This window comes from Miniopterus schreibersii, assembly GCF_964146895.1.
Source record: "Miniopterus schreibersii genome assembly, chromosome: 8".
Taxonomy (NCBI): domain Eukaryota; kingdom Metazoa; phylum Chordata; class Mammalia; order Chiroptera; family Miniopteridae; genus Miniopterus; species Miniopterus schreibersii.
Window position 1 is genome coordinate 54,320,878 of NC_138109.1, and position 288,358 is coordinate 54,609,235.

The following is a 288,358-nucleotide window of genomic DNA, read 5'->3' on the forward strand; positions in this document are numbered from 1 at the left end:
GAGTATCCAGTTTCCTCAACATATTAACCATGTGTAATGTATGGACTTTGCTTAAAGCCTAACTTAAGTAAACATCTGTTTAAAAAATATTATGACCCAATCAGGAAGGTTTGAACACTGACTAGGTATTTGATGATACTGAGAAATTGTAATTTTAGTTGTAACTTTTAAAAAATAGTTCTTTACCCTTTAGAGGTAAATACTGAAATACTGATAAAATGATATGCAATCAGAGATTTGTTTTAAAACAATTCAGGAAGGAGACGGGACGTAGAAAAATGAAGATGAGCTTTGAGTTGGTAATTGTTGAAACTAGGTGAGGAGTACATGGGAGTTTGTTTTACTAGTGTATCTACTTCTGTACATGTTTGAAATTTTCCATAATATGTATTTTTATTTTAACAGGAATCAAACTATTAAAATAGACCCTGGCAGCTGTTTAAAGCAACATAACTTTGAGGGCAGCCAAATCGTTTGCACTGCAGGGATGGCAAGAGAACATTGGAATCTAGGTCCAAGAATTATAATTTCGATCCATCTGAGGTGGTAAAATGAGGATGATTTGAAATCAGATAGAACTAGTTCATATCCTACCTCGATCAGTCACATACACAAAGACTACGTATCATGGAGAGCGCTTGTTCACCTTTTGCCAATTCCAAATCATTATTCCTTCCTCCTAAAAACCCACAGCTGTTTTGAAATACATGGCATCAAACTGTGCTTTTTGTAGCCATTTACCAACTTCCCCTTCATTCATTCTAGCGCCTGCCTCACTGTCTCTTTCTCTGCCTTTTTCCTTGCCATCGCTCTAGGTGATTTCATTATTCACAAAAAGGATCCGTCCAATGCCCTGGCCTGTTGTTTCCTTGAACTTCTCTTTCCCTCCACCCACCCCTGCCACCCAAACCCAGAGTCATACATTAGAGTTTGTCATAACCAATAACTGCAAACTCTCCACACACCAGTTCTTATTTTCTAGCTCATTCCCTCTGGCACCCAGATCCTAACAATACTTCAATCCCACAATCCCTCCAAGCCTCTCACTGCCCTTGGGTCCTTTCGTCCACGCTTTCCCAGTTTAGGCTGCATGGTCCTTGTATAATCACTCCCTTGCATACAGTCTCGACTCTCTTGCCCCTCTTTCCCATGGTCCTCCTCACCTGGCAAAACCTCAACTCTGGTTAGAACTAACTTTCTGATATACTTTGCATTGACACTTGGACAGCTTAATGTGGGTGGAGAAAGACATCACAGGCTTCAAGTGGGCCCTCAGTGACACTCAACACCTCCATAAATCTCATTAGTCCACTCATCCCCTTCTCTTTCTCAATTTTTTGACACCGCCATCCCCTCCTCCTCCCTCTCAACCATGACCTTTCTAGGAGAGAACTTCTTCATCCTTCCACCACGAAATCTATCAGCTGGCGTTATTTGTTCTCTGATGCTCCACCTCCCTCTGCACCCCCCTCATCACAGATGAGCTGCCCCTGCGCCTACCTGGGGCCGACTCTCTGACTCTCTCTCCTCTCCTCTCCGCCTACCTGGGGCCGACTCTCTGACTCTCCTCCCCTCCCCTCCCCTCCCCTCCCCTCCCCTCCCCTCCCCGCCCCGCCCCGCCCCGCTCTCCTTACTCTTTAGCCACACTGGCTTCCTTGTTCCTCCAGGACCCCAAGCACGCTCCTGCCTCACAGCCTTTGCCTTGGCCTTGGCTGTTCCCTCTGCCCGCAATGGTTTCTGCAGGACTCCCTTCATCAGGCCTCACTTCACATGGTACCTCCCCAGAGAGCCCTTCCCTGACCACTCTGTCTAAAATAACACCCCTGACACTTCCACTTGTTTTGATTTATGTTTCGTCATTGTAACTATTACTATTTAATATTATATTGGATTTCTATTTATGTGTTTATAGAACACCAACACCGCCCTTAAATGCCATAACCTCACCTTGTAAAATACTTCTGGCATGTGTAGGGGATCCACACATACTTGTTGAATGAATGTGTGATTTTCATGCCCAAGAGCAAGTTAATATATGTTTGTTTCCTCCATGGTAAAATCAGTTTGCTATTGTCTCATGGGATATTGACAAGAAGGAACAGACAACTTAGATGAACGGTGAGAGCTATGCTAAGTGAAAGAAACAAGACTCAAAAGCCAGATATTGTATGATTCCATTCATCTGAATTATCCAGAAGGAGCAAATCTGTAGAGACAGAGAGGAGGTCAGTAGTTACCAGCAGCTGGGTTAGGGCGAGAATGAGGGAGTGGTTGCTAAAGGGTATTTTATATTTAGGGTGATGGGAATGCTCTAAAATTAGATTATGGTGATGATTGTACAACCTTGTAGATATAATAGAAACCACTGAATTGTACACTTTAAAAAATGGTGAATTTTATGGTAAGCAAATTATATCTTGATGTTTTTTAAAAATGGAGCACCATTTTCCTTACCTTTTATCCTTAGCTATATTCCAAGCTAATATTCATCAAAAAGAAAAACTTTTAAGGGAACTTTTAAGAGAGGGCTGGAGATGCAAATAAAAACAGCTTGAAAATTGTTTCACTGGGCAATCGCTGTCAGAAATGTTTTCACAGACCACATCCTAGTTTTTCAATAGAGCTTTCGATTTGAACTCTACATACGTTAACAGATAAATACCAGTGGCTTCTTACTTAAAGATGGCTTTTCTCTATTAATAACCAAAGGAGTTTAAACCTAGGCTTACAAAATTAAATAAACAAAAAGACTTTTCTGATCCCCCTCAACGTCTCACTATCAAGAAAACAGAGCCCTGCCCGGCCGGGTGTGGCTCAGCGATTGAGCGTCGACCTAGGATCCAGGCGATCAGGGTTTGATTCCTGGTCAGGGCACATGCCCGGGTTGCGGGCTCGACCAATGACTCTCTCATCATTGATGCTTCTATCTCTCTCTCTCCCTCTCCTGTCCTCTCTCTGAAATCAATAAAGATATATTTAAAAAAAAAGAAGAAGAAGAAGAAGAAGAAGAAAACAGAGCCCTGGCCCATGTGGCTCTGTCGGTGAGAGCTTCATCCCCTTACACCAAAAGGTGGCGGGTCGGATTCCTGGTCAGGGCACATACCCAGGTTTTGGGTTCAATTCCCGGCAGGAGGCAACCAATTGATGTTTCTCTCTCTTTGTCTGACTGCCTCCCTTCCTCTCTAAGATTTTTTTTTTTTTTTTTTTTTTTAAAGAAAGACAAGCATTTTTAGCTTTTAGAAATAACTGCCTTTCATTTCCTAAGGGAAACTTGCGGTTCTTTTATGTAAACAAAACCAAATACCATTGCTTACACTTATAAGCAAGAAACTACTGGGGAAAGCCATAATTACACTGAGAAAGATAAGTAAACACACCGTTAGCCTCTTGTATTCTTTGACTGGAGGATTTTCTCTAAGGCACAGGGTAAGGAGCTACATATTACCTGACATTTTGGAATAGCAGGGGAACCACCTCAGGGGAAAACAACCCAAAAACTTCCTGATTACGTCTTTCTTGGCTATTAAATCACCTTCTGATTATATAATTATATGTAAGGAGGGAACTTCAGATAAGTGCTTATTTATTAACTATTTCAGCTAATCCAGAAAAGAATACTAGACTCTTTTTACTATATGCAACCAGTTATTTTGCTCCCAACTTCACTTTTGCTAGAGCACATATAACCAGTAATACCTCCCTGGTTTTGCTTTAGAAAAACAACTCTCAATTTTATTTCAGTTGCTGTTTTAAATTTTGGTTCATTTGTCAATTATGACACGTACAAGAAAGAAAGTGGGACATGGTATATGCAAGGCTAGAAATGTCCATTCAATGTAGAAATGGTAGATTTCAAGAAACACATTCAAATGGTGTTAGAGACTGAATATTTGTGTCTCCCCCAATTTCATATGTTAAAGCCCCAATAAGCAGGAATCTGGAGATGGGGCCTTTGGGAGGAAATTAAGTTATGAAGGTGGGGCCGTGGTCTGATGGGATTAGTGTCCTTATAAGAAGAGAGACTGGACAGCTTGATCCCTTAATTAAGAGAAGAGCTTACAAAGTCATTATCAACACTGTGATGGTCTACATAAAGGTCAATACCCTATGAAAACTCAGTAATTGCTCTGAAACAAACAAACAAACAAACAAACAAACAAACAAACATTAATGACCTTAGTGCAAAGACAGCTTGATCTTACACATCTACAATAGTGTCCAAACTCAATGTCCATCGGAGTCAGGCAGGTCCTGCCAGTGAGTGTACTAGTCCAGGGATAGCAACCAGATAAAAAGGAAGCCATTTAATCATGGTTATTCAGGCCTGAGGAAGATCCTAGCCCAGTTTTTCAAGCTTCTAATACAAATCCCTTCATTTTTAAAAGCATTTTTTTTATCTGATGAAAGTGGTTCTTTAAAATTATACATAACTTGGAAAACATAGAAAAACAAAGTGAAAAAAAATCTTATATAACCCATCCTACACACACACACACACACACACACACACACACACACACACACACACACACAGAGCTATTACAGTAGAATTCAACTTCATATGAAGGATAGTTGCTGCTGGGAAGCCATGATTTTTCAATGTTTCAACAATATCATTAGCAGTATTAAAATGATATTCTGGTAATCCAGAACAATTATCTTAGAGTGTGATGTTTTATTATAAATGTCCACATGGTATTTGCTAGTGTATCTGATCTAACATGTCTGAGGAAAGAAAAAGTAAAAACTTATAACAAGAATTTCAAATGACTCAATAGGGAATGTCATTTCTACCAGAATCTCTGAAATTACATTGAAAAAACAAACAGTTTTTCTTTACATGTACGAAAAGGTCATGAATCTGAAAACTTTTCTCTTTTTCTTTTTTTTGCTGTGCATACCAGTCAGCAATGCCATAATTACATACCCAAAGATTGTCCAAATAAAAAGGGAATAAAGCTCCTAAACAAAGTTCAGTGTATAAGTCAAGACTGCCTGGAGGTATGAGAAGTTTTATGTCTCTGTTTACCGTAGGAGTAATTAAATAAATGATTATTCAACATAGGAATCACAGTTATATTTGGTTCACATACTACAGGCAGGGAGAAACAAGAGAATTCTTGCTCAGATAAAAATTATTCATGAAAGCTGAACATACACAGGTTCAGATAGTTTCTTCTAGAATGCAGTCATGACAAGTACAACAAAGTGTCTGCAAAGCACAAAGGCCAACTAGTGTTTTGGGTAAAATGCACACTCTATTTCTTAATTATCAAACATGGTCAGAATGCATGTATCACCTATTTGAGGAATCTGAAAAGTATATAGTAGCAGGTAGATTGGGGAAGACCAACGTTCAAAGGACCACCCACCCACCAACCGGTGGTGAGTTTACCCTTTTTTTTTTCTAGTATCCCTTTACCTGAATGCAATGCAGCCTTGTATCTGGAAGTGGGCAGTGGGAACCCCAAAAGGGTGAGCTCTAGGAGAAGCCCTCCAGTCTCTCTCATGAAAATGGAAGGGAACTACCAAGCTCAGAGAACGTGCAGAACTCCCTGCAGTTTTCTTTTCTCTCTGTGCTGTGTACTCCAGCTCCTACCTGGCCCCTGGTGGCGATGGTGGACACAGTGGAAGCCAACGGCAGACAGCACTCTAAGGGAGGGAAATCTTTCTCTGAATGATGGAGCTGTGGCCCAAAGATTGTAGGACAAATCCCTATTGCCTTTTTCTCTTTTTCCATCCTTCTGCTTCTTGGGTGCAAGAACAGTCATAGAAGCATACAGCAGAGGGAGGTAACTGATGCCTTGGCTTGGTGGCCCAAGGACCAAAAGAGGAAACACCAGGGAACTGAAAAGAACCTGAGAGACTGTGCCTTGGACTGGATGCTTACATCTCCCCAAAATTCATATGTTGAAATATAACCCCAGTGTGATAGTATTAGGAGGTGGACCCTTTGGGAGGTGGTTAGATCGTGAGGGTGGATCCCTCATGAATGGGATTAGTGACTCTATAAAAGTGTCCCTAGAAAGCTCCCTCACCCTTTCCCTTCCACCATGTGAGGATGCACAGAAGGAAGACAGCCCTTTATGAACCAGGAAGTGGGCCCCCAAATCTGCCGCCAGTGCCTTGATCTTGGACTTCTCAGCCTCCAGAACTTTGATAAAATAAACTGTTGTTTAAACCACCCAGCTTTGGTATTCTTGTTATAGAGGCTGGAACAGACTAAGACAGATTGTATATTAACTCCTGGGATTACCGCTGAGTTATATATATGTGCATCTGATCCTGATGAGTATACCAATGACTTTGAAAACTGAGCAAACAGATACAACACTACCCATCCCACTGACCATCAGATGACCCATACGTGGAACAAACCTGAAAAGTGCTACAAAGGTTTGAGGAGCTGAGCTGACACTGGAACCACAGCCCACAGAAGGTAGGGTGAAATTAGCAGTCTTAATCTAGTCAGATCGATTGTTTAAAAAATAAAATCACCATTCTCTATAGGGTTTAAACAAGACACAGAGTTTTGAAATGTAATATTCAATATGTCCAGGATACAATCTAAAATTACTCAGGGTACAAAGAACTAGGAAAATCTTAACTTGCATGGGAAAGAAAATCAATAGACACCAATACTGTGATGACCCAGGTGTTGGAATTATCTGACAAAGACTTTAAAACGGCTATTATATAAATGCTTAAACAGTTACAAACATCTTAAATAGAAAAATAGAAAGATTTAGCAAAAATATAGAACCAAATGGAAATTTTAGAAATGAAAAATACAATCACCAAAATTTTAAAAAAATAAGTAACTTCACTAGATAGGCTCCAAAGAGTGGAGATGACAGAGAAAGAATCAGTGTACTTGAAGATATATCAATAGGAATTTTCCAATCTGAACAACAGAGAAGAAAGATTTTTAGAAAAATGAATAGAGCCTCAGGGGCCAGCGGGTTAATAACTAAAGGCTTAACATTTGCGTCACCAGTGTCCCAGGGGGAGAGCAGAGTGTGGTACTGAAAAAATATTTGCAGATGCAATGACTGAAAACTTCTCAAGTATGACAAAAGACATAAATATAAAATTTAAGAAATTCAGCTAACTCCAAACAAGATAAAGCCAAAGAAATCTATGTTCAGATATTATAAACAACCTATTGAAAACTACAAAAAAAAAATCTTAAAAGCCGCCAGAGAAAAATTATGCATTACCTATTGCCAGACAATGAGTCAAGTGATGGCAGAGTTTTTGTCAGAGCCATGATCTAGAGGAAAGTGGCACATTTTCAAATGTTGAAAGAACTGTTAACTCAGAATCATATACCTACCTACATAGGCATAAAGGTGAAATCAAAACATTCTTAGATGAAGGAAAACTAAGATAATTCATTGCCAGTGAACCTGCTCTAAAAATTTTTTTAAAGAAAATTCTTTAAACAGAAAAGATACCAGAAATAAGACTTGAGTGTTTCTTTAGAAAGAAAGATTATTCATTCCATTTACATTTAATTCAATTATTTATATATTTGAATTTAGGTTTACCATTTTATTACCTGTTTTCTGTGTGCCACTTGTTTTCCTTTTTCTCCCCTTTTTTTAGGTTTTTGAACCCTCTTTAGTATTCCATTTTAACTTACCTATGGTGATTTTGACTCTGTATAGTGTTGTGTTTTTTTAAGTTGGTTTCTCTAGGAGTATAATATACATAACTTTCCATAGTCTACTAAGAATCAGTATTTTACTATTTTAAGTGGAATGTAGAAATATACCAACATATGGGTCCTTTTAGTCTCCTTTTATATTATAATTGTCCTATCTCTTATATCTACATACATTGAAACCTCGTGAGTTGATGTTATAATTTTTGCTTTCTACCATCAAATATATTTTGAAGAATTTCAGAGGGAAAAATAGTTTTATTATATTTTTCTAGATATATACCATTTCTGTTGCTCCTTCATTCCTTCAATGAAACTATCTGGTAGAATAAAGTGGATGTTTCCCCCTCCTGAGGGCTGCCTTGATTGCCAACTGCTGAGAGTCTAATCTGCCATCCTGCTGGCGGAACAGCACGAGCAAAGGCAAAGAGGTGGGAAAGTACAGAATGTGCTTGGCAATAGCAAAGGGTCTGCTTTGAATTAAAAAAGTGGGGTTGGCTGCTACCTAAGAGGAAGAGAGGTTTAACATGCTATCTGGAGGCGTCTGAGGGAAGGCTGTTACGAAAGGAGAAGTGAGGGCTTTTCCCCCAAATGGAAATTGCAACGAAGTAGCAGTTAATGCCAAGACCTGTTAAGGTTGAAGGGAAGCAAAGATTTCATTCCCTAGCATTATGTTAACAAAAGAATCAGCCAAACCATAAACTAGTTCTCCGTGTAAACATTCCAGACTGCTCTTGGAGAAACACCAGGAGCTTGGTACACTAAAGAAGGCAAGAAAATGTGTGAATGAGGTCAGTGCCCAGTCCAGGCAGAAAGGCGGAGGGGAATTAGGCCGAGTTATAACTAAAGTGGCGATCAGGGAGGAGCCCACCAGAAATCTCCCTTTGGGGAGATGCGGAGCAGGTCTTTGTCAACACCAGTAAGAAGATTCACAGCAAGTGCAAAGCCTGAAATTGAACTCATAATTTAATGAAAGGTTTTTAGAAAAACAGTGTATTTCTCTCTGGATACATAAACATCCTAGAAATGTAAAGTTTTGTCCTTTCAATACAATTTTGACACGTAGAAATTGATGCTTTCACCATAAACTATCTCAGCACCCTTTAGAGAGGCAGACGGTTCTGAACCAATAAAAATAAGAAAGATTACTAATGATTCCTGATGATCTGTGGCCAGAGAAAAGGAAGGGAATGATACTACTGCTCTGGCCGGCTCGGCTCAGTGGTTAGAGCGAAGGGTCTCTCGGGTTCAATTCCAGGTCAAGGGCATGTACCTCAGTTGCAGGTTCGATCCCCAGCCCCTGTTGGGGTGCTTGTGGGAAGCAACCAATTGGTGTGTCTCTCTCACAGCGAAGTTTCTCTCCCTCTCTCTTTCTCTCTCTCTCTCCCCCCCTTCTTCCCTCCCTTTCACTCTCTCTAAAATCAAAGGAAAAAATATCCTCAGGTGAGGATTTAAAAAAAAAAATTAAAAAAAGAAAAGAATGATACTGTTCTGTGTCCTTTAAAAGACAAGCAATGGATCAAAGAAGCTCACTTGGTTCATTTAATATGTCATCTGAGCAAGATAAATTGATTTAAAAAATATGGGTTCGTTCTCGGTGATGCATAGCGTTTGTATAGCATATGGCAGCAATTTTCAACCTTTTTCATCTCATGGCACACACAAACTAATTACTAAAATTCTGCAGCACACCAAAAGATATACTTTTTGCCAATCTGACAAAAAAAATAGGCATAATTTTGATTCATTCACACTGGACGGCTATTGTTGTGTTGGCTGTTGTCATTTTTTAATTTGACAATCTAAGGGGAAAAGAGGTCAGTGCCCCTGACCAAATAGTCAGATATTGCATGTTTAAAAATCCTTGGTATAGGGAATATAGTTAATAATAGTATAATAACTATGTATGGGGCCAAGTGGGTACTACACTTATCAAGGGGATCACTTCGTAAGTTATATGCATGTATAACTACCGTGCTATAAACCTGAAACTAATATATAAGGAATATCAACTGTAATTGAACATTTAAAAAAAATTTTTTTAAATATGTGGATTTGGTTCCATTGGCATAGTGCAATGTCCCAAAGACTTAAGGGGCTGTCATTTAATTTTTGACTAGTGACAGAATTTTGGTGTAGAAAGCTGTTTGATTTAATCATCATTTTCACTTCTACACAAGATTTTAAATGTGGGCTCTTTCCTGAATTTTAATAACATTAGCACACTTTTTCATATCTTCCCATCTTCGCATGTGACCCTGGGCCCTGAGAGTCTGCTCCTACGCATTCACCTGACCCTCCCTGCTTAAGCCCTCAGGGCTTGTTGCTCATAGAGCACATTCCTAACTTCCTTCCTCAGACTAAGAGGGCCTGCTTGACATGGCTCTGGCAGCCTTTCCATCCTCACCTCACACCGCACTCCCCTCCCCTTCCAGCATGCCGGCCACTTTGCTGTTTCTCAGATCCGCAAACCATCTCCTGCTCAGGGACTCGGAGCAGGAATTCCTCTGTGCAGAGAACGCATGGCTGGCTCCTGCTCACCCTTTAGGTCTCAGTTCAAATGTCACTGGCAACAAAGAGTCTCTGGTCGTAACAGATGTCACAAACTGTAATTATCTTTCTAACTGATATATTTTACTTGTTTACTGTCTATCTCCCCAACGAGGATGTAAGCTCCACGGGGTCAGGGACCAAGAACAGATCGAACCAAAATTATTTTCCAAGTTTCAGCACAAATATTATTCTTTCTATCCTCAGAGCACACATGGCATGTGGTCAATGAATGAATGAATGAAAGGAAAGGAAAAATGTTGGTGAATGAATGAATGAAAGGAAAAATGGAATAGTAGTGAGGCAAAAGGCAGTGGCCTTAACATAGAAACGTAAATCAGACTGAGACTGTGAGAAAAAAAGGATTTCTGAAATTATGGCAATGCTGCAAGAAATCCATGGTGTCAATAATATGGTATCATTTGTAAGTAGGATAAATAAACAGGGCACCTATTGGTTCAAGTAGTTACACAATAAATTATTTCAAAAGTTGTTCACCTAATATTAAAATTGTAGCAACTTTTTAAATCTGGAAACCTGACAATACTTGCCACCTGCTGCTATTACAGAGCTAATGATGGGAGCAAATAATTGTAAAGTTCTTCCAACTTGAATCAAAGCCTTTAAATAATAATATCTTCAAAAAGACTGTCTTTTTAAAAAAAGAAGGGGTTAAATAAATCATTGTTTAACATTGAATAATTAACTATTTCTAGCACAAATGAGTCAGTTCTATTAAAATATATCTTTTAAGAAGAGGGTACCTTGCTCTTGCTATACATATTAAATGTTAAATATTTTAAAAATAGTTTGCAAATGTAACTTCTGTTTTCTTTTTATAGAATATTAACATTAATAAATAATCAATGAAATGCACATTAAAAAAGATAATGTTTTAATATCATTCACGATAATGCACTGAGCCCTCAGAACAGAATAACCTAGTTGTTAGTTTAACCACTTCAAAAGAAAAAAGCTGTTCTGATAAGGGCTTTTGTTCACAGAAAGTGCTAACTGCTGGAGATATTAAAAACATTTATATTATCTGATGAATGGAAGTCCTAACCTCTCTTCTAATTACCTTTCTCCCCAAACAACCTGCCAATGGCCTTCATAATAATATCTTACATTTTCATAACACTTTCACTTTGTCATTTAATCTGTCTCCATTTTAGAGCAAATTTTAGGTAGGAATTTACTCTCCAACCCTGCATATCAAAGATCACTCCACTTAAGAGAGATTTTTTCCCCCCAAATTGAAAACAGTTCTCTGAACTATCAAGAAAACACTAAAAATTGAAATTTCTTTTAATGGAAGCATTAAGACCATAAATTAAGTCATCTAAAAGTCACCTCAGATGAGTAAAACTCAGTTCTGAAGAACAGAACACATGAGCTCAGCCTGAAGGGCATCCATCAAGAGCACGTGCTGGTGTGTTGGTGTGTTGTTTTAGGGCTGCTCTTGTGAGCTGGGGCTTAGGAAGGGACTTGTTCCCATTGGCTGCTATAAATAAAATTTGAATTATTGTATCATCTCTTAAGGGGAGTTTAGAGAAATACCAGGCATAGTTTCAAGTATAGCAATTTATACAAGTACCTCTCTAAATATATGTCTTGGGATTGTTGCTAAGCTAGGTAATAAGGGGCATTCCCACTTTTACTAAGGCATATTTGTGTGACATATTAGACCTTGTTTAGGCACCTATTTACAGGTCAAAGCCTGCAGGCCTTGAAAGGAGAAAGCAGGGAGCTCACCCAGCCTGGCCTCCAGCTCCCAGGCAGCTGTGTAATCCCACTGAACCTGTTTGGCAGCTCACTCAGTCACTGCTGCAGCTTGCAGATAAGACCCTCTTGGAAAGCCTGATAGTCCTGTCAATAAGGAAACTGCAGAGAGCAACTGGAATTTTCCAAAGTATCAAAACAGATTCTCTGATTTGAAAAAGTGTTGATACCCAGTCATTACAGAGAGCCCTTTGAATAAGATTTTTGTTAAAGATAGATTGACAATTATTTGCTTCTTTAAGTCTTGTGCTGATCTCAAACTTATCTTGATCATAAACAACCATTGTTTGTTTACCTGTTGCATCACTGAATCAAAATGAGTCACGATAGCTGTAGCAACAAGACTAACATTGTATTTCCGTTGCTCTTTCAGCAATGGGTTGGAAGATGTTAAACAAACATAGCTTAAGTTTCACAACTCCCCTCTTGGATAGGTATTGCAGATCCCATTTTTGACATTAGCATGAGTTTTCTTGCTTCTGGAAAGGCCGAATGGGCCTAGGCCAGGGAGCAAAGGAGGGCCCTACTCACAATCCATAATAAAGCGAGGCTTCCAGCCAGAGGAGGAATGGAGCTGTCTAGCACTGAACCAATCCACAGCTCCCTACTAACATGTCCCTCTCAGGGACCAGAGAATGTTCCAGAAATTCTACAGAGTCTATACTTCTTGCTTTTCAAAACCCTGGTCACTAAAAAGGGACTACATTTATTAAAACTAGATACCAATCACCCTGTCATTGTGAAAGAAAAAAGTTACTGGAACATAATACTCAAGAAAACCATGAAGATGTTTCAGCCAAAGAAAAAAGAAAAAGACTGAGTGGGTAGACAATGGTTAGGAGGGCTGGAATGTAGAAGCCCAAGGGAGCCAGAAAAAGGGAAAGCGTGGTGCCTGTGTCCAGTGAAGCTGTTTGAAGCAGTGCCCGATCCCGCCGTGTCTGATCACTCACGGCTTTACTCCTATAGTGCTTTCAGTACTAACTGTCCTTTCCCTATAATGCCACTTTTTAGTGTAATGGGTTGAGTTCCTTTCAGGATTACGATTTAGCTTTTCTTTTCTAAACAGCTTTTCACCTGTTTAAAAGAAGTTGCATATACATATGAATGGACTCACAAGATAATAACTGAAAACACTACAAATTCTTTGTGTTGAGGCCAGGGTGAGACAAAGTACTCTAAATTTGTTACAGTAATTTGATTACCACAAAGTACAATCAAATTTAAGGAAGCAGGGTGGAGACATAAAACCATTAAACAGCAGGTCCTGGAGGAATACACCAGAAATTAAGGATGTGGGCCACTGAAGATAGACAACTAAAGGATTTCATTGAAAATATGAAAAGAAAATAAATCCTTTAATAAATATTGCTCTTTTGAATCACTGTGAAAAAGTTCTCTCTGAATAAGAAAAACTCAGGTCAAATGAAAGTAAACGTTCTTGCCACATTTTATTATCTATGGGGGAAAAAACTGGAAAAAGAATCTTTAAAAGTTTCTTAAAATCTTTGTTTCAAGTCAGATTTAAAGAAATTAGATTATTCAATATTACGTAAGTATTTCCATGACATTTCAAATTTTCCTCTAAATTTATATCTAATTTAACTAGAAGTTTGTTGAGAAATTTTATTCATTAATTTATTTTCCCCATAATGAAAATAGTTTTATGTTTTTCTGTTTAAGTAACAGTTTTAAGAATCTAAAAACAATATACATAAACATATAAGGAAAACATTAATAATGACCTGAAATTTCATTGTCCTGCCTGAGATAACCACTGGCAACATTTTAGTGCCCATTCTTTCATTCATCTCATATATCTATAAGCATATTTATGTAAATGGAATACATACGTGCTATTTTTAGTGTGGCACAATTTTTAAAAACTATTGCTTGGAGTTGGCTGTTTTAATCAGATACATTTATGCTCTGTGGTGTGTGTGTGTGTGTGTGTGTGTGTGTGTAGCAGACACTTCTCTGGATTTCATCTGTCTTATATAAACTACATCATGAAGATCCCTCCATGAAAATTGGCACAGTTCTAAACTCATTCTTTTTAATGACTGCACAGTTTTTTTGTTATATGGATGAACCATAATTTAATCATGTTTCTACCTAAAGCCTAATTTTTAAGTTTTTTTTCCACTGGCAAACAAGGATGCAATAAACATCCTAATCATATATTCTTTCATACTGGTGCATTTATTTAAATGGAAACTTTTTTCTATGAGTGGATTGCTAGAAAGAGAGTGTATATATTTTTAATTTTAATTTTGATTTCCAGAAGTGTAACAAATCACATTTCTGCTAGCACTGTATGAGAGTGTCCTTTCTGGGTATTCCTAAAAGCGGTAGCTGTTTTCTCTTTTTTTAATTTTTGCCAATCTGATGTCTATAAAAGGATATCAAATTGTTGTTACTTTAATTTGCAATTCCCTGACTCCACATGAAGCTGGCACCAGGGCATCTTTTTCTGCATTTAGTGGCCATCTTGGATTTGCTCTTACATAAATTGCCTTTTTATATTCTTACCCATTTTTATTAGGTTACTTTTTAAAAAAGTCTTCTTAAGTAAAGAATTTAAAACTGTAGCGTAAAAAACCTTACCCTTCATTTCTTAAATGCATTGAAAATATTTTTCCTACTTTATCATTTGTCTATTGAATTTGTGGTATTTTTCCACTATATATACACACTTTGAATAATTATTAATTCCAATGGGTTAAATCTGAAAAGAAACAAACATCAGTTGAGCTATCAGCTGTAAAGTGTGTATACATTTTATACACACTTTATATATATATATTTGAGTAGTTATCTATTTTTAATTTACAACTTCTGGGTTTCCTGCTAAAAGACCCTCCAATGTTTAGGGCTAAGCTTCCATGGTTACATTTTTCACATTTAAATCTCAAATCCATCTGACATTATGTGTATATAGTATGAGGTAATGGCCTCACTTTTATTCTATCACGTGTATAGCAGGGAGTTTGTGAGCAGTATATGTGAAATGAATCACCCTTAGCCATTGAATTAAAGCACCACATTTTGCATGTACTATATTTCCATGTGCCCTGGGACAAGGAGTGTGTGTAAAATATAAACAATCAAAACAGTGTGGGCACAGACCAGCAGAACAGATGCTGGGGGTACGTCGGTGCTACAGGGACACCGTGCACACCAAGGACTGGACAGCAATCCCACCTTGGATCTAGTCCCAGGTTATCTATTGTGCTTCAGTGACTTATTGGTCTATTCCTACACCAGGAGCATATTACATAATTTCTAATTTCAAAAATCATTAGAATTATTAGAAATAATAATCGAATAATAGCTAACTCTGTGTCATGAATGTTCTAAGTACTTTATATACATAAACCCATTTAATCCTTATAACAATCCTATAAGTGAAGTGTACAAAACTATTTTATAAATGAGGAAACTGAGGGCCACAGAAATTAAGGACCTTGCCCAAAATAAGAAATGAAGTCAGTATTCAAACCTTGGTAGTCTGACTTTAGAGTCAGTTAGAATATTCTTAACCACTATGTAATAAGTATGCACTTTAAAAAATCATCTCAATAAATACACCCAGTAAAAAGCTATAATAGCTTTTCTTTTTTTAAAAAAAGCAAAAAACATATCATGAGATTTTTAAAAATTGATTTTAGAGACAGAAAGGGAGAAAGAGAGATAAAGAGACATCAATTTGTTGCTCCACCCACCTACGCATTCATTGGCTGATTCTTGTATGTGCCCTGACCCAGGGTGGAGGCCCCAACCTTGGTGTATGTGACACTATAGTCAACTGAGCTACCCCCAGGGCTATAATAACTTTTCTTTAAATTACTAGGGGCTCTAATCATAGAACCTTTATACTAATCACTCCTGGAACATTTCTAACTGTATACTTTTGTTAATAAAATAATAAAACTTTCTATATTTTAAATCACCTTTAGGGATTTTAGTCCTGGAAATTTCCAGCAAGAGTCTATCACAGTCAATAGGTGGTGGGCACTTGGACCTTTCAATTCAATTCAAAGGCTTAAGTATTGTGGATATTAATGGCACCTTGGCCATTACCCATTATAGTAGAAAAGGACAGGGAATGTGATCATATATTTAATGTCAGTACAGCAAGGTTTATTTCTCATTCCACATATCCAGTGTGAGCTGGTGGGAGGTTGAGGTGGAAAGTGGCCTTACTCCACATAGTCACTCAAGGCCCCAAGTCAATGGGCTCCATCATTTTATGATGCTACCGCTCAGACAGTGGCTTTAAAAGGAAGAAAGGCCAGAGAGAATTTACATTCACTGTGAAATATCTTGCACCAGATGCCATGTGCATTACTTTGACTCACTGGCCTTTGATGAGGTCTCGCCTAGTTGCAAGGAGGCGGGGAAGTGTAGTCCTCCCGTATTCCCAGGAAGAAGAGACTCACACAGAGGCAAACAGTAATGTCTCTCTCCCATCTATTCATCGCACCCTTTGCAGTGATTTCAATCTGTTGCGATGCTTTTTGTCCATTAATTCTTTCAAATGATGATAAAAAGAAGATAATTAGAATTTGGATAAAATTTGTGTATACAAAAAGTAGTATAGTTGTGGTTTATATTCTTGATAAAGTCATGCTCACAATAACATTAATAACAATGATAAAAAAGAGCTACAATTTATTGAGCATTTATTATTAGTGAAGAATTTCTCTTTGAATTACCTCAGGTTGTAAAATAGTTTCTCATATTATTTGAATTTTATAAGATAAGAAAGTGAGGCTCAGACAGTTTAAGCAATTTGTCCAAGGTCACAGGTGGTAAGGAGCAGGGCCAGGAATTGAATTTATGAGGGCTGAACCCAAAGTCCAGGTCTTATCCATGAGGCCACAGAGCAGCAAGTGCATTGCAGCTGGGAGCAGTGATACGCTGTATAAACACAGCTATGCTTCAAAGCCTCTATAACATTTTAAAGTGGCAGAGTTGGTCTTTGATTCACGTAAGTTGGCACTGGGAAGCTCCTTGGGGATTATCTAGTACAACCCTTCCGATTTTCTTGAGAAGAAACTGTGGATAAAATTAAACCGTGCAGTGGCTCAGAAAAGGAGTTTTTTCCCCTCCCGTGTAATAGTCTCGGTGCAGATGGTCCAGGTATTCAGGATTGCCTTGCTCCTGCTGGTCACTCAGAGATCCAGGTTCCTTCAGGGAATTGCTGTGCCCTTTCCTAGGGCTTGTCATCAAAGCGAGGCCACCGTGTCCAAGTTCAGGCCAGCAATTAGGGGAAAGGGAACATGCATGAGGTGCGTGTAAGCTCAGCCTCCAAAACAGGAATGAAAACTGGAGGAGGAAGACCCAGGTGGGAATGTGTGGAGGAAAACAGAGAGAAAATGGCAATCTTTTGTTTTTGCAGTAGGAGGAGAGATTATGTGCTCAAAATAAAGAATCCTATCAGCCGCAGGCTAAACAAAACGTACCTGGAGGAGAGACTGCGTCCTGCTTTCTCCCCTTTTCCTTTCTCTCTACTTTCTCTCATTACATGGGTACATATGAGGAAGGAAAAGCATGGAAAGTGTAGGTGAGCAAGCACCTCACTAATCAGTAGAAAAAAGACCGAAGTATAGGACGTACTTCTATCCTGAAACAGTTAACTGGGATGCTGGCACCGAGATATTCTGGTTAATGGAACTTTCCATTTAGCCGGCAGTTAATCAGAAATATCTTTTGCTTGTTTTGTGTTTTAAATTCAATTAAAAAGTTTAAACTAGACAATGCAGTCACACATGGTTCAAAACTCAAAATGACATATTAAGAGGTTTACTCGGAGAAATTTCCCACACCATCCCCGTAACTGCTGTGAAAATGCAACGGAAAATTAAAGAGATGATTTTGTTCTGGCTCTTACAGTAGGGGGAATACTGACTAATGAGGGATGTCTCCAAGAAAAGGAAGGGGGCAGGTAAACAAGGGAGCCATCCAGCCCAGTCTCACGGGAGTCTGGGGGAAGAATGAAGATGGGTCTCCGTTCAGACAGCAGGGGGGCCCTTTGTTATTCCCTGGGACACAGGGTTGGGGGATTTCTTAACCTTCACTGTTTTCCTGGAGCCCAGGGCTCAGGTAAAGTTCAACATTGTCTCTATTTACCCCAAACTCCCCCACCCTCTATAGGTGACTACTTTTATTGGTCTTGGGTATTGTAACAGTCTTTCCTTAACACAAGCAAATATGACTATATATATATTTTAAAGACTTTATATTTTTAGGACAGTTTTAGGTCTACAGGGAAATTGAAAGTACAGAGATTTCCCACATAACTCCCGCCCGCACACACCCACACCCACATCCCCCACAAGAGGGGCATAGCTAATGAACCGACACCGACACAAAATAGCCACCCAGAGTCCACACTGTACATTGCAGTTCACTCTTGGGGTTTTTACCTACTATGCGTTTGAACACGTGTATCCACCATTGTAGTATCATACAGAGTATTTTGACTGCCTTAAAAATCCTCTGTGTTCTACCTACTCATCCTTCCCACTCACCCCAACTCCTGGCAACCACTGACCTTTTTATTGCCTCCATAGTTTTGCCTTTTCCAGAATGTCGTAGTTGGAACCATACAGCATGTAGCCTTTTCAGATTGGCCTCTTCCGTTTAGTAATGTGCACTTGTTTTCATGCCTTTTCATGCCTTGGTAGCTCGTTTCTTTTTAGTGCAGAATAATATTCCATTGTCCGGTGAATATATATTCTTGTTCTCCCCTTTCTTACACAAAAAGTAAAACACAGCATAGCATATATACTGTCTGCATCTTGCTTTTTTTCATTTTATAATACTACATCCTGGATATCTTTCCATATCCATAGAGAGCTGCTTTATTTTCCTCACTCTTCCCCACTACATACTATTCTAGTGTGTGGATAAACCAGTTATTTAACCAGTCCCCCACGACACTTGAATTACTTCCAATATTCTGCTATTATAAACAATGTTTCAACAAATGACCTTGCACATATATAATATTTTACAGGTACCAGCCTATCTTCAGGATAAATTCGCAAAGGTGGGATTGCTAGGGCAACAGGTAAATATTTTGGGGATGTCTGTACATTTTGCCTAATTGCTCCACAGGGCTTGGGTTTGCCCTCCTACCTGCGCTTTATGAGCATTCTGTGTTCCCGTCACCTCACCGGGCTGTGTCCTCAAGTGGAATTATTCTAATGCAGCTGGTGAGAAACAGTATCTCATAATAGTATTCATTTGCATTTCTCTTAAAATTATCCATTTGATTCAACACCTATTTTGAAAAATCCTTTAGAAAATACTTTACTGAAGATACTGGCCCCTTGAATAATCAATGATCCATCACCCCCGCCCACCTCCTCATTTGTGTGAACCCAAAAGTCTTCCACATGGCAGAGAGCAGCATGTCTCCAAGTTCATTCACGAGTGTTACCAGATGTTCCTCAGGATCCTGTGCTCAAATAAATTAGACGCCGGCAAAGAGGGTAAAGAGGCTTGTTTATTGAATGACTGCTCAGATCCCTCTCGTGTTCATTGTGAATTTCTAGCAGGGTGGAATCCTAGACCGGGTTAATGAAGCCCCTTTCTTGGAGTATCTGTAGTAGTTTAAAGCTTTAGGAGGTTGGATTGGATTTATACCTAGTCAAGGGCCAACCCTGAGAAGTGATCTTAGTTTTATTTTATTATATTTTAAAAAATAAAAATCCTTGTTTTAATACTTTTTTCTAAATATGGAGGGGAGTGGAGGGTAAGGGTCTCAGTTAATCGAAGGTTATTGATAGTTGGATTAACTGAGGTACAGGATCAGAATTAGACTTGGTTAGCTGCCTTCAGGGCCAGTCCAGGGAAATAAGGACACTGGTAAACAGCTCTGTACTAATCCTTTCCCCCTTGGCTGCTTTGCTCAGTCCCCCATTGAAAAAAGGCTGGCAGGAGAAGACCTGAAAACTCATTTGCTCTAAGATGCTAAGGGTTGGTTCATTTGTTCAATTACTTATTGAACAATTTCTGGCTTTATTGCTCTGTGCTGGGTCCCTGAGTTTATCCCACAAGAAAAGTAAGGCCCTGCTGACCCCTTAGCAGCCCCTAATCCAGTTAGTAAAATATATGCCCACTAGGGAGACAACAATGTAAGAGATTAAGTGACAAGACGAGAGTTAGGATAATGTTACTTCTCCCAGGGAGCTCCTCTCTTAGGAATCTGCTTTTTAACCCTCTGGTAAAGCTTTGCTGCGAGCTCTTGTGGAACTTCCCCAATTCCATGAGCCCTATGAGGCATTTTCTTTCCTTCCTTTTTTGGGAGAGTGTGTTCCCAGGCACTCTCCCTGCTTAGTTGTCTATCTGCGGGTGCCTCCTGCAGTGGGGAAGCCCAGAGGCCTGGCCTGTGAATGCAGAAGGTATTCCTTTAGTAGCCTTTGGCTCCACCTAAGGTTTTTCTCTGTTAATTGCAATAATTGGTTAGTAATGTAGAAGTGAGAGGGAAAAAGCCGTCTACTTTATAATTGTCGTCCGCCCCCCCGGGTCTTCTTTGCACATCTGATTTTGTGTTTAGTTCATAGTAGCCACAAATTCCTTTTGCTGTGGGCAAAATAACAAGGCTCTCAACTTGAGCACTGGTGAGTATTTGGAAGCTGGGTAGCTTTTGGAGGTAGTCTGAAAAGAAACGTGGTTTTTCAGAACAGCTAAAAGGAGGGCTATTTTATAAATGCCAAATTGCTGTTATAAAGGGCTGGCTTCTGGCAAGAGACTTAATACTGAGGACTTTAAGGAGATATTCAAAAATTTTGGAAGTACTTGTTTAAATGTGGTTTCAAGAAGTTAAGAGCAGTAGGTCAAGCAAACTGGGTGGACTTTCCGTACGGCTCTGTCTTGAATTCTTATTCACAAAAGTGGTTCTATAGTCAAATACTACCTCCCAGTACAAAGATGTCCATCTTAGCGTTATTTACAGCAGTGAAAAATACAGAATGGATTTCAATGTCAAGTAGATAAATGAAAATAAAAATTAGTTTCTGAAGAACTCAGTGGGATTAATGTTTATTGTTCAGAATATATACATGTATGTATAGAAAAACATTTGATGAAAATACTCTATATCAAAATGTTAACAGTAGATAAAAGTGATTTCTATTGTTTCATTTTATTCTTTTTTTGGAACTTCTGCAGTGAGCATGTATCATTTTCATAATCAGAAAAAATTTTATTTTTTTAATATATCTTTATTGATTTTAGAGAGAGGAAGGCAGAGGGAGAGAGAGATAGAAACATCAATGATGAGAGAGTCATTGATCGGCTGCCTCCTGCACGCCCCCGACTGGGGATCGAGCCTGCAACCCGGGCATGTGCCCTGACGGGGAATCAAACCATGATCTCCTGTCGGTGATCAACCGCTGAGCCACACCGGACCAGGCCAGAAAAAAATTTAAATGAACATTACTATTAGAAAGAATTTCTATCTAACATTCATATGATGAGACTTAATGGAAACAATGCGACTTAAATAGAATGTATTGTTATTGTATTTTGGTGTAAACATTTTTCCTGTCCTTGAATAGGCTAAATATATTTGTAGTAGAGAGAGCACTTAAATTTTGTTTTCTGTGCTTCTGTGACATACAGCTTTTTTTTGGCACTTCTATGACACAATTGAAAACCTGTTCTCCATCACTATTTATCACATTTTCTCATACCCTTGTTGGAAAAATTAGTGGAAATTATGGTAATGCTAAGAAAATTTAATCTTCCCTTCAACTAACTCCCTGGGGCTTTAAAAAAAAAAAAATCAACACTAGGCTGTGTGATCTGAAAAAACCTCCTGGGCAAAAGATTAAATTAGGAACTCTGGTTTAGCTACCCAGCAAGACTGACATAGGATAGCCTTGATACTGTTACAGTGGAAACAAAAGTGGAAAAAGAATAGAAAAACCTAGGCAGTTTATAATTAGACAAAGTGACTGGATGAATTCAGCAACTTGTAAATAAGTTAAAAATACACAGGGCCCTGGCCAAATTATCTAGAAAATGACACTTACTGTCTAAGGTTTTAAGTCAACATCTCCAAGTTGGTGCCAGAGGCTACTTACTACCTGGCAATCCTATTCCTTAAAAAAAAAAAAAAAAAAAGGCATCCAAATCTTTTTTACAGTTCAAGCAGCAAGGCAGGGGAGCCTCTTTCATGAGTGGTAGTGAATTCCAGGGCTTCTGTTCAGAATTAAGTCACTTACCTCAAGGTTCCAGACAGTCTGGAATCCCAAAGTAAGCCCTCCTCCAGGGTGGTAGCTTGGTGTAGAGAAAAAAGCTTGAAAACTCAAAAGCACCCTACATATTGTAAGGGCTTATTATCTTTCTTCCCCAACTATGGAGCAGTCTAGAGAAATTAACCCTCTCATTTGTTAACCTCAATAACAGGCTTTAACAGATCTGTAGCCATAGATGGCTCAGGTAATTGCCCTAATTAGTTTGGTATGGAGGGAGGCAGGGGCAGCGGGCACTTGGAGCTCAAAGTCATTAAGCCTAAATTAAAAGAAAAAAAAATCAAGAGTGTATGCCTTACAGATTTGACATATGGATTCCAGATGTTATGGAAGACATTTTAAGGTTAAGGCTTTCAGGCCACTTTTTGTAGTTAAGGAGAGGATTGGAGGGGAAGGCCTGAAGGCAGAACATGGTAAGGGAAGAGAGGAAGGTTCTATTGACTGGTAAAGCCTTAGGAGCCATGTGCGTATGTGCACGAGTACACACTGAAAAACAGCAAAAACAAGCAACAGGGTCTTAAAATACCCCTGACTTGTGAGCCTCAGAGGAGTTATGTCTGAGTTGACCTGCTTATAGCTTTGCTGGCAGACAAGTCACCTTCTAAGTTGGAACTGATTGTTTTGTCATTTCCTTGCAGTTTCTCTCAAGAATTCTAAATTTAAAATGTTAATGCAAACTCACCAGTGTTTTTGGGGAGGTTGCTAGAATTTTGATCCCATTTAGAAACAAAGACAGGTCATTATACCAGGAATAGAGCTGCACTTCTACTTCAACAGTATGCACCAAATCCTGTTTCTTCTCCTTTTTAAGAAAATGGTAAACACAGGGAAAAGGAGTTCCAGACCCTGGGTACCAAATATTGCAGACATACAGGAAATGACTTTTCAAATCCAGCCTGTAAGCCTGTCATTTCATGGGCTTGTCTGTGAGCCTAGAAAAGAGAGGCAAAGATCACAGAGAAGACATTCCTACGTTATGGGAAGGCTGTACCCGGGGACCTCTGGAGGACTTCCCATGCCCCAGTGCTATGATTCTAAACTCAAGCCATAATTTGAAATGTTAGAGAAAAGCCAATGAAATTTGAGGCAAAATTTGAACCATAAAGCTGTCTCACTTTGCTTTAAAAAAGCAATTAAAAAGATAAAATATATTTTTAAAGGAACAGGAATATATTCTCAGCCCTATTGCTTTAAGGCTTTCAATTAAGAATACCCAAAATATGTGACAATTAAGCTATGAAGTCACTGAAATGTACATTAATCCTCTTAAAACATTTACACATTGGCTTTCTTTTTATATCAATCTAATCTATCCGAAAGATGTTTCTGATGTATTCAACAAATTCTGCACCTTTGGTGAACTGGTGTTGGATTCACTAATTGTCCAAATATTTGTGTTCCAAGTGCTTTCTAGTGGTAAGACATTCTTTGAATGAAACTGGCAGAATTAATAAATCTACTGGCTTATTCAGGCCCTCCTTCCTCTCCTCCAGTGTAGTGAGGAAGCCCAGTGGGCCTGGCAACAGAGTGCCTGCCCTTCCCAGTTCTAGCACCTTGAGCAAATCACTTCTCTGCACCTCAGTTTTCTCCCCTGAAAAGTAGGGCTAGTCATAGCACATACCTCATTGAATTGAATGAGTTAGTGCATGTACAGCACCAAGAACAAGCCTGGCAAGTACTCAGTAAATGTTGGCTATTATTCATTTAGTACTGAGCATGGGGGAATGCAATGTATGGGTCCAGATTCAGAGAGAAATAGAAAAAGATATGTAAGGAAGGAAATGCTTGAACTGCTTCTTGGAGGATAAGGCAGGGGGGAGGGGAGTTTCACTAAGAACGCAGATGAAGGCTAGGCTAAGCAACTTGTGCAAGAGAAGGCACAGACTGTGAAACTAAGAGCTATCTGGGGAATTATAAACGATTCATTAAAGCCAGATTAAGAGGTGTGTGAGACTGAGAACCTTCCGGGTTTACTGACCAAACCTATGTTTTGGGAAGCCAGGCAGAGGGCAAATTTCTGGGTTGACGGTGATGCCATTAACCAGAAATGAAATATGGGAGGTGATATGGGTTCTGACACAATGTGTTTGGTTTTGGACATCCGGTATGTGAGGGGCCTTTGAGACCCAAGAGGAAATGTACAGTTGGATACACCAATCTGGGGCTGACACTTGGCTGGAATCAAGAACCAGTGTGGAGAATAAGGGAACAGCGCAAGCTACGTTGGCATGCAAGGGAGGTGCACGGGAAGGAGCCGGAGAAAAGAGAGACATGAAAGGAGAGCACAGGGCCCTGGAAGAAACCAAAGGAGTACGAAGTTTCACATCAATTGGGATGTTTTTGAGGGAAAATGACAGAAAACTTAACTCAAACTGGTTTAAACTGTCAAGATTTATTGGCCCATATAACTGAAAACACAAACCTCTGCTGGATCACCCCTAAGCCTGCGGTGAGGAATTCAGCTTACCATCAACATTTAGCAGTTATATTGAGTGCCTACTATGTGCCAGGCATTGCTCTTGTCAATAAACAAAACAGGCTAAAAGCCCCACCTCTGGGGGCAGTACATACAAATGCTTCTTGGTATCTTTTTTTCCCTTCTGCATTAAAATGCAAATGCAATGCTTCAAATTGGGAAAACTATCTAAGTGGAAGGAGATCAAGAGAGAAAGCTTTAGAATTTAATGATGAAAAGTCCAAAACACTTGCTGGGAATTTCACACCTTTTTGTAAGACTGCCTGGCACTTCCGTGCTAAGTGATAATGGAATGGTAAGAAGGGGGAGGGGAGCATTCCGTATGGATAAAAAGCTCTAAAATCCAAACCACCACCATGGATACATTTTACAGTCCAGTTGTGGATTTAAATTCATCAGCTTTAACATATTGAGTTCTCATTCGGAACTTAATTCAGGTAACTGTAAAAATAATCACATTTTTCAAATATCTCTGGTAGGGCTTTGTATCTAACTTAATCATGTGGCAACACGTTTTATATGTAGGTCATGCCCAAACTTGCGTTAGTCCATTCATATTTTAATTATCCAGTCTCTCATTTGGAAATGATAAAACCTACCTCATTTGGTTTTTGAAAAATAAAATATTATGTGATTCAACTCTGTGAACTCAAAAGCACTATACAGCACTAAGAATTAAGACCAGAAAGTTGCAAGTTTGCAAATAAGTTGATATTAGTATTTTAATGGCTAAGCAGCAGTATCAGTTTTCTCAATAATGCTCTTTTATTCCAATTAGAATGTCTTAAACTAACTGGTGTAACCTGGGAGTTGAACAAAAGAGGTTAAAAGATTTTCAGACTGTGGCTTGCTGGGATTTTTTCTGCGGGGTTATGGTTTGCTTTCATGCTAATTTTTTAATCATGTAATATTTCAGTAACTTCTGAGATATCTGCTTTACCAATACATGAATCCAGACTATACATTTTGCCTCATAATTATGATTCTATTTAATTTGGTGTCACACAGGGTCATGCTTTACCAGTTGATGCTGCCCTAGTATATGATACCACAGGCCTCCAAATTATTCACACATATACTTCAACCTTAAACAGTTTCTTACTTTGTCAATTACTTCAACTTTTAGGATTCACCCATTTCTAAACCTAGAGGATAAGCAGCTGTAGAATTGGTTTTTGTAAGTTTGACATGTACTAGAAACCATCATACTGCTACGTTCCTTTCTTATTCCACAAACAGCCATGGCTGACATAGTTTTAATGACTTACAAATTTTAATCTATTTGATCATGTTCCCAACTAAACAAATTTTATAGTTTTTCAAATGTTGGCTTCCAGTATGGGGGGAACAATTGGACTGGGGGATTTTTTAAAACTCAAAAACTAATGTCTTTTCCTTATACACTAAATGCAGTGTCCTGTAATTAACACTGTCTCTTAAAGGCATTAAGATTCATGGAAAGACTGATGCAGTGTATTTCTCCTTTATATTGTTCAAAAAGTTACAAATAACAGCACTGCATTTTGGACTGTAGAAGTCAAATTCAAAGATTATCTTCCTGACTACAACCTCGTAGATTTTCTTGATTATTACTATATGCAAAGCATTAAAATAGGAGCTGGGTGAGAAAACATGTTGAAGTAGAATTAGCAGATAAATTACAAGATGCCCAGTTAAATTTGATTTTCAGATAAACAAAGGATTTTTTAGTATAAATAGGTCTTAAATATTACATATACTAAAACATTATTTGTTGTTTATCTAAAATTCAAACTTAACTGTGTGTCCTGTATTTTTATTTGCGACATCTGGCAGCTCTTTGAAGATCTTTATCTTCAGCAAACTTACTACTTAACAGGGAAATCAATGAATTGTCATAATATAAGGCATATATGATACGCAGAGTAATACAATCAGGTGAGGAGAGGATCTCCGCTAAACTACTACAGAAGAGTACCTGGAAAAGATGCCAACTGCAGTTCCTAAATTTTGATTGCTGGATAGATGGTGTAGTGTGATGATTTTAGAGTTCAAGTGTTGTGAGTAAAATCCCAAATTCACTGCTCACTAGCTGTGAAACCTTCGATAAGTTAATCACTCTTTATTATAAAACAAAGCTACTAATACCTGCTTACTAGGCTGTTTGAGGACCACAGACAATGTATGCACAAAGCACCTGGAACACAGGAGGCACTCCCTAAATGGCAATATCTACTATTAACATCACAGGCAAAGAGAGTATCTGTTGCAAACACTCAAATGTTAATGTTATGCAGTAATAGTAATATTGAGTAAGTAATTTTATTTCCATGATCTATTTACACTGTACACACACTGTTGAAAAACACCCTACAAGTTCACAGTACATTACAATATACTTACTTTAAAAATATATTCCTTTATAAAAGGTTCATAGAACAGACATGTCAACATGTGACAGAAATCTCAAAGCATGTCACCAGTTCTGTGATAGCAAGAATGCTTTCAAGTGTTGTCAACTTCAAAATCATAAGTCACCATTTGAGTTTTAAATACATACAAGTTTTAAATAAAAAGTGAATTCTACAGTGGAAAGTTCCTGCAGCAACACTTATTAGTTAATTAACATGTACTTTCATGGAGATAATATTTCATAATAATTTACAATATCAACTTATCTGCCAAAAAAACCCATTTCATCAATTAAGTTTTGCAGTCCAAAATTTGTCATTTGTTGTTTTCTACTTTTTCTTCTTTGTTGGTTCTCCTGGTTCTACTTTGCGCTTTTTAGAAGTATGCTCATCTTTTTCATCATCTTTAAACAGGAAAGGAAGAGTTCAATCAGTAATTTTTCAAAAGCATTAAAATTTCATTGACTTTATAACAGTATCATCACCCTCAACTAATGTTTCTTTCAAACTTTCCCAATAAAAACCCAAAATTAACTTTTAGAACTATGATTTTTAAAGTGCAAGTAAAAAGAGGAAAATTTTTTTCAATTGTTATACAAAATTCACCTTTTAGCACCATACTTAAGGGAGCTTAAAATAAGCAAATCAGATTTGTTCTGAAAAAGCTATTCCCATGTATTCTACAGCATACACATTGTGTATATTTAAATATATAATCTACACTTTGTACAAGTGGAACATATTGTTTATTTTTTTAAAATCAATTTAAGCGGCTATCAGTTGTTCTTTCCCTTCCAATCTTCTTTCTCTCCCCTCCAAACAAATACCCTCCTTATCTTATCCCTGGGCCCCTTATATTTTGCAGTAAAAAAATAACTCAGAGGTAGATATTTCACTGAAACTGTATTTTCAATTATGTCCTATGTAGTTAGTTCTACTCCACCTACCTTCACTCTCCCATTCCTAGGAGGATAAGATTATTACACTGGTAATAGAAAAACAGACATCTTCCCTCCTTCATATTGTGAAGAATTTTGAAGAGGGAGGATGGGGAACCTTACATTAAAACTATGTCCTTTATAACTTTTCAAAGATGTTATGTCTGTAGCCACAGAAAATTTCCAATTAATATAAATGTCAAAAATGAAAAAGTGGACCTTTTATTCAACTTAAAACATCCAAGTACGTTTCAATAAAACACAGGGTAGCACGGATGAGCTGCTAACTTCCCATATCTCTGAACAAATGTGTGGCTTTGAGAACACTATAAAGATGGAATAAATAGTATGTAGAAGATGACTTATAAAATACAAATTTATTTTAAGCACATTACTGAATTCATTGTACATTTGACTTTATTTTCTCAATCATTAGATACTCATAATTCAAGAACTATCACGTGGTGGTCTATAAACTATTTTGATGTTGAAAGGGTCTTTCATATTAAAAACTTTGGGAAGCCACTGGTATCAGATCATAAACTATAGAGGAAACATATTTAAAACCTTAAATCTTCAATTTCCTTCTGCTAATTGTACCATACTCAGAATATCTCCTTTGTTGATATGGACAATAATTAGTATCAAGAGCAGGTGATTCATTTTCATTCATATTCAAACACAGCATGGAGATGTTATTCACACATTTCATAAAGCACTATGGATTTATGTAGACAGTAAGATAAAGGACAATTCAGACCAACAAACGATCCCAGGAATTTACAAACCAAAGTTTTAATCAGTAATTTATTATGTATACACAATAATCCTTGCTCTATAAACCAACTAATATAGATACAGCTCAAATAAACCAAGCTTTTGTTTTTTAATTGGAGTTTAGAGATTATTTTCAGTACTAATATAAAAATTAATATTATTTTCTAACTCTACCAGAAAAATCTACTGTTAACATACATTAAAAAGATGATCTTAAGACACTTCTGCCTTTAATTCACTGCTTGTTACAAGTACATTTACTGAATAACAACAAAAACAGAAATTACTGAGGCTGGAAAAATAAGTTCCTATCAATGATTTGAAGAGAAGAGCAAATGCCATCTAGTGACATAACAAGGCATTGCCTTAGAAACCAGAGAAGGAAAACAACTCCAAAACCCTAAAATGTTTGTTCATCAACTTTACTACTTTGTGCCATATACTATAGATGCACTAGTAAGAAAATAATTTTTCTACTATGGAATTCATAACACCAGAGGCAAATAAGTTTAAATTCTTAATACAAACGAATTTTCTAAATTAAGAAAAGAAAGCATTAGCTAATTACTTTGAGCTAAGCTTTCATGATTAATTAATATTAAGGGCAGAAAATGGGAAGAAAAAGTAAATACAGTGACTTGGTAATCTAAAAACTTAGATAACTTAAGAGTACGGAGTTTAATACAAAGTATTTTATGAACTAAAAAAATAGAGGTAAAAAATGCTAGGAAAATCGATTTTACAGTGACTTTGTGTATATGGTATGGGAATCTGAAATGGCAAAAAAAAAAATCACTTCAAGAAAGGAAGGTTTTTATTATAAAAAGAAGATAGATTTCAGGATTATATTTTAATCTTGTGATTCAGCTTTAAACTGGTTGAGTGTTTTGGGGTCCTTTTGTTTTTTGATATTGCTAACATTCACTTGCTGATGGAGGACTGTCATACGATCAAAAGGTCAGAAATCAACTATGGCAATAGTAGTACTGTTTGCCGCATATTTGGAATTCCTTCTATCTGAACTCAATAGACAAGCTGGGAAAAAAGAATTCTTTCCACTTGTTTGTCCTGGATATATAATCCTCGCCTTTTCCATAGAGGGACAAAGGAGAGCACCTGCCTATGGCACTCTAGTTAGAATGTCAACTCTAGTGGCCTTAGTGCCATTCTTCCTATATAGTATTTCTTAAGCACTCTGGCTTGAAAAACATCAAGAAACTAACTTCCAGTTTAATAATGCATCATTTCCATGTAAAGACCTTTATTTGTGACGGTATCTATCTTAGAGCTTGCCATTTTCCAGTTTTGTGACCTTGGACAAGTCACACAAGCTCTCATTTCCACATTTCCCAGTCTGTTTTCACAAGGTGTTCTAAAGATTAGAGTATTTATGCAAAAGTGTTTTTTATTAATGACATAAAATACTATAAGATAGGAATTATTTTAAAATGTCCCCTTCACTTGGCATCTTCAAAAATATGCCATTTACTGAAAATGTGCTTTGGTGACTTCTCATACACATTGGGGAATCAGTGAAAGAAATGAAAAAGCCAAGTAGAATCAAAATTAAAGTAAGAACTACCAGTTAGTTACCCTTCCTCTTAAAACAAAAAAAAACTCTCTACAAGTTTGTAAAAGAAGCTAAGTAGATTGCCCTTGTATTATAATATGGGAAGATCAGAAATGTGTTTAACAAAAATGGTACACCCTTTCATTAAAATGACAATCCAAAATATTTAGTCCAATTCAACAACTGTCCACCGACTACTTAGAATGTACAGTACAAACTGTGATACAAACTGTAATAAATAAGGCCTGGACCCAGCCGTGTAAGGAACTTATTTTCATAAAGGAGATAGACTGTGAATAATCAATCACATAGAAGGCAGTAAGTGCAATCAACAGCATTAGAACACACAAGGTACAGAGGAGCAGGTAATTAGAGGGAGGTGTTACCTGAGATTTTTCTTCTTGGAGTTGGATTTTAAAAGATAAATGAGTTTACCAGCCAAAGAGGAAGAGAACAACATTCCAGGCTAAGGTGCAACATATATCAAAAGGCATGGAACTACAAAATAGCACGTTCTATTAAGTTTTGAATTTTAAGATCTGAAGGTGCTAGAAAGGGGGCCATGTGAAATGAGAGTGGAGGGAAAGGCAGAGCGTATCACAGAAGGCTTTGACACTATGCTGTTGGTGAAGGGTGTTAAGCTGGTGAGTTACACAGCAAGGTATAATTTTTAGAAAGTGAACATTAGCTGCAGTGTGAAGGATGAAATTGGGGGACAAAGGTGTGGCAGCAGAGATTAATGTGATTACAGTGAGGGGTGAAGTTACGATATCATGTACGAAGGCAAGACAACTAAAAGCCATCATCTTCCTGTTACCATTTTTAATTACTACATAATAATACTCAGTTAAATTCATTTTGTCACACTAACTGTGGCTCTAAAGCACAGCTGCTTTAATATAAAATAAAGCCTTCACAACTGCAATCACAAGAATCCATGAATTAACTCCTACTGTTCTAATAAGGCTTAGGGTATCAGAGATTTCACTTTAAAGCCTGAATTAATTTATGATCTTTCTCTAAAACAGAGCAACTACTACTGGTGGAGATATCAGAGCTCCAAAGCGGATTATACACTATCTTTTACAAAAACACAGTAGAAAGTATTCAAAGACCATCATCATCAACTAGCTAACTGGCCTGATGTAAATTTCATTCATTAACTATCTCGATCTTCTTAAACTCTTCACAGGGAGCGAAAGGTGTAGCCACCAGGGTCTGCCTCTCCTTACCTGATTCCACTGTCTCCTCCCCTTCTGGGAGAAGCCTAGCTTTCTTAACGTTCTGTGGGGCATCATCGCCATTGTCCTCATATATGTTAGACCATTTTATTGCCATATCCAGCTCTGGAGGGGGAGGTTTCTTCTCGGTAGTGTACGACTCCGGAGGTGGTACACAGTTTGACTTCCAGATTTTGAATTCCTTTGGAGGCTGTTAAGCAAACACATTAAGCACTGTGAGGAACCGAGGTTCCTATCATCGGTACGGGCACATGCACCTCCCTGCCGTTCGATTACTGTTCAGGCTGACTTTTTTTTTTAAGTTTAAAGATACTTTTCTTTTTTTTCCATCAAAATCACAATACCGTTAAGTGAAAAGCCAAAGGGTTCCCTATACGAATAAAGCTAATAACTTTTAATTACCAAAGAAGAATCCAGTCTCAGAGATACTACGCCAAGGCTGACCCCTTCAGGAGGCTGCAGCAGACACTGTCTTGGAGGCAGCACCGCAGGCACTTCGGCGTCAAAGGGAAGGGGTCTCGGGGAGAAGCTGCAGCGGGGGGGCGGGGGGAGTCACCACCGTTAGTCCTGGCCACGCAGGTCGGGGCCCCGAGAGCGGAGGTTTGGGTCTCCTCACAGGTGGGCGGGGGCTACGGGGCCGATCTGACACCCACCAGGCTGGGGGAGGGGGCCCGGGCTCCCCAGGGCTGGAGGTTGGGGGGGTGCGGCATCCCGCAGGGGGTGACTGCGTGTGGGGGAACAGACTTCCGGTCCCCAGGAGGCGGCTCAGGAGGGAGGGGGCGGAGGCCGGGACCAAGACCCAGAGCCGGGGTCGGGGACCTCACCTCCTCAGGCGCCTTGACGACGTGCCTCTCCCAGTCTATCTGTTTGTTGAGCGGATTGTAGAGAAAGGCCGGGCGAGTCACGCTCCGGAACAGCTCGTCGGGGCCCGGCAGCTTCTTGTTCCCGCAGCCGCCCGCCGCCTTCGCCGGATCCGGAGCCCTCCGCCTCGTCTCCTCCGGCTCGCTGCTGTCCTCCTCGTCCGAGGAGTCTGAGCTGCTGCTCCCGTAAGCTGCGAAATAGCTCAGGGGGTCCTTCTCCTCGGCTGCCATCGCGGCGACGCGCGACGACCCAGGGCTCCGCCGGAAGCCGGAAGCTGTCTCAGGCCCCGCCCCGCGGCTGGCCCCGCCCCAGGTCTCGCGGATCACCTCGGGGACTGCGTCCCCTGGCGGCTGCGCCGCGCTACTGCTCCCGGCTGAGGGACTGGGGCTGGAGAGGCGGGTCGTACTCCCAAGGAGGCGCCGCTTTAACTGAAAAGAGACAGGTCCGCGGTCAGGGGTCCCAACCAAGCTTTCAGCGTTCGATAAAAATTTATTAAAAGCACAGAAGAGCTAAGAATGTTGTCATTTCACTGCCACCTTACTAGTTCTTGCCCAGAGAAAACCAGCATTTCTTCCTGATCCTGCTGCATGTCCTCTTCAAAACAGAAAAAAAAATCACTGCGTGCTTCCCTCCGTCGTCACGGAAGTGGACTCATCGAGTCACAGAGCCCCCTCCTGGTTGACCTCATTTCAGCGCATCGGAGCACTCTGATGAAACTTCTGGATTGCATCCCACCACTCTGGGGTCGTGTAAACTCTGGTTTCTCATCGTCAGCCTCCTTCCACGCCTGCTTTGCTCTGCATGGCCCTTAAACGCTGGTGTTTCTCTTGGTAACCCTGAGCCACTAAAGAGGTCCAGCTGCCCTGCTGGGGATACCATGGAGAGAAAGAGCCCTGGCCAGCTCTCAGCTGGAACATTTATGCCAGGTAAGGTACCAGACATGCGAGTGAAGTCATCTGGAATCATCCAGCCCCAGTTGAGGTTTTAGAAGTTTCCAGAATGACCCTAGGATGGACCATTAGAAAAACTATGGAACTAAACCAGCCCAATTTGCAGAATCATGAACAAATAAATGTTATTTTAAGCCACTAAATGTTGGGGCAGGCAGCATTAGGGAACTGAAAAATACATCCAAAACAGACTCTTATTTCCTAACTTCAATACTCCACCTTTCCATCTTCCCTCTCTCTTTAAATTGCACCATTATTAATTAGGGGCTCAGTACAAAAATCAGTCATTTTAAGTTTAAAATATATTCCAAATCCAAACACTTTTAACCAGTTCTACCCCTACTAGCCTCTTCTTTTGCCTGAACAATTGCAGTAGTATTTTTTTCTTTATTGCTAACTTTTCTTAACATTTAATAATCTTTAAATTGATTCAGATTCATGCATTGCATTTAGTAGTCATGTCTCCTATTCTCCTTTAACCTAGAATGATTTCTCAGTCTCTAACTTTAATAACCTTGATATTTAGAAGATTGTAGGCCAATTATTTTGCAGAAGATTCCTCACTTTGAGTTTGTTCAATGTTTCCTACTGATTAGATTCATAGTGGTGGTGTCGTCTTTTCATTGCATTCCATTAGGAGGCATGGGATTTCAATTTGCTCTGGTACTGATAAAAATCACTAACCATAAAAGAACCAACCATTGGGCTTAAGATAGAAAACTTTATCAAAATAAACCAAAACACTCAAAAAATTTTGAAAAAAACAAACTTACATTATCCTGGCTTGCCCCTAATTTGCCAGTGTTTGTGTGGCATGCAGACAAAACGGAATTACCTTTTGAAAAAGTGAGCTTACCATGAAAAGACATGGAGGAACCTTAAATGCATGTTGTTAAGAAGCCAATCTGAAAAGACTATACACTATATGATTTCAACTATATGACATTCTGGAAACGATAAAAACCATAGAGAATAAAAAGATCAGTGGTTGCCAGGATAGGAAGGGGGAGGAAAGAAGGGCTAAGTGGAACACAGGACTTTTAGGGCAGTGAAACTACTCTGTATGGTATTTCACAACAGTACATGACATTATACATTTGTCAGAATTTACAGAACTGTACACAGAGTGAACCCTAACATACACTATTAACTTTGGTTAATAATAATGTATCAAGACTGGTTCATCACTTCTAAAAAATTATCACACTAATTAGAGATGTTAATATGGGAAACAGGAAGGGAGGGAATATATGGAAACCTGGTACTTTCTGCTCAAGTTTTCTGTAAACCTAAAACTGCCTAAAAAATAGTCTATTAAGTTTTCAAAAAAGTGAGCTCAAAGGTGTTTTGTGTTAAGTGGTAATAGGTCACCTGTAAAAAGTAACTTTTCCACTGCCACATTAATCAACCTGGTAACCAGTTGCACTGTATCATGTCAATCATTCCAAGTTAAACATTTGTTGGCAATGGCTGTTTTTCACTGTTTAAAGGGGGGGAAAATGACTTCATAGGATTCAGAAAACCCAAAAGCCTAAATTTGTTAAAACCTTAATTTTATTGTCTATATAGTTATTCAACAGTTTAAAAGAAAACTCAGTGTTATAAACTATAAATATAGGTGCTATAGCATATCTGAGTTATGGTCTTTGATTATGAGTAAAGTCTATTTAAATTTTAAAAAGTAAATGCATATCAAATTTTAATTAATAAAAAGAAGAGCCTGCTTCTGCTTTCAAAATAGATTTATTTAAATGTAATGCCACTATTTTCTTAAGTTACACTGGACATGAACCATGTTTCTCCATGATACTTAGAAAATGTTTATACTACAAAAATCACCCAGTCTTTAAAATTTTTTAAAAACCAATATGCCATTCTTCATGACAGAAAAACTCATCAGTCTACCCAGAAATGCAAATTGATCTCACAACTTGAAAGTTTTCTATAAAAATTGGTACATATAAAGTAACTGTTTTAGATATTTATTTCCTACTGAAGAGTTTGAAACTTCCAAAACACAGTACTACAATTAAAAAACTTATTGTTAATAGCACATTTCCACCTCTGCTTTTTGCAACTAACGCAAATATATTAGATGGATATCAGGAAATAAATTATAATGAGGGTATAATTTATAAATGCGTAAATTTAGTCAAACTTTATTATTTAACAAAAGGACAAATCTAACTAATGGCCTGCTTGTTCCAAATAGTATTAAAAACAGACTGTCACATAAACAAATGGAAAAAAGCCATTTTGTTCTAGTTATTTCAACTTGTACAGTGGTGCTCATTAAGAGGATAAAAAGTACAGAAAAATTATTTTTAAATCTCATCAAATTACATGTAATAACAGATTTTTGTAAAAAATTTTTCTTTAGGAATGAAAATGCTAAAGCAAAGAATGTGAAAATCTTAAGAAAGTATTAGGAATTAGTAAGGTTAATAAATGTATTTTGGCAAATTGAGATCTTAGGTGGTTCAAACTCCATCGGATGTTCCTCTGTATCAGAAGGGGACTCTGAAAGCCAAACTGAGTAGGAAAGAGATTTTTTTTGGTTCACTGGCAGTTTTCCCCAACAGTGATTCGCTTTATTACCAATTAGAAACAGCTTCATCCTGAAAATTTACAGCCAGATGGTTGGGAAGGACTATTAGACTATGAAATTTCTAGCACAAATGCACTGAGAACATCATTCTCAGCCTAAGACTCTATTACCAAACAGAGATATGTTCCCTATTAAAACTGGCCTTCAAACATAAAAAAATGTGAAAACACTATCTCAAAAATGAAAAAAATCCCCATATAAAATCCTAAAAAGTACATGATCAACATGATTTACTTTGGCTATCTAAAATAAAAGTATGCTTCTTTTATTCCAAAAACGTCTATTTACAAAGTGAGCTTACATTGCATTTAAAAAGACATGTGTCAGGTGTTAATAAGTCATTATAGCAGTTTTATAAAAAGATTCATATCCTTCCAAATATTAGTCATTATTAAAAAAAATTAAAAGGCTGTAAACTGTCATTGCCGCAAAAGAGCACGTGATCTTAGGGGAAGAAACATCTCACTAGAGTTTCCACAAGTTCCTTCTTCTAACTGCAGCTCTGGGGGCAAAGGAGGAGCCCCAGGGTCCCCGGGTCTGGGAAGTGTAGTTGAAGAGAAGGTCGGATTTTCAGTTTTGCCTACTTCTAGAACAGGCAAATTCAGAGATGAATCAGTAGAAAAAAAGGGGGCTGTGCTGGATTCTCCTTCTGGATGGTACATAGTAGATGCTCTCCGTTTTTCAGAGAAATAACTCTCATCTGAATTGGATCTAGAGAGGTTGTTTGTGGCTCCATCTGGAAAAGGTTCACAGCTGCTACATTTTAGTCCTACAATGAAATTATTCAGATATCAATAAAAAAGTAACAAAAAAAATCGAGTCCAATTTTAAAGATTACAAACCAGTCACCACACAAAACTTAAATAGCAATTTATAAATTCTGTCATAATCCATTCCACATTTCATTTGCTTTTCCCAACAATTATGAAGTGTATATAATTATTTACATTTTCTAGGTAAGGAAACAGTCTCAAGGAAGCTAAATGACATGCTATAAACTCACTTAATTTGTACACTTATATACTTAACCATTGAAGGACTGGAGAAAAACAAAGTAGCCCCTAAAATTTTTCATAAAATAAGAAATGGCTTTCACAACTATTATTCTTAGCACACTGGCACAAAAAAACATAATCCAATAAAAAAAATTTAAACATGGCATATGCTAAAATTCTATGAGTTAATTAATGCCAATTACCGAATCTTGAATCATAGAGTATTAGAAGTAGAAGGGATTTTAGAGGTCACCTGGGAGAGCCTCTCATTATTAGAGATGGGAAAACGGGCCCAGAACAGTTAAGTCATGCCCAGCATTCCAGGACTACTTCATGGGAAAGGGAGAACTAGTCCTCAGGTCTCCTCTTAACATTAAATAATGTCCTGGTTCTCAACCTAACAATTTACTTAAATAATGGTGGTTGTTCTGGATCAAAGGATTTCATCATATCAAGAGAGTATATCCAGCAAACAATTAGCTTCAGTGTAGAAAGAATAAACAAAAACATAGTTTATCTTTCTTTTAGGCTTAGCAAACATTCAACCCATAACTAACCATAGGCACAGAACCTTCTGAGTTGACATATTTTATGTAAAACCTGGAAAGTTTATAAAGCACATTTATATGTCCTTTCCCCCCCACCAGTTTTTTAATTTCACAATACATTCAGCATTTCTGTTCCATTCTATAGAAACTATTTTCCTAAATATGGCTCAAAAGGGGAAAACTTCCAGTGTGTTCCAGCATGAACTCACAGACGGTGAGCTCCTTAAGGGCAGAGCCCTTACTCATTTCTGTATCCCTAGTGCCTAGAGCAAATGGAGTACAGCTACATCACATTCACATTTAACTCAAGTGCTCTGGAGAGAGAGACAGAGAATGAGGTGGGGGTTTGGGGAGAGAGGGGGATTTAAGTTGTATAGGCAATTCTACACAACATTCCAATCAGTGAGTGTGTGTGCTCTGGGGTGAAAAAGGAGAGGTGAATCTGCTATTCCTTAATCAGTCTCAGTTCTTATGCCTCTCATTTTGCCAGACTAAGTGTGATTCTAATGTTTAAAGTTATGTATAATTTATACAACATGGTTCTTATAAACATAGCCAACTACTTCATCTTGTGTCAACTGGTAGGAGAAAAACTATGAGTTGCACTTATTAAAATACTTTGCCTATATACTATTCTTTATGTGTTATGTGCATTTTCAGGGGTTATTTTTGAAAAGATTAATCTCATATTCTGCTGACTTTAGAAACAAATCCCTGTGTAGATTGGAACTTTATTATAGCTAAATTTTCTATAAATAATATTGTTAAATGAATATAAATACAGAACACTAATTGATTTCCCACTTTTCCAATGTAAGGACATCCTACTACAAGGTTGAAAAATGCAAGTGAATGTAATTCTAGAGCTTAAACTTTTCAATTAAAGCAAAAAAATCATTTCTGGGTTTTTTGGTTTTGTCTTGCATTTTACTTTTAAAAGCATTGTTACATTTTCATGAACTCTTGGATACATAAAATATTTACCTTTCAGATGTTCTAGTTTTATATTTCGAAGTTTCAGCACTTCATCTGTAATCTTCTGTATCAGGAAGTTCTGTGTTTTTTCTCGCCGAATAGATTCAACAAGGGTATCTAGTCCTTTAGGGTTTTCTTGTAAGTAGTCTAACAATTTTCCAGCCCTTTTTCTACTTGATGTTCGGCAAGAAATTTCTTCGGTGTCTTCTCTGCTGAGTATTTTTTTTGCACGCAGATGATCAAAATGTCTCTCAGCTATGATTTTTTCACACAGGTACACACGCAAATTTTCTAAAGCCTGAAAGACATAAAATGCTATTATTTTCTTTTTAACACTTAAGGAAATCACTTAGGAATCTTAACTGGTGGGCGAAAACATCTTGAAGTCAGGAGGCTCAGGCTTACTAAAATACATGCTATTAAGATGAAGGTCAAGTAGACAAAAGTAGATCCTAGATTAGACATTCCTTACAGCTTCTGTCCTGCTCTGATCTCATTTTCACACCTATAAACCAAGACGGGAGTATTGTGAGGAGGGGCTGTTCTAATCTAGACAACCTGGGTCCATGGAAATAGAGGTCTGCTGAAGGCCACCTTAGGGGGCTAAAGATGAGAGCAGAGGCTGCCATACATTTTAGTTACTATTTATCAAGGGATCCAGGATTAGTCAGGACCAGAGAGGATAACTTAGTGAGAAGTCTCATAGCTTATAACTTTCTCATGTTTGTTAATTTTCCATCTTCGTAGAGTAAAACCATTTTAAAAAACTCCATTAAACTAAAAGGGTCCATGTGTCTGTCTTTGGAGTCAGTTTGAAAGACTATAACTCAGTGAGTCAGTTGGTAGAAGGGAGGTAGAAAGATGTGGGGGGTAAAGAAACCTAAAGGAATAGTGAATGTTGAAATTAAAGAAAGAAAAGGAAATCACAGAAAACAGGACTAGATTTGAGAAGTAGCTAAAGGGGCTTAATTATCAGAAAAATGGCATGCATTAATAAGTAGCATTAATAGTTCGAAGCCAATGACTGTATTCTAGCTCTCCCATTTACTACGTATGTGATCATGGGTAAGTAACTCCTCTGTGCCTCAGTTTCCTCATCTAAGTGTTATGAGGAATAAAGTACATGTAAAGTTCTTAGAAAAGTGCCTGGTACATAGTAAGTGATCAATAAATGTTACTGATGGTGACAATGATAACTAATGATTTACATTTGTAATGATGAGAAAAGGCAATGGAAAATTTTAGAAATACCATATACCCTTTAGTATATGGTGACAGAAAAGTAGGCTAGGTGAAGGGTTCCTACATTTCTCAGTCCACTGAACCCCCACATTCATTTACTTATTCATGCAACAAACATTTCGTATATCTAAATAGTTAATATACCAAATGCTGAGTATGCAAAGATCAATTAAGACTTGTATCCTGCATGCAAAGGGCACATGGTCTAGTTGGAGAATACATACCACATGCAAGCCAATAATTATAAGATAATGTGATATGACCCAGAAATGAAAAGACTATTGTTCAAGTACTGGGGAAGCACAGAGTAAGCAATCAATTCTACCTACAAGACTGGGGAAATTTACAGAGGCTACACTTTTGCTAGAGGGATGAAGGTGCACAGTGGGAAAATACTGAGAAGTCTGGGGAGCTGGAACATAGGCTGCATGTGACAGGGTGGTGAGGAAGGTAGTTAGGAAGGAAAACTGGGGTTGAATCATGGAAGAATTTTTATAACATGTTGAGGATCACCCATTTCCCTGTAGTCAAGAGTCATCCAGGGTGTATAAATAAGAAGCAATAAGAAAACTTTTGCAGAGAACTGGGAGGAGCAAAAACTAGGGTCAGAGGAAACCACTTAGAAGATTGCTGCAATATCTTACATAAGATATGTTGAGTGCATAAATTTAAGCTGCGAGGATAGAGACAGACTAGATTTAAAAGATGAACTCCTGCCCTGGCCAGGTAGCTCAGTTGGTTGGAATGTTGTCCTGATACCCCAAGGTTGAGGGTTCGATCCCTAGTCAGGGCACATACAAGAATCAACCAATGAATGCATAAATATGTAGAAAAACAAGAAAAATCGATGTCCCTCCCTCTCAAATCAATAAATTAAAAAAAATAAAAATGAAAGATGAACTCCTTGAAAAACCTCATCTGTTGTCATTTCTACCAACAATATGCTGATGATTCCCAAATTTGTGTATGTGATCAAGACTTTCTCCACCTAGACATCCCAAAGGTACTTCAAATTCAACATGTCCAAAAACAAATTTATCTTCCCCTATTCTTTTCCTCTGATGTTCTCAACTATTCCAGGAGTACCACCACCCATCCAATCATGCTATAAACCTACAACTGATCCTTGACTTTTTCCCCCTCTCTTTCACTCACTTGCCACATCTGATCACCCTCTTACCAACACCTGCTACTCTACCCCTTACATTTTATCTAATCTGCCCCTTTGCTTCATCTCAATTATTAGCATTACTCTAGTTCAGGTCCTTATATGTTGCATGGACTATTAACAATGGATACCTAGCCATACTTCCTACTTCTCTCCTCCCCTCAAATTTCTCCTTCACACATCAAATCTTCCAATTCTTTCAAGACAAAATGGAAATCTGGAGTGTTATATGAAGTCTAATATTGAAATGTTACCAGTTTTTCCCCCTACATTTAAAAAAATGTTTCTATTGATTTCAGAGGGAGGAGAGAAACATCAATGATGAGAGAGAATCATTGATCGGCTGCCTCCTGCTCGCCCCGTACTGGGGATTAAGCCTGCAACCCGGGCATGTGCCTTCCCTGACCAGCAATTGAACCTTGATGGCCTGGATCACAGGTTGATACTCAACCTCTGAGCCACGCTGGCTGGGTTACCAGTTAATTTTTTAAAAATTTAAAACACTGTGCTCCATTTTTGACTTAAAAGGATAAATTTCCTCAACAACAGCAGGAGAGTAGAGAAGCCAAGAGCATGGCTCTGATCTCAGACCAACCTCAGTTCAAATCTTGAGAGCTGAGGCAAGTTCCTTAACCTCACCTAAACTTCCTTATTGATAAAATAATACTAAGTTTGGAGGACTTCTGGGACTAAATGGGGCAGTGCATATAAAGGCTTGACACAGTCTGTGACACACAGTAAGTGCTCGATAAATAATAGTTACTTGATAACGGCAGACAGGATACTTCATAGTATGGATGCTACCTACCTCTACAGTTTAATCTATCACCACCTCTATCAGTCCTGGCGCTTTATGTAAAACTGGTGTTTATCGCTCCACATTTCTTTACATTGTCACCTTTGTCTTGTTTTCTCTTCTCTATACCCCAAGTTGCTATTCATCCTTTAAGATCCAGGACAGTGGTCATCTTCAGGAAGCTTTACCTAAGCTCCCCAGAATAAGTCAGGTACTCCTCTCCTCTGTCCTTGTAGTACCCTGTGTATACATTTCACTTTTCTATATATCAGGGCTCCACTTTTCATCTCCCAATTCATTCCCAGACAATTCCATTCTGCCCTATCACTCTTCTCAAAATCACCAATGACCTCCTTAATGCTAAATCTGATACTTTCCAGTCATCTTTACTTCTCAGCAGCATGCACACAGTTGACCATTACTTCCTTAAAATACCCTTTTCTTTTCTTATATGCATACCATACTCTCCTGGCTTCCTTCTCATCTCTGTGGCTCTAACTTCTCACTTTTCAAAATTTGTCCATGATCTCCCTCTTCCCTTCTAGCTCTCAACTTCCTAGATGAATGCATTCAATCTCTTACTTATATTTCCAGCTCAGATCTCTCTTCTGATCTTCAGACTTGTTGGTCAAGTTGCTGACTTGACATTTCCACTTACTAATCTGATTCCACTCTCTTCCTTAACTCAGTTCATCACGAAGGCTGCTCATTCCTATTTCATAAATGCATTTGGAATTCTCCTGCTCCATCCATTTCCACTTCCTTTAACCTGATCCAAATTGCCATCATCTCTCAACTACAATAAATTCTGAGTTTCTTCACTGGCTTTCCTCTTTTCACTTTTGCTCTCCTCAGTCCATACAATAGGCAGAGGGATCTCTTAAAAATACATTAGTTCTTCAACAGGTCCCTACAACACCTGGTAAAAAAATCCAAACACTTTACTACTATCTATAAGACCCTTCATAATATGGCTCTAGCCCACCTTCCTAACTTCACCTCAGGGCACCTTCTGCCTTTTTCCAATTTCCCCAAGTCACAAGGTCTTGCCTTTGCAAATTCTATTCTGCCTAGAATGCTCTCTCCCCACAGTTCTGTCATACCCTTCAGGGACCACTTTAAATGTAACCTTTCCTGATCATACTATCTCAAGTAGATGCCCCCTGTTATTGTCTCAACATTTGTCTGCCTCCTTAATAGTACTTAACATAATTTGTAATTATACATTTATTTGTTTTCAACCCTAATGATCTACATGTTTAAAGCAGGCAAGAACCAGGTATGTTTCGTTTGACTCTACATACCCTGAACTTAGAGTGTGCTAAGTAGCTTTTTGGATGAATGTGTTTTGCAATATAATTATCACTTTATATCTATCTTCCTCCTCCTAAGAAATCAAGCTCTTTTCAAACTAGGATTGTGTCTTAGTTTTAAATGTTTGAACTGTTAGATTCAACTACAGTATCAGTTTCACAGTGGCATGTAATCCACATTAATAAAACTGAACTAAATTCAACCAAAAAGATGACGTGAACAACTAGATGGGGCGGAGGGGAAGGAGGAGTACAGTGAAGAAGTGGGAGTTTCTGGAGGATGGGTTCCAGAGAGCACAGTAGGAACAGCAAGCAGCTTAGGGGAGGGATGATAAAAAGCTCAATTTTATACAAGGGAAGGAATCTGCAGAATATAAGTGGATTTCTAGCAGATATTTGGAAATAAGTGCCTACAGTTGAGAAAGAAGGAAGTCTAATATGTGAATGATAATTTTAAAACCTTCTAAGGTCATAAACCATTTTGAAAATATGATAAAAATTTCGAAAAAAAAAAAATATGTGCACATACATTTTTTTTCACAGACCTCTTGAAACCCGTCCATGATTCCTCAAAGTTATGAATTCCTGACATGACTGTAAAATGAAATCAAGGAGACGGATAGTATCAATAAACTCACAGAAAAAAATAAGGTCTGAAAGCCACTCTTCACATGTGTGTTTGTGCACAGGTCTCATATCCTTCTACCTGTAATGTCTCACTGCCTGTTTTATTAGCTGTAAAAATGGGAATGACAATTACCTCCCTTAGAGGTTGTTGTAAAGATTCAGTGGGAACACTGTAAATTGTGTGACATAGCACCTGGAACACAGCAAGCCCAGGTCTTGCAGTTCATGGTTTTACTGGCACACACCTTGAATAAGACAACATTCATTTATTATATGTATGTTAACTATCAATGCCCCAGTATTATCTCAACTAGAATATAAAGCAGGGGCCTGTTACTTTCTGTATCTGTCCAGGCCAAAGGACAGTACTTCCATATATTAAGTGTTTTGTAAATATCTCCTGAATGAGGAAACTAAGGCGCGCAAGTCCCAGTTATGTCCAGTTTCCTTTGTTAATGAATCCAACTCTAATCACAAGCACAATGTAGTAAGCCTTACAGGGGAGAGAAAAGGAGGGGATTTAAAGTAGATGAACATTTAAAAAGCTGTTGTCCTGTCCAGTTCACAAAGATGATTTTGTAGGTTTTGTGTTGTTAAGCCAGAGCACACTTCACGTTGAGTTTCTGTTTTTTTAAATTTGAATTGATATACACTATTTTAGTGGCAGGCACTCAGAGGTCTCAAACAGCAAAACCACCAAAGGCATAGGAAAAAGAAAAACAAGTCGTATCTTAACAAAGCCATTGTGTACCAATAAATATTAAGATTTTCTGCAGCATCCAAGCAGAACAAACTTTACTACTGAATATTTTCCACGTTTGCTCGTAAATTAATTCTAGGCTACAGGTATTCATCCCCCCTCCCCTCAATTTAAATATGTGGGCGTTTGCTTACTAGGGGAATTCCAGATTGTGCTTTCAGCTGTTGAGCTTCCCCCAACCCCCTTTGTAAAAGAGTTTAACATATTTGCTCCACTGCTTGGGATCCTTCAACGGGTCCAGCCTGTGCTCCAGGTTGAGCCAGCAGCCTGGAGTCTCTGACTCAAGGATGAACGAGAGCCGTCGATCCGCAACGACGCGGCTCCAAGGCGCAGAGGGGCTGAATCACCAGGGGATAGGCGAGGGGTGGGCAAGAAGCAGACTGAGCAGAAGCGCTCCCCTGAAGAAGGTTCCGGACACCCAAGCCCTGCTTTCAGCGATTTAAAACGTGGATTAACAGGTCGCCGGGGATCACTTCCACTAAGTCCCCCCGGACGCCCGGCTCGCGGGGCCCCGTCCGCTCCTCCCACCCGCAGGCTCCTCCTCCGACCCCCACCCGGACTCCGGGTTTCCGCTTTCCTCGCCCTCGGGGCTGCAACCCGTCCCCGTCCGCCCCCAGCCCCCGGGCGTCTGGGCAAGATGGTGCTACTCACGTCCTTCTTCACTTCAGTCAGGTCCTCCTCGGTGAGGGACGGCGCGGTGGACTCCATGGCGGCGGCGGGGCAGGGCGCTTCTTCCGGGTCCGGGAGCTCAGGCTGCGCCGCCCCACCTACACTGGGGGCTTCGGCGTCGGGAGGAGGGGCGAGAAGCGGAGGCGGAGCGGGTCGCGGGGAAGAGCGCAGCCCCTTCGAAAACAAAAGGGCTTGGGGGTCAAACCGTGGCGTTTCCCGCCCTGCCTCTGGGGCGACAGCGACAGACCTTTGTGTCCCGACGCGGTCGCAACCCCGCTCCTTCCCTCTCCTTGAGGCTCCGGCGCAGGTGCCTTCCCTCGCTGAGGCGGGGCCACAGGCGGAGCCCGCCCCTTCTCTGCGGCAGCCAATCAGGGCCAGCCCCGGGCCAATCCTGTCCCCGCCCCCCGGGCCCGGGCCTTTCAGGAGTGGCTCCGCCCACAGTCCCAGGCCCCTGGCTCCGCGGCCGCGGGCAGGCCTCCCGGAAAGGAATCGTTTCCGTGGGTGGGACCCGCGGCCGCTCCGCCGGCAGGCGCTCGCCGCCCTCGCAGGCTGCTCGCGGGTGGAGTCTGGGCCGGGCTGAGCCGTGCCTTTGCGATCCTCCACTTTTCCCAGACCCTGCCCTACAACTTCCGGTTGCTGTTTGCCCACTCAAGTTTTTCAGGTATTAGGTCACACGCAGACACGCGCGGCCTCACTACGATACTAAAGACATTTTTGAAAGACAAAGACCACCTACCGCCCCACCCCTTGAACACGTAATTGAACGTCTGCGTACTTTTGGGTTACTGTTTATTATCAACGTCGTTCCTTTTTCATCTGTGTGATAAAATTGTGGCTACCTCAGCAGGGCCGCTGTAAGAAATAGGATGTGAAGCTTAGAGGTACTGGACACACAAGGTGCACTCTATGATTTATTACCTTGGATTTCTCAAACAGCTGTTACTACTCTGTCCTGGCACCTTATCCTGTACGGGTTCCCCGGTTTCCCGGGAGAGCTGCAGCGCTTCCTGCGCGGTGTCCCAACAGGTGCACGCAAAGCGAGCGGGCCCGGGCGGGAGGCTCCGGGCAGAGCCCGGCCGGCCATCGCCTGGACCATGCGCTGCATAAACTAGAAGCTCTTGGAAGCTCCAAGGGTAGGTAAAAATGACAAGACAACGAAAGACAAACGGGGGAACCCTAATATTTAAGGGTAGGGAAAGCAAAAGAACCAGAAAAGAAAAGTGTTGCTAAAGCCACACCAATGTAGTTTTTTTTTTGTTTTTTTCCCACACCAATGTAGTTTTGATCACCACGCGGGGATTCTGCTTTTAACATTAACATTATATCCCATGTCTTTTTCCATACTGATATGCAGTGTTTTTTCTGATTGCCTAATCTTCCATCGTCGTGGTATTACCCAATTTACTTAACGATTTGTTCTTTCATTTCGCAACTATTTATTGAATGTCAGCGAAGTGCCGGATGCTGTTCTAGGTACGTGAGGAAACAGCTGCGAGCAAAATAGATTTACTTCTGTTTCCTTCTGGAGTTTAAGTTCTAGTGTATGTGTGTTTGGGGCGGGGCAGATAGACGTTTGGAAAATGTTATGTAAGTTATTTATTATGTTAGAAGATGACAGACACTAAGAAAGTATAAAACAGGGAAGCAGGACGAGGCTTCACGGAGTGGCAACATTTAAAATACAGTGGTTAATGAAGACCTTCCCGAAAAGGGGAGATTTGAGTTAGCACGTGAAAGAAGCGAAGAAGGAGCGATGTGGACATGTGGAGAAGGAACATAGGAGCAGGGAGAACAGCCAACGAAAAGGATCCAGCGGGACTGGGAAGGACATGAGGTCCGTGTGTGCCACCGTGAAGTTTGCCTGACTCTGTTCTGAGTCATGTGGATTCACTCTGAGTCAGATGGGAAGCCACTGGAGGGCTCTGAGCCCAGGAGTGACATAATCCAATTTATGATTTGAAAAGGAGCACTTTCACTGCTGCCTTGAAGGGAAGGAGGGTGGTATAGGGCAGACCAGGTAGGGAACTGTTTTCCATAATTCAGCCCCCAGGACGCCGTGGCTCAGAACAGGGTTGGTAGCAACGAGGATGGTGAGAAGTGGGGAAATGGGGAAGTGATTTCATTTCCTTTTAAGAAGATCACTGTGGCTGCTGAGTATAGAGGAGTAGACTGTAGGTGTCAGGGAGGAAATAGACCAGCTGGAGGCTACGGCTGTGAGCCAGGCAGAGGGGAGGGGGGTGTGACTGGGGTGGGAGCAGTGCTCAGCACTCCTCCGTGGCTCCCTTGTTATTCCCAATTTTTCATTGTTGTAAGACATTTGTCCCCCAATTTTTCACCTACATATCCCCATCCTTTTTTTTTTGTTTTGAATTATCATTTTCTTTGCATAAACTCCCAGGAACAGGGGTATAGACTCCCAAGGAAATGATTACTTTTTGTCCTTTCATATATATTCTCATAGGTTCCCTCCAGAGAATTGACCCATCCATGTGTGGAAATAACATTTCTGATTCCTGAGCCTTCTTTCTTGACACTTACTATACATCTGACTTTCCGGGTCGCTGACCACCATTTCATTTCTGACACCTCCAACCCTCTTCTGTCTTCGATATTCATTCCCTTATTATTTATTCAACTAAAAAGTTATGTCTGCTGTGTGTCAAAATGGGGGTCATAGAATGAGGTGCAGATGAATCCTTAGGAATTTTTAACAGCTAAAAGTTTAATAGTTTGTTTTTGAGGCCATGTCTCAATTTTCCCAAGTCAACTTGTGTCAAAGCAGCCATACCTGAATGCCATGTGCCTATCACAGAGCTAGGTCAAGGCCGGCATTGTAGTTCCTGCTTTTTTTCTAGGGTATCATACTTCCTTCACAAGCAAACTCATTTCCACTTCTCTGCTAAATCATAGGGTCAGACCATAATGAAGGTTGGGCATATTTTTCAAGAAAATAGCCCTGCCCATTCTCTACCTTATAATAATTCTACCTCCTCCCATCCCCTACACCTCCCCACCCCCACCCCCAACTTCTAGGTGCACCATCTGCCTCCTACTGTGAAATACAAGGCATCTGATTAAGATACTGTGAAGGACACAGTTTAGGCACTTCAAAATAAGGCAGCATATCCTAGTGGTTAAGAATGAGAATGTTTGGCACTTGACAGACCTAGGCTGGATTAATAGTTTCCTAGGGCTGCGTAACAAATTACCACAAACAGGGTCATCTTAAAACAACAGAAGTTTATTCTCTCACAGTTCTGGAGGCTGGAAGTCCAATATTAGCAGGGCGATGCTCCCTCTGAAGGCTCTAGGGAAGAGTCTTCTTGTTTCTTCCTAACTTCTGCTGGTTGCCAGCAACCTTTGGTGTTCTTTGGCTGTGGCAGCCTAATACATCTAATCTAGTGTCTTCCTCTTTACATGGCCTTCTTTCCTGGTTTCCTCCTATGTCTCTGCTTCCAAATTTTCTTCTTTTCATAAGGACGCTAGTCATTGGATTTAGGGCCTACTCTAATACAGTATGACTTTATCTTAACTTGATTAAAGACACTATTTTCAAATAAGGTCACGTTCCGAGGTCCAGTAGACAGACTCCTCCCCTAGGTGTCTAAGCACAGAACACAGCTTGCTGTAACTTTTAGCATGTATTTACTCCACATAAAAATAACAGAAGGAAAGTTCAAAATCGAGGATAACTAATATGAGAGGTGACTACCCTTAAGAGCTTGCAGGCTTAGACCCATCATGCCTTAGGTTGTGTTCCCCAGAAACTGACTCAGAGGCGTGGATTTGAGGAAGTAGTTCATTTGGCACATAATCCCTGGAAGCATCAGTGAAAGAGTGGAGAAGGAAGGAAGTCTAGATAGCATGCATAAATAAGGTTGCCACTATGGGCAACTGGGGCTCAATCCCATCGGGAACCTTTGAGAAACAATATGGAACTGCCCTGGCCAATACGGTAACCATTAGCTTCATGAGGCTGCTGAGCATTTGAAGTGTGGCTAATCAGAAATGAAATGTGCTCTAAATGTGAGACACACATCGGATTTCTAACATTTCATACAAAAAAATAAAATATTTCACTGATAATTTTTAACTTGATTACATATTGTCATGATAATGTTTTAGATATATGGGGTTAAACAAAATCTGTTATTAAAATTTATATCACCCGTTTTATTTTACTTTAAAAAATGTGAGTACTAGAAAATGTAAAATTAGATATATGACTCACATTATATTTCTATTGGACAGCACTGGTGTAAAACATGCCTCAGATTCATCTTACCTGAGAATTAAAGAAACTGGGTGGATTTACCCACTTGCTCCAAACCATCACTGACTGAACACTCTCCTGGGGGTGTTAACTCCCTGGTATTTCTGGCTGCCACGTGTAAAGCAGAGTGTGCTTCTGAGCTGGAGGGATCCCTTGGCAGAGAGTAAGAAGCATTTTGGGGGGGGGGGGCACAGAGAGTGCCTGGTGTACTCTCATTTCTGTCTCCTATAGCAAAGGCCATCCTAATGAACAAACCCCACATCCCCAAACAGGAGGGCTCCACTCATGTTTATCCTCAGAATCTAAGCCCGACTAGCCCCAGGGAGACTGAGGAAGTATTTGCTAATCTTCTCCCTTCCCTCAGCTCTAGGTCAGCTTACCCAAGAAGTGATTGACAGGGACATCCCTTCAAGGGAAAAACATACTTTCATTGCTCGAAGTGAGGTTTGGCGAGATGGTCTTCAAAAGACAAAAGACAAAAGACAAAAGAATGCAAGGCGTCATATCAGTACATTTCCCAAGAAATAGGTTCCTCAGTAAATGCTGCAGCAGGACATCACAGTTCAGTCCAAATTGTGCTGGACCAACCCAAGTCCAGCTACTTTTCCAGCTTTCTCCTCCTTGTCAGGTCCGCACGTCTGTCCTGCAGCCCTGCAAGAAACCATGTGAACAACAACACACAACTGCACAGTAACAAGCCTTATATTATGGACATAACGCCTGATCGATATGGAGTGGGATAATGTCTTAGAGAATTATTTCTATGTTCTTGCCCACCCCCAAACTTTCACAACTCTTCCAACTCTGTGCTTTCTGATTTTCTTCACTTGCACCCCTGGGATCTTCCTCCTAGCCCAGAAAACTAGATATGAGTCACCAACTGCTTTAGGGGAAGGATGTCACTCTTGAACCAGAGAATAAAGGAAGCAAATTTGTGTTTAAGTTCAAAGTCACTGGTGCAGGTGTAGGACAGAAAGAGCCGGATGCATAGCTGCATAATTACAAAGTGAGCTCTGCCCCCCAGGCTAAAGATTCCACAGGCTGGGGCATGGAGAGAGGAAGAACCTCACGGACAGAAAGAGAGAAAGCTATGCTCCACTGGAACAGAGCCCATTAGCTCACCATCCTGGACAGTTCACCTGTCCCAAAGACTTAGATGAGATGTTCTGTCCACCAAGGCTGAAGATTGCTGGTGGGCTGCTGTCACAGTGGTGATTAGCAAGGTCCAAAGACAACCACCTGTGGCGTAGGATTTTGTTCAGCTCTCTGCCCCACCCATACCACGTGGGAAGCCCCCTTCCAACAGCCCGGAACACTTAAAAGCCCCAAGATCAAAATGTTGGTCACCTAGAGGGTCTTCATAAAGTAGCACCTGGGCAAATAGTACCATGGGATCAAACAGGATTGACCCTAAACCTCTCAGCAAGCTGGGACAGTGGTGGACACACACCTGTGCTGCACGTCTTAGAGTAGGGATATTTCTCCAAAGGGAACGTCATCTTTGGAGATATGTCTCTGTCCACAGGACAAATCTACCATTAACGTGCAGAGCAGCTTTTCTCCTTGAAGCCACCTGTTTTAACCCTCACTCCCTGACCCACCCCAATCTATTAAATAGGCTTCCTGCAGCAGAGGAGCAGTTTGCTCAAAGGTAAATCAACCGGAAAATACCAAGTATTTAAAAAACCTAAGGTATGATCTCACCTAGTGTCATCTTGTATCACACACACACCTGGACAACACAGCCAGACAACCATTTGAATGAGTCAGAAATAGTCAGCGAGAGAGGCACAAGCCTGTGTGAACTGGCTTCATAATTACCCACAGAAAGGTGTGTTTTGGGTGGATTCAGGATACACTGTCTTGTTTTGTTGAGGGGGTTGGACTCAGTGAGTATATTCCAGGCATTGTTTTCTCACCCCCCCAAAATCGATGAAAGGAAGGTGGAAAGCTGCCCACAGGACTTCTGTAGCAGTTGACTTCCTTGGGCTAATTTGGGGCAGTGTGTACATTTATCTGTCATTGACTCATGATTCCTGCTCTACATTCACTAACACTGGAAACAAGTGTTTCATGCCCTGGTGACCCAGCAAATATTTCCCAGGGCAGCCTTTTGTATTTTCTGCTTCCAGTGCTCAGTGATTGTGGGTTAAAGACAGAGAAGACAAATGGGAAATATCTGGATATTTGAGAGGAAATGACAATGAACTGCTTCTCAGATATTTTTGCAGTTTGAAGCACACCATCTGTTGATCAAGGTAAAGATGGCAAATGTTTCTGGGGGGTGATCCCATGAGCATACCCCCTTCTCTGCACCAGTTGCCACACCCATGCAGTATGACCCCACCCCCATAGCTGATTGGAAGGGGCATGGATACTTGACCTAAGCTGGACCCTTCAGATTTTCTCCGTGGAATTGGAAAATGGGCCTCTGAGCCTCTTGAGTGACCATATTTGGCTCCTGTGCACAGAGCCAAGGATAGATGAGGGCAATGTGGCTGGATGAGCTGCGGCCTCTGGCCCCTGGCTTTCCAGGTCTGGCTCCAGACCCTCCCGAGGCTTCATTATTCCACACGTGCCATGACGTGTCTAACAGAAACCCTCCCCTCTGCTTAAATGCCTGTGAGTCTCTGCAGACCTTGTCTCCATTATTCTAACAGAAGCTCGGCCTGTTCTTACTGCTTGCAGGTGATGTGGCTGGAACCGTCGCTAGGAAGGCTCCACATCTCTGGATCGCCACGCTCCTCACAGCGTTCTTCCTTCACATCTTGAAGGGTAAGGGAGCTTGAGATATTTCTTACCTGTTCTCCCATAAAGATGCCTTCTGGACACTGCGGTGCACATAGAAGAGCCAGGGGGCAGCGAAGAGCAGAAGACAGGCTGCCCTTCCTATTGGTTCCCAGGGCTCTACATTTTAAAGTTGATTCAAGTGGGCCAAAGGAGAGGGGAGACACATCCTTCCTTCCTGCCTTTCTTTCTCCAGTTACTCATTCAATGGAAACTTGAGGCACTTACAACTTGCCAGGCACTCCTGAAGGTACTAAAGCTATAGGACCTCCTGGAGCTTATTGTGGAGGGAGACAGGCAATAAATAAACATACAGCTAAATTAATTTCAGACGGTGAAGAGCCGTGAAGTAGATGAAAGAGGGAGGGAAGATAGTGACTGTGTGTGTGTACACATGTGCCAGTGGGGCGGCTCCTTTAGGAAGGGGGTCGGAAAGGGCACTCTGAGGGGCTGATGTGGGATGGACATGGGAATAACAGAGAGAGAAGGAACTGGCCTTGGAAAATGTGGAACAGCTTTCTAGAGAGGGGTACTAGTACATTCAAAGGTGCTGGGACCCCGTCCCTCCCCTCTGACCTCCCTCACTTCTTTCCTTTTCTTATATATTCCCTGAGCTCCCACTAGGAGTCAGGAGCTAGCTGGAACAAATGGAAGGAATAGGACAGAGTTTTGCGTTGTAGGACTTCACAGAGTATATAAGGAGAAAGGGAAGCAAGTCATTAAAACACAGGGCTTGTGTCCACAACAGAAGGAAGTGTGCAGGGTTATTGGGAAGATGATGGCAGACACAGGAGCCTGACACAACATGCCAGTTTCTCTTAACTAACACCTGCCAGCAGCTGGGGCCTTGAAGAAGAAGGCTGAGTCTCTGAAGGATCAGAAAGTTCAGTTTTGTTCCAATGTAATGCTCTTTACCTTAGATGCCTTCGAAACAGGGCGGGGAGCTTATTGGAACAAGCTAACAAAGCACACACCGCTGAGCCCTAAGAGGGAAACCCAGGAGAATATTGGAATTGATTCAAGTTGCTGAGAAAACAGGAAAGGTGACACTTCTTTGCAAGACTGGGGTGCACACACACACACACATGCACACAAACACACGGCTCAGAGAAGGGCTGGGGGCACAGGGAGGAACTGGCAGTCATCCCTGACAATGCGTAATCCAAGAACGAAAGTTCTGCAGAACAAGGGAAAAACCTCAACATAACACAGGTCAGAGTGAACTCTTTGGTAGTTATGTAACTGATGAAAGGTTTAAAGGAAAGTATGTATTTACTTAATGGTATGACTCATTTAAATGGAACAGACTTAAAAAAGTACCCACAACGATTAGGTTTTCCATTTATTGCTGTGTGGGTCCATAGGATACTTACTGACATTGAAGTCCAAAAATATGGAAACCGCCAACAGAGTGTGTCTTATGTAAGGACAAAAGAGGGACAGGTTGTAACATTTAAATAGTTTAAGAGGCAATGCTAACTCAGGCCACTGTGTTCTGCTTGTCCTCAGACTACAGCTGGTGGTGAGTAGGTGTCAGCTGTTAGGTAAATGGAAGAAGTGACTGTAGTGGTGGGAGGTATGAATGCCAGAACGCAACTTGGGTTTGCGGTAAACACCAGAAAGAGCATGGAATAGAGGTGTTTTAATTACTGTGTCGAACAGAATTGATTATAGGGTAACCAGATGTCCCTCTTAAAAGCAATTGTCATTCTATAAACATCTGCCTCAAGAAAACTTTAAGGGAAAAGACTTGGCTAGGACTGATTTACAGCAGAGTTCCTTCATCTTGGTCAGTTTGGTAAGAAACACTGGGAGCTTGGCTCAGTGCCACATTTTCCCTTCTCGGGAGCAGGCTGGTCTGCTGTGAGCACATGCTCTGCTCAGCTCCTGGGGGTGGGCTCTGTCCCTGCAGGGGAAGGCTGGCTGTGGTCCAGCACTGCCTTGAAAGGATCATATCTAACGCTGAGTTTCCATTTGCCAATAGATACAACTTAGATCTTCCAACCTAACCTTTATTGGTAATCAAAGCAATATTTTGGCCTCTAAATGCTTAGTCTTTTGTCTTATTTCTCAATAGATTAAGAACTCAGTCTGGGAAGCAAAACATCATTACTGAGACCCCAACAGAGTCCTGGGGTTCCTCAAAGAGTCCTCCTGAGCTGCTGAGTTTGAGATGCAGTCAGAGGCCCATGCATCTGCCACTCTGGAGAGACAAGTTTTCTATGTTAGAACAAAGGCAACACTCCGTGGTTCCTAATACTCATCCCCAGTCACAAGGACAGACACTCTAAGTGCCAGGTGTGAATGGTAGTGGAACCACTTCTTACCTGAGCAAGTCTAGGTAGCATGCTGCAGGGTAAGAATGAGCTCTCAGGAGATTCAGCCACGCTGGGGGTCAGCTAGGTTTTTAGAATACCATGAGTTTCCTTCTGGACTGAAATGGCACAGAAATCAGAACAACAAAAAGCAGAAACAGAAACAACCTCCCCCAAACCCCAAACTCATCCCAAAACAAAACAAACAAACGAAACCCAAAATAAATAAAACCAGCACTGTAACGATGGTATGTGACACATCCAGGCTCGATCCTGTATGAAAAATAAAATAAAATGTAAGTGTGTATAGCACTTTACAGTTCACAGAGCACTTCAGACACATGCACTTTAACTACTTAACCTCCTAGCATTACTATGATCTCTGTTTATATAAAGGATGAAAAGAGGGAGCTAAATGGAAAAGAGTGGAGGGGGCCCGAGACAGGGAGGCAGGAAGTGAGTTAGACCAGATCGTGGGGGGACATGCTGGGACCACTATGTGCAGTTGTAGTTGGCCGTGTGCTACACTATCATATATGGTGGTCTTAGAGACATCGGCCACATTAGAAAGATCCTGAAATTGTGATATTATTGTCTTTTGTATCTCTAACAACATTAGATTCCAAAAATAACTTATGTTACCAAGGGAAGCAACAGTTCTGCCACTCAGCAAGTTACACTGCTCAGGTCTCACACACAGAGCCCTGAAGGTCTTGCTGTGGTAGCCCTGGGACTCCTCTCCTTATCTGGGCTTGCACACTGGAACTAGATTTTTCCCACATATGCCCACATGGAGCTTTCTTGGGCAGGTCTGATCAGGGTGGAAGGAAAGTTCCATTTATTGAGCATCTCCAGTGTGTCACAAATGCACAGAAGAGGAGCATGCACATTGCTGTCTGAAATTCTCTTAATGACATATGTGGTAGGAATATGCTATTTTATACAGGGGTGGACAAAAGCAGGTTTACAGTTGTGAGTATGTGAAACAGTTTATTCTTGTATTATTACAATCATAACCTATGTGTCTTTTCCCATACAACTGTAAGCCTACTTTTGCCCACCCTGTAAATAAAACATTTGAGACAGAGGCTACCTAACTGATTCAATTCAATTCTGGCCTCAGATGGCTTCTGAAATGTCTATGAGGAACTGGGCAAAGATTAGGATGAATGAAAGGAGTTAGCAAAAAGAGAGTACTTGCTGAAGACAGAGCTAGAATACATAGAGAGAAAAGTGCAGATATATGAAATTTGATGCTATACTTTGAAGTGCCAGGAACAAAACTATGTGAGCACTTGCCGTGACTCACTGAGTTTGCAGCAATTCAGGGAAGAGTCTGCCCGAGAAGAAAGCTGCACAGAGAAGTGTCCTTGGGAAAAAGCCCCTGAGAGCTGAGTCCCATACAAATTGGGAACCCAAAGGCAGCAACCACCCACCCAAATACAGAGAATGGGATGAACTGTCACTCTTGATGTCATAATACAGGAAATGACATTTTCATAGAATGCAGAATGAAATTATAGTAATATGGGAATAGGGGTATTCTGTGAGGCAGATTAACTGAGATCAGCAAGTAGTTTTAAAAAAAATAAGTTCTACTTTTTAGTTTGGGAATAAAATTTTTCAGATTTAGGGAAATAGAATGGAAACCTATGTACCACCACCTGCTTAAATATTGATCAACATTTGCCATTCCAGTGTCATCTGTTTCGCCATGCATTTTTTTTCTGGAGTATTTTTAAATGAACCCCTGTCATCATATTACTTTACCTGTAAATACTTCAGTATGTATTTCTATGAGACAAAGATATCTTAATATAATTACAATGCTTTTATCACACTTATCAAAACTAATACTAATTTCTTAATATCGTTCACTATCCAACCTACGTTAAAATTTGCGGATTGTTCCTCCAGGTTGACGTAAGTCAGTGTTTTGTTGAAACACCCCAGCCGGGTTTTGTCTTTCCTCTTTGCTGGCTCTCCCGATGTGTGGGCAGCATAGATCATGACCACTTTCTCCTGACGTCGTGTGCTGTCCCACATCCTGCTCATGGTCACCAACATCATTAGCACCTACACAGGCTCTCTGATAAAAAGCTTTCAGACCTAATTCTCTAGCAGTTTCTTATGTGTTCTGCTTCTCACTTTTACCGATCCTACCACTCCTTCCCCAGCCCCCAGGCCTGGGCGGGTAGCCTCCAGTCTTCCCCCTTTCAAGTGAACCAGGCTGCTCTCCACTTCCAATCTGGTCAAGGTCAAGGAGGCTTTGGGAGACGACGACCACCACACTTCAAATGGTAGTGGGCGGTGTGAGTGTCATGGTGAGGCTCTGACAAGAAAAGCCTGTGATCTGACTTCTCCTGAATGTGTTCCCGCTCAGCCAACAACACATGCAGGAGTTTCCAGTGGGCTGGAAGCTGAATTGTATCACCTCATAACAAGGGCAGCCCTGCCAGTCTTTCAGCAGGTGGGAGGGAGGGGAATAAAGGTCCGAAGGGCAGTTCTGGCATTTCCATCCTTCCCCTGGATGGTAGTATTACTGATTCTCTGCTTTCATCCTCAAATCTCTCCTAAGCGGGGTGCCTGTGTTCCCCACAGTCGCCTCTCTCTTTGAAGTGGGTCTGGGGTTGTAGGGGCTGTGACCATGAGAAGGGTGTGAGATACTACATAAACACATTGAGGGCAGGGAGAGTGTAGTAATCTGAAATCTCCATAAAATCGGAGCTTGGTTGAGTGCTGGCATCTAGTAGAGCCTCAATAAAATTGCATTGAGTGAAGGAAATAATGGTGAAGGAAAGCAGTTCCATTAGTGTTGTCTCCTCAGCAACTTTTTCAGTTTAGATATTCAGCAGCCCAGTGGCAACCGCCCCATATCAGTTTTCCCAAAACAAAAGTCTTTTTGAAATCCTCCAACTCCCTGTTCCCTAAAGTGTGGGAAGTGGCCCAGGGGTGCCCAAAGAAGAGCTTGTTCTCCCAAGAGCCTTTACAGTCTCTTGATTTTCAGAGTGCCATTGCATGAAGAATTGGCCAAACAGAGCCAACGGTTGCCTTTCTTGTTGGGTGCCCAACTCTTGGCATTTGCTGCCAGAACTGTTCCTATTTTGGAGAGTTCAAAATTTACAAGCTTCACTATTCATTCAATCAATATTCAAATCAATATTTATTGAGCTCCTCCAGTGTGCCAGGCCAAGCACTGGGGATGCAATGGTGGGGAAAGCCAGGTCCTGTTTTTCCCTAGGAATGAGCTATTCTACAGATCATCTCTGCTCTCTCTGACAGGAGCAGTTCACTTCCCCTTGCACCCCAGCCATTTTCACCCTGAGCCTCAGAAACCCATGTTCTTTCCTTTGAAATCCCAAAGACCAGTCCCTCAGAGAAGACCTAGAGCAGTGATCAAGATTTCTTTGGATTTGGTGATCTGCTGTCTAGGATTCTGGCTGGAGTAATCCCACTTATGGATCTGGATCTTGGGCTCATTTTGGACAATTGACAAATGGATATGAGCTATGACACTTTAACCAGAGGACCAACCAGTTAATTAGAAGTTTATGGAACCCTCAGGGAAAAATCCATAGGTAAGTGAGTGGCCCCGGGTGAGGTCATCCAGGAAGCCAGGTTGCTTCTATCTTGTTGCTTCACCAATTCCAGAGGCTTGTCTTTGTCGTCATGGCTGAAATTGCCTCCCCTGGACCAGGTCTGGGATTCAGCCCACAGGAAGTTAGCAAAGAATGAGGAAGGCATGAGACCTATAAATTGTTCACATCACTTCCATTCACCTCCCATTAGCTAGAACTTACTCCCATGGCTATAATTAGCTTCAAGGGAGGCTGGGAAATGTAGTCTTCAGCTGAATGGTCATGTGCCAGGTAAAATTTACAGGGCCTATTACTGGAAGGAAAAAGGGGAGAAAGGGTGCCGCTGACAATTACCAGTCTCCGTCCCTCACTCCTTTAGTTTCCCACTGCCTAGATTTTTCTTGAATCCTTACATTATCAACCCTCAAACCTCATGCCCATATTCTCTGACCCTGTGGCTCTCTCTGGACGCCTGGACCTGGCCTGTTCCAGACTGGTTCTTTTTGTTGTTCTTCTAAGTCTCTGGTAGGAACCTGCTTGGGGTGGGGAGCCTTCTGATGGAAGATGATATCACCAAGAGAGAAACAAGATGTTGACAGCCGAGGTTGGGCCATCCAAGGCCACATCCCCCTATTTTATAGATGTTGCAGGCCCCTTCTGCGTATCAGCTTAGAGAGCTTACAGGGATAAACCATGTATGGAGATACCGCAGAGACATTTCAGGGCTTATAGTCAGGAGAGAAAGCGGATAAGAATGAGTGCTTGAGGGAGGGTCCAAGTATAAGCTAGAGACTCTGCCAGGATGTCGTCTTCCTTTCCCCCCTCCACGTCCCCGATGTCAGCCTCTCCAGCATCATTAGAGTCATCACCGCCCCATTTACTGCGCGGCACCTGTGCCAGGCACTCTACGAGCATCGTCTCTTTTAACCTCTGCCCCAACCCCAAGAGGCAGCATTATTATCTCGATCTTACAACTTGAAAAGCTGAGGCACAGAGAGATGATAACCCACTTTATACTGTTTTCGTAAGGATTAAATGACATAATTCAGATAAGGACATCGAGCTCAGTGCCTGGAAAGCACAAAGTACTCAATAACTATATTATTAGCTTTTATTGTTTTAACAGAGGAGGAAACTGGCTTACAGAAGGCAAGTGTTCTGCCTGTGTTGGCTCCAGAATTTATGTACAGGAGGGGTGTAGGGTGGTGACGTGGCCTGGGGTGTTTGGGACAGCTAGGGGACTTGTCTTGAAGCTGTGTTTGCATGGGAAGGACACCATGTTAGCTTAACCTGTGTATAGTAGGAATATCAACATTTTCTAATATGGTTATATTCATACTTCACATAAGATCGAGACTATTTCAATTGCTCATTACACTGATGATTTCTAGCATGATTTGGAATAGCTTGAGGTCCGACGGAAATCCTGGGTGGCTAAAACCCCTCCAAGTTACCTTCTGGTGGCACCACTGCAATGGCCCAAGACAGTAAATTCAGAGCCAGGATTTGAGAGCAGCCCTGAGCTACAGCCCATGTCGTCACTACTACCCCGTGCCACCTCTGTGAGTTGGCAGAGGCATAGCTAACTGGAGGTTTGGTTTTCCCTGAGCCTGGCCTTCTGCTCGAGGAGTTAGGGGTTGATGAGCTCCCCTGCATCTGTGACTCTCTCTGGGGCCACCGTCACTGTTTCTCACCAAGCAAAATGGAGACTCAGGAACCCAAACGGTAGATTTCTCTTTGTGCATTTCCTGAAGAGCAGAGACTCCTAGAAGATAAAATGAACTTGGACTGGATCTCTTCACCATTGTCTAAATTCTTCTGGAAACCTGTTCACAGCATTAGGTCAAATCTCCTGTCAGCCCAGCAAACTTACTGGCTGCCACAGTCTCCATTTAACCAGAATTTTCATTTTCCCTGGAAAGGGGCCAAGGTATTGTCCTCGGCTCCTCTGGACAGCACTGATTGTACAGCCTTCCGGGCTTATAACTATGGTGACAACGGACAAGGCTGGGATTTTACAAAGGCTTCTCAAATCTGAAGATAATATCAAAGATGCGGATTTGTAAAAGCCCGTGTCAGATTCTGATGAGAGCGAAACACGGTTTTTGATGAGCTCTAAGTGAAAAACAAAGCCAGCCCTGCCCTTAGGGCAATAGATGGCTGGCTTCGATCTCTCACTCACTGATTGATCCATTTATTCCTAGGCCACCAATATTTATTGAGCATCTACTATGTGTCAAACAATATCTAAGCACTGGGCATGTGATGACACGCACAGCTCCTAACTCAGAACTCACTGTCTTCTTAGAGGACACAGGTGTGTAATGAGACAAGTACTGTATTTTCTTTATATGGGGCCCAAATCTGTGAGTTTGGCCATTTATCTGCTTTTGTACTTTTTGAACATCCCGAGCTCTTGCTGTGTTAGATGCTGGGGGTATGATGCCAGGAAAGGCTGTTTCTGCCCCCAGCCTCTACTGCCTAGGGTAAGAAGAACCTGGGCACAAACAACCAAAAAGCAATGTGCTGACAGGTGCTGTTGCCAAGTGCAATGGTTAATTTTATGTGTCAAGTTGAATGGGCTACAGGGTCCCCAGGTATTTGATTAAACATTTTCTGAGTGTGCCTGTTAAGAGTGCTTCTGGATGAGATTAACATTAGAATGGGAGACTGAGTTAAGCAGACTGCCCTCCCCAGTTTGGGTTGGCCTCATCCAATTCTTCGAGGGCCTGAAAAAGGGCAAAGGGAGAAGGCCTGAAGAGGATACAAAAGGCCGGGCGAGGGAGAGTTCTCTCTCTGCCTGTCTTTGAGTTGAGACATCAGTCTCCTGCCTTCAGGCTTGGACTCAGGCTGGAACTTACACTATTGGCTCTCTTAGGTCTCCAGCTTGCCAACTGCAGATCTTGGACTTCTCAGCCTCTATAATTGTGTGAGCCAATTCCTTATAGTCTCTATCTATCTATCTATCTATCTATCTATCTATCTATCTATCTATCTATCATCTATCTGTCTATCATCTATCATCTATCTATCATCTATCTATCTATCTATCTATCTATCTATCTATCTATCTATCTATCATCTATCTATCTATCATCTATCTATCATCTATCTATCTATCTATCTATCTATCTATCTATCTATCTATCTATCTATCTATCATCTATCTATCATCTATCTATCATCTATCTATCTATCTATCATCTATCTATCTATCTATCTATCTATCTATCTATCTATCTATCTAATCATCTATCTATCATCTATCTATCATCTATCTATCTATCTATCTATCTATCTATCTATCTATCTATCTATCATCTATCATCATATGTCTATCATCTATCATCTACCTATCTATCATCATCTATCTATCATCTATCATCATCATCTATCATCTATCTAATCTATTATCTTCTATCATCTATCATCTATCTATTATCTATCATCTATCATCCATATTATCTATCTATCATCTATCTACCATCTATCTGTCAGTTAATTCTGTTTCTCTGGTGAATGAAGATTATACACCCAGCAATAATGGGACCCCTTGAAATTTCTGGTGCATTGAACAAAAGTGCCCTTGCAGATGTCCATGCTTTGGAATCCTGGGACACTGAGGACTGACTCAGACTACGGGAGGGTTTGGGCTAGCCTTGTGTGCTGCCCTCCCTTCCTCTGTTCTCTCCCCTCTCCTCTCTTCTAGTCCCTTCCCCTGCCCTTCTCTCTCTCCCTCTTCTCTTCTCTCTTGGATTCCTCTCCCTTTCTCTGTTTCTTGCTTTCCCCACCTACTTCTGGCTCTCATCATTCTTAAATTCTTGTCTTTTCCTTAAAACACAGGTTACAGGTTAGGGCAAGATGGACATATTTCACATGAAGATATGAATAATTTATAAGAATTAAAGTGTTGCCACCCCTATGCCAGGGTTGGTGACTATTTTTCTCAACAAGGGGACAAATGATTAGCTAAAGAGCTGATACTCCGTGGGAGAAAATGGGGACATGGGCCAAGGGGTGGTTGGCAGGGGTGAGTTTCCTGGCCATTTATGCCCTTCAGATTGTCCAGATTCCAGTATATACAGATATTAAATACCTTTGCAGGGACTTTGATTCCATTTCTGGTTTCAGCCAAGGTCAGAGAGGCTAGGCCACAGAATCTGCCCAGTCCAGGTCCATAGCCAGGTCCTAGGAAGGCTCAGTTTATGCAGGGGTTACATGTAGCATAAAAGTCACCAGGTCAGCCACCACAGCTTTCTCATTCCAGCTTCTCCAAGCCAAAAGGCCTCATGAGAAAATGTAAGAGACCACCTGAGGGCGCTGTTACTCCACAATTTTCCTGTAAAAACTAGTTAGTTAAAATGGGTGTCTTAGATTTCCTTTGTTTTGGGGGCTCAACCATAGAATGCTTCTGGGAAAGAGGGGCAACACATATTCCCAGATCTTCATTAATACAGAAAAACAGAGGTAGGAAAACTTCATATTACAAAAATACCTTCAAGTGTAATAATTTTGAAATTTTAATAGGGCACCTGCTTCAAGGTACAGCATAGAATAATGTTGAAGAGCATGGGCCATGGTGCTAAACCAAAATCGGGGTTTGAACCCCAGCGGCACACCCACTAGCTGTGGGCTTTGTACAGTAATCGAGTTTCTCTGGGCTTCAGCTTTGTCATTTGCTTCGCAGGGCACTTGTGAGGGTTAAGTGAGGAAGCAAGGAACACTTCCTGGCACCATGCCAGGTGCATAGAGCTAAAAAAAAAAAAAAAGCTATTATCATTAAATTCTATTTACCGAATTATTAAAGAGATCAAGAAGGCATTAGCTGCCCAGCTGGTTGTGTCTCAGCAGTTGAGCATCAACCTAGGATCCAGGAGATAGAGGTTCGATTCCTGATCAGGGCTCATGCCCAAGTTGTTGTGGGTTTGATCTCCAGTGGGGGCGTGCGATAGGCAGCCAATCAATGACTCTCTCATCATTGATGTTCCTATCTTTCTCTCCCTCTCCCTTCCTCTCTCTGAAATCAATAAAGATATATTAAAAGAAAAAAAAGGCATCAGCTGCTTGCCACCCAAATGGAGAGGGTGCTGGGGTTCAAAGCTGTACAATTGGATGAAAATGGAAGGAGTATTTAGATAGAGGGATTGGCCAGGTTAGGCCAAGCAAAAAAAAAATTGCACCAGATTTCTCCCTCCTTCTCTGGGATAAAAATTCTATGTCTGTGCTGCATTCACAAGCTTGCCTGGACAAGAACCAGCTTCTTTCAGTATTACTCTCAACCTTGTCACTTTGAGCACATTTCATTCTCATATCCTTTTGCTAATTCAGACTGCTGTTCACCCAAACTAGAAGAGCAGAGTGATGGCCAAAATGTAATGCAGGATTTGGGAACTTGAGAGGAAAGGAACAATGACCAGTTAGCAAATTATTATACAGGCCGTGTGGACCCCATGGTTGACATAACGAGGAACTTGGTATGTGCGGTAATTATGCACACTTCAGTTGAGTTTTAGAAAAACATATAAAAGAAACATTATTTCCTCTTTTAAAAAGGCAAGAAGCATTCGTCAGCAATTATTATGCAGCACTATTTCAAGGGTTGGGCTCTCTCAATGAGTTTTAACCACTAAAGAAAAGGAAATCTAATTGGGCCTAAGGTAGTTGCAGGAATGGCAGCTTATGAGTTTTGTACTGACAGGTGCTGGTGAAAAGCTGATTAATCCCATTCAAGAATATAATAGGCTTCATTTGTATAGCTCTGCATAGGGTACCAAGTACTTTTACATAAACCCTCTCATTTGATGTTCCCAACCACCCTTTGAGATATGAAGAGGACAAGGAGTATTACTACTGTCATTAAGAAAAACAGCTTCGTTGAGATATAATTCATAGACCAAAACAACCCACCATTTAAAGTGTACAATTCAATAGTTTTAAGCATATGCACAGATATATGCAACCATCACAACTGATTTTAGAACATTGTCATCACATCATAAAGAAACCCCCTATCTGTTAGGTACCACCCCCTCGTCTTCTCCCTCTTCCCTTCTCCCCTTACTCCTGGCCCTAAGCAGCCATGAATCCACTTTTTGTCTCTACAGATTTGCTTATTCTGAACATTTCACATAACTAAGTTCATATAATATATGGTCTTTTGTGACTGGCTTATTTCACTTAGCATAGTGTTTTCAAGGTTGGATTATATTGTAACGTGTCAGTACTCCATCTCTTTTTATGGCTGAATAATATTCCATTGTCTGGAGATAGCACATTCATCAGTTGGCATACATTTACGTTCCTTCCACCATTTGTTTGTTTTGAATAATGCTTCTATAAACATTAATGTACAAGTTTTTTTTTAATATTGACACATGCTTTCACTTGGCTTTGTCCAGTGACTGGGTCTCTCTGGGCCTCTCTATGTACCTAGGAGTGGACTTGCTGGATCATACGGTAACTCAGTGTTTAAGTGTTTGAGGAACTCCTGGACTGTTTTCCAAAGTGGCTGCATTTTACATTTCCATCAGCAGTGTAGGACAGGTCTTGATTTCTCCACATCCTTGCCAATGCTTGTTACTCTCTTTTTCATTCTAGCCATTCTAATGGTTGTGAAATATCTCACTGTGATTTTGATTTGCACATCCTTGATGACTAATGAGGTCAAATATCTTTCATGTGTTTATCATTTGAATATCTTCTTTGGATATATGGAGAAAGATCTCTTCAGATCTTTTGCCCATTTTAAAATTGTGTTATTTGTCTTTTTTGAGTTGTAAAAGTTCTTTATACATTCAAGGTATAACACCTTATCGGATATATGATTTACTAATATTTTTCTCCTATTTGGTTGGTTGTCTATTAACTTTTTGGACAATTCCCTTTGAAGATAAAAATTTTCAATTCTGATGACCAATTTCCAGAGACTTAAAAATTTTTTTTAAAGTAATCTTCATTAGTTTTGTTGGAGAGCCAGTTCACAGATCTTCTCAAGCTGTCATGTTGGACGTGGAACACTTATTACTATTATGAGAACAATATTCATATATTTTGGAGACAGGGGATAGCATTGGAGAAAGGAAAGCCACCCAGATCAGAATAGTACAAATGCCTAGTCATAGAATTTCAGAGTGGTAAAGGACATTAGATGTTATCTATATCAGCAATCTTTCTAAGCAGTCAATTCTTAGATGTGGTCCTTCAGTCTCTACTTGAACACCCCCAGAAATGAGAAACTCACTACTATTAGTTTAGACTAAACATGATCTCCATGAGCAATGAAATTATGCAAAAACCCAAACAGCATGTGTCCAGCAAGTTCTGCTGTATGTACAAACAAAAGGGTAAACAAAGAAAATAGGTTCTTTGGAATCTTAAACCACCTTATGTCACCAGCAGGTCATGGGCATGCTGTAAAAAGTCAACTAGTTGTTTTTGGACACCAGGTGCCCAAGAGACTGCTCTAATTTTAGAATTAACATAGTGCTTACTAAAGAGGTCCAGGACTCAAGGGTCTGGAATGTGATGTTCTTTCACCCTCAGGCTCATGTCCTATTGTTGAGTCTGCTCCAATCATTTCCTGATATTGAGAGAGGGAGAACCAGACCACAGAACTGGCATGTGCCTGAGGGATTTGCCAAGAAATATAATTTAAATTCCAACCTTGAGAAACAGCGTTGGTGATGGCCACTCTCTGATGGTCTAAGAACTTGTTTTCATGGTGGCATTGTGCTGATGAGCCTCTACCCATTCCAGATCCTTTCTCTGCCAGTTCTTGGACTTAAGAGGCTAAGCGAGCAGGGGCATCACCTGGGCCCTGTCACTAGTCAGTGTGCAGGTATGGTCAGTCGGAGGGGAGCACCAGCAGATCAGAGAGGAAGAAAGGCTGGGGTACTGCTTCCTGGCTCTGGAACCTGATCGCTGGCTGGAGCTGTGGCCCCCATACCCTGCCCCAAATCTAGAAGCACAGTTTCCTGTTCTTGTCCTGGGTGTATCACCACCTCTTAGTTTGTACCCTTAACACCATACCTTTGAAATAGACCTTCACTGAAATTTCTTTATTTGATTCAAGTGGGGGTGAATTCTATTTCCTACCTGACAGATTCTTTGCCATGGTAACAATGTTCCTTCCATCTCCTCTAATGAGTATCAAGCCTAGAAAGAAAGAAAGCCCCATCATGCTGTTCTAGCACTAACTCTAGGGGACTTCGTATGCTCATCTGAGTCCCAGGTAAACAAAATAGATGACTTTGTTCATATCCCATCCTGGAGTTCAAGCCTCTGTTGGATGCATGAATCTGTTTATTCCACAAGCTTCTTCCAGAGGTGGAAGAGCTAATACTTTTACATGGCTCAGATGTTACTTGCTATCAAATCTTGTTTGGTTCCTGAACTTTCCCTGCATCAGTGTGAAATATGCAGAGCTTTTGTATCTTTACAGAATATTGGGAAATTTCAACCCATAGCACAAGGCATCCTAGTTTAATTTTGAGCAGTTTTCTTCTGAGTTCTGTCCCCAAACCTGAGCTAATCAATATGTTTCCATGTCCCTGAACAGGAACTTAAAATATTTTTTTTTTTAAATTTAAGCATAGGAGAAAGCAAACTGCCTTCTAAGGTCTGTGTTAATTCACCCAAGCTTGCTCTTTGTATTCTTAGCCAAATGACTAAACCTTCTGTTTATAAATAGAGGGGGCTTCCCAAGACCTAGGGACCCATCATGTCACAAGCCAGTCCAGGCTATATTTTTACCAAGTGGTTTGCTGGCTTACTGGCTTGAATTTTTTATTTATTTATAGTGACAACAACATATTTGGCGCTTACACGTTCTCCTAAAAGCCTGATAACCCCCATTATCTAGTGCTGTAAGTGGCCCAGCTTCCACTGAGTTAGAATGAGTGTTTGGAGGGCGGAGGGAGCTGGGGAACAGTCTCATTTGCCAACAGTTCCCTAATGGAAGTGTGTCTTCGGAGCAGCCCTGTCAGCTACCCAGGAAACCCGTGAATTCTCCGAGGAAGCTGTCAGGGGCCAGCTTAGAGGCATCAATGATGAAAATCCCGGGTTATTCTGGGGTAGGTGATTTTGATGTTTCTAACAGAAGATGATACTCTAATGGGATCCAGTCTCAATGTGATGGGAGTTAATGAGGATAATGATGATGATAATGATATTTACGTTACATCTTTCTTCCAAAGAACCTTTCAGCCCTTTTATCTCATTTGCGTTGAAAATGTCCCTCTGGAGGAGGGGAAGGTGTTATTAAACTGTTTTTCAGGAGAGAAAATATAGACAGAGTTAATTGCCCAGCTTTCAGGTTCCACTTGGTGAGGAGAAGAGATGTTTAAATAACACATTAAACTTGGAGAAATTACTTTTAAGAGAAAAGCCAGTCTCAAGTCCCATTCATCCAATACAATGCTGCCACACCAAGCTCCAAGTGATATCCCTCCCTGACCCAAAAGTCTTCAGGGGATCCTCGCAGGCTACAAATTCAGTCTCCCTCAGCAGGCACAGCCCTGGACCTTCCAGCCTACATGATCTCACTATGCTCGCATGCTTTCCCATGTTTCAGCCAAACCCATCCACTTCCTCGGCCCTACCATCTGCTCTGAGCAGCCTATTCACCTTTCATAATGCTCATCACTCTTGCAGTAACTCGTTTCATAGGTCTTCCTATTTGGATGTAAATTCCAGGACAGCAGGGATTGTCACTATTGTATCTCCTTGGCCTAGCAGACTTAACTGACACACAGTAGGTGCTTCTGAAGTGCACACCCACCTCCATGCCTTTGTTCGAGCTGTTTTCTCAACCTCCAGTGACAGACTCTCATCTGTCTGTGGAAACTGGAGCTGTCCCTCCAAGCTCAGATCAAACCTGACTCCTCCTTGGGAACCCCTACACCACAGTTCTCTTTAGTTCTGACCTTACCCTCAGCTGGGTCACAGTCACTTGTGCACACGTGTAGTCTTCCTCCCCTGCCCCTCCCAGACTGTCAGCTCTTGAAAGCCAGGAACTGTACCTGGCGCCTGGCACAGTGTGAGCATGTTAAACATGAGCTCACTTGCCTGAAAGTATTGCTGGCCAGCATTCTTCATTCAGAAGAATTCCCATTTCCAGAGTCCGCAGCTCATCACGAAAGGGAATTTTTCTCATACTTACCTTTCTCCATTCTTCTGGGGCACTGAGAGGAAAATCAGTCAGGGAAACCATGCCAACTCTTCCGGTAAAAAGTGTCTCCTATCTCTTTGAGGGGCACACGGGCACTTAGGTGGAGGTAGCATTTCCTCCTGGGGCCCAGAGTAAGTTTGTAGAGGTAGACGTTGGCATTTTTTAGCTCCATTGCCCATATCAATGGCAGCCTACATATGGGAGAACTAATCAGTGCAACCTCAACTGAGAAGGTGTGATGAAATCAATGACCCTACAAGGAATTTTAGTGCTGGTCTGTGCTTCCGGTGAGCATTTGCTTGTACCACTCAGTTATGATAAGAAGACTACAGATTGAACTAACTCTGGGCATGTGTGAAACCTGATAAGCAACACATTTTTTGGCAGCTGAAGACCCCCTAGCTACTAGCAACGTGCACATACCAAACATCTGTGATACAACACTCCATACAAATTAGAAAGAGCTACTTCAACAACCAGAACATGGAATACTCAGGGCTATTAAAATTGATGATGATGGAGATCTATATTTATTGACATGGAAAGATGCCCCACACATATTGTTAAGTGAGGGAAGGAGACCATAAAACAGCATAATTATGTAAAATTATTTCATATTTATATCTACATCTATTCATGGATGTGTGGATATGCTCCAAAACGTTTATAGTAGCTATCTCTAAGTGATGAAATTTGTTTTTATAGTTTCTTTTGTATTGTTTGAATTTTATTTTTACAGTGAGCAGTTATTTTTACAATCAGAAAGAGAATACAAAGCTACTTTCAGCTAGAAAAAAAATTGTAGAAAGTAAAAAGGCCTCATTAAAAAACCTCACATTTCCTTTTGATGTAGTCCCATCTGCTTATTTTTTCTTTTGTTTCTCTTGCCCAAGGAGCTATATTAGAAAAAATATTGCTAGGAGAAATGTCAGAGATTTTACTGCCTACGTTTTCTTCCAAGAGTTTTATGATTTTGAGTCTAACAGTTAAGTTTTTTGTTTTTTTAAAATATATCTTTATTGATTTCAGAGAGAGGAAGGGAGAGGGAGAGAGAGAGATAGAAACATCAATGATGAGAGAGTTGTCATTGATCGGCTGCCTCCTGCACACCCCCAACTGGGGATCGAGCCTGCAACCTGGGCATGTGCCCTGATCGGGAATCGAACTGCAATCTTCTGGATCCTAGGTTGATGCTCAACCGCTGAGCCACGCCCGGCTGGGCTCTAACAGTTAAGTCTTTAATCCATTTTGAGTTTATTCTTGTGTATGGTATAAGGTGGCCTAGTTTCTTTCTTTTTTTTTTTTTTTTTGCATGTATCTGTCCAATTTTCCTAAGACCATTTATTGAATAGACTGTCTTTACCCCATTGTATGTTCTTGCCTCCTTTGTCATACTATATGATTTCACTTATATGTGGAATCTAAACAACAAGATAAATGAACAAACACAATAGAAACAGACTCATAGATACAGAGAAAAGACTGATGGTTGCCAGAGGGGAGAAGGTTAGGGGGATGGAGTGAAAAAGGTAAAGGGATTAAGAAGTACAAATTGGTAGTTGCAAAATAGTTATGAGAATGTAGAGTACAGCATAGAAAATATAGTCAATAATATTGTAATAACTACGTATGGTGCCAGATAGTTACTGGCAATATCAGGGGAAACACTCTGTAAAGTATAGATTGTCTAATGATTATGCTGTACACCTGAAATGAATACAAAATAATGTTGAATGTAAACTGTAATTAAAAAATAAAATTTAAATTAAAAAATTTTTCAAATTTCCTAAAAGATGCTTCCTGTAAATCAAATAAACAAAAACAAATAAACAAACTTTGTATGAGAGAAGAAAAAAATTGTTTAACTGCCTCCATAACTGAGCCATATAATGTACTGACCACAGTCAGGAGTCAAAGGGAACAGGGGAAACCTTTAAGGAGGAGCATGTGTGAAATCAAGCTCTCCTGACCTAGCATGGAGAATATACATACTTTTTAAGTGCCTGGAATATAAAGTAGCTCTTCAAATATCATTTAAAAATTTTTTAAAAATATGTATTTATTGATTTCAGAGAGAGGGAGGGAAAGGCGGAGAGAGAGAGAAACATCAATGATGAGAGAATCAATGATCGGCTGCCTCCTACACGCCCCCCACTGGGGATCGAGCCTGCAACCCAGGCATGTGGCCTGGGAACTGAACAGCGACCTCCTGGTCCATGGGTCGACGTTCAACCACTAAGCCATGCTGGCTGGGTAAAATATCATTTTAACTCAAGCTACTTATGCCAGTTGATCTACGGTACTTCTAATTCCTTAGTTTATAAAAGAGAGAAGACTTCCTATCTCTGATAGCAAAGAAATGATGACTTAATTCACCATAGCAGTTTCTGTTAAAAATAGAGAGACATACGGTGTTGATCACGGTACAACTGACACTTTATTTCATTGTGATTGGTATACTTGTAGGATCAGGACAGCAAGAGACTAAAGTCAGTGCAGAACTTCTCTGGACTAAAGGGTCATGGAAGGCATTACTGGTTTTGGCACACAGAGTGTATAACCGTACATTGGCTGGAACAAGACAGTCAGTAAAATAAAATGCACAAACCCAATACCACGTGGAAACCATGTCTGAGTTCTGAAGAATGTTAGAGAGTAAATAATTACAACGACTAACATGCAGCTCTAGATAAGTCACAGTATTCACCTACAGACTATTTTCTCCCCTTAGGGAGGAAGAGATGGTCTCAGCAATCTATCTGTTCACAGTAGCTTGAAAGAGCAATCAATACACATTAGCAGGACCTGCCTGTTGATTTCCACAGCAATCCATCCTAGTTGAAGAAATAATGCTAAATAATGTACTTTCTCTATATTGTCCTTATTATATTAAATCTTACTGACCAAGTAACTCAACTTTTACTCAGTTAAATACAATTATTTACTAATGTCTTTATAATGTCAAGAAGCAATTTTTGTTAGTTTATTTATCCTTAACTAAAGGAGGTTATCTTTCTTCTTCAAAGATAACATTATGCTGATGAGAACATCAAAGAAGTAACACTACTATGCTGCAAATATTTTAGGTTTCACATCATCATATCACATAGGTAGCCCAAAGAAGCCAGCCTCGCCGGTGACACAGCTGTGCAGAGGAAGATTCTGGAGAAGAGGCACACAGATTCTATGTGATTTCTTGAGACAAAGTGAAGGAAAGAGGGAGAGAAGCAAAGGAAAGGAAAAGTGAAAACAGCTTCTGAAGGACAAATTGATCAAAAAGAAAATCTTTTCACTTGCAAGTGACTAAACATAATAGAGAAGAGTTCTTTAAATTGGGATGATACAAACAGACATGGAAAATTATGTGCCAGTTTGCTTTCGTATTAAGCCTACACTGGCTGATTGGGTTAGTTTCTCTGTGGTTGTTTTGCTATGTTGACCTCTCCCAAGGGGATTTCTGCTTTTGCCAGCATAAGGCTGTATTTAACCCTAAAGGACAACCATAACTGCTGAGAATAATTTTTCTTTATTAATTTGGGCATGTGGGTCACATTCATTCTCTCTCCAGTGAAAACATATTATTCACCCATGATAAGACAGTTGGGAATATGACATTGACCAAGATATGGTTTATTCATAGGATGTATATAATTAGATATTTGTGCATGAAATGAATTTTAAAGTTAAGCAACAAGGAGAAGAAGGAACTTCTTCCAGTTCTGGCAAAAAGTCATCAAATAAATAAAAAAGTCAGAGAGTGGTTAAGGATGTCTTGGTTTTCTCAGTGGTTTATCACTTCCGTTTACTAAGGGGGAGATGAGATGAATGAAGGTAACTCTTGGTCATCAAACATAAGGAATGTCTAATTACATACATGTAGGTGAGCAGAGCAAGACTCCAAGTTATATTTCTTAATCTCCCTGATTCTTACTCTTAAACAACAAGCCACAGGCAATATGAGAAAGGTGGAGTTGACTAGAAATTCAATAACATGCCTGGATCAGTCACTTTCCTTGGAAAGTACCATTTCCCTGGCCGGCTAACAGGCTGACTCTTTCAGGCTCGAGTAAACGACAATGACGTCTGCCTTCACTGTGGCATTGTTTTATGTAAGAGCTCCGTGTCAGGTCAAGGCTGTGTAATTTAAAGGCTAGAGAGGAAAAGAGTTTTAATTGAATTCCACAGTAAATATTCATGGATAGTTCAAAGAGCTGTCCATTGTCAGTGGCTGGTTTCAAGTACCCAGCCTATCACTTCCTGACCATGCTTCATCTGGCTCACACCAGACATCAAGAATCAGTTTTAGATGGGATGTCTCTTGCGAAAGGAATAACTGTGCTAGGCCAGGATAACTGCCCCGGGTGGGGGGCGGTATAGGCTGGTAATAGGGTGAGTCACAATGGGAGGAAGTGGTGGGAAGGGGGGCAGAATGAGCTGAAGAAAAAATAAGACTATTCCCCAGGGTCAGGATATGGCCAGTAATGAAGCAAAAATTCATGGAATGTGACTTAAAGACTTTCTAAGATGTTATACCCATGGGGTGTTTCCAAGCTTTTTGATCTATGATTCCCTAGCAACCATCTGGTGAATTTACCTTCCTAGGTGTGGTGCCCTACTTCTTCTGGAATTTAGATCTCCAGGGAAACCCTGTCAGGATGTGCCTCTGTGCAGTTAACTCACCTCCAAACAGCTGCTCTGATTTTGATCACAGTTCTGCTGAGAAACCCATTTTCCCTTCTGAGCAAGAGTGGGGGTGGTGGGAGATGTAGCCACGAGGCAGAGGAGCACGGAGACAGACAGGGTGAACTTGCAGGAAGGTATGCAGAAGGCAAGGCCCCTGATTTTACCCAAGGTCAAGGTGACTGTGATGGACGTGAGAAGAGCAAAGGGAAGTAACTGGAAAATAGTTTTCAGAGTTTGCAAGAAAAATAGAGGGAAAGAGGGAGAATCCATGGACCAGGGCATTTCACAGGAAGCAAAGATGATTAATGTTATAAAGAAAAAAATCCCCAGATTATCAAACTAAGAAGACATTCTTGAGAGTATGTTGGTAACTAAACGATTTTCATACTGATAATACAGACACTAACTGAGCATTTCCTTACAATCATTAATCACATTTTAACAATTTATTAGCTCTATAATTTCTAGGTTGCTTAATTCATTTAGCAAATCCACAGTTTAGGTACCACCGTGAGGGGAAGGAGGGGAAGGAGAGGAAGGAGGGGAAGGTGCAGAATGAAGCAATTAAACCTCAAATTAAACTTCTGTGAACCAGAGTTAGTAGCACAGTGGCACAATAGATTGTCAATGACAACGACAGTAGTGGGGACAGTTGTTGGCCTCGTGAGTGCAGGACTGCCGGCGGCAGGGAGGGACTGCAGCTCAGGAGTCTACCTTCTTGTTAATTAAAACCAAGCAGCAGGTGAGCAGCCCGTCCACCTTTTGCAGTTCAGATAGGCTCACGGGGATCAGCATGTAGTCCTTCAGCTTTTCATAAACCTACAGCACGAATCAAGCAAAGGGAGAGAAGAAGGATTATGTTTCTGCTTCTGTCTTGCCACCTGCTCCCCACCAGGTGCAGAGAATTAATTTGGTGGTGAACTTGGGCTTTTCACCCATTTAATCCCAAGATATGCATGCAGTCCAGACCATACACGTGCCTACAGCCATACCTATCGAGCGAGGAGTATCGGTTAACCACCAGCTCTGTGCTTTAACCTCAAAGCCAGAGATGTGTCAGAATGTGGTCGGTACTGGAAATGTTGTCATTGCTAGATTCAGTGATATAGGAAAGGCGGTGGCCATGTTTTCAGTCTGAGTATTACTCTCTCTCTACACTTTAAAACCCTCATAACTATATTTTAACGTTTCTTTCCTCACCAACACCACTGGGAAAAACTGGAGAAAATATCATTGAAGTGAAGCATTTCAGGTGAAACTGCTTTTAAATTACAGGTGTGAATTTTACAGTATCTTTTGACACTCATAGAATGAGTGTGTCAAAACTTCAAGCTAACAGTCTATACATTTTTCTCTGATGATCAAACAGAGCACATTAAAAACAACGACACAAAATCACTTGAAAACACACTGCCCAGCCATGCGTTGTTAGGAAGTAATTTGTTCTTTAAAATTCATACAGTGGTTAAGAGGGCTGGAGCTGGGTAGAGTTGGGTTCCAAACCCAGCTCTGTCAACTTACTACCTAAAGTGTGACTGCAGTCAGGTGACATCCCCTCTGAGTCTTGGATTAATTCTCTGAAATATTGGGGTAAGCACAGTGCCCGTTACAGGGCTATAAGACAATGCATGTAGCATGCTTAGCACAGTACCTGGCACAGGAAAAGCTGTCGGTACACATGGATGTTATAATTTTTGGTGATGACAAAGGCTAAATTCAGAAGCAGTTAATGATTACCTGGTTGTCAGATGATCAATGTGGCTGAAAAGGCGTAAAGGATCCCGAGCTATGAAATCCAAAGTTAATTCTGTGATGTGAGTGCATGTTGATATCCCAGATCCTAGGGTGTGGGGCTCTAGGAACCTGTATTTTTAACAACCCTGCTGCACATTAAAGTGTGAGACCCGCCATTCATCCAGAGTTGGTTAAGCCCAGTCTGGGGCCAGAAGTTCTCTCTTTTTCTCGGGTTCACACTTTCAGCCTTGGAAATAGAGAAAAATTATCTATGGATTCCCCACCTTTCTCTTTTTATCTGTTAAGAGGGATACAGATTATGAGGATAAGCCTAGAAATTACACAGTATTGCATATTTAAAAGATGGTATAAAATATTATCTAAAAATTTTGAAGCTTAAGATGTAAAAAACATAAGATCCATGGTTACTTAAAACTCTTCTGTAATGCTTGTATAAATAGCTGGGCAGAGATGAAGATGCTGGATGCCTAAGAGATAGGAACACTTGAGAGATCTGTGGATGGGCACTGCTTTATCTGCTTGGAAGGATTCACTTGAAATGACTGAAGTATACAGGTGAGACTGGCAGAGTGCCCTAAAGACAAGGGAGATTTTGTTAGACCAGGGAAGAATTCCATATCTGGGTACAATTCTCCCGCTGGAACACACATGCAGAGACTCTCAGAGGGACAGGTTGGCTGATTCCAAGTAGACACTATCTCTTCCTGCTCTGTCTTTTCGACAAAGTGTTTTAATGTATTATCCTAGGATGTGCAGCCCCTTCTTTCTGCAGCCCTGACAAGGGGCGCCCCCCTCTCTGGGTCATTCACACACCTCTGCCTTGAGAAACACATTACTCTCAGCTCAGACTTGTCAGAAAACGATGACACAGCTGACTGTCTCATTGGAGGTCTCTGTGCTTGTTGAGTATCTGAGTGTCGCTAAGGACCTTTAATCAGAGCTGGTGCACAAGTACGTGCTTGGAAGGCTCCGAATGCCAGGCACGGCCATCTCCATTACCGGGCACGCGTTAGTGACCAATAACACAAATGAGAAGAGTGAGTTAAATACACCTTCCTGTGCCCTACATTTTACTCTTTGTGCTTCCCTAATAAGTTGATATGTATAGAGGAAAAGGAAGCCCCTGTTATTTGTGCCTCTGTCATGAAAAATCCCCCAACAGGAAGATTGTCAGGGAAGCCTAGCTAGCTCCAGTGGCCAGGAAGGATGGTTTTTTACCTTTGCACTTTCTGGATACTCTTCTGGGGTTGGGTGCAGCAAGACATGGCCTTTGCTGGGGATGTTTATATATATACAGTTTGCAGCAAGGTCATCAGGCACCGTGAGTTTGTCGTAGCGGTGGTCACTCATCTGTTGCATGATCTAGAAAGAGAAACAGCAGGTTAAAGCAGAGCGTGTGCCCGCACTCTCAAGCCGAGGGGAGGCAGTGTCACGGCACACAAGCTTGTCACCGACGCCTGGGAACAGTGCTCTGTGTGGAAGCCCCGCTGCGACCTCCAGTCAGAGCCAGACGAGGGAGGCCCCACGGAGCTGTGACTCTTTGGAAGAATCACAAGGGTCCTTTCTGTGGTTATTCTTTTTAAAAAGTATGTGGTCTCCAATTTTTAAAAGGTTTCAAAACTGTCCATAATTTTTCTAGTTTTCGTTTGTGAGACCTAATAGTAAGACACAAAATAGCCACGCATATAAAAGGCCCAGCTGAGTTTCTTTTTTTAAATACTCCTCTGAGGATATGTTTTTATTGATTTTAGAGACAGAGGAAGAAAGACAGAGAGGAACAGAGAGAGAGAGAGAGAAACATCGATGTGAGGGAGAAACATCAATCAGTTGCCTCCTGTACACGCCCCGACTGGGGATTGAACCTGCAACCTAGGTATGTGCCCTGATGGGGAATCGACCCCATCACCTTTTGGTGCAAAGGATGACACTCTACCCAACCCAGCGACCCGGCCCCAGCTGGGCTTGTGATAATATCCGTGACTGAGTAAGCAGGGCTGACCTGGTCTGTAGGAAAAAAAGATTAAAACAGTAATCAGGATGGTCAATAATCTGGTTTAGCAATAACCACACACACACACACTATACTCTTTTATGAATATTTAAATTGGCTACATCCTCTGTAGCAGGTATGCCCTTAACACAATTAGCATAAAAGTCACCTGGGGAGAATGTGAAACTCCGGTTCCCAGGCTTCACCCCGCCCCCTGCCGCCTGCTTCTGGTTTGGCAGATTTGAGGTGAGGCACAGAAATTTGCATTCCGAGAGCCCTCCAGGGAATTCTGACGCAGAACCCTGGACCACACTTGGACAAAAACTGATTTAGCAGATCCATTCATCAAATAATGGGTATAAAATAACACAAAAATAAAGTCTGCACAAAATTTAAAATATTGATATCTAATCTCACCTCAACACAATCAAAATAAAAACACCCAAAACAACCCCCTCCCCAAACCACACACACGACAAAAATGTCCAAACATCTAAAACAAATCGAGTTGACCATGGGCTTAGTCGTGTAGACTCTTCCCATTTTTATCAATACCCATATATCTTAAGGAACCTGCTTAATTGTCTTGTAATGAAGATATTAACAAGATCTTTTCCACAATCTGGTTCGAACACTCCTTTCCAGACAGGTGTCCCTTTACCTTTCAATATTTGTGTGAAAACGTGTTTCATATTACCAGGCCCCAGCATTAGGCAGACTTGCCCACTCGGTCACGGCGGCACTGGGCTGTCAGACTCATGGTATGGAAGCGTGTAAGGGGCTGTGAGCTCCCCAGAGGATGTGAACAGGGCCATGAGCAAGCCCCTCCTGACTCACCAATCAGGTGAGCCGTTCACTGCTCCCAGGGGAGTATGTCAAAGGCCCAGAGAGACCAGGAGTGATCTGACCATGGGCCCCCAGTCACAGAGAAGGAAACATCAGGGCTGGGGTGAGCTGAGGCTTTACATCAAAGGCTGAGATACGCAAAGAGGAGCAGGACACGGAGCCGGTCTTTGAAAAGGCCGGAGTCTAATGGCGGAGACTGACAAATGAGAGTTTCATTACAGTAGGAACAAGCAGGGCAACATGCTAAATATTTCACATTTATGATCTAATCGCAAAATTCCTATTTCATAGGCAACGAAACTGGATTTATAAAGGTCAGATAACTTGCTCAAGGCCGTATAGGTGAATTCAAGCCCAGATCTGTGCAATTCAAACCTTCTTTATTAATTACTTTGCTCTCTTTCTTGACCTCCGGAGCCCCAGAGGATCTCTCTTTCCTACTAACTGCCATTAATATCTACTTTTTTTACATTCCTTTAGTACTTATTATTTATTCTCTTGTGGTGCCATGAATTCTTTTTTCATAGGTAATCCTATTATGACACCATACAGATTGGTGTAGTTACAAGACTTGGCCAAAATCTCTCTTGCACTTTTTAATTTAAATTATTTTCTGAAAGGACAGATCATGATATAAGTGGGACTGTTTCTTTAGAGCCATGATTGAGAAGTCTTAGATCTATTCGAATATGTGGACAATTAAGAAGTTGATAACAGCCTTAAGGATAAACTATTCTAAGCAAATTAATAGCATATTCAGTTTGCCCTCTCTATAAAATGGATAGGCTAAAAAATAATATGAGGAGGCTGATATAAGAGAAAAAAATCCAGTCCCAAATAGCTCTCTTCTATTATGAATTTGCTATTTAATGCAGACTTCCTTTTTGGCTGCTTTCAAAACACAGTAATAGTAGTTTCCATTTGTCCTTGTGTGGGAGGGGGCACATGAAGGCCATCAACTCTGGAATAAGACCCAGGCTTGAGTCTCAGCTCTAACCTTTATGAGCTATGTAAATTTAAACTTTTTTTTTTTTTGACCTCTTGGTTTCCTCACCTATATAATTGGGGATAATAATAGCCTTTTATACTTACTGTGGAAGTTAAATGGAGATAATGCACATAATAAGGCACAGTAACAAGCCTTAATAAGCCACTAGTATTTTATGACAGCATTGAGCAGACAAACAAAGTTTAAGTTTCCAGTCTGCAATCCTATCTACAGTTCTGGCAAGCTTTAACTTCACTCTTAAAATAGCTTGTTTTGGAGGTCTATCTTTATTCTTAAAACCACATAACACTATGCCCGTCATACTCCTATGGTGTTTTCTTTAGCACCCTTCTTTCTAAGGCCTGCAATATTTAACAGGTGATCCAATGGTCTTGCAGGTTTAGCATCCGTTCTGCCTGGATCCCCCAGAAAGAATTGCTAGGAAGTTCTCAGACTTTTCAAAATCAGGACATATTTTAATATGAAAGCTTTTACAAAGTTTCTCTTTCTTTCCAAATGGACTGCTAGCTCTTTGAATGCAGGTTTAGGCATATTACAGTGAGCAAAGCTTGGACTTTGAAGTTGAAAGGTCTGGGTCTAAAGCCTTGCTCTGCAACACACTAACTCTATGACCTTGAGCAAGTCACTCAACCTCTCTGAGCCTCAAGTCCTTTAGCTTTAAAATGGGATGACAATGTCATACCTATTCTCCTTACGGCAACATTGAAGGCTGTTTTTTAGAACAGAACAAAACAAAACAGATCATGTATGTGAAGTGCTTAGCGCAGTTCCTAGCACATATTAAATGTGTAATAAATGTGAGCACTCTTCCATCTTTGTTTCCTGCAGGCCACCTGGCATATAGCAGGTGATTGAAATATTTTTGTAACCAATTGATTCATTTCTTCATTCCTTTCAAAGGATACAGGGAATCTCAGGAGCACACTGGGATGGGCTATGCGATCAATCACATATGTGAACAATTGCATTCCCTCAGAAAAACAAGGTATGGCCTCTATTCAGAAATATAGATACAATTCATTACTTAAAGTAAACCAGGCTAAAATCAATGAAGCCAAGGTTTGTCTTTTTCTTTATGCTCTACAGAATGGCACTATACTCTGTGGTCCCAACCCAGATGACCTTGGATGTAAGACAATAAGGAATGGTGGACCTGGGGTGAACCAGAGAACGCACAGCACCTAAAAGCATTAAAGCAAAGAAGGAAAGAAAAAAACACCTGTGTATAGCAAACTGCACACATATGCCTCCATCAGTTTTAATCCTTGATTTAGTAAAATGGTACAGGAACCCAAAGAGCAGATTGGTCTCCTCCTGATATAAGTAGGGCTATTTCTAAAGGCCAGATAGAAGTTAGGATTTGTATGACTTTTCAGCAATTACTCTTGGTCCATCCAACCACTGTGCTTCTTTCCTGATACAGGGGGTAGCACTGCACGAGGTCTGAATCCCTGCTTATTGTGTCCTGTTGAAGGTGGGCCAATATGGTCAATCTGCTCATGTTTGCAGTCAGAACCAGACTGTCATCCTGCACAGGGATTGGACCTAATTTATCCCAGGAGTTCAGGATTTTCTTTCAGACCAACAAGGAGACAGTCTCCTGGGCCAGTGGTCTACTAAGTTGAACCCCAGTGATCCAAGGGCCTCACAGATACTGAAAACATGGTATGTATAGCCATTACCTGGTTGAGCCTAGGCACAAACCAAAACAAACCCCAGAAAAATCTCATCTTTCCACTGACTTAATTTTCTAAGCATTTGGGAGAACTGTGGGCAGCATATTTTGGTCTATCACATTGAGGCTAGTTGCTCCCACCATTCATAAGCATTAGATAAGTTCCAGTTGGCTTCCAGGTTAATTCATGGTCTGTAGATGATTCGTTGTGCTCTTTTCTCATAGATAAAGAAATCACCTTTGTACAAGGTGAGTTGAAAGAGAAAGCAGCATGTCAAGATCACATCTCACAAGCTGACTATACCTCCTATGGTCCCATAAGTAGCTCGGGCACATTTTCCACCTCTCTGTCTGACTCATGCCTGTCCGGTGGTGACTATGAAGCAGAAACATGGAATGTTGTACATTCCAGAGGAAGTGTTACCAAGGATCTTTATCGGTGCTGACTTCTTGTTTATCAGCGAGGGAACAAACTAAAATTCCAAAGTTGTGCCCACCTCAGAAAGTGCCCAGGGTTTTTTTGGACATAACGGAGACTGTGTGTTTCCTTTCCTTGTGCTTTGTTTACTTGGGCTCCAGCTGTCTCCACGCTCCCTCCCCCTCCAGCCCCCCCCTCGCCTCCTTGAATGAACAGCCCTAACCCGCCCCCACCCCAGGTCCTGTGTTTGCTCTGTTCTTCAGTTAAAGGCAGTTATTTGACATTCTAATGGCTGCTTCAGCGTTTCTCTATTTTCTGGGCCTTGCCGTTATAATTTACAGCTTCTAGTGGGAGCATTCCTAAAATTACTGACGTAAGGGCCAGTAATCATTTGAGATGTAGTGTTGAAGGAGAGCTCTGCGGATACCCTGCACCACCAGAAAGATGAACGAGGGGGCCTAGAGCAAATTAAGCCTGCAACATCGCTGGAGGCAATGGTGACAAAACTGAAACTGTCCTACTTCTGGCACATCATGAGGAAGCAGGGTTCCTTTGGAAGAGTCAGTGCTGGGAAAAGCAGAAGACATGAGGAGGAGAGAAAGTACAAATATGAGATGGGTTGACTCCATAGGTAGGATTCCGCAGGAGCTGAGCAGGGCTGTTGAGGCCAGGACCTGTGGACATCACTCACTCAAGGGGTTGCCAGGAGTCGGAACTGACTCAAAGGCGCGTAACACACATGCACTCAGCCTACCATTGTTTCAGCAGAGTTTAATTTTTTTTTCACTACTGGGAGGAATTATAATATCCTTAGTAGGGAAATAATTTAATGCTGGGAATACATAAAGTAATTCACTGATAAATTCTACCGAGAGTTACTCTTAAAATAAATGTCTTAACAAAACCACCAAAGCCACCGTAGGAGTTTTTCAATTAATTTACCAAGGCCCCAGGGTTATCATTTTAACACAGGTTAGAAAATGTGCCAAAAGAAATGACTTTTAATAATAGAACAGGCTGCATTTGGAGCAGTGAGTGGTTCTGCTTAACTGTGGAAAGAAAAAAAGTATAGCAGCTAAGTCAGGATTTAGGAAGTGGTAACTCTAGGTAATAAACAAAAAATACTTTTTTTTTCATGAAAAAGCTAAACGTGTTTATTTTTAAAATTTTTATTGGATTTATTGGGGTGATACTGGTTAACAAAATTGCATAGGTTTCAGGTGTACAATTCTTTGATACATGATCTGTATATTGTATTGTGTGTTCACCACTTCAACTCAAGTCTCCTTCCATCATCATATAAAGGTGTTTATTTTAAACACAAAGAGTTTCTGTCTTTTGGGACAAAGAACAGGTTTCTCTTTTCCTGTCAGAGTGATTATTTTCCTTTATCTTACAGGTTGCTATTGTCTGAATAGGACAGCTTGCCATTTATTTATAGCTGCGTTCAGGAGATATATGTATATGCACAACGCAGGGTGCCTGCCATTCAGAGGGGAACAAATGCACTGAAAAAGATTCAGGAGACTGTATGTCTCTCTAACACCGTTTCCCTGTTGTGTTAAAACGGGCACTGGGAGGAGGCGCTCACATGGCCTGCCTGGCAGGGCATCACCTCAAAGAGCTCAGGCTCCCAAAGAAGAGCCAGGGTGAGGTGGAGAAACAGGCTTTGTTTCCCTTTGTGGATGCACGGAAGCCTTTGTTAAAAGACAAGCATCATTTCAAATATCCCCAAAATGTGCTGGCGGGCGTTTAGTTCCATGTTCCAACATTTTCCCCTAAAAAAGCGTGAAGGAGGTGCACTGCCCCAGAGCTCTATGGAAAGTGTTCTAACCACAGGGACTGCACTTGGGGCTTCACACTGTGCCCCAAGACAGAACCGAAAGGAGAAAGCCCTGACCTCTCCACAGCACCACGACTTTGGATAATACACAGCAGTTCTATAGGGCTTTGGGGGAAGATCTGAGAAGTCAAGATGCTGCTTTAAATGCCTATTCTGACTTTTGCCATTTCCCAAGGGAATTATTCTGCATTGTGTAAAACAGAGTAATTATTATTGGGAGTGGATGTAACTGGTGTTTGGTTCAATTCCCCAGTCCTTTATGGAGGTTCCCCTTTGGAATAGGCACCATGGTGGTGGGAGGTGGGAAAGGGAAAAAGATGGGAAGGTAAGATAGTCACAGGCTCTGCCTTTAGGAGATGATCATCTATAGTTTAAGGCAGGACAAGCATGTGAAGGGTACACCAGCAGGAAAAAGAAACCCAGCCTCACTTCTATCATAGACACTTCCTAACAGAGAAGGCACGCAATGGAGAGGAAGTGGCTCTGAGTATCATCTTGGCCACGTCGTGGTCTGTTACACATCTGCTGGTTTGGAGGAACCGGCCTTGCTCCCCAGAGTGGGGCTGTCACTGAGCAGAGTGGGAAATGTCTGGCTTCCAGCCCGAGAGGATTTATATGGCTAGTTGCATTAACAGCCAAGCATTTCCGGCAGTTTCCAACATTTCTGGGAATTTTCTCATCCAAAGGACTGGAAGGCAGCTCCATTCTCCCACTTGTTTGTTACTCATGGTTTCTTTGTATTACGTCAATTATTTAAAAAATAAAATCCTCGGGCTATGTTGTTTTCAAAGAAAGCAATTTAGGACTTAATTGGTCAAATACTGAGGCAAAGTTGTACAGAAGGTATTCAGAAATATTTAGGAAATATTCAGAGCACATTTTTGGTTTATTCATGATTGATCTTTCTATGAAATATACATATGCACCCATCTCATCAAAATGGAGTCAATATTAAAAGCAACTGATTATAGATTCTATAGAGGTATACAATATATGATGTTCAAGCACACTTTTCATTGCTACTGGATATCTAAAATCATTCATTCATTTATATTCATCCATCAAGAGTTTATTGAGAACCTGACAACAGAGTAGGCATCAAGCCCAGGCAGTCCTTTTAAAGCTGAATCAATATAGCTATGGATAAAATTTTAGAATTGACAGCATGTTTCTTTTTTCCTAGTCCTTCTGCAAATCAAGAAGAGTAGAATTTGAGAGAGGTTGTCTTTTAAATATCCTGTCTGAATGGATGGGCTGTATAGATTCTAAGAATGAGGTTACTTGGTTCTTTTTGGTTAAATCTGGGCCTACTTTCAATGGCAGATATTCCTTTCAAAGCTAGCTGCCATCCCCTCCACAAATTCTCTCACATTTGGAACAGCTGCTTTTGCTCAGATATATGATCCTCTGAATATGTGGAGGAAAGATTTCTGTTATTTAAACTACAGCCAGAAATCACACGAACCATTTCCGGAAGGGGCCCTCAAAAACAATGGTTTCTGTGGAAGGCTGGGAGAATCTCTCACGCTGTTAGAGGATCACTCTGAGCTCTGGGGGCTGGGGCGCAGGGCATGGGCAGGAGGAACAGGGGAAGTTCTCTGGGTGAGTCGCAGATCTCAGTTTCTCAGTCTGGGAGGCAACCTGCAACCCCAGTATGTGCCCTTGACCGGGAATAAAAACCAAACTCTTCAGTGCTCAGGCTGATGCTCCAACCACTGAGCCACCTGGGCCAGGCATACATACAATTTATTTAACATACATATATTTTTAAAAGTGTGCATTTAAATAAATTTTAGACAGAGAAAATCTGGCGCCTGAAGCCATCTGAATTTGCTACTGGACCACGTGGGCTGGTTTCCTGAAAGCTAGCTATTGTGTTCTTTAAGTAGACAAAAGAGGAGCAAAGTCTTTGAGAATGGAAAAAGACAGTGGGTGGCAATGCATTATTGTGTCTTGAGCAGCAGAGGGGCAGGCTCCAAGGTGAGAGATGAGAAATGGCCAATGAAAGCCTCTGGAGGCTTTGCAGCTATGAAAGCAGTTACACATGGCTTTGTTACTCAATTTCTGTGATTATTTTACATTTATGAAATTTTTGCTCATGTATACTAAGTAGTTCCAATGCCTGAAAATAATGTTATACAAAAACCCAATAAATACTGGGACTGTATATAGCTATTTAATTCCCTGCTACTGAAAAACACTCTTGCTGGCATGGGCTACCTGATTTTCAAGTCACTGCTGTCCCTAAATGCATCGGGGAGAAGCACCTTACTCTGATATGCTCAGAAATGGACATTTCTGTGAAACAGGGTTGACAGATCTCCTTCATATTTTAGGATGGGGTTCCTTAACCTCAGCACTATTGACATTTCAGGTTGGATAATTCTTTGTTTTGGGGCTGTCCTGTGCATTGTAGGATATTTATCATCATCCCTGGTCTCTATCCACTACATGCCACTATCATTCCCCCACCCCCTGTGACAAAAATATTTCCAGACACTGCTGAATGCCCCTGGGGGTCAAAGTTGTCTCTGGTTGAGGACCACTGTCTTTGGGAGAAAGCCACAAAATGTATTTATATTTTAAGAGAAGAGGAGATACTTATGGGAAATAGGAAGAAAAATAGAAAGAGAAAGAAATCAGACTTCCAAGTAAATATACTATTTTCTATTCTTCCTCTGAAAAGATCCCTGAAAAGAAATGGACTAGTGTTTAAGGAAACAGCTGTTGTCCCCATATAACTTTTACAAGAAATCAAAATTGCTGTAAATGACAACTAAACAACAGCTAATGAAGAAAGCAGCCAACCCCACCTCGCCTGCTGTTGTGTGGGGAGTTACCAGGCTCTCTGCACTTCAGGTTTTACAATTCTGATGAGGGGAAGAGAAATCTTGGTTTCTGTCTGGATATGGCCTTTGTTGGTGTCCTACAGTGACTGTTGATAATATAATCTGATCACCAGGAAAGTGAGGCCATTTTATAGAAAACAAAGAATTATACATTGGAGAACCAGGCAGGAATTTGGAAATTATCAAGCCCACTTCTCTTTTACAGAAGCTCAGAGAGATAAAAAATTGATGTACTTAAAAATCATAAAAAGGTAGTGAAGCATAGTGAGGACTGTCCTAGGACTCATGACTCGTCCAGGCCTTTTATACTGGTCTTGATTTGGTGGAGAGAATTTAAGTGGGACACGGAGGAACAATACCAACTTTTCCCTAGCCCTTCCTTCAGTCCCAAGTGAAGGGGTTTTTCTTCTCCTAAAGATCGAGTAAGATAATCTTGCACCTCTATTCCTTGATTTATGAGATGTGCTAGGCCAGTGGCTGTCAGCCCTGGCTACAAATTAGAATAACCTGGGCAGCTTTAAAAAAAAATACAGATTTCTGAGCCCTAACCATAGAGATTCTTTATTTACTTGGTCCAGAGTGGGGAAAAACATTGGCATTTCTTTTTAAATGCTCCCCCAGGTGACTCTAATATGTAGACAGGATTGAGAGCCACTCTTCTGTGACCTCTCAATAATTTTCACCAACTTTGGGGGTAGAAGGTCGGAGGAGGAAAGGATGCAGATTATACTCTCATGTTATCTCTGCCCCCAGCTTCCACTGAATTAGATCTGTTTGGAGACAATTATTTTACAGGTGCTCTCTCTCTATTATATGTTAGGTCAGCATAAGCAGGGACCTCAGTAGTTCCTTGATTGCCTCAAAAAACCCCCATTCACGTAGGGTAACAGACCTTTCTCAGGTTTGGCAGGTTGGAGTATTGCAGTTATATAAACACACAGTTCTGTTACAGGAACACTAAGTGCTGGTGTGTTCAGACTTGACAACTCTGCTCTGGTCTGACCTCTCTCCATTCCCTTTCTTCTCCTCTTTCCCCATCTCTACATTCCTACTGCTTCTAACAAAGGGCATTTTTACTTTCTCTTTTGCTGTATTGTCTCCTGCTGATACCAAACCTTCAAGGGTCTCACCTTTACCCCAAAGGACTTATCTTTTCCTAAACAAAGGCAATTCTCCCCCTAAGAGGAATTGAGGGTTTAGCTCTTCCAAGGGTCTAGAGGACGTCGTGGCTGCTCCCCCATGTCAATTCCCTGCTTTCTCAGTAACTACCCCAATTTTCATTTGTATACTCACACTTCCCTGTGCAGCCCACATAATTGAGAAGCTAATTCTCACACTGACTCCAGGACTGATTCACAGTACCAGCAGTGTCTCAGTAATACAGTCATGGTGCCACTAGGCCAAAGTAAAACCCCCCAAAACAAACCAAACAAACAAAATACCCCCCAAAACAAACAAATAAACAAACAACTACTCTCAAATCTAACACTTTTGTTATTAAGCAGTAAGGTCCAAACAACTTAATAGAATTGTGTGTGATATCTAACAGGTTATTTGTTCTTTTTGAAAATTTAAAATATGCCACAGTGGCCCTGTGAGTTTGCTGCGGCGCCCAGAGAGCCTCAGTGCAGTCAGGGAACTGTAGCTCCAGTGTAATTCACCCCGGGTTAGAGTGAGTGGCTCAGGAGTGGGCAGATGACTGATTCGGACTAATAGGAATGGATAAGGTCTGAAAAAGCTTCTTTACTTTTCTGAAGGACTGATGTCCCCCTCTCTGAATGTGGGTGGGAAGCATGTAGCCAGCAGCAGCTGCTGGCGGTCACTGTGCTCCCCTGAACAGGAGCCAGCTTTATAATGAGGCTCATCTGTGAAAGGAGCAGAGAGATAAAAGGGTCTGGCCCTTTGATGACATCATTGAGCAGACAGATCAAACCTAAAGTCTGCATTACTTTGGAACTAGATGGACCAATAAATCTCCTTCATTGTTTCACTCAGCTTGAATTGGGTTTTCTGTTAATGGCTAGTGAAGACAGCCTTTAGCATAGGACTAAATTTGGCTGTAACAGAAACTACCTGCCCCCCCCCCCCCCCCCCGCCCACCCGCCCCAGCGACTTTAAAAAGTTTTTCTCTCATGTGAAAGGAGTTTTGAGGTCATGGTGTAGTGTAATGACTTGACAATAATCAGGAGTCCAGGGCCCTTCTAGCTTTTTGCTCTGCCATACCTGGGACATAGCCCTTGTCCTCATGATATAAAACAGCTGTTGGCACTCCAACCATCACATCCTCTTTTTCAAGCAGCAAGATTCAGGAGGGGAGATGGCACAACTCCCTTTCAAACCAGGCTTCCTGGATTTCATACCTAGTGCTTCTACTTTCATCTCATTTAGCAATACTCTCATTGCCATACCGAGTACAAAGGAAGCTGAGGAATGTGGACTTTAATCCAAGTGGGAATGTGCACATTGAAAACTCAAGGTTCAATTCATGAAGAAGAAAAGGTGAAATGGAAGTTTGAGAAGGTAACTAGCTGACTGTCATCAACTGATTCAGAGAGCAATATACATTTTTACATCACCACTATATATATTTTGACATTTGCCCATTTAGGTAATTATCATACTGTTTGAATTCAGTTGGGTCAAGGTATCCAAGTCATCCCAGAAGGACAGATGATTAGATGATTATTGAAAAGCTTCTAAGGAGGGACAGTCACATTGATGGCCCTTTGCAGCGGTGCCTGGCATACGTAGGTACTTAATACATTAAAAACAGATTATTTTTAAATCCTCAGCTGAGGACATGTTTTTTTATAAAATTGATTTTTTTAGAGAGAGAGAATATTGATGTGAGAAAGAAACATCTATTGGTTGCCTCCCACATGTGCCCTGACCGGGGATCGAACCCCCAGCCTAGGTATGTGTCCTGACTGGGAACTGAACCCACAGCCTTTCAGTGTACAGGATGACGCTCCAACCAACAGAGCCCACCAGCCAGGGCTGTGCTCAATACACTTTTGTTGAGTGTTAAATGAATAATCTCTTAGCAGTGCACTACAGCATTTCAATAACTCTTAAAATCCTAAAATCTGCTGCAATTTCCCCTAAGACACACTCACTCAGAGCTCAACCTTCAGTGAAGAGCAGAGAAGAGCTGTCACTGAGCACTGTGCCACATCCTCTGTGCCATGGATACTGGTCACTCAGTCTCTCACTTTAATCAGCTTCAGTTGCTCTCATGAGGCCCTTCTCAAATTCTCCCGAATAAGCTCAGGGATGGGACCAGACAAACTTCTTATCCAAAGAGAGATCTGGGTTTCTTTCCTCCTTCCACTATTCCCACTTGAAGAATTTAGCCTCATGTTTGTTTTCAAGCCACAGGACTTCAGAACTGGGGAGGAACTCAGGCTTTTCCATTCAAGTCTGAGGGCCCATGTGCCTGGTGAGAATTAGAGCAATAGCACTCACTGCAGATACGCTGCATTTTAATATACAAATTCTACCAACAGGGAGAGGCAGTAGAAGAAACACAGGATAAATAACTCTTATTCTGTAAGCATTTCCCTAACAAGACAGCGTTTCAGAGAAAAATGAGCTCTTGACAAGCATTTGTAGTTCAATAATCTAGTAGAGTCCTGCATGGTTTTCTTTCACGTGAGAGCTATTTCTCTGAAGTGCCAGTTATTTTACTCAATATAATATTATTCTGAATGTTATTAGGTGGCATTTTCTGTTCAAGGATATAACAATTTACTTTTGGAAATGAATTTTATTCCCCTGCCCTCAAATGGCACGGTAGGAACTGATGTCTGGTGAGTCGCATACAGAGCCAGTGTTCCTCGCAGTGTGGTCTACGGATCACCTGCTTCCGAGTCATGCAGTGGTTCCTGGGCTCCTTCCAGTCTTGCTGAACGAGAACTTCTCGTGGTGAACCCCAGGAATGTGATGTGCATTTCCACTGTGTGTTCTGTGTTGTTCTTGGGTACACTCAAGTTTGAAAACCACTCACTTAGGTTTTTCAAGTTAAATTAACATGATCTTTACACCTAAAAGGTATTATTACTGCTATTGATGGTATAACTACTAGTAGCTAACCTATGTCGAGCTCTTATCACTTGTCAAGGTGTGGGTGAAAAATAAATGAATGACTAGAAAATGCACAAAATGTAACAGATTCAGTGCATTTCGTCTAACTTCTAAATGGTTCTTTTAAAACTCTGCACCGTGAGTCATCTCTACATATGTGATCACAGCTTTGAACTTGGTCCCACTTCAGAAAGAGATAAAAGGGAATGGCTGCTGTAACCTATCTCCAAAGCTGACTTTTACATTAGTAGGCAGATGCTTGGCTTTCACTACAGTATTCAGTGACCACAATTAAAAAATACATTTGGAAATATTCTTAAAGGTTGCTGGACCCATCTGACATTTTGAAAGATGAAAAACAAGAAGAAATAGTAAGTGCTTATTAAGAGCATGGATACCAGTGTAATGGCTTTGCAAGACATTGGTGGCAAATTTACTTGTGTTTCTCTTGCATGCCATTGTTTCTAAGGATGGTACAACTCTTGGCATTGTATCAGGTCACGTGGATATTTCCCTAGTGGCTGGAGAACAATTCAGTTAAAATGTCACCTCTAATTTAGTGTCTCTGTGTTACCATATGCTTTATTAACCCTCAGCCAAGCAATAGGATACTCATCAAAACCTACGGCATTTAATACATGCGATGTCCACGGAGAAACAGTAACCCAAAACTCAACCATCCTCCCTCCAGCTCAACTGACACATTTCCTATCCCTTCAACATCATGGGTACTGCTGTTGGCTGGCAGAGAGGGTCACACAGGTCATCTTGCAACATACAATTTCATCCCAGGAGGCAGAAATCATCCTAGCTTTTTTTGACGGTCTTTTGCCAACTCAGTTCAGCCAAGGAACAATAGGATGCTGCTAGGGACAAAGGGCATGTGAATATAAAAGTGATTTTTTTTTGGTGTGCCCTGAGAGTGAGTAGATAAAGATAATAAAATATAAATGGAAAATGGTAAAGGACAGAGACTCCAAATTTGGATAAGCCACTGAGTGCTGCCAGTGGAAACTGAAATGGGAGCCAACCTCATTAGTGGCATAGGGGCTTAGACATCGGATGCCTACCAGAGCTGCTGTCAGTTGGATGTGTCTGAGTACAGCTCAGTTCCCAACCTGTGAATCTAGGTCAGTGAAAGCCAGCTACATACCTTTGCCTACCAATTTCCTATGGCGTGTTCCTGTGGAGATGAGGCGTAAGGGAGAGTTTGAACTCTTTTCCAAAAATTCCCCCAAAGGCACCTCATCTGGTAGTCATTTCTGGTCATTTTGTTCATCATTGTCCCTCAGGGCCTAGTACGGTGCCTGGTATACAACAAGAGCTCTATAAATATCTGTCAAAGTGCGGCTCCACTCCCTTTCCTCCCTTGTCCCGTCAGGCCATCGGTCACGATGTTCTGGTGCTTCTCTAAATGGACCTCACCTTCTGCGCAGCCCTTTCTATGCTCCTGGCTACCCTCCTGGTCCAGACCCTCCTTGCCTTTATTTACAGACTGCATGATTGTATCTGACTAGTTTTATCACTCTTAATCCTTCCCCTGTTAAATCATTACAGGCACAAGGCTACACAGATCTTCCTGAAGGATCTTCAGCTTTTACACCTCTGTTGAAAAACGGAGTGGCTCACCACAGTCTGCAGGTAAGAAAACCCTAATTCCTTGGCCTTTGGACCACTCATATCTTGGACCTTTATTCGCTTTCTTTCCCCGCCTACACCCCTTGTTCTAGCCCTTGTTTTTGATTATAGAATATTCTCCCAGTTGTCCTGTTTGTAATGAGCACTCCTCCTCCGTGCCAGCCTGTGGCTTGCTGTTCATCAGGTCCACTCAGACTTTGCCTGCTGCCTCCTGTGATCACTCTCTCCTCAGAACTTCCATCACTCTACTGGACCCTGTACTGTTTATTAGTCATTTACACTGTGACCATATTTATCTTTTAACGTCCCATCCTGTTTATCCAGTTAAAGCTGGAAGGGCACTGAGGACAGAGACTGTTTCTTACCCAACTCAGTGTCCCCTCTGCTGAGGACAGTATCTTTCACACAGCTGCTGCGCCATAAATATTGCTGTATCCTGCTGAAGAAGCCCAAGCTTCATGCTCAACTGTGATCACTTTTTAATTGCCTTTTTAAAAGTCTTTTTAAAGAGGCAATAATAAATGGTTTTGGAAATCTTACTTCTTCCTATCAGATTTTTATGTATGAATTAAAATGATGTCATCTGTTGGATGTCCAATGTAACAGTTATATATGTCACTGGAGCCTCCTCAAAGAAAAATGGAACTAGCTAGGTCAGATCCATCTGTGGTTTTCTATCTTCAAATAGGCATGAAGATGTTCAGCTAAGCACAAGTCTCCCATCACCCACAGCCACTGAAAGGCCCATATTACAGTGGTCAAGAGTCGACACTGAACCCACTTTGGAACTATCCTTATCACCGGTGCTTTATAATTAAGTGGCTGCTACTTTTTGCCAAGTGCTTGCGCACCCCCATGTCCAACACACAGTCTTTTCACCTTGACTGCATGTCATGAAATTTCCAACGGGCAAGAATGAAGCTCTCATTCCCTAGTGAGGCTGATTCAACTTTGTATTTTCACAACAAGACTGAGTACAGGAGACAGGGGTCACACAGGGAGAGCTGGAGGCAGAGCCAGAAGGACAGCCATGAATTTGGATTCTCAGTTCTCTGCTTTGCCCTCTAGACAATTGTGCTTCTTTAGTAAAATCAGCATATGATTATTTAAAAAAATAAGTTCTTCTCTAGAGTCAGGAACGGCATGCAGTTTCACCATTCTCCCCCTCCTCTGGAACACATCTTCATATGTTAAGATCAGGTCATGTTAGATTTCTGTGTGTGTGTGTGTGTGTGTGTTGGGGAGGGGATATGGAAACATGAGTAAAATACAAATTTCCTGTTCTCAGAAAATGATAACAGCGATTTTTGGTAACTCAGAATATTTTAATAAGGAATTTTACCATACCAAATTATTGAACGATGGCATCCAAGTTATCTTCCAGTTAGGTATTATATTTTAAGTTTATACAATACTGAACTCTAGGCAGCAAAAAGGTAAGGCATTTCTAGCTTTCTATGGCTTTAATTTGGATACTTTCTCTACTTTTACTGGTACTTGGAATATGTTATTTTGTACCTGTGGACAAAAAAAGGGGGCCGCATACTAAACCTGACAAGCTCAGGGGAGGCCTGCATGGCAGACCCTACAAACTCAGAGACCTAAAGTAACCACACAGGATGGTCTGAACCTACAAATCCCTAACTGAAAGCGGGTCATGGCATGTAGTCATGTCCTAGGCCTGTAGCTTCCTTGACAAAGGTCAATCTTTACCTGATGTGAGCCTGTCTGTTGTCTTTTTCAAGAGAGCATACCTTTGAAATGTAATCTTCTTTTCCAGGCCCCTCAGGGCACTCCCTCCTACACCAGAGCACCACACCATGGAACCCCTCGTTCTTATCCTGTTCCCCCACGTACCATCTCCGTGTGCTGTAAATGCTAATTATTAACTATTCTGCACCCACCGATGTAAAAGAAGTACATGTCTCTCTGTTTTACTTTTTATCCCATCCCAGAGATTTCCCTGCTTTGCTTTCTCCTGCCCCCTTAATCTACCACCAACGGATTTCGTGTAACCCTCCTTACATTTCTTACTTTAATTCTAATATATAAAATAAGCTGCAAACCCGCCATTCTCCAGAGCATTTTCTCAATCATTGAGATTTTGTTTCCCAGCAAGTGTCACTTTGGTTCAAATAAACTCATAAAAATTCTGTACAGGTTTGGATGTTTCTCGCGACATACCTATAGGACATAGCGGTTGGCTTCTTCGGGGTACACTATTCAGGATTCTGAGGCAGGTGCTTTTGGAAGTTGCAGGGATCCTTGAAGACAGTGCACCAGAATCACCTGAGGATGCTTGGGCTCAATCCCAGGGCCAGAACATACGAATTTTCTGAGCTAGGCCCAGGGTAGTGTGCTTTCAGAGGTTCCTCAGGTGATTTTAAACCACACCTCTCATTAGGAACCACTAATTTAAGGTCACTTAGAGATTTTTCCTTTTGTAAGCAAGAGTCTTGGATCAAAAGGCCCCTTAAAAGGCCATTTGTTCAACCACCCAACAGGTGCTTAAATTCCCACATAGAGTCTGTTGAATACTTTTTGATGTCCCATCACATAATGGACAAAATAAACAACACTTTAAAAATAAATAATTTCAGCCTGGCTGGGTGGCTCAGTTGGTTGAGCATCGACTTGTACACCAAAAAGGCTGCAGGTTCGATTCCCAGTCAGGGCACATAACTAGGTTGTGAGTTCGATCCCCAGTCAGGGCACAGACAGGAGGCAACCAATTGATGTTTCTCTTTCTCTCTCTCTCTTTAAAAAAAAAATTAAAAAAATATATGTACACACACACACACACACACACACACACACATACACATGTGTATATATATATATGTATATATATCTATCCTTGGTTGAAAATTAAAAATAAATAATTTCATCTTTTTTCCACCTGACATTTTTCTTGTAAGCTCAAGGGAAAAAATAACATTATTATTCCCTTTCTCCTACTTGGCCGATTTTGCCTTCTTCCTGCCTTGAGACAAGGGCTGAAATTCAGCATGGCTGTTTTGGTCCCACAGCTTCAGATTATTTATTGCCCTGTTATGTCAACGCATTTTGTTTTGCGCTCCCCCCAGTCTTGTTGGCAGCCAGCTCCGGGAATAGTGTCAGATAAGCAACTGCTGCCAGGACAAGAGGCATAAACAGTTGTTACAAAATCAAAGGCTATTTTATTTTATGTTAATTTTTAAATTCAGACATGGTAGTTTTTAAAAAAATCATTGTTTTGTGGGTCTGGCGAATACAACTGGAACAGACTACCAGGTAATAAGGCTAAATTAAACTGCAGTGGGACGGCCAGTATGCTTTCATAGCAGAGGCCCAGTGTGGGAAATCCTGCGGCTACGCGGTATGATTCCCTGTGACAACTCACAACTCAAAGTCTTTATTTTTCCATTTCATTCACCCTGTTGATACCAGTTAACTCTCATTCCATCTTTTGGTTTTTGCGATTGCTGTTACAGGCAATAGAAAAGGAAATTCCAGGCAATAAAAAAACATACAAAATCAAAACACATTGAGGGTTTTTCCACCTTCATTTTTTTATATGACCATCTATAAAATAACATGGACATTTTTGGACATAAAACCAATGCTGAAGCTGAGACAAAAGGAGAGGAAATACTGCCTGAGTGACCTCTATTATGTAGTCATTCAAAAGAAAAACATGGAGTGTGCGATGCAATTTAAATTACTGTAGTTGCAAAGCAGCCCAAGTCCTCATTTAAGGAATCTTACAAATGCAGTTAGTTATTTCAGGAAGTAGATAAGAAACCTAAAAGACATTTCCATTGAGATGCCTTATGAACATTTTAATTTAAAATGGCAAGTCTGCTGGAATTCTACTTACGATAGTCCAGCTCCATTTACATGACATAGAGACAAATAAGGAGTGGTGATCCCATAATTCTTTTCTTACCACATCCTTTTAGTATTTCTATGAAAAGTATTTTAAAATAATCATTCCTTGTGACACAAAAAAATAGAATTATTAATAAAAGAAAGGCCACTAAACAAAACTGCCGATGCCAAAAGGAGAAAAGAACTGGTCTGCCTGGGGTGAGGAAGGTGAGAAGGCTCCTCTTGCTGCGTGGCCAGCAGGTGGCAGAGCCCCAGGACTTGTCAGTACCAAAGCCCCTTGAACTCCAGCTCAGCTCTGGTAAGCCAGCAGCTTCCCCACCTGATTAGTTTCAGGAAAGTTTTAGCTAAGGGTCACTCCCCTCTCCCCTTACTTCCCTGCCTCCCTCCCTTAGTCCCTCCTTCCTTCCTTTTTCTCCCCTGCCACGCCAATTACTGGGGGACTGAATGCTATCAAGGAGACTGAATTAAAAATCTTTACTGAGTCCCTCCCAAGGGCAGGAATTACAACTGGTCCTCCTGTGACTGAGAGCATGTAATTAATCCAGGTTCCTTTGGAATGCACTTAGAAAAGATCGGGGGAGATGCGGTGCAAATCTACTCTTTACCATGTAATTTTTTCCTCCCCGACTTTATTAAGGTATAATTAACAATTAAAAATTGTACATATTTAAGGTTTACAAGGGCTGGGGGAGAGGAAGGGGAGATTTTGGTCAAGGGGTAAAAGGTTTCAGTCTTTTTTATTTTAGTTAAAAAAAAACAGGCTAGCCTGGAAAAGACAGGCATCATGTACAATGTAAAGCCCACTTCCAATAGTATATGTATTTTTTCCCTAAACTTTAAAAATTAAAGTAGAACATACAAAGTGGCCCTTGGGACCATGACTCCCTTCTTCCTTCTTAAAGTAACCCCTATTCGGAAGCTAACAGCATAGAGTAGTTCTTTAACTAGTTGCTTAACTTTAAATGAATGAACTAATAGCATTCATGTTTTTTGGAGACTGACTTCTTTTGCTCAAATTATGTTTGTGAGCAGCAGTTCCAGCTGTGCAGCAACTAGAGCTCTCATGATCTTGAGGAGGAAAACATTTCTTCTGCAAGACACAAGTACATCTATTGCCCGTGCATGAATTAATCTTACACCATTTTCTTTTATAGTTAGAGAGGCAGGATGAAGGTGGTAGTTGCTCAGGGGCATGCTGGGAAGTCTGGGAGGAAAACTATAGAAAGGGTAGAATGCTCTAAAGACTAATTTTGCTTAGATTAGAGTATTTCTAAGATAAGACGTGATGTCAAATATCTTTAGGAATTTGTTCAAGCCACTAACCTCTAGTACCTTGGCCATATCAACAGTAAAATGCAGTAATATACTCTGTGTTAAATGTGTATTAAATGTACTCTGTATTGAATATGTTCTGGGCTTTTTAGCAGTGAGTTGCTAAAGTCTTCCTAGACAGATGATTTCACTGAAATATCCAACGTACACACTTAAATCTACTACAACCTTAGACAAGTATGATGACTATCTACATAAGAACCCACTTCATTAACCAAGGATAGATTGCAAGCCATCACAAAGTGTCTTGAATGCAATAAGAAACCCTTGGGCTCTCAGCTCTGCATAAATATGTAAGAAGTGGTTTTTAGACTCTGGAGGAAGCAAGTACTGGCAAACAGCGACAGATGTGGGAAGTAATCAAGCTTTCAGTGTGCAGTGCGGGAAGGCACAAGTCACCTCTGTTTAACTGCCTCGCCCTTCAAAGACATGCCCAAGTAGCCAGAGGCTTCTCTCCAGAGGCAAGATTGAGATATCAAGATTTGCAAGGCAAAAATCGGTATCTGGGACCAAACTCATATCTTTCCTGAGACAGGTCATATCCTGGACACAAGCCAAAAAGAAAAACAGGATGAGGGGGATGGTTGGAGAGAGCGGAGGAGAAAGGGGAGGCTCAGCCAGAACGGGTCCATGGGAAAATAACAGGAAAGGCTTTGAACAGAGAAAGAACGAGTGTTGTGCGGGGTGGGCAACTGGGGAGAGGAGACCCAGGGCCCAGGAAATTGGATTCTGAAACCATAAGATCCTATTCAAAAAGCTTTATTTCATCAGATCTCAGTATTTTCACTTGTGAAATGGAAAAAGTAAGACCCATATGCTTTCATTACTTGCCAATGATGTACCTGTCCCTATCCATGTATCTTCTTGCCTATCTCCATCAGTTTTTGTATCTTCAGATTAATAGTAGGACTTACCCCACTATCAGTTTCATTGATCGTTCTTATTTGGGAGCCCAAACTGTTCTCAAACAAATAAGCAGTCAGTTCACTAAATCTGAATTTCACCATCCCACCCAGGAGCCCACTAGAAAGCTCTTTATTAGTTGGACTAGCTTGCTTACATCTCATGTATGTACTTTGCTCAGTCTTTGTTTATACCAGGTCTTCATTACCCATGGCTTCCACTCATAATCCAGCTGTGTGACCTGGGCAAGTCATATTTTTTTCTAGAGAACAGGCTAGACCTATTTTCATCTGTGAAATGAGAAAAGCTGCTGTCCTAAAAGTTAAGCATTCTAGATGCGTATGAAGAAGTTCAGATTTTGGGTCCTTCTGAATCATGGCTCTCTGAAAGACTGTTATGGAACAGTGCAGCTCTACAAAGGATAAGAATCATACAACGGCCCCTTGTGCACCAACGGCCTGACTTAGGAGAGGAACATTACGGGGAGCTCTACTGGTGGCACCCTTCTTTCTCCCAGAGGCAGTAACTGTGCTGAGCTCAGTGTTTATTCTGCTGAATCATGGCCTTTCTAGAAAAGCAGGGGTGTGAGTAGGAATGGCTCATCACTTAGGTGTTCCTGGTTCCTGACCAATGAGAAGTCACGACAGTGCATGTCCGAGAAAGCTCGAGTGCCAGCCTGTTCTCTCCATGCCACCCCTGCTGATACCTACCCAGAAGACAAAATTAGAAAAACCACGTGGCAGGCATTCCCTAGAAGGCATCTAGTTTTGTACTTACCTTGAGGGCCTTCTGTGCAGATTCACTGGATCCAATTGCGATGAGGTTAGGCCCAGCCATGCTGCAGAAACTCTTCAAATGCAAAGTATCAGTCACTGGGACTGTGGAGACCGCATAGTCCTATGCAAATAATAGACACAAGCAGGTTGGCATTGCAGAATCATTCTAAAACCTACTGAAACCTGCCTGAATCACGCTCGCTCCTCTGGAGGCTGCCAGGGGCCTGAATGTCTGCAAGGAACACTGGGACCCACAGGTTTTGTTATCGCCAGTTAAGTGAAGACTGCTTCTAAGAAGAAAGTGCAGAGCTTTCTTCCGGATGTGTGACTATCAACAGCTTCACCGGCTGATCTATGGAGCGGGTTGCTCTCAAAGGATGTATCTAAATATCCCATGCAAACTAGAGCCTCATGTCTTCATGGGGAGCAGAGCTTCATGGGGGTTCTATCCCTTCCTAAGCAGTCTGGTGAACCAACCTATTAGTGGTCAACAGAGTAAAGGGAACTTGAGAGGATGTGTGCCGACACCTAGCACAGTTTTCAGCACATAGTAGGCACCCAAGTACAGGTGATCCTTCATTCTAATCTGAAAAATCCACATTTCAAGCTAGAGTCAATTGGGTCTCCAGATTTTTTTAAAAATCATCGATTGTGCCATGATAATTTGTGGTTGAATGATTATATATTGGGAGAAAACAGATGTTCATGATAACTTTGTTGCTGCTGTGGTAGCTCAATAAAGCCTATTTATTGAGAAATCTGAATTTGATAGCTTCTGAAACTTCTAACCGACATACAAATATTAGGAATCAGTTTGCGAAGCCGGTGACATATAAATACCATTATTCATGACTTACTGATTCAGCGGGTCTATGAATATTTATTAATTATTTTGTGCCAGGCATAAATGATCCTTCACCTACCTTAAAAGTATCAGCCAAGATTTCGGCACCTCGTTGATTTGTCCTTTTGGAAAGACCCACAAAAAATTCTCTGCCTGTAATAAATGACATGAACCACAGTGAGTGGGTGGCCCCAGTGACAGCACACTGTTTCTTTATTTGTAAGTAATGAGCTTGAAGCATCACACAGTTCTTTCCTACCACAGAGGGCAGATGTACTTACACTCTGCCCTCTGCTCTTTTTACACAAATCTGATTTCAAACTATTGCCCTTAGAAATAAACTTTTTCAAATTCATAGGGATGGAAAGTACAGTGATTGCCAAGGCAAGGGGGAAAGGGAACCGGGGAGTCAGTGTTCAATGGATATACAGTTTCCATTTGGGGAAGGGAAAAGGTGTTGGAGATGGGTGGTTGTGATGGCTGCACAACCATGTGACTGTAGTTAATGCCCCTGAACTGTGCACTTAAAAATAGTTAAATGGTAAATTTTATGTTATGTATATTTTACCACAATAAGAGAGTTAAGTTTTTGTTTAGGAAACACATTAATAATCTGTAATCAGGAATTAAGTAACAGCAGTGACAAGTTAGCAGTGCTTCCTCTTTTCCCCCCTAAAAGAACAATTCTAGACATTCTGGATGACATTGGATTCTTTTTCTTATAACAATGAAATAAGGGCTGAAGAAGCCATCTGGGTATAACATAAGTGTAGTGCTCACTGGTCTTCAGGTCTGACTATAAGAGCTGTCTTTAAAACTCTACACCCATTTATTTTATACCAAAACATCAAAGATGTTTGTCTACAAATACTAAAGTGTAGGGAGATAGAACTTTCTTCTTAACTTTTCTGAAATTCTACAATTTTTCTTTTCAGAAAACAAAACACTAAATAAAAATGTTCTCCTAGTTGTAGGCAAACATACACATATAGTAGTAGATGATAGAGTTAGGCAATGCATAAATGTGGGGGTTCTTACTCTCCCTTAATTCTTTGAAAAAATAATTCTACACGAAAGGAGGAAACACTATTCGAAGAGAAATTGGTATGTTTTTGCTCAGAACAGAAGGGTAAAGTGTAAGCAGAGTAGCCATGTAGACAAAACTGCTTGATAAATTTTATAAATGTTGCCACTTTAATCTTCATGATGTCCTTATAAAAGGAGTAAATAACATAGGTCAGATGATGTTATGGTAAATTCCAATGGCTTGTGCTGTTGGCAGACACACGAATCTTTGGTGGCAGACTGACATTTTATGATTGTGTTGTCTCCTAAGAAAATTCACTACATAAAAGTCAAAACTTAAGGTAGGGAAAGGTCTTTTACTTGACAAAAGTATGACTCATGTTATTAAAAAAGTTAGCTACAATGAAAAACAACATTAAATTTCCTTAATTAGGATAAAAATGGATTTATATATTAGACTTACATAATTTTTAAGGAAAACTTTTAATGCATTAAGCAAATTCAAGCAAATTTATAAGGCATACTCTTTCCATTTTCAAAGACTAAGTCAAGGTAGGAAAGTACAAACAAAAGCAAACTGCTTATCTCTTTAAAAAGTAAGTTGGACTTCTGTTTCTTGCAGTATGGTGGACTGGGTCTCCTAAATGGCCTTCCTGGTAAAAAGAACTGATATAAAGTGCTGAAATGGAAATATTGAAAAAATTTGTTTCGATCGTATGTTCCTTACATCATTTTCTTCTGTACCAATTCACCCTCTTTTCTTTCCTCCCTCCCCTCATTCTTTCCTAGGAGAAACCAGGTCAGTTGTCATATAGACTATCCTACAGTCTAGATCTGGCTGATTGATTCCTTTATGCTTTGTATTTTTGGTAAACTAATAGTTTCATGGAGATGCTTAATTAGATTCTTGTTCAGTTTTTTTTGGGGGGGGGTAGGAGTACTTCAGCGGTGGGGCTGTGCTTCTATTGCATCACATCATGAAGCTGTGACTGACTCTCACATTTTCAGTGATACTAGAATGAGCAGGGCGTTCCGGTGGTGTCAGTCCAATTGCTCCATTGTGAAGCTCCCATCGCGCTGTCATATAAATGGTTTAACACCCTCTGATGATCATTGCACAGATCCATTATTTTATTAGGGACCTACATTTACTGGATATAATTGTAAAAAGAAAAACTTTCCTCAGTCAAGTATTTGGTCTACTTGAAATCAAATTTATAAAGGAAAGACAGGCTACATGCTTGAGTCTTTGTCCCAGCAATTTACAATAATGACCAATATGTTTAAAAAAACATTATTATACACTAATGAGTCAAAGAATAAATCATAATGGAAATTAAAAAAAAACACATTTAGAAATAACGATAACAAAATGTTAATCACAAAACATGAAGGATTCAGCTAAAGCAGCACTTGGAGGGAAAGTTATATAACTTTTAAATGTTTTCACTAAGATAAAGAAAGTTTCAAAATTAAGGAGACAGAATTCCAACTTGAAATGTAAGAAAAAAAGAACAGAATACAAAGAAAGAAATCTGAAGGAAGGAAATAAAGGTAGGAATGGGAAGGAGAAAGAAAATATACAAGAGAGAGGGTTCAATAAAGCCAGAAGTTGAATCTTTGAAAAGATTTTAATAATTGACAGATCTCTGGCAAGAAAAAAGATAAGGCATGAATAAACGTTCTGAACGAAAAGGAGACATGGCTCTAGTTGTTGTGAAGCTTAAAACAGATATTTAGAGGATATGCATAACTTTATAGCCAACATTTGAAACTTAGATATAAGAGATAAAATCTTAGAAAATGGAACTGACCAAAACTTACTCAGGAAAACCTCAATAATGATACTATCATTAAAGAGACAATATGAATTTAAAATCTCCCCACAAAGAAAGCACCAGACTCAGGGCCTGTTTGTAGGTAAGTTCTATCACAGTTCAAGGAATGCACAATTCAAGTAGTACTGCCTACAGAATAGAAACATAGGAAATATTCCCTAATACATTTTGTGAGGCTAACATAACTCTTTTACCAAAGCCAGACATGGATAACAAGAAAGAAAAACTACAGGCCACAGAAACAAAAGTCTTAAAATATCAGCAAACTAAATCCAACCCTGTAGTAAAAAGACAATATATCATGACCAAGTTTGTTTTCATCTCAGGGATGCAAGACTGGTGAAATATCAGAAAATCAACTAATGTACTTAGCTACCTCGATGGATTAGAGAAGAAAAATCATATAATCATCTCATTGCAGCAAAAGAAAAAAGTTTTTCACCTGAAATTCCATTTCTAGTTATTTACTTTAGAGATACTCTTACGCATGTCCCAGGAGACAAACACAAGGATGTACATAGCAGCATTGAAAAAATAGACAAAACTGAAAAACAATTGAAGGTACATCAGCAGTGAAATGAATAAGTACCCCATGATCTATTTTTACCACAAAATACCACACAGCAGTGGAGATGAGTATAAGCTACACACATCAAGTTAGCTCCAAAGCGGAAAAATCACACAAGTCTTCATATATTATGACCATATAAAGCTGTAAGACAAGAAAAACTAAATAACGTATAATTTAGGAACACATGTATTGAGGTGCAACTCAAAGAAAGGCAGGTAGTGCTTAACATAAAATTCAGGACTGGTTACTGCAGGCTGGGAGGAGAGAGAGGCTGGGACTGGGGCTTCTGTGGGCCTGGCAATGCTCTGTTGCTTTTGTTTTAGTTCATTGACTTTTAAAGAGAGAGGAAGAGAGGGGGAGAGAGAGAGAAACATACATGTGAGAGTGAAACACTGATCGGCTGCCTTCTCCACCCCCCTACCGGGAACGGAACTGGCACCCTTTTCTGGCGTGGGCAATGCCCAACCAACTGAGCCACACCTGTGGGCCTGGAGCTACACCTGCGGGCCTGGAGCCCAGGTGTTCACTTCGTTATCGGTCTTTAAACTGTACATAAACATTCATAACTTTTTATATGCTCCTTATTTCACAAAAGTAAATAAATAAAAGTAGAGGTAAGTGGATGTTGTCTATTTAGGAGAAGCAGGCTTGAGGCCATTTCTGCCAGCAGCAGCTCACCCGGCTGGCAGATTTCCCCGGCAGCGGGGGCGGGGAGCTGCTCTCCGGTCCTCCGTTTCCCGGCGGCGACCGACGGAGCTCCGAGCTACCACAGGCGGAGGGCCGGGCGCCTGGCGGTGGCCACAGACTTTGTTTCTTAACCGAAGAGCTGAGTGGTGACAGCTGTACAATATTGTGATGTAATTAATGCCACTTGAATCGTACACTTAAGAATGGTTAAAATGACACATTTCATGTGATAGATGTTTTACTACAATTTTAAAAAGGAAACAAATCGAGAAGTAGGAGATAGAAGGCAGGGCCAGATATTAGGTGTGAACGAGTTGTAAAGCAGATAAAGATTTTAATATGCCAACACAATCTCGGTTTTGAATAAAATCCTTTTTAAGATATTAAGTATTGAATACTACCAAAAAAAAAAAAAAAAAGTTTACAGATAGTGTGAAAGGCAAGCCTGACTGCTTAGTACCTAGTTAGAAGTTAGGCTTGAGGTGCTGCGGAAAGGCCTCTGGCCTGTGGAAGAGGCTTCTGGAATAAGTTTCGCCGTAACGCTGACGGGCGTTTAAGAATCTGTTCAGCTTAGCTGGTAAGCTAACTAAATGGCTGTGACACAGCTTGTTTGAAACCATACTTCAAATATCATCAGAACCTGCTTATAAGTTATTTATTATATGGCTATGTTTTGGTAAAAAAAAAAAAAAAAAAGAGTTTTATTGTAAGGACGTGTGATTTATGCATCTATCTTTTCCCAAAAGCCTGTTATCAAAGAAAAACTGTTATTCTGTGCTGCCAAATGGAATGAAAGTGCCATCAATGGGAGACACGAAGAGTATTCTAAGGGGGGCTTACTAGGCAGATTCAAAGGATGCCTGAGGCTGCTTGGGCTGAGCCCTGGGCCTCCCGCCTCCCTGCTGTGTCCTCGAGGCCCAGCGGGTGTGCCACCAAACCCCAGGGACAGGCCCTGCCCATGACGGGGAAGCTCAGGCTGTGCAGTGCGCAACTCCAGGGACATTGTTCACAAACCTCTGATAAGAATGACACTCCCCGGAGCCCGGCAACACAGGGGTCCCACCCACGGGTATGTGATACCCAGCGAGGAACTACCCAAATGTCACAGGAGAAATACTCCTCCAGGAACCTTAATTATATCAAAACATAAGTAATACAAGATATTTTTATATTGATATGAAGATGGCTCTATTTTGTGTATATATATGGGATTCGATATAAGATTCACATCGGCTAAAATATCAGACTTCCAAGAACCTTCATACTTTCTGTGGATCACTCAGGGTTACATTCCCAGATCCCTGGGATTAGCCTCTGCTACATCTGTGAAACAGGTATTGATTCTCTGACATATAGAGGATAATAAACTCTCGCTATAAATAAAAAATGATTACTGATTGTCATGCTTCTCAGTGCAACTAGAATGAATCTGGGCACCCAGAGTTTAGCACGTGACTTTACAGAGCTATTCTAGGATCATAAAGAGTTGGAAAGGTTAAATGCTAAAATCACACTTTCTTTAGTGGCTATGTTAAACCTACTGTAAAAACTGATGCTGGTCATATCAAAAATAATATTAGCTGTTTATATTTTGTTGAGTTCTGCTATTATTCATTTGGCATTGATAATTATTTAAATTCATCTTGCTAACTGGAAAGAAAATTATTTTTGCAAATGACACATCTTGAATTAAAAATCTTTTAAATACAAACCAGGTATATTGTCACACAATGAAAAACCATGCAACCCATAAACTCACAAAACTTACAAAATAATAGGTACATACTGATAACATATTTATAAAAAACATGCAACTACATGCATAAAAAAGTACTAAAAGGACATGCACCCAAATATTGAAATGTTTATCTTTGAATGAAAGTTCTTTTTTTTCCCTTTTTTGTGCTTTTCTGTATTTTCCAAATTTCTTGCATTTAGCATTTTTTACTTTGGTAATTAAAAACCTGTAATTAAACAAGTGAATATGAGCCAGATATTGGAGCTGTTTTTGGACAGGAAAACGTAAATACAATTATACCTGTGAATAAGACGTCTCCACCATCTAAGGTTGCACTTTCATCTTTCATCTCCACTACATTGAGCTGAAGTTTTTCCAACGCTTCTTTCATCATGTCAACCTGTTGAAAATGATGACTCAGATTAATATCTTACCATTTTCTAAAGGAAAATCAATCACCTAAAACTTCTGAACACTGAATCATGCTCCCATGTGCAAACACACACACACACGTGCACATACACACACCCCACCTTGTGCATATATGAATCAAAGTTTGGACCAGCGATGGTCATTTTAAGAGAAAAATTATCTATTAGAAATTGTCCATTTTGTCCCCTTGTAGCTTAAGCTTAAGTTAATATTACAGTCCCTCCCTTTATCTATTGAATGGCTAATTAGTTAAAGACACTGTTGGAAGAGTGGCTACTTAGGACACAGTTGGAATAGTGACTAGTTTGGGCACATGAGTCAAGAAAGGTGAGAGGCAGAACAGCCAATCCTCCTACCCTTGCGAGAAAGTACAAGATTTAATTTAAAATGTTAAGTAAGTCAGTAAGAATTGCACACAGACAGAATAATATGTGGAATATCAATGACAATAACCAGTACCTTGAAATCTTGGCACATAGGACAGTCATTGTTTTCTACTAAAATATTTTCTAAAACTGTCAGAACATTTAAGGCTTCTCTGTAAATTTGAACTGTTATTTAAATTCAACCTAGGTCCTTAGAGGTGATTAATAAATACAATAATTGCAATCAAACCAAAGAATACTTGAAACTGAATTTCAGGGACTTTCTCTAATTCCAGGCTCTCGTCTCAAGCACAGAGATATTCTGGGCTAAACTAGGGAATACTTTTAGTGGGTTTACTTTAATACAAGAAAACAATTTAAGGCATAACAAATGCCCTTTGGAATTCACAATTCAATTCAAGTCCTTCCAGTGGCTCGATAAAACAATTTAAATATTTCTGAAGGTCTGTATAACCTTTAACATGGTCAAGACATACATGAAGACATGAATAGCTAAGGGAAAAACGAGAGATCACATGACACTGGGAAAAGCAGGTAGCTCTCCCAAAATACATGCCCAGTTCACACAGTGAATTGTCAATGAAGAGTTTAGGAGACATAAATATATAGCAGAATCACCTCTAAAGTAATAAAAATATGGAAATACTTTTGACAACAAGCCTGACATTCATGCAGTTAAAAAAAAAAAGGAGAAAGGATACAAAATAAAATAAATATATCATTTCATTCTTGTCCTGGAACTCACGTAAAAATTCCACAAACCAGAGTGACTCAGAACAATAAAAAATTATTTCCATGGATGCGATGGTCTTAATGTTGTAATAAATACATCTAGTGACCTTTTTTTAACAGCGGGATAGGTTTTGCTGTGTAACAGGAAGTGGAAAATCATTGCTATAGCATAAAAAAGAAGCAAAAACAACATTTACCATGACTCGCTGGGCAGCAGTGAACCTAGGAAAACACACAACTGTTTCCTTCTGGCATCCGCCTCTGTGTCTACGGAAAATTCATTCAGCTCAGAGAGACCATGAGAACTGAGCTAGTGCTACCTTTTGTTTCTATGACGAACGCTACTGCTTCTGCTATAACACCATTTCAAAGATTACTCTCAATTCAGCAGTGACATGTTTTGGTGTGAAAAGTTTACATGTAATATCTCAACGCAGGAACTTTATCCAACTCTTAAGAGTTTAAAGAGAACAGAAGTAGGGTGGCCAGCATATACCGGTTTCAGAAACACTGTATTTCTTTAAAAGTCCCATGTCTTTCAAATTAAAATTTTAGAGAATAAAATGCTTGTGTTTTTTTTAAAAGTTAAAACAGCTGCACTGACATTAAAAAACTGGCTTCTGTGCAAGGCCAGTATTCCCCCCCTTTGAAATATTCAGTCACATCTATATAAACAAAGTCATCAGTGTAGGTCCACACCGCAAACACCGATGCTGCCTGCCATGTTATTTTCAGAGCAAGGGTATGGACAAAAAAAATTTTTTTTTAAAGCATCAAGTAAACAGTTTTGAGAATGGCAGGACCATATGGCATCGAGTCAGCAATGCTAGGCCCGGGGGGACTTCTGGAGAAGAAACGAGAGCTGCCGAGCTGGAGGCTGCCCACAGAGAACCCTTGACACGGGGGCTCCACGAAGCAGGCAACTCAGCTGCAAAAGGCCGTGTCGCCCCGACACGCGGACCCATAGCAAGCCAGCTCCTCTGGCAGTTAGACACTAAAGGTGACCTGGCCAGGTGGCTCAGATGGTTGGAGCGCTGTCCCATACACCAGAAGGTTTCGGGTTCAAGTCCTGGTCAGGGCCCATGCCTAAGTTGAGGATTCGATCCCCGCTTGGGGCATGTACCGGAGGTGGCCGATCGATGTTTCTCTCTTTCTCTCCCCTCCTCTCTCTCTAAATTCAATAAATACATCCTTGGGTGAGGTTAAAAAAACACACCAAACACTAAACATAGCTATAGAAGTGGGAATTTTTGCAGGAAAAGATCCAAACCGTCAAGAAACTGCCCATTCTGTGGTTACATAATCATGGTTAATGTTCACTTATTAACTTTCAAGAGAGAAAAAAAAAGACCAAACAACATGTCAGAACAAACAATATTAATGCCAAAGGCTGAGTTGAATGGGTCAGTTTAGCCCATGAAATTAGAAATAAAAAGGGTAAGTTAGAGAAACAATCTTAATTTAAAAATTAGCCATGTAATTTTCACCCTCTGTTCTACAAGATTTACAAGACATTTCTTCCTTTCCTTTTCACTCGACATGCTGTGTTTCATCTTTTCATTTTACACTCGTATTTCTTTTTACCCATCTTTTCTCCTCCCACCCTTTGTTACAGATTCTATTCCTGGCCACAGTGGGTTCAGATGACCTCTGCTACTTCCATTCACCCAGCTCACACATCTTTCTTGCAAGAGCTGGTACCAGTTTCGAGGTAATTATCTTTTCTTTTTCTTCTTAACTACCCCCTTTTTTTTTCTGGAGTACTAATGTCCAAAAATGTGGAGTTACTGGTTACACACTCACAGTCCCTCCACTGGGAATGTCTGTGTAGTGTAGTGTTATGCTCAAGGGCGTGGGATTCAAATCTCCACTCTCCTACTTACTAGTCAAGTGACCTTAGGTTGTTGAACTTTTTGAACTTCAGTTTTCTCGTTGCTAACCTGGGTGGTTGGTCATAGCGGTACCAACTTCCTAGGCTACTCCTGACTATTAAATACATGTAAAGCACTTAGTACCTAGTAATTACTCAATAAACATTAGATATGTCTTTTATTATTTTGATGAATACCAGCTTGTGTGCACCCAGTGACAAATACTTATACTATGAAACTGACCCACAAGAGAAAACTGTATCTTTTTCTTTTTACATTTGGACAAATTTCTTATGTTTTACCACCCCATGACAGATCCCATCTGCTTCTCAGTGAATTAAAATGGCAGTCTTTGCTGCAAAGCCAATGTAAAGTTAGAGCACAAACACTGAGGATACATTTAAATTTAAATCATTCAATTTGATTTCCTTCCAGTTCCTGGAAGCTGTCAAGCCATGTGGTAGATTTCTTGTATCTCTCTGCTTTGAAATAGCCCCTGGAGGTAGTCCATAAGGTGGGAAGTGGGCCTGAATGGTAAGATGTCCTGCAGGACTCAAAAGAGCATCAGCCAAGATGATGTAGCGTGATTACAGTTATAAAGGCATTGCCACTCTAAAGGACGCAGTCGAAAGAATCCCCCCCTTCTTAATGCCTAGTCTCCTTTTCTTATGTTTTCTGTTCTGCTCTCTGCTTTCTGTCTTCGTGGCTCTCATTTTTGTCCATATCTGTCCTATAGTGTTTACATTATCATCATCCTGTCTTCTCATTTCACTCCTTTTGGGTTCTCATGGGGAACAAAAAGAACTGGGGATTTAAATACAAGTTCTGTTACTTATGAGCTATGTGACTTGGGATGAGTTAACCTTTTTTTTTTCTTTTTAAAAATGTTTTCATTGACTTGAGAGGGAAACAGAGAGACCGGGGGGGGGGGGTAGAAAGAAAGGGAGAGAAAGAGACTTGGATCTGTTCGCCTCCCATGTGCACCCCAACTGGGGATCAAACCTGGGTTATGGTTTGCGGAACCTGGGTTATGTGCCCTGACCGAGAATCGAACTGGTGACTTTTTAGTGCATGGAAAGATGCTCAACCAACTGAGTCACACTGGTCAGGGCAGGAAGAGTTAACCTTCTTGAGCCTTGGTTTCCAAATCCAAAAATGGAATAATGTTTTCTCTCTAACAGGGATTATGCGGGTAACAAATAAGCTAAGACATGAAAAGCGCCTCGTTCAGCACCTGGCACATTATGATCAAACCAGTAGTTGCTAAAAACAAGCAATCAAACAAACCAGTAGTTGCTGATATTATTATGCCCTAAATCAACTCCGTGCTTGGCTTGGATTATCTTTCAAAAAGAAATAGAAGATAAAAACATACCATTTACAGCATTAAATAAAACATCTTTTGATCCCAACTCTCCCATTCTTCTTGCAAAACTTTCCCAGAAACAAAACACCAAAACAAATATAAAACCTTATACATTTATTATTGGGAAGCTATATATATAATAGCTTATAATAGGCCATACTTAGTTTAATACTCTATTTAGATGCCAACATTGTCCAGTTGGCCCTGTCCAAAGTTGACTGTGCTGCATATTTTAAACAATGCGTACTTTGAATGTTGTGAATGTTCTCATGGGGCCTATTGAGCAGTCTGTGCTGAGGTTCCATTAAGAATCTGCACCAACTTCTGTTTGCCAAACTGCTTTCCTTTCGCTGCTTTTGCTCAATTAGCTGCCAGAGGTTATGACTACAAATGAGGCCCTGGGCACTGGCCTGTCTGCAGCTGATGTGTCTCGGTCACTGGCAGTTCTGCCCGGCGCTGGGAGCTGCGCCATCACCATCACCACTAGGTTTTCAATATCATTTAAATGTTCTGAGTCCCTTTTAACCCATCATATTGTCAGAGCTTTAAAATTATATTCTTATCTAGCTCTAAAGATATGAATAGCAACACAGCTTGCTGGTAGTGAGGTGGTTTCACTTTCTCAGCTTGTTCCTGATTTTGCTTTGCCTTTAGAGTTGTGTGACATGCAGATCATGCTGAGGAAGCCAGTCAAGAAGCTGAGGTAATGTGTCTAGAATGTCAAAGGGCAGCTGGCTTGGGACTTGCTGGTGCATCCAAGTTACACTGCGTTGTCCTGGTCACACTCAAAATACCATGCCTCATTTGTTAACCAGCACATCCTTGCTCCTGCGGCCACTTGGACCTGTATACACTTGGCTCATTTTATAATAATACTTAATACCCATCACATGCTTTCATATATATTTTGTCATTTGATCAACATTTCAGTTCAATAAACATTTAGTAGATGCCAACGTTTTTTTAACCAGGCTACAAAGATCAAAAAAACAAACAAAGCGCCCACAAAACCATAGTCCCTGTCTGTGAGAAGTTAACAATCTAGTGGGCAGATATACCTTATGAACAGACAGTGATCATAAAATGAAATATTTGTTGTGATGTTGACAATAACTCCAAAAGGTAGGGTGGGTAGGCATTAGTATACCCATTTTACATGGGTGAACTGCGGCTAAGGGAGGGTCACTGACTTGCTGAGTCAAGTCTCTGGTGCCCAGGCCCATGTTCATTTTCACCGCACTGTGTAATTATGATTCTCCCGAGGCCTCATCATAGAGCACAGCCTCATCAGAACTGGAGCTCACACCTTCTGTTTTCCAACTCTGTACATTTAATTCCACTGGGTATTACAAGATCCTGTGCCAAGATAATTTTGGATTCCATGATATCTTCATATCAGAGACAGCCTGCGTATTAATTACCACCCTTCAACTGTGGGATGCTTCAGGTCTGTGTTCAAGGAAAGTTCAGTGGTACATTCCTTAACTTCTCCTCATGGGCTGGTTAAATTACTAAAACTAACCAAAACTACCAAAAAAAAAAAAAAAAAGAATCAAAAGGAGGTTTAACATATTAAATGACTCAGTCTTAAAAATTCCTAAGTAAAAACATACTGGAATCCTCTTCTGAACTCCAATTTTAGGACTAAGCTCTTAGGAGGAATTCAGGTTAGCAACATAATAGCAAACATTAAGATGGTTTTCCTATGTGCCAGACACTCTACTAAGAACTCATATTTAATTTATCTAACCCTCATAATCTGATAAAACAAGTACAAACATTATTTCTGTTTCATAGATGAGAAAACTGAGGCAGGATTGTTGACTTGCTCAGGTTATTACAGCAGCAGAGCTGAGATCTCAGCTTAGAAAGCTGGGCTCTGAAGTTTGTGTTCCTCTTTTCTATACAATTTGTCACTATCAAAAAGACAGTCTAGCCCGGCTGGGAGTGGCTCAGCGGTTTAGTGTCGACCTAGGATCCAGGAGATCAGGGTTCGATTCCCGGTCAGGGCACATGCCCAGGTTGGGGGCTCGATCAATGACTCTCTTATCATTGACGTTTCTATCTCTCTCTCTCTCTCCCTCTCCTTTCCTCTCTCTGAAATCAATAAAGATATATTTAAAAAAAAAAAAAAAAGACAGTCTAGACATTAGACATGCACTATGCAGTCAAATGAGAATAAATGTTGGAATGATCCACAACACCTCTTGATTTATTTGTTTGAACAAAATGTTGACTCAGGCACTCTGAAGGAATGAAGGGGCAGAGGCTACAAATTGCAGCGATCTGCACCTAGGTTTGTTTATAAAGATCCTCAGTTTTGTTTTCCCAAGAATATACAAACTAAGGTTAATAAATTTTGGGATTCATTACTTCATCTTTCCAGTATCTCGATCAGATTATGAAAAGGAGTTATTTGTGGAAAAATCTTTAAACAGTCGACAATATATTTTAATTACAGTGAGATTACAAAAGCATATGGACTTGTAGACACGCTTAAAATCAAGACACTATACACACTGCAAACCAATCCAATTCATCTGGAAAAGTGAGAAAGGTTCCTACCACACTGGGAAGTATGGAGGCAGAATTCTAAGATGGTGCCCACGACTGCTACCCCCTGATGTACACGCTGTGTGCAAATCTCTCCCTTTGAGTGTGAGAAGAACCTGTAAATATGATACCACTCTTGTGATTAGGTTACATTTCATGGCACAGGTAAGATATTTTGCAGATGTAATTAAGGTTTCTAGTCAGTTGACTTAATCACAAGGGAGATTATCCTAGGTGGGCCTGACCTAATCAGGTGAGCTTTTCAAAGAGGGTTTAAAGGTCAGAGATGGAGGAAGTCAGAGAAATGTTCTACTGGTATGGGAGAAAGTAAACAACCATGTTGGGATCTGCCAAAGGAGGGGGCCCACAGGGCAGCCTCTAGGAACTGAGAATAACTCCCCATTGACAGTGAGCAAACAAACAAACAAACAAAAAAACCAGTGGCCTTCGTCCTACAATCACAAGAAACTGAATTTTGCCAACAACTTGAATGAGCTTGGAAGAGGATCTGAACTCCAGATGAGAACACAGCCCAGGTAACAACCATTTATGCCATGAGATAATAAATTGGTGGGGTTTTTAAGTTGCTGTGCTTATGGTAAGTTATTACATGGCAACAGAAAACCAATAAAGAAAGCCCAAATTTAAACAGATTTTAAAAAAGTATATGTAAAGGCCTTTTGTCAGAAGCAAAAATGTTGAACTAAACGTTCGTTTCCAAGTTGTTTGTTCAAAATACAGCTCAACGATTCTTAAGATGTCCCTAAGAAATTACCCAAAATACGATGTTTTAAATGACTTTGGGGTGCCAGACCCACCAACCTCTTAAATCTGTTATTTATTAAAATATTGTACAGTTATATTTTAAAATGCTGAAAACAGGTTGTAATATTGTTTTTTGGCTACAAACCTAATACATGCTCATAAAAATGAAAATGATGAAAGTACAAGGTGTCCCCCCAAAATATAAACACACTTTAACAACTGATTCTATTACATTTTGAAAATGAGATGTATTTTAATAAACATTGCCTTTATAATTATTCAAAATGTGTACACATTTTCTAGGGACACCCTGTATATATGTAAATGTGCCTTGAATCATCCCAATCTTATTCTTATTTTCATTCATTCAGTAAATAGAGTGTCTGTTGAGAATTAGACACCATGCTAGACAGTGGTCAGTGACCATAAAAAACAGACATGGCCTCTGCTGTCCAGTGGCCTTCGGGGGACATTATATATCACGATAAAGGCTTTGAAAGAAAGCAATAGTGTGCTTTGAGAAAAAAGAGGGGCACATGTTTCAAACGGTCAAAGAAGGTCACTTTTAGGAAGTAACATCTAAGCTAGGAAATCAAAATGTTAATAGCAGTTGTCTATTCCTGCTGGTGGGTCACCTGGAATTCTTCCTTAGAACTAGAAGGGATTTCTGGATGATACTCAGATCATAAGTGGCTCACCTTAGTCTATTAGAAAACGTAGTGAAGGGCTTCTTTATTAGAAAATTGGTCAATAGAACTGGAAATTATGTAATACATTAAAACCTGCAAAAGTTATTAGAGTCAAGTAAATGTCATTAATCCCGTAATCATTCTGGGAACTGGTGATATTTATAGGATGGTTAACATGTTTGAAAGTTTTATAACCACCTTCCTCATTTTCCTCTTAGTGAACTTTTGTAAGAATAACTGTTACATGAATAAGATCTCTTGAACCACTTCCCACAGACTATTAAATAAATATCCATCGCATTTTTTCCCATTGATTTTTTGGACTTCTAAACTTACTGGTCTATTTCTAGTGGCAAGTTCTAAAAACTAACTAGGATCCTGAGCATCTTGGTTTTCGTATTTGTAAGATGCGGGGGAAGAGCTTAAAAATGAGGTCACTTCCAGCTCTAGATTTCTGAGTTGGAGTCCCCAAAACAATTTTTGGCATTCATAAATGTGACTCTAACTGTAATTCTATCTCTTTCCCATAGAGTTTACTGAAAACATCCCAGACGATTATTCATGAGTAAAGTATTCTGGTGTTTAACCAAATTCAATCAGAAGGTATGTGAATGAGAGGAAGACAGGCAAACCCAAAAGTGGACCCAAAAATCCGAGGACGCGAATCCTCAGCGGTAAACCGAAGGATTCTGCTGCAGGAGAGAAAAACTGTATCTAGAAAACAAGGTGTGTAAGTATCAACTTCACACTAACTTATGCGACTTATGTGTGGGGTTTTTCTGAGTGACCCAAGGTGCTTCTCATTACCTGCCGACAGTGAGAATTATACCACACAGAGCACCCATGATGCCTACCCTGAGAGAACACAGATGCTTTGTTGCTAACCGCTGCGTACTTTCTCATACACAGTATAGTAGGGTTCATAACCTTTGGGCTCATCCTTACCTCATTCCCTGGGTCAACTGCGACCCGAGAAAGAAGGGTCTAACAAGCTCCAGGCTGGTGCCCTGGATTCAGCACTAAGTCGTTCTTCATGCTTCGTCCCACTCTAACCATATGCCTGGGCACTACTAGGGTTACTTTCACTGGAGCCCTGTTCTAATAATTTATCCCAGTCTCTTCCTATGAGTAGGGTGCTTCTCTGTGCTCTCCCTAAGGACCTGAGCATTGTTCTACAGCCCAACACTGTAGATGAGCTTCCCAGGTGCCCGCTATATGCAGGCGATCCTTGTCATCTCTTTCCATCTCCTCTACACAGAATCAGTATAACCAAGATCTGAGAATCCACCTTTTAACAACTCACGACACTGGCTTAACTAATCATCAATAATATTACGTAAAATTATTAAGTTCTTTCTAAGTGCCAAGTACTGTGCTAAGTGATTTTGCATGGATTGTCCCTTCAGGCGCCTCCTGGGCTAAATCGGTCATGGCATTTCTATCCCTCTTGCTAGGGACTGGTGCAAATGAGGTAATTTTGGCCACTGAGGGGAAGTCTGTTGAGAGGTTCCTGAAGGCATAGAGGTTCTTTTGGACATTGTCCTGCCTAAATATGTTACTTGGAACTGGCGCTTGGTCTGAGAACACAGCCATCGTCAAGGACGGCAGGGCAAAGAGATGGAAAGAACCTGGGACCTTGATGACGTTGTTGAGATGATGAATCAACCAACCATGGAGCCCCAGAGCTCTTAACACAGGGTGGGGTAAAGGCAGGGTTACAGCTGTGGATACGCGAAACAGACTTTATTCTTATATTATCATTAATTAATTATTGTATGATTTTCCATACAAACAACTGTAAACCTACTTTTGCCTGAACCTGTATATGAAATTTTTATTTCCTTCACTATTTTTGAGTTTTCTGTTAGCTGCAGCTAAAAGGAACTCATTTACTTATATAACCAAACTGACAAGCAGTATCCAGAGTCCATAACAACAGACCATATTGATTAAAACTCATTAAATCTGATGTAGAAACAACTATTAATGGAGGATTTCTATTTCTTTAGGAACACACTGTGACTTGCCATTCCACAAATTATACAGTGTGTAAGATGTGATTTGAACTAATAATACCTGCTATCCTGGCTGATAAAAATGTTGATCAAAAAATGTTGATCAAATGCCACTTATAACACTAAGATAAACCTGCTTACAGAAAACAGCAGATTGTAACTAATACGTTGTAAAGCCAAAAGCACCCCAAGAAGTGTTATACTCCTTAATTCTGTAGCTAAAGCACAAGGAGTGTAGCTCCGCCTGTCAGAGTTGGACAACGTTGCAATGCTCCTTTCTGAACCAGTGCTCAGATCTGGAGGACATGTGATCCGGAAGATTAGATAGAAATTCAGAAGGAAAACCAACGGGGCCAGAGTGCAAAGGAGAAATAAAAGCAGCTCTGAAGAAAACTGGGAAAGATCCCTCTCATTTTTTTGAGCAGGCATAACAAAGTTCTAGATGTTCAAAGGCCCCTCCATAGAGATGTAGCAGCAAGACAGGCTGGAAGAAGGCTGGAAGCAATGTTTAGTTTTTAAATAAGGAACAAGGCAGGAGCTGGGCTGGTCTTGTCACTCTTGCTGTATAATGTACTAATTCAAATGGTCCATTTCCTTGTCGATGATCATGATACAACACATGTATTGAGTGTCTAAGAACAACTGACATTCTGTCTCCAGAGAACAAATAAAAATACAATTTATCACCAAACACCAAATGAAAATAAGTGTCAACTGCTGAAAAGCCTGCAAAATTTAGTATTCTGAGAACTAGGGAAATGACAAATTTTAAACTAATTTTCCCGAAAGTAAAAAAGCATAAAAATTTGGTCTGTATGTCATCCAAAATAAGCACCAGATAGCTTGAGGTGTCCATAATTTTCTGTGAATTCAGAGAAGTTGCATGCAGCCATTTATAAAGGCAAACAGCTTTAAAGTATAAGAAATATTTTGTATGTTCAGTACACAATTAATACATTGTAGGCATTAAGCTGCCCTAGAGGCCTTCCAACATTCCCCTGTCCCCACCTAACTGCAGGCCCTGGCTGGGTTAGATATACCTTCTGTATGCTCCCATGTCCCCAAGGGTATTCTACTAATTAAAATTCTGGCGCCAGTAGGCTCTCCATATGTGTATTGAATGAAAAGCTGAAGAACTTTACAAGTTAGACATAATTTCTAGAAATGTTATAACAAACTTATGCATAAAGCAAAACTATCCACTTTGTTTAGCCAAAGCATAGTAACAAGGTGGGGTGACCTCTTCTAGAGAAGTCTTACAGCATTTCAAGGGTGAGCAGACGTCTTTATTTCTAAAGATCTCCATGTGAGAAAACTACCTTGGATCTAATCATCACAATAATCACTAACTGCCACTCTTCTCTTTACCTTCTCCAGTAATTTCATTCATTTACCTAGTCAATTGAGAAACATCTATTCAGCATTTTTAATATATTCGGTATTATTCTAGGCCATAGGAATACATTGGTGAAGAGAGACGATCCTTGTGTGTATTCTGGTGGGGATATGAATTCAGGAAGAGTACAAATGATACAGAATTTAGTAAACTAGCAAAAAGGGTGGGAATTTTAAATGTTGTCAAAGCCTCTGGAAGTTTGAAGGAGGTGAGTGACATGATCTAATTTACACAGACAATTCTGGCTAGCTGCATTGTGAAAATGGATTGGAAGACAAGAATGAAAGCAGGGAAATTAGTTAAGAGGCAATTGCGGTAGTCCAAATGAAAAACAACAGTGGCTTGGAAAAGAGTGACCATGGTAGAAGCAAATAATAGTGGTTCAGTCTGGGATGCGTTTTGAAGGAGAGTTGACAGCACTTGGTGATGGAGTAGATGTGGGGATGAAGGAAAGAAAGGAATCCAGGATGACTCAGATGTTTGTCTTGAGCAACTGGGTGAATGGTGGACCAATCTCTGATACAGATAAGGCAGAGGAAAGGAGCAAGTCTGGGGAGAAAATTCTAGAGTTCTGTTTGGCTCATGTTGAGTTTTAAATGCCTTGGAGATATTCAAAAGGAGAGATCAACACATTTGAATATATCAATCTAGATTTCTGGAGAGTAGTGAGAAATGGAAATATGATTTGGGAGTCAGCCCTGTCTGGGTGGCTCAGTTGGGTAGAGTGTTGTCCTGTACACCAAAAGTTTGCAGGTTCAGTTCTTGGTCAGGGCACACTCCTGGACAAGAGTGGTGATGAATGCTTGCTGTGCTCATTAGGTTGAGGGTTTGATCCCTGGTTGGGCGTGTACAGGAGGCAACCGATCCATTTATCTCTCTCACATTGATGTTTCTCTCTCTCTCCCTTCCTCTCTCTCTAAAAATCAATTTTAGAAAATCCTCGGGTGAAGATTAGAAAAAAAAAAGATCTGGGAGTCAATGACATAAAAAAAGTACATAAAACTTAGGGACATTAGAACTATCTCAAACTGCAGGAAGTGATGTAAAAAAATCTGTCTTTGACAATTCCTCCTAAAAGTATTTCAAGAAAGAGACTCCAGGATACATTTTTGGTCCATTGCTATTGCAAGGTATGGTGGCTGTTTGCAGCAATGGATGGAAACATCTCCCTTTGGCAGGAAAAAACTGCTTGGAGTAGATGTGGGGATGAATTATCACATTCATTATAATTGCACAGGTAAAAGGCCTGGAGACACATAAATGAATTGTAATAAACTTTCTGGATTTAATAGGTATGTGACGGGTTCAAGTGCTACTCCTTGCCAATTGCCTATACATTTTCTTCTTAAATTCAGTTTTGTGGATGCTATAAAACTACAGTAGTATATGATTTTGTTCTTTCAGAAATCATCAATTTGGAAATTGTAATCACTTGCCCAGGAGACAAGGTGAAGTTCATTAAGCAATTAAATAGGATAAGCAAGGCTATAGGAAGAGCAATCATCCAACATGTTTTAGATCATTCAGTCCAAAAATACACTCGCAGTACAGCACCATAGGACTGAATGAATGCTTGCTATGCTCATTAAAACACATCTCCTTATTCTAGTAGGTCCCCCAAAGATCTTGGCTCGGGGCCCTTCATCAGTATATCCTCAATGACATGCTAAACAGGAGTAAGGCTGTATTTCTTTAAAAAATATTATACTGCCCGGCTGGGCATGGCTCAGCGGTTGAGCGTTGACCTAGGATCCAGGCGATCAGGGTTCGATTCCTGGTCAGGGCACATGCCCGGGTTGCGGGCTCGATCCCCAGTGCGGGCCGTGCAGGAGGCAGCAGATCAATGACTCTCTCATCATCGATGTTTCTCTCTCTCTCCCTCTCCTTTCCTCTCTCTGAAATCAATGAAGATATATTATAAAAATAAAAAATATTATACTCACTAATTTTCCACCAATTGAAACATGCCTTCTCCACAACTGGTGCAAGTTGGTGCTTTTTTTTTTTTTTTTTTACTGCACCACCTTGTCTAGTGTTTCAACACAATATTCAGGATGGTTTTTAGAATGCTGGGATTGTTTTTTGGGAATGCTGGCTTTTATTTTTTCCTTCCTAGCCCTGGGTTTGTGTGTGTTGTGATTAAAGCCTTCATTAGGGATGGCTGTGACAGGCTCCAGTCATGGTTAGCAGAGTACGTAGCAATTCATTCTGAGAAGTTGCCTTCTGATGCCAGGCTACAGTGTGGCACATGGTTTTGTAAATATTCACCCTTTGTCATATGTTTAAACACTTGCTTCTCTTGGAGCTAGATATTTTTAAAAAGTTAATGAAAAACCACCAGCTGAATATTTGTATGTTTATGGATATTAAGTAAAGGCTCATTTCCAACCATAGTTGTACAAAGTGGTTAGTTTCAAGAAAATTGCCCTTGTTTTGGACAGCTGTCCATATTCTAACATGGTAGTAACAAGAAGAGCCAGTAATTTCTCTTGTCTGCTGTCAAATCTGAGCATGCTCAGCTGCACCGAGACTGGAACAGTTCGATCACATTTTCCTAATAGAAATGTTCCAGTCAGCGTTTTACCAGGGAAAACTAATTACGGCCTAACTAATGAGTTTTGCCTTCCCCAACTTACTTTAGAAAAATATGGTCACCTTCTTGCCCTTATGGTTTTTCCTCCTTTAAAAAAAGAAAAGTTTCTTTCTGCTTTCAGTGATCACTAAGTATTAACTAATTTTTAAATAAAACATTTGTTTGAGCAATAGCTACCAGGGATATAACACAGAAGGGACTTCATCTCTGGCTCTGAGTAATTCTCAAAGTAAAATAACATCTAGATTCTCTTCATATGAGGCAGAGCGTGATGAAATTAGATTCTCATAAATGTCATTACCCCTATTTATTGTCTTTTTCTTGAACCGGGGCTAAGCTGGCTAGGATCCATTGTCTCTCAACCAGATTTATTGTGGATCAGATGCATTCCATTTCACAACAGGAATGTGCTTATTATAAAATGTACAAAGCTTATAGTCTAGCAAAGCACACAATCTGTTGGCAAAAAAACCCTGCTTTGTTTAATAGTTAGTATAGTTTGAAAGTTTTTGGATGTATCTGAACTAAATTTAATATCACAAAAGTTGACACTCAAATCTTGAAATAAATCCCGACCGAACACAATGTTTATGCTGTCAAAACTAAAAGCATTTTAGTATTATGCAAATATACTACTAAAGTGTTTCTTATTGACATTATATAGCTAGCCAGATTTTCTTGTTGCTTCAGTTTCTCCCAGATAGTAACTCAGGAACTTTGAAAAACAGGTTAACTCTTTCAGGTCTTCAGAGCACAATTTAACATACTGCCTCTTTAGTGATTCCTGTCATTTAGTGTTTATGCAATGGACTGAAGAGGACCCTTATAAATACCAGGGAGAAACTAAGAGATATCTCTAAGAACAAGAAGAATGTGAGTAAATTTAGCATAAGACTATGTGAAAAACTGAATTACAACAATTTTTTAAAGTATGACTATTAATAAAAACTAAAGGAAATATGCAAAAATGAACAGAGCTGTGGTTTCTTGGTAGGTAATGGTTGTTGTGTCACTGCTGAAAGAAGATGAGAAATACCTGAACCTATAAAACCTCATCTATTACCCACAACTACAGTAACTACTGCCCATTCTGGCTCCCAAGGCAGATCTATACACAGAAGACATGGCTTGTCAATGCATATTTCCTATTATTCTAAACATCCAAATAGTAAGGTAAGGTGACTCCGGGTAAGGAAGAGCAGGCCCCTTGTAGCTGCATTGCAGAAGTCTTTTTTGGTTGGGTTACCAGCCCCTGGTTCATCTGTGTGTCACTCCATCCAAGCTCTCACTATGGAGGCTCCCACTTGCTTCCCTGGGCTACCCACTGGATTTGAAACAGGCCCTGCCCAGCTTTTGCTCCTGCATGACCTATTTCCAGTCCACGCAAACACTTCCACAGACTCGGGCAGTGCAGCTGTGCTCAATACAGTAGCGCTCTTTGGGCTATTTACATAGTTAGTCTCTCAGTTTCTTGCCCTCAAGATCTCCTAGACTCCTGCCCATGGTGTTTTCCAACTGCAGGAAATATATATCAACTCTCTGAGGGGCTCTTTTTAAAGCGCACTCTCTCCTGACATCCCATCCCACACATTGAATGTAGAAAAATTAGAAAGTACAGATAAGTACAAATAAAACCATTAAAAATCTTTGTAATCCCAATACCATGCATAGATACCAGTATTAATAATCTATCATATAAACTTCCAGAATTTTCTATGATGTTTATGAAAACATGTTTTGCTCATGCTATTATAAAATTATATTATAAATCCATACATTCCATATTTAATAAAACATGGGACATTATTATAAGGTAATGTAAAAAATAAATTCCTACTTTAAATTGAGATTGCTTTAAAGTGGATTTCCTGAAAAATTATCTTCCAAAATAGTCTTTTGTTGTTAAGTAATTTCAAATACAATAAGTAAAGTTCCTGGTATTGAATTTCAGAATCTCTCAAGGCTTACCCCTAAACAAAGACTCAGATTTTTATAGTGTAAGAGAGTTTGGGAACAACTTTTTAAAACATTTAAATATTTCAAGAAGTATTTTAGGATTAACTGGGATACATGTTAAAATGTGAGGTTATAAATCTATGTCATAATTCACAGAGCCCCTTTTCTCTGAATATACATGAATCAGATAAGAGAAAGGAAAAAAATAGAAATATTTAGCTATCAAAAATAATTTTTTTCTGAGACATCAGTAAAGATGATATGACTTTTAAGTCTTGAACTGAATGCTGGGAAAGTACCCTTACACCTGCAAGATGATTAATTACTAGCCGTTGGGATGGAGAGAGGTCTTCTGTTCTTGGGGCCATGCGGAGCACACCCCGAAAGCACCTGGTGAATCCAGGTCCTCATTATTTTGAAGACACCTGATATCCCATCGCACCCGGTGAGGCTGCCAACTCCTTGTCTACACTGACTACATGCCATGTACCCATCTTATGACTAGAAAGAATTTAAAATTCATGAAGCTTGTTGAAAGCTCAACTGTCTCATTCGACTCATTCCAAAGTGTATGGGAAAAAGAGCAGAGCAGACATTTCAACTGAAGCTATTATTGTGCTCGAATAACCAAGCATATTCCATTAAATTGCTAATAACCTCCTGAAGATGTTGATCACATCGGCCCTACAGCTGCACCCCTTTCCTTTACACCAACTTGCCCAACTGCATTCTGTGCAGTATACTCTTTCTGTGCCCTTTATCCCAAGGTTGCCCAGAACTCAAAGCACTTATTCAGTAAGTTTGTAATTCAATTTAGTATGCTATTAACAGAATTCTTTAGAGAAGATCATGGAAAAAGAAAATCAAACTTATTTTTGGGTCAATGACCAATTTTAAAGGAAACACATACTAAACCAGTTTCAAGGAAAAGGTCAGAATCCATGAGATATTAAGGGGGGGGAGTAAAAACATTAATTTCCACAATTTTCCGACATTCCTTAAAAATAAAAACAAGCTTAAGTATGGAATGGCAAGGTCCTGGTTCGTGTACTAATGGCTGGTGAACAATACTGCCATTCAGAGGAAGTTAGAAAGCAAGGGCTTTTCCTCAACACCGGGGAAGTTTTGGCTTCCTTTCCCTTCATTTATTCTGGGGTTCAAAATTGAACATTATAAATCCTGAGTTAGTCTCTCAGAACAAATAACAATATATGAAGAGTTAAATGCTTTCAAGCTTGCTTTTTACCAGCATAACTGTCTCTTTATTAAGCCACTGTTGTATTAGAGTGTTAAGTACTGAAAATATATAAAACTGAATATCTATCCTATAGAATAGGGCATTTTTAAAAGAAATAACATGCTACTTACACTGTCTTCCTGATAACTAATTTAGTTAGTTTATCTGCCATTAAAAGATTAATGAGAATGTATGACGGAAATTATACATTAAAGTTAACACAAATGTTCTAATTTTAAAATTCTTTCATCAAACAGAAAGCAATTATTTCCCTATAATTTTTTCTATTTGGTATATCCACTGAAGAGCCATAGAAGAAAGAATTGGTCTCCACAAGCTCAGGGTACCAAATATTTGTCTCTATCCAGACAGTTTTCCAACGGGTAGAGCTGGGGTAGCATTTCTTTCCACAGAGCAACCGGTTTGGAATAACCTGCCAATGCACTCAGAATGTTTTTTTGTTTTTTTCCACCAGCAAAGTCAAGCTGAATAAAAGTAAAATTCACTTTCTGGATTATTTTATGATTATAAAAATATTTGTGTCTATCTTTTTAGAGTGGCCGAGATTAGGTGTAGTGAAAGAATTTTTCCTCTCTGAAACACCTTAGTGAGAACACATAAAAACCAACTCTAAATCATGCACAAAGCCTTAGTAGAAAGAAAGTAAATGTTAAAGCAACAATAATATGATTCAACAAAAATAAAAATGAGTAATAGCCCAATATAAAATGCTGGGAAATTACAGTAATTTCACAATCCATCAGAAACAGCAAAACACACCATTGCTTCAACAAATATTTATTGATCACCTAATAGATGTCAAGGCAGATGAAGATATATGTGTGGTAAATTTCTGGGCTGGAGAATTAAGTGAAAAGAAACTAGTGCAGGATATATAACTCATAGGATCACGGAACATTAAAATCAGAAGAGATCTCAGTAGTCATAAAGATCGGGAGACCAAGTCCCACCAGGTTTAAGTAACTCTCCCCAGTCATGGGGGTAGAAGTAGGACTAGAACGAAATCCCCTAATAAGATTCCTGGCTCAGTAGAAATGGATCTGAGACAAAAGTCAAGGTTAAGACTACTAATAAATAGTTGTTTCTACTTAAAAAGTTTGAGAATAATTGATATATTATTAATTATATACAGATAAATTTAAATCGTCTTCTTAGACTGAAGGACAAACGACCAGATTTCACTTAAAGTTTTCACGTTGGCTGGGATTTCACCTTTGATGGCATCAAATACGAAAGCTTCCACCATCTGGCAAAGCCAAAGAGCTCAGGATGAACGTGGCTTGGCATCGGAGAACAAGAGTGAGGATATCCTCCTCTGTGACATATAGAGGTTTCCACACAATGAAGAGTTAATGGTCCAAGTGTTTTTCAACTGATAAAAAATTTTGAAAATCAAAGCTATTCACGTCTGCCATTTTCCCTAAAAAATTCTTTCAGGAGGTGAAACATCTCTCCTTCCCCCTCCCTTTCTCTTTCTCTTTCTCTTTCTCTTTCTCTTTCTCTTTCTCTTTCTCTTTCTCTTTCTCTTTCTCTTTCTCTTTCTCTTTCTCTTTCTCTTTCTCTTTCTCTTTCTCTCCCTCCCTCTCTCTCTCCCCACCTCACACACACACACACACACACACACACACACACACACACACACACTATACACACATTCGATATGACTTTTTTACTAATATGAAGATGGAAGATCTGGCTTCTCACGTAAATCAACCACCTCTCGTCTTCGTCACTAATATTTGAAGCTTGCCTACATGAAAAATCGGAAAATGTGTAGTATAAACTGTGACCCAGTTTTTGTATGTGGTTTCTAATTTCTGATAGCTGAACATCCTGAAAGGTATCTAAAGTGAATACAAAACATGTCGTGTGAAAGAAGTGGTGAGCATGAATATGAGGTAATTAAGTGATCAGACTGATGTTTATAGGAGACCTACTGGATTCTGTCCGATTACTTCATCCATATTCTGCATATTGCAATTTGCAAAGGACATAAGTGAAAAATAATTTTGTTTAATACATGTGGGTGAGTGATTTTAATATTCAAATTTTGATAACCAGAAGGGATAAAAGAAATTAATGAGAGTGAATGAAATCTCCCCTATCAAAGGCAAAGTGATGGAGCAGGTGTAAGCTATTAAGGAGGAGCCCTTCTGTATCTTCTCCTTAAAGGCTGTTTCCTCATAAGCTTTTCCCCGAACAAGCCAAGTGCAAATAAGCTTTGTTTATGTGCTTAGCATGTTTCTATTAATAAAAATTTCTAGAAACTTAATGGGAAGAGGGTTGCACTCTACTCTCAAAAGCTTATCAAAAAATAGTAAATCAGTAGCCTGTCTTTGGAACCTGGGATTCTTCGTAACAAGTGAAAATTCTGGCAAATGAAACACCCTATTCTTGCGAATGAAGTAAACATTCAGAGAGAGGTTTTATGACATCAATAAGCCAAGCACAACAGAAGTTCCCTGCATCTATCTGAACCCAGCAGAAAATTTATAGTGACAGGTAAGCAGAAAGAACCACTAGAACGAAGCATAGTTGAAATTATAAATTAAAAAAAAAAATCTCCAGAGGTGAATTTCAAAAATCTTTTTAAACTTTACCATGTCTAAATTTCTTGCTGTGCTTTAAATGCAAAAAATGTCTTAGGCTGGACACACAGGTACTAAAAATATGTTGAATGTCATCGATTGCTCCATTATCTGTGATTGAATTATTTCCATTACGGCTTATCTGCATCAAAGTTTTCTTTTAGCCTCAACACAATCATACCATGGTATAATAGCTATAAAGGGCCTCTTAGAGAACCATTCAATCCCTGTTTTCACAGATGAACAAACGAAGTCCAGCTGACTCTCTCATTCAAAGTCCCCAGCTGTTACAGTTCAGAGCTGCTCAGAGCTGTGACCAGTGCTCTTCCCATCATGTCCTTAGCACTCCCCTCCCACCACCAATGGCCAAATCGCTACATGCAGTGATGGGCCCTTCCTTGCACCGGCTCCATCTGGGTGACTTTATATTCAAGCTTCATAAAAATTCATGAAGTATATGCTATTTTCACTACCATTCTACAGAAAAGGAAACTGAGGCACTGAGAGAGAGCTTAAGTAACTTTTGCAAGCATCTGCCTCCAGAGCTATACCACACCCTCACTCTGGACTATTATACTTCTGTTGACTTCTCTCTTCCTTTTCTTCTTTGTACTCTGTGTTCAATGTGCTCATCTTTCTGAACTCATCTTTCCCATAACCTGCTGACATCCTTAATTTCCAACTCAGTTAATGTCACCACTGTTCTCTTAGTCACCAAGCTTGGAACCTTAGAGTCATCTTTGACTCCTCCTGAATTCCTCACCTTTCTCCACATTTCTACCAGTGGACGGGCTCTGAACCCACGTGCACTGCAATTTCCTAAATATGGCCTCATTCCACATTTCCTGAACAATTAAAAAGCCTCTGGAAACTGGTCTCCTTCTAAAGGCCTTCCCTTCTCCAATTTATTATACACACTGTAGCCAGAATAAAAAAATTTTAAAAATAAAAATTTTTTTCCCGGCCGGGTGTGGCTCAGCGGTTGAGCATCAACCTAGGATCCAGGAGATTGAGGTTCGATTCCTGGGCAGGGCATATGCCTGGGTTGGGGGCTCGATCCCCAGTAGGGGGCGTGCAGGAGGCAGCTGATCAATGACGACTCTCGTATCATTGATGTTTCTCTCTCTCTTTCCCTCTCCCTTCCTCTCTCTGAAATCAATAAAGATATATTAAAAAAATAAATAAAATTTAAAATTTAAAAATTTAGTAACAAAATTTAGTAATTTCAGTAGTAATAAAATTTAATAATTTTCTAAAACAGAAATCTCATTGGTTTAAAAACCTAAGCTTACCTAACATTCACATTTGAAACTTTATTGTAAATGTATAAAGTATTTTCTTCTACACATTACATCTTGAAATCTTACACAATATGAAGTTGGTATTATTTTCCCTATTTCAAAGGTGATGAACCAGGCCCTCTGATATTAAGTACTACATATATATATATAGTAGATAATTTTAAAAGCCACAATTCTGTTATATAAAAGGGTAACTTTCTTTTCTTAAAGCTGCCTATATTTTCTAGAGACAAAACAATACAGGTAAATAAAGTCAAATCCAGTAATATCTCAATCATTTAAATTGAAACTCAGTTAAATTCAGGTCCTTCCCCTTCCTCCCTACTTCTTTCTTTCTAGGTGACATTCATACTGAGCATTTACACAAAATAGTGTTCTGGCATCTTCCAGGACATATAATTATCCTACCATCATCCTAGGTTTTTGGTTACTGGCACTATCCTGGCTGAAATACATGGTCATACTCTCAATGGTCTCTGGTTACATCATCTATACTGCCTTCTCTAGCCAACTAGTCCAGTCCCAGCTGTAAGATCCCTTTGCATTACTGGCTTTTTCTCTCTCTCTCTGTGATATACACACATTCTTCTTCTCTGTTTACTCATGGTGAAGGGACAGTAAGCTAGGGATGGTTGTGTGAACAAAGCCACAAGAGTACATGTGTCACACTGTTGCAACACAAAGTCCAGGATAGGATATTTGTTATTTCTACTCTTCTATAAAGACTTCCTATGTCAACATCTGGATTCTATGAGGTTTGAAGTCTCTCTGGGCTTTGCCAAATGGAGCCCTAGGGTTATATGGTGGCAGTGAATGGTGTCTTTGATAGGAGGAGCCTAGAGGATCCCTCCTGGTGGTTTCCTCAGTCACCTCAAAAAGTGGGCAGGGGTTCTTCATGCTTGGGAGTGACTCAGTCACTTACTTAATCTCAGTCTCCACTTGAGTAAAACTGCAACAGTGACATATGCTTGGTAAGGATTAGAGGTAATGCAGGTACAACATCTAGAAAAGTGACTAGCACAAAAATCTCTTATCTACAATTCTGAAATACCAAAATTCTAAAACCAAGCATCTTACTTTTTATTTGGTAGCAAAATCTGACTTCAACTGATGTGAGGGCATTTATAGACTTATTTATCTCACCCATATTCTGGCTTCAGGGGTTTCAGAGAAGGAATTGTGGACCTGAAAGATATTTTCTCTGGATACAGAATTCTAGGTTGACATTTTTTCTTTTTTAATACTTTAAATATTGTTATTACATAATCTTGTGGCCTGCATTGTTTCTAATGAGAATTTGGTTATCATTCTTATTTTTGTTCCTTTATACATGATGCATTTTTTTCCCTCTGACTGTTTTTAAGATTTTCTCTTCATCACTGGTTTTCAGCAACTTGATTATAATGTCTTGGTATGCTTTCTTTTCAAAAATCCTCATGTGAGGATATATTTATTGCTTAGAGAGAGAGAGAGAGAGAGATTGGTTATCTCCCACACATGCCATGACTGGGGATGACACCCACAACCTAGGTATGTGCCCTGACAAGGAACTGAACCTGTAACATTTTGGTGCACAGGATGACATTCCAACCAACTCAGCCATCTGGCCAGGGCAGTAGGCTTTCTTTAGTTTCTTCTGCTTGAGATTAATTTAGCATTTTGTCTGTCAGCTTATAGTATTCATCATCTTTGAAAAACATTCAGCCATTATTGCATCAAATAATTTTGATGTCTTAGCCCCTCCAACTGTTCATCTTTTTCTTCAGTCTTTTCTTTCTCTTTGTGTTTCATTTTGGAAAATTTCTATTACAATGTCTTCAAGTTCACCAATCTTTTCTTCAACAGTGTCTAATTTGTTGTCAATCCATCTAGTGTGTTTTCCATTTAAGATTCATTTTTTTTAACTTCTAGAAATTTCATTTGAGTCTTTAAAAATATATCTTTAATGTCTTGCTGAAATTTTCTTTACATCCTTAAGCATATTTACGAGATTTTGATAGCTGTTTTCAGGTTCTTGTTTACAATTTCCATCATCTCTATCATTTATAGGTCTCTTCCTATTGAACTGATTTTTCTCTGAAATAGAGGGTCATATTTGCCTGCTTCTTTGCATAACTGTTAATTTTTTATTAGATTCTGGACATTGCAAACTTTTACATTATTGGGTGCTAGATTTTACTGTATTTTTTTTAAAAGAGTGTCAGTTTTCATTTTCATATATAGTTAAATAACTTTCAGATCTCTTTGATCCTTCTGAGGATTACTTTTAGGTTTTGTTATGGTGCCTCCAGAGCAATATTTATTCTGGTATTGATTTTCCCTCACTACAAAGGCATTACTCTTCTGAGGTTCTATACAATGCTCTATATATTTTGAGATCCTCCACTCTGGCTGGTAGGAATATGAGAGATTCCCATCTATGTGTGAGTTCTAGAAATTTCGCCTATTTTTTTTTGCGGTTCTTTCTCTAGTCTTAGGCAGTCCTTCTTATGTATGCACAGACCAATTCTCAGCCAAAGACTGAAGGAACAATTCTGCAGCTCTCTAGAATGTTTTCTCTATGATGCTTCCTCATCTCCAGTACACCATCCTGAAAATTCTACTACACAAAATTTCAAATTATGATCTCTGTCCTCTCAACTCAGCAAGTCCACCAGGCTCTATTCTGTTTCCCCTTCCTCCTCTGTGGCTGGAAACTGCCTCCAGACAGTAAGCTGGGACAACTGTAGATCTCACTTCATTTGTTTTTCTTCTGTCAGGGATCACAGTCCAATACTTCCTATTGTACACTGTCTGAAAACCATTATTTCATATAGTTGGTACAGTTTCCTAATTGTTTACAGCAAAAAGGAAATTCCTGCCCAGACGGGCATGGCTCAGCGGTTGAGCGTCGACCTAGGATCCAGGCGATCAGGGTTCGATTCCTGGTCAAGGCACATGCCTGGGTTGAGGGCTCTATCCCCAGTCAGGGGTGTGCAGGAGGCAGCCGATCAATGACTCTCTCACCATTGATGTTTCTATCTCTCTCTCCCTCTCCTTTTCTCTCTCTGAAATCAATAAAGATATATTTAAAAAAAAAAAAAAAGGAAATTCCTAAGGCTTACCTGGATAGAAGTGGGAGGTACAAATCTATACACTTAAACATTGTTACTTTGCTTCCCTGACAACTTCTGTGCCAACAGTATATAATTCTTACAACTCAAATGACTTCTTTCTCATTAAAATAATGAGGACCAACATTTTCCACCTTTAGTAAATAAATATACGGTCTAGAAATTACTTCTGTTAGAACAAGTGTAGTGATTCTTTATGACATTGGTGATGTTGGCATGAGAGGGAGCCGACAGTGAGTGTGATACTCTTTTAGTATTTATTTATTTATTTATTTATTTATTAAACATATCTTTATTGATTTCAGAGAGAGGAAAGGAAGGGGGAGAGAGAGATAGAAACATCAATGATGAGAGAGTCATTGATCGGCTGCCTAGCCTGCAACACAGGCATGTGCCCTGACTGGGAATCGAACCCCAATCGCCTGGATCCTAGGTAGATCCTCAACCGCTGAGCCACGCCCGGCCGGGCTCTTTTAGTATTTAAATGTTACTTAAAACACTTTGCTCTAATGTAACTGTCAACACTAATAGAGCTTGGAAACTAACTAAGGCAGCCATTTGTACCTATAGAGCTGTCTGTCTCTGGGATGTATCTGGGAGATGGATCTGTAGCAAAGTGATTAACAAGCAAATTTAACTATTGTATTAAAATTAACGGAGACCCAGAGCAGAGTTAATAATTGTTGCTGATTCTTTTCCTCTTCTCTGCAGGATTTGTTTAAGCTCCTGAATAAGGCAGCCTTGGTGGCCAGTACCTTTGCTGAAGGAGTCAAAGATATTGGCACAAAGCAAGGTAGCTGGAAACATGGAACTAGAGCTACACCCAGTGAGCTTTTTTAACTTGAACAAATTCAGAATGGCTGGGGGGAAATACATTTCATTTAGGCCTGGTGAAGAGAACCAGAAATGTCCTAGAAAAAAATAAAGGATTGGTAAAATAGGCACTAAATTTTATCTTAATGACTGTGTTCTTTATAATTTGCTTTTAAGAGAGCTATCTCATTTCAAAACACATTTTAAAAGAATATTATCAAATTGGGAAATGTACCAGTCTCTTCCTCAAATCATTTGCCACTGGGAAACCTGTATTTTGGACGACAGGGCCTTACATAGCTTACGTAGCGGCAGTTTAGTGGCAGTTAGGCCAGCTTTGCAAGGAGGCCGCCTTGGACAGGAACTGAGGTAATGGACATTAGAATCAGCCACACTGCATTTTGAGTATAAGATCAAGCATTTACTAGTTGTGTGACCTTGCAAATATTAGTCTACCTCTCCAACTTCTGGTTCCCTAACCTGGAGCTATGACTCAACTTCTCCATCATTTGGGTGCTTGTTTTCAAAGTGGCGATGATAATACTATTTCATAGGGTTGCCGTGACGATTAAATGAAATAACGCATGTAAAAGTCTTAGTACAATGCCTGGCACATAGAAAACTCAATTTTAGATACTGTTACTATTACTACTATTGTTAAGGGGGGAAAAACTGCCTCCTGAACACTAACTAGCCTTGTAAATCCAAGTTATATAAATAGACAGTAAATATTATAAACTATGAGATTATTAATCTGAGTGGTTGAATGAAAACTAATGATAAAAAAAATTTTAAGCGGTTTTCCTTTAGAAATGAAACTGGAAGCGAAACACTTCATTTGCCTCATTTCACTGCCACTACTACACCCTGCCTCTGGTTCCATTTATAAATGTGCTGTCCAGAATCATTAGATTCCTTAGTAAAGTATAAAATTATACTTTATATCTAAAAATTCATGACAATTTCATTATGAGAATCCAGTGACATGTCTTCTTTAACTTGTCTGGATGTAGCACCCAGGAAAACCCTAGCAGACATACCATTCTAGGACAATCAATGGCTCTCTGAAAAATGACAAAAAGCAGACTGTGTCACCTTCACTGTGCTCTTGATGAAGATATATATTTTTAAATCTACTTTCAATGTAGAATATTTGGTTTCCTGACTGATATAGATGGCTTCTTCGTTAAGGTCCCACTGGCCCACGATTCACTAAAAAAGAATTCAAATACCCCCAGAGGCTGTACAGAAAAATGCTTACATTTACAAGCGTTGGAATTGAACAACTTGGTTCAAAATCCTTATTCTGATAGTTGCTCATTGATTGGGCAAGTTACTTATACTCTGAGCCTCAGTTTCCTTGTCTGTAAAATGGACATTAAAAGCTGTTTTTACCTGACAGGGTTGTTGTGATGAATAAAATGGTACATATAAAGCACTTATCACGGTGCCCTACCCACAGCAAATGTTCACTACATATTACTTACTTACTATTAAATTTTAGTCTGGGAAGCCAGACAACCCACCTGAAAAACTCGGAACACTGACTATATGCCACTTCCATCACTACTGACTTATTCACCCACTGGACACACATGTGTGGAGTGGCTGAAGCTGTGCCAGGCCTGTGCTCAATGCTCTAGTGACTTAGTTGAAATCCTCTTGCCATGAGGTCTTCACCAGACTGTGAGCCCTGTGAGGACAGCCTCTCGGCTCCTGTGCTGACCGACGCATCACTGTGGGCCTGGCATGGTGCCTACCAGATAAGACATGCTAACAAGGTGTTGGGGTTTTTTTTTAAAGGATAAATGAGTAAGGGATGAATGAATGATATGATACAAAGATGATTAAGATGAACTCCTTGACCTGAGGGAACACATGTTCTAGCTGGAGCTGGAATTAGGTCCCCAAAAGGGGAAGGGAAGTAGAAAGATAAAGGAGGAATTTCAGGCAGCGGGATCAGGCTGAGTAAAATACTAAAAATTTTTATTACAGTTATGCTAATACCTTCAGGGATAACAGCAAAAAAATGTGTAATCGAGCTTCCACATTTCTAACACCGCCCCCCTCCCCCCCGAAATATTACTTTTCATAAAAAAAAGAAACTAGAGTCCCCTTTGTACCTGAAGTCAAAGGCTAGAAAGGAATGCTGTCACACAGTCTTCTAGGTGAGGTCACACCCAACCCTGCCCAGCGGCACCTACTCGCCTTTGACGAGGGGTGCCAGTCACCACCCCCTTCCTCTCCCCCACCCTATGGCTAATTAGGAAAAGACACTGGATAAATGGGGATCAGGTATCAGCTTTAGTCAGGGTCCACTGGCAGTGACCAAACGGGAGAACTGGCAAGATCTCCTACTTCCCAGTCAGAACTGAACGGCCTGACTGGCCATCAGGGCGAATCGGATTTAAAAACCCAACTGAACCGTCCACTCCACTCGCCTGTCCCGACGGTCCACGAGGAAACAGGAAACAAAGGCACAGGGCGTGCTCTGCGGAGCAAAGGGAGAAAGGTGGAATTCTGTTCCCCACTTTTGAGGCAAAGTGACCTGCCGATCCACTAAACAATGTGGCTGACCAAGGGGACTAGCCACTTCCTGGCAGGGACCAAAGGACCAGAACGGTCCCCTGCAATGGCTTCCGTTAAGGAAACACGCGGAAAAGACATGAAGGTCCCTGCCTCTTGCACTTCACGTGCAACTCTTCGTTTAGGGGAGAGAGGATCCTATCTGGTTTTTGGATGAAGCAGATGCTTGTTCTGTTGCTATAGTAGCAGAAAGCCAAGCATTCTGATTTATTTCACCCCCAACTAAGAATGGCCTGATCAGACAAACTTACTAATAACATAGAAACCAAAACAGGGGACTGCAACTCAAATCTCCTAAAATCAGTCATTTTATTGTTTATTTGCCTTATAAATAATAATCTGGGGGAAATGAGGTCATTTAGTTGCCTGGGTGTGCATTCTCAAATAGCTCGTCTTAGAGACAACACTAGGAAACAATATTGCCCACATTCAGTACATGTTTTATTATGATTTTATTTTGGTCATGGAGAGTCCAGATATAGAACCTTACTTTTTTTTTAGACTGCGTCTATGTCATCAGCCCTGTTAAAGAAACAGAACTGTGGGGTCATGAAAGCCTTCCCACCTTTTTTCGGTCTATGTGCCTGAGTAGACCCAAAGATTTTTTTTCCCCTTTTTGGAAAAACCTTGGCCTTTTTCTGCTATAACCCAACCACTTTTTCATAATGAAGTCTTGGGCTCTTTGGCACTATTTATGAAAAACAACCAGGGAGGACTGCTTGAAGGACCACAGTCTGCTTGTCCAGAAATTCTAAAAGGTACATTTGAATTAAGACAAGTACCACCGTACGATTTCACTTATATGTAGAATCTAATGAACGAAATAAACTAACAAAAAAATAGAAACAAACTCATACAGAGAACAGCTATAAGAGGGCGGGGAGTTGAGGGCTGGGTGAAAAAGGTAAAGGGATTAAAAGAAAAAAAAAAACAACCCTCATAGACACAGACAACGGTTTGCTGATTACCAGAGGGAAAGGGGGGTAGGAGGAGGCAGGAGAAGGTAAAGAGGCGATAAATGGTGACAGAAGGAGACTTGACTTGGGGCGGTGAACACACAATACAATATCCAGATGATGTATTATAGAATTGGACACCTGAAATCTACATAATGTTATTAACCAATATCACCCCAATAAATTCAATGAAAAAAAAGAGTTCACCTGCTGTAATACTGAACTCAGGGAGCTGCACCTCCTATAGGAATAGGATAGATGATGCTGTTTATATCATGACACTGCCCACATGGGGTCCCCAAGAGGAAACTACTCTCTGAGCCCAATAGTAAGAACACTTCCACTTCTCCTCAGGAACTGAATTTTCTGTCTCTTTGGGTCTTCGCAGGCTGAAACACCTACCAGGCTCACCTCTCAATGAGAGCGGTTAGAAAGCTCAGAGTGGGATTTGTGACCACCTGTAACAGTGTAGATCATGCATGTCATTAATCGTATTCCCGGCTCTCCCTGATGGTAATTATTCTCACTTTCTTCTTTATCCATATTTTTATTGATTCTACCGTGTATTTTACATATCCTTCTAAACTGTTCTATATCTTGCAGCAGGATGCTATGTAAATGAAAAACAGAAAAATCTAAGCCGAGACCTGATCCATGCTCACAATGCGATTACACTTCTCTAAGTTGTGGTGGGCAAGTGTCTGGAGTTTCTAAAGCTTTATTCATACAATGCCAGAGCACTGGGCCGAGAAGCGAACCCTTCTGAGTACACCAGACTGGCCTGCTCGTTCATCAGGAAGCTCTGGTGCTACGTAGAAACTGCCTTTGAGTTCTTAAAAGTAGCGACGATAATAGTGTTGTCACAGTCTAACAATAAAATGATGACAGAAACGTTTCCTTTTTCCAAGAGCCCAGCACTCCAAAGAGAGAAGAGAGACTACTATGAAAACTTGAAATTCACTAAAAGTGAAATCTTCCATGATTGACACCTTTTCACCAGGATTTCTTCTCTTTCTGGGAGCACAAGAGAACGACTAAATAAACCAGAAATACTAAAGATAGTTCTAACAGCATATACAGAATGGCATGGTTACAGTTACCTTAAGGAAAAAAGTTGTGATGAGGCTAACATGTAATTTTACTTTGAATTTTAAAAGAAGTTTTTGAGCTGTTTTAAAATTTCTACCATTGAACTGTACAGCCAGATATTGCTATATGTAATTTTAACAAAAGCACGATTACTGTCTCACTTGAAAGAAAACATTTCCATAAACTGTTCTGCACTTAGTTCCTATTTAATGTCCGGAAAGTCTAGTCTTTTAAAAATTCACCTCATATTTCTCTCTTCCAGAATCTAAATGTGAAATATTTTCCTTAATCAGTCTTTCATCTAAGAGCAAATGAGACTAGTTCCCAAATTGTTTAACAGACAAAATATTTTAAAAAGACAGTATATGTGAATTTCCCACACTATTTTAGACTCAGATTAATTTGATAATTTCTTCTGAAATCTGTAATTTCAATAACAAATACTAAGTGCTTTGGGGATTTTCAGGCAAATACAGGTGACCTAAAGTTTCATTTCTAGAAAACACAACTAATAAAAATCTCAGAATTCTTGTTTTTGCTCAAAAATATTAGTTTAACCTCAGCAGATACCTGCTCTCTTAAGAGAGCTGTGTGTGTGCCCGGGGAGGAGCGTCTGTTCCAAGTGATAAGAAGGGATCTGTGTGTGTTGGCAGTGGGCTGGAACCTTCCCTTAGGGCCTCTGAGGGTTTGATCTGGAGGCTAATGATAGCAAGTTTGAGAGAATTTTTCCCTTGGACGTGTAGACTCCCTGGTTTATCAAACAGAATTACAGTAAAGAAGTAAAACAAAGCAGAAAAGTTACATCCAAGGAAGATCTGCGGAGAACCATTCAAAACGTGCGAGACACACTATACTTAAGATGTACTTGAAGGCTTATTTCTGCAAGGGCAGCCTAAACATCCCCAAGCTCTACTATTCAAGAATCTTATTTCCAGGCACAGTGTCCTGGAGCATTTGCAATTTTTCAATTGGAACTCTCAGCACTTTTCTTTAAAAATAGCCTAAAGTCAGAAACTGAAATACTGATCTATTTCTCAACCCCCAAGTTGCTCCTTAGTCAACATAACATTGAACATTTCTGAACAAAGGGATTCTTAACGCTGGCTGTGCTTCAGGCAAGTCCTAAACTTACTAAAGGGAAAATAAGTGATTCACAAAAGAAAAAAAATTATGTCTCTCCTCACTTGGAGAAAGATCTATTTCCCCCACTCATGTTGAATTATGTATTAAATCAGTTCAAATTTTATTTTGGACCACTGATCTATAATTTAACATAGTTGTGAAAAAATGGAAGTTTTGGTCTATTTTATGTCAAGTTGTTTACTAGAAAAATAACTCATTGAGTAGAACCATAAAATAGAGTTCCCCTTGTGTGACTGCTCACACATGGACACGTTGTACTCTTGGCAAAATTTACACGTTACATTTTAACAATGTCATTGCCGACAATAAAACACTTAAGTTAATACAGAACAATTTCTATATCTTAAATCATAACTATATCCCTCCTGCTACTTTTAATAAGATAAACAAATCTTTCTATGACTAGTTTTAACAGTAAATTTCTAGAATATTTTAAAGCCCACACAAGAGAATAAAAAAAGGTTTATGGAATTTTCCTTTAAGAACTGCAAACTGTATTTCACAAATAAAGCTAATCCAAAAAATGCAGAGCAACATTACCATTCACAACCAGTAAGCATTCAATGACCTGCATTTCTAGGATCCCCTTCGTAGAGGATGCTACCGGGGCACAAAGCCCCATTATCCACGAACCGTCTACCTGTAGGACTGCAGGTGACAGACCCTATAAGACCACACGCTGGAAGGTACTGCTAAGCTCCATTTGTCCTTACCATAGCTGACTGCCATCAAACTGCCATCCAAAATTGCTCTAGGGAAGCAGTTCCTCCGCAATCTTTTCAACAGATTCCCTGTTTTAACATCCACCTGTGTTACTGCAGAACAGTCTGACCCGGATTGAGCCATGGAGCAAATAATAACACTAACTGCAACTCCAGACAGAAAAAAATAGAAGTTAATTTTCCAGACTCTTGTGGGAATACAGAGCATGTCTGCTGAAACCGACTCCAAGGGTTCAACGATATTGTAGACTCAAGTATTTCTTTATATTCCACGTAATGGCTTTTCCGTTCTTGGTGTTTTATAACACACGGCTGAGCCATGATTTAGAAAGTGAGGGAAGTTCTCTTTTTCCCTCCCCCCTCCCTCTCTCTCTCTCTCAAGTTGAATTATACAAAAATTATAATTGCAAAGAGAAATTCTAACAGAAAGCCATGAGCTGTTCCATTTAGTGCTCTTACTGAACGCCACTGCTGTAAATTAAGTCAGTTTATGCCAATTTTCTCTATTTGGGAGGAACATCATTTCTTTAGGCATTAAGACTTAATTTATTTCCTTTGGGCTTTACTTTGCTTCATTTTTGCCAGAGAATGACTGGCTCTGCGGTCTTGCCTTGGAGAACCTGACATTGCACCCTTCCTGTCATTTTCAACTCTGATTCATCTTCTTTGGGCAAGGACAGACAGGTTCTTTTGCTGATACCACTGTGAAGCTACATGAGCCCCTCTCTTTTTTAGCCCCTCTCTTTTTTTTTGTGCAGGGGCTACCAGGTTCTCTATCAGTTCTATACAGCTCCCTCTTCAAATTATTCTGAGAGCAGAGGTTCTGGCTATTCTCTTCAGTTTAATTCAGGAGACAGGCCAAATGGGTTCGATTCCATTTAGTCTACGGTCTAGCGTAACAAAGATTACCTAAAAGAAATAGGGTTCGGACTGTATCTAAGATTACAGAGGGAAATAATCAAACACCTGAGGAAAAGATCTTGTTTTTCCCTGACATCAAAAATCTCACTGTAAAAATAACGCACTTGGTTCTAGAATGGGAGTGCACCATGAAATTGTTAGTACAGATGCGGAGATACTTCTAAACAAACACAGGTGTCAGGAAGCTTGAGCGTATAAACAGGGGCACTCCTTTTCGGTGTTTGCTTTAAAGTCTTAAAAAGTAATGTTCTGGATCAACAGACCAGGGTTGGTAGGAAGGTGTGGTTCATCCCTGCTCCATATCTGGCTGGGGGAATACTTGATCCTCAGCTGAAATGAAAGTGCCCTCAATGAAGTCCTGCTTTACAGCAGTGAATAGTAAACTGGACATGGCACGTTGCAATGGAGGCCTTAAAAGAAGCTGGGGTCCGTGATGAGAAAGAGAAGGTTCCATCGAGAGAGCGGAGGCAAGAAACCAAGCAGCACAAATGTTTCGGTTTCCTCAAGAAAGAAGGCCAAGGTGTAAGACTTGTCCACGTGCTCTTATCCCAAGTTCCCCAACATGAGATGAGATGATCTCCCCGACTCACTCGAACATATCTCTGTTAAATTGGAAGTAAAACAAACACTGATGTTGCCAACTTAAAACAACAAGGGTTTGGTTGTGAGCATTTAAGAACATATTGATATTAGCCTTCAACAGTCTGAGAGAAGCTGAGAGCTGACAGCCATCCAGGACCCACTGTGTGCCAGGGCTACCATGCTCCCTCACAGGACCCCCCAGCGGCCTGGTGCGGGGCGCCTGACTACGCTACAGACGTGAGGGATGGGCCCAAAGAGGGCACGTGACTTGCCCAAGGCTACACCATCTAGACCACGGAACAGCCAGGATCCTACTCAGGCGGGCCTGTCAGACTCCAAAGCCCACATTCTAACTTGAAAGCTTCATCCTTATGAGAGATTCACAGACTAGAATTTTATCCTGGGAAACTATGAAATAGACTCAAATCCAATAACTTAAACAACAATAACTTGTTTTTAAGTTAAGATACATTATGTTCTTTCTCTTTTTAAAAATTTATAGTCTAAATTATCCCTTTCCTGTCATCAAAACTAAAGATTAACCTCTATGATAAATTATGGGATTCTCAATAATGTGAAATTATCAAGTTCAAAAAGAGCACAAATAAAACTACTATTATATATTTAAAAACTTAAAATATTCAGGAATGATATATATAGAACATAATATACCTTACACATCCATAAATTACAAGCTGAAAAAAATTACATTCCATTCTTTTATGGTAGATTTTTATTTTACATTTAAAAAACTACATCAAAGTTTTAAAATAACATGCTAAGTTACAAAGACAGTCTTTATGACTCAAAGAGAAATTATGAAAATGAGAATGTATTTAATAAAAATGAAAGAAAACTTCCATTTGAAACATATAAGAACAAACACACACTGTATTTTTTTAAGAGTTTAACCCTTCCTAGTTGAGAAGTTTTTGGTATCTGTGTCCACTTTTTAAGTGTTTCCATTTCCTCTGCACACATATTTCTGAAGAGTTATGAAGAGGAAGTTTTCTCCTGTATTTTCCCAAGTAGAAAGTCTTCTAGCAGCTCATCGACTTTCCCATTGCTCCGATATTAAAGATCTGGGCAAAGTTTTAATTACCAATTTAGGAAAAAGGTGGCATTTTAAAATTTAATATGTTTTGCCCTTTTCACAGACCACGTAGAATGAAGCCTCAGTATGCTTGAAAAATCTCTTAGCAACTGAGAGTGGAGCTGGCCAACAATGGATGATTCATTGATTTAGCTTGAGTGTGCAGGAATGTCTGCCAAAAGGTCTGAATAAACTCGCATTGCTAGACACTATGGTAAAACGTACCCTGACCTCTTTTAAAACTCTATCAGAGCGGAAAGTCAAACTCACAGCTTTCCAGCAATTCGCTGGCATCTGGAAATACACTTGAATTATAATATCTAGCTTTTACATTAATTGATAGACTTTCTTAGATTATCATTTTCACCTAATTAGATAATAGATGCTACTAATTAAAGATTTCCAAGGGGACCATACCACCGAGTTTTTAAGCACTAAAAATAAAGGTTGCCCATTCAATTTAAATCTGAAAGGAGGCTTTCTGAAATCTGTAACTGAAGGAACTGTTAGTTTTTTACAATATTGACTCAAGAATTATGCAAGAGTACCCTAAACAATAATTTGCACATTTAAAATTGGTAAATATCATGCAACAGATACCTGGTGTCTGTTAGTTTATGCTTATACATAGAGATGATACCAGAACATCCTATCTTATGTTTACATAAAATTCAAGAGCTCAGTTCCTTTGCTTACATCTGCCATTTGTCTCCTCCAACATCCATGGGGCTGAATTAATGTCTTAACACCCAATTCTATTGAAATGTATTCTACTGAGGTCCTCTGATTGAGCACCTGACAGGGACCCAGCCCAGCCCAGCCAGTTTTGGTCTAGTCCACAAATAATCACAGCATCACAAAAACCACTGTGGGGCATGGGAAAATATTCAGCCACTGTCACCCATGAAACAGATCAATAACAGTCTGTTAGAGAGGCAGGCGTCTAAGAAACAACAATAAATTGTTAAGAGTTGCCCAAACTAAATTTTCACACGGCATTTTAGCTTAGAATTATTGCTTAAAGAAAGTAGGCTTGAGGGTTTTCTTTTGCTTTGTTTTTGCATGGCTTTAAAAATAATTACCTTCACAAAGTAGTGAGAGGAGATAGAACAAAGAATTATAAATTAAACATCTGAAACAACTGCAATAAGCAGCTTTGAGTAAGATTTTAAAAACAAACTACAAGTGTTAAGGTCGAGCAGGATGAAGGGAAGACTTCATGTGCCTGGAAAAGCAATTAGAAAGATAGGGGACCTGCCTTAAGCAGGATGCTCCTTTGCCTGACAGAGTCAATGTTGACCTTGATGGGGGGTTGAAGCTGGTTGATCGTCACACTGTGCGATCACGGTGTCTGTCTTTCATCTCCGGGTCGCAGCCCATAGCAAAATGACTGCTCGTCTCACATTTTTCTAGATCCAGATGCCAGGACAGCAGACAATTAATTTTAGTGGGTTTTACATATAAAGCACTGTGAAAAAGACATCTGCAGTTCCTGATAGCTGCCATGATGACAACTGCTGAGCCATTTGAGGATAAACTGCTGTGTTTCAGGATCATTCCGAGGCTCTGCATGGAGACTGCTGCCGAGGAATCCTTAGAAGTACTCTGCTCGTGCTGGCTTCTGCTCTGAGAGGGAGGAATCTTAAAGGAACCAGAGACAGATCAGCTGACACTTCAGCTTCAGCACTGTAGAGGCCAATCTATAGTTGGAAAAGGAATTACAAACGGATCAAAGCAGAATCTTCACCCCACCCAGGCGTGGAGGAATCTTTTGCACTGATATCATCAGGGCTTCTTTCTAAATTATCCTTCCAATGAAGACTGTACTTGTAGAATTAAGAAATAAAGAGGCATTGGACTGATTTTTTAATTCCTTAATGTTAACCAAATTCCAGGCATAGTATTAGTGGCAGGAAATGGAACTTTTAAAAAATTAATTTTGAAACACTTTGTTTTAAGGCCTAGAACAGTCTCATTTACTGTTTTTATAATTTATAAACTGTTTTTATAATTCAACTCTGACAACAAGAACTTATTGAGTGTAAAGTCTACATACCATGCTAGATATTCTGATACTATTTGTTAAAAGATACAAATGAACACAAAAAATAGTCTCCTGTTGGAACACATGAATTCCACCTTTTAGGATGATCTATACCGGTTGTTTCCCCTCTTAACAAACCACAATGTCCCCTTCACCTAGTGGAAGACTGCTTCCCGACAACTACAGTCTCTTAGTCATCCCCTTATCTAAAAGGTCCCCCCCTCTTCTTCACTGTCAATTGCTAAGGTGAAGCTCAAAGTCCCCCTTCGCTTCTCTCCAAATCCCGCCTCTTCCCATCATCATGTTGAGGGCATCTGTTGATGACTCCTCTGCCATCAGCTGGAGGGAAATGAGGTGGATGGAAAGGACACCCTCTCTATTCCTGGGAAAGCACAAAGCTGGTTCCCTAGGGAGTAATGAAGCGTCTCAAGAGAAATACAAATAGTAAATATGTATAAAATGATTTGGTGAAAGGTTACTTTGCTACTGTATTCTGAAATATATAGCTTGAGTAAAATGTAAAATAAATTCATCATTGTGCACACATGAGTAGAATCAATAAAATTAAAGTTTTTTTTTTTAACAATCTGTAATTTTACTTAGAACTTACATATCACCTTGCTACATTACCATTATCAAGCTACAATGAATTTTGATGGAATCAAGAAAATTCAGTGCCCTTTAAACAACTGAACCAAGTCTCTGATAATCAGGAAATAAAGGAGACTTCCATATACTTTTACCATATAAGGGCACTAGATCCCAGTCCCGTGAACCTGTGCCTTCGCACATATTTTTTGCAGCTGCTGATACACTTCAGAGCCAAAGCTGAGCTTTGAAAGTTTGGATTCCTGTGTGTTGTGATAATCAGCTGGGGTTTGGAAATGCCTTCAAAAATCTAATGCTCTGGCACTTTAACGAGGCTTCTGAAAAAACAATTTAACATCTGGAATCAAGTATTTTGTGGAAGCCCAAGACCAACAGAGCAAAGAACATTGCTTTCAGTAATAGTCAAACTGCGGCACTTCCCTCTCCTACATCAAACAAATGGGCTTATTTCATAAAGATTCTGAGGTGGCTTATAAGAAGTGTGGAAAACTGGATGCTCCAGACAGTTATCACTGAAAGTCTTTCCTAGATGTGCTTCTTTATCCTTTCATATAGTTTTCTCTTCCGAAACTCAATACTGGAAAAGAAACAAACTGCCAGAGTCAAGCCCCATCACTTAGCCTGCGGGTGGAGGAGTGAGGAAGCGGCGGAGTTCATCCCCACCTCTGCCCAGTGCTTCGGGAGAGGCAGACAGGGGCCGTGCATGCGTATTTCTTATGTCCCCGATCAGATCAAACGCAAAAAGAAGCGGTTATTTCTACTGAATGTTCACTAGTTCTCTACAGAGTTTTTAGACATTATTTAAGACAACATTTTAAAATGCGTTCCCTACTAAAATAATAATAAATGACATCGGTTGAGTGCTTAAGGTGTGTCAGGCACTGTGCATTTAACTTCCAAAATAATTATTATCGTCTTCTTTTTATGATGAGTAATCAGTACAGTGGTGCAGTGGAACTGGCTCAGAGAGAGGCAAATAGAACAATGAAATCGAAGGGAGAGCCCAGAAACAGACCCACACGCACACAGAGGGACATGACTCGACAGAGAAAGCATTGATTCCCAGGTAAAGGGCAGACCACCCAATAATGCTGCCAGAAAAGTTAGTTCTCCATATGGGGGGAAAATAGAAAGAAACTGGATCTCTTCCTCACACAGTATATAAGAATACATTTCAAGTGGAAGTAAGAAATTTGAAAGGCAAAATTCTAAAGCTTTTAAAGACAATATAAGAAAAGGGACCTGACTACTTTAAAATTAAGAGCTTTTGTTCATCAAAAAATGCCATAGAGCCAAAAGACAAGCCACAGACTTGGAAAGAATATTTGCAAAACATATAACTAACAAAGGCTGTTTCCCGACTATGTAAAGAACTCCTCTGAAAAAGGAAAAACAACACAATAGAAAAATGGGCCATCAATAAGCACAGGTTAAAGAAGTGGAAAAACCCAAATGGTGCTTGGCACAAGCGAGGTACTCAAACAGTTGAATGAATGAAAATACAAATGGTCCATAAACATATGAAAAGATATCCAACCTCACTAGTAATCAGAGAAATAAAAATGAAAATCACAATGAAATGCCATTTCATATTCACTTCACTGGAAAAAAAATCAAATAATATCAAATGTTGGAGGGGATATGATGCAATGGGCACCTTCACCCATTGTTTGTGGGAACATAAACAGGAACAGCCACTTTGGAAAACACTTTGCATTACTTAATATAGCTGAAAATATATACCTTATAGCCCAGATGTACTCCTAGGTATCAACCTGAGAGAATTTCTTGTATATGTGGCCTAAGAGGCATGTTTAAGACTATTAACTGCAGGATTGCTCATAATAGTAAGAAGCTGGAAACAGCTCAAATGTAAATCAGCAGAATGGATGAATAAATTGTATATATTCACACACTGGAATATAATACACAGTAATGGTAAGCAAAAGAAGTCAAACAAAAAATGTAAAGTATGATTCTATTTATGTAAAGGTCAAAAACAGGCTATTAAACACTATCATATTTGGGAGGAAAATACATAGGTGATTAAATTATTAAAAAAGGGACTGGGTTAACATAAAATTCAGTTGAGTAGTTACCTCTGTGGGGTCGACTGTGATTAAGGGGCATGCAGGGTTCTTCTAAATTTTGATTTTTTAATCTGTATAATAAATATACGTGTTCATTTTATTATTTTTCTTTAAGCCATTCAGTTATATTTTATAACACTCTTTATATGTATTTTTCTTTTTTTCAACAAATAAAAAAATTTTTTTCAATTACAGTTCACATTCAATATTATTTTATTTTGTATTAGTTTCAGGTGTTCAGTATAGTGGTTAGACAATCATATACTTTACAAAATGTTCCCCCTGATATTTCCAGTACCCACCTGGCAACATACATAGTTATTACAATATTATTGGCTCTATTTCCTTTTTTCTGCTTTAAATCCCCATGACTATTTTGTAACTACCAATCTGTACTTCTCAATTCCTCCACCTTTTTCAACCCCGCCCCCCAACGCCCTCCCCTCTGCCAACCATCAGTCTGTTCTCTGTATTTATGAGTCTGTTTCTGTTTTGTTGGTTCATTTACATTATTCTTTAGATGCCTCATATAAGTGAAATCATATGAAATTTGTCATCCTCTGACTCACTTATTTCACTTATTTCAATAATTAAAAAAATGATATATGAGCTGCATTTTTAAATTAATCAAATTCTACATGAATCCTGCCATAAGAATAACCTACTTCCATAAATTATATCATGAAAGCCTTAGTAAAGCAAATAAAATAACTTTCTGATTTATCTATGTTGATATTCTTACTTTTGAGTTTGCTTATGTTGACATATTTACATAAAATTTACTGCAAAGTATGAAAAAACAATAGATCTTTCTTGGATTTTTTTACTTTAAGAAAGTCACTCATGTTATCATAGTCTTTGTATGACTGTGATTTTGATTTCCTTCTACAAATAGTAACTCATTAGTTTGATTATCTACAGGGAAATGCTCACGAAGCTTATAACACGTTTCCAAATGATATTTGTTTTAAAAATAGTTATCTCTAATTTCTAAAAAGAAAGTTTAGAATGGTGTGGTTAGATCTGGAGTGGATCCAACAACTGAACTGGGGTTTTTTACCAAGGTTCCTTTTCTCAGTAGCTTTTATTGGGTGATATTCCGACATGTAATATCACGCAAGATAACATTGGGTTATATTTTATTTTCTAGAAGACAATTTTTTGTGGGTAAAACCCACCAACTGAGAAATAATCAAATTACCGGATGAAAAAGAGTCTGATTTTAGTGCAGGGACTCTGTTAGTACTTGGAGATGAAATCTGAGGCCTCCGTAGCCAAGCTGGCTGGGTTGGAAGCCTGTGTGGAGCACAGCGTGCAGCCAGGAGCTGGCTGTGGCCAAGGACAGCTGTCTCCTGGCAGGGCTCGGTCAGTCCTCTACTGGGTGAGTGGGAGGGGAGGAGAGGGAAGCCAGGTCTGTGGTCAAGAGCCCCATTCACAGAGAAGCAAGTGGGTTCAATAGCTTGCGTTCTAGGAATTTTGGTCTCCATCCCTAATATCATGCCAGTCTCATTCCCAACATCACCACTCCCAGACCCTCCAAATGTTGACAGGCCCCCTCCTCTGGGTTGAGCTCCTGAATGCTCTTACAACCTGTTCTACTGAAAAGTCCAATCATATTTTCTGAGAATTTAAGCAAACAGGGAGAGTCCTTTGAAGAAAATCTAGATTAGACTGAATTCCATTGCATTCCAGGGAAATCTTAAAGCCTAAAAAATACTCCTCTTTATCAACCTTCATATATACATACCTCTCCCTATAATCTGTAGCATCTTCCTGCAGAATTATCCAACGCACAGGAAATAAAACCATCTCTGTCATCTACACCCCCAAATGCCATCTATTTAACTTACTTGCACTATAAAAGCCATATTGCTCCTGAATTGAAGAGCAATTTAGGAAGGCCACTGCAATGTGTGCAAAATAATTGGGAAAAGCTCCGATTTGAAAGCTAAAAATGAAAAAAACTCACATCAAGCTGAGATTCTTTAAAAGATGGTCTTAAACAATGTCTTAGAAATGTAACTATTAAAGTATATATTTACACACCACATACCATTCTGCTAATGATTACAACTAATGGGGGCTTTGCGGAAAGACTGTAGGAAATGGTGGCACAAGATAAGCTTTCAAAGGGTTTGATTAGGATGGGCAGGACGACCAGGTCTGCAGGCTCTTTGAAAACACGAGGGTAAGAGGCTGAAATAGCAGCTTCATCTCTTTGAACCTCATTTGTTATTAAGCTTGCTGCTGCTGCAGGCAGATAAGATCCAAGACCAAATACAAAAACATACATTTGATTCAGCAAGAGGCTTATCTCGGCAACTGGACCTACTCTGTTAAAAAAAATTGGCCTGAAAAAAGCATTTTTCCTTTTAGTCTTAACAATTCAGGATCTCCTTTCAGTGTGAAAAAAAAAGTAAAAACATGAAAGGTTCGAGTTTTCTTCTGTCCCATTAAAATAAAACCAATAAACCTCAGTAAAACAAACAAAAAAATTATGAAGTTCCTTAAAAAGACAAATTCCTTTTTATATGGTTTTCATTACATAATTCGACACATCTGGGATTTATAATTTATAGGAACAAAAAGTGAAAGAGCATTAGTTTGGTCTGGGATGGGGGAACTTTATGATCTCAAATCCACTGGAACACAATTTATGGACCAAACACCAGGAGAAGGTCTCATATTTCATGGGGATTTAATATTTCACTTACATATTTCAATTAAATGCCCAAGCTTTCAGAGTAGTCAACCAAAGTTTTTATCTTTCAGGTTCTCACTCAAGTGGGATGGAAAACATAGCACTTCTTCAGATGTTGGCAAAGACCTCCTCAGTTCAGAAATGTCACCGCTGACACTTTGCACATAATTCCCATATTCCCTGGGCTTTTTTGGCCCATTTGAGTTGGTTCCTGGTTCGGAAGTTTGAAGCACCAGGATTGCCGTATGTGCCATACTGTAGTTTCTATCCCATAACTGAGGTCAGGGGTGGGGGAAGGTCTGGAGTATAGATTGCAGGCCAGGACAGGAGAAGCCAGTCAGATCTCCCTAATGGGGCTCCTATCTTCAATCTCTGCGCATATGTGGTTGGGTTGATGATGACTGCTTAACAAGAGGAAGAGTGTCCTTCCTACCTCTTTCTGATAAAAGTTGGTCACTGATCAAGCCCAACCTTCCCCTCCTGAGGAAACCAGTGAAATAGGATCTAAATCAATTGATGAAAAGGTACACAAGGAAAGAACTTATATGCATAATCCATGGATACAGACAATAGAGTGGTGAAGTCCTGGGGAGGGGGCGGGAATGGGGTGGAGGGAGTCAATGGGGGGGAAAAAGGGGACATCTGTAATACTTTCAATGATAAAGATAAATTTAAAAATAAAAAAGAAAACATAAATTGATGCATGGCAAACGTCATCATCGTGTTCAGGAAAAAGCCACTCAAGTTGTTGTATTGTAGCCTTGTGCAGCTCCAGGAAAGACCATTCACACCAAATTTTATAATGATGTTTCCTGGAGATGTGTAATGCAGTGACCCTTAGGACAGCAGCAACAGGAAAATCTGGGTAATAAACTTTGTAGGTCAGTTTTAAATTTACAGAAAAACTGTGAAGCTAATACACAGTTTCCATATATCCCTGCAACCAGTTTCCTCTGTAATGAGCATTTTACATTAGCATGGCACATGTTACTATACACTAGGCATTGTTAATGAACTGATAGTTTTATTAATTAAAGTGCATACTGTATTCAGATTGCCTTAGTTTTAACCTAACGTCCTTTTTCTGTTTCAGGATGCCATCCAGGATGTTCCATTGCATTTAGTCACTATGTCTTCTAGGCTCCTCTTGGCTGTGACAATTTTTCAGACTTTCCTTGTTTTTTACGACTTGGACAGTTTTGAAGACTGCTGGTCAGGTGTTTTATAGAATGTCTCTCAATTTGGATGTGCCCGATGCTTTTCTTGTGATTAGATTGGGTTTATGGTTTTGGGGGACAAAGACCACAGAGTAAAATGCCATTTTCATCACATTATATCAAGAGCACATACTGTGCAGATCACACTTAAGGTATGGGAAGTTTTTGCTCTGTCTCCCTGAGGGTATTGTATCTACATAAATTATTTGATATTCTGCATGGGATATTTGGCTTTACTCCCACATGCATTTATTTATTCAGTCATTTATTTATACCGGTATGGACTCAAGTAATACTTACTTTATAGTTTGGGTTATAATCCATTAGTACTTTATTTACTTTGTTACTCAGATTGTTCCATCTGTAGCCACTGGGAGCTCTCTCAATAGGCTCCTGTAACCCTGTGACACACTCCATCATGATGTGTCTTCAAAAGTACTTCCTAACTTTCTAGCACTAGAAGATGCTCTAAACTCATCTTGTATATTTCTTGGTCTGGTCCTAGAACCAGCTATTGCTCCAAGGAGTCTTGGTTCCCTTCATTGGAGAGTGGTATTAGAAACCAAGATTTGACTGCTAGGTATGATTGTTGCCACTGGGGTGTTGTTACTATAGGTCCTCTTAGCTGATAGAGCAGGAAATATATTTACAAATGTTAACCCATGTATATACACATATCTATAAATATTTCCTATGTAACCATCTGTATTTACATTAACTTAAACATGAATTCATATTCATGTCTCCGACTCTAATCTATTACCATAAGAATCATTCTAACTTTGAATGATTTTGCTTTTGACAGATATTGCTTATCTGTAAACTCTTACTCCAACAGTGGGAAACCTAGCTTCCACCAACTGTCATCCATTTACTTAATTGTTCAATTCCAGTATGTGTGTATAGCAATATCAGAATTGTTAACCTGTATCTCCAAAGGCAACAATTTTGTCAACTACAGTGCTTTTGTAGTTTCTTTTGCTTATAATCTTATAGATTCCATTTACTTCCAAAGTTACTTCATACCTTGTAATACTTTTTCATACCTTGTAATAATTTTTTAAAATGGCATTCCGCTTTCCATTCTGGAACTCCTAACCTCCTAAATGATTTTTTTAAGGCCTACATACATTAAAGTTTACTCTGTGTTGTAATATTCTACCGTTTTGACAAATGCATGGTGTCATGTATCTATAACTACAGCATCATACAGAATAGTTTTACTGCCCCACAAGGTCCTATGTGCTTCATGTATTCAACACTCCTTCTCTCTCCCTGAACTCTGGGCAACGAATAAGTGTTTCACTATCACTAGGGTTTTGCTTTTTCCAGAATGTCACATAGTTGGAATAATACAGTATGTAGCCTTTTCAGACTGGCTTCTTTCATTCACTAATATGCATTTAAGATTCATCCATGTCTTTTCAGGGCTTTATAGCTCATTTTTTCTTATTGTTGATTAATATTCCTTTTTATGGATGTACCATATAAAGGTCCATTCAGCTATGGTGATCTTCCAGTTTGGGTAATTATGAATAAAGCTGCTATAAATAGTCACATGCAGGGTTTTGTGTGATACAGTTTTCAAGTCAGTTGGGTAAATACCTTTGAGGCATGATTGCTGGATTCTGTTTAGCTTTGAAAGTGCTAAAATGGTTCTGCCATTTTTAACTCCTACTAGCAATGAATGAGAGTTTCTGTTGTTCTATATCCTTGCCAGCAATGGGTATTGTCAGTTTTTTTGGATTTTCACCATTCTAATAGGTGGGTAGTGTTGCCGCATTTTAATTTGCAATTCCTCAGCAAATGATATTGAGCATCTTTTCATATGTTTATTTGTCAACTGTATATCTTCTTTGGTGAAAAGTGTTCCCCAATCTTTTGCCCGCTTTTTAATTAGGTTGTTTTCTTATTGTTGAGTTCTCTATTTTTGAACATTCTTTATCAGATATGTGTTTTGCAAATATTTTCTCCCATCTGTGCTTGTCATTCAATTCTCTTAACAGTTTTTCACAGAGCAGAAATTTTTAATTTTAATGAAGTGCATTTATCACATTTTTTTCCCATGGATCATGCATTTGGTGTTGTATCTAAAAACTTGTTGCCAACCCTGAGGTTACCTATATTTTCTTCAAAAAGTTTTATAGTTTTGCATTTTACATTTAGATCTACAATCCATGCTGTATGGATTACTGCAGCTTTATAAGTTTTCAAATTAGGAGCTGTGAGTCCTCCAACTTCACTTTTCTTATTCAGTATTGTATTGGCTATTCTAGGTTTCTTGCCTTTCCATATGTTCCATAGAATTAGTTTCTTAATATCTACAAAATAGCTTGCTAAGATTCTGATTAAGAATGCATCACATATACAGGTCATGCAGAGAATAATTAACATTTCAATATTGAGTCTTCCAATCCATAAACATAGAATCTCTCACTTAGGTCTTTTAAAATTTCTTTCACCAGAATTTTGTAGTTTTCCATATATAAATCCTGTAGATATCTTGTTAGATTTATATCAAGGTTTGTCTTCCTATTTTCTTTCATTTTTCTTTATTTTTTGATGCTATTATAAATTGTATATTTTTAAATTTCAAATTCAAATTGTTCACTGCCGGTATAAAAGCAACCAATTGGCTTTTGTGTATTAACACTGTGTCCTGAGACTTTGCTATACCACCTTATTAGTTCAAGTTTTTTGTTTTTTGTTTTTGTTGTTTTGTCTTTGGTCAATTCTTTGGCATTTTCCTGTGTAGATAATCATGTCATCTGTGAACAAAGAACAGTTTTCTTTTTTCCTTCCCAACCTGTATATTTTTTATTTCCTTTTCTTGTCTTATTGCACTAATTAGAACTTTTAGCACAATGTTGAACTGCAATGGTGAGAGAGAACATCTTTGCCTTGTTCCTGAACTTAGGGGAAAACATCTAGTTTGTTACCATTAAGTATGTGTTAGCTGTAGGTATTTTGTAGATATTCTTTATTAAGTTGAGAAAGTTCCTCTGTATTCCTAGTTTGCTTAGATTTTTTTTTTTTTATCATAAATTAGTGTTGGATTTTGTCAAATGCTTTTCTTTTTATTTATTTATTTATATGATCATGTGATTGTCCCTCTTTAACTTGTTCATGTGGTAGATTACATTGAGTAACTTTCAAATGCTGAGCCAGTCTTGCATACCTGAAATCAATACCACCTGGTCATGGTGTATAATTCTTTTCATACATTATTGAATTCAACTTGCTAATATTTTGTTGAGAATTTTTGAATCTACACCCATGAGAGATATTGGCCTTTAGTTTTCTTTTCTTGTAGTGTCTTTATCTGGTTTTAGTTTTAGGGTAATATTGGCCTCATAGAATGAATTAGTAAATTAGGAATGAGTTTCTGGAAGAGATTATGGAGAACTGGTGTCATTTCTTCCTTAAATGTTGGGAGAGAATTCATCCATGAAACCAACAGGGCTTGGTGCTTTTCTTTTTCTTTCCTTTTGAAGGTCATTAATTACATTGGGATCAAGATGGTAGAGGAACTATGAGACTAGAGAGACTAAGGTATAGTATAGATTATGCAACTGGACATATCCATGTTTTTCTGCATAAATATGAACTAAGATGATATCTGTCAACACATAAGTACACAGGTAAGTACAGAAAAGATCTTAGTGAGCATGATTTTTTAAAAATGTATTTCTTTTTTTTCTTTCCTTAGCCAGCATCTCCATACTCTCAAATGTAAAAATGGGTACCATTATCTCCCTCTTCTTTAGTCCACATGGGTGTGTAATTAGAAAATGCCAGTCAGTTGTTTTTGAATTCCTAAAGAACTTAACATAAACATATATACCACCTTTGGAAGAAAATTTCTAAACTCTGAGATTTAATCTTTTTTACATTTTTCTATATTTTTCATATTTTCTTGAATGAGTATGTGTTTATTAGTTTTATAATTAGAAATAAATGCAAAATAAAGAGGGATCTATCTTTGGCTTTCTTTTCTAGTTTATCAATGTAAAACAAGAAGTATAAACATACAGGAAAGAGGTAAGAACTGTATTAGTTGTACAAACAGCAATGAAAATTATTGCAGTGCTATAGTCCACTGTCACAGGCTGTTTGTCAAGGAGAGTATACTTTTTTACTGAAACATTTACTCATGCTTTGCTAAGAAGCCTTCAATGTTTCACTTATTGAGCTCATGCAATATCATTTTTAAATTAAGCATTTCTTTATAGTTCATTTCCAGGTGAGCTGTCATGTCATATTAACTACTGGCTGAAGTTAAGTGCTACATTTCACAATATCCTTTTATGTTGAAACCAAAATCTCACTTTGAGATTGGATGTTTTAGGTTTGTACTTTTCAAAGGCAATCCATCACTTCCTTTCTTGTTTTATTTTTCTTTCTAGATTTCCACTGGTTCATCTTTGCAAACTAGCAACTTTCAGATGACTCAGTTTTTCTTAAGTATTTTTTTGACTAACTAAATTTGCATTCCTTCCCCCGCCCCCACACCAAGCTTCTATGGCTAGTCACACCATCTCTTGGACACTTATATTTCTATGATGGATAAACTGGAGCTAGACTTTCCTAGTTTGTAATGAGCACCTCGGCCAACACAAATATAAAACCTCACATACTCAATTAGAGCGTACATGTTTGAGCAGAAGTACCAGAATAGTCAATTAAACAACTGTTTTCCAAGCCTGATCACTATCAATGCATAAGGAATATATACCAAGTCTGGAAATTTACATCCATTAAACGTTTCTTTGCAAGAACCTAAATCCAAAATAAGAAATGTTCTTACCATTTTCTAAGGTAGTTTAAAACTTCCTGTAAAACCACACACTTGGTTGGTTGCTTGTTTTAATACAGGGATAGTTAATGGTCTTAAAGAATTTTGGATTAAGCTGTTTAAGTTTAAATCTTGCATCCACTTTGTATTAGCTGAGTAATCTTAGGCAAGAACAGTAACTTAGTTATCTTGTGCCTTAGTTTCTCTATCTGAAAAACAGAGATTCATTCACTCAAAAAATATGTATGGAGTGCCCATTTCATGTTAGGCACTATTCTAACTGCTAGGGATAGAGCAGTGAACAAGACAGATAAAAATTCCTATCTTAGTGAAGCTTACACTACATTCACCACTAGTAAGGATAATTTCAGTACCTCCCTCAGAGGATTGCTGTGAGAATTATATCAGTTAATACATGTGAAACACTTAGAACAGTGTCTGCCACACAGTGAGGGCTCATGAAATATTAGCCGCCATCATCATCTTCTTCATCAGAGGATATTTAATTTTCATAAAAAAGTTTTTCTTTCATATATTCCCCATTCTTTGTTTCCTTGGAATCCAGAAATAATGGGTTGAAATTAGTGTTCCATGTATATCACTGAGTCTCAATTTCCTAATCTGTGAAATGGTGACAATATCTGCCCTCTGCACCCAACAGCGTTAGTATGAAAATCAAATGATATACAGGGGTGGGCAAAAGTAGGTTTAAAGTTGCATTGTAACATTCTTTTGACTTAATAAAGCTATTGTAATAACCATAACCTGCATGCCTTTTTCCATAAGAACAACTGTAAGCCTCCTGTAATTCATATGAAAATGCTTTATAAACTCTGAAGTGGTACACAGATGAAAGATGTCACTATGCAACACCTGGCATGAATCCTTGCACTCAGAAGTCCCTCAATACATGTCTACAGAATTAAATGTTTATTTACTGCCTAAGAAAATGCCTAGCCACTGCTCAAGCAGTCCCAACAATACTTGAGACCCAAGACACCGTCTTCTAGGAATATAACTAGTTACCAGGTTACTTAAACAACTTTTGCTAAATTTAATATTGGCTATCAATAAAATACCTGAGATCTCAATGATGCTGAAAAATCATTACATTTTCTTTGCACACCCAATCGGGCTAAAGCTTCTAAACCTCATTATTTTCTGGATGCTCTTAGTTCAAGTTTCTCATATACAGCTGAGGCAAATAAGGCGCAGAGAAGTTCAGTAACTTCCGCAGGACCACAGCTAGTCAGTGCCAGTTTCCATTCCACATCTGACCGAAGATAAGTATGGACTGGGTGCATTCCCATATAAGACAGAATACAGGTCTCCAGTTATTTAAATGCTACTCATTTGTAAACAGCTCATTATTCTTGCAGTTCTGGGTTTATTTCTTTTTCAAAAAGGTAGATGAGACAATGGAAAATGAGCTAGAGAAGAGAGCAGTCAATTATGGAATGTCAGAAAATCCGTTCATTTTCTGAAATATTTTAATGTGAAGCTTCAGATTTCTAGCTGTCAAGGAGTCTACTCAAAAGAAACAAACTAGTCATAGAACTTTAGTTTTTTTTATTCCAACAGGTTCATATGGCAACTTGGATTTCAGCAAGAGTTTTATAGCTGTAACATCTCTATACAGAAATGGCATGTGCAAAATGCGCGTGTCTTGCCAGTCCATGCAAGGCCAGCTCAAACGGACCGACCAGAATAGCCATCTATCCTCTTACGTGATTGTTAAACTGAGTGCGTTTGCATGACTGTCTGTTGTCAACTGCTCTTGGAAAACAAACAAGTAAATATGGTGTAAATATTATGACAGAAGTTAGAGGAAAAAAGTGGGAGAGAGAGAAAAGGTCACAACAAGGGCCTTTGATATTTGAGCTTTTTTTCCCTTTTTGCACCCTTCCCATCTCGTATGATGTGCTTCCTAATGCATTGTACCCCAAATACCCCAGGGAGTGAGGGTGTGGGAGAGGCTCTGGTCCTTCAGGTGTCAAATTCTCCTCCAGCACTGAGATCTGAACATGAATAAGGGAAGTATAATCAGAGGTACTGAGGCCCAACTCTTCTATTCATGGCACCGACCCATATGCCAGTCCTAACTGGCTGTGGAAGGTTACAGAGGGCTGTGGCAGTCAGGTGTTAGCCTGCTGAGTCCCTGCTAACTGCCAGGAAGTTGTCTGTCCACATTAAGAACCCAAGTAGTTTATGTCACCCAAGACCCTTCAAGCTACCCAACTGCCTTTCCAGACTTCTTAGAGTCACGGCTCAGAAAAGGGATTTTATTGCACGTGCACAGGTTTGCTTGGAGGCAAATTCTACTCAAGAAGAAAGAGGCTGCTGCCAGGTGAGGGAACAGCTACCTGAGAAGGCAGTGGGAATGGTCTGTCCCCCTCCAACTCCCTGCAGCAGGCTCAAGACAAGTAACTCCAGAGGACACGAACAGCCAGCAGCCTGCCGCCTGCTCCCGCTGGCCTGCACAGCCAAGGAAACAGCGTGCTCTGGGCAGGGTGACCAAGCAGCTCAGCCCCGGAGGGTCAGGGCCCCTGGGCTACAGCCTCCTGGTGAAAGCTTCTCCTACTGAGTACGCGTGATAAACGACGACCGTTTATGGCCACATGGCTGGAGACAGGAGCATGGAGAAGTGAAACAGGAGAACGCCCTGAGCTCCAGACGAAGGCTGGGAAGCTGGGGAGGGCCGTGGGGCTGGAGGGAGCGCTTCTGAACCCTGCTGAGGGCAGCTGACGGGCCTGCGGAGCAGGGCCCCGGGCAAACACCTCACCTTCCTCGTGCCACAGTGAGAAGGCCAAGGTTCCAGGGGCTGAACTGGACTAGGCTACTCCTTAAGCTGCAATCCTCCTCCTGTGCCCACTACCCAGGAAAACCTTCCTTCCTCCCTCCCTTCTTTTCTTAAACAACCTTCTATGGCAGTGTTTAAAACACTTCCCTCGTGCAGTAACACATATCACACCACCAGGCCTCTCTTGCTGCGTTGCCGTGAGCAGCGCCTCTGCCTGACAAAGCTGATGCTCGGGGGTGTCAGCCACCTGCCTCACAGGGTTCATTTACAGCCTCGTGAAAGGAGCGGAGAAGCCAGAGCAGGCGAGGTGAGCGGCCCTCCATTTCTCACCCACGAGGTTGCTCTTGGAGTCAATACAAGAGGCAGGGCACTCCGAGAAGGATGCGCTTTCCCACAGCCTCGGGCCCTTGACCTGCGCTAGTGTCCCTGGGGGGTGCTATCTATGGTAACTCAAAAGTTATAAGCCTTATAGTTCACCATTTTCTTCGTCCCTAAGTACAATAAAAGGCAGATCTGAGAGAGCCTCAGGAAAGGCGAGGTGGCTCTGCAGTTAGAAAGTTTTGAAAGGGCTGTGCGGGCTGTATTCTCATGATTTAGTCTCGGGTCCTTCGCAGCCTCTCCTAGACTGTAGCTCCCTGAGGGTAGAGGTCTAACTCTGTTTGGTAGCTCTGCAATGTGAATGAACAAAGGCTCAAGATAGCTGGATGGAAAACGGCCAAACAGGGGACTTCTTGAGGGTGTGGCTTCTCCATCTTTCATTTTCCTTTCCCGATGGGCTAATACAATACATGGTACAAAGCAGATGCTCGACTAACCGATGCCAAATCAGTGAGGTCCCCAGGATCCCTCCCGAGGCTATGACTCTGACATGTCTAAGCAATATTACAACACAGAGATAAAGCAAATTCTGTTGTTACAGCTGCTTCTAAATATAGTCAAATCTATTTTATTTTTGTGTGGATTAATCATGGCCAATTTTTATTCCCAGTGGATTCCGTCCTGCCCGGAATGATGAAAGAACACCATATTTCTTGATGTCACAATTGAATTGTACTCAGGAAATGGGGTTATTTTAATATTATTGTGAACCAAACATAATTAAGAATGTGACTCTCCCCAGGAAAATATCATATGACATATCCCAGATACAAATATAAATAAATTTTAGTTTATTTGATGATTTAGTTAATCTACTCCACCTTCTATTGGTTAATTTAAATAATTAGTACTTAAGGCATCTACAAAACCAATAGAATTTTTCACTTTTAATGCTGGTATTTTAGTATCTTAAAGGCATGGTGTGGTGAAAGCAAATTAAGGCCATCAGCTGATGAAGACTTGAAGTGACTCTCACAAACTCAAACCAACAAAACAGTAATACCTCAGATCTTATAATTCTCCATTTAGTTTTGGCTAAAACATACTGGTTCAGAGAAGATGACTCCAAACCATGGAATCCACTCTATGACACTAATATTTATACCATGCGATACAAATCCATGTAAAAAAACTGGTTTTGGACAAGGCTTTATAAACACACACACACACACACACACACACACACACACACAGAGTATTCCTTTATTTGTTTTTGTTTTTAAGGTCCTGTATGTGCCATATGGTGATTTTTCATGGAAAGGCTGAAGTGCCAAGAAGAGTTGTAATTAGAAGGTAAAACATCAAGGACCTGGCAAGGGACCTGAGCTGGCAGACCCAGAGGAAGGGAGCAGCAGGAAAATAGTGTGGGTTTGAGCTTGGCTAGGGGGAGGTGAGGCAGACTTCCTTTTTCACCTCTGCATATAAAATCTACCTCCCTTCAACAGTTTCTGGAAAATGCATCAAGTATTTTGCTGACATCTGTAGAGATTCCTGTCCTTAACTTTAAACAATGACAAAGGCAATAATATACATCTAGCACATAGTCTGAGAACATCACTGGGATTTTCTGGAGAAGGCTAATTAATACACATTACAAGGAATTTCATAGGTATTATTGCTAATCTGACAACTAGGCAAAAAAAATAATGTACAAAAAATTTGTATTGAACTCTTAAGCTGGACAAAAACTGAGCAAATTATTAAAAATCTCATGCTTCCATATTTAGTACCATTCTTTCATAAGAATGTTATTAAAATAATCCATGATCTTTCATAGAAACAACAATGTCAACAAGCTAAAAAGCCATGCAGTGCAACCTAGGTGTGCTCTTTGTAGCCAAAACTACATTAATTATGGAGGGAAATATTAGGGAAACTTTAAACTGAGGATAAAAATAAAATATTTTATTATTTATGATTTGTTTAATTTGAAATCCATGTATAATGCTAGATGTTTTTGATATTTGATTTTGTAGAAAACCACACACACGTAAATCTTAGATAATTATTTCAGTTTTCTTAGAGCAAATGTTGGGCTGAAATGTAACAATTCAACATTTTTGTATACCATATTTTTATTAATTAAAAATCAACTTGAAGGATGCTATTAAGGTATAAAATGTAGTAAAGGTGATTGATTTTTCCCCCACTGTGATAGCTTTCCCTGTTTTACGTTTACCATGTTCCCTCTGCTCCCTATCCTGATAGCACATACAAATGACTTATTTTTCTTTTCCTTAGTGGATTGCTTTTTAGGTCTGACATTTAACATTTTGAACAGTCTAGAATTTATTTTGATGTGTCACATGATAGCTAATTTTAAAGAATGATTAATCAGTTGCCTAGCCCACTGATTTGTGATGCCTCTTACCAATCACATTTATTAAATTCTGTGTACATGTGAGTCTAGGCCTAGACTATCTACTATGTTTCATGAATTTTTATGTCTATTTTTGCACAAATTTTATTTTTGAAGAATTACTGTAGAATACTATGCACTTTAATATTTTATAAGGGCAATTCTCTAGTCAAACACAATGCCCCCCTTTTAAAAAGTGCTCTGGTTATTTTTACCCACTTATTCTTGAATTTAGACTTTTAAACTTTATTTTTTAAAAATTTATCTTTATTGTTGAAAGTATTATAGATGTCCCCTTCCTCCCACACTGATCCCCTCCATCCAGCATCCGGCCCCCGCCCCCCAGGCCTTCTCCACACTATTGTCTGTATCCACGGGTGATGCACACATGCATGTAAGTCCTTTGATTAATCTCTCCCCACCCACTCCCCCACCCCTGTCTTCCCTTTGAGATTTGTCAGTCATTTCCATGCTTCTATGCCTCTGGATCTATTTTGTTCATTAGTTTATTTTGTTCACTAGATTCCACATATGAGTGAGATCATGTGGTACTTGTCTTTCTCTGACTGGCTTATTTCACTCAGCATAATACTCTCAAGGCCCATCCATGCTGTCCTAAAGGGTAAGAGATTCCTTCTTTTTTACAGCTACAGGTAAAAAAAACCTGATGGGATTTGATTGGAACAATATCATAATATTAAATAACATAAACATTAAAGATTAGTAAATATATACATTAATTTAGAAAAATAGGAATCCTCACAATATATAGTGATATTTAGTGACCATCCAGAAACATCTTTTCCTTTTATCTTGTCTGGTTTTATGTGTCTAAGCAAAGTTTTACAATTTTCCTTATGTGAGTTCTATAAATTTTTTAATAAGAGTTTTCCCAGGCATTTTATACTTACAGGAAATTTAAAAACTATTAACTAATAGATTATTGATACTATATGAATAACAATGTTCTTTCCACTTGATTTGTCTCTGAGTTTTAATAGTTCTCTACCTGATTGCCTTGGGATTTCTAATTAGACAGTTAAGTAAGGTAAATAATCATGATTTTGCTCTCTTCTTTTCCAATATCTATTCATTCAATACATATTTATTGAGCATCTACTATGCTAGGCATGATATTAGACAATGAGAATACATGTGTGAGTAACACATATAAAAAGCCCTACCCCACTGGGGCTCACATTCCAGTGGGAAATAAAGCAATAAATAAACACAAAAAATGAATATAGTATGTGAGGTGATACATTTTCTGGAAAAACAGAGCAGGGTAAAGGAGACAAGGAATGCAAGAGGGTTTTGCATTTTCAAATAAGGTCATCTGAGCAGACTTGCCTGAGCAGCTTAATGAAGAGAGGGAGTGAACCATCCATACATCTGAGAGAGAAGTGTTCAAGGCAGGCAGAACAAGTAGGGAAAAACCCTGAGGCGAGAGTGTTTCTGCACAGTGGTCAGATGGGAGTGAGTACAGGACACAAAATTAAGTGAAGTAGGGACACGTCTGATTGTGGTGGGCTACTTATTTTTGTTTTGTATTTTACTGGGTTGGCTAGAAATTTAAGGACAATATTAAACAAAGGTGAAAGTAGGTCTCCTTAACTTTTAATAATTTTTTATAGAAATACTTTAATGTTTTATGTTGATCATTGATTTAGTTATTTATCATATTTTAAAAATTATGTCAATTCACCATATTAACAGAATAAAGAAAATCAGATGATTAGCTCCATGGCTGTAGAAAAGCCATATGAAAACATTCAATGCCTATTCATGAAATCATAAAAACTCTCAACAAACTAGGAATAGAAGGAATCTTTCTCAATCCGACAAAGAGCATCTGTGAAAAACTTAAAGCTAACATCACATTTCATGGTGAAAAACTGAATGCTTTTGGTCTAAGAGTGGAAATAGGCTAGGATGTTCACTCTCACAACTTCTTTCAATATTGTATTAAAGGTCCTTGTCAGAGCAATGTCAAGAGAGGAGGGGCAGGAGGAGAGGAGGGGGAAAAGGAAAGAGGGGAGGGAAGGGGAGAGGCAAAGAAAAGAAAGAAAGGAGAAAAAGTATATTGTTCAGCAAGGAAAAAGTAAAATTGATGTGTGTTTTTCATATGACATGATCATGTACGTAGAAAAATCTTACGAAGTCCACAAAAAATACTAGAATTAATAAGTGAATTTAGCAAGGTTGCAGATACAAGGTCATTATGCACAATTTAATTGACTGTATTTTTATATACTAGCAAAAAACAACTGGAAGAGAAAATAAATTTTAAGAAACAATATAATTTATAATAGCACCAAAAATATCAATTAGATAAGGAAACTAAAAAAGTACAAAACACTGCAGGGGGCCATTAACTACAACCTAAATAAACATGTGAGTCTTCTCTGCATGATTCAATATTGTTAAGATGTCATTTCTCTCTAAATTGATTTACAGATTCAATATAAATAGGCAAACACATGAGTAAAAGGTAAATGGAAAAAACTGTGGAATTTTTTCATAAGGTACTCAGGAATACTACACATATAATGGATAATGGATCATTATTCAGAAATAAAAAACAAACAACCTACTGATACTGGCAACGGCACGAAGGAATTTCAAAGGTTACGCTGAGAAAAAGCAGCCAGATACAAAAACGCCTCACCTGGCAGGATGAAGCGGTGCCCTCATCTTTCTCTTGCCAGAAGAGTGTCAGAGGGAGCCAGCTAAAGCAGACGGCTTAAATAAGGCCCAGCGTCTCATAATATACCTAAAATGTTCAGGTTTCAACTGAAAATTCTGCATCATCTCAAGAACAAGGAAAACCACAATTTGAATTAAAAAAACACACACCAATAACAGATACTAACACTGAGATGACAGAAATGTTAGAATTATATGACACAGATTTTAAAGCAGCCATCATAAAAACATACTTCGATAAGTAATTACAGACATACTTACGACAAATGAAAAAAGAGGAAGTTGCAGCAAAGAAATTGAGGACATAAAGAAGAACCATGTGAACAAGAGGGACTATAACAGAAGTTCGAACATTCACGTCATCAGAATCCCAGAGAGAAAGGTACACAAAGATATAATGGCTGGAAGTTTCCCAAAGCTGGCGAAAGACACCAACCTGCAGATTCAAAAAGCTGAACAAATTCCAAACAGGATAAACAAACAAGCAAATTCCTCATCAAGACACATCATAATCAAACCTCTGAAAACTAAAGACAAAAAAAAATTCTGGAAGCAGCAAGAGAGAAATGACAACTTATCTATAGAGGAAAAACAATCCAAATGACAATGGATTTTTCATTAGAAACTATGGAGGCTGGAAGGAAATGACACATTTTTCAAGTACTAAAAAGAGTTGTCAATCCAGTATCTTATACACATGAAAATGTCCTTCAACAATGAAGGGAAAATCAAGATGTTCTCAGGTAAACAAAAACTAAGAGAATTTATCACCAGCAGGCCTAACCTAAAAAAAAAATATATATATATATATATGGCTAAAGAAAGTTCTCTAAATAGAAAGGGAATAACAAAAGAAGGAAACCGGGAACATTAGGAAAGAAGAATTAGCATTAGAAAATAAAAATATGAGTAAATTCAACACCATTTTCCTCTTGAGTTTCCTAAATAATCCTTGACATTTGAAGCAAAAATTATAACAACATCTGATGTGATTCCAAATATATGTAGATGAAATAGTTCAGACAATCATATTATAAAAGAGGAAGGTAAAGGGAAGTAAAAGAAGGAAAGGTTTTGACACGTCACTCAAACTGATAAAATGTCAAACCCAGTAGACTGTGGTAAATTATGTAACATAATACCTAGAGCGATCACTAAAAAAGCTATACAAAGAGATACACTAAAAAACACTATAGTAAATAAAAGTGGAATTCTAAAAATTGTTTAAGTAATCTGCAGGAAGGCAGAAAAAATGCAGAGTTATAAAAAAACCAAACAGGACAAACAGGAAACAAAAAATAAAAAGGCTGATTTAGCTCTAAAATATCAATCATTAGAGTAACTGCAACTGGTCAAACATACCATATCAATTAAAAGTCAGAGACTGACAAAGTGGATTAAAAAACCTAACACAACTATAGGTTTTTGAAGCTGAGCACAAAAACTCACTTCAAACATAGTTATACAGGAAGACTGAAAATAAAAGCATGAGAAAAAGATATATCATGCAAACCTTAGTCAAAAGATAACAGGAGTAGCTACATTAATGTCAGATAAAGTAGATTTCAGAGCAAAGACATTACAAAATGCTAAAAGTGGTCAATCCATCAAGAAGACAGCAATTCCCTCTGGTTTGGCTACTCACCAAACCATAGAGATGCAAATTATGTGAAGCAAAACTGATAGAAAAGGGAAGCTGGCAAATCAACAATGAGAGTTGAGACTTCAACAGCCCTCCCTGAGCAATTAGCAGAACAACTAGACATACAACCAGGAAGGACACGGAAGAACTCATCACAACCACCAACAGAACCTAACCCCTAACTGACATTTACAGAGCACCCAACAACCGCACAATACACATTCTTTTCAGGATATGTTTAACTTAGTATCTCCTGGGCCATAAAACAAACCTCATCAAATGTAAAAGAACTGAAGTTATACAGAGTGTGCTCTCTAACCACAACGGAATCAAACGTGCAATTAATAACAGGAAGAAAACAGGAAAAGATTCAAATACTTGAAACTAAACAACACACTTCTAAATAGTCAACGGGTCAAAAAGGAAGTCTTAGGGGAAATTGAGAAATACATTAAAATGAGTGACGGTGAAACGACAAAATATGAAGATATGTGGGACAGAGTTAAAGCCGTGCTGAAAAGGCTTAGACTGGAAAAGAGGAAAGGTCTCAAATCAATAATCTAACCTTTCGCCTCAAGAAGACAGAGTAAGAGTAACAAAACTCCTTGAGATCAAACCAAGCAGAAGGAGAAAAATAATAAACATAAGAACAGGAATCAATGACTTTGAAAACAAACAAACAAAAAAAATAGAGAAAAACAATGTTGCAAAAAGCTGGTTCTTTAAAAAAAAAAAATCAGTAAAATTGACAATCCTCTAGCAAGACTGACAAAGTAAAAAAGTGAGAAGACACAAATTACCGATGTCAAGATTACTGGAGGGAAAGAGGGGTGGGGGGAGGTCGGAGAGGGTGAAGGAGTAATAAATGGTGATGGAAGGAGACTTGACTTGGGTATTATAGGACTGTACACTTGAAACCTATATAATTTTATTAAACAATGTCATGCCAATAAATTCAATAAAAATTAAATTAAAAAATGAAACAGAGGATACTACTATAGATTTTGAAGACATATAGAAAAATAAGGGAATACTACAAAGAATTCTGTACTCATAAATTCAACAACTTAGATGAAACGGACCAACCCTTGAAAAGCACAAACTACCACAACTTATTTAAGATGAAATCAATCATTTGAATAGTCCTATACTATTAGGAAAATTTAATGGATAATTTTAAACCTTCGATACAGAACTCTCCCAGGCCAGCCAGTTTCACTGAAGAGTTATTGCCAAATGTTTAAAGATTTTACACCAATCTTATACAATCTCTTCCAGGAAACTGAAGATGGAACATTTCCCAATTCCTCTTATAAAGCTAATACTATCTGAATACCAGACTAGACCTAGATAGCACACACACAGGCACACACAAAGCCACAGCCCGCTACCCCTCATAAACACAGACACAAAATTCCATAACGAAATATCAGCACATAGAATTCGGAAGCACAGAAAAAGAACTATATACCATAACCAAGTGGGCCAATTCCATACTCCAAGAACAAATCAACATAATCTGCCATATCAAAGAAGAAAAATCATATGACCATATCAGCAGATGCGGAAAGGCACTTGAAGAAATTCAGAACCCACTCATGATAAAAACACTCAAAAACATAAGAAACGTACGAATAGAGGAGAACTCCTTCAACATGATGAAGATTTTCTATAGAAATCGGATACAGCTGCCTGGTTCTTCTTCCTACCCCAGCCCCAGGAGACTATGGTTTAGTGCCTGGCACACTGAAAGTGTGCAGGTCTTTTATCGTAACAGCTGGCTGGAGGCCTCCACAAGCTAAAGTCTAAAGGCAACTGCCACGAGAAATTTTGGGGGGCAAACTCATCTCATTGCCACTGCCATCAGAGTTAATTGACAGGGCTTTGAATCCTGATCTTGGCTGCTTCGATGCTCCAATCTGGGAGTGTCTGCTCCCTCCTCTCTTTCCCCAGCAAACTACGGGTGAGGTGGAAGCAGCACCCTTACCTGCCGGGTTCTTAATTTTTAAAGGCACTTCTGGTTTAGTGTTATTCCTTTTACTAGAGTTACTCTTTCAGTGTCTCATAGTTTCTCATCTCGCTGAACTCTGTACAAGTCCCCCACAGCCTTGCTCATAAAATTGTCCAATTAACACAGAGCAGTGTGAAGCAGCCTGGGTCCTTCCTCCTTCCACAGTCTCAACGCAGGGCTAACTATCAATTCCAGTGCTTCCCATGAGTTCAATTCAATTATCAAAACATTAATTATGTGGCAACAAAATGTCACTGAGCCCCCCCGAGGTTTATTTGGCCTTCATGCAAATAGAAACTCCGCAAGCTCTCAGGCTTCCGTTTGGATTCTTTTCTTACCATACATGCCACCTCACCGCGCATGAGAGAAAGAATTTATCTCACGGCAATGCCGCTGCAAAGAAAGAGCATCGTGGAGCAACTGGGAGCATGCTGTGCTAAGACAAGGTAGTGGGAGGGAGGTAAAAGGACAAAGAATTAGTAATTACTCTACTAATGGTAATAATAGAGTATTAGGCTAAAAGCAAAGAGTGGGGAGTCAAAAAGCCCAGTTTAGAATGGAGCTTTCACCATGAACTAGTGGGCAATCTTGGGCAAATTACTTAATCTCTCAAGGCCTTGGTTTTCTGCTTGTAAAATGTAATGTAAGATATTAACACCTATCTCAGGAGATTAAATGAGGTAAAGTGTTTCAAGTCTCTGACACACAATAATCACTCTCTAAGTGGCCACTGGTGATGGTCATAGTCAATTGTGTCTGAACTCAGCCTTGTTACCTGGCATTGCGGTAACGTACCGGGATCCCTGGTATAGGGATGGCATCCCCATGGAGAGCAGGCTGGAGACAGCTGCTTATGGAAGTGAGATTAAGTAGCAGAAGACCCCACTGCTCATGCATGATGAAGTGATTAAGAATTAGGAGGTAGGGGCCATGTCTACACTCCCCATACCAAGTATCATATTTTAAAATTGGAAAATGTCCTTGGCTGGTGCCTCCATAGACCACTACGCAATATATAAGATGACTGAAAGCAAGGTGCAGAGTTATTGGCGCTCACACCATAAACCCAGCAGATTACTTCAGCTTCAAGAAGACAATGAAAATATGTTTGGGAAATAAGGCAGAGGACATTCTAGACAATATAGATGAAACTATAATAACTTGCGTTAATAGCATACAAAAACAATATTCCCTATTATTTCTCAAAGCTCTAAGATATTTAGTACTTAAGTTTTATTTTCTAAAAATGTATTTTCACAAACTTGAGAAAAATATGCAGCAAGATGTATTTTATTTTCCAGCACACGGAAATCAAGAGAGCCAAAGAAGAAAAACCCTGCTTTATCCCTGCAACCACTCTATTCCTCCTAGAAAGGCTAACCCATCTCTTTTCTATGCCATCGAACATGCATGTGCCAGACCATAGCTAATATCTTCTATTAATGTGATCATGTTGATTTAATATTTCAGGGAACATGAGAATGTAGTGTACTACAGTGAAAAATGAAGGTTTTGATAGAAACATTCTTGGAAAGCTATGGCATATCATTAATACAAATGAAGAGAGAGCAATAATGTATGGTTGGTGGAAACGTGTGCTATGGAGATAGCACACTGTGAGCTATGGTCAGAGGTGGCTCCGGCACCAGGTGGTGCTGATGCTGCAGGAGCTCTGCTGATTGCATTGCTGATGATGCCCAGAATCTCCCTGTGCTTCGCTGTCCTGGGTGAACTGATCATCTGGATAAGTATTATGGTGAGATGAAGAGGGGTGTGGGGTGATTGGGCTGGAAAGTTCTGAGCTTGGGAAAGCAGAGAAGCTCTACGGCCACACAGGGCCATTACTGGTGTTAAGAGAGGTCCTGAAAGAAGATGAAGGTTACATTGTGGAGTGATGGATGTTTTTGACAACACGCACTTCCACATTTCTGCCAATGGCCAGACCTATCACCCAAAGCTGAGATGGGAGGAGCTACTCAAGTAAGATTCATGGTACCACAGTGGTTTTAAAACAAGTCCGCAAGTTCTTTGACATTTTCCCCATAAAATGTAAAGACTAATTCCCTTTCCCATGAATATGGGTTGACATTCGTACCTTGCTTCTGATGAAAAAAAACTGTGATGGTGAATGTTTCACGAGACTAGGTTAGAAAAGGCAATACACAGCATCCACCTGTCTCTCTCTCTCTGCCTCTGCCTCTGTTTCTTGGGTGTCCTGAGCCCACACATAGAAAGCCAGCAACTCTGATGCCACCATGCTGGACAGACACGTGGCAAATCCACACAGAGATGAAGAGAGATCCTCAGCTGTGCCAGCCTCCAGATGTTTTAGTCTTTCCAGTATCAACTGCCAGAAGCATAAATAATTATTTTATTACCCTTTAAGCGACCCCAGCTGGCACCAAGCAAAGCAGAAACAAGCTATCCCCACTAAGTCCTGCCCAAATTGCAGATTCAGGAGCAAATTAAATTCTGTTGTTGCTTTAAGGAATTAGTTTTAAGATAATTTGTTAGGCAGCATTAAATAACCAGAACAAGAATCAAAATGATGATAGGGGAAAATCTATTTTAAAAGGGCCCTTAGCTGTTGAGATACGATAGATGGATACGTGGAGAGCTCTGCTGAGCAGACAGGGGTAAGCCAAAATGTAACTTCTTAGGAGAAACTAGCGGAGAAGGTGAGAAAAAAGTTCTATAACGGGATGACAATTACGAGGATGGGTTTTGGACCCAAGATGGACCAGTATGAATCCAGATAACTTCAGTGTTTACTGAGTTCAGTCAAGTTACTTAACTTCTCTGAACCTCAAGAGCATTTTGGAAAACTGTGATCATAATATCGAGTTTGGAGAGTTGCTGTAAAGATTAAGTGAGCTGATTGTAAATGCGTAATTAATGATGATTATTAATACCATCAATTAATGGTGACTTACTGTTATTTCTGCCATTTTCCCACCTGTGCATTCTACCACAATTAGCAATGGTGGAACACTAATGTCCCAGCTTATGCCGGTTACCAAAGCATCCTTTCATGCAGACAATTTACCAATGAATCAAAACTCTTCCACCATATCCTCTACATTCTCAGGTTGTGCTAGAACTGTGGAAACTACAGTAGAATGTAGACTGTCACCCCGGGGAGCCAGCAACCTAAACATCCCAAACTGAGGTGACATGCTGAGCAAGTGAATTCAGCTTCCCAAGTGTCGGATGCAATTCCAATCTCCAAGTCTTTCACCACACTCCTTGCCGGCTATAGAGCATTCTGCATAATATACATGTCGTGAGTATTTAGCAATCAGTACACTGTACATTATACTTTTCTCTATTTTCTAATATCTAATATCAAATATTTCTGAAGCTATCTGGTTTTTAAAACAAATTTTAATTGTCCAGCCACTACACATTACAAAGTGCTTTCCAGCTGGCTCCCTCCTTTCCTTTCTTTCTCTCTCTCTCTCAAGCATGTCCCTACCTTTCCTCCCCTTTTTCCCTCAAGGCACATACCTGTTGCTCTCTTGTTCTCTCCCTTCAGCTCCAAGGGCCCTTCTTAAAAAATAAAAAAATAAAATAAAATAAAATAATAAAATAAAATAAATTAAATAAAATAAATAAAATAAAATAAAATAAAATAAAATGTGCTTTCCATGTAAGATTAGAAGGAACTCAACATACAGTTCTACTAACACTTGAGTACCTATTAGGACCAAGGTATAATTCAATAAAAACTATTAAACTGAGATTTAAGTCTAGTAGAATAGCTAGTATCTGATAAGGATAGAAACACAATTCCTTGGTAATTAATGAAGTTGGATGATTAATTTTCCTATTTTAAGAGCTACTAATAAAAGATATTTAAAAAAGAATAATTGAAAAGCAAAGTTTAATTCCTAATACTAATAAGACCACAGCATTTTTAAATGCATGTGATATAAATAGTTCAGACAGCAGCCTTTGATAGGATGTCTCATAGCTCTGCACAGAGGAGTTTATACTTTTCTGAAAGAAACACAAAGTTTTAATTGAACACCTGGATAATTATCCAGGTCAAGACAAAACTAAAGCTACCGTGGGCTTTGAAAACTTTTAGATCCACATACATTTTGCCTAGCTTATTAAGATTTTTGTTTTTCCATTATTGTCCTCAATAATGACTACTAAGTCTCAGATGTTTATGAGCATTAACCTAAAGAGAAACAAAATGTTGTGGCATAATCGAGGCATTTTAAATTATTTATCATACTTTTTCCTAATCAAGAACATGCTTTTTTCTTTAAGGCAAAGTCTTGAGGCAAAATTTCATTTTGATCCCCGAGTCAAGCCTTCAATCTTCTCGGCAGTTCCAAACAACTCCAACTCCATTTCCTTTGGCTATTAGCCTCTCTCCTCTCCTTCTTCCCAATACCCCTCTGAAACCGATGTGTAATGCCCAAATTGCATTGTGAGTTTACAGGGGTCTAATCAGTGGTGAGAAGCCAGGGAGGATCACTATATAGTTTTATGAATCGTCTCCTGAAACTTGGAAGTTTATTTCTCATCTCTGGCTCTACACAGTAACACTCTCAATAGTTCCTGTCTTTGAAGGGGCTGGAGAGTGTTATGTAAAACTATTCAAGCTCCAACTTTTCATAGGTCAGAAATACCCAGGGGCTTTGGTTTTTAATGTAACTTCCTCAGATAACAACCAGTTTCCGTTTTCCAATCCGGGAAGTGGATGTCTGTAATACAACATAAATTACACAGTTTCTGATTTTACTGTCTAGACACCATCAACCCCCTTAACACTACCTTCTCTGTCAAAAGTCTGGGCATGGCCCAAAAATAACTGATGTCCAGCTAAACTCGGAAATATATTCCTTCCAACTAAAGCTGGCAGGACTCTGGTGAGCACATTTGAAGCCAACAAAAAGCAGGATTGGAAAATTAAGAATGGTTTTAAAAAAAGAAAGAAAGGGCAAGTACAAAACCCTTTCACAAATTAACAAGGCTCAATGGCATCAAGTACTTGAAAGGTTTCCATCTCCACCTCAACTTCCAAATAAAGTAGCTTATCAGCCTTGCAGATAAATGCAAACATTTTTATAGCCTCACCATTCTCAGTAGAGGCTCCACTGTCTGACAGACACAAATAATAAGAGAATTAAGTGCATTCTCAAGAAAACAGCAATGCTCACTTGGATTTTTACACTCTTCTCTGCGCTCAAAGTCATCCTCACAGCACACAAGTGAAGACTGGAGTATGGAGAAAGGAGACAAGAAACCAGCTGCTTGTACAGGAACAAAGGGTTCCAGAACTATGTAAGGATTGAAGATTTGCTACCCTTTTCAGATCACCCACCTGCTTTCCTTGGAGTGAGCAGAGCAAATGCTACCTTGTCCTAATAATAGGAGTAATAACAGCAATGGCAGCTATCATTCATTGAGCGGCCATTATATGCCAGGCAATATATGATGTTCTGACACCAGCACAGCTTTCAACTTCATGACATGTTTGCTATGGAGCAGGATTCGGCAAAAGGAAGGTCTGTCCTGGATCACACATCTAAGAAGGATTATTTTCTGAAGTTCCAAAAGGGTGATTTTGATGATATCTTGCTTATACATAGCGATTTAACATTACAAGGACTCTTCACATTTCATTTCATCTTCACAAAAGCCTTGAGCAGCAGGAATCATTGTCCCTGTTTTACATTTGAGAAAACTGAAGCTAAGCGAGACTGCAACCAAAGACGCAGCCTTTGTGAGGAAGAAGCCCAAGGGATGGGGCACAGGTGTCCTGACTCCGGCTCCAGTGCTCTTCCCATTACTCAACCCAAAGTTGCCATCTATGAGAATGGGCCCTGAGAATATTGTGAACATATATAGTGTCTTTAGTTCATTGATTACTGACCGTGTACTAGTCACTGTGCTCAGTGTTGGAGGCTCAGAAGTGAAAAGTCACAGGTGATGCAGTAACTACGATTCAGAGCGGTATGTGCTCACCAAAGTACAGGGGACACAGTAACTCCAGGAGTCGGTGAAAGCTTCGAGGAGAAGGCACGTCTGAGCTAGGGTTAGTAGAATGAATTCAGCTCAGCAAGCAGACTGAATTGTCAGGAAGGAAGGGTAAAAGATTAGTGATTTGTGCAACGTAAGCACTGCGCCCAAAACCAAATATTTAGGAACTTGACATATGTGGCTTTGCAGACCAGACCATGGACATCAAGTGAGAAGAGATGGCTAATGTTAGAAGCAAGTAAAGACACACAAAAGAATAAAGCAATCCTTCTCTCCTTCCTAAAGGAGGGATGAACTTATCCGAACAGTTAAATGTCATCTGTAATTCTGACTGTTCGTTAAAACGGTAAACCAAATTATTACAGCCCAGTACAGACAGATGTCTGGAATAGCCAAATGCTTTGTTTTCTGGTGTGTCTCTAATTGAGGCTGGTTAGAAGTTGAGACACTCATGCTGAGCTGTATTGCCCCAGAGATTGCTCAAGAACTTGTCTACAGCAGTGATTTCAGGAAGAGGGAAGCTGAAAGCCAGATCCACTCACTTGTTCATCTCCGTTTCAAGTCCGCCTTTTGTCCTATCCTCTGGCAATGTTATTTCAAAGGCATCATGGTGGAATTCCCACCTTCTGAGGCCCACTATCCCAACTCTCTCTTGTTCTCCCCCACCTTGTTTTAGCCCCACCTTCCTCAAACCTCCTATCACCACCCCCAGTCATCTAATTTATGGCTTAGCATTAAGGAGATGTATCAAGTTTCTAGGTGGAAACTGAGGATCTTGTTTTCAGCCAGTTTGCCCTCCCCAATTCTTCCCCTATTCTCTTCCCATTTGCCCCTTTCCTTCTCAGTGTCCACTCTCCTGGCAGCCTTTTATATTATGTCTTAATTTTCACCCAGGGGCAGGAGAGATGTGCTCTCACTAAAGGGATATAGGACAGGCACCTTTCACCAGGAGAGAAAAGAAGGTCATCATCATTGAATATCAAAACTCTGAAGGGTAAAAAGACAAAACTGTGGTGCCCAGAGCATTTTTTTCTTTCACAAGGGTTCAGTGTTCAGATTCATTTACCAGCAGGAGGAAGCTGGCTATATACATGAGGCACAACCACTGCCTGCCTATTTATATGCAGGAGTCTGCCCTGTCCAGTACCAGCTACTCTAAGCAAACTTACTCTGGCCCTTGATCCTTAAGCACAGCAGACTGAATATTGGGCTCCTGACACAAATTCAGTTTATTCTTAGGCTGGCCAACAACTTATGACTTGGTTGCCTGGCTCAAAAAATTAGTATGGGCCCATGAGACTCCCGATTTGGGAATCTGAAATGAAGAAACTGGAAGCCTGAGGCAGCTAAGTTAAAGGGGTATGAGATAATTTCTGGACCACAAAGAAGCTGAAGTTATGAAGCAGATCCACACAGAGAAGGGAGAGCATAAGGAAAAAGAGAGGCTCCATGTTCCTAATGATTCTGTGGTTTCAATTTGAGTATATCCTTGCATTTCCCCTTCTTTTCTTGCAGTAGATGCAGATAGGTCTCTGTTGACTGCTGCAACCCTAAAAAAACCACACCTGACTAGAATATAGAATCACTGACCCAATAATACGATTGCTCATTTTAGCCTGGAGGCAGATCTGACAACTCCCTATCAAGTTAGTTTCAAAGCTTGCCAAAGATTCAAATCGAGTTACCAGGAATTGTAGGTTTAGTCAGTCTGAATTACACAACATGTTAACCAAAAGTTACACTGGGCTTTGCTCTCTGAATTTTCCCATCAACAGGCTGATTCTCAATGGAAACACTGGAAAGATTTCTCCTCTGCAATACCACCTTCCTCCTTCACATTCAACCATTAAAACAAGCTGGCTGTGCCCCTGCATTCATCCCTTCTAATCAACCCAAGGGAGACATGGAGACCTTGTACCGTGCTATGCGTTCAGCAGCAAATATCAACCAATTGTGATGAGGAGTCGGCATCTTCAGCATCCTTTCTTGTGAGAACATCAAGGTCTATTAGTTTGCAGTTGTTATTCTGAAACATCTATCAAAATTCATGTTTTTATTATTGCTAATTCTTCTTTTTCATTCTCCCAACCACCTCTGTTCTAAAAGATAAAGAACGGCAGGAATTGAGTGAGAGGTTCTGAGAATCCAGCTTATTTGTGTTTTATGAAGGATTCATTTCCTCCTCACACTGCTGGCCTTTGTCTACAAGGGACTGTTTTTCTATTGCTCTCCTTCAGTGCAATAGTCACATGAAAAACATCTACCCAAGTAAGCGGAGTCATAATCTGAAATGTGCTGTGCATCGGCGGGGGCCCCGAGTCCCCACAATGGTTCGGGACACTCTAGTGACTCAAGTGACCTTTCTGCTGACGGATCTGCATCACTTCCTTTGTTCTGGTTTTGAACTATATGGAATTGCAATAATGTGAATAATTTTTCTTCTATAAAAAACAACAACACAAAACACAGGAAATCTATAAAAACAGTTTTGACAACTGAGACACAATCACTTTTTAAATTGTTTAATTCAACTCAAGAAGATTACTTTCCTACCAGCAAACGCCAATTTACTGAACTGTACTAGAGGCAATTTAGTGAGAGTTCCAAGAAAAAGTTTATTAATTAAACTGAGCCAGAAGAAGAGTAGCATTTAATTGATAGCTAATTATTACAGGAGGTAGGGAAGGAGAAGGGGAAATAAGGGTATGTAGTCAAGTCACCTTACCGCAAACTTCCCAGTAGGTTGACCTAATAAATACTTTAAAACATAACTATGTGTTGGGCCTGAGTTCTAGTCGGCAGAATGGTCCCCCAGGGCAAGGTCAGTGACCAGGGATGGTTCCAAGAGTGGGCAGAAGGAAGAGTCAGAATGACAGTGGCATCAAAGGTCCCAGCAAAAGGGACCAGACTGATGGGTTCACCCCAGCATAAGGCAGGCTAGTGTTTGGCCTGACACATTTACCAGGCAGATATACAAGAGGGCTGGCAATAACATGGTACCAGATGACTTGGCAGTCAGTTTCAGGGGTTTTCTTGCACAAGGACTAGAGGTAGGTCACCCTTGAGGTCTTTTGTGGGGAGGTCTAGACAAGAAATCAGCAGAGGGGGTCAAGATATAAACCAGTTAATAGGACCAGGGCACAACTTCAGCATATGAAATGAGTAAGGGTCACATCAGAGCAAGGCGAACAGCAGACATGATCAGGCTGATCCACTGACCTAATGACCAAGGTGTCCTTTAATTTCCTCTGCTAATAGCCAGACTGCTCCAAGAGCTTGGAACAACACCAAGACAACGGGTAAGAATGATGGATTTAAAGTGCCGATGCACAATAAATACATGGTGAACAATATTATTATTTCTGTCATTTATTGTGGGTAAAAGGATTAACTAAGAGAAGATGGTTCGCACACTAGATGGGGTCCTGAAGGGAGACTGAAAACTAGACCTAGGCACACAAACAAACATGTTTGGTGCGTGGACGTCCAAGCAGGTAGGGCAGGCCCTAGAAGTCAAAGCTATCCAGAGGCAGGTCCCCATGGTGCTGGAGTACAAGGGCAGGACTCTAGTCCTCTACAGAGGGGAGAGGGAATATTCCTAAGAACAAAATCAGAGCTGTACACACAGGAGCAATGGCACGGATAGTGCACTGATTTCTCTTAATGAGTATAGGTAACATTGCTCCCAGAGCAAGACTGAAGAGAGAGGAGCAGTAAGAAGCTAAGGGCTTATCCAAGCCATTGGGAAAGTTAAATGTCTCAGTGGTGAGGTTAAGGGATGCTGGGCTCAGAGCGCTGCTCTAAGATACAGGGTGAACATCCAGGCATACTCTATGTGCATCTCCACTCCCTCAGCCAAAACGAAGGGGCACAGGAATTAGACAAGTTGTAGCATGTGTTATTTCTAGTAGTATGGCTTGTATTACTATTTGTTTTGTTGACTTGGGGGTCTGTGTTACCAACTGAGACAAACACAGAGTTAGGGTAACATCCATTTCCAGAACAGTGACAATCTGTATCCGTATCTCTTATGTATTTTTCATGTAATTTTCCCATTGATTCCGCTCTGGGCAGTTAGTGTAGGTGTAGGGAAGGAATTAACTGTTGCTTCCTACTCCAAAGAGCCAGGGAGCAATGGAACCTTGAGCTGGGGCCATTCCCAGTATTCCTGTTCAGACTTAGCATGCCCTCTGGTGTGTACAAGTTAAGGTCAAGGTTCTCCATGGGTTACTTAATTATTTGGCAAGGAACCCTGCCAACAAGTATCAAGCCCAGACTAAATGCATGGCTGGAGACACTAGTCAGCCCCTCTGTGATTCTCCTGGGTGGGGAAAGTTTCTTGGCTAACCTCATGGATGGAGCGGGTAGAAGGATGAATAGTTGCTGAGCTGAAACCCTATCTGCTCTGACTAATACATGGGACAGCTGTCCCCTGAAGGCATCAAGCCTGCGTCTGTGGTATTTGTACCAGTCCGGTCTCATTAACCCAAATTCTCTAATGACTGGCATGGCAGTTCATACCTTCTCTGTGGTACAGTGGTCAAATGCCTGGGCTTTGGAATCAGAGACACCTGCCTCCCCATTTCAGTGTCACTACTTAGTAACTATTTGACCTTAGGTAAGTCATGTGACCTCTCCTCAGTTTCCCCATCTGTAAAATGGGGGGAACTGCATGGGTGAGATGAAGTAGGGTAAACAAAGCAGCACACATAGCACACAAGTGATGGTCATGTGTGTTCTTGGAGCCTACCTAGCTCCCAAACTCTACCTCCAGAGTGCATATTCTTATATGACTAGTCTCCCATGTCTCTCACAGCTATAGGCCTCTTCCCCAGGAGTCCCATAAAACAGCTAGTCCCTTAACATGGGGAGAAAAGCCAGGCACACTCTGTGCTACTTCCGTAGATCCTGCTATCAAAGTTCTGAGAGCCATCAGGCAGGCTGGGGGGCTCCAAGGGCTGGTTCTAAGGCTGTGGGTCCAGACCCATCTTTAGGTGTAGTGGCAGGTGATCAGAAGCAGCCACTATGTGACACCCACAACCATGATCCTTACAGGGTGCTTTCACATTCATTTCTTCATTTAACATCAGCACAACAGAGGTTGAATGAGAGCAGCATCGCCAGTTTACAGATGGGAATCCTGAAGTCCACAGCAGTCCCCTACGAGCTCTCAGCTGCACAGCCTTTATTTTAAGTAGAGTTTTTAAGACTTCTAGTCCAGGTCCTGTTCAATGCCAACCTACCTCTCTGCTGCCTGAGGGAGGGTCACTGGTAACACCATATCAAGCCAGTTATTTATCATTTGAACAACAAATATTTACTGCTCACTCTTTAATAAGAGGTCTTGTTTAAGAACTGATACTCAGGCCCTTTCTAGCTAAGGTCTCTTATTAACTTTATACAAACTTCTGAGGCAAGTCATCTTTTTCCTTTGCAACACTTACCACTGTTTTAAGTACACACTATTTGTCATTATTTTATGTTTCTCTCCCCAATTACACTATAGGTTCTGTCAGTGCAGGTGTCATATTTGTTTACTTCATCAGTTTTGTATATAGCAGGCACTAAACAATAATCACTTGTTGAATGAATAAAAGTAATGTTATCCTTTCTTACAGATGACAAAACTGTATCCAAAGGTTATTTGCCCAAGTTCACCTTTCTCATAAGTGGTAGATCTGCCTTTAGAGTTGACTGAAGCTTTCCGAGAGTAGCCTCTTTCTCTCAGCGTCCCTCTCACAAGGTTTTCAGAGCTTAGTGATCACAGTGTGAGGGACGCTGCTCAAATCTAGTCAGTTAGAAAGATCAAGAATAAGCTGGTCATCTGCAGTCCATAAGTAACAGTGTTACTACTGACATTATGTACAACCTATCACTTATCATAAAAATGTTACTGGTGTAATCATATTTGTATAGGACATCATGGCATTCAGTACATTCTGGTCCTCAACACCCTTGGGAAAGAAGCAGAAAGACATTTTACTGGAACCTGAAACTTGTGAGTTGCCCAAGATGATGTAACTGAGAAGTGGCACCAAGACTCAACTCCAGGCGGAATTTCACCTTGCAATGTGAGAAGCATTTTTAAAGCTCTTAAAAATGGAAAACATATTAAATGGGTAAAGAAGTTGGAAATGTGAATTCAAATCTAAACACCCATATACAACCAGTTCAAGATCAAATGGTAAATTTGAAGGCAGAGATTCTATAAGTATTCACTTACTCAGAAGATTGGAAGTATGAAAAGAAATTATAGAAGGGATGGTATCTTTTGATTCAGTTGAGTGTGATGACTTACTCCTAAAACGGTGAGGTGGAGAGACGGCCAGTACCCACACCAGGTCTGCCTTTTGGGTAGCACAGGTGCTGGGAGACTGGCCCAGCTGCCCGCTGATGCTCAAGGGGATATTTTTAATGGTTTTTCCAACCTCCTGGCATGTTTCAGGTAGAGTCAGCACAGGAGTCCAAAATATAAGAGCCATGCTAGGCAGAGTCTTAATGTCCGGGGAGGCCACAGGCAGCAAGGCCACAGCCAAAAGGATAGAGGTCTCCAGTTTCCAGGGAGAGAAAGTAGCAAGAAAAAAAGCACAACCTCAACCCTTAGGGATTTGAATGACTTCTCTCCAGAACGACAGAAAACACGTAACAGCAAGAGGAGGGTTGACCACTGATGGAAGAGCTACTCTTGCATGGCCCGGCTAGGCACATTAACATATTTAATGCATCTAATCATCATAACTAAGTTATAAGGTAGCCAAAACCACACTAATTTTTACAGATGATGAAACTGAAGCTCAGCTTGCTCAAGACCACACAGCTAATGAGCAATGGAACCACAACTTGAATTCACAGCTGTCCCCTTCCACCCTCAGGGCACATAGAAAGAAGGAGAAAGCCCAGCTTTGTGAGAGAGGTGCACACGCTGGGGATGACGATGACTGAAGTACCTGAGATAACGTGGCACCTCAAGTGACGGTGGATTTAGGGAACGGAGCAAGCTGAATCAGAGGCAGGAGGGCAGATCATGGGGAGCAGGGGAAAGCAGCAGCAGTAGAAATGAGGTGGGGTCAACAAAACATGAAAATGCACTGGGCTCTAATGTGGTCCTTTTAAAAAAAAAAAAAGTTACTGATTTTAGAGAGATAGGAAGGGAGAAGTATAGAGAGAAAAAAACATTGATGAGAAATGGGCATGTGCCCTTACCAGGAATCAATCCAGTGACCTCTTGGTTCATGGGTCTGCACTCAACCACTGAGCCACACCAGCCGGGCTGCGGCCCTTTTAAAGAAGAAGTATGCTTTCTGAACACCTGCAGTCCCAGGCTGTAATAACACATCATAATTTGGTTTAAAAATGATCAAATCACTTCTAAGTGCATGTAAATTCTCTGTAGCATTTATGCGAGGGAGTCCTTGATAATTGAAAATGTCTGTTCACTGGGAAGAGCCCAAGGCTTTCCGCTTATTTTTTCACTACCTTTCCTACTGGTTGCTTTCTTCTTGTCTTCTCCACTTCCTGCATTTTGCTGCATTTAGATGAGTGGCTTTACCTTCCCACTAGATAACAAAGAAACCAAACTGCCCACTTGCTCAATGCAAGTCAAGTGTCTCTGACACACACTAAAATTCAACTGATGCTGCAAACAGTAGATTGTCAGCAAAAGCTAAAATGATAGCATTTATTTAAGTTTGGTCTCGGTCTCCTAGATAAGTAGATTTCAATGACAGTGACCCACAGTAAGAAATACAGTTTGCAGTGGAATCCACAACACACATTTGTATAAATAAGACAAAAGTTACATGAAAAAAACCCCACACCTGGCTGTCTTATGGGTAATGCACACACGGTGATATTTTCAATTTGACTCTAGTTCATCTACAAAAAAAATAAACAAAAAGTGGAGAGACCCACTAGGTTAACTTTATGATCTACTTATGAGTTGAAAACTGTATTCTCACAATAATAATCCAGACCCAGAATATGGGGACAAATCTATGGTGTTACAGGAACACCCAACAAGAGAGGGGTAAAGAAGGGTAGGAAAGCTCCAGGAACTGCTTCCACTCTTTCTCCTCCACGGACAGCTCCAGAAAACAGTGAAACGAAGGGGAAGGCAAAGCAATGTGGAGGTGATCACAGATGGACAGAGGCCAATGAAAAGGGAGAATGCATTTAAAAACATGTTTTTCCTGGCTAGTGATCCACCAATATAATGTAACTCAAGAATCCCTCTAATCATTTTTTATGAGCCACATTACTACCAAGCATTATTCACAAGGAGAAAACTGATTTTTTCCAAACCCGATTTAGAACAAATATAAATTCTCTCTCTCTCTCTCTCTGTGTTTTTAAAACAGGCCAAGGGATGGTAGCTGTTACATTTGCGGAACTTCCAGCCATTAGGCTGACCTCAGGGCAGGCGAGTGTTTCAGGGAGCGTGTACCGAATCATAATGGAGCCCTCAGCCACATGGAGGCCCGTAAGCTGTATCTTGTATGTTTTTTGTGCATTTACTTTCAAGAAAATGTTCTAACTGAAATCCCTATTTCTCCTCTCCCTCACCAAGAAGCTTCTCCCTGGGGTCCAGTTCAGCAGCAATATTAATCCTCACTTTTCCTGCAAGCCACTCAGAGGCTTTGGTTATCCAGCTCAGTGCTCACAAAGAAAAATGCAGACACCGACATGACAATCACACCACCCATTTTTTCTCATGCAATTATAGCTCCAAGATGCACAATTCCAAATCCTTTTCCTACAAACACACAATTTCTCTAGTCCCAGCCACACGTTGTTTGCCTCTATCATTAATGTCTCTTATAGAAATCTTCAAAGCACTCCTTTTGCGGGGGACAAAAGAGCATGTGTGAGGGAGTGCACTCCACTCCTAGTGCCAGGCTGCTCAGCTGCGCAAAGGGGGTTACCACTGAAAGTCAGACGATTTGTTTCCCTGTTGCCACAGATCCACTCGTTACTAACCAAATGCACTGTGAGAATAAGCTACAACCTGTATGCTAGTCCAAATGTCTCAGACTTAAATGAACACCATCACCATCAAATATTGCTGAAATAGGTTCTTTAGGGGAAGAAAATTAAATTTCCATTGGGCATTCTTCCACAAAGGCTTAAGGGGGGATTTCCACCTATTTAGTGTTGCAGAAGTGTGAAGAAAAAAATGATAAAAACAGCATTTTCCAAGATCTCTTCCTAGGCCTTTAGGCAGTGGTCTGAAAATGACATAAACATTATAATTGTTTTAGCACATTCTGTGCTTTGACACATTCTGGGCTTCTTTGAACAGCAACAACAACAAACATGATCTGAGTTCCTACCCCCATTCCAAGAGTGCCCACAGCCAAATCCGGACCTTGGACCCTGAGGCTGCCAGTAGGAAGATGTAAGAGCGCAGCCCCTCTTAATGCAAGGGGTTCTGGGTGTGCTGCCACCACTGATCGAATCTACTCCCAACAAAAGTGAAAGTGATGCAAGTTCAGATGGAAACCATGCCTTCCTGTCTCAATCAATGTAACATCCCTTAACTGGTTTAGAATGTTACCATTTGCTTCTAGCAAATGGTGAAGTCCACTATCTTCCTCCTCCTCAACTTTTTTTTTTCTTCTGGATGAACAGGGGTCCAAACAGCCAGGACATCATCACTATAAGGAGTGGAAATCAAGCGTGACTTAATATGCACAGAGAAACATTTGCAATTTTGACTCCCAGAATGCCCTGCGAAGCAGGCATGCCCTCTAGAATCTCTAAGAAGAGGCTAAGTGGTGAAATCTGTTTGAAAGGAGGTAGAGTAGGTTTTCAGTTTTTTTCTTAACCATGACCCAGAGTAGGAAACATATTTTATATACCTAATCAGTACACATACAAACACAAATGTATACAAATGAAAAAAGTTTCACAAAACCATACTGACCCAACTATGTTGCTGTGTACTCAGACGTTTTCTGTTGATTCTATTACAATAAAAATAAATGAGCGGTCATGATCCGCTAAGTGATTTCATGACCCCACAAAAGTAGGTGGAGGGCAGCAATCTGAAGACACACAGAGACACACAACCGTACAAAAAGCCTTGTCTTGAAGCTGTGCTCTATTCAGATTTAAACTGCTTATATACTTGGAGTGGCTTGGGAAGCTTGGAGATTAGGGGAGGCCTAAAACTGTACATTTAATCTGAGAGTAACATGGCAAAAAATGAAGAACTCAGTATCCTTTTGGACTAGGGCCGTTCTTTCTCCCACCATTTTTTGAGAGAAAGGGGGGCTGGAAAGTCAGGGCCCCTGAGGCGGACTAAGAGGGCATAAAGAAAGGAGAACACAAAAGCAAGAGCAAAACTGGTTTGAGTACCTCAAAATAAAGCACTAGGTTTAAGCTTCTTCACATAAAGCCCTTGAACTGGAAAAGATGTTTATATCACAGATAGCCTAAAATATGACCCAAAGCCAAACTGGAGTTATATTATTCTTTCTTCATAAAATGATGGTTCCTTTTTGACTAAAAAACATAATAATTAAGAAAATAAAATTGATATATTTTTTCTATTATTATCTTGTAACTGCGCCAAGATTAGTTAATTAACTGATTACAGGTTTTCTTAATTTCAGGCCAAAAATGTCTATGTTTACCACAAGCATATCTGCAAGTTTTAAAAATTAATTACATCAAGATCTTACTATGTTCACAATCTTAATTCGTACATAGCTTACTACAGAAAGGCTACATTTAAATAGGCGTCTTTTATTTTTTTGTGTTTACTCAGAAATATAAATTTATGCAGTTTTGGAAGAGCAAAGTCAAAGCTTTTGCCTCCTGAAAATGAAACTCAATTTTAGCACCAGGAATGGAAATCAGCACATACATATGGAGGGTTTATAAGAAAGAACTGCCCTGGGCAAGTCAAGACTTTTAGTTATAACAGAAAACACAATTTACAACACATGCCTCACACCCACTTGCTCTCCATTTCTTCAAGCCACTGAGTCACGTACCACAGAAACATCAAATAGTACACACTGATGAAAGTGACGTGTGAGGGTAGAGATTATATGGGTCTGGGAATCAGGTTCTTTCAATGGCATTTACTTAAAGTCTTCTGTAGGAAAAATTATTTATCAAATGTGCTATGATTGGTTGAGTAAGCAGAGCTTTTGAAATAGAGTTAGCAAATTCAACTTCATTTCATAATGGATTGTCATTAGCAAAGCATGAGTTTATATGGCTGGCTAATTAAGTAGAATAAGTATAATGTCTTAGGTTGAATAAAATTCACTATTTTTTATTCACTAAACTGTAATCCCACATCATGAATATAAGTTATAATTTCCCCTTCCATTTTCCTCCATCTCCTTCTTCCTTTCCCACCCTCCATGGGTCCACCCCCACACATCATGAGTTCCAAAAGGAAAGTACAGCATCTCCAAGCTGGAAAGAATATTACATTATGTCACTATAAAAATCAAAACCAGTGTCCCTGACCCCTAGAACAGTGTTGTATCCCTACCATGCTGCCTCTGTGCCATGTACAAAGTACGACCCATAATTATAGATTCACACTCAATTTAGGCTGCACTTGATTTGTATTAGTGTGAGATTCAAGGGTGTCTACTGCCAAGATGGAGATTTGTGAATAAAAACACATTTCAACATCAAATAGAAAATAGTTTCCCCTTACCTGCCATTGACATGGATAATGTTATATACAGTTAACCCTTGAACAACATGGGTTTGAACTGCAAGGATCCACTTATACATGGATTTTTTTTCAATAAATATGCAGTTGGCCCTTGGTATGTCCAGGTTTCACATCTGTGGATTCAACCAACTACAGGCCAGTATTTTCCATCCACGGTCAGGAATCTGCAGATGTGTAGGACTGATTATATGCATTGTTTTATGTCATTTTATACAAGGGATGGAAGCATCAGTGGATTTTGGCATTCACAGGTGTCCTGGAACCAATCCCCTACAGATAATGAGACATGACTGAGTTTTAAGGGAGTCCTTAGTTATACATGGATTTTTGACCACTTGAGTAGGGCCCCTTAACCCCACGTTGCTTAAAGGTTAACTAGATACCTACATATTACAGATGCCAGATTTGCCTGACACATCCTAAAGTGGCAAATTTGACCAAGGGAAAATATTACTGCCCGGTCAAGTGACATTCTACAACCTCAAGAAATGAGTCTCAAACTTGGAGTCCACTCTAGGGTTGGTGACACTGTTCCCAAACTGTGCCAGTGAAGAATCCTAGAAGGGGTGCCAGACCCTTTTGGAGCATGTGATAGGAGAAAAGATGGGAGTACAGTTAGAAATGGTGTGTGCTAGGCCCCAACTCCTCTAGGCCCAAAACAGGAAATATGGTTAAGGATGTGTTTCTCTTGGTGAACTTGGAACTGGGGATCCAAAAATCTCAGAAATCTGAGAGGGCATGGGAGGGCTTTTTTCAATCCTCTATCCTTCCCAACATTAATGAAATTAATTCTTACTGTATTATCACCCTCATCCTATCTCATAATGCTCTCTATCTCTGAAGGCTACCCCTCTCTGCCTTCTCCTGGTTACTTCTAGCTCAAAAATTGCTCCTCAGAAGTCCTGGTGTGGGTCAGACACACCTCTCGGAGTTTCCATAGCACCAGGCAGAGCTCTGTCATAAAACCCGTCCTCTTGCTCTGTGAGTGTCTGCCACCCGTCTGCCTCCCTGACTGTGAGGTCCTTGTGGACAACAGTGGAATCTAATTCATTTACATCCCCCCTGCACCAAACATTGGATCTGGTAAGTAGCGGATAGTTGCTGAATGCACAAACACGCATGAGTGATGCAACAATTATTCCTTCACCTTCAAAACGCACGGTCACTGTTTTAAATTTTTTTTATTGATTTGAGAAAGAGATCAATTTGAGAGAGAAACACTGATAAGCTGCCTTCTGCATGCACCCCAACCATGGATGAAACCCACAACCCGGGCATGTGCCCTGATGGGGAATTGAACCCACAACCTTTTGGTGTATGGGACAATGCTCCAACCAACTGAGCCACACCAGCCAGGGCAAGAAAGCACAGTCACTTTTACTGCACTCATAATTACTGCCACAAGCAAATTAGAAAACTGTATTTCTTTTTTTTTTTTTTTTTAAACATATCTTTATTGATTTCAGAGAGAGGAAAGGAGGGGGAGAGAGACAGAAACATCAATGATGAGAGAGTCATTGACTGGCTGCCTAGCCCGCAACCGGGGCATGTGCCCTGACAGGGAACCGAACCCCGATCGCCTGGATCCTAGGTCGATGCTCAACTGCTGAGCCCCGCTCAGCAGGGCGAAAACTGTATTTCTTAAACAAAAGAAAACAAAGGAATCAAGGCAAAAATGTTTTTGATGAAAGCAAAGGCTTATTTACTTGTGCATATTCAAATCAAGCAAAATATTGATGTATTCATCTTCACTGGGATGACAACTTACCGTTATGCCTATTCAGCTGCAAAATGGGATGTGCTTACAAGTTGCATTCCCCTTAATCTGCTAACCTAAACTAAGTCACGTTTGCCCACATGGGTTTGCTGGGCCAAATTAAGCCAACCCTGTAATGATTTGTACCATCTTCATACTCTGCTGTTCTGATTTCTCTGGTCATATTTGCTTGGATGATCTAGACATTTCAAAACAGAAGCCTAAAGCCTAGTGATTTATTCCTTTCCATGTGATGCTACTGCTCCTTCATCACTCAGCTTCAGGAAGACAATGTGCATTTTCAAATATTAAATTATTTGACAATGACGAAGTGAACTAGGATGGCATTACATGCACACATTTTTTAATGGAATTTGTTGTCTGAGATTACTCTTGCTTGTCCTTTTGAATGAAAAGTGCCTGTTTATGAAATGAGCCTAAAGACTCTGACAGATTTGATACCTAATACCAGTTTAGGGAGAGCAATGAAAGCCAACTTCAAAGGTCAGGGGAGCGTTTTGATGGAACATCAGAGATTTAGTTATGGTAAATAAATATTTATTGACTATTTGGGGTGAACAGTGAACGCATGGTGCTCTGCATAAGATGTAAATGAAACCTTTCTCTCTCATTATATTTCTGTTATTTTATCTTTAATTATGATACCTCTTGATTAGGGGAATGAACTCCAACACATACATGTCCAGATCTCCAGTCAGAAAACTAGGCTTTCTGAAGCAGTTACAGATTTTTATATCAAATTCCAGCACTCACTTTTTAAACATGCATCTCCAAGTTTATATTGAGGTTCATAAGAGGCCATGAATACTTTATTTACAATGCAGGCAGTGGAAAGTAAATCTGTTTGTTCAAAAATTTTAAGTAGCTTGTTCTCTGTTGCGGTTTATATTAATGGATGGATACCTACCATTACTATAATAAAACTAATTTTGAAGAAATCTGAGCTCATTAATAATTCAAAAACATGCAAAAGCAATTTTGCAGCATATTTGAATTATGAGGGATCCACTCCTGACTTCTTAGTCTTATAATGATTCTCTAATGATTCTGGGAATCTCTGCAGAAAGCTCATTTTCGCTATTAGTATCTAATAGAAATCACTCTCTACTCATCATGTTCTTTATTTCAAGGCTTTCAAGATCAACTGTATGGGAATAGGTTACATTATTGGATGCATCCCAGTTTCCAAGATACATCAACTTTCAAATGCTCACTGCCAAGGACATGTAGAAGAGTTGAAAAAGAAACTAAAAGGGAGTAGCAGTTGTTCTAACCAGTGGGAGGTAACAATTTATCAAGAACAGTTGATCTGCTCTGCCCTGTGAGGAGCCTCCAGCACGTTCACTTCCTGTCCTGGTGAGAAAGTAATTTCAAATTATGGTTTATGGTAGTTTTCTCACCTGAAGTTAAACAGAAGTTGGAGGAAATGTATGCATTTTATTTATTTATTTATTTATTTATTTATTTATTTATTTATTTATTTATTATTTATTTTAAATTTTTAAAAAATTTATCTTTAGGGTTGAAAGTATTACAGCTATTTCCCCTTTTTTATCCCCATTGATCCCCTCCACCCCACATCTGCCTCCTTCCCTTAGGCCTTCACCACACTATTATCTGTGTCAATGGGTTATACATATATGCATATAAGTTCTTTGATTACTCTCTCCCCACTCACTCCCCCACCCCCACCTTCCCACTGAGATTCATCAGGTTCATGCTTCTATGTCTCTGAATCTATTTTGTTCCTCAATCTATTTTGTTCATTAGATTCCACATAGGAGTGAGATCATGTAAAACTGAATCAGGAAAAATCAGAGAAAACCCGAATAGGCCAGTAACAACTGAAAAAATTGAAGCAGTTATTAAAATACTCCCAGCAAACAAAAGCCCTGGTCTGGACAGCTTCACAGGGGAGCTTTCTAATTCTTTAAGTTGTAGGGTTAGATAGTTTAATAAAAATTTTTCTTGCTTTTTGAGGTAGGCCTATAGTGCTACGAACTTCCCTCTTAGGACTGCATTCACTGTGTCCCATAGATTTTGGTTTGTGGTGTGTTCATTTTGATTTGTTTCCAGGAAGTTTTTGATTTTTCTTGATCTTATTGGTAACCCATTCATTGTTTAATAACATGCTATTTAGCCTCCATGTGTTTGAATGTTTTTGAGTGACTTTACTGTAGTTGATTTCTAATTTCATGCCATTGTGACCTGAGATGCTTGATATGATTTCAATCTTCTTGAAGTTGTAGAGACTTGTTTTATGTCCTAACATGTGGTCTATCTTTGAGCATGATCCATGTGCAATTGAGAGGAAGTATATTCTGCAGCTTTTAGGTAAAATGTTCTGTAAATATCAATTAAATCCATCTGATCTAGTGTGCCATTAAAGTCACTGTTTCTGTGTTGACTTTTTGTCTGGAAGATCTATCCAGTGAAGTCAGTGGGGTGTTAAAGTCCATGACTATGACTGTATTGCTGTTGATCTCTCCCTTAGAGTCCTTAAGGTTATTATTGATAAGTTCTTATTTATTGTCAGTTTAATTCTTTATGCCTATGTTTCTCTCTCTATTTCTTATTACAGCAGACCCTTTAACATTTCTTGCAATGCTTCTATTTCTACTTCTAATTATAGCAGTCCCTTTAACAATTCCTGCAATGCTGGTGTGGTGGTGATAAACTCCTTTAGCCTTTTTTTGTCTAGGAAACTCATTATTTCACCATCTATTTTGAATGATAGCCTTGTTGGAGAGAGTAGTCTTGGTTTCAGATCCTTGTTTTGCATTATCTTGAATACTTCATGTCATTCCCTTCTGGCCTATAGAGCTTTTGATAAGAATTCAGCTGACCGCCTTATGGGAGCTCCTTTGTAGGTAACAGATTGCTTTTCTCTTGCTGCCTTTAAAATTCTGTCTTGAATTTTTGGCATTTTAATTATGATATGTCTGGGCATGGGCCTCTTTGGATTCTTCTTGCTTGGTATTCTGTGTGTCCCTTGAACTTGTGTGACATTTTCCTTCACCAAGTTAGGGAAAATTTCTGCCATTATTTCTTTAAACAGGTTCTCTAACCCTTGCTTAGTTTTGACCTTTCTGGCACTCCAATGATGTGAATATTCTTGCATTTCATGTTGTCTCACAGTTCCCTTAGACTGTCCTTGTTTTTTAATTTTTTCTTCTTTTTGGATCTCTGATTGAGTGATTTTTTTTCTACCCTGTCTTCTAATTCACTGATCTGATCCTCAGCTTCCTCTAATCTGCTATATATCCCTTCCAATGTATTCTTTATTTCTGCTATGTCATTATTCATTTCTGACTGATCATTTTTCATAGTTTCCATATCTTTTCTCATGCTGTTGAGCATTCTTACAATCAGTATTCTGAACTCTGTATCTGATAGATTGCTTATCTCCATTTCATTTAGCTCTTTTTCTGGAGACTTCTCTTGTTTTTTGTCTCCCCATTTTGGCTGCTTATTTCGATTTGTTTCTATGTATTAGGTAGGCCTGCTAGGACTCTCAGTCTTTTTGGAAGATCTCTGGTGCAGGCCAACATCAGACGCTATTTGTGACTGACCTTGAGTACCTTGTTTGGAGCTGTCAACAACCCACAACTTGAGGTCCCCTCTGTTGGGGTTGGGTGCATTTGGAAAGGAACAAGATGCATACCAAAGTCTGCTTTTCCCAGGCCTGGGTCCAGAAGCATATCTGGCAAAGACTCAAAGCACTCTGAGGTCTGCCTCTGCCTGCAGGCTGATTAATCTGATTCTCTTAATGAGCCTCAGGCTGTAGAAACTCCAGGGGTAGGGCGAGAGGTTTTCCAGCAGGGTGGGGCAATTGCTTCCCCCTCAGGCAAAAGCTGCTTGGAAGGTAAATGTCTGCCTGTGAAAGATGTCCTCTGTAGTATGGCGGAATGACTGGGCACAGGAATCCAAAGGGGTGCCCTCTGAGCTCTATCTCCAGAGCCCACAACCCTAGATTCTCCTCACACAGCTCCAGTCCACTCTGCCCTCCCTCTGCTGGAGCCCAAGGTGAGTGGCTGCACAGGATACTTTAAGAGGGTACCTGCATTTCCAGCCATCTCTCCCTGGCAGACAGAAATCCAGCTGCTTTTCACAGCCAGGTGTTATATGGTCACCTTTCTTAATTCTGGTGCTCTTGGCTGGGAAGCCCAACCTGGAGTTTAAGTCCTAGAGTCCTCAGTGGGACTCCCCCACAGCTGAGATATCACTCCGGACCTTCAGCTGCTGCCTGTGGGAGCCCAGCCAGCCCTCTGGCACCTCCGCACTTCCTACCAGTCTCTATGTGGTCTCCACTTTAGGTCCTTGGTTATGAGGGTGCTCTCCAGCTAGTCTTCAGTTGCAGTTGATTATTCAGGATGGTTTTTCTATATTTTAGTTGTAATTCCAGTTTGGTCCCTGGAGAATGTCAGTGTAGTTTCCACTCAGTCCACTGCCATCTCCAAAATGTGTGCATTTTAAAAAGCAGTCATCCAATCTGCTGGTACCATCATGTACAACTGTGCCTAGGCAATTTTGGGGTTTCGTGTAAATGACTGAATTATTATATTTAAATAAAATGAGAACCTACTGTAATTTATGAGAGAAGGGTAGTAAAATAATTCACTTAGCTAATATCCAAGTTGAATTATATATTATTAGTTTGTGAAATGGGATTTAGTTATGTTGATTTAACCTTCTGTTACAATTAGCCACAACTGGGAAAAAGGATTTAAGCAAAAATGACCTTTACATTCTCATGAAAATCTCAGTTCTGCCACATGTTAGCTATGTGTGGACAAGTTACTTAACCTTAGTTACCTGAGTCTCAGTTTCCTTATCTTTTAAATAGAGCTAATAGTTAATACACCTTTTGGGATTCACACACGCATAACTTGGTACATGTTAACTAGTCATTAGCCATGATCTTGATGCTACCTTGCCTCTGGGATCAGCATAATTATTCTTTTTCTTAACCAAAGAACAAGCCCAGGACCAAAATATGTAGGTCTGAATAGTTAAGTACCCCAATAGAAGGGGAATTTCTGTCCAAATATGTATTGCTCACCCCTCCCACTTATGCCCTTATACACCACCCCCCGCCCATGTCTAATTCTACTTTGGGGATTTATTACCTTGTGCTAAGCATTACCTTCTTCCTAAAGAGGTCACCAACAAAGCAAATATTCTGAGAAAGCATAATTAAAGCCATTATCACTTTGTGAGAATGAGTGTGAGTGGTTTTTCTCCTACACAGAATATCTGACATACTAATATTTGGTACCTGGGAAAAGACAAAATAGCTGTGAAAGAAGGCCAAAAGGGCACAGGATATATTTCACAATTTTGCTTGAGTAAGCTTTCTCAGTTAATTATGTACTAGGCACTAAAAACCTTCTAGAAGGAAACTGAAAGTGGCATTAGCAGTTGCCTCTATGGAAGGCAACTGAGTAGTCAGGTACAAGAATGGGGTAAGGGGGACAAGACATACTTTCAATGCATATCCTCTCATGCCTTTTGAATTTGGTACCTCAGGCATATATAATCTATCCCAAATTTTTAGTTAAAAAAAAAACCCAACCCCAATTGCCACATCCTGTCACTTATCTTACTTCAGCATTTAGATATTTGTTTACAGGACTTTGACATTTAGAAGTTGACCTTTTTTCCTCTAAAAAGTAACTTGGAATCATTTAAAACACGATTGGCTTATCAAGGTTAATGTGTTTGTTTCCAAAGTATTAAACATATTAAAATAGTCATATTCCTGAAAATATACTTATTAGACAACTAACATTTGATAACTTTCTGTATACACAGTTTTTTCACTAAAACTTAAGCTTCCTGCAGACAGGGCCTGTGTTTTGTTAATCTTTGGAGGTCCCATTGTGGCAAACACCGTTTTTTTTTATTTTTAAATTCTCACCAGAGGATATATATATATATATATTTTTAAAAGAGTGGAAGGGAGGGAGGAGGGGGAGAGAGAGAAAGAAACATTGACGTGGGAGAGAAACATGTATTGCTTCCCTCCCGCCTGGGGACCAAAGTATGTGCCCTTGACCTGGTTTGGAGCTGGTGCTCTAACCACTGAATCAAACTGGCCAGGGCCAAACACAGAGCTTTTACAGAAAGATTACTTTCTTGAGTTCTGTTCTCAGTCCTTTTTTCCAAGGAAGAAAAATCATTAAATAGAACAGGATGTTTTGATTAAGAAGGGACTTCTCAGGAATTTTATAAAAACAAACAAAACAACAAGATTCAGAGACAGGGAAAGGGAGAAAACTATACTTGTAATGAAACTTTTGTGACTCTACTGACTGGGGATGCTTGAAAGCATCAAATATGTCATAATGAGAGAAAACTAAGGCTGATCTAAAGTCATGGACACATCTGTGCAAAAATATGTTTGTTGCATGACTATTGTGTGCAAGGCCTTGGGGAGAAAATGTTGAACAATACAGACATGCTCCCTGCCCTCACGATTTTCATAATAGTGGGGGATACAGAAAGGTGAGCAGGCAATTACCATATGGTATGATAAATACCATAAAAGGGAGTACAGAGGGTTATAGGTGCTCATAAAAGGAGAATGAATCCTAAGTTTGAGAAAGTAGTGTCTAATATTACAGAGATTGGGACTAGAGCTTTAGAGTCCTGCAAACCCAAATTCAAATCCTGGTTTCACTGGTTTCAGTCTACAATCTTGGCCAATTTATTTAATCTCTCTCAGCCTCAATTTCAACTTTAAAATAGGAATAATGCTATATTGAGTTTAAAGGGTTGATGTGAGCATTCACTGAAATGCATGTCATAAATCTGGCAGAATGTCTGGCAAATGGCAAACACCCAGTAAAGATTAGCTAATAATATTAATGGTAACAGTAAGCTGAGGACTTAAGCATGAGTGCAACCAGGTAAAGTGGAGGAGAGGAGAGAGAAATAGTGTTCTGGACAAAGGAGAAATGCATACTCAAAAACAATATGAGGCATCTGGGGTGGGGTCAGAGATGCAGCTGAAACTGGAAAGGCCATCAGAGCTAATCTCAATGGGTTTGTCAAGTTCATTAAAGGCCACTCAAGACTTTTAATCACAGGAGGGACAGGATCAGGTTTGAGTTTTAGAAAGACCAGCTTGGCCACAGTGTGGAGAATGGGATGGAGAGTGAGGAAACAGGAGGTGGGGGGGATTGGTGATAATAATTTTTAAATAATGCCTTGGCTGTGGAATTTCAGTTAGGGAGGCGGGTGTCACATTAAAAAAATAAATAAAAATCAAACAAGAGCCTTAAAGTAATTATTATCAGCTTGCTGATATTAGCTAATTAGCATTTCATTCATTCACTTATTCATTCACTCAACAAGCATTTACTAACACCAACCAGGACAGCAAACTGGTGCTCTGAGACATTTCAAAGACCGCTAGTTACTCTGCATGGCCTGCTTTCCAGAAGTACCCCATCCAAAACGACTTGGCGGGAAGGTCTGTTGCTCTGGCAATCCAGGTCATGTGCAATGGCAAAGGCGTTTTGAGGAGAGACCACACAGCAACAGGAAACTCACGTTGGGAGGCAGTGCTACATAATAGGTTAGGATGGAACCCAAGGCATGAAGATGATGCCCCTTCAGGCGTGACGGGGAAATGTCACTGTGAGTATGTCAGTGTACATTAGACTGCTTACTGCTCAAGAAGGAGTAAGTTTCCCATGGTCCATCGTTAAATGAATAATAACTAACATTCATGAAATGTTCTGTCCTACACATTCCAGGTGGGTTAATGAAGTCATTACAACAACTCTATGAAATAGGTATTACTAGGTCCACTTTACAAGTGAGAAAACTGAGGCAGGAGACGCTCCTCAAGGTAACAGAATTAGATACAGTCTGATGTTCTTCTCCACTACACTGTGTACCTCTGGTAGTGGACCACCAGGCTGATCTAAGACTAAAGTCAATTTAACATGTATGCCTCAAAAATCAGACAGGGAAGAAAGATCACTGCCCACTTTAGTATCAGGAAGGCCAAAATTTGGAAGTTTGTTTGAATGTGTTTGTTTGTGAATGTGTGTTGTTAATTCTCACCCGAAGATATTTTTTTCCATTGTTTTTTTACAGAGTGGAAAGGAGGGTTGGGAGAGAGGGGGAGAGAGAGAGCGAGAGCGAGAGCGAGAGAGAGAGAGAGAGAGAGAGAGAGAGAAACATCGATGTGAGAGGGACACACTGATTGATTGCCTCCTGCATGCCCCCAGGCTGGGGCAGGGGAACTAACCTGCAGCCCAGATATGTGCCCTTGACCAGGAATCGAACCTGGGGCCCTTTGGTGTGCAGGCCGATGCTCTACCACTGAGCCCCACTGGCCAGGGCTGGAAGGTTTTATTATAGGAATAAAATGAAATGAATGATTAAATACATGACAGTCTCTTAACAGGAAGCTGGGCTACTACGCTCAACAAATGAGTACTGTTTTGAAAGGGTTTTTGAAATCTATTTTACTCTTAAGTGCAAACCACAGCTCTGCCATATGGCCTAGGGTATTTTAGAAAGTATTCAAATGGAGTTCCATGCTTATCACTTTAAAACAGAGTGGGTCACCTCACAGGCTCAAACATGGAGAGGTGTGGCAAAGGAGAAAAACGAGCTACGAGAATGAGACCTTTACTCTTCTAGTTTTCTGCTAAGGTGGGGTGAAAAAAAAGCCGATCATCTCGCTGTGAAATAAACAAAATATGCTTATTCTCTCAGAACATATAAGGTTCTATTACCCAAGTAGCGAAGCATGTGTAGAATAAGCTCTTAGGAGGCATTTGCAATATGAACTAATTAAAGACAGAAAAGGGGGAAAAATATCCCTAACCCTCCAGATATGAAAGAAACCACCAGCTTTCTGCAATGCCACTTGATGCCGATAGCAACAGCGTCTTGATCCTGGGCTCTCAGAGGGCAATGAAAAGAATCCCAGGCCAGATGGCATTTTAAAAATCCAATCTCACTCTGTGTCTTCCCACAAGCCTACCTTGTGTTTAAAGCCATCACAACCATTTTCACAAGCTGCAATATTTTAAAGTAGTCACCATCCCTTGAGAACACAGAAAGCTCCAATTGCTACGAGTTCATAAATATTGAGAATAAAAATTATGGAATTTGTGAAACAACAATTTCTAATTAAACACACACACACAGAGAGAAAGCCGAGCGCAGCTTTTCAGCCTGGCCTGTTTCCTTCTCACACTTGACCCCGGCTCACCAACAAACCGCTCTCCTTTCATTCATTCAGTTTCCAGTTCCTTTCTGAGAACTCACTCACTACCCCTGAAAAGTAACTTGGGGTGCCCTAGGTCTGCGGGCACCGACACCCCGTTCATTCACCTGGCCCGCCCTACTCGCTGCTCCAGGCAGGACTTGGCTGGGGGTCAAGTGTCAGCTCCGGGCACTGCCCCCTGGAGTCGTCTCCAGCCTCCGCCAGCCCGCCTGCCCAGAGCAGCACCCTTCCCGCCCGGGATTCCCGGGGAGCCCTCAGACTTCTTTTGTCTTCGCCGCTTTGTATTCTTTACAAATTAAAACGCTTGTGAGATGGATTCCCCACCCCACCCACCTGCCGGAGGCCACGCGCTCGCGCTCCACCGGGTCCTCTCCAAGGCTCCCGAGCGGCGCAGACGGCGGGAGGCGTGAACCATGAACTTCTCTCCCTCCGACTTGCTCATACACACCCTCGCCCCCCAAAGGGAAGTTCCGAACTAGCCCGGGGGCCAATTCCGCGATCCCCGGGGCACCTCGGGCTCGGGCGGCAGGGGAGGGCCCCGCGCGCGTCCCGGCCGCGCCCCTCGCGTCGCCGGGCGGGCGGTTACCTCCTTCCTCCGGCTGGGCGCCCCGGGGCGGGTGATGAGGGCCGTCTCCTCGCACACCACGGCCACGTCCTCCACGAACACGCAGTCGGGGAGGCTCTCGTCGGCCGGCAGCGTCACCACCTGCAGCCCCAGCTTGCTGCCCAGCAAGCCCACGAAGAGCTGGTGCTGCCGCTCGGCGCGGGCGAAATCCACCTCGCCGCCCTTGGCGCGCCTCAGCGCGTGCCGGCAGAGGGACTCGGGCAGCCCCCGCACCACGGCGTGGGTGGCCCGGCCGAAGGCGGCGGCGTGACCGAGCGCGGCCATGGCTCGGGGCGGAGGCGGCGGGGCGCGGGCGCGGAGCGGGCGGCAGCGGGTCCTCCGGGGCGGCGCGCCGAGCCTGCGAGCGCCCGGCGGCTCCCCGCGGCAGCCGACGACTGTGGTGCGCACGGAGCCCGCTCGCGCCCGGCGCCCTGCCCGCGCGACTGAGCATGCCCAGAGCTCCCGCGGCCGGCCCGCGCGCACCCCGCGCGCCCACCCGGCGCTCCCGGGGCTCGCGGCGGCCGCGGGGGAGTGGCGGGGGCGAGCCCGGCGCGGCGAGCGGGGCTGGGGGGGCGGCCGCGCGTGGGAGCGGCGGGCGGGGAGGCGGGCGCGGGCTGGGGGCCTCCGCGAGCTGTCCGCGAATCCGGCCCCGACTTCACCTGTGCTCCTCCGCAGGTGCGCACCTCACCCCGCCTCCCGGGCCAACTTGGAGAGCGCAGCGGTCTTGCCGGAGCAGCCGGGGGCCTCCCTGGTGGACCAGCGGCCCGCGATGGAGTCTTTCTCTTGGATAGAGACTTGGACCGCTCTCCTTCCTCTCCCGTTCTCGGGCTGCCCAGCAGGTGCTCCCCCCCTCTCGTCCCCCAGTTCTTAGGGTGAGGATCTGTCTTCCCGCCCAAGGCCGTGTTACCTTGACTTCCTTTGCAAATGCCCCCTTACCCCATGTGAGACTCGAGATTGTTAAAAAAAAATCGTATTCCTTCTCGCCTTGGAGAAAGGGAGAGTCCAAGAAACACGTACAGAGAGAAAAAAGACAGACACGCAACAGTGTTTCAAGGACAATCACCTCTCACGAACAATACGACCCTGGCATGTTTGTCTGCAGGGCCCACAGAGGTAGGGAGGCAAAGACCAAACGCGCTTTCCCCAAAAAAGACACGTGCTCACCTTGTGCGGTGTCCGACGTGCAGCATCACAGTCCCTTGCCCTTGAGTGAGAGGGTTTCCAGCCTGTCCCTGGCCTGTCCCTCCCGTTCGCCCACCAACGCTGTGGAATTCCCGTGGTCTCTGTTGAACGTTTCTTTTACCATTTCCCTCAGGGAGTGCCTTCCCTTCCCTCTATTCTCCCCCTCTCATATTTCACAGATTAAATAACCCATGGGTTCTGCTTTTTTTTTGGGGGGGGGGTGCGGGGGGGGGGGTTGTAGTTACAAAACAATCTCAAGTAATAATATTCTTTCTTCACCTTCTGTAGAGCATTTCTAATTTAAAGACTGATTAGATCACAGAACATTAGATTTGAATGGGTCCTTGGAAACCCTCTCGCCTGACTTCCGACACAGGGTTCTTGAATTACAGCTAAAACGTCTATGACAGTCATTGGATCTTTTCTTGAACATTTTAAACCTCACTTACTTAAAGTGTATTCTACTTTTGAGGAGCAATAAGGTTAAACACTCCTTCATTTGGAGCTTGTATCCGCTGGTTTGAGCTCAGCCTCCTGGCATGCCCTAGCATGCTAGTATTCTTTCACAGAACAGCACCCACCTATCTGAAGACAGTTCTGATATCTTGTCTGATCCGCCTTTCTCACTCACCATCCTGACACCTTCCAGGCCTGGCAGCTGAACCACCAAAAAGTAGCTAGTGATTTAGCTTCAAAGTCCCTTCAACATTCTGGCCATCTTCCTTACACGCCAGTAATCCTTTTAAATCGTGGTATCCAGAAAAGAAACAATTCTTCCTGTGTGGTCTGATGCTCTACAGACTACAGCAGAACGCTCGTTCCAGATGGTAGGCTTCTATTAACACTGACTAATATTGTATTTGTTTTCTTGGTGCCAAGAACCAGGTCATAGCCTTCTTGCCGGAACTCTGATCCCAGTTTTTTTAGGAAATAAGGGTTTCTAGGAGCAGATCTGCCTGACGATGATGGAACAGTTGTCCCAGTTGAGCCCAGAGAAGTTGTGATCTGCCTTCTTTCCCTTCTCCCAAGGGTAAAACTTAAATTTACCCAGACAATGTGGCATTTCTCACCTTCATAAATTAGGGGTCCTAAGTGAAGGATAGCTCTTATCCTGACACTGGGGAATGGGACTCAAAGGAAAATAACAAACCTTCCTACTAGGTTCTACTTCTGAGGCAAAACTTAAGGGGACCCAGACTGCCCCATTGGCGCCAGCTTAGTGTCAGAAATCACTGAATGGTATCCTCAAGAGACAGTGCATTCTGACCAATGCTACAGATGAAAGCTGACCCATGTGCTGAGCTTACCCAGGTTTAAATATGGAACTTTATATTTACCCCAAATTGAGGCTCCATCACCTCCAGTTGGCTTCTACCTGGCAATTTTAGTTCATGCCTGTGCCTTGTTAGAGCCTGAATGCTTTGCCTGACACCCAGTGAACAGAGTCCTGGATACCACTTTGGGCTCATGTCAGCCTTATAGCCAACTAAAACTGGAAAGATTTTTCCTAAAAATTGATGTTAACCATATATAAATTAGGCTGCTGGTTTTTAAAGTCTAAATTCATATTTATTCCTATTAAATGTTATCTGCTTCATTCCAACTGGCCTAGTTTGATCCTGTCATCTCGTGCATTATTTATTACCTCTCGTTTTGTGTCATCTGAAATTTGATAAGTATGCCTTCTGTCTCTGCTAAGCATTTGTCAAAAAGTGTTAGAATGTGTACATTGCTGAAGAGAATAATAGAACACCAACTGCAGTAAATTATAGTTTACATGCCTTCCTGCTTGAGCAATGAAGGACTACTTTTAGGAAAATGGATTTTATTGAGACTAATATAAATTCATTTTACCCACAAATATTTATTGAAAATTCCCAACATGTAACACTATATTATGCACTTCAGAATCATGCAAAAAGCATAAAAAACATGACCCTTGACCTAGAAGAGCTCACAGTCTGCCTGGGGAAACAAGACATCCAAAATTGGAGCTATGATAGGGCACATAAGAGGTAGAAGCAACAAAATGCCACAGGAAATTGAAGGAAAGAGATCACTGTGGCTAATGGGAATGGACGAAAGCTGCTTAAAGGCCATTGGACTTTATTCAGGCATTGAGTAATTTTTAGGATGTGAACAACTGAGAACTCTAATGAAAAGTATGTGCTAAAGCCAGACACATGTTCAAGGAATAATAGATCAGCTCAATTCACATATGTATCAGTTAAGGTAGCTCTAACTGCTATAACAAAGCACCTCTAACACATATAATAGCACACAGTTGATAGAAGTCTATCTCTTGTTCACTTCAAGTCTAACACGTTTCTGTTTGGTTCCTGACTCTTCTCCAAGCAACATTCAGGGTTCCAGCCTTCTTCCATTTTGTGGCTCCAGCTGTTCAAAATTTGGCATCAAGTTCACCATGCTCACTTTCCTCAAGCTGAAAGAGTGGGAAAGCAACATGTGTGAGAGACTTAATGGGCCAGGCCAGGAAGTGATGCACCTCACTGGCATGCCCTCTGGCTAGAACTCGGTGACATAGCTACTGTAAGCACAGGGAAGTTCTGGAAAATACAGCCTCTGTGGGCCCAGAAAGATGAAACAGGTTGGGGAAATAGCTGGTTTCTTCCCCAGAGTACAATGGGGAAAATGGGAAATAAATAGGTGGGCTAAGTGTTCATCTCTCGAGGAATGGAGAAACATATAGTATGGAGAGTGGGTGTATCTTCTGCAGCCAGACTTTGTGGGTAGAAGCTTGGTTCTCTATTTTATTACTGTATGGTCTTAGACATGTTACTGAAAAGCTCTTTGCCTTAGTTTCATTCTCATCTCTAAAATGGGCAGCAATGAACCCATTATTATATGGTCATTATAAAGGTTAAATCAATAATTCAAAGTGCCTAGAAAAGTGCTTATAATAGTACCTTGCACCTACTAGGTGCTCAGCAAGTATTATCCTTTGACAGGTTTGAACAGAAGGCTTTGAACATGATTTCCTGCCAAAGGCCAAACCCATATCCACATCTACTGAATTATCAGAGTCATACAGGTATCCTAATGTTTTTCTGCAGAACCCGTGGTCTTCCTATACTTAATCATAGATTCAGTACATGTTTATTGAACCCTTGCTACATGCGAAGTACTGTGCTAGGCACTGGGGATGTAATTGTGAATAATAATGTGGGGCTTATGGTCAAATTGCCCCTTCTGCTCTTCCACATATTTCAAGATCTTTGCGACTAATTCCCTGTTTAAATTCCCTCTATTTGAAATATCTGGAGCTGTTTCTATTTTCCTAGTTGAACACTGAATGACAGAGGCAATTTTTCTTTTCGTTGGTAATATTGCTGGTACCTGCATTTGAAGTCAATTTTAGATAACAATTATTTCAGGACTTAAGAAACATTTTTGACTTATACCTTCCTTATTCCATTTCTAGCAAATACAAGATTTACTTTTATTGGTGATGAGTGTTTGGGGTGGGAATCCTGAAAGAGAGTGAGGACTCAAGGGTGTCCTTGTCAATCCCAAGTGCTAGAAGTACTGGATCAAGTAAGCACCATAAGCCTGCAATCTGACACTAAGTCCTAAGTGTTCCCACATGGGAATCGTTAAATTTGACACAAAAAGCTTTACTATGACAGAAACCCATTGCTGCAGAGTTCCTTTGACATCCAAGGAGTGAGTGATGTTTGGTTGAATGGGCAAGCATTGGGTTATAGACAAGGAGATGGTTGGTTTCAGGGTAGCTGGGGCTCTGGTTCCTAAAGAGAAATATATATAGCCTCCTAACCTCAGTTTCTTCAACTTTCACCTGGGAATTCATTCATTGAACAAATAATTACTGAGCACCTGAAATGCATATGGTAGAGGAAACATAAAAGCAGTGAATAAGGCATCATGCACCTGACTTTGACTCCTGGTCTTCCTGCATCCTAGTTGTGTAAACTTGGTGTGCCCCAGACCCATTCATCACCATTTTCCGTCTTGCTCTAAGCACTGGAGGACTGACCTTCATGGACTTTATCACTTGGGGTTCCATTATTGTTGGCTTAGGCCAATGAGAGGCAGATGCTTATAAGAGATTGGAGGGCAAGAGGAGAGAGAGGTCAACATATTAATTCCTCTCACTCTCATCCTGCTTTTTCATGATTCTAGCAACAGCTGCATCCTTCTATAACTACAGTTTCTGTCTGGTGACCCCTGTTTAGTGATTCCAGCTCCTGGCTGGGTTCTGATAACCCCGTATAACTACCTATGTGGAAATAAGTAGCACATATTTCAAAGCCCACTTTTAAGCACATGACATTATGAATATTTTTTAAAAGATGCAAAAAAAAGGCAACTCAGCATTTTCAGAAAGAGCATTTGGCAGTATTAATAAGGAGGCTGTGCTTGGGGCCATCCACTCTCTGCAGCTTCTCAGAGTGTTTCCTGCAAATGCTGGCATTTTGAATGTTCATCAGAGTAACTGCAAAAGTGATTGATGGATCTTACATACCATCAAGGACATGTTTGATGTAAAGATGTCGATGAAAGCAGCGAAGTTAGAAGTCATGAATTTATTCTCTGGAGAGAAGTGGCCGATTTACTACACCGCAGCTTGAACTGTTTGATGATGTTCCTTGAATTATCTACATTTAGGAGTGGTAATGGCTTCCCATTTTTGCTAGTCCCTGGGTACCCCAAAATCCTTTGTTGGTTTTCTTTATCTTTTCTATACCTCTAAAAACATATCCTTTATCAAACATTCTCTTCAAAATTCTTAGCTAAGTATGCTGTTTGTTTTTAACCAGGGGCCTTACTTGGGTGAGTCACTTGAATTGATGTGTAAAGTAGGAGTTCCAATACCTTGCTTTCTGGGTTGTTTTGAGGCTGAAATGTGACAGCAGGTACAAAAGGTCTTTCCATTGCACCCAGCACCGGGAAGCATTCAATTAATGAGAACCACTAATATTAATAGCTATTGTGAGTTTAGTGCCAGACACTATGATGAATACCAAAGTTCCCACCTGCCTATCACTCAAAACATACTCAGGTTCTTCAAATGAAATAAAGTGCCTGTCTCAGTAATGAGCATGCTGTGAACACTCAATAAGTGCTTTTAGCTCCTCAGAGCTCAGCCTTCTCTTCTCCCCATGCCCTCCCACACAAGCAACATTTCTCTTTCTGGAACTTCTGCAACACTTTCTGTATTCCTCTCTAATGCTGCTTATGACTTTCTCTTAGCAGTGTAATAACCCATTGATTTCAGAGTCATCAATTTCATTACAACCACATTAGGGGCTAATGAGCTCGCCAAAGTGTACTGGAAAGTACGAAGAACTGTATAAATGTATTGAGTTTGAATGACAAGTTTGTGATGGATTATAATGATATTGAGGTTAGTGTAGCCCTGAACTTTTTTTAAATCCTCACCTGAGGATATATTTTTATTAATTTTAGAAAAGAAGAAGGGGGAGAGAGAAACATCAGTGTGCGAGAGAAACATCGATCCGTTGCTTCCCAAATATGCCCCAACTGGGGATCAAACCAGCAATGTAGGTATGTGCCTGGGAATCAAACCCGCAACCTTTTGCTTTACAGGATGACGCTCCAACCAACTGAGCCACCCGGCCAGGGTGCCCTGAACTTCTAGAATTCTTTTTTTTTTTTAGTTTCTCAGAGCTCTTTGCAATGTTATCTTTCCAGAAGTATTTTAAACAATTTTTTCTTACCCAAATGTATGTTTGTGGGGGAAGAAATAGATTAAGAGAAAAGCCCCTTCAGATTTTAAGTAGTCTAAATGAAGAAAAGAAAAACATTCTTTACACACACCCCCACCCCCCCACCCCCCCACACACTCTACACTCGTTCCGGGGTTCTGATTAACCCCCTTCATTTCCTCATGAAATGAAGTTGCTTCATTTTCTTATGAAAAACAATGAAATATCGGTTTTGCAATACCAGGGAATTGTCATATTTGCTCTTGTGGTATGGACCCACAATTGTTTAATGTAGCATTAGAACACATGTCCCAGGCATCCCCCCTCCTGCTTCCCTCTTTTGCATCAGTGACACTGCTCTCTCCTGCAGCTGCTTCCCCCTCCCCCTTTCCTTCTCCCCTCCCCCACTTCTATTTAAGTGTTGGTGTTTCCCAGAGTTCCCTGGCCTCACTCTCCCTTCCTCCAGCATTACACGCTCCCTCCTGTGGGGGAACTAATCTAGGCATGACTTCAAATACCATGTCAATCCTAACAATGCCCCAACCCTCATTTCTGGCCCTGTGCTCTTTGCTGAGTTTCAGAAGAGCCTAGAAGACATCCCTGGCTGGCTGTCCCACAGGAGCTTCAACGTCAACATGAGCAAAGCTGAATTCATTGTGTCCTGCCCAGAACTGCTCCTTCTCCCCTTCCATTCTCTCTTCTCTTCACACAGAGAATTGCTCAAGCCAGTGATCTGTTAGTCTTAATCTCACTCTCTCCTTTGCCCGCTCATTTAATCAATCATCCTGTTCTTATAGATCAATCTCCTTAAAATGACTCAAATCCCTCCACGTCTCTTAACCCACTCTCCCATCACCTAGCCTGGAATATAATTATTGGCCTCCTGGATTAATGCAACTGCCCTCCTATCCAGAGTGGTCTTTCTAGACTGCAAATATGACCATATAACTCTCTTGCTAAACCCTCCAGTGGCTCCTCAGTACCCTCAGAATGAAGTCCAAATGTCTTACCATGGCCCACGAGACTCCTTTCCCCGTCTTCATTCTGGTCACTCCCCCATTCTTTCTCTTACATGGGTCTCTGCACATGCTGTTCTATAGCCTGGAGATGTTGACCAGTCTCTGCCTTGGTAACTCCTAATCCTCCTAGAAGACTCAGCAAAGGCATCACTCCTTCCAAGAAGCCTTCCCTGGGGTCCCCAGCATGGATGTGATACAGCTGTATCCCCGTTTACCCTCCCATCACACAGTACTGTATTATTTACTAGTCTGCAGAGCAGACAGACACATCTTTTTATTGCTGAATCCTCAATTCAGGTATTTAGAGAATGGCCTGAAGCAATGGGTGGCATTCACCTCTCCCCATTTTCGTCAGTCCACCTCCAAGAGAATGGGTTTCAGTTCTTATAAAATAAGATGATTATACCAAGCCCCCTTTCATTTCCAAGAGTCTATGACTCTTTTGCTCCAAGTGCCTGTTAATTGCCCTGGGGTAGTAGAGAGTTCACAGTCCAGGTTTGAATCCTGGCTCTGTCACAGCTGTATGATCCAGCACAATTTGCTTAGCCTTTCTGAGCCTCAGACCTTTGTATGTAAAACAGGAATAAGGATCCCAACATTAGATGGGTAGGGAGAGAGTAAAAACATTAAACAACATATGAAACATAATTTCCCTGTCCTTCCCACTGGTTACAAGAGCATTCAGAAAGGCCTGTGTTCAGGTCCTGGCTCCACTACTTACTCCTGTATAATCCTGGCCCATCAGTTTTAGAAACAGAGCTTTGATTTTCTTCATTTGTAAAATGAAGGTGGAACCTCCCTTATGTGTCATAAAGATGAATGAGGTGATCCATGTAAAGGCCTGCAGCATAGGGATGGAATAAGTGCTCAACAAATGCTGTTGGATGGCGATGACCGAGAGCAAGGAGGAGGGGAGGAAGGAAATGTGCAAAGTCGGACAATGACTGGCCTTCACTGAAAGTCACTCCTTTTCCTCTTTCCTATTCCATTCCTGGTTGTGTAAAGCTTCATTCATCCATCCCAAGGCCAATCTCATTACAACAGACGTTGCTCAACGTCCCCTGATGAATGGGAACTCTCTTGTACTGAATATTGGTGAAAATTTACTACATTTTAAATAACTTAGGTTACTTATATTCCATATGCTTGACAAAGTACAGGCACAACTCTTAGAAATATAAGTCATGTAAAAAATGGTTTCAGCCCTGGCCAGTGTGGCGCAGTTGGTTGGGCGTCATCCTGAACCAACCGAAAAGATGCACCAAAAGGTTGCCGGTTCAATTCCTGGTCAGGGCACATGCCCCAGCTGCAGGCTCCATCCCTGGTTGGGAAGGGGCAGGAGGCAGCTGATGGATCAATGTCTTACCCTTGAATCAGTGTTTCTCTCTCTCTCTCTCTCTAAAGCTCAATTAAAAGTCTTTTTTAAAATTAGTGTCAGATTATTTTCCAACTTTTTTTTTTCTTGCCAGCACCATTACAAAATTATAGTAGGGGTCTTATAAATTAGGGCCTGCATCATGCATAAACAGGGAATTTAGAAGTTTCTAGTGGAGTCATGGAGAGAGTCTTGCCATCCTCATGACCTGAACTCTTACCCCTGAGGTGGTTGCTACACATTTCCCTATTTCACTTACTTTCTCCTCTGAATTATCTTCTCTCCTCCTCATTATGAATTTACTTTTCTCCCTCTTTGTTCCAGTTATCTATTGTCACGTGATAAACTGCCCTGAAACTTAGTAGCTTAAAAAAATCATTTTATTTTGCCAATGATGGGGAATTTGCTATAAAAGATTTTGGTGGCATTACAGATAAAAGTGTAGTTTAAATGTAAATCAAGACTAACTCATGCCAAGATTATCTAACTCTTTAAAAATGATATATGATTCATACTACTATCTCCATTATATATATTTCAACTTTTATGTGACATTTAGAGGAAAATGGTAATTTGTGTTCATATAGATCACATAAGTAGCTACTTACTAAATTTTCCAGAATTTATTTAAATACCTCAGCAAATCAGTAAATGCATTAATGTAAAATGCTGCAAGATGATCTATAATTTACTGGTCTAGGATATTTTATGCTTTTATACCCTAGTAGGATAATGGACTTCAGTTTTCTGTTCAGTTCTTGTTATTTTTAATGTATTTATTATTATTGAAAAAATTAATTAGCTATGCTATCTGCCAACTCAAAACTGGAAAAAAACTCTAAAGGCCTTTAAAGAAAGACTTTTAAAAAAATATAGTAAGGTCTTAGCTGGTTTGGCTCAGTGGTTAGAGTGTCAGCCCACGGACTGAAGGGTCTTGAGTTCTGGTTTCTGGTCAAGGACACATACCTTGGCTGCAGGTTCAATCCCAGCCCTGGTTGGGGCACCCGAGGGAGGAAACCAATTGATGTTTCCCTCTCACATTGATATTTCTCTCTCTCTGTCTCTCCCTTTTCCTTCCACTCTCTCTAAAAAAATCAATGAAAAAAATATCCTCAGGTGAGGATTAACCATATATAGATATAGATATAGATATAGATATAGATATAGATATAGATATATAAATTTATATGAAAAAAAGCAAGATTGCCTTGGAAAACAATTTTTTTCCTTTGGCAATGCTGTGATAGATACATTATTTTAGGGAGAAAAAGACACAAATATTATAAAATAGTGCCCTCACCTTACCCCCCCACACAGTTTCACTTTCCACATTTTTAGTTACCAGAGGTCAACAACAGTCCAAAAAATTAATTGGAAATTAAAAAAATAATTCATAAGTTTTAAATTGTGAGCCACTCTGAGTAGTATGGTGAAATCTTGCTCTGTCCAGCTATGTCTTGCCCGGGATGTGAATCATCCCTTTGCCCAGTGTATCCACACTATATATAGGTCACCGAAGCGTTAGTCACTTGGTATCCATCTTAATTATGAAATCAGTTATCAGGGAGAGAGAGTGAGAGCACGTAGCTTTCATTACAGTATATTGTTGTAATTGTTTCATTGTAATATGAAGGGGGACTACAGAATTTCACTTTTATAGAAAACACATGAGTTCCCACAAAAGACAATACAATGCATCTTTAAGAAGAAAGGAAAGGGATTTCAACTTTAATTTGCTTTTTGCCAAGAGCTCTTTCTGACATCCTAATTAAAGCTAAGAATTATCTTTTCAGTTGTATCCTTACTTTTGTGACTTAGTTAATATTTCTTGAGCTTTACAATATTGTCCGCTTCGTTGCAATATCGTTCTGATCGTCATCAGAAATGCTCATTGACTGGTAAGGTGCAGAGCAGGGGAAGAAACTGGGCATTTTCAGGAAAGACTGATGAATGTCAATGATGTAGAGTGGGCTGTTAACGTTTTGGAGAATAGTCCTCAGGACCTTATATCACTCTATAATATTGCATTCTATATAATTTTATATTACCTTATAATATTTAGTCTAAGGAATACAGTGAAACTAATACACCCTGAAAAATGAATTATATTTTCATTGCCTTTTGAAAGTTTAAACATAATTTTTTTACTTTAATTTGCACTTTGCTTTTAAAAGATTCATGGTTTGCTATATCCCAAGAGATAGTAACTGAAGAACTTAAAGTAGTTAAAAATCTGAGATTATTTTCCCTTCCTTGTGTTTCTTTTATAAAACAACACCAGAAGGAAATTAAATGTTTAGTTAAATTAAATTAGCTGAATACTAATATTACTATGACCAGTGTTTGCACCACTAATTGTTTTTTGAGCATTATGACAATGTTCACACAGTCTGAAAGTAGGGTAGGCTTGGCCACAAACCAAAACAGGCAATGTTAGTTCTGCATAGTATGGGAACAGGCCTTCTGGAAGTGGAGCCCATGTGAGTCTCAGCAGAATGCCAGACAATTAAATATTGCTTGTTCGATTTGCTGAGTCTTGTCTTAATCCCTTTAGGGTGAAAATGGTGCTTCCAGCTTCCATCTGCTTGGAGGAGAGTCCTGTTGGGTTGGCCTAATTACATTTCCTGGAAGAGTTCACATAGATCTGATTTGGGTATTTCCAGAAACGAGTATACTCATCTTAATACGTACTGGAATCTAAGAAGGTAATATTTCTTTTTCACCTTGTTCTAAAGCAGACATTCAGTTAAATCCAAAGAGCACATGTCTGCTCTCGTAGAAACAACTGTGAACAATTAAAAGAGAAAACAGGACATGTGACAGAACAGCTACTTCTTCAGAAGAGTAGGAGCATGAAACCACTGTGGATAGTTCAACACTTGTATCAGTAGGTCAAACTGTGATGCGGTCAAAATTCATCTTAGAAGTTCTTCAACGCTCCCCCTCCCAACCCTAACATGTCAGCTACTCCCATCCCTGCGTTGCCCCACCAGCCCCAGCTTAACCTGCTCCCTGCTCTGTAGTTCCTTCTTTCAGATTCCTTCCAAGCGACTAATTAAACCTAATGAACTTATTTGCACTACAATCTTAGTTGATGACAATAACTTTAATCAATTCAATACTTTTTTAGTGAGTGACTAAATATGCTTGGCATTGTAGCTAACTAATAATATGCTTAGAAACAATTTCTCTATTTAACACATTGGGAAGCCCTACAATGAGGGAGTAGTTAAATCAATCAATCATGGTACATCCATACCCATGGGACACTCTGAAGCCATTAAAAGGAATGCTTTCGAAACTCCTGCTTCCATCCGTTATGGATATTAACTGAACTTATTGTGGTAATCACTTTGCAATATATATGTATATCAAGTCATCATATAGTGTAGTCAGTCAGTTATATCCATAGAACTGGGGGTAAAGGACAATAATGCTTTTGTATTTATAATACCAGTTGTATTTTAAAATTGTGCATAGGAAAAAAGACAATAAAATATAATAGTAACTTTGGTTATCTTTAAGAAGTGGGGGGTTATATATGATTTTTATTTTTTTCTTTTATATAATTTCCTTTTTTTCCTCAAGGAGCTTATACTTGGGTTATAATCAGAAAATAAGCAATAAGCATCATTTCTAAAGACAATTTTTCTCTAAAAGAGTTGTCAGTCTCGTCCAGATGATACTAGCTTGAAAACAAACTATTAGTATGCTATGCTAAGTGTTATAGTTGGTACAAGGTATTATGAGAACAACTATCCCATGTAGGTGATGGAAGATTTAATATGCTACCGCTGGGAATAATTTTGTAAAGTCTTTAATATTATAAGGAAAGGTACAGTTCACAATTCCTTATCTAAAATCTTTGGTGCCCATATGAGTTTCAAAACTTAGACTTTTTGGATTATAGAAAGGTAATATGGTGAGTATATGTGTTTACACAACATCTCCCCTCCCCCAGTGTATCTGGGGCAGCACCTCATAATCCAATACGTTAATATTCCTGTTTACTGAGTGGGACTATTAGAATAAGCATTACAAAGCTTCTCATCAGTTTAGGCCACCAAATTTGTTACTAAAAGTCTTGTTTTCCAGAGCCCTTTGGTTTGCTGAATTACAGATAAAGAACTATGCACCTGGATAAGAAATGTGGGAACTCAGTACCAGAGCCTATGCAAGGTATCCTTTCTTATCCGCTTCTCAGCTCTTGGTCATGAAGCCTAACATTTGCTCTCATTTTAGGAGTCATAAAATTGATTTTGATTCATGTTAGAGTGTGTAATCATGTTTGATCATAGATATGCACTCCAGGAGTAAAAATGCTCTAATCCTGTATTGAAGACACAAGTACTTAAGGGGTCTAGGGTTGTTTTAAAAGAGAAAGCAATGTTATCATAAACACACTTCACAAATATTTTAAAAACTTCGGGAAATATGTGGGTCTTATAAGTTGAAGTAATATTAATAGACTTGGCGAAATTTATTTCTCAATACTTTTTTTCCCCACTTTTTAATTGAATTTATTCTAGTAACATTGGTTAATAAAATTATATAGGTTTCAGGTGTGCAATTTTATAACACATCATCTGTATATTGTATCGTGTGTTTACCACCCCAAGTCAAGTTTCCTTCCATCACCATTTATTTATCTCAGTACTTTTTAAAGGTTGTCTCCAAGTTAAACATTTCTAATCTCTCTTGAAAGTACACTGGCAGTTAAGTGACCAAAGACTGTGGTTTCATATCTTAACTCTAAAACTGCTCAGTTTATTGATACATGGCCAGTTCAGGGGAAGTTTTATTTGCTTACTTGTAATGTATATTATATATAATGTGTTCTTTCAACTTCTGTGGTATACAGTGAATTGTATACAATGTCTGAGCTACTATTGCATACCGCTGAAGAGCAGTAGCAATTTCCATGAAGTGACAGATATGTGGTCTTGGGGGAGGGGGCGGAAATGCCTAGGGTGATTCCTTTGAAATCAACCTTGAGAGTTTTCCTGTTGACAATGCTGAAAAAAGGGGGGGGGGGGAGTCGGGGAACTAGAACAAAAAAATTCTTCAGCTCTAGGAAACTGCTTTGTCTTAAAGGCTGGCTCCTCCAAGTTCTGCTAGTTCGTCAAGACGAACTCTTTAATTTTCTCTGGTGGACACAGTCAGCCATACCATCCTGATCTTTTGACAGAAAAAGGAATTTCTCCATGGTTCTACACACCATGCGTTCAATGAATGTTAATTTGTTCATGCAAATTGACCATCAAGATTTGAATTCCACAATAATCCCTCAAAATAATGATTTAGTAATCATCAGCAGCTTCTTTTTGAGTAACCTTATTACCAGAACTATCAGTATTTAGAGAATTGGTTGATTTGACCTCCTATAGCCTTTCCAGCCTCTGGCCAAGCAGAAACATGTCCTAGGGCAAAAGGAGGTGAGCAACTTAAGGGACACATACCTGTACCTTATGAGCTTTGGGAGTTGGCTCTTTTGAATATTTTAATCACTGCTTTCACTTAATGCTAAACTCTTCTTAGCAACTGATACAGGCTACTGTGTGCTATGAATAGCACAGCCAGAGCTTCAATGAGTTTCTTTTTTCATGTTAAATTCACCCTGTTAGCCTACTATAGATTCCAGTCTTTATCATCATCACACTAAAAATAATTATTACCTATTTAATATTATATGATGCTGTGCAGGCTCCATAGAAAATAAATTAAGGATACTCGGGTCTTGTCTTCCAGGACCTTACAATTTTGAAAAGAGGATGACACCAAACAGAGGCACATAAGCTATGCAGTTAACAATTGCATGAAGCAAATAAGTAAAACATGACATTGATAAACAAGACAGCTTAGGTAGACTTTTAGTTGAGTGAAGAAGCAATTATAGAAGCAACCCACAGGGAACTGCTGGCTTTTAAAAGGGCTTAATTAATTATTTAAGTCACTCTTTTCTGCAGGAGGGCAAATCTGGATAGAGTCCAGATTTGGAGACTGCAAAATAACCAAAGTGCTGGGGTGGGGAAAATATCCCAGGATTCCTATTACTTTTATCTCTAAGCTTGAAGGAAATGGCATCAGAACTAAGGTCCAGGAAATTTGGTTTGCTTTAAGTTTTGCCTTCAGCCACATGTCACTAAGAGCAAATGTGCAATTTATATTGAGAAAAGTGGTAGGATTGTGCTCAAATGTATATTGAACTCAGGTTTGTGACAATGCTCATTAAGGTGAGCACAAATAATATACGTTTATGAAAAAATAACCATAATCTCCAAAACACCATGTACCTAGTGGCATTGTTTTATATTTTTCCAAAGTAGAAGTCAGCTGGATTCTCACATCACCTTCTGCATTCAGTCTATTGCAAATCTTGTTTTTTAAATGACAATTGTATATATTTAAGGAGTAAACATGATATTTTGGTATCCATATACATAGTGAAATGATTACCACAATCAAGCTAATTAACATATCCATCTCCTAACAGATTTATCACTTTATATTTGTGGCAAGAACACCTGTCTTTTAGCAAATTTCCAGTATACAATACAGTATTTTAAACTACAATCATCCTGCTGTACATTAGATCTCAAGATACTATAGAAAATAAATACTAGCATATTAGGTATGTCAATAGACATATTTCAACAGCATCAGTAGGACAATTAAAGTCAATGAACTCTGAAAACAAATTATTATGAACCCATAATTATATAAGCATGTCAGAATAGCTGGTGTTCAAGCATTTATCTACTTTGTTCAGGATAAACTGAATTAATGAAAGATAATGGGCCTAATTCTAAAATCTGTCTCACTAGTGCTTTATTGACACAGCTCAAACCCTCCAAAATCAGCCCCTTTCATTTGGAAAGTGAAGTCTTTCAGCTAGAAAATATTAATGATTTGTTTTCTGCAAATTGCACATTTTAAAAGAACATGCTTGAGAAAGACACTTGAGAAAGAGATCTAACTACAAAGTGGTAGAGATTACCCTGCTGTCTCTCTTGCTCTCTGTCAAGCAAATGTGGATCTGAGGTTCTAGCCGAAGGCTCACTTCCACAGGGTGATTTCTATAGGTATGTAACTTTACCACAAAGCATAAGAAATGTGGTTTTCTGGGAGTACAGAAGAAAATCCACTGGATTGAGAGACGTCCTCTATGCTTTAAAATGTAAGAAATAAAATGCTCTTAAACAGAGATCTTCAAAGAGTTGCCTTAGGATGGGAATGCCCAGCAGGGTCTTCAGACCACATACACACACACAATCTACGAAATAGAAAGCTTTCCAAAGAATCAAAAGGCTCATGGAGAATTGTCCTGACAGAATTCAGCTCTTACAAGTCAAACAGGGGATGAATAACACATTTACAACTCAGAGAGTTAGAATCCTCCTATGAAGCATTTTCTATAAACATTGGTTAGGATTTTCTTATGGGGTACTGTGATATTTCTGTCTTTAACATGTCAGCCAGACTGTATATTTATTCATTCATTCAACCATCAAGTGCCTCCTGGATGCCAGCATTGGAGATGCAAAATGAGTATGTTATAGCCCCTGAAATTCTTGAATCTGATGGGAAAGAACAATCATATAAAGGAATCTTGAAGGTGTTTAATAAATATAGGGCGATGTCAGGAAAAACACTCACTTCTATTTAGGAGAGCTTCGTCAGAAGGACAAATAGAAAGGTGGTCCAGGCAATGGAAATGACATTTAAGAAGGCATGGGACAACCCTAGCCTGTTTGGCTCAGTGGTTAGAGCCTCGGCCCGAGGACTAAAAGGTCCCAGGTTCGGTTCCCGCCAAGGGCATGTACCTCGGTTGCAGGCTCAATCCCCTGCCCCAGTCGGGGTGAATGCAGGAGGCAATCAATCGATGTGTCTCTCTCTCCCTTCCAATCTCTCTGAAAAGCAGTGGAAAAAATATCCTTGGGTGAAGGTTTTTAAAAAAAAAAGTCATGGGACAGAAAAAATGGTACTTTGGGGGTCATGGCAAAACTGCTCACAATGAGTAGATGGGAATAGAGAATTAGGCAGAGGCCAGATGGCCAATGGAAAAGATATCTTTGATAGATATTAAATGGAAATAAGATAGAAATTCATGGAAGGACAACAATCTGGGGTACTATGATATAACGTTCCTAAAACAACTGTATGTTTAATAGGCCGAAGTAAATTGTGAAAAAAGTTGCATCTTAGCCCACAAAAGAGGCATTGGTCTCTTTCACATGAATAACTAGGTCTTTTTCTCAGCAGCTGCTGTCCTTGAATATAGGACCACCAACTGAGGAAGGCTGAAGGAAAAGGCTTTACTCTCTGAGGCCATATTGACATTAGTGATCTCTATGAATAAAGTTCAAATGTTATTCAGCCCAGAAAAGGGAACAAACCAAGAATGAGAAAGAGAAAAAAAGTATGGTCACAAAATATTTCTGGACAACTTCACTGAACTGAACACAAAATAGTAGAATGTGTGGTATTCTTATAGCTTGAACTGTCATTGCCCAAAGGAAGAGAGGGCAGAGGGGAGAGAGAGAGACAAAAGTAGGTGAAGAGAACGATGTCCTTAAATATGGCTTAAATTAGATTCAGGGCTAAGGGAGAGAGAGGGATCAAAGATGGAACCAAGGTTTCAAGCCTAAGTGACTGGGGAGAAAAGAAACACTGTTGGCCAAGATAGGGTGGATAATATTTAGGATAGAGTAAGAGTTTATTTTTATATACATTATATTTGGGGACTAGTGAGATGTGTAGGTTAAAATTATCAGCAGGCATTTAACAGATTGAAGAAAAGAGAGAGATCTGGTTGTTGTTTGAAGAAGCATTTATGAGCACAAGAATGAGGGGCTATAGAAGAAGACACAAGGACAAAATGATGGAGATCACTCCCATTCAGAGGTCGAAGGGAAAAGATGAGTATTAAGGAGAGAGAAGAGTGGTCAGAGAGAGAGAAGGTGAACCAAGTTAGCCAGGTTATAGAAACAAAAAGAGGAGGGCATAGCCCACTGGGTCACATGCTGGAAGGGAGGTAAACAAAGATCTGGACCCCAAAACAGTAAGTTGGGAGACAAATTTTAAGATAGTATGTAATAAGTTGAGTAGTGAAGAAGTAAAATCAAGAAATACTTTATAGTCACAATTTTTAGATGATGGTAGAGTGAAGAAGAAAGACAGGATAACAATGCTGTTCCATAGTTATATTCCACTTTAGAGTAACAGGGCACTTCCACATGTGCTATCTCTTTTGATAATATCTCAAAGGAACAGTCTTATAGGTAGGTAAGTGGGAAAAGATGCAGTGGAGAGGGATAATCAAAGATGCAAATAGCAGATGGAGTAATGGATGGAGTTAGTTTCCTATGTAGGTGAAAAGAGAGCATAATTTAGTGCTGGAAAAGAGTAGGGATACCTCTAATTTTGAGGCAGAAAGAAGAAAAAGTGAGTTGGTGAAAAGACATAAATTTTTAAAAATTTTCAAAAATTTTCAATTATAGTTACCATTCAGTACTATTTTGTATTCATTTCAGGTGTACAACATAGTGGTTAGACAATCATATACTTTACAAAATAGTCACGGAGATGTAAAGTACAACATAGGGTATATAGTCGATAATATTGCAATAACTATGTACGCTGCAGGTGGGTACTGGAAATATGGAGGGAACAGTTTGTAAAGACATGAACATTTTGAGGTAAAAAATAGTTTAGAAAGATTTATGACCTGAAAATAGTCAAGGTAACCTTGAGTTGAGAGCCCAACTGGCAGGAGAAATGTGAAACGAGTGGGGAAATGATGATGTTGGCAAAAAAGTCAAAACACTGACTCTTCACCCTGTCACAAGTTCTCCAGACCTCTAGTACAATAGTTCTCCCACAGAGAGCTATTGGCGAATGAACACTAAAGTACTGGAGCCAGGCACAAACAGTCCAATGTCTTAAACAACCCCAGCAAAGACTTTAAGAGAAGTTCATTTACTATGTAATTCAATTTCTAAGACTGCTATGGGCTCCCATTCCCAGCCCACTCCACAGGAAGGAAAAGCATTAAGCAAGCTGTTAAAATAATGCATTCCCACAAGACAAAACATCCTGCAGTTTGTTCAAACAACAGGGATGTCAGTCTGTGGTCCAGCCTCCAGTCACCCTCTGTAGAGAGTTCTGCTTTTTCTGGAATAGTAACCAGGTGTTTATAACTTTTTCCATTAAAAGCTATTCATATTAAGAAATAAATTTAAGTTTGTACTCTAGGAGCTAACATATTGGGAGACAAAAGTATGACAGGTTTCCCTTCTTGGCGGAAAAGTTCACGTGACATGTCCACTTGGGCCTAGTGGTACCTTAACCAGACGTCTTGAGATTCTAGTCTTTTGCCTCTTTAAAGAAACCCTGCCATGAAAATATTAGTTTCTTTATTACATCTCATAGAAGATAAAGGTTACTATCTTTGTTTGGTCAATTCACCTCCCTCCATAAAAAACAACAACAACATTCTGATGACAAGGGTGGACATGTGCTCTTGTTTGAACCTATCGTATTACTCCATCTTCCTGGCTTGGTGATTGGCTTGGGGAGCAGTGTGTGACCTAAATTGATCCAATGCAACTAATTCTTGGGATTGTTTTCTAGCTGGAGCCAAAGAGGAAGAGCCAAAGAGCCAGTTCATTGCTGGTAGAATTGCTTCTAGGATGAGAGGAAAGAACAAGATCGCTAGGAGCCATGTTCCCCACGGCATGGAGAAAGCCTTCTGCAGCAAGATCCAGAAACACTTAGTCAGAAGTAAGAGTGTGAGCCCTAGAAGTAGTCCTGCAACTGAATGCAGACATCCTCAGGATCAGTTCCCTGCATCCTGTGCTTGGGTTACAGCACCCAACAAATTTTCCTTTTTGTGTGGGTAAGTCGGGGTCCTGTCATTCGCAACCCAATGTGGCCGAACTTGTGCACACAAATACCTTATATTTGCAAGGCATTCAATAAATATATATTGATTATCTGATTGCTTCTATGTCAGTGCTTTTTCTTTACCTTTTGCTTCTGTATTTTGTGTCCTATAACCTCACTCTCAATAAGGCTTGATCAAAAGTAAGACTGTAATTTTTCAGTACTAACTGGGTGCCCTAGCTGCTTGGTGCTGGCCAAGGTCATTTAATATATCTGTTTCAGTTTCCTAATTTGTAAAATATGACAAATAATAATAGCATCTACCTCTTTAGGATCTACTATATTCCAGTAGAATAACATACATTATTCTATTTCCTACAGCAACTTTGTAACACATGCATAATGATCTCCATTTTATAGATGTGGAAGCTGAGATGCAATGAGGCTAAATGAATTGATGCAGGTCATACATCCTGAGTGACAAAATTCTGATTTACCCCAGGTTTGTCTAAGCCTTGGAGCCTGTGCTCTTTCCAAAGTCCTATAAGCTTTTGGGTGTGTAATAAGATGATGCAGATAAAACTGCTCTAAAAATCGAAAATGATCGAAAACCATTCTTCAGTTGACTACCAAAAAATATGGAAGTGGGACCAAACATGAACAAGGAAGGTTTAGATTATGAACAACATTCTGACTGCACTAATTATGGCATTAGAAATAGTAATTGGAAAAATAAATGCTGAATCTCACATAAGTGAGAACTTTTATGAAGACAGAAGGTGCAGCCATGATTCTGGCTCATTTCTGAAGCATCAGTAAAACTCAGGACACAAGTAAGCTTTGCTAAGCTAGGGAGAATCGAACCTCAATTCTCATTTTCCCTATGGGACCACCGACACCTAGGACCTGCCATTTCCTTTGTGGCCCTGTTGGTGAAATGTGTTTGTAAAAGGTGACCATTTTGACTCACACATTTGGATGGCAATATCTTCAGTGTTTGAAGTGAACAAATATATAATCATGCTATGTACCATTAAAATGCATGAAAACCTTGTTTTTGCATAAGTTTAACTGAAAGAAGGGTAAAACCAGGTCTTTGTGTTAGACATTTTGTAGTAAAACTCTTATGTTCTTCAAGCTATAATTACTATTTCAAAGAACTTCAAGGAAGCCACATTATGAGCTGTTTGATGTCTATTTTCTTCATTAGACTGAGTGCTTTGGACATAGAAATTGTGTCCTATCATTTTTTATTTGTCAAATCTAATACAGTGAAATTTGGCATAAGTTGCATCGTGATTTCATAGGTATTGGGAACTTTAGCCTTCCTGGACCTCTTCCTTCAAAAAAAAATTATTTAAAATTGTACTTTATGATCATGATGGTATAAATATGAATATATTAATATTACTTATTTAAACATTTTCCTTACTCTAAAATCTAATTTTTTTCTTCTGATTAAAAAAAAAAAAATTAAAACATTTGCACAGACTCCTAAATGTACTGTGGGCTCCAGGTGCTTTATCTTGCCTATAGATGAGTCAGTCCTGATATGTGTTTAATATAATTTTGTTGGATGAATGAAGTAATTTAAAATTTACATTTATCTGATGGTAGTGATTCTTAGAGCTTCTAATTTGAAGTAACTTTTATTTCAAAATATGTTTCAAAAGCAACTAATTAATAAAATCATCACAAAGTACTAATATTCATTTAATCTGCAGCCAACTATTGAAATGTACTACTGTAAACAAAATTAAAACTGAAGAGTAGTTAGAAGTCTGTCAAAGTGTCAAAATAAATATTTAAAAGTAATATCAGAGGTTGCTGTAATTTTGAACAAATACAGCACACCTCTTAAATAGTGAAATTTAAATATTTTCTCTTTCAAACTCTGACATTCCAAGAGAGTCAGTTCATAAGGTAGACATGTAAAAAAAAATGTGGCTTCATACTTGGAGCCAAATAGTTATTGACTATAATTTAGTTAAACATGTGCCCAGAATGCTGGACCTGCAGCCTTTCACAACATTGCTTTTGGAACTCAGCATTCTCCACTGTTTTTCCCCAAGATGTCTTTTTTAAATGGAAAATTGATTGATAAAATCTTAGGCATGAATAAATGCTAATGCATATAATAAACTAAAATGCTATCATTTTATAAGAAAGTTTTGTTGGCTAACAATGTTATTCCTTCTAGTAATTCAAAGTCTAGTGTTTAATTTACAGAATGAAAAGAGGAAATCAATTATTCCATCCGTAGTATAGTAATACTCATTTTCAAAATTATGTTTTCAGAGGCAACCAGACTGACTTATCCACTGACTTAAAGTATAGGGTGTCACATTCAAGCAGTTTTTTCCCTACTTCAAAATGTATTGAACAGTGTCCAAACTACAAGGATGCATTTTTGCATTGTCTGGACAGGGTTGTGTACAAGTTAATATCTGGCTAATAACTCAGATTCACCCTTCCAAAAAGGACATTCTACAAGTAAAATAGTTGTAGTATTTATGGGATGGACAGTTACCAGAACAGCTCTTAAAGGCTACATAATAAAAGTGCATTAAAGCTGCCTAAAGTAATTAACCGTAGATACTGAAATGGATTCAGCTAATGGATTCTGCCTCCCAGAGAGTGCCCTCTTTTAAAAAATAAAAGAGGCAAAAATAAACCAAACCAAACCAAAACACAAAACACACACACACCACGTTTTCCTCCTCCTTTTTTATAACATCCAGCCACTGACCAAGAGTGGGGGGTGGACGGCCCGCAGCGCCCGGAGGCAGCGGGGGAAGAGGTCATCTGGTGATCAGCCGCGCTTGCCCCTCTCCAAGGGCAAGCGGGCCGCAGAGCTCTCACATCCCACTGCCCTTGGAAACAGGAAACCGGTCTAGAGTTTCACTCTTATCTCCTGCTTTGCGATACCAAACTCGCAGTCGGGCCCGATCCCTGCAAATGCCTGCTCTGTGTGAAGGTGGCGAAGGCCTAAGAGGCTGGTGAGCGGGGAGGGTGTTTGTGTTTGGGAAGGGACACTACCTGCCGGGCTCAGCTAGCTGCCATCTATCGGGTGGTTTTGGAGACGAAACAAACCCAGAGGAAGAAGAGGGCACGTGAGGTCATTTGGTCTCTCACGTCAGTGGGCAGAATCCTTTCCCCATGCACAGTGGAAACAATAAGGGGTCTTGTGATGAGGCTCCTAGTTGTCCAAGGCACGTAATGAGGGGCTTCTAACATCCATATATCATGGACTCCAAAAATCAGTTACTCAGCTGGCTTTTCAGTAAGACAAGGCCCTTGTTTTCCTACTCGCCCCCCTCCGATGTTGTTTCGACCATCTTTTTGCTCATTAGCAGTTCCAGCAGAGGGCAGGCAGGGGAAAGGAGAGGAGTTGCATTATTACAGCCGATGATCTAGAGTCTTCTGAACACGTTAAGGCAAATTTTCTTGATTACTAAGAGCAATCAATTCTCTCTGTCCAATTTTTCTCTCTCTGTCTGTATAAGGTGATACCAGTTTTCTGGGTTTCTTCTCTCAAGGAATTTAGAGTCTGGTTTGGGAAAGCAAACTGAAGAAACATGAAACAGTGAGAAAGCGTATTCTAAAGCCAAGCTATCCTGAGTAAAGCCATGAATTTCAAGAGAAGGAAGACAGGTCTCTGGGTGCTGAAGTTGGTGATAGCACTTATAGATTAAATGTATACACTGAAGTAAATAATTAGTGCGGAGAAGTGAGAGTCCACGTTTCAGCAAATGTAATTGCTAGAAATTCTCTAAACAGGCTTGGGTGATAGCCTCACAGAGAGAACTCACAGGCTTCCTGCTAGAATTTGGTTTATGTAGAATGGGTGTCATGAGATCTCAGTACCAGGCCTTGTGGCTATCAGCCAGAGTGAAGGGACTGGTAAGTCAGGATTGGTTGGCATTCCAGGAGGAAAAAATATTCAGTATCTTTCCATATCATTCATGAAGTTCTGTGTGACAATGTCGTGAGCAACTCACTATGGGGAGGTCTTCATCAGATAAACAGGGCTGCAAAATTCATAGCCAAAGAATGCGGGCTGGAGAGGCACTCCCAGGCACAGCTGCCACCTGAACACCAGGACTGGCTGCCAACCAAGGAGACATGCTGAAACCAGGAGCCGCAGCGACGGGTGGCAATGTTACAGCCGCTTAATCCTGAAATGAAAAGTAATTGCTTCTGGCTTAAAGAATAAAGGAAAAACAAGATCAGCCTTGGCCCAATTACATTCTTTTCCAAAACAGCCATGCTGTACACAGGTTCTAAACCCACTTGGTACTGAAAATGTGGGGAAATCAATGTTTTCTGTCAATATAATTTAAATCCACCCAGGAGTACTGATATATAAGAAGACTTGAATGCAAATACATTTTGATCAACATGATTAAATTAAATGTTTGCTTTTAGCTATAAGGGAGGACATCTAAAATTTTACTTACCTGAATGTAATTTTAGAAAATTGGTTTTCAGAATAGCCGTTGCTTTTTGTTTTACCAGCGTTTCCTACTGAAAAGTCTTAGCAGGAGCTACCAGAGCTCCTTTTCTGTACAGATGAAATTGCAACTGGAGAAATGTGGAAAAGGGGGAGGGGAAGGCATTTCAATACTTTTAATATATTCCTATGATGGAATTATCTTCTCTATAGACAAAAGAACTCATAAAAATTCATAAAGGAACAGCTGCAAGTTTAAATTATTGTTAGAAGGATCTAAAGATGATCTTACACAAATGAGTAAGAAATATTTGTATTTTTACTTGTTTACCTCGAAGAGGCTACAAAATGGCAAATGTCAGGAGATGTCTTGATTATAGAGTCTCCATTTCCTTGAGAGTAAAGGAGCAATAACAAGGAGTAAAAATAGATCAAGAATGAGAACAAATAAATCTTGCCTTTCAAATTCCAATTTTTAAATTACAACTTAAAATATCTGTGGCAGGCTCACAATGATATAGAGAGAACTAATTAAAATGTATCTTGTCTCCTAGAGCCATATAAAACTGGCAACACAAACAGCAATTTCAAATGGGTTATCATAATCTCTCAGGATTTTCATCAACCAATAATAACCAATAAGGAACAAAACCCAGTTTGTCTTCTTGCCATCATCCTGTATAAACATTAATATCATAAAACTAATATGGCACATGGTATCTTCTTACGGTGCTAACATTAAGGATAGTCCTCATAGAAGAAAATCCAAGGCTATTTATAAACATTACTCATAGCTTGTGTTTCTGCTTCATTAATTCAAAACAGACAAAAATAATTTTTATAGCAGAACTTTTTTGGGGGGGATACTACCAGTCTTTTGGATTTAACCTAACAGAATAGCGTGGTGACACTGACAACTGTGCCCTCTTTCCCATGAGCTCAGGCTGGTAGACAGCTGGAAGGCAAACCACAAACCCAATAACGCAAGGGCTTTTTAAAATGAAAGGTGTCACACAGCCCATGAGGTAGAGAAATAGCCATGAACAACACTAAGAACACAAAGAATGCCCACAGCTGATGAACTACGCTCCCTGCTGGTGTGTGACACACAGCCAGGGACCCTGAAAGCCACAATATTCCCAAAGATGAAGGACCATGGTACTTAGTAACACTTCGAGTATTTTTTAAAAAGCAATACTTTTCACAACAATACTCTATCATTTTATGCTAAGAAAGGGTACTGAGTGTTGAAATGGCCCCAATTTTCTTTTTTACACTGAGCATGACTCAAATGTTAGCAAGGGTTCCATTCCCATTATTGAGAAGCCTTAGAGAACCTTTCTATTCTTATGAAATATGAGAATGTTCCCCAAAAGTACAGATTTAAAGTATAATGTAAACATATATTTTAATGGAGGTACACAGTGATTGCAAACATTTAGGTGATTAGGAAGTGTATGGTATGTTGTTGAATGCAATTTTAACCCAAATATGTCACTTGCAGATTCAAGGCAAGCTCAGTTTTTTATAAAAACAAGCAAATGAAAAAACCTTAAGATTACAAAAACATAATCTCTCATATCAAAATGATTTTTAACAAATCATCAATGACACGTTTTCTTCAAACACCTGTGTTCTCATACCAGGTGACCTTGAGAGAAAGCAGAGGTCTTTCTTTGCCCGCAGATTTTAAGTAGGGACTCCTTCTTTAGTGCTTGCATTTTGCTTTTTGGAGCTAGAACTAGAATTACTGACAATTCAAATATAATTTTTAGCATCTCCATAGGTGAATTAACCCCTAAGTGTCTTCCGACTTGCTTTCTAAAAATAAGTATTATCTTTTCAAATTATACTTTATAAAAAGTGAAGCTTAATGAGTTTTTAAAACACAGGCTTAAAATAATTTTGTTTTCCGTATCCCCTTGCCAGTATTTGCCTTCCTCTGTAAGCATCCTGTTCTCCTCTTTTTCTAGTGTGAATTTTGAAGAGATTCTGATGAATAGCCATTGGGACAGCAGTTGTGACTTCACTGAAGAATTGCTTCACCCACCCCAACAGGCAGAGGTTATAAAGGACTTTACATGCTACATTTAAAAAACATAGCAAGTGTATCATAGTCAAACTTCTGAAAATCAAGGATAAGAAAAATCTTAATAGCAGTCACAGAAAAAAAGGTTAATTCTGCTCAAGATGTAGGGGAATAATGTAATACTGACTTCTCAACAAGCCAGAAGATGATGGAATAACATCTTTAAAGTGCTGAAAGGAATAAAACCTATTAACCTAGAATTAAAAACATAGCACAAAGATACTTCAAAAATGAAGGAAAGTGTGTGTGTATATGTGAGTGTGTGTGTGTGAGAGGGGGGGGAAGGGAGAGAGAGGGGCGGGGGAGAAACATTGCCAAATAAGCAAAAGCCAAGAGAATTTGTCAATAGGCCAGTACTATAAGAAATGTTGAAGGAAGTTCTTTAGGCTGAAGGAAGTGATATTAGATGGAAACTCTGACTAAAGGAGAGTGGTCTTAAAAAATGAAGAATACTGGAAATGATAAATATATGAAGAGAAGTTACTTTTTTCCTCTTAATTATAGAGCTGTATTTTTGATAGACAGTAATGCTTCATACCTTCTCTCATTGGTACATATTTAATAAATGTTTCCTTTTATCACGATAAACATCTCAAAAGGGCTATATACCCCTTGCTTCTCAAATTAAATGTGCATATGAATCACCGGAGGATCTTGTTAAATTGAACTACAATAACAAAGTCATTGTGGTATTGGTAAAGGAAAGACAAATAGAGCAATGGAACAGAAATATATCCTTTTTATCCCCTTTTACGTCTAACCTATGCTTATACTTTATAATTAAAGCATCTCTCATAAATTGTATAGAGTTCGTTCTCTTCTTTTTGTTCAGTTTTATAATCTCTGCATTTTAATTGGAGTGCTTAGTCCAATTACATTTAATACAATTATTAATGTTGAGTTTATATATAACATCTTGCTATTTGTTTTCTCCCATCTGTGTTTTGTTTTGTTTTTTGTTACTTTCTTTCTTCTTTTCTTCCTTCTTTTTGGATTTGTTGAAAAATTTTAAGTATTCCATTATATCTCCTCTATTAGCTTAAAAACTATAACTTTTTGTTTCATTTTTAATGGCTGATCTAAGGATTACAACATGCATCTTTAATAGCAGTCTACTATGATTTCATATCACTACATGTGTAGTATTAAAAAGTACACTTCCGCCTGGCCAGGCGTGGTTCAGCCGTTGGGCATCGACCTAGGATCCAGGCGATCTGGGTTCGATTCCCGGTCAGGGCACATGCCCGGGTTGTGGGCTCGATTCCCAGTCGGGGGCGTGCAGGAGGCAGCTGATCAATAACTCTCTCATCATTGATGTTTCTATCTCTCTATCCCTCTCCCTTCCTCTCTCGGAAATCAACAAAGATATATATATATATTTTTTTAAGAAAAGTACACTTCCTATTCCCCAACTTGCCGTTTGCACTATTGTTTTCATACATCATATTTCTACAAACATTAAAAGCCCCACAATAAGTTGTTACTATTTTTGCTTTGAATAGTCAATTGTCTTTTAATTTTAAAAAGTCAGTATTTGAGCCTTAGCTGGTTTTGCTTAGTGGTTAGAGCACTGGCCTGCAGACTGAAGGGTCCCAGATTCGATTCCGGCCAAGGGCACATAACCTCAGTTGCAGACTTGATCACGGCCCCAGTCGGGGTGCATGTGGGAGGCAACCTATCGATGTCTCTTTCTCTCTCCCTCCCCCCTCTCTTTCTCCCTTTCACTCTCTCTGAAAAGCAATAGAAAAAATATCCTTGGATGAGGATTTTTTTTAAAAAGTCAATATTTAAGCTATCCTGGAAAACTTCTTAAGTTTACTCTCTTGCTTGCTTTTTAAAAATCCTTAAACGCATTCATGAGAGCTATTATAAAGTCCTTGCTTGCTCATTCTAACATCTCTGTCATCTCTAGGTATGTTTAATTCTTGAAAATGACACCGAAAGATAAATAAAACCCAAATGACAACAAAACCAATAACGTGGGCTGAGATCACACATGCTCAACTGCTGAAATTCCAGGTTCCTGAGTCCCTTCATGTCACCTGAGAGGGTGTGAGGAGTCAAATGTCCTCCTCTCTGCCAAGTGCTTGCCGCTGCAGTTGCTGCCTCCTTCCCAAGTTTCTATGGCTTGAGCACGGTGGGAGGCTTCTCCGCATGTCAGTGCCTCCCTGAGATGCTGTTCCTGTGGCACCACCATTGCTACCACCACCACCGCGGCCATCCTTTCTGCAGGGCTGCAGCCACTGGCCCAGGGCTGCTCCAGGCCAGGAGCTTCTCGCTGCAGCCCAGGCCAGTATTAAAGAGGCTTCTCTTGCTGCTTCTGCTCTGGGTGCTCCAGATGATGGCCCTGCCTCTCCTGCTTCCTACTGTTTCTCTCTGCAGAGCTGCAGGGAAGCCCCAGAGGAGCTGTGCTGCCAGAACACCCGGTGCCTCTCCTGTGCCCTTGTCCCCTAGGGTTAGGTCTACTTCTTCCCCAGCCAGATTTTCTCACTGTCCAGAGCCAATGGTCAGAGGATTGATTTCCCCCTGGTGGTAGCTCTTGTTGAACAAGGATTCATTAAACAGCTAAGTATTTGCTAAGAACATTATGTGTACAGAACCCTATTTGTTAAGAAATAAGGTAAAAGAAGCAAACAAATATACAAACTAATAATTTAAAACCAAATATGTCTGATAAGAGTCCTCTGCTTTTAAAAAGTTGAGATCTACTGGACTCTATAGGTGTTCTCGAGTCTATCTGTAAAGTTCATTCATCAATTTGGTAAATTTATACCAAGCAAATGAAAAGTACCAGGTTCTGTGCCGTATGCTAGGAATACAAAGTAGACAAGGTGCCCGCTCTTGTGGAGCTTCCAATAAACAAGTAAGCTAGCATCGGTTACTAATAAGTGAAATATCAGTCAGTGGTAAGTGATCTGAAGACAATAAAGAAGAATGGAAGCTAGTGGGAGGGAAACACTGGATGGGGAGGTGAAAAGTCTTTGAGAAGGTGACAGTTGGGTTGAATAACATGAAGACTTAGGGAAAAGACAGTCCAGGCAGGGGGAACGGCAAAGTTATGAGAACGTAATAATTCAGGAAGCGAATGACATAAAATGATGTCAGAGAGACCAGCCCAGATTATCAGCTTACAAAGCTATGGCAGGGAGCTTGGGTTTGTTTCTAAATACGGTGGGAAGCACTGGAAGATTTCAAATGGGAATGACATTCTGTGACATTCTATATTATCACAAGGGGTGTATGTGTGTGTATTTTGAAAGCTGTAGAAATCATGACTAGATTGACACCTAAATATTCATACCCCGAATACCCACCTCCTAAAAATAAGAATTTCCTTCTATATCACAATGTCATTATCACATCTAAGAAAACTAACATTAGTTTCTTAATAGTGTATATCATAGCATTTAATATATAAGGTCATATTTAAATTTTCAATTGTCCCCCAAAGGTTTTTTTTTACTTTTTTTTATCAAGCCAAGGCCCAATCAAGATTCATATATTGCATTTGGTTGTTCTATCTCTTCAGTCTCTTCTAAACTTGGCCAGCTCTCCCTACTCTTTTTCTGTTGCTGAGAATGACCTTTGGAAAAATCCAAAAAAGGTGTCTTCCAGAATATTTCCACCTGAGATTCCTCTGTAGGCTTTCTTATCCTTTGACTGTTCTTGGACTCCTCGTAATTCCTATATTTTTGAAGTTAGGTCTAAAGGCTTAGATTCAGGTTAAATATTTTTGGCAAGAATAGCTCTTAAATGATTCTGTAAATTTTATCTGCTTCACATCAGAAAGAACATAATACAAGAACCTCATATTTTCCATGCTAACATCAATCACTTGGTCAAAGTGGTAACCACCAGATCTCTCCTTTGTCCCCTTTGCAATTAGTAATAACCTGCATGGTGATGCTTTGTCACGGTGAATATTCAAGTCTGCAATACTCTTGCACCACTGATAATCCTGCCTGAATCAATTATTTCAGTGGGGGTTATGAAATAGTGACTTTCAAATACTACCACTCCTTCTTTGGCGTTCTTTTCTAAACATGAGTTTTCCCTCATCAACTAAGATGATATATAGTTCCTCCTAGAAAGGCTGGTAAATGTTTAGTTATTTCCCTGTTACTACCAATTTCAGAGTAAGGATTTTTTGAAAAGTCACCTCCAATGATATAAATGAGTTTTTTCCCCCTTCTCTTCATTTTTTGGGCTATCACTAGGGGAAAAATTCTTGGGTTGGGGTTCAGGGGTGAGAAAGCAATCACATACAGGTCATTACTTTATTTTATTACTTATAAAATTAAGTGATCTACTTAATAACTGACACACAGATGAGTCAGTGACAAGACAAAGATTTTACATAGGTGTAGAAATATAAGCTATCTTCAAGTACTAGCCAAGATTCATCTAACATTGGGTATCCTACAAACACTAATAATGAAATAACTTTTATTGGATGAAACTTGATACCTGAGTATGGTTTATTAGGGCAAGAATATCTAGCTCAAACAAAGGAGGGAAGAAAAAAATGAAGGTGAAGACCTTTTGAGAAGTAAAGGAGAAACCTTAAGACAACCCTGGATTTAACGCATGTTATGGTAATATGCTAGGGCTACCATAACAAACTACCACAGGTTGGGTGCTTTAAACAACAGGAATTTATTTTCTCACAGTTCTGGAGGCTAGTAGTCCAAGATCAAGGTGTTGAAAGGTTTGTTTCTTCTGAGGCCTCTCTCCTTGACTTGCTGATGGCCACCTTCTCCTTGTGTCCTTACATGGTCATTCTTCCATCTGTGTTGATCAGCAGAAGGCTTTAAGCATGGAAGGGATCTGTTGAAATTGAAGGGGTGTCAGAGAGGGAGGGGGAGGGGAGAGGAAGGGGGAGAGGGAGAGGGACATCGATGTAAGAGAGAAACATCCATCGGTTGCTCCTGCAAGTGACCGGATCAAACCCGCAACCTGGTCCTGTGCCCTGAAGGGGAATCAAACCCACACCTTTTGGTGTACGGGACATTGCTCCAACCACACCGGCCAGGGCTAATCTTCTCTTTTTCTAAGGACACTAGTCACACTAGATTAGGACCCACCAATATGACTTCATTTTCTTAACTTTTTAAAGGCTCTATCTCCACACACAGTCACATTCTGAGGTACTAGGGTTTGGACTTCAGCATATAAATGTTGGGAGGAAACAATTCAGCACATAACACATGGGATTTTTAGAAAAAGGCTATGTGATAGAATGAGAGAGACATGCTTGAGAAAGTTAACAAGTCTTCTCAATGGCTGGGTCTCATTTATGACGGGGCAACGACAGTTCATTAGTATTATTACCTCACAGTGGCTTGAGCAAGTTTGAGATGATGATTAAATGATGAGCCACACATTTATCCACATTTCCATGGTCAATGATGAATGTACACAGAGAAAATTAGAGACAGAAGAATACATCCACTCCATTTCCGCCAAGATTTTCTAGGCTTTGAACTTGAGTCATGATGCTTAGCTTGCTTTCTGCCTTGGGGTTGGCATTTTAATCATGGCTTTTTCCGTTTTCTTTCAGAACAAGTAGCCCTGTGCCAACTGACTCATCCGATACCAGCCTTAACTGTCACAAGTGATATGGGAGTGGCAGGTTCCATCTATCTTAGTGTAGGAAAATTAAAGAAGAGGAAATCAAGTTTTTTTTAAGGATGCTAGAAGATTGGCACTTTTATAGATGGGAAAAACAAAGGCCAAGGGCAGGGCCGAACCGACTGGCCCGGAGACTTGGGGACTTGTTCAGCTAGTTAAGGACACAGCGAGGGCTCCTTCTTTTGACTCTTACCCAGTGTTCTTTCTACTTCACCACAACTAAGCGGCTCTGGGTTTAATTTTTTTCCATTTAAGACGTTCTTGGAAGTATTGTTTACGATGATTTAAAATGCCAAAGAACATTCTGGTATAGTGGTTAAGGGTACAGACTGGTCAAACAAGCCTGTATTTGAATCTCAGTTTTATCATTTACTACTCTATAGCCTTGAGCATGTTGTCTAATTTCTTAAAGCCTTGATCTCCTCATCAGTGGAATGGAGATAATATTAGCACCTACTTCACAGAATGGCCCTGAGGACTTTAGGTTAAACATTTAAAAACAAACAAAATAAAGTGTCAGGAACATCATAAACATTCAATAAATAGAAGATGTTATTGTCCATTATAATTTACCCTAAAATTTATCAGAATTCAAATTTTCCATTCTGATTTCCTAGGTAAAACGAAGGAAAAATAAATAAATAAGTAAACAAACAAACATCGTTAGTTAGACATCTCTTCATTTCACAGCTAAGAGAATATTTATTACACTGTCCCAGGACCTACCAGTGGAGCACAAGTGCACAAAAACCACAAGTATAACAATTGAAAAAAAAAAAAGTTTTTACAACTCTAACGATGGATAAACACAGTCTCAGGAGAAAACCCAAATCTCCAAGGCAGTAGAGTAAGAGGAAAAGAAGTTCTGAAACAAAAGAATGAGCCTGGGAAAAAAGAAAGTATACTATCAGATCTACAAGCTCAACAAAAGCATGGGTGCAGGCCAGGAGTGAAAGAGACCACTTTCCAGGTAAAAGAATGGAGTTAAGATACCCAAAGAAAGTAAAAGTTATTTCCAGCAAGAAAAGACTCCTTATCTTTCAGAGCTTGGGATCCTTTAACGTGAAGAGGTTTGTTCTGATGTAGAGTCACGTGGGGAATTGGTCATTAAATCCCGATGGGGCCTGCTTCAGTGACTCCCATAAAATGCAGGTAGTCCCAGAGTGCATGCACTCGAGCTGGTTTCTATGCTAATTTCTTTTTAAATTAGTGCTTTCTTCCAAGAGTTGGGTTCAAGGGCCCTGCTGGAAAGCTTATCATTCAAAATTAATGAAATGCTATCAGTATTTTAAAATATCTAATTGTGCACATGGGGAACTGTAGCTTCGGTTGAAGTAATAGAGCATTTTAGAGTGCATGTGTAGTACAAAGGGTGCTTACTAAAAAGGCTGTTTATTTTTGTCAGTCTTTATTGCCTCAACGGCCAAGAAGCAAGATCCAGGAATAAAAGCACAAGCTGAATTTATCCACCAAGAGCATAGAGAAGACAGAACCAAAGGGACTCTCTGGAACAGACATTGCAGTTTCTCCAGCTGAAATGAAGAAAAAAGGCACTTTCAAGTACGTGGTCAGTTCAGTTCTTTGCTTTGCTGAAATGGTCACCAATAAGCCAGATCCAACCATACCTTTTGTTTATTGTTTTCCTGCTGATTCTAATTCTTGTCAAAGAGCTGCTCTGTGAACATTTTGCAAGATAATTCGGCAGAATTTATAAAAATGTTTAATGTGATTATCCTTTGACCCAATAATTATACTTACAGGGAATTTTCCTATAGAAATTCTACCTAAAATGTTTGAAGATACAGATATGAGAAAATCCCATGGTCTGAAATACTGAAATTGAAAACAATCCACATGTCCATCAAAATGGACTGGTTAAATAAATGATGATTTAGCCATACAACTAGCCTGGAGTCAGATCACTTGAGATGGAGCTCCCATTTCACTACAACTTACTAATTGTGGCCACTTATAGTTGCGTGTGTTTTTATTGCTGCCATATAAATTACCACAATTTTAGAGCTGTAAAATAATACAAATTTATTATCTTACAGTTCAGTAGGTTAGAGACCCAAAATGGGTCTCAGTGGGCTAGCATCAATGTGCTGGCAGGGTTGAGGTCCTTCTTGTAGAGTTTAGGAGAGAATATCTTCCCTTGCTCATTTGGGTGTTACTAAAACCCAGTTCCATGTGGATGTAGGACCGAGGTTTCTTTTTCCTTGCTGGCTGTTAGCTGAGGGCTGCCCTTAGCTCCTAGACCTTGCACACAGACAGCTATATCTCAAAATCAGCCAGAGGGCACTGAATCCTTCTCACTCTGCCATCTCTCTGACCCTGCTTCCACCATTACATCTCTCTCTAACTTAGCTGGGAAATGTTCCACATTTAAGGATCCAAGTGATTATATCGTCAAGGATAGTCTCCCCATCTCAAGGTCTTAACATAATTCCACCTGCAAAGTCTCTTTTGCTGTGTAAAGTAATGCATTCACAGGTTCCAGGGATTTGGACATGGACATCTTTGAGGGCCACTATTTTACCTACCACACCTCTCTAAGCCTCAGGTTCCTCATCTCAAAAACGGGGCTTTTTCCCACATGTAGTTCTTGTAAACTACAGATAAGCTCTTGGCACACAGTAATCACTCCGCAGATGTTAGATATCATCATCATTGCTATGTAGGCATTAAAAATTGAGACAGAATCACATTACTGACATAGAGAGATGTTCAAAAGATATATTGGAGAAGAGTAAGCTATAGAAGAGTGTTTCTAGTATAACCTTTTTTTTTTTTTGGTAAAAGAAGGAAAAGGGAGGGGGAATAGATATTGGTATTTGCATAAGGGAAAGAATGTTTGGATAAATGCTAAAAGATTGAGATTGAGAATGTGAGCAGAGACTTGAGATTTTTAAAAAATAATGTGGATTTTAAAAATTAAAGTGGTAACCACATTAGGAAGAAACTAGTGTTTATTGTCTGAATCAGTGTGGAAACAAAAAGGAAAAAAAGATATGATTACTCATAAAATGACTTAGAAGAAAAAAGCATTGAAAATATTGGTAAATAAAATATTCTAAGTAAGATGCTAGAAATAATCCCAAAAATGTAATTCTTAATTATAATAAATAGAAATAGATTATATCTGTTTATTAAAATACAGAAATTCTCAGATTGGAGAAAATAACAAAATCTAGATATGTGAAGATACCATTCAGGTAAAATTTTAAAACACAAATATTAATAAATATATTGATTATGGACAGATACACATTTAGTCAAAGTATAGGAAAAGTGTCAATTTCAGGCTTGTGGTTGCTTCTAGGAAGAAGGAAAACAGTGTGAGAGGGGGTTATAAAAAGGATATCAACTATATCTGTAATATTTTATTTCTTTCTAACAAAAATAAAGTATCTGAAACATATATGACAGGATATTTGCCTTTTAAAATCCTGGTTTGTTACATTGCCTAGTTTTCTGTGCATATAAACTATTTAAAAAAAATTTTTTTTAAAGAACTGTACTGAGAAGTTAGAAATAGGGATAATATACTGATGGCACATATATTTTGTGTTCTAGAAAAAATTCTAAAATTTTAAAGGTAAGCATGAATTAGAGCAGACAGACAAAAATGTATTTCCACTTTCTGTTCATCCATTAAGGTTACCACCTATTGAACACTGAAACTAGGTGAAGGATGATACTGTTTGAAAATTGCCCCAAAATGTACACGAAAATGTTTAAGAAGACATCAACAGAGACATGTCTGCAAATTTAATAAGTTCTTTAAATGTTGTCAAGGAACAAAGGAGTAATTGGAATAGTGATTACATTTCTTGGAGAAATTTAATTTTGAGCCACATTGTGAAGTAGAAGAGGTTTGTAGATTTCTAAGAGGGAGCAATTTGGATAGAAAAATGGACTTTGCTGAGGCACAGAGAAGAGGCCTCATCAGCAGAATGCAGAGGACGATAGTAGGTTAAAATGGTTGGAGCAAATTTCCTTCCTGAAATTCTAAAAAGCTATGAAAACAGATCTAGGTATTTACATGGACAAAAGCACAGAAAAATGTCTATATAGAGTGAAATAGAAAATTTCAGCTACCAGAAAAATAAATCAGGCATCACAGACTTACACAGACCACTACAACCCACTCCTTCCCTATATATCTGCTAGCTCCAGTGGAGCCACAGTAAAAATGCACAGCAGAAAGCCGGCACTTATGAGCTGCTTTGAAAGGAAAAAGGGGAATGCTGAGGAAGCAGGAGTGAGCCTCAGTTCATTTTCTGTTGGAAGTGTTAGAATTACTTCTCTAGGGTTAGATAGAATTTAATAGATTAACACAGATAAATATCCTTCCCCCCAAAGGACAATCTATTTTGAAAACATCCCATTTAATGCCATCAAAATATTCTAACGTTTGGCTAAATTCACCTTTCTGCCTTCAAATTAATTTGAGCAAAAGCCTCCACCTAATCTCTGGGGGGATGTAGGTGGCCATGACCATTAATTGGAATCTGAGTCAGTTCAGATCTGTGGCCAATAAAACAGGGAGCCACGTGTGCCGCCCGATCGGTCACCAGGCCCTGCTGCCTCTGTGTCCTCATCACTGCTCGCATCCCGATTTCCACCTCTGTTCCAGATCTGCCCTCGTGTCATTTTGTCCCACCCCTGAGGCAGCTTCCCCATGATCTCCCCACCGTCCTGAGTGCCGGAGCGGTCCCTCTCCCCTCTCTCTCCTCACTCACCCTTCAATCTCAACAGATCCCTGCTGTGCTTCAGGCCTCCGCAGTGGGCCTCACGGTGGGCTGCCTTCCCCAGGGCTGTCACTGGCTCAGCTGCCTGGCAAATGGGCTCCCGACATCTCGGCTCAGACACTCCGCTGTGAACCCACCGTCCCGACTTCCTCGGCCAGCCACGCTGTCCTACAGCCTCCTGCACTTTGGGGAGACCTCCCAACAAGACTTGTTGGCTTGCAATTGTTCATACAACCGTCTCCCACTCTAGTGTAAGCTCCTCAAGGACAGAGACCATGTCTTAGTTCTTATATATTGTCAGTAAGTAGTAGCTTCTGGTACATTCTAGGCACACAGTAAACACTAAGGCATGTTGAATGAATAAATTAATGCTACCACTGATACAGGGTAAAGAGATTGCCTAGTTAGATAGATCAACAATTTCCCCTCCCCCATTCCCGCTATATGTGACATCAGGGAAAAACCTTTTTCCCTAATTATGTCACATAACACAGTTCCAGGAAGTCTCTTTTTGGAAGTAAAAACTGAAGGAAATTATTTTCCTTTATCAAATGAAAGACCTTGATTATTGGCAAGAAGAGAATGCTAGTTTCATTAGAGGAGAGTGGTCTAGCAATCTTTTCTATGATCCTGTAACTAATTACAGATGAGTAATTAAAGAAAATTAGTATCCATAAAAATTGACCACAAACCAATAAGGGCGATGAGTTGAATCATAAAAATTCCATGCTATTTATATTTCCCCCCACACACTCAGTGCATTTATTCTAAATGGAAAAGTACAAATATTGGGATAAAAACATTTAACCTACAGAAACAAGAAACTCTAAAAGCTAATCCTGCCTAAAGGGCAGAATTTAATTCTGTGCTAAGCTACTGTATGTGGGATTAAGAGGCATGGTTAACCAAACATTTGAGAACAAGTAATTACACTGAATCTCTCTATCACATATTTGTCTCACACATAATTTACGCAACAAGCCCACAGAGGGGAAAAAATAAAATGCTGTTTAAAACATTTTTTTCCAGCCACAAGTTCTTCAGGCTTACTTTCTTTTTTCCTCATTGAAAATTATTTACTCTTACGGTCTTGTGTTTGTACAGTAGTAGGATATTTTTTCTCTGATATGTAGGGACAAAGAAATAACATCTTTAACTTATTATTCTTGGCTGTGTCCTCTGAGCCCATCTTGGGCATCTAAATGTAGAGGTGCATGGTCCCTGTAGTTGGTTTATGTAATACTATTAGAGTGGAATGGACGTGTGAGGGAACACTTTCATTTATTCATTCAACCAATATTTATGAAAAACCTTCTATGTGCCTAGAATTATGCTGGGCTCTTAGGATACTGGTGAACAAGACAGTGGACCCACCCTTGGGTCCTTGAGGAGCTTACACTAGAGTGGGAGACGGTTGTGTAAACAAGCTCACAGTCTAGCAGCAGAGACAGTTAAACCAGCAACTACAATGACAGAAGGATACACAGGGAGTTGTAGGGATCTGACACCTGTCTGGGACAGTCAGGGAAGGCTTCCAGGAAGAAGTACTGTCTAAGCTGCATCTTCAATGACCTGTAGGGCCCAGAAGGAGGGTAGAAAAGTGGAAAATTCACAGTTGAGGAAAAAGTTGGGAGAGATCAGAGTATGAGAGGGAAAATGGGAGTAGATGAGGCAGGACAATCCTTATTGATGGAGCAGAGTAAATGGTCATAAAGATGTGAAATCTAAGTCTCTAAGTAAAACTTTCCTGTGCTCGGAAGTCAAGCAACAGCTTCTCCAGCCCTCTTTCCTCTCTCTACCAGCGATCCCTGTGATAAAGAGAAAAGCTGAGAGCTCAAGTATATTTAAGAGACACATTAAGCCTCTGTGCGGCAGTCTCCTAGCTGCACTGATTCTGGCATTTGCTCTCCTTTCAGCATTTTGCATGAAGCAGGGAGATATGTGCCATCAAACCATAACTCATCTGCAACTCCAGCCCCGCTCTGGCTGTATGTAATTCAGTATTTGGCAAGAGCCTGACCTGGGGCGAGGGATTTAACCTCATCGGGCCTCATCTTTAGAACCGAGTGCAGAGAGTATTAAACAAGTGACGGTATTTAAAGTGCTCAGAGCAGAGCGTGCACAAAGCAATGCTCAATAAGTATTAGCCACTATTGTTTTACTCCACATATAGAAAGTTCCGATGAAGCTAGCTGTTTAATTAAATACCCAGCGCATCGTTTATAGGAACTGGGCTCAGGAGTAAAATGTTGCTGTTTAATGTCTTTGGCACTAACAGGAGATTAAGAAAGTTAACTCTGTGAACACAAAGGCTGAACTTCAGTGGCCTTTCAAAAGAGTTACAATGGAATTTTTTGTTTACATCCATTCATAATTATCCCCACATTTTTTGAGTATCTCCTGAAAGTTGGGCCTGAGGGTACAAAAGTACCTGCGTGGGACTGAAAATCTTATTCGTTCAGTATGGGTTTAGCAAGTACCCAGAAGGTGCGAGCCACTGGTGAGGGTAAAAGGATGCGCTAGACGCTCCAGCAGAAGGTGACAGATGCTGCGAGGAGGCGGGGCAATAACAACGAGCACCTGGCCGGCTTTCTTCACAGCAGGCGCCGGGCGGGCGCCTTACCTGCAGGACCGCCAAGTGCTGCCGGAGCTGAGAGGGCGGAGAGCGGTTCCAGGCTGGGGTGATGGAAAAACTTCATGGAGGTGGGGCACTAAGACAGTACCCTAGCCCTGGCCGGTGTGGCTCAGCTGGTCAAGCATCCTTCTGTGTATCGAAAGGTTGCCAGTTTGAGCCCAGGTCAGGGCGCACACTCAGGTTGCTGGTTCTATCCGTGCTGCAGGTAACCAATCAATGTTTCTCTCTCTCTCTCTAAAAAAAAAAAAAATAATAAATAACAATTTTTTTAATTAAAAACAAACAACAACAAAACCAGTATCTTAGAAGATACTTGACTTTGGAAGTATTAAGCTCAAACCTGGTTTTACAAGCTAATGGGTCCAATGGCTTTTTCTAAAGCTGCTTCTTGGTACAAAGGTTATTTTAAACAAAATATCCAATAAAATGGGGTAGTTTCTACTAAAAATTTTCATTTGACAAAAAAAGAGAACTACTACCAACCTGAGTAAGAGCCCAGCTGTTGCTTAAATTAACAACTTCCCATTACACTATCAAGGCTGATAGTCACCTTGCCTGTACCGCAGTTCCAAGTCCATTTCTCCCAGAATGCTCTTGCTTTTCCGCACGTCACTGGGAACATATTTGCAGCACACGCTGGCAGCCTGTTCCCAATTATTGGTTGTGTAATTTATTGATAAAGCAAAGCCAAATATGAGTAAGAAGGAAAGCCTAATTAGAAATGAAGCACTCAGTGTCCCAACAAGGAAAATTCCAGGGCTTCAAAAATAGAAAATCAGTGATGCATAGTTTAAAGGCTTTGTCACTGAAGAAATAATCCCAGTACTTAATAAACCAGAAAATGGATTAAACAGATGGGGCAAAGCTATCAGTGGCAGAGAACAGGCACCTACAGAGAAATCAAATGATTTAGAATCAAAATGACCCTGGTGCACATGACAGAATATCGATTTGTGTCCTGAAATGAATGCTGTAGAAAATCTATACAAAAAGGAATATGAAATCAGCCTTGAAGAGAGAACATGACAGGTTATGGGCTGGCATAGAAATGCTGGCACCCGATTTTTGATTAATTAGCCAATTTAGTTAAACAGTTGATTGGTATGACTTTTTTTCTTTGCTGAATTGACCACTTGAATGAATACACCAAAACAATAGCTTTTAGTAGAGTCTAGATATGGCTTTATCCTGATAAACTTGCCCTTAAATATACAGAAAACCTTTATTTATACAGAGAAACCACCTCAACAGCATGTGTCTACATATTCTTCTCTGCCTACACCTATCTGAAAGTTTCTAATTAGTTGACCACCTACACTTAGGTCACCTCATGGGGCCTATATTTTTGCCTTATCGGAGAAACAGTAGAGGCTCAGTATGTTTAAAAGTCTTTGAAAATTATAGGACCTGAAATTCAGTTTTGAGTGTCAGTGAGTTGTTGGATGATCCTTACTGGATCACTTAGCTTCTACATTTTCTAATTATTGTATTGCATGATAAAAAGAATGATACACACACACGCACACACACACACACACACACACAGGCACACACATCTACCTTACTCTTCAGTACTGAGAAACAATAGACTGATTAGGAGGCTCTTATATCTGTAAGATACAGAGAGCTAGAAACAAGCAGAAAACACAGCTTCTGAGCAATGGCCTAACAAGTTACTATTTATACTCTGTCTTCCATCTGCTGATGTGAACTAAGGGTCTTTCCCTGCCAGAGAATCACTTTAGGGAATGAGGTTCCTGGTGAGCTCACAGCTTAACACTGCTTGTATCACCATCTTGAGTCAGCAGTGGATAATGCTGTGCAGAATAAACTAATTTTAGTCATCTGTGGGATCCTTGTAAACACTCCATAGTGACTCTTTTAACAGTCAGTGTGAACTTGCTATCTCTGCTTCACTTCCTGCTCCCAATAATCCACCAGGGGTATTTTTAGGTGATGACATCTTACAGGACTGGACTAGGTGAGTTTCTCCGTTTCAGAGCTGGCCTCTGAAAGTTCTGCCACAGATGCCAACATCAGAAGGCCTTCTGGTTAAATGAACTAGAAAAGTGACTAACAAATATGGCAACAAGGAACACGGGCATGTAAGCATCCTGTACGTGCTGTAGGGAAAAGCACTGCCCACATTGCTCTCACTTTAGCAACATCCTCAGTGAGCCCAGCCTACAGCTGCATGGAAGGAGAGGTGAGGGGACAATAGCGCTTATCCCTGTAGCTGACAGCATTCCCTCCAGCTACATACTGCACATTTGGAATGTGAAACGATCCCTCAGCTTCTTAATCATCTTGTTCTGAGGCATCCCTGGGCTCTGAATCACATTTCATTGGCAGTCACATGCTGAATATAGAGCACTTTTAACGTGCTGAGTATCTCATGGGTCACTGAGAAAAAAATAGGGCCTGAGGACAAACTCCATGGGTCAGGTCGCCCAGATCCAGGTGGGTTATCACAGCCTATACCACTTGGTCAAGAACTCATTATTTCATGGAGCGAGGATTGTGTGTAAGACCTTGCACTAGGGTTTTGTGTTTCTGAGAAAGATGTTGGGTTTGGCTGCATTTATCAAGAAATGTGGAAGCCAAGAGGAGGGGCTGAGTAAAGAGGAGGGGGTTAGGAGACTTCTAGGCAAATCAAACCCCTGAGGTTGCCAGTGAATCACCCATTAGTGGCAGAGAATGTGAAGGGACTCAGTCACACGTGAAAGACGCTTTTTGGGTTTTGTCTTTTCCTTCTTGAAAACCTACAACCTTGGAATGTTTGATATCAATTTGTCTTAGTCTGAGAAGAGAATAAAGAACTTAAGTGAAGTGTATGAGGAGCAATAGGAGGAGAGAAGGAGGGAGGGAGGAAGGAAAGAAGCAGAATTGGAAATATTAGTAGGGAAATAGAGGGGAATGGTGTGTCCTGTAATTATTTTTATAAGAAGGCAGCAAATAAGGGTTCCAGTGTAGAATTTCTATTTCTTGAATTCTTTAAAAGTTAATTTTGAGACTCTTGGGTTTGGGGGCAGGGAGCAGACTTTGCTATAGGAAACTTCATTTAAATGCCTCTTTCCAAAGAAAACACACATCACACCAAGATATACAATCTCTGTGTGGCTTTGCTGTGCTGCTGGAAACTCGGCCCCACTGATTGATTCTTCTTTACCCAGATCCCAGTGTCCTCATTTACCCCTCCACAAGCGGGCCTGATGGACTCCGGCGGAGTAAAGCAAGTCTTTCAGAGCAGGGGCAGCTGCCAGTGTCTGCCCATCTGCGGGCGGGAGGCGTGTGCAGTGGCCTCCGAACCACGCAGGCAGCGCTCCTGCGGGATCCTAAGAAACCGGCCCTTTGAGGAACGCTGCGTTAAGGAACGTCTGGAATGTTTTCAGTCCTGAGGGCTCCCGGGAAGCCTGTATGGTCCATGCTGAAGGATAGGCGAAGCAGTGTGACAGTTCAGCGGGACCAACTCAGGACAGAGAGAGCTCAGGGGACCAAAATCATTAAGATGAGGGATGACATTATCTCTTCTCAGCCATTAAATGCAGTTCAGAATTTGTTTGGGAGGCCAGCTGCATCACACAGACCATCTACTATCATCCCAGGCTAATGAGAGGGTAGGTGCTAAATAGGCTTCAAACCCAAAAAGTAACTACCTGCAATTTTCTTCATACTGGCCTTTAGCTTAGTATGTGAATGAGTGCACACTTGTTAAAATATCAGCATAACTGCACCTTTGATTTTACATTATTAACAACGGTTATTCATGGAATCAGGAAATTCTATTTCTAATTATATTTTAAAGGCTTTAAGTATATTTAAAGGTTTTTAAAATTCTATTTATAGGTAGGTGTCTGTATGCCCATATACATACACATATATGAATATGTTTTGCCTGAATGCTTCTTTTGTTTATTATAACTGTAAATTTGCTAAGGCTGAAGACAGTGCTTTAATAAAGATATTTAGTATTTTAAATCATATTTAGTGTGTGTAGAATGACATGGTCAATTTATTTTTTACCTTTTATTTAAAATATTCTCCATTTTAGGATTTCTCAAACTTTTTGTCTGCATTCCACAGTAAGAAATACATTTAAAAAATTTTAATTTTGATTCAGTACACTCATTTGTATATGCTATTTTTATACATATATAAGTATGTGTGAATGTGTGCATATATATGAAACAAATGTGTGTGTGAGTGTGTGTGAAACAAAATTTCATGAAACAAAACCTACCCTTATAAAGTGTGATACATTCTGGGCTTTTCTATTCTATTTTATTTCTTCATTTGTATAAAATACCAATCATAATAATTTCCCTACTCACTAATGGGTCTTCACCTGGAGTTTGAGAAACACTATTCTACCTGGCCCTTTAAATGATTTCATAATCTTATTTTAAAAAATAAAATGTTATAATGCAATAATATGGGTACTTATTTGAAAATATTCAAGGAAATAAATGAGTGTTAATAAAGGGACCCATACCTTTTCCTAAGCTAAATTATAATCATTATTATGTTATCATATTCTGGAGAATATTAACTTTTAAAAAATGAGGATAGTCATGTAACAAATGCTTTCTTCTTTTTAAATAACATTTTCCACAAACTTTCAAACTTAAAAATTAAGCTATCTCCTTTCTTTAGGTTTCCCACCCTCCATGCCCAAATTTTTGAAGAAAAGATAATACTTATTAGAATACAAAATTAAGAGTAAAAGTCTGGGTCTTACCATAATGGACTTCTTCTAGCTCACTTTAGAATTCCAAAAAGGGCCGTATGCACCATGAGGATAAGGCAGAATCAGGCTCTGGGCACTTGATTCCTTAGAACTGATCTATAAATTTAACTTTTGAAGATAAGATCAGACGTTAATTACTAAAGAGGGTAATTATTAAAGAAACTTTGTGGTGACTCCATCTATGAAAATGGAGAATCATTCTGTAGTGTGAATGATTCCCTAACACAGGGGTCTTCTACTTGATAAATCTGATAGGCTGGTCAGAACCCAGTAAACTGAACACATCGAGAAGACTAATTTTGAAATAGACTGTGTATTCCACCTTAACATATCTGTTTTGTAAATTTAGATTTTTGCACATTGAGTAAAGTAAAATAGGCTCTCCTTGGACTTTTTCTTGATGCTGCCTACAGAGCTCACAAATTGGTGTTGAGAAGTGTTTTAAAATGCCAAATACCACAATGTGGATTCCCTGAACAGCAAGACAGACTCCTCTGATAAGAGTGACCCTTTGAGAACTGTCTTACTGGACTGTCTTTGGCAGGTGGGGTAGAAATACTGTCCACACTTCTTTCCCACCCAGAGCAGGAAACTTGACTACACAACTCTCAACAAGTCCTCCTATCCCCCACCCCCACCTGGCTTTCTTCACACAGCCTCCCTTGACTCACCCACCATGGTGCTCGCCACACCCAACCTAAGTGCCTATTGACTTCTGCCTTCCTCCCTAGACTCTAAATTGCAGGGGGCAGGCAGGCAGGCTGTCTATCTTGTCCACTGTTGCATCCCCAAACTAGCACAGTGAACTGGGCAAGTGCTATGGGAAGGAATAGATGAGTGAATGAATTTTAAATTGATTACCCACTTTAACCTGTAGTGCCCTCAGAAAGCCAGCCTTCTCCATACACCTGGCCCAGTCCGAAACAAGTGCCAAGCACTGTTCAGGGAAGTCCTCTGCACCCCTCCCCCCAAACCAGCAAGGAGCTCACTTCCTTGGGGCCTGCAGCCCTCATGTGATCCCAGCCCCAGCTCCAGCTCCAGCTCCACGGGAGCAGCCCTGGGAGTCTCCCGAGTGGGTGGAAACTGCTGACCCCACATCCAGAAAATCCAGAAGCATTAGAGGTAGTAGCACCCCGGGTCTGAAAGAACCATTAAGATGTCTTTTTTTATTTTTATATATCTTCCTCCAATCTAATGTTTTACAGGTAAATTGCTATGGGCAGCATTGTCTAAGGCATGTAGTAAGCTCTCCATAAACATTTGTACAAAGCGGGAGAATCCAGTCACTAAATAGGAATTGTCCTCCATTGTTAGGAAGAAGCACCTGAACCACGCGGACACAAATGGCATTTGCAGTCACTGTCCTATTAGACTGAACCATATGAAACTGTCATTGGAGTAGGTCAGTCCAATATCAGCAATGCCACAGAGTTCAACCTATTAAAGGTTTAAATGTGCCGCCTCATTGCTAAACACAAGTAAAGAATGAATCCTGCTGATAAGAAAGTGCGAATGGCACGCGCCAGCCCCGAACAGTCTTTTGGGAGAAGTAAAGACTGAAGTGGAAGGAGGGTGCACAGTTGCCCCGGGTCCGTTCTTCCAAAGTGCATTCTAAGGCATTCCAGCTCTGCAAGTTGTTTTATGAGGAAAGAAGAAAGTGACTGCTTTAGGAAATTCTACAAATAATATTCCTTTCCTAACATTTCGGAATTGGTATGACAGTATACATTAGCATATCGAAGAATCTGAATGGCTCTACAATAAAGAACGTCACTTAACCATGTTTAATCCAGGACATCCCAATTCTTTCTAAGGGAAGCCTTATTTGAAGGCTTCTAAATGCTTACTATCGCAGTTAACAGTTTGGGATTAGCAGGACTAATTCTGTCCCATGATCCAGGCCTTTCCCAGTCCCTGCCTCCTTGGGTCTGAATCCACTACATAGTCTACCCTATATGAGACACAGAGCCCCCAGCAGAGGTCCATTTCAATGCTCCTCACTGTTTCTGAACAATGGGGAAAAGGCAGGAGCTAGGGGATCTCCACGTGTCAATACACAAGTTGTTTTCTACTGATTTTACGTTCAGTTTGTGCATGTCTCATAATGCCATCACCCCAGCATTTAGGTATTTTAGTAAGTAATATTAATAGATACTTGGGAATAATAATACCTGCCATTTATTGTATATCTACCATGTACTTTCCACACTACACCATGCTTTATATTTTCAATATCTCTAGTGTACATTACATGTCTCATGATGAGCTGAGAATTAGGTATTTTTACCCCCATTTTATAGATAATCTTTAGTGCCTCAGAGATGTTCAGTTCTATGGCCCAAAGTCCACAGCTGGGATTTAATGACACCAGTTTCTATGCTCTCTCCACCACATTAAGAGTTACACTTATATAGTACTCACTATGAGGCAGGCACCAAGTTTTAACTTATTTAACTCATAATAAACCAATAAAGGTACTATTACTATCCCCATTTTACAACTGGGGAACTAGCTGAAGAAGTTAACCAATCTGTCTAAAGTCACACAGCTAGAAAGAGGCAGGGCTGGAATTCAGATTAAGGCTGATCACTGATTGGTTCTACAATAAAGAGGGACATTTAACCACATTTAGACCATTAACCAGGTGTTTCCAAACTTGTTTGACTAGGGGTATCATTATTTGTAGGTCATAAACTATTATTACAGTTAACAACTCAGGAGGACACAGTTTGGGAATCACCAGATCAACTCCCTCCTCTTGATCCACACACCTCTAGCCTCTCCCAATCCAGAGTCCATGCCCTCTACCACTATGCTCTCCCTGCCTCCTAGAGACCCTGTAGTCTCCATTTGCATAGCTCACTAACCAAGCTTCCCAGCTGCAGAAACTAGAAGTCAAAAACTGCCCATTTGTACTCTTGATTCTCTCTAAAAGCTTTATAATGTGGCCAAATCAATATAGCACATTTGTAAAGGTTAACATAAAATAAATTATTTTAGAATATAGCACATTCGTAAAGGTTAATGTAAAATAAATTATTTTAGAATATAAAGTGACTTTTAGCTCCAATGTCCATATAGAGAAAAAACATTTTTTTAAGGTTTTGAATAACTAAAAGTACTAAAAACCCTCAAGGTCTCTAAAGGCCCTGAAGCCACAAATTGCAGTGTGAATATCAAATAATTCTAGGAAGGTTGTATAAAAAAACTAAGTTCAACATGTCACCTTCAATTTCACCACTGTTGGGATAGATAAAATCTAACATTTATTGGGTGTTTATTATAAGCCAGGCACTCTGCCACGTGCTTTTCATAGATAATATTATTTCACAACAACTTTATGAGATATTTATTCCCATTCTATAGAAGCAAAACAGAAGAAGTTTAAGTAACTTTCCCAAGATCACACAGCTATCTAGCAAGTGGTGGAGCCAAGATATGAAGGGGAGAACCTGGTTTTTAAATGCCTCCAGCCATTTTAAATGCTAACTCTGGGGTACACAAAGCAAAACCAAGTATGAGCCCCCAGGTTCTAACAAAGTGATCATTTGCTTTTTGCAAGCCCTACATTAAAAGGTACATGACATCTACCAAATAGTTACCCTTGGGGAACCTTCAAAATCTGTCAACTGGAAATAAGAGTCCAGATGGGGAAACCCTAAAACCTTTAATTGCTCCAAGATGATATGTTGGTTTGGCAGATCTGGCTCATCTTAAAAGGAAGTTTTTTGGAAGACATAACTGAATAATATGGCATTAAAGAAACATGATTCGAGTTCTCATGCTTATAAAATCATAGTTGTCATTTCTAAGTTTCCCGAAGACTGTTTTGCAATCTTTCGCTAAGTTGGGGAAAACCAATACTGTACATACTTAGGTACATTCTGCACTTTTCTTCCTTTCACCAAAGAACCTCATATGGTTTGTAGTATTTTTAGTTACTCAAACCACTCCAAAAATGGATTGTTTGTCTCTATAAGGACATTAGAGGAAAAAAGTCACTTTTAATTCTAAAATAATTTATTTTACATTAATCTTTACAAAGGTGTCACACTGATTTGGTTACTTTACAAAGCTTTAAGAGAGAATTAAGACTACATTAAGAAAGTGCTGAAAAATCTAAAATAACTGGCAACTCAAGCAGTTTATTGCTTTCTTAAAAACTACAGGTGGTCCTGGCCAGTGTTTCTCAGTGCTTAGAGCATTGACCCACACACCGAACGGTTGCTGGTTCAATTCCCAGTCAAAGGCACTACTTGGGTTGCAGGTTTGATCCCTGGCCCCAGTCAGTGGCTTACGGGAGGTAATCAATTGATGTGTCTCTAATGTGTCTCTCTCACATTGATGTTTCTCTCCCCTCTCTCTCTCTCTTTCTCCTTCCCCCTCTCCATCCCTCCCTTCCACTCTCTCTAAAAAAAAAAAAAAAAAAAAAACTAAAAAAAAACAATGGAAAAAATATCCTGGGGAGAAGATTAACAAAAAACAAAAAAACTACAGATAAATTTTTCAAAGAGGTAAGAGATGAAAAACGAAGACCAAAACGATTTAATGAGGCACAGAGGTGACCTTGAGAATGTGCATCTCAAGAAAGACTCTAAGTAAAAAAACCATAGAATAAATAATCATGGGAGGCAGAATAGCATGGGGTTACTTTCAGAAAAAGGCTCAGCATCCCACAGCCTTGGTTCACTCACTGGGTATGTATGTGACCTTGTGCGAGATACCTATCCTCCCTGGACTCATTTCCTTTCTATTTAAATGAAGTGGTTAACGAGACCTACCTCATAAGGTTGCTTGCTGTGAAAATGAAATAATTTATAAAAAACCCTTAGGACAATGTCTGGTAAGTGATCAACAAATGTTAGCTCTTAAAAGCAGAAAGTGTCATTATCATTGCAGCACATGTGAATGGGTGCGGAGAAGGTAAGTTAACAGGTAAGTTAAAACAAAACAGGATAATTATAGGTTTACTGCTAAGACCTAAATGATAGAATTGACACATTGTAGGTGTTTAGTAAATATCAAATGAGTGAATGAGTGAATCTATGAATCAGTGAATGAACCAATGAATGGAGTCACAGAAAGAAAAGGTTACTCTCTGAAAAGCTAAATTCTTTGCCTTCTGCAGGCCCCTTATCCCCTCTAATCCAGCCATAAACAGAAATGATCCACCATAATTCAGAATAGTCTTTCTATTTCTCATGCAGCATCTTAGTTCAGGGCACTAATTTTGAACTTTTTCCAAAACTAGACTAAAATATGCACGAGGACACAATAAACTTATAACAAAAACCTGTGACTTTAAGTGACCTCAACATCATGACAGTAGAAATAGATACTAAAAAATGAAGTAATATTTAACACATATTCCTGCCCAAACAGTGTGATTTGAAATGTATGTCCTATGGGAGGAGGGAAAAAATATACATATATATATATTTTATTTTTGCAAAAAGATAACTATAAAAGAAAAGGAAGTGTGTTGAGAGAGGAACTGGGAAAAGAAAGCTAGGGATATTGGTTATTTTCTGCCACTTATTCTATGTTCCTTTTATTCTGTTATGTACCTTCAGAAATTACTATCGGTTTCTTTCCAATCTGAACCATGAACAAAAATCACAAACACATTTGACAACAATATGTTCTTCTTGCGTAAACGGCTCTTCTAGGCCACATACATAATTAAAATCCTGTTGACTCAGGAATAACGTCTCAGAACTGAATGTCCAAGCTCTGTAACTTGCTTCCTTTTCTAACCAGACAGCACAGCTGCCAAGAGCTTCTGGGCCCTCTGCCTCTTTTCTCTGTGTATAATTATTATACATTATGTAGCATGCACTTGATCTGCCAAAGACTGCGGGAAAGGTTCCTGTGACTACTCACTTGAACTTTGTTGTGTATACATGTGACCGAAAACAGCGTGCCAAAGCAAAAGAAAAAAGGAGGGGGGGGGGCGGGGATGCACTTAATAAGTCTTTTTTTCCATGGAAATGGGATGGAAGTTTTAAGGCAAAACAATATAGATACGTTGTTTTGTAAAGCAAGACTCACATAAGCTGAACGAATATTTTAAAAATTAACGATGACACATTATAACACAAATCCTTGGTTTCTGATATTTAAAACAAGGGAATAGACATTAAAAAGTCTTCAGAACATGTATGAGGCATAAAATAAAGCACTTTGGCTTTTCTTCACCTTTGGGCAGCACCAGATCTAAACCAGACATGAAAATCTATCCTATTTTTAAAGACCTCTAGAGAAAGAGGTTGCACAATGTTTCTTAGGAAGTTGTTCCAATATTCCTCCCAGCCATAAAACTCTTACATTCTAACCTAAATCCCTCACACTTTAGTTTCAGCCCATTTCCTTTTGCTCTAAGTAGGGTTGAAGAACAGTTGCTCACTTACCAAATCAACATTAGGAGGATATTCCCAGGGTTATGTATTTTCTTTCAGCAATGGAAATTAAACACATAGCCTGCAGTTGCCTCGATCTCCTCTATCCCCTCAAAAAAAATTTAGATGTGATATTATTGAAAGTTCTTCATTCTTCCACAAATTTTCAGAAAGTCTAGTCCATCTTTTAAAGGCTTTACGCAATTATTTTAGTACATACCTATAAGCTACTAGTAATTGCAAATTATGGTATACCTAGTTAATTTAAAATTTTTTAAAAGTTCCCTACTTTATATGCTCAGTTTTTATAACTTATTCTAGAACTCATTTCAGAAAAACAATGATTCTCAAACTTTGGCGTGCATTAGAGAATTAGGGAAGCTTCTTAAACATAGGACGCTCAAGTCTTGACCCAGACTCAATAAATTATAATCTTTTGGGCCCTGGCATCTTTCACCAGCTCTCATTCAAAAGTCTTAATTTGGTTTAGTTACAAAGGGCATATTTTTAAAAGTTATCAAGTCCATTATTAAAAATAGAAACAAAAACAAATAAAAGAACTGAAAATTAAGTATGTTCTCTTTCTCTTTGGTAAAGCCACTTCTGCTTTTGTACTTAAAACTGACAGGGTAACAGTCAGGTATTTGGTGCTGTACTGAACGTAGATATCACCATCCCCATTAGCAGGAAGATCGAAACCCAACCCTATCCATGCCTACAAATTTCCCACACTAGAACTAAACGCACTGCCAAGAGGCTATTGATGTATAATACATTATCACATGAAAATGTGATTATAACAAATTCGAGACTACCACTGTCTGCAAGTATGTAATGCATTCAACATAAGTCACACAGTAACTTTTCCAAAATTCAGTGGGTATGAGCTCATTTAAAGGACCCTGAATTGCAAGGCAAAGAAAGAGCCAATTACCATGTAAAATAACATGGAAATAGAAACATCAACATAGTAGGAAGAGCTCAGGAGGAGTTGGAAGGTTCTATGTGAGAGGCAAGAGCATCTTTTCCAGGAAATTTTAAGGTGAATCAGGGTAAGTCTGTGCTTAGACCCTACGCCATATGATATTTTTATTAGTGTTGGATTGCCATAAAAGGGGAACACCGGGGCCCGCCTCAATGATTTGCCCAGGTGGGCTTGGTTTCATTTCTTTCTTGGACATTTCTAAGCATCAGTGTTGGATTACTTTGAGGGGCTGCCTCGGACAGTCTGTGCTCTGCATTTTTCCATAAGCAAACAAGCAGGAGGGAAAACAAAACAAAACAAAACACTCAAAGTTACTAAAGCAACCACAGAAATGCAGGTCAAAATGAAAGGGCTCAGAAATTGCTGCAAAAGGAAAAACTGAAAGCAGCGTAAAGACGGCAGTTGAAGGCCAAGAGATATTCAAGGATAACTCAGGTGTGCAAAGAAAGGGATATCTCTTGTGTATCTTTTTTTTTTTTAAGATTTTTAAAAATTGATTTTTTTTTTTTAGAGAGAAAAGAAGGGAGAGGGAGAGAGAGAAACATCGATGTTTTTTAAGAGTGAGTGAGATGTCAATCAGCTGCCTCCTGCACGCCCCCTACTGGGGATCAAGCTCACAATCTGGGCATGTGCCCTGACTGGGAATTTAACAGGCAACCTTTCGGTCTACAGAACTACAACCAACCAACTGAACCACACTGACCAGGGCCTCTTGTGATATCTCTTCATAGAACTTTTAAAATCTGTTCTTTTAGCAACTTTCAAATATACAATACAATAGTGTTAACTATATTCACCATGCTGTAGATTACATATGCAAATATGGAATCATTATGTTGTACACCTGGAACTGGTATGTTCTATGTCAATTACATCTCAAATAAAAAACAAGAGGTAGGGGTTCATACCAATTTGTCCATGTGTGCCTGTGGGATCAATTAGACTTAGCTCTAGTGACTAGCTTTTATTTCTCTTTGGATTCAGGATCTTGGTCCCTTTCTAGTTCCTCTCCAAACTTTCAGACTCTTCTTTCTCCGGTCCCTTTGTTTTCTTTTCAGTGAATTGTGTGCACGTTGTTTTCCTCTTTCGTTTGCATTCCTAATTCTCTTCCCTTTTCCCTCTAGATTCCCTTTGTTTAGAAATCTTACCCGAATCCATGGCTTCAACTATCACCTAAGTGAAAATGACTCTAAAATTATATCTTTAGCCCCATCTCTTTTCTAAAATGAAATTTACAGATTTCAAAATGCCTCCTAACATTACCATGTGGAATTGGATTCAATGTGTCCCAAATCGAACGTATCAGCTTTGCTTCCATACCTGCTGCTGCTCCTGTAAAAAGTTCCTGATAACCAATTTCAGAACAGGTGTGGGAGGTTCCTCACACCACCAAGCAATTCTGAGGACACCAGCTGGTGTCCCACAATTCACCTCAGTTATGATATAATCTACCAAGAAGTATCACCAGATTCTACAGATTAAGGGTTCAGTCCTATAAGACTGCCCCCCCAACCCTGCCTTCAGATGCCAGTCATAAGCCAAGGCTATTACCTGTGATTCTACTTGCCGGCTATAGGTTGGAGGTTCCCACCACCTTCTCCTTGGGTTCAATTAATTTGCTAGAGTGGCTCATTGAACTCAGAGAAACATTTTACTTACTAGATTACCAGTTTATTATAAAAGGATATAACTCAGGAACAGCCAGATGGAAGAGATGCATAGTGCAATGTGTGGAGGAGGGCACAGAACTTCTATGCTCTCTCTGGTGCGCCACTCTCCCCACCTCCACGTGCTCACCAACCTGGAAGCTCCCTGAACCCACCCTCTTGGGTTTTTATGGAGGCTTCATTACAGAGACATGATTGGTTAAATCATTGGCTAATGGTGATTGACTCAGCCTCCAGGCCCTTTCCCCTCCCTGGAGGTCAGAAATGGGATTGAAAGTTCCAGTCATCTAATCACATGATTGGTTCTTCCAGCAATCAGCCCCCATCCTTAGGTGAAGTCCAAGTCTCCTCATTAACATAACAAGGGACACCTACAACATTCTCAATGCTTAGGAAATTCCATGGGTTTGGGGAGCTGTGATCCAAATGAACAAACATTTACTTTTCTTATAAATCACAATATCCCATCCCATATCTTCTCTTTCTGCTGATAGTACAATCCTCTCAGTCATATCTACATCTCCCTTTGCTGAACCCCGTCAGTTAGCGAGTCCTGTTGATAGCATTTCCAAGGCAAGGCACAGGTCACATTCACTTTCACTGGTTCTCCCCGAGATTAACCCTTCATTATAGTGTAATACAGGGTGGGGCAAAAGTAGGATTACAGTTGTGAATACTCGAGACACACAGTTTATTCTTGAATTATTATTTATTAGTTGTTGTATTATTTTTCCATATGAACAACTGTAAACCTACTTTTGCCTCACCCCATAGTGTACCAGATGGGCTCCGTCCCTAAACTGATTCTTGAAATTGTGGGCAGGTGATTTTGATGTCACAATTCAATTCATTATCATCTCCTTTTAAACAATCCTCCTATACTTCTCCATTGACTATCAAACTTAGTTCAACTCTATTTTTATAAAAATAGTCAGTTTATTGAGCACACTATGTGACCAGTGCCGTACATCTATCATTTTACTTATTTCTCCAAAAAGCTTTTAAAGCGGGTGTTTGTGTATGAAATAGATAATTAAAACTATAAAATATTAAGATATTTCCACCAATTGTGGATATGCCATTCATTCAATAATCTCTTTTTAGGCCATATAGGAATATTACACTAAATGTACATATTGACTGTAAGATGTCTCTTGATTTCAAAAACATTAAAAAGAGAAAAAAGGGCAAGTCTTTTCAAGGAAATACAATATCATCCCATTTTACACCAAGTCTTTTTCCAATATACTATGTTCCCTCTTCCTTTGGTCTAGGGTTCAATTTCTAGTCTCTTTCCTTCTCTTCTCTTCATGTTCCTTACATTTAGCCTCGCCTGTGCTTTGGCCTCGATTTCTCCTATACCAGGAATATAAGCTCCTTCTTCTTCCACATGTCCAAAGACAGCTATGCGTCAGTGCCTGGCTCTCACACCCTCTCATTGTTAACTCTTTCCTGCTGCCAAATGAAAAGGACCGAACTGTCACACATTGTGGGCTCTCAGACGAAGCTACTGCTTGCTAACTTGTGAGAGGATTATGTGTACTTTACCTCTCCACTAGTGTGTAAGTTTCTTTGAGATCCAGACTGTAACTCATACATACTTGCACAACTATCCCAATGCCTTCCTCCTGTCTTCATTATAAAGCCTAGCAACTTCTTGCATATAATAAACTCTTAAAAGATATGTATCAATTGGATGACTAATTGGAACACATTTAGTGATTCTCCTCTCATTCATGAAAACCAAATGAAGACTCATGGTTCCCAAGCATTTTGCCACTAGTCAGCCAAAAATCAAGGTGTAGTACTTCCAGAAAAGTTAATTCTCCTGCCACAATCAAGTCACAACTTGATGGGCCTACACAGATGCACTTTTTCTAAGTGATAGCCCCTTTACTTCTCTAAGAGTACAACCTTTATTAAAGGAAGCTCTTTAGAACTTACGCTAAACCAACCTTCTGTTTATAAAAATCTCTTAAGCAACAAATAGAAGAAATGCCATGTGTGCTCAAGTAGAAAATTTTTGTCATTTTGCTTTTCCCATTGCCTGGAGGGAAAGTTGTTGCAGGAAACCTAAATATTCTTTGGCTTTGGCGCTTGCACAAATATTTCATAGGAAAGTGTTATATTAAAAAACTATTTCACAGGCCTTTGTTTGTATTCCTTATTATTATAGTCTCAGACACTAGTAAATGATGTTGTACAGGTTTGTGTTTGCTCACTTGTTTGTTTATGTTTTATAAAAGATAGCAAAATCCTGTGATCTGCAACTGAAACTCTTCATTTTGGTGGCAGAGCTTGCAAAAAATTTAAAACACATTTTCTCATTTAGTTCTTAAAACAATTCCTTGACATAAGTATGAATATACACATCTTATGGCTGGATCAACAGAGGTTCAGAATTGTTAAAGGATCCTTTTGCCTTGCCTAAACTTCAGCAGAGGTTGGGTTTGAATCCAGATCTCCTTACTCCATGACCTAAACATTGTCCATATTCTATGGGAGGTCATATGAGAAATGTGTTGGACATGCAAGAATCTATGTGATTTAAAAATGTGTTTCCTCAGCCCATTACTGATTAGGTTCTGAGGAAATCAGAATTCTCTACCTCCTCTCCAAGTTCTCCTGTTTCCCACCATCTAGCTTGGAGTTCCTGTCACAAGAAAATAGGCAGTTTATGTCACCTCATATCTCAATTTTTGAAAATCTTCCAATATCATAAATCCAGATAAATGGTGATAAGATGTGAGGATCCAAAAACTAGATTAATGGTTTTCCAATCCTTTTAAGGAAATAGACCGCTGTCTATCCATACCCTCAGCCAACATATTGATTTGTGAAAAGCAACTCACAAACAAGCAAGTGATGGCACCAATACTCAGGCCCACCTTGTCTAACCCCAAGTACACTTGCATACATATGCCCTCCAGCTATCCTCAATTCTGTTTCCACCACGGTTAGTATTATTATTTGGCCAATAATTGTTAAAGATGAAACAGGAAAACACAGGTTTTCAGACCACACCAGGAAATCACTGAAACAAACCTATGTTGGTTGGCAAATACTGGGTGATTTCACAGAAATTTATGAAATATATGTTTAATCTTTATAATGACCTTGAGAGATGAGCATAATTATTTCTCCCCCCCATCCCTGTTTTGAAATGAGGATACTGAGGCTCAGCAAGGTTAAATAACTCACCAAAGATCATACAGCTAGAAAGTGGTAGAGTTGGGATTCAAACTGTCTTCCTTCAAAGTCTATGCTATTAATGATTCTACTACACTGCTTCTCAGATTTATTTTTATATGCTATTAAGATGTAATATAATATATCACTAGATTATCCTCGCAAGGAGCCAGTACATGTGGTAACAAAAGACAAAAAAGGCTTCAGACTTCCCATTGGTTTTCATTTCCTTTCTCCTCTACAGAATTACTCTTAATTAAATTTTTAGTCACAACCAGCTATATACATATCTAACACATTGAGACTTAACAACAGCAACAGCACCTGAAACCTATATGTTCATATTAACCATTGCTATTCCAATAAATTTAATTAAAAAAACAAAACAGTTCAGGCATTATATTGTTTTGAAGAAATCAACAACTACAATATGTGCAGGATACTCTGAGATCTGGGTGACAGGCTCTCCCAGGCCGGTATGAGGTAGACTTGCTCATAACGCACACAGGAAACAACAGCTGCATCTACACCTGTCTTCCACCAGTCCCTGTGGTTCTGGACCTTTGACCAATGCCCAAAAGTTTATCACTTCAAGAAAACATACCTACAACAGCATGCAATCCTGGTATCTGGTAATTCCTGGTATGTTTTAGGCAAGTTGAGAGAACTCTAAAGAAAGGAGAAATAGCACTTAAATTGGTTATGGTGAAACTGGATAGCTGGCTGGTACAGTTGTTCTGTTTAGGCAGCATCTTTGTACAAGAGCACTTGTTTAATTATTTGAATATTCTTATGGGTTTTATCCATATACATCTACAAAAAAAGGGGCTTAAAATGGAAAAATAAATACTGGTACTATTGATAAGAGGGTAAGCCTCATAAACAATATAATTAAGATGAAGATGGAAAACAGTGGCCAAGCCAAAATCAGAGAAATCTTTGCCTCAATTGGATGATAACTGGACTTTAGCCAGTAAACTGCGTCCAGTGGTGAAGGGAAAGAATTAAAGAACACAAACAAAATGCTAGAAGCATGTAATTAAAGACTATTTCTAAAAACAAGATATATTTATGGATTTTACAGCATTTTAGTTCTTTGGTACTAGGATACTGTTTGCAACAGGTAAATCTAATATTTCAGTCCTGCAGATTTGTTCATAATTTTAGGAATGCATTAGGTACAGATGTACATAGAAGACTGCTTGTACTTAGCTGTTTATCTCCAGGCCTATTCATTTAAGCTAAGCAAACAAATTGGATGTCAGAGGAATGAGGACTGCAAAATAAGCATAAGAAAAGTAAAACAACTTCAGATCCAGGAGCTGGGGCGAGCATCCAGATTTCTACACGGGGAAGAGCTGAAGTTTACGCTGCTGCAAAGCAACACCCAGCAGAGGCTCAGGCGCATGCAGGCGGCACTGCTCGACGGACAGAAAGCCTTCAGGGCTGCTGCCTCCTTTCAGATGTTGTGGGGAAAAGAAACTAGATACATGAATTGCATTCAAGTTCACATTCTAAAGAACAGTTAACTAAACAAGCTCAGAGCGCAGTGTCCTATGCCTAGTCCCGGGAATTTCTTGAGCTGAGCTGACCGTCTGCCGAGTGCCCAGTTCTGTCTCCAATTTGCAGTCACAGTTTTCTTCTTTACTCACACACCCGTGGTTTTATCTGCTAGCCCTCTCTCTCTCATTAGAGTGCCTTCACTCGCACTAAATAAAGTGGAGAGAAAATGTCTACCCCCCACCCACTCATTAGGGACTACGAGACGCCACTCACACCCTGCAAACCTCAGGATGGATGGAACATGAATCCTTTTAACTACCTGGACACAGTAGCTGACTATCAGGAAACTGCCTGTGGCTTCTACACGTTGCCACACTATTTATACAGCTGATGGAAGTTTGCCCTGGTGGAGGAATTTGGCTCTAGAGGATTCCCTTAGAATTCCCAAAGGGCCCATTCACCCTGTCACACCGCACAGATGCCTGTGGAGATAGGAACAGTGGAGTTCATTTTCTAACTTCCTCTGCACACACTGTAATTCTTCACATTTACTTAAAGGTGTGTGTGTGTGTGTGTGTGTGTGTGTGTGTGTGGAGGCGGGGGTGTCCGGAGAGAAGCCGGGGGAGCTGCAAAACCTACATTATATGAGATATTTGCAAAAAATATTTTAAGTAAAGTCAACAACCCCCTTCCCCTGCCACTCAAACATTCCTCTGCTTCCTTCAGCAGCCTAGACTCTTGCCCTTCACTTTCCTAAGCATGAACAAAGCTGGACGACGCTCCCAACAGAAAATAAACTTTTCCGAGGCAGAGAGAGGGAACTAAAAAACCAACCAACTCTCCAAGCAGAGAGGCGAGAAGCAGCCTTCACATTTCCTCTCCTTTAATAATTTAACGCCTTGCTATTAGCACCGGCAAAGAAAATATCGGACGCATGACTTTATCATGACAGTAAGACACAGCAGGGGTCATAACAGAGAGGGAGTGATTTCCTAAAGCTTTTTAAAAGATAAGGATCCATTGTCAATTATTAAACTATGTTAGAAAGGACAGTGAGCTCTTAATTTCTCCAAGCCTCACTGCTAGCGGCGGTGGCGGCAGTCGAATCCTGCCAGCAGTGGGGCGCGCTTTCCCAGCTCTGAATAGCCTCTTTCACCGAGAAAACTGCTCAGGAAACAACTCTCCACTTGGGAAAGAGGTGTGCGCGAGATGTAAACGCAGATCCAGAATGTTCCCTTTCTTAATTTCCTTCTCTTGCTAATTTTCTCCCAGCCTAAATAATTAATCTTCCTACACTACTCAAATAAACTCCATCTAAGTCAGCTCAACCTGAAAAAGATGATAGGGGGGAGGAGGGGAAGAGGGAAGGAGGGGGAAGGGGAGGGGGAGGGGAAAGAGGGAGTGGGGAGCAGGGTGTGGGGGGTGGGAAGGGGAGGGCTGATCTTTCCACTTTTTTCCTTAGGAGGAGGCAGACGGATAGGCTTAGGTTTTGGTGCCAAACTCTCTGAGTTTGACCCTTGACTCTGCTATGTGATTTTTAATGGCACCTTTGGACAGGTTGCTTTCACGTCAATTTCTTTATCTGCACACGGGAACAATAGTAATGTCTCACTTTTGCGGTGGTTGTGAAGTTGAAACATAACAGCCCTTGAAGGGCTCCTGAAACCAAGTGAGCACTCAGTAAACCTTCAGGATTACAGCTACTGGCTCTTCCACCTCTGACTGGTCAGACGCAAGCAGGCCACTCGAGGGCAGAGGGCAAACGACACTGACTAGAGAGAAGGAAAGTCACACAGAGGCTTCTGAGCTCAGCGGGGTAGAGCAAATGCAGGTCCTTGTAGCTACCTTCTTGTGAAAAGTCTGAACGTGATGTTACACTGCTGACCACTTACAGGCTAGTGGTTTGAAAGAGGTAAGGAGAAAACGGTCTTTCTGCATGTTTGATAATAGGCAGAGTTTTATTTGGAAAATTAAGGAGAACTTAGGAAAAAAGCAATTTAAAAATGGCCCAAGAATTAAGAAAAAAGAAAAGAAATGCTTAAAAAAGAAAAGGTTAATGAATAAGCAGGGAACTAACGTCCTGTTCAGCTGATCTCCATAATAATGCTGGTGCCTGGGACAGAAATAACCTCATATTATAGGCTTCCTGGGATTCAGGGAGGGAATTGCACTAAAAATTATCATGTACTCTGGGGATTGAGTTAGACCCACAGTGCAACTCGATCTCCGCCCTCACCCATCTCGGAAGGTCCAGCTTAAACTTACCCCATCCCCTCAAAAGGGAAATTTGGCCTTGTGGTTAAGAGAAAAGAGGCCAGCCCTGGTCAGCGTGGCTCAGTTGTGCACCGAGGGGTCGCTGGTTCGATTCCCAGTCAGGGCACATGCCCGGGTTGTGGGCTTGATCCCCAGTAGGGGTGTGTAGGAGGCGGCAGGTTGATATTTCTCTCTCTCTCTCTCTCCCTCTCTCTCTAAAAAGTCAATTAAAAAATATTTTTAAAAAGAGGTCAGAGTGGAGAAATCACGGGTGGGAGGACTAGAACTTACTAGGTATGTGATTACATAACCTTGTAGAGCCTCAGTGCTCTCATCCGAAAAAATGGGCCTATATCAGAGGGCTGTAGGAGCAGTCAATGTGAAAATGCATGTTCAGGATAAAGGTCTCCCACCATACGGGGCCTAATCAAATTGTTCACTTACAGATAAGAAAACTAAGATCTAGAGAAGTTAAATCTAGCCCAAGGTACAGTGAGTTCCTTTCAAAGCCTGGATTAGAATTTAAAGCCTGATTCCTAATTCAGTATTTTTGCACTAAACATGCTTCTTCCTACGTGGAGTTTTGTTTTGTACTTTTCTGAACATCAGCTGCATTTCAACCACTACTATCAGTATAGCACTTGGATTCTCTCAAATGATACTTTTGTTCCTTCAACTACAGCATAAATTCCTTGAAGTGACAGGAAGTTTCAAATTTCTTTTATCTATCCAAAGGCGTTTACTCAAATGCTCGGCACATAATAGTGCTAATTGATAGAGTTGTTTCTTTAGAAAGAGGTTTTACTCTGAATAAAATGTTACAGTGAGGAAGATACTGACCAGCTGTTCAGGTCCGTGGAAGATTAGATCAGAGCAAATGGGTCTCCAGCATGCCCAAAGAGACACTTAAAAAATTAACTGCAGGGGAATTGAAACTCAGGAACAAAAAAGGCGGACTGAAGGCTCTCTTCTCATGTAAATGTTTTTAAAAATAGTCTATTTTTAGACAAAAAATGGGTTGACACTGGCCATTAGTTCCTAATCCATAGTAAACCCCAAATGTTGCGGTTACTGCAAAGGATCTGCAAATTGATTTGCACATCAAATATTGTACAATGAATAAATAATGTCTTGTACCTATATATAATATTCCCTCTCAAATGCATGTAGTCTAATTTGATCTAATAAAGTACAAATTCTTTGAAAGCACTGTGAATTTGTTTATAACTTTTGTCCACTGTGTAAGATTTTAATTGCTCAATAAAACAGTGGTTAACATTTAGTAAGCATTTACAGTGTGGCAAGCTCAGTGCTATGTTATTGAAGTTATTTTGTTTACCTCTTACTAGCACCCAGAAGGCAGATACAATTGTTATCCCCATTTTACGCGGAAGAAACTGAGATTTGTGGAGTTTAAGGAAGTCACCCTTTGGTTTTACTGGTCATAAATAATGGAGTTGTAATCTGACTCCAAAGCTTGTGTTATTAGCCATTGTTAGGCCACTTTTCTAATTGACAAGTGTAAAACATTTTACCTAATTTCATCCACATATATGTGTGCAGGAGGTAGGTGTTTAACCATAAAATTTGATGTTTGAAAAATGATTCTCGTATCTGCAAGGGTTAGTAAGAGCACAAACAGAAGGTAAAAAGTGGCTCCAGAATAATTAGACCTATGACTTTAAGCAAGCTAGGTGCTCAGAACTGAGGGATTTAAATTGGTTGATTTCTAGAAAACAGGTCAAGCCAGAAATTCCAGCATTCTATACTTTAGATCAGCATTTCTCAAAGTATATTCTACAGAATTCTGGTCCCAAGGGATGCTCCACAGAAAAAGGTTTTCATGGTCAAATAAGTCTGAGAGACACCATAAACTAGAAGAACCACCTTACACAAAAGAGAACATCCTTTTTGGGAAATTCATAATCACACCTGGACATATTAAAAGCTCTGAGAAGTTCTGCAGAGCACTGGATTACAGAAAATTAAACATGTTCTCTTTTTTGTAACACTTCTCAACAAAGAAACCTTTTTCATTTTGTGTAACCCAGAGTCCTTTAAAAATATTTGGGCATCAAACCCCTTCTGTAGATAGCCATTTCAGGATCTAGTTCCACACATTTGTAGGTTATAACCTAACTAGCGGTTAAAACATTTTGTATAATGCAGTAGGCTATGAAAAGTGACCTTTTGAGAATCTTCCAAAAACAGTCATTCCACAGTGGTATTGACTTTCAGAAAGCTCTTTAGTCTAAAGGTATATTTACCTAAGGATTATACAGACTGCTAATTTTTTTGTTTCTCTTTAAGCATGGAATAAAATTTTTATAACAATGACATTCTGAAGGTTGTTTTTCTATTTTTCAAAATCTATTCTAGACTAACCGTTCTCAAACTTGACCATCATCAGAATTACCTGGAGCGCTTGTTAAAACAAAAATTGCTGAGCCCACCCTAGAGTTTCTCCTGAAGTAGATCAAGATTGAGGCTGAGGATTTACATGACTAACAAGCTCCCAGGTGGTGCTGCTGCTGGTCTGGAGACTATACTGCTCATCGAGGCATCCTGTATTAGATTTGCATCATGAAGTAGAAGGTGGAAGATGTTTGGTCCCCACTTCCATCATCAAGAGCTGTTATCTTGTCTCTATTTTCTGTAAGTTTGACCCCAGGGTATTTAGCCACATATCCATGGTGTTTTCTTTGTACTTTAAATTTTTTACTTAGAAAAGTTTCAAAAGCTTCAGGAATCAAAGATAAAGAAAGGAGTTGGGAGAATAGAGTGCCTTTGATCAAGCTTTAATAGAAGATATTCTGAAAATATTCAGTAGTAATCTATTTAAAAGCTAAGTCTCTTATTGCTTATTTAATTATATGGATGAAATTCAGTAGCAGGAACTTATTTTTGTCTCTTTGGAGGAGTGATTAAGTAATATTTTGTAATTCTAGACAAGTTGTACATCACTGACACTTGGGCTGGGCATTCATTCACTGGGACCTGCAGACCTTTAATTTCTACAATAGAAATTTCTATGATGCTAGAGAAGCTACAGAGTCAAGGGGCCCTTTAAAACAATGGTGATTATAAATGTAGCAGCAGAATCACAAAATTGGCACAGCCTGCTATAATAGATGTGTTCCTGGGAAATGGCAAGTCAAAATACCATCATTTGGATCCTATTTCCATATTCTAATTTTAGATATGCCCAACTGACACTGTTTGCTACCTGTTTAGTTTGAAGTTCCTCCCCCTTATGCCTCCACCCCCCCCCCACCTCCCTGCCCAGCCCTACTGACCTCTCGAAGAAAGGACAGAAACTAACCTCTACTGAGCACCTTCTAATGGCTACACCATTTCATCTACATCAGATCTGTCATGAGGGATTGATCCTAAGAAAAGTCGAGGTCCAGAGAGGTTCTGTCACATTAGGACATAAGCCAGCTATGACCCGTCTAAAGTACACTGTCCTTTCCCCCAACCCCATCAGCTCCTCTGCTGCAAGTCCTTAGCGATCCGTGGATGGAATAGGGAGCTCCCACTTTCGAGGACAACTGTAGGTGAGAATTATTTGGTGTTGGGATGAATTGCTCATCATGTGTAAGGTCTAAAAGGATCATTTTCACATATGTGTCACCATAGAGGCGAAAATATCTGAAACTGAAATTCAGTGAGAGAGGTTAAGTAATGGAAAAAATTAAATAAAACGTCTCACTCAGAAGAATGCAAAATGTTACACCTTTACAGATTCTTGGTTAAGAAGCCCAGCAAACAACCCAAGGGTGTAAAAAAAAAAAAAAGGTCCAATTTACAGGTTCTCCATGAATCACATTTCCATTCATCTGAGGCTTCAGGAGGCACAGGGAGCCTCTTTGTCTGTCTGCCCTAAGCACAGTGAGAAGGCTGCCATCACCGCGCTAGCGCTGCCTGCCTATATAAAGCGCATCTCGGTCAAAGGGAAAGCATCCCCTGTACCCAGGTCCCGAAACACTGTGCAAACAAAGTTCTCCCAAGTACGCTGAGCTCTGCCCACAGAGCATTCTTGAGGGCTTAGTGTATGTGTAAGCTGAGTTCCCCATGACTTTATGAAAGTGTGATCTTAAGTTTTAAAGGGAGGCCACAGAAGTTGACAATGACCTAAACTACCCATTAATGTCAGCCTTTCAGCAGAAGAGAATGTTACTGATGGATCCAGGCAAACTACACAGGGCTGCCCTGCAGCTCTGGGACCAGGCAAGAAATTGCCAGTTTTCATAGTTACTGGTACAAGAGACATGATGATTGGGTTGTTCATGACACCTCTGGGAAACTGTTTGTTAAAAATAAACCAGATTGTGCCGAAAGTTCTACTACTCTGGGATCTGGTTGATTTTCCAGATTACCTTGGTGATCTTATGTCAACAGAGACCCAGCTTCCTCTGAGCAGACTTACACACCACTGTTCTGCATAGACTGGCACCAACTCCTTGTTCATTCAGGGTCAGGATTTCTATGTCAGAAACACAGACCAATACTTACATTAACAAGAATCAAATGAAGTCCCTAGTTTTTTTCCTTCATGTAGCCTTTACTGACCACCAACTCCTATGAGAGATACTAATGATACAAAGATGATAAAACAGGGTCTGTTCCTTCAGGGGGGCTCAATCTGATCCAATAAATGAACATGAAATGCACATGTCATGATAATGGGACAGATGTTACAATAGAACACAGAATGTCATGGGAGACCAGGGGACAGCAGCCCCCTGCATCATGTTCCACAGAGATGGCATTTCAGTTGGGTAATAATCGATGACTATGAACTTGTCTAGTGGAGAAGAGGCTGATAGAAAGAGCTCTTTAGGCAAAGAGATTATATGCAAAGACATGGCAACTGAACAGAACATGGATACCAGGGTATGGTGAGAAGTTTCGTATGTTTGCAGCAAGGAGTTTGAGGAACGAACAGTAGAAAGTCCAGACCTTCTTAGCTAGGGCAAGGGATGGACTTGGAAAATTGAAGGTGGGTTTCCAAGACTGCTGAGGCATAGATTCTTTGGGATGGGGGATGGTGGTTGGGATGAAATCCCAAAGGGATAACCAGTCCTACCTAGTATCCAATCCAGACACATCTGGACAAGTTTTTGCTGAAGGAAGTCCAAGCCTAGTGATGAACTGTGCCAGTTTAAGCCATCATCTCTAGAGAAAGTCACTGCTACTGTTTCTCCTATAGATCAGAGGAGAAAGAAAGCCCTCTCTGTTTTTTCTCAAAAGGATATTAAATTACACCCCTACATACACTGGCCATCCCCTCCCCCATCTCACCTCTCCAATGCATCTCCCACACTGCTGCCAGAGTCGTCTCCCTAAAAGACAGTTTCAAAACCTGGCTTCTCTGTGGCCACAGAGCCTGGAGCTCAAATTCTTTAGCAGTCTTAGCGTTTCCTCCTACAACATACCTTTCTACACTTCTGTGCTTTTGCTCATGTAGAAATGACATGCTTTTCTCCCCTCTTCTCAATCTGACAAAATTCTACTTGTCTGTCAAAATCCAGCATAATGGCCATCTCCTCAATAAAGCTTCCTTTAATTCTTCTCGTCATGATTATTCCTTCCTCTTTGATCCATTTCCTCTTGCCGGTTCCAACTAAGTACCTATTTACTCTGCCTTGTTTTTAGGTGGTCTTTGGGAAGTAGTTGTTTTTTGAGGGGGCATTTTGACTAGGGAGAGGGAAGAGAAGGGAGGGAAGAAGGCTGGCTGTGAGCAGGCACAGTAACCAGCTCCTGCACAGCGTTCAGGTACACACGGGCAGCTGAGCAGTAAATAAGTGAGACACCATGAGAAGCCAAAGAGGAAGATAATATTTTCCAAAGACGGCTGCAACAGTATTTCCCAAGCTCTTCTACAACGTGGCCTCCCATGAAGAAATGGAGCCTGTTTTCCTCCCCTTGAATCTGGGAAGGCTTGAATCTGGAAAGGCCTTATGACTCACTTGTAACCAATAGAACGCCGCAGGGTAATGCTGCGTGACTTCTGAGGCTGGCTCCAAAACACTATGCAACTTCCTCCTGGATTTCTTGGGAAGCCTGCTCAGCCTCCATGTAAGATATCAAGCCACCCTAAGACTATGGTGCTGCAGACACCGTGTGGAGGTGCTCCAGCAGGCAGCCCCGGCTGAGCTACACTTCCAGCCATCCCCGCAAAGGTGCCAGGCCTGTGAGTAGAATCCTCTTAGGCTCTCTCAACCAGCACGTCTGCCAGCTGAGTACTGCTGAGTAGCCTCAGCCACCTCTGGAGGAACAGAAGAGTCTCCCAGCTGAGTTCTGCCCAAATTCCTGACTCACAGGATCCGTGAGTCAGGATATGATGGGTACCGCTTTAAGTTACTAAGTTTGGGAGTAGTTTGGTACACAGCAATATATACCAGAATGCTCAGGAAATGAACCCCCGATCCTGCCTTTAATTCCTAAAGCTAATTAGTCTTCCGAAAGAGTTGCTATCACTGAATAATTCAGGATGAAAACTTCTAGAATCTACTGAAGACATTTAGAGTGCTTGGTGAGAACCAGGGAGTGACTTGAACATGAAGCCAGAGCCACTGGGGACCCAGAGGCTACCAACAAAGGGCAGTGTTGCCGATCTGACCAGTAGAAAGTGTCCCTTCAGAGCCTTCAGGAGCTCAGTGCACCTTATGTAGGAGCATAAATCAGAGGTCAGAGGCACAAAGAGATTCTTTGTACGTGGCCATTGGTAGAGACTAGAAGCTCAATAAAATCTGTTGTATGGACAGGCTGAATCTAGGGACCAGCAGCAATATTGGTGGTACTGTTTACTGAGAGGCACTGGGCAACTGAGGCAGCACAGGTTGCCATAATGAGCCTGTAACTGGGTCTGTGATATACATCTGGACTCTCCTTCTTCTGAGGCTTTTTAGTCAGAGTGCTTGGAGGTTGGAGAGTTGGAAGCCAGCCTGCTGGGCTCTCTGTGGAAGGACTTTCTGAAAATTCTGGCTGGGAGTCTTGACCGTATAAGGTAACAGGCCTTTGTACCTACCATGAGCACCTTCACTTGAAGGTTACACTTGTTGCTCACACAGTATTTGACATTTCTCTTCCCCTCATTCTGTGTTACTCATTAGCTAAGTGTTAGCACCCACAGATTCCCTCTAACACTTTTCAACCATTATTCTGAGCATTAAATGAAACATTCCTCTTTTCTGAACTCACAATAGCTTCTTTTTTCTCAGGACGATGTTTAAGATCTCTCATACTGATTTAAACCTATTCATGCCTAAAGGAGAGGCTGACTCAAGACCAATGTAGAGGCCCTCCTACTTATCCAGAAAAGGAAACTGTGAGATTTCTAATCTCTTAAGCAGCTTTCTTCTGCTGGGAAAAGAGATCAGAATCATGGCTTGCATTTTCAGCAGACTTCTCATACTTGTATTCAAGGAAGATTTTTTGAAGCCATAATTCTGACTGAAAATGTTTTTCAAGCTAGAATTTTACAAGAATAAGATTTTGTTGTGATTTTCAAATGTCTGGAAATTTTACTAGCCAAATATCTTATTTTCATTCAATCAGCAATGAATTACATAATTTTCAGAATTATAACTGCATTAGTTCCCTCATGTAAATATTAGGATTCCCAGTCTCCTGGAGAAATCTCAACTTTGTTTTTAGAATAAAGTCAGAGCTCTGTTAACTGTACTGCAACTAAAATGTTAAACAAAAGAGGCTTTCACTCATGGATTTGGGCTAAGACAGACTGAATCAAAACAAATGGAGAAATTGGCTTTAGGGCCAGACAGAATCAATTGTTTTCAGGTCAGTTTTGGTTTGGGAAGCCTAATGAAGACTGATCACCTAACAAGGGCTGGGATTAGCGCACTGTCAATCATCATTAGTCACTTTGCCACCCCAAATGGCCTGTCTTGAGTTAAGACACTTTCACATGCATTTCTTAGTATTCTTGATAATGACATACATGTTAATTAGTCTATTAACAGACTAATGCATGTTAATTAGCACACATTACAATTTAAATATTTAAGACGGACTGCTAAATCCCTTAAAAAATTTTTATTTTTCAATTACCGTTGACATACAACCTAAATCACTTTCTGAATGTGATATTATGCTCACTTACGCAGTCATTTGAAGCTAAATTAAAAAACCAAGCTGTGTATTTCTTTCAGTGGTTTATCAGCTTCCTTTACACTAAGTTCCTTGAGGGCAGGTGTGATTCATCTTTGAATGCTCTGTGGTGCCTGGCACAGCACCTTGCACACTGGAGAGAAGTCAGTAGTTTGGGAATGAATGAAAAGAAAGCTCTGAATAGGAAAGGATAGATTCTTCTTGAACTCCTGAACTGGCTCTCTGACAACCATGTGATTTGAAAGGAACATCTGTACAGCATTGTACAGTTTGCAAGCATTTCCACATACTTATTGTCTCAAAGCCAAGTGTCAATAAGCTTATTTTATTGTTGAAGAAATTGACCTTTAGAGAGATTATGTGATGCATCCCAGATTTTCTGATCCCCTAGTTTGTGGAATTAGAAAACAAAACCACAAACACACACAGGCACACACAAATACAATCATCTGCCAACATTCATTCAAGAGGCCCATGTTTTCAACATCAGTTAATCTATCCACCTTATTATCTTCAAAGCTATATTTATAAGAGGAGAGCATTGGATAGCATATCTAAAACACCACTTTCTTCAACTATAGCCAGATACACCCATACCCCATCCCACAGAACACACAAGTAGCTGATGAAATCTGACCCGAGTGAACCTGCCAACCCAATTTCTAGTGTATGCACATAAAACTCAGGCTTGATTTTGTAAACACTTAATAGTCAGGTACAACATAGGGAGATAATGAAAAATCAACTTCAGCTTTTAAACCTAAAGATCTAATCCCGAAGAAAGCTGAAATTAAGTATTTTTGATCAGAAATATTTAGACTTTTTCTTAATATTAGGAATGTGGCAGTTAGGTAAAATTCTCCATGTTACTTATTTTGACACATTTTGAAGCACAATATTAATACATTTTTCATTGAAATGATTTAAAGGTAGTCAGCACCCAGGACAGAAAAATGTGCTCACCAACCCCCCTCCCCCCCCCCGCCTTTCTGTAAGAGGGGTGTGAGTGGCAGGTCAAGCAGAAGGCACTGCTGGGGAATGTCACCTCCTCCTCCAAAAAAGGTCCCTTGCCGAAGCTGGTCCTTTGATCTCTTGCTCCCTATTTTTAGAACTCTCCTATCCAACATCCTCTGCCCTGTTGCCATGACCTTTCATGACACACTTCTCCTGATGGTTATTTTGGGATCAGGTTCCTTCCCAAAAGTATTACTACAGCTAGAATTAATGCATGAGGTAGGTCAGCAGAAGTCCTTGCTTGAAAAAGTACCCAAAGCACATGTTCCCAAAGGACAGATACATCATCCATATTTTTAGTCATCAAAGCATTCTAGGAGGACTGCTTAATGTAGTAGATACCACAACCTCACAAGACAGCATTATCTAGGTGCAGAATCTGGGCGTGTGGATTTAGAAAATGTGTCCAGCACAGCCAAAAGGGTGGAAGAGTGTGTGTGTGTGTGTGTGTGTGTGTGTGTGTGTGATGTGTGTGGTGCTGAAGGGACAGAAAAAGAGGCGATAAAGAATAAAAAATATATAGGATTTGTAACTCCAGCTTTCTTTTTCAGACTTTACCTCTCCCTAAAGCTATAAACCATATGTAAGAGTCAGTACCCACAATGAGGCAAGGGCAGAGAGCAAACATGCTTTGACTATTCAGTGTCCCTTAGGAAAGTATTTCTACAGAGAACTTTCGAGAGGAGAACAAAAGTTTCCTCAACATAAATAAAAACAGCACAAAGATGCAGGGGGGAAATCCCTCCTCAAGGAGGCAGACACTATCTTTTGTCTAGTGTCACTATATCTTCTCTGTCAAGTACAGTGTTAAATACATAGCTACATTAATGAGATAATTTGATATAACAATAACGGCGAAACTTTATTGAGCACTCTGTGACGAGCAATGTTACATCTGCATCAGTTAAGTCACTGAATGCCACAACGAACCTGTGAAATAGGCACTTGTATTGTCCCGATTTGAGAAATGAGGACACTGAAGAGTAGAGAGGCAAGATATCTTGTCCTAGGTCAAACATCTTTTAAATGAGAGAGCCAGAATTCAACATCATGCACTCTGGATCTAGAGCTTATGCTTGTAAAAAAAAAAAAGATGTAGCCTCTGCTACATCCATGAGGAGTTTGAAGAGAAGAGCTAAACTTAGTACTACGAACTGAATTGTGTCCCTCAAAATTTATATGTTGGAGTCCTCACCACTAGTACATCACAATGTGACTGTATTTAGAGAGATCTTTAAAGAGGTAATGAAGTTAAAATTAAGTCATTAGAGTGGGCCCTAATCTAATATGTCTGGTGTTCTAGGAAGAAGAGACTTGAACATAGACATGTGCAGAGGGAAGGCCATATGAAGACACAGGAGGAAGGCCAACTACAGGCCGATGAGAGGCCTCAGGAGAGACAAACCCTGCCAACACTGCCAACACGTCAATCTTGGACTTCTAGCCTCCAGAATTATGAGAGAATAAATTTCTGCTGTGTAAGCAACCTGATTTGTGATCCTTTGTTATGGCAGTCCTAGCAAACTAATAACATTTGGTATTAACACATAAAACTGGAGCCAAGGAAATGCATGGTCCAAATTAGTCCAAACAAATAAAGCCAACTCAAGACAGACAGTTGCTTCCCTTCCATGGACATAGGTTGACCAATTACATGACTTTTACAAGTTTCCAATTAAGTGGGAGGTGCTATCAGGACATTCCTTTTGATGGCCCACATGGCTCCACAGATCCTTGGATCCCTGATGAACACAGAGCCTGAAAAATTAACTCCAGTTATAGTTTGTTGTGGGTATATGGTTTCTGTGTCTGTAGATGTTCTTGCCCTCAGGTATTTCCATGTTCTGAGGAAAGCCCTTTCTTTTCTATATACTCATTTAGGTACCTTATATTTTAAGGTCATTTTCAGAATAAAAGTTATACTAAAGAGAAAACAAGGAGAACATATAAATCAATCATAATCTCATTATCAACAAATAAATGTTATTAACAAAGAAAAATATGTATGTATGATATTTATATAAAAGTAGTATCTTAATAATGTATATGGAATTTTTTGTGCTATGCAAGGAATATCTTTAATTTACCTCTCAGTAATATTAGTTTATAAACCTTAAGTTAGTTTTTCTATTCATTCTGTATCTTTCTTTTTTTTTACTTGGAGAACAAAATTTTATTCTAAAAGTAGATCTCAGTAATAATGAAATACCAAAGGTTGGGCATTATAGTAAAAAGAAAAAACAAGTAAGAGAAATTTGCTTTAAATTTTTTTCTGAAAAGTACAAAATTATAATTGTAATATCTTGCTGACCCTCATTTATCGGTATTTGAATTATGTCAATGAAGATCAAACAAACTAATGAGCATCTTAAACACAAAGTCAACTGAGATTTTAAAAAATAGATGTTCTTTGTGCAATAAAATCTACATTATGATATTCTATATTATTAAATATCAGTTTACTTTTCCTCACACAACTTTAACAAAAAGGTAATGTGGCTCCATTTCAGGGAAAGTAGTTGTTTGTGCGTAGACTCTAGTACCTGACTGCTGGGGCTCCACCCTCAGCCTTACCATTTACTGCAGCAGATTACTTAACATCTCTGTGTTTCAGTTTCCTATAATGTAGAAATAATAGGGCCTACCACAGAGAATTGTTGTAAGGATCAAATGACTTAATATATTAAAAGTACTTAGAAAAATACCCAGGAGATAGTAAGCACTATAAGGGTACTATGTATTATTGTTCATAATAAATATGGAAGATATTGTTAAAAAACAACAACAAACTACTGGAGAACCAGGAGAGCAAGTTGCAGTTCTGCCCTATCACTAACCAGCTGCGTGGCTCTAGACATGATCCTAAGGCCAGAAAGTCACTTCTCCGGACGTCATTCACTCTTCTGGTCCTTCCCTCCTCATTTCCTACTGTCATCTCTGCACAGATATTTCCGGAGCACCTAGTATATTTCATTAGGTTATGTAAGCATTAGGGTACTTGTTCTCCCAAGGCTCTCGTGGGGGAGAAAGTCACTTAAACAGACAATTAAAATAGTACAACATATTGAGTATAATGATGGAGATCTCAGGATTCGCTTTCACTACAGAAAGCCTGTGGCTGCACGGGCATGATTAAACACTTATCACCCTAACCAAAGGCAGTTTAGGATGCAGGTTTATATGACCTCTCTTCTAATTCCGACCATGCTTCTGTCACTGATGTTAGCTCACACAGCACACTGAATGAGTAGGTGAGGGGTCCCTCTCTAGCTTTCCTTTAAAAAGAAGTTGTAAATGAAATCAAGGGTCAGCTTATTTGTCTGAGTTCCTTCTAATCCCTGCAAATAATGAAGATTTAATTGACTACACATCTTAACCCTCAGGCAAGAAGCTACTTTTAAGATACATCACAGTAGCCGATTACTACAATTTCCATTTTTAACCCTTTCCATTACCTAGTAATCCCTCTGGTTCATGGTAAAACGGAGGCCAAAAAATATATAATGGCTTTATTAAAAAACAGACAAACCAGCAAATATGAGACGTTTTAAAGCAATAATTCCATTGTATTATCAAATCATACTTAAGAAAAGATAAACATACAGTTGATTTAGAAATTATTACAACTGTCATAAACACTTGATATTTAAAGATAAACTAAAAAGACAGAGTATTTTAACAGTTTACCATAAAGAACACCTTTGTTCTATTTAAAATATTCTTTAATGAAGAAGAATAAAAGTTTCTGTTATGGGTTGAATTGTGTGTGCCCTCCCCCCTCCCCAAAAGAAGGTATGTTGAAATACTAACCTTGGTACGTGTAAATTTGACCTTCTTTGGCAATAGGATGTTTGCAGATTGCTAGGGACTGAATAGTTATATCCCTTCTCGCCAAATTCATACGTGGAAGCCTGATTTGGCAATGTGATGGTATTTGAAAGTGGGGCCTTTGGGAGATAATTAAGTCATGAGGGTGGAGCCTCATAAATGGGATTAGTGCCCATATAAGAAGAGACATGAGAGACATGTTCACTTTTCTGCTTTCTTCACTGTGCCCTCTTAGTGTCCTCAGGTCATCTGCAAACCAGGAAGTATGCTCTCACCAGACACTGAGTCTGTTGGCACCTTGATCTTAGACTTTCTAGTTTCCCGAACTAAGAGAAATAAATGCTTGTTTTTTAAGCCACCCAGTCTATGGTATTCTGTTACAGCAGCCTGAAATAAGACATATATGTAATCAAGTTACTGGATTGAGGTGGACCATAATCCAATGACTAGTGCCTTTATAAGAAAAGGAAATTTGGGCAAAGAGACACAGGGGAGAAGGGCATGTGAAGATGGAAGCAGACATTGGGATGATGCATTTAAAAGCCAAGGAACGCAAAGGATTGCAGCCAGCAACTTAGAAAAAGCAAGAAAAAAATTCTTCCCTAGAGTCTGGAGGTGACATGGCCCTGGTGATATCTTTATGTTGGACTCTCCAAGCCTCTAGAACTGTGAGAGAATAAATGTCTGTTGTCTTGAGCCATTCAGTTTGTAGTTCTTTGTTACAGCAGCCCTAAGGAACCAATAAAGTTTCTTCAGCAAAATTCCAATTGCAGGACTTTCATTTTCAGTCAAAATAGAGAAACAGTGACCAGATTTACCTTCCTATCTGAAACAAATAATAAAACTGTACCAAATATATGAAACAACATTTTGTAGAATAGGACATAAAATAGTACACAAGATAGTGATTGCTTAGAGCTGGAAATAAAAGGGATGAGACCTACAATTACTCCAACTCACTGACTGAAAAGAATATCCAGACTATAGCACAGGTGAGGGAAACCCAGCCAGAAGCCAGAAGTCTCCCTAAGTTGCCCAGACAGAGCTACGTGTTTGGGCAAGCCAAAGTGTCTAGACACAATAGGGCAGGGAAGAGCTATAAAGAGAGAAGTCTCAGAGATCTGAAAAGAGCAGCCCTCTTGTCTTCAACTAAGTAATTACCAGTGCACTCAGGTAAGGGAGCAACCCAAGGCTGAGGAAATAATTGCCTAAAACAGGGGTGGGAGACCTGTTTTCTGCCAAGGGCCATTTGGATACTTATAACATTATTCAAGGGCCATACAAAATTATCAACTTAAAAATTAGCTATGACAAAAGCTCCTAGATTTGTTGAATTTCGAGTCCCACCTGTGGTTGCCTTGGCAGGGCCAGACCAAATGATTTTGCAGGCCATATATAGCCTGTGAGCTGGGTGTTCCCCACCCCTGGTCTAAAAGGAGCAGAGGAAACAATTCTTGGAATACACAGAGAATTGGGAATAGTTTGTGTTCCCACCAGCCAGAGTGAAAAACGTCCTACACCATGGGACATCAGGTGGAATACTTAGAAAGGTTTTGCCTCAGTAGTAGAGACAAATTAGTCCTAGACTAAATGTTGCTTTGGTCCTTAATAAACTTAAAAATAAGACTTAAAAGCATTAAACTCTTTCCAACTAATTTAACTATGTTCCAGAACAAAATCTAATGTTTTTAGGAATATAAATATATCTAGCACCCAACAAGGTAAAATTCATAATGTCTGATATCCAATCAAAAATTACAAGGCAGACAAATGAGCTAGAAAATATGATTTACACTGAGGAGGAAAATATCAGTCATTAGAAACAGACCCAGAAATGACACATGTGATAGAATTAGAGGACAGAACATTAAAAGAGTTACTATAAATATAATCCATATATTCAGCAAGGTCATAGAAAGATTAACTATGCTAAGCAGCTACATGGAAGATATTTTAAAAGACCCAAATCAAGTTCCTAGAGTTAAAACTACAATGTTTGAGATAAAAAAATATAATAAATGTGATTAACAGAAATATACTTATGATAAAAGGTTAATGAACTTGAAAACTGGCATTAGAAATTATCCAGAATAAAACACAGAGAAAAAAAGACTAAAAGTAAAATGAACACCCAGTGAATTGGTAAAAACTTCAAGTAACCTCATGCACATGTAATTGGAGTCTCCAAAGTGCAGAGAGGGGGTGTTGTGAGTAAAAAAAATATTTGAAGAGATAATGGCTGAAATTGTTTTTTCCAAATGTGATGCAAATTCTAAACCCACACATTCAATAATCCCAAGAACATGAAAAATGAAGAAAACTATACCAAGGCATGTCAGAATGATATTGCTTAAAACTGGTGATAAAGAGAAAATTCTTTAAAACAGCCACAGAAAAGATATGTTACATAAGGAAGAAGAAAGAATGTCAGCAGACTTCTCATTAGAAACAACACAAGCCAAAGCAGTGGGACAACATCTTTAAAGTAATGAAAGAAAAACTGCCAACACATAAGTCCGATATCGAGTAAAAGTAACTTTCAAGTATGAAGGTGAAATACACAAATTAGTACATGAAACAACTGGTAAAAGCTGAATAAGGTTCATAATCTAGTTAATAGTACTGTACACATGTCAATTTCCTGGTTTTGATATAGTACTAAAATTATAAGATGCCACCATTGGTGGAAGCTGGGTTAAAGGTTCATGGGACCTATATACTATTTTTTTTACAACTTCCTATGAGTCTGTATTATTTCAAATTAAAAAGTTTTAAAATGAAACAAATACTTTTTCAAACACACAAAAGCTGAAAGAATTCATCACCTGCACACCTGCACAAAAAAACATTAAAAGATGTGCTTCAGCCAGAAACAAATATAATACCAAATGTAAATCTGGATCTAAACACAGGAATGGAGAGCACCAGAAATGGTAAATATGTAGGTAAATAATATATAGTTTGAACTTATTTTATATGTCTTTGAAAAGATAATTGTTTAAAGTAAAAATATTAACAGTGTATTGTGGAATTTATAGCATATGCAGAAATAAAATATATGGTAAAAATGCACAAAAACAGAAAAGGGGGAATTGGGAATATATTGTTTTAAGCTTCTTCTACTATAGGTGAAACAGTATAAAACCACTTGAAAGTAGACTTTGATAAATGTAAAACGTTTACCATAAACTCTAAAACAGCTACTGAAATAAAACAATGAAGAGTTATAGCTCATAAGCCAATAAAGGGAGTAAAATAGAATAATTAAAGTATTAAATTCAAGAAAAGGAAGGAAAAGTAAAAAGAGGAATAAAGAACAGATATGACTGATGAACAAAATAGATACAGACATAGAACCAAGGAACAGTCTGATGAATCTCAGTGGGAAGGTGGGGGTGACGGTGGAGAGAGATTAATCAAAGAACTTATATGCATTTATACATAACCTATGGACACAGTAGTATGGAGAAGGCCTGGGGGAAGGTGGGGATGGATGCCGGGTGGAAGGGATCAATAAGGGGAAAAAGGGGGACATCTGTAGTACTGTCAACAATAAAGATAATTTTTTTAAAAAAGAACAGATACGACAAATAAAAAACAGAGATTAATCCTAACTATACCAATAATTACATGAAATGTGATTGGTCTAAACACCTCAATTAAAAGGCAGATAATATCACATTGGATAGTAAAGCAAAACCAAAAAAAAAACTAACTTTAAAGACACAAATAGATGAAAAGTAAAAGAATGAAAAAAATATAGCATGCTAACAATAATCAAAAGAAAGTTGGAGATGGGAGTAGATTTCAGAGCAAAGAATATTACTAGACATAAAGCAGGTGTATTAGAGTTCTCCTCAGAAACAGAACCAATGGGATATATTACATATAAAGAGTTTTATTACAAGGAACTGGCTCATGTAAGAATGGAGGCTGACAAGTGTCAAGATCTGCAGTTGGCAAGCAGGAGACTCAGGAGAGCTGATGCTGTAGTTCCAATGCAAAGGCTGGTTGGCTCAAGGCCCAGGAAGGGCAGATGTCCTAGTTCTAGTTCAAAGGCAAGAAAAATCTGATGCCCTTGCTGGAAGGCACTCAGCAGGAGGAATTCCCTCTTACTTACTCTTTTCGTTTTACTTAGGTCTTCAACTGATTGAATGAGGCCCATCCACATTGGGAAGGGCAATCTGCTTTATTCAGTCTATTAATCCAAACGTTAACCTCATCCAAAAACACCCTCACAGAAACACCCAAAATAATGTTTGACCAAATATCTGGACACCTCATCTCTCAGTCAAGTTGACACATAAAATTAACTATCACAGAGGGGTCAATTTATTAAGAGGATGTAGCAATCCTAAATGCTTATGTACCCAATAACAAAAATTTAAGTACATCAAGCAAAAACTGACAGAGCTCAAAGGAAAAGTAGACCAGTCCATAATTGTGGGACATTTCAATGCTTATCTCCCAATTTCCAAAAAAATAGGTAGACAAAAAATTGTTTTAAATTAAAAAAAAGTGAGTAGCCCTAGCTGGTTTGGCTCAGTGGTTAGAGTATCGGCCTGAGGACTGAATGGTCCCGGGTTCGATTCTGGCCAAAGGCACATATCTCTGCTGCAGGCTCAATCCTCGGCCTGGGTGGGCTCTGGAGCGGGAGGCAACCAATCAATGTATCTCTCTCACAACAATCTCTCTCTCTCTCTCTTCCAACTCTCTCTGAAAAGCAATGGAAAACATATCTTTGGGTAAGGATTAAAAAAATATTTTAAAAAATAAAGAAGTAAGTATATAGAACACCTGAACAACACTACCATACAAGTTAACCAATTTGACATTTATAGAACACTCCACCCACAATAGCATAGACATTCTTTTTCAAGACAGTCCATATTCTGGGCCATAAAAAAAGTATCAATAAAATGTTTTAAAAGTCAAGTCATACATAGTTTATTTTCTGACCACAAGGAAATTAAACTAGAAACAGATAACAGAATGATGCCTGGAAAATATCCAAATATTTGGATGCTAAATAACACACTTCTAAATAGGCCAAGAGTCAAAAAGAAATTAGAAAATCTTTTGAACTGAATAAAAATAAATGCACAACATATCAACATTTGTGGGATGCAGCTGAAGCATGATTAGAGGGAAATCTGTAGCACTAAATGTTTATGATAGAAAGAACAAAGATTTTAAATCAGTGACCTCAGCTTCCATGTTAAGAAGCTAGATAAATAAGAGAAAACTAAGCTGGAAGTAAACAGAAGAAAGGAAACAAAGCCAGATGGCACACCACAGACAAGGGTGGAATCAAACAATACCCTACGATGCCACCAAGTGTAACGGAATCTTGGAGAACAGTCACCCTACCCAATATGCTCTCCCTTCTTGTCCACTTCCACTGTGGCTCGCTGCCTAGGAAAAAGGCCTCCAATAACTGGGCACACCTTTAAAACTATGTAACAGAAATGTTGAGGTTCACTGTGCACCACTTCTGGTAAGGCCAAGAATATAATTCATATATCCACTAGCTATCATTAGAACACCAGAAGATACAGTTTACTCAAAAAGCTATAAACATCAGGAAGCCTGGATTGCTTACCAAAGGGAAATAGAAAGGCAATCAAAACAAAAACATCCAACCCCTTATTAATGAGAGGTTTGTTAGAGGACCCTCAAGGCTTATGCTGATACTATGTCCTAAGCATAGTCAGTTAAACCCAAGCAGAGAGAACCAGTTTATTCTTCCAAGCCTTACAGAGGACACACTGGTAGTTCCAAGAGCAACACTGTCCAGTGCAATCAGAGCTCACCCCTAGTATGTGGCGTGTTCAGTCAGGGATCCTGAAGCAGATTGTTCACACTGTACCTTTCCGAAGAGTCTTATTTTACAGTATTTTCACACACACATTATCTACACATGCTATCTTCCTTCTAGACTGTGCTATCGCCCAAGTCTGGGACCACATTTTGGTCATCTTTGTATTCGCAAACCCTAACACTTAATAAATGTGCTTTAAAAGCAAGCAAGAACGCCCCTGAAATCTAAAAGGCTAGAGACAATACCCGATGTGATGGCCTGGAGACCAACGAAAACAAAACAAGGCTTCAGATCCAAGTTGAAACCAGAAAACAGAGGCTTATTATATATTTTCCTAGTTCAATTATATTTTCAAAACATTTAAAAAATGGATTTGTTTCTAGCCTTCAGTGAGGGTGGGACCGAGTTTTCTCTAAACCAGTCTGCCCATTCTTTTCCCACGGTGCTCTGAAAGAAAGCAGAAGGAGATGACTCAGAGCTTGGCACACCTCTTAGTTCCTAGGCACTGACACCAAATTGTGTTCCAAAAGAGAGGCATTTACAAAGCATCAAAACCTGATGCCCTGGCCCCAGGAGGTGGTTCACATTAGACACTCCAACATGGTGCTAAATGAACTGACTTGGTTCCAGATAGTACATGACTATTAAGGGAAGAGGTGACTTCAAGTGGGGATCCTCTCAATTCTCACTTTATGTCACTTCAGAAGTCTTCTCTGAGTTTGCTCCCACCCTACCCTCCTCCCCCACCTCCTTCTCTGGCCCCAGCTTTTAGGGTTGCAAGCCCTTGAAACAGTGTTTGCAGTTTGTCCCTGCTGTGAAAGCAGGCCCTTTCTAGTTACTTCTGTGGCCTGAGACTCAAGGACTTCTACATGCAAAGCAGCAAAGACCCAGAAAGTGCAGAAAGTCCAGAGAAAAGGAAGGTGTATGGAGTCTGGATCACTTGTGGTAACAGAAAAAGGCAATGAATCCATGGAAGTGTCAAAATTCAGTATGTCCTGCCCAGCCGGGGTGGCTCCGTGGCTGAGCGTCGACCCATGAACCAAGAGGCCTAAGGTCCGAGTCCCAGGCAGGGCACATGCCTGGTTGCGGGCTCGATCCCCAGTAGGGGGTGTGCAGGAGGCAGCCGATCGATGTTGATGTTTCTCTCTCATCGCTGCTTCTCTCTCTCTATCCTTCTCCTTCCCCTCTCTAAAAGCAATAAAAATATATTTTTAAAAATCACTATGTTCTCCTCGTTTCATCCCTCCTTCCTTCCCTCAACACGCGCACACACACCTCAGTGTATGTCCACGATCCTCTTCATGAGGTCGCCTGGCTCCCTTCTCAAATCAGCCTCCCAGGTCACCCCACAGCACCCCAGTGCAGCCTTCCGCAGCCAAGGCTCTTCCCATCTGTCTCTCACACACAGAATCCCCAAGTCTTAGCGCCTTCGTTATTTCTAATTCCACGCCCTCTGGAGCCTGTCCTTTGTGCCTAGATAACAGAAACCGCATATATCTGAATCATTCACCGCGCCTAGCAAAGAAGGAAACTAAGTGCAGGCTTATTATTCCCACGCCTGTCCTCTGATTATGATGATGATGAAGATGCGGCCAACATGATGCTAATGACCCCATGCACTTTAATTTGCACCTCCTTTCAGAAGCTAGACTCGCCAGTGGCTCAAAGACTTCAACGCCAACGGATCTGAAAGTGCTAACGAAAAGCTAAGGGGCTGGCTCTATAAAGGCAAGGTGGTAACAATAAAAGAAAGTAGAAAAAGAATAAACACTCATCAAGGGAGTGGAAACTCAGGGAGTCCGGACAGTATAGGAGAAATATACAAAGGGCACCAGCTTTGGCTTCAGCTCTGGGTTTGAATTTTTGTTTGGTCACATTCTGTCTGATCTTGAGCAAGTTGCTTAACTTCTCTGTACCCCTATTTCCTAAGCTTAAAAAAATATTAAAATGTTCATCTTAGAGGATTCTCTTGAGCATTAAGTGAGGAAATCTTTAAGGCATCTGGATCGTGACAGGCGCCCTGTAAATGTCAGTTCCTTTCCCTCCTCCCTCAGGAAGGAGACATAGTGATAAGAATTTCCAATAGCACCCAAAGGGTTGGTCCGGTCTGTAATGGTGCTTTTTAAAAGTCTCTTCCTAATGCTCTCGCTTTGAGATGTTTTCTAATGTCTCACGAAGATCCACATGTTCTCTGCAATTGCCCCCTTCAAAGGAAACATGCATGTTAGGGAATAAATGTGCCTGACCCCCCGTCCCGGCCAACCCCATCCATCAAGATACATAAATCACACCAGACCTCACATCTTTAAAGGGCGGGGCTCATTAGACATCCCTTACCTGTATTCCCAAAGCAACTTAACTACCCTGCCCCTGGAGCATCGGTCACTGTGTTGTACCGCCCATTTGAGCGTTTGCATCTCCCCTAGGCTGTGAGAGCCGTGAAGGCGAAGTCTAGATATCATTTCTCTTCTCATCGCCACCTAACGCGAAGCCTGCATACATGTATTTACGGAGTTGAACTGAACCATCTGTCTTCGGGATCTACGATGCACTACCACGTACTCTACACTTATAATACCCTCATTAGCATTTCCCAGAGTCTCCCAAAATTCAAGCACTGACCACCTATTGTCTTTGTCTGTTAAGAATTGACTAGGCCATCCAAAGGCTCAAACTTCCAGTTGTAAAGTAAACCAGCCGGGTGGATACTATGTACAGCACGGTGACTATGCTTAATAGTACTGGATTGTATCTTTGAGAGTTGCTAAGAGAGTCGATCTTAAAGGTTCTCATCACAAGAAAAAAATTGAATCTATATGTGGTGATGGATGTTAACTAGACTTACTGTGGTAATCACTTCACAATATATACATATATTGAATCATTATGTTGTACCTTTGAAATTAATATGTTATATATCAATTATATCTCACATTTTAAAAAAAGTTTGAAACAACTAAAAAAAAGAATTGACTGTTTAAAAACATCTCTTTTTCTCTTTTGAAAGCTAAAACTTAAAGAGAGGGGTAAAAGACTTCAAAGAAACTCCTAGGTCTTACCTCAAATTGCACTATGCTTTTATCACCATAACCTTGGGCACCCCACCCCCACATCCAAGGCTAGGGACCCTTTCCTAAGGCAGGCACAGAGTGTTCTTGGTGAGTGCCTGGAGGGCTCTGTGCTTAGTAACTGTTGTGAGGGTGACCACAGGCTGTGGGAGGTGGCAGCTCCATCTGCCATAGGTAACAAAATCAATGGCGGTGACTAAGTTATAGTAGAAGTATCTCTCAATCTCTGAGTTCCTCCTCTGTTCTGACACATCTCTTTTTCTTCAGAGGAAATGGGAACAAGCTCAGGCAGGAGTCTCTGAGGAAGAAACCCTCTTATATTGTTTAACTCATTCATTACCAGACTCTCATGAAGAAACTGGGGTGTAAAATTACTAAAAATACAGATAAGCTCGAGCCATTTTTTTAAAAATCTTTATTGATTTCAGAAAGAGGAAGGGAGAGGGAGAGAGAGATAGAAACATCAATGATGAGAGAATCATTGATCAGGTGCCTCCTGCACACCCCCCACTGGGGATCGAGCCCTCGAACCAGGCACATGTCCTGACCGGGAATCAAACTGAGCTCTCCTGGATCCTACACCGATGCTCAACCGCTGAGCCACACCTGGCAGGGCTCGACCCACGTTTGGAAAGATATTTAAGTGACATCCATAGTAGGTTGTTAAGGGGAAGTCAAGAAGTTGAGGGTAAGTTCTAAAACTGAAAGGCAGATTTCATGGGGGGCAAATACCATGTTCTCCTTCCAAAGAGTGGCCATTGGAGACAAACACTCTGCTCTACCTCAACAGCTCTGTGCCCCTGCACCTGTTACTGATTCCAGCTAAGCCTCAGTCTTCTCATTATTTAAATGAAAATGAAATACCCTACAAGGTTGTTTATAAACATTAGATGAGATCACTAACTCATCTATATATACTCTAACTGCCCAGTCTGTGGTAGGCAATACCTAGGCCCCAGAGATATACCTACAGTGTCCTCATTGGCTCCTCAGTGCAGAGGCCAAGTGTTCCCTGGCATTAATTCCCAGGTATGGCATTTTGTACATGGCTGATCCCTGAGCACTTGAGTGCACTTGAGTGCATGACCCCTGAACTGACAACCTGATTATCTTTTAGATGTGGAAACCAAGACAAAACCTCCATGGCTCACCACTGCCTGTAGGCAAAGTTGCAATTCTATGACAAGCAAGGCCATTTGAGTACTTTCTTAGAGGGTCACTGGGGTCCAGTATAAGCCAGAAAGCTGGTCTGGATGAATCTTTTAATTTTCATTCTTTTATTTTAGAGAGAGGAAGAGAAGGAGAGATTACCTGCTGCACATGCCCCATCTGTGGATCAAATCCACAACCCAGGTATGTGCCCTGACCAGGAATCAAACTCACCACTCTTTGGTGTACAAAACAACACTGCAACCAACTGAGCCACATCGCCAGGGCTGGATGGATCTCTTAAATCACATCATCTATATGCCATTTGTCAAATGATTTTATAAGTAGAGTTCATCTACTTTAAAGAATATAGAATATTCTCTAGAGAATAAGCCTAACTCATTCTACGCTAACTGCAGAAAAAGTGAAGGTAATAGTGGTGCTTAATGGTAACATAAATGTAATTTATTAAGCACTTACTATGTGTCAAGCATCCTGCCAAGCATTAAACATGTCTTATGTCTTATTTCACATAATCAGCCCAACTGCCTGAATCTTCCTTTATACTTAATCCTCAAACCTGAAAAAGTTGGCACGAATAATTGGCTTCGATCTCTCTGCAGGATCTGAATGCTCATATACTGTGCCCAAATCAAATCCTCTCTAAATGCTGAATATGGTTTGTGCCGTTTTAAGTGGGCAATGAAGAGACAGGTATCTTTGGAAATAAAACACAGGAGGTAAAGGTTAATTCTTAATCCTTTGAGTCTCGTGCCAACCCATTTGATAGTGACTTATAATTAATATGTTTCATATTGCTCAATCATGTCTAGAAGATGGATTGCAGGGTGGAGTGGGAGAGGTGCCTTCCGGTCCATTCCAATGAAATGTTTATGCGTTATCACAAAACAAGAAGTTCTGTAAGGTAAGGAGGTTAGAGATGCCTGGCTTCCTGTGGACAGGTGCCAGGTGGAGGAAATAAACAGATAGAGTCCCTATTGGAAACGAATGCTCTTAAAAAAAAGTGTTTCCTATCATGCTACCAAGGCAATGCCAGCTGCTTACAACATAAATTCAGGAAGAAAAAAAAGAGGCAGACTGAATGGTGTCTGGGCAGTAAAGCAAAAAATAGACACTTATTCCAATTTTGTTGGTAAAGTATACACTTCTGCAGCTGGGTCAAATGGCAGCTCTGTCTCTAAGAGAAATGAAAGTCTAGCCAATTAAATTGAACCTGACAATTAATGGAGCCCAGGGTGCTATTCTCTGATATTTCATGAGTGGCGGGAGCAGGGCAGTTCTTGGAGACATTCAGTGTAGAGATCACAACTGGCAGCCCCACAACACTGCCTTCTTTGGTCTTCCTACAATTAACTTAGATGACATTTTAAGCTTTAGTTAATTGCCAACAGTTTAAAAATTAAAAAACTTCACATAAAAATCCAGATCTCTGGTATCACTTAAAAAAATGAGAAAATAGGCAAATACTGGACCTACATTTTCACCTACCAACCACTCAGCTCCCCATAGTTGGTCCCCGCTACCCCCATGGCTCCCCAGGGCTGTGGCCAACTGTTAGCTGGCACTAATCCTTGAAATGGCATTTTGGTACATGGCTGATCCCTGTGAGCCCTTCAGTGAATGTCCCCTGAGCTGGGGAAACCCCATTAGATATCTTATAGATGAGCAAACCAAGGCAAAACCTCATGAGGCCCACCACTGCCTGTAGGCAGAGTCCCAATGTCATGACCAGTGAAGCCATTTGCAGAAGGTCCTTCCTGAATCTCTGGCCAGTTCCCACAAGTGATCCTGTGGTCGAGCCACCCTCATCAAGCAGGGTAGAGGCTCTGTTCCCTCTTTGTCAACTGTCCTTCCCTGTATCAGATTCTCACTCATTTTTTCAAACTCAGATTAGTTCCATCCTCATGCCCCAGGCAGAGAAGTGAACACACAGCACATTGTACCCACTTTAGCAACAGACTGTAGGGTTCTCAAGGGGAAGGTCAATGTCACAGTCCTGTTTTTTATGTCACCAGTGCTTACACAGTGCAATGACACACAGTGAACTCGCTCTATCTGGGCCTCAAAGAGGAAAAGCAGTGTGTCCTCGGATACGTAGGCCGTCGTACTCATAACAGAGTTGGAAAAAACAGGTTCTAAGCACGTCCAGCTCACAAGGCACAGATGACCATCAAGTACATCAAAAACCTTATCTCAGTGACAAATGTAGTTCTCAACAGGCCAAGCCTTCCTCCAGAAGTAGGGACTGCCAGATCAATGTAGCTTGTGAGGCATCAGAAGGACCTCAGGGATCCCAGGGATCTTCCCTATCAGACTGCCAAGGTGCCAAAAAGTCCACTATATAAATTTATTTGCATGAAGACTTTTTCTATTAAAATGGAACACACCTTCCTCTCTCCTCCTCCAAAATCCAGTACAGTAGGCAATTCTCATAGATTAGCACAGCTTCAGATAACTTATCACCTCTTTTTCTATCTGATGCATTTATCCTGGAATATCTGGGTGATGATAGCGTTAAATAAAGGTGCAAGTTCCAGTAGAGGGGACAGGCCTGAACGTCTAAAGTAAGAGATGGGTAGGCAGTATGCACAGTGGTTAAGTGCAAGGCCCACTGAACCAAGATGCTTTAGTCCAATTCTGCTACCTGCTAGGTGAGTGCCTTTTGGCTAGTCACTTACCTGCATATTTTCATTTACATAGAAAAAGATATTGATTGACAGAAGGACTGCCTCAATGGAACAATGGTGAATTAAATGAGTCAGTTTGTAGTCGTCATTCAAAAGGGTGTTTGACACAGAGTGAGTCCTATGTAAGTGTTTGCTTCTGTCACTCTTAGGAGGGGATGGCTTGAGATTTAGCCCTGAAAGGGACTGCTCCAGTTTTACTACCTGCTGTCTTCTTTCCCAATTTACTGATGAAGGATACGAGGTCTAGAGAGGTTGGGCAGCTTACTGAAAGCCACAGGCTAGTGCAGAGTTAGGGCTTCCTATCCAGAGGTCCCCCCCATCCCCACCCCCACCCCCAATGGAACTTATTGATGAGGAAGACAGGAGGGGGAGGAGGGAGACCAAGAGAAACCAAGAGCCAGCGCCAGCATCTCTCTCTTCCAGGGACAATGGGACCAGCCCTTTGGGACTCCTCCCGAGTCAATTCCACGTTCCCGCTCTCCGGTGGGCTCGGTGTCTGAGCAAACACGGCCCTCCCACACACACACACACACACACACACACACACACACACACACACACACACACACACACACACACACACACACACACACACCCCCGCCTGGGCGTACCCCGTAAGTCTGGCACGGAGCGGCAACTCGCTGCCCCGCTGGGACGCCGAGTCAACAGTGGGCTGGACGGGAAAAGTGACACCATCGGGCCGCGGCTCTCCCGGAGCCAGCCTCCCACGCAGCGCGGGGCGGCCCTCGGCCCTGGGCCCTCGCAGGGGTGCGGGCAGGGCTGCGCCGCTGGGGTCTCCCCGGGGTCGCGTGCGCGCTCGCCACGCACCAGGGGTCCGGCGGCCTGGGCGCGGGCACTTTCCAGCAACGGGGTGTCCCCGCGGTGGTCGGGCCTGCTCCTAGGACCGCAGCAGCCTTCCCTCCCCGCCCCCCCCCCCCCGAGTTGTATGACGGAGTCTTGAAAGACTTTCACCAAATATGGGCAGGGGCTGGAAACGTCCTGCGCCGCCCGGAAATCTCGAGCCCAGGCAACCCCCGCGGCTGCGGGCGCGCGGGCCGGGCAGCCGGCAGGGGGCGCGGGCGGCAGCCGGGCGCTCGGGCCAGGGGCCCCCTCCCCGCACCTGCCCCCGCATCACGACCTAGGGACTTGTTAGAAAGGTAACTAATAAGAAATTCTGGGATGGGGCCCAGCAGTCATTCTTTTAACCAGCTCTCCAGGTGATTCTGAGATGCTTAGGTTTGAAAACCACCGGTCCAGGGCTGGGAAACCGAAATCACCAGGTTTAAAGTGATGATTATTCTCAACCGCCGCCAGACAGTGAACCCTTCTTTTGGCGACCTAAAATTCCCTGGCAGCAGCGGGTGAGAGACGCCCCCGTCGCTCAGCCCAAAGTCAGGAGCTGCGGAAGACAAGCAGCCCCTTCTGTGTGCCTTGTAGCCCAAGGACACCAGGCGGCCCGTTATCCCTCCCGGGGCACCGTGGAGGGAGGGAGGGGGAAATAAAGCAGAAGAGCCGTGCAGAACTAGCGCCGAAGCAACACCTACCCATAAACACGTGCACACGCCCGGTGCCCTCCATTCTGTCAACGCGAACTGCTGCGCAGAGGCGGCGAGAAGGCGACCCGACGCCTGGGGTTTCTGGAAGGCGCTGGAGCAGGACGCGAGGAGCTGCCGTTCCTCCCGCCCGGTGCCGCGGTTTACCAGCAGGCGCACCAGGACATAGTATATGGAAAGGCTGTGCACGTAGGTTACTCCTGTCTCTTGGCTTCCTCACCTCCTGGCCCTGTTTGCTCCAGCTCCCCAAACCCCCTCCAAGAGCGCACGCCCTGTTTTGCATGGGCGGCCGACGGTAAGGTTCTCTAAGTTTCTCCGGATTTAAAATCATTCTCCGAGATCTCCTTGTTCAAGTTCAAAAACAAACCCAGACACCCTTGTTAGAAAACTTTAATCTGATTTTCAAAGGAATCCCCGGAATGGCGTGTGTTTGAACGCAGTGCAGCATACCGAACCTCTCTGCTGCGCCCCCGCCCCCCCCACTTCAATAAAGGAACAAGGTATATACACAGGCCAGTTGGATCATCCACTGAAATTTTATTTTAAATCATGATAGATTGCGTGAAAAACAAGGAATTCCAAAGAATTTCCTGCTCTGGGAACAGAAGTTAAGTCTATATTTAACAACATCTGAAGCTGTCAAGAATGCTTTGTGGTTGGATAACAGGCAGAAAAATGTTAAAAACGCAGGCTACTGCTATACCCAAATATGGAAATATTGTTACGTCTGGTGTCTGATTCACCATCTGGAAATACTTACAACCATGAAGTCAAATAGAAAAGACACCACAACAGAAGCCAGGAACACTCCTCTCGGCCCATTCTCTTTCCACGGCCTCCTCCACCCTGTACTGCCCCATTCACTCTGGTCCCAGTCACTTCATTAAAAAGGAAGCAATAATAAAACTCTAATACAGGAAAAATCATTTTTCTAAACCATAACGGTGTATTGACCTGGACCCAGACAGTGTAGGGCCCAGACTTTCCTTTCTTTATTTGCATAACACCTGACAATCTATTGTCTTGAAAAGGCAAACCCCTCCAACAAAGCTTTAGAGATACCGCTTCCTCTAGCAAAAGCCTCTTAGACTTAGGAGAAGGCACTTCTGAATGAATGAGATGTAACTCCTTCCTGGTAGTTCTCTTCATTGAGAATGTTGACATTGCAGTAGCAGTCACATGTGCTTATCAGTGACAGAAAAGTCAGCACCAAAGGCCTTCTTAAGCAAGACTGCTGATTTAGGAAGACCGGACGGCCCTAAGCATTAAAAAGAGCACAAGAGACACGCAGTGCTCCTAAAGCACATATAAAAGGGAGACTGACATAATTACTTGTGTATGTTTTTATTAAAATTACACAAGGAGATATTTTAGAAACTGAGGGAAAGTTTATCAATCACACTAACCATACTGAGGCTGTTAAACTAAGTTGCTTTGAAGGGGGGGGTCTTCTGCTGAGTGTGCTGCAGGTAGAACAGGATCTTAAAATCTGCTAACATTTTTACGGCAGAGTATGACATCCTAAATCTCTTATTTCTCTGTACTTGGGGAGAAAAAGCATCGCAGTTCACTTGCGGGAGGCTTCTAAGTGGTTCCAAGGAAAGAAGGAAAGGAATTAAAAATCCCGCAAGACTTTCAGCTTGAAGGAGTCTGCTTTTTCCAGAGATCCATTGGGGACAATGGTGGTGGAATCTGTCTGGCCTTCCCGTATGCTCAGGTGACGAGCTCCGTATAAACCGCTCCACGGCGGTGCCCTCCGCTCGGCCGGCGGCTCAGCGCGTAGCCGCCCCTCGGCGGAGCGAGGCTGGAGCGCCTGCCCGTCTCCCGCACCCGCGAGGGAGCGTGGGGCAGCGTCCCGGAGCACTCCCTGCGTTCGTTTCCTCTCGGACTTCCAACCCAGGCAGTGGGCTGGAACTAAAGTGGGAACCTCCAAAAACAAACAAGTACGACATACCCAAAAAGGGAGGGGGGGCGGAAGAGGGAAGGCCTCTGCTTGGAAAATTGCCAAACATGGGGAAAGTTGATTCCACCCCCCCCCTTCTCATTCATAAATGACACTGCGGGTATTTGCAATACACTTAACTTGGCTAATAAACACCATGCCAAAGCTTTGGGACTTGATCCGAGCACGCCTCTCTGAAGTCCACCAGGAGATTCCTGACTCAGAGACACACTCCCCCGTCCCCCTTCGCCTCTCTCCATAGATAACTTGACTCTCACCTTCGTTGTAAACAAGCAAACAGCTCGCTGCCTTCCCGGGTGCGGGTTTCCAAGGCTGCCCGGTCAACTCGGCATCACCAAACAAAACGACTTTTGTTCCTCCCTCTCAGGTCCTCCTACCCTCCCAATCCAGGCAAAGTTCTGAACTCCCCCCCCCCCCCATCGTTCCATCATCATCACGCCAAAAAGAGTCCTCCCCAATACAAGACGTTATTTAAAGTGGAAAAACGGAAGATTGTTTTCTTGGGTCCAGGACCAAAAAAAAAAAAAAGGTGCAACGGAGCCAGGGGAGGCGCTTGGCAACAGCGCGCCAACGAGCATTCCAGAGATGTTTGAGAATTCTGGAACGCGCAGACACCGCCGACGTCACTGCAACACGCGGCGCCGCTGCCGGCCGTATAAGAGGCGGGCTCTGCGCGCCGGGGCAGACCGCGAGCGAGAGCGCCCCCGAGCAGCACCCGCGCCCTCCGCTCTCCTCGCGCAGGACCTCGGCACAAGGACGCTCGTCCTCGGGAAGGACCTCGGCAGAAGGAGCCCGCAGCCCGCTCGCCGCCGCGGCCGTCCCCTCCGTGCCACCCGCCCACCGCACCGGCTGCCCGCAGCCGGCCGCGCCGTGCCCGTTCGCTGCGCACCGGTGCGTCGGCGTCTTTGCTTCCGCGCTCGCCCGGACTCCTGCGCGCCACAATGAGCTCCCGCACGGCCTGGACGCTCGCCGCCGCCGCCGTCGTCGTCGTCACCCTCCAGCACTTGATCAGTCCGGTGAGTCCTTTCGCCTCCGCTTCCCTGCCCGCGCTCTCAGCCCCGCGTCCTTTCCCCACATTGCCCGAGGCAGAAAACAAACTAAAAACTAAAAAGTTCGGGGTGTGGGGGGGCGTTTCGGGGTAGCTCTTTCTTTAAGTCACCCCTTAAAAGGTGCCTGGGGCCTCCCGGCCGACGCAGCCCTGTCTGGGATGGCCCGGCTGGATGGGACCCGAGACCCCCGTCCCTCCGCTGGGCGCCCCTCCTGCTCGCCGCGCCGAGGCTCACGCGAGTGTGCTCCCCGTCCAGGCGCTCTCCTGCTCCGCCGAGTGCCGCTGCGCCGAGGAGGAGCCCAAGTGCGCCCCGGGAGTCGGGCTCGTCCTGGACGGCTGTGGCTGCTGTAAGGTCTGCGCCAAGCAGCTCAACGACGACTGCAGCAAAACGCAGCCCTGCGACCACACCAAGGGGCTGGAATGCAATTTCGGCGCCAGCCCCACCGCTCTGAAGGGGATCTGCAGAGGTAAGATGCTTGTGGTTTGGCCCCTTTAAAAAAATAATAGTCCCCGTAGTCCAGAAGTTTAGTAATTTTGAGACCATGTATGGTGATGCTTTGTTGTTGGTAGCTTGGCAGAAAGGCACATGATTTCAGCAGTCTGGAATGCAATTCAGTGTGTCTGGGCCCAACGAAAAGCGCATACGGAAAAGTGATTCCTGACTAACTTATTGTTCTGGTCTGGAGTCTCTGGGGAATTGTAGGGAACTTTACCATAAATTGAATTTAACAGCAGAAATATGTATGAGTTTCGGGCCATGGTTTGGAATGTTAACTTTATCATCTTCTCCCTTTCTCTTGGTGTCATTGCAGCTCAGTCAGAGGGCAGGCCCTGTGAATATAACTCCAGAATCTACCAGAATGGGGAAAGTTTCCAGCCTAACTGTAAACATCAGTGCACATGTATTGATGGCGCCGTGGGCTGCATTCCTCTGTGTCCTCAAGAACTTTCTCTCCCCAACTTGGGCTGTCCCAACCCCCGACTGGTCAAAGTTACCGGGCAATGCTGTGAGGAGTGGGTCTGTGACGATGATGGTGCCAAGGACCCCATGGAGGACAGGGACGATCTCTTGGGCAAGGGGCCCACGTTTGATGCCTCAGAGGTGGAGTTAACGAGAAACAATGAATTAATTGCATTTGGAAAAGGTGGCTCCCTGAAGCGGCTCCCTGGTAAGTGAAACCTGAGCCCCTAAGACATGGTTCTGAAATACATTCCTAGTTTGAAGCTTTATAGAAATGAGGACTTGAATCTGTTTGTTGTGTGCAAGCCTCTGAGAAGTCTTCCCTCTTGTTTGTCTCTCTAGTTTTTGGAATGGAACCTCGCATCCTCTACAACCCTTCTTTACATGGCCAGAAATGTATCGTTCAAACAACTTCATGGTCACAGTGCTCTAAGACCTGTGGAACTGGTATCTCCACACGAGTTACCAATGACAACCCTGAATGCCGCCTGGTGAAAGAAACCCGGATTTGTGAAGTGCGGCCTTGTGGACAGCCGCTGTACAGCAGCCTGAAAGTAAGTTCTGCCGTGGCAGGCACTGTTTCTGGGCAGCTGGGTGACATGTGAAGCTCTCTTCCAAGAAAGAGAACCATCACCCCTAACCCTCCTTCTCTCATCTGTCTTACAGAAGGGCAAGAAATGCAGCAAGACCAAGAAATCTCCTGAACCTGTCAAGTTTACGTACGCTGGATGTTCGAGTGTGAAGAAATACCGGCCCAAGTACTGCGGCGCCTGCGTGGACGGCCGATGCTGCACGCCCCAGCAGACCAGGACGGTGAAGATGCGCTTCCGCTGCGAAGATGGGGAGATGTTTTCCAAGAACGTCATGATGATCCAGTCCTGCAGATGCAACTACAACTGCCCGCATGCCAACGAGGCCGCCTTTCCCTTCTACAGGCTGTTCAATGACATTCACAAATTTAGGGACTAAATGCCACCTGGGTTTCCAGCGGAATGGTGGACAGAAGGGGGAGAAGAGTGCCAGGATCATGGAGACGTGGGTGGGGGCGGTGGGGTGAAGGGACTCATTGTAGAAGGGATGCATTGCTCATTCTTGAGTAGTATTAAGGTATTTCGAGACTGCCAGGTGTGCTGGTGCAGATGGACACTAATGCAGCCGCGATTGGAGAATACTTTGCTTCATAATACTGGAGCACATGTTACTGCTTCATTTTGGAGCTTGTGGTGTTGATGACCTTCTGTTTTCTGTTTGTAAATTATTTGGTAAGCGTATTTTCCTCTAGGCTTTTTTTCCTTTCGGTTCTGCAAGTGTAAAAGATAGTAAGATTAGGTGGACAGTTAAAGCCTTCATCCTTTGACAGAAGCAGACGGGAGGGTGTTCCATTCCTTCCTGAAGGTGACACTCTGTGAGTGTCCGTGAGAGGCAGCTATCTGCACTCTAAACTGCAAACAGAAATCAGGTGTTTTTAAGACTGAATGTTTTTATTTATCAAAATGTAGCTTTCGGGGAGGGTGGGGAAATGTAATACTGGAATAATTTGTAAATGATTTTAATTTTATATTCAGTGAAAAGAATTTATTTATGGAATTAATCATTTAATAAAGAAATATTTACCTAATATTTGAGTGTATGGCATTCAATATTTTTAAGAGATTGTCCAAAGTCATTGGGAGCAATCTAGCTTATCCATTCAATCACTCAAACGAGATTTATTGAGTGCCTGCTTTGTGCCAGGATCTGTTCCAGGTGCTTAGGATAGAGCATGGAAATAACCTACAAAAATAAGGCAGTGATTGCTTTTGTATCTTCAGTAGAGAAAGACCTTTGCATTTAAAATAATCCGCATAAAAAAATTGAACACCAGGCATTGTAAGAAGCACAAGAAGGAATCTGAAGCCAAGTTTGTGATTTAAATAATAATGTTTTTATAAGAAACCAAAGCCTAAGGGTCTGCGTACCCAATCACTGTGAGGTGGGTATAGTAGAGTCATTTATCATTTTAATCACTAGGTTACTGTGCTTGTCACTTCAGTAGAGGAGAGAAACTTTAATGAAAACAGTCCATAACCCAGGCTGCATATATCTACATCCATGGACAAGATTAACTGTGGTTGGATAATGTGTTATAAAAGGTCACTTGTTTATAACTTCATATTTTACCAATATTGTTTCAAAAACTTAGGATAACCACATAAGATTTTGCCCCTGGTTGGGTTCAGAGGGAAAAAAACCTTTGAGTCTATAGGAGTCAGTTTGTTTTCAATGAATAAGCTTGAAGCAATGACTTGTGTTAATCCTAATAAACTGGTGATTAGTTAAACATGCTGTTAAATGCAAAGGAATGCAAGGAATTTCAAGTACTTTTCCAG

At 40.3% G+C, this 288,358-nt stretch overlaps 4 protein-coding genes and 1 long non-coding RNA gene across 9 annotated transcripts; 1 reads left to right on the top strand and 4 right to left on the bottom strand.

Moving 5' to 3' along the window:
* Positions 1-24,639: 24,639 nt before the first annotated feature.
* Positions 24,640-33,140, bottom strand: LOC308560170 (UPF0690 protein C1orf52). The gene is made up of 3 exons (XM_081143879.1): positions 32,483-33,140; positions 31,650-31,848; positions 24,640-27,536 (listed from the first exon to the last, which is right to left on the bottom strand). The coding sequence occupies exons 1-3, from the start codon at positions 32,747-32,749 to the stop codon at positions 27,463-27,465; spliced, it is 540 nt and encodes a 179-aa protein (XP_081000005.1). The 5' UTR covers positions 32,750-33,140; the 3' UTR covers positions 24,640-27,462.
* Positions 33,141-36,321: 3,181 nt separating this feature from the next.
* Positions 36,322-45,491, bottom strand: BCL10 (BCL10 immune signaling adaptor). Its single transcript, XM_081143878.1, has 4 exons — positions 45,418-45,491; positions 45,153-45,344; positions 38,605-38,893; positions 36,322-36,846 (listed from the first exon to the last, which is right to left on the bottom strand). The coding sequence occupies exons 2-4, from the start codon at positions 45,207-45,209 to the stop codon at positions 36,497-36,499; spliced, it is 696 nt and encodes a 231-aa protein (XP_081000004.1). The 5' UTR covers positions 45,210-45,344; positions 45,418-45,491; the 3' UTR covers positions 36,322-36,496.
* Positions 45,492-70,709: 25,218 nt separating this feature from the next.
* Positions 70,710-195,518, bottom strand: DDAH1 (dimethylarginine dimethylaminohydrolase 1). 5 transcript variants are annotated; one of them, XM_081143784.1, is made up of 7 exons: positions 194,251-194,695; positions 104,966-105,065; positions 98,885-98,958; positions 97,963-98,082; positions 75,948-76,091; positions 74,712-74,760; positions 70,710-73,793 (listed from the first exon to the last, which is right to left on the bottom strand). In XM_081143784.1, the coding sequence occupies exons 1-6, from the start codon at positions 194,551-194,553 to the stop codon at positions 74,719-74,721; spliced, it is 783 nt and encodes a 260-aa protein (XP_080999910.1). In that variant the 5' UTR covers positions 194,554-194,695; the 3' UTR covers positions 70,710-73,793; positions 74,712-74,718. The 5 variants fall into 5 exon arrangements, with proteins under 5 accessions (XP_080999910.1, XP_080999913.1, XP_080999909.1 ...); XM_081143785.1 differs by lacking the exon at positions 70,710-73,793 and adding an exon at positions 74,496-74,551; XM_081143787.1 differs by lacking the exons at positions 74,712-74,760; positions 194,251-194,695 and adding an exon at positions 195,433-195,518.
* A 21,685-nt stretch (positions 195,519-217,203) lies between these two features.
* On the bottom strand, positions 217,204-234,218 carry LOC308560459. The gene is made up of 4 exons (XR_013999330.1): positions 233,987-234,218; positions 225,647-225,805; positions 218,897-219,020; positions 217,204-218,614 (listed from the first exon to the last, which is right to left on the bottom strand). It is a non-coding gene; the product is annotated as an uncharacterized lncRNA (long non-coding RNA).
* A 50,451-nt stretch (positions 234,219-284,669) lies between these two features.
* CCN1 (cellular communication network factor 1) lies at positions 284,670-287,609 on the top strand. The gene is made up of 5 exons (XM_081144542.1): positions 284,670-284,996; positions 285,285-285,495; positions 285,841-286,197; positions 286,332-286,543; positions 286,656-287,609. The coding sequence occupies exons 1-5, from the start codon at positions 284,922-284,924 to the stop codon at positions 286,956-286,958; spliced, it is 1,158 nt and encodes a 385-aa protein (XP_081000668.1). The 5' UTR covers positions 284,670-284,921; the 3' UTR covers positions 286,959-287,609.
* Positions 287,610-288,358: the final 749 nt, after the last annotated feature.

Excerpts from the sequence above, each read along its gene's own strand:
- CCN1 (XM_081144542.1), top strand. The coding sequence starts at position 284,922 with ATGAGCTCCCGCACGGCCTGGACGCTCGCCGCCGCCGCCGTCGTCGTC. Across the intron at positions 286,198-286,331 it reads CTCCCTGAAGCGGCTCCCTG|TTTTTGGAATGGAACCTCGC; the intron begins GTAAGTGAAACC and ends TTGTCTCTCTAG. Across the intron at positions 286,544-286,655 it reads CGCTGTACAGCAGCCTGAAA|AAGGGCAAGAAATGCAGCAA; the intron begins GTAAGTTCTGCC and ends TCTGTCTTACAG.
- BCL10 (XM_081143878.1), bottom strand. The coding sequence starts at position 45,209 with ATGGAGTCCACCGCGCCGTCCCTCACCGAGGAGGACCTGACTGAAGTG. Across the intron at positions 38,894-45,152 it reads TGACTGAAGTGAAGAAGGAC|GCTTTAGAAAATTTGCGTGT; the intron begins GTGAGTAGCACC and ends TATGTCTTTCAG. Across the intron at positions 36,847-38,604 it reads AAAACTAGAACATCTGAAAG|GACTAAAATGTAGCAGCTGT; the intron begins GTAAATATTTTA and ends ATTTCATTGTAG.
- DDAH1 (XM_081143783.1), bottom strand. The coding sequence starts at position 194,553 with ATGGCCGCGCTCGGTCACGCCGCCGCCTTCGGCCGGGCCACCCACGCC. Across the intron at positions 105,066-194,250 it reads CGCCCAGCCGGAGGAAGGAG|GTTGACATGATGAAAGAAGC; the intron begins GTAACCGCCCGC and ends CATTTTCAACAG. Across the intron at positions 73,794-75,947 it reads AGTATCCAGAAAGTGCAAAG|GTTTATGAAAAGCTGAAGGA; the intron begins GTAAAAAACCAT and ends TTCGTGCTGTAG.
- LOC308560170 (XM_081143879.1), bottom strand. The coding sequence starts at position 32,749 with ATGGCAGCCGAGGAGAAGGACCCCCTGAGCTATTTCGCAGCTTACGGG. Across the intron at positions 31,849-32,482 it reads TCGTCAAGGCGCCTGAGGAG|CCTCCAAAGGAATTCAAAAT; the intron begins GTGAGGTCCCCG and ends TTTGCTTAACAG. Across the intron at positions 27,537-31,649 it reads GGAGGAGACAGTGGAATCAG|ATGATGAAAAAGATGAGCAT; the intron begins GTAAGGAGAGGC and ends TCCTGTTTAAAG.